Here is a 233,256-nt window from a genome sequence, read left to right on the forward strand (position 1 = left end):
AAATAAGCCACAGGCCCTATTTGGTCCACTGGTTGTGATTTGCTAACCTCTGATACAATAGAACAGTAGATGCTGAGGTAAGTATTCTTTACGCTTGGAGAAGACTATGTCTTTTTTTCTGTTAGGACTTTAGTGTGGGGCTTGGGTTGATCTTGTCAGGAGTTGGGCTGCATTGAATTTTGCTCGCAGCTTGCCTTTGGGTCTTCCTTTGTGCTGCTCCCTGGAGCGATGGGCTCCTGTGGCTCTCCTAGCTGTTTCACCTTTCATTTTATTTGATGATTGTTGGTGTGGTGGTAGAGGATGGGGTGGGGTCTTCTCTGAGGTTCTGATTCGGCCTTGCAGACTGTGAGCCTTCATGAGCGCCCTGCCCCTCCTGCAGATGTAATACAGGGCTTAGCATATATTTCTGCCCCCCTCCACCTCCAGGAGTAGAGCTTGCTCTGCCCCCTCGCCTGCACTGGGTTCTGACCGGTGCCCTCAGGCTAGGGTTTTCTGTCCTTTTCTCTGCATAGGGAGCTTTCTGCTCCCTTCGAGGGATGGGGAGATGGGTTCTGGCAGAGTTCCAGCAGTGGCTGCTGGTACCTCTTCCGGCCATACCGCTGCGGGGACAGGGACAGAGGAAGCTTCCTCTGGATGCTCCCTGATCTCTGTGAGCACCTGGTGAGGTTCCCAGAGGATGCAAACTCCTGTGTCAGAGCCCCCAGAGCCTCCACATTCTCAGGCTAGCCCACATTTGGTTTTGAGCAATCTGTTAAAAATGTCCAGCTGAATCCTCTTACTGGCTTATACGGTACTCTGTGATGTCTATCCCAGGTAAGCAAATGCTTGGGTCTTGTTTCTCCCTGCAGGCACCTGTCTATCTCTAGACTTTAGTGACTTGTTTGCGCCGAGCTCCATTCTCAGGTGGGTTTAAGAAAAGCTGTTAACTTGCATTTTGTCCAGCTTTTCTCTTCTCATACAGGTGGGAGTGATGCTCTTTCCAGCTCTCTGCATCTCAAAGCCCAAAACCACAGGTGCTTCTCAAACCTCTGTTGTGTCATGCTTGCTAACAGCTCATTGTCCAAAACAAGTCACGTGGCTGAGTGTGGCTTCAAGGACTGGGGAAATAGACATTAGTTAGCAACAGGAACTTCAAGGTCAAAAGCAAGGGACATGGATACATGACGGGGAGACAAATAGGGCCATTTGCTTTAATATGAGTTCTACTGGGGTGGAAAAATGGGCACTCAGTTCTTTCAACACAGTAGGATCCAGAAGGGCTGTTGCTCCCAGCTGGGCCTGGCTCTGGGAAGGGTGCCCACCTGAAGACACCTGATCGGGATACAAGGACCCAGGAAAGAGGAGAGGGAGGGGACGGGTGATCCCGGCTGGGAGTACGGTACTGCCTTTGGGAAATGGCCCAGCCCTCTTGGCCTCCCAGCATTGACTCTGAGGGCACTCAGCTGAAACCCTCCCTCAACCCCTTGCTGAAATTCTGTCCTGAAGTCCAGCTCTAGGTGTAGGGCCAGGGCTCTTCGGGTTCCCATACCTAGGGCTCCCCCCACCAGCCCTGACCTCCTCTCTTTTGATTGTCTCTGACCTACCTTGTTGGGGGTTCTAGGAGACAGGTTTGTGTTTGACTCGTGGGGCTGGGCACAGACCGACTGGAGGACGAGCCCGAGGGAAGCGGGGTTATCTTCATTTTGCAGATGCGGAAATGGAGGCTCAGCCAGAGAGGGAAGTTGCACAGGGGCCAGGGGATGAACAGGGGGCAGCTGGACACCCTGATCCTCAGTCCAGCCCTGCTCTCTTGACTCAAGCTTGAAAGGGCCAGGCATTGGGAAAGCAGCTGCCCCACCTCTTCTGGGGTTAAGGGAGAGGGTGGCTAACAGCCCACTCGCCTGCAACCCTCAGCTCGGAAGCTCTGCTAACTCCGAGAGAAAACCCCACTGCAGAGCCAAACTCTTTCCACATGTGGTCCTCACAATGTCCTCTGAGAGGGGGTTGTGATTGCCCATTTTACAGATGTAGAAAGTGAGACTCAGAGGGGTGAAATGACCTGGCTGAGTGTCATGGTAGAGCTGGAACTGGAACCCCATCTCACTGACACCAAAACTACTCTGAGAATGTTTCAGGAGGGCTGGTGGCCAGTTGTGACCCCACTGAGTCCCGCTTCTGTGTCAGGATGAGCCACTTGCCTCTTGACCTGGAGGCCCCTAAGTCCCTCAACGACAGACCCACAGGCTGCTGAACAGCATCAGACGAAATGCGCAGCTCAGCCTGGGGAAGTCAGGAAGGCTTCCTGTAAGAGGCAGCTCCGCACTGAGTTTTTGTTTTTTTTTAAATTAATTACTTCATTTTTGCTGTGTTGGTTGTTTCTGTGTAAGGGCTTTCTCTAGTTGTGGCAAGCGGGGGCCACTCTTCATCGCCGTACGCGGGCCTCTCACTATTGCAGCCTCTTTTGTTGCGGAGCACAGGCTCCAGATGCGCAGGCTCAGTAGTTGTGGCTCACGGGCCCAGTTGCTCCGCGGCATGAGGGATCTTCCCAGACCAGGGCTCGAACCCATGTCCCCTGCATTGGCAGGCAGATTCTCAACCACTGCGCCACCAGGGAAGCCCTGCACTGAGTTTTGAAGGACAAGTTAGCATTCCCTGAGGAGCAGGTGCACAGTGTGAGCGGCATCTCAAGAAGGTTGAAGCCAGGCACACGGGGTGGGGGCTGGGCACACAGGTGGGGCCCCGAATGCCGGGGCAGGGGCACAAAGGCAGGGCATCCTCCCACCCCCGCCCCTTAGAAAGAAGAGCTGCTGGGGCCGAGGGCGTTCCTGTTCCACAGCACCGACTTGGGGCCAGCAGGGACCACGGCCCCTCCCTCCCTCCTCCCTGAACTCAGGCTGCCCTCAGGGCAACCCCTCCCCCTTCACACACACACACCCCCGCCCCCCGCAGTGGGCATCTTCATCCCCTGAGCCTCCTTCAGGGCCCCCAGGTTCTCTGGGATCTGGGGGCCTCCGCAGTCCTGGCCCAGCCAGACCTCCTCAGCCTGGTCCCCGATGCCCCCTGCCGGGCTGCGGGGTGCCTGGCTGAAGGGCAGGAAGCAAGGAGCCATGTCCTCACTCCTCAGGCACCCCAGAGGGCGTCCTTCCCTCCTCCACCTGGGCCTCAGGGTCTCCATCTCTCCACTGGGGACGGAGACCCCACCCGGCCCGCTGGAGTGGCTGTGCAGCCAGCAGGGCTCACAGGAGGTCAGCTCTGGTCTGGCTTCCTAAGAGCTCCCGTGGTCTCTGGTTGAACATTTGACTCCTTCCCCGGTCAGCGGCCGTGTCTGTGTCCCGTGGGAGCAGGGAAAGGAGGAGGCGTGGCCATGGCAGTGACGACAGGAAAGGGGAGGAGAAGCCAAGGCCGCTGCCCAGGCCCTGGGGAACCCGCCCTCCAGTGGCTGGGGCCGCGGCGGGCGCTGGCCGGGCGTCCCTTTGAGGGACGTGAGGTCCGCTGGCCGTGTGTTGCTCAGGGTGACAGTGGAGGCTCCTTGCCCCCACCCCTCCCTGACAGCCCGGGGTCACACAGCTCAGGGGCAGCTCTCTTGCCTGCCTCTTCTGTTCCTTCCAGAACTTTCCAGGAGGCAGCAAACTGTCTCCCTTCCATCTTCTTCATGATGGGTGGAAAGGACTGCGGCAATTGAAAACTTCTCTCAGCTTGTTCTCCCTGTTGTGTCCATGCAAGAGTCCCTCCCGACATGGGCGCTGGTGGGTGGCTCCAATCAGCGGTCAGCTCAGCCGGGCCCTGGAAAGGCTGAGCCCCCAAAGAACACGTGGGGCCTGACCTAGATGCCGGCTGCTCCTCCGTGACGTCAGGCTGGTGCCTGTGTCCCCAGGGGCAGAGAGGCGGCCCTGTGGACAAGCCCAGCAGCGGCACAGATGTGACCCAGGTGGAGGAAGTGCTGTGGCGGCCCTGAGGCACCCAGCAAGCTCTTATGAATAAAACCTTCAGAAAGTCTGAGTTTTGAAGTTTATCACTGGTGGTTCCTTTAAAGCCTCAAGCATCATTCTTGCAGAGACTAACATTTTAATTTGCTCAAACTAATGAGGGTCCCGAGGCTCAGCGGGGCAGCCCCGAGGCCCTCTGGAAGGCCACTGCTGACGCTAGAGCCCAGCGCTGGGCCTGGGATGACCTCGGAAAGACGCAGGCCGGGCGTGGGTGTGGGCTCTGTTTTGGGGACACTCTGGAAGTTCGTGAGACAGCCCGATGATAGATTTTACTAGTCTCGGGGACAGGCCCTGCGGTCCCCGTCTGTCCACGCTGGGCTCGCAGAGCTGGCCCCCTACTGAAGGAAGGCGTGGAGGAAGTCGTTGTAGGAGATTTTTGAAGACAGCGTCTTGTCATAATACTCCAGGATGTGGAAGAACTCCTCCTCGGAGAGGTTGATGCCGTACTGCCTCAGGACCTGCAGAAGAGACGGGGATCCCCCGCTGGTCTCGGAGCCACTCAGGGAAGCATGCGCCCACCTCCCCGCCCCGAGCCTGGACCGCCCACCTCCAGAGCTGCCCCCAGCAGCTCTCTCTCCCGCTTCCCTTCTCCCCACCCCTCTTCTTTGCCCACCCCCCGCCCCCCTCCAACAGGGCAGCTCCGTCCAGCAACACGGGTGCGGGACACGAAGACCCCTGGACTTCCCTTCAGATGGGAGCCGCTGGGGTTCCCTACCCCTAGCCGGCCCTCCCACAATCGCCTCCCCGAAGGGTAGTGAGGCTGGTCAACGTGGAGGATGAGGAGGATGGACGGAGAGGAGGGGACTGGAGGGGAGACCTGGCCACAGGGCCTTAGCTAGGGGGGCCTCAGGGTGCGGCCCACCCGGGGAGGAGGGCAGGCCCGCAGGTGCAGGGTGCAGGGAGTCGTTATGACCCAACAGTAATACAGCCCAAGGCAGAGCCTGCTATTGCCCAACCAATACTGATTGCCCTTTCCCCTTCTGTTATCAGAACCCTGATTTTCAGGCTGCTGGGATCCACCTAAAAAAGGCGACATTTCTTAGCTTCTCTTATAGCTAGGTATGTTCTGGCCAGTTAAAACTAACTGAGAATGTTATGCGGGACTTCTGGGAAGTCTCTAAAGAAGAAGGGCGTGCCCTCTTTCTCTCTCTTCTGCTGCCTGGAATGTGAAAGTGATGCTGGGGCTTTAGCAGCCATCTTGGACCATGAGGCGACCTTGAGGCAGGAAGTCAGGTGTTGAGGAGAGCAGAAAAAAATACAGATGTCCCCGATGACTGTCCGGCCACCACGCCAGCTCTGGACTTCCTACCTCTGAGATTCTTTTATGTGAGAGAGAAATAAACTTCTACCATGTTTAAGGTGCTGTTATTTTTTTTTTCACCTCTGTTATGTGCAACTGAGACAAATTTTAATAGATAGATACCCTATTAGATAAAGATTAGGTTATACATCTATGTTCTGTGTTATAATTTGTTTCTCAGAGGGGGCTAGAAAGTGGGGCTAGAAGAGCCCGACGTTCCTCTGGGGCCGGCAGGACAGGCCCGGGACCATGGGGCTGAGGTCAGCTGGCCTGGCTATGGGGCTGATGGGCTGAGAGCAGAAAAGGCGACTGAGCCTGGGTGTCCAGAGGGTCCCAGCACCCATCTGGTCTCGGGCTCTGGCTCTGCTGAGGGCATCGTCTCCGTTTCTATTGCCCTCTCCCTGCTGTCATCCACCCCGAATTCCTGGGAAGTTACCTGAAGACAAGGAGACTAACAGAAGCTCACCCGCTTCCTTCCCTTCTCTGGCTGAGAATTTTACTTGCCCTCAAAGTAAAGACAAACGCTGTGAGCTGGCTGCCACTGTGGGGCACGGAGGCCCCGGCCCAGCGACAGGCCTGGCCCCCACCCACCGTGCGCGGCACTGGGGCTCTAGGGGGCCCCTCGCCCTCCAGCGCCTTGCACGAGGCCCTTGAGAATGCAGCCCCGCCAGGCCCTCCAACTGCGGTTCATCTTCCTACATTATTATTTAAGAAAAGCTTTTTTACTTAAACTTTTTTCTAGCTGCTGAGCACAGATAAGTCTAAGGAATACATTTTTTGTAAGTGCCTTTTGAGGCCATAACCCCTTGTCTCTGTGATGTCCTGACTGAGTTTTCTTCCTGGCTGTAATATTTGATTTTTAATCTAATGCTCTAGACCTCAATGATTTTCTGAACCTCAGTGGCCGGGGTGGGGATGCAGAGAGGACAGGAGGGGGGGTCAAGAAACTGCCAATCCGAGGAGTTCTACGTTATTCTGAACGCGGGAGTTTTAAGTCCCCCTCGAGGGCGGCCGCTTCTTTCCTCTGGGAGGAGCGCTCCCAACGTTCTGCAGGGTAAAGCCAAGCGAAGAGGTTCTGCTCCAGAGGGGCGGCTGCGGCGGGCGAGGCGCTCCCTCCAGACCACCTTCCTCCGTGGATGCTGGACTTGCGCGGGGCAGGAAAGGCACCAGGGTTCAGGCTCTGTCGGGAGAGCTGCTTACCAAACCGTGTGGTGCGCGGTGGGCATCCCCTCCACGTGAGGGCGGCTGCGGGAGAGGGGAGGGCCGACCCCGGGGCTCCTGCGAGGCAGGGCTGGGGTCTGTGGGCCCTGAGTCGCACACCTGGGACCCCGCCTCGGCCCCCCGATGCTGTCATTCTGCTCTGTGACCCTGCCGGCTCCCCCCATAAAGACCTGGGAGGGGGGCTGGGGAGGAGGCCTGGCCTGGCGCGGGGTGGAGTGCAGCCAGGGCTCCGCGGGACGCAGCAGCTGTCGTGCTGCCCCGAGGGCAGCGGCACTCAGGTGTTGGCACCGGGACGTCCCTGCAGGGTTCTAGAAACCTTCAGGGAGGAGAGCCTGGGGTCTGCAGCACAGGGACACGTGCACTCGGCCCTTGACAACCTGGGGGAAGTGGGGAAGTGAGGTCTGGGACAGCTGCCCACACCCGGGCCTTCCGCTGGGGGCCGGCGGATCCTTTCTGGAGGTTTTCTGGCCATGGGCCTTTGGCAACTGCTTCCTGGTCAGAGGTCACAGCCGCACAAGAGCTGTGCTCACCATCCTGAAATCAGCCACGCTTAAAAGCCCCGTCCTTCCCTCGTCGTAGGCCTTGAGTGTGCGCAGCATCGGCCTCCAGCAGCGCACAATTTGGGGTTGAATCCGCAGCAGAGCGGCGTAAAAGGAAGAAGTCTCAGCACCGCATTCTTTCTGGGAAAAGAACCAAAAACCAAGAGGAGGTAAGAAAGGAGCTTTCGGATGGGAAGGATGGAGCGGACAGGCCATGGCCCGAAGGGAGGGAGGAGGGCTGCCAGCTCCTGTCGTCTCGGCCCCCTGCTCACTCCCCACCCCACGCTCCCAGCTAGGATGAAGTCAGCAAGCGCACATTTCAAGTCTATGTGTGGGCTGATCACAAACAGCATCGCCTGTGCGCCTCCTTCCGCTCCTCCCCCACCCTGGGAGGAAGGTAGGTCTCCACAGCCCCATTTCCTGGATTGGGAAATAGAGGCTCAGGGAGGCTCTGCTTGACACCAACACCTGCCAGGCTGCCTCCCGGGGAGCCCCTCCCAACGTACTTGAGGGGAGAGACAGGCAGATAACCGGCCAATTTCAAAACAGTCTGAGGGAAAAAGAGATTCAGCTGGGGTCTTCTAGTACGTTCTTATAATGAACAGTTTTTTAAAAAAATCACAAGGTTGTAATTATATCTAGTAATTAGACAGTACACTGCCCTACGATTATTTCATTTAGATGCTATTTATTAGATTGGAAACAAGATATTTTAGCACGTTTTAGCCCCAAAGCACATCTGAGTATGACAGAGGTGGACTTTAGGCAGTCATGTGTAACACATTTGGGGGAAGTTTAGTTTAGTTTTTTTTTTTTGCGGTACACGGGCCTCTCACTGTTGTGGCCTCTCCCGTTGCGGAGCACAGGCTCCGGACGCGCAGGCTCAGCGGCCATGGCTCACGGGCCCAGCCGCTCCGCGGCATGTGGGATCTTCCCGGACCGGGGCACGAACCCGTGTCCCCTGCATCGACAGGCGGACTCTCAACTACTGCGCCACCAGGGAAGCCCCGGGAAAGTTTAATTTTTAACATGGCACTACGTGAAACAAATTAGCACAAAGTTAAACTGCTTTCAATTTTTGTATAATTTAGCACCTATGATAGAAACCAGATACCCTATAGCTTCGTTAGCTGCCAATTTATCCAATCAGCTGGTCAGCATGCACGGAAGAGAAGGGATTGTATGCGCACTTGCCCTTCCCACACCCAAGCTTGGCCTGAGAAAGGGTTTCCCATCCCAGCCCTGTACACCAACCCCTCCAGAAGTCCTCTAGAAGAGCCCCCCGAAGCAAAGCCCCAGCTCACTTCCACAGAGGGTGTCTCTGCTGTCAAAGTTGTAGAAAGCCCCCAAAGCACTAGAAAAGGCAACGGCCCTTTCAGCTACTCTGCCGGCAGACAGTTGGCATGGTGGGGCCTGGACAGCCTGCAGAGGGGACGGGGACTGGCACGGGGACCAGAAGGGGCAGGAGCAGGGGCAGGCCCTGGCCACACTCTCTCCTGGGAAAGGCTCCCGGGGAGTCTCACCTCCTTGTCAGTCATGCCCAGGATGCAAGACAGGACTAGCCTAAGCCACAGAGCGGAGGCTGTGGTCACGTCTGGGTGAAAGACCGGAGCTGGGGGACGAGGCAGCGGCACACGGAGGCGAGCGGGGACATCTGCCCGGGGGCTCAGCACGCCTCCCCTCATTTACAGAAGGGGGAGCTGAGGCCGGGAGAGGTGGAGGAGGGCCAGAGCTGGGGGAGCCTTGAAGGCTGTGTGGTCTCCATGGTTCTCCAGCTATGTTCCTGTGTCCCCTGACGACCCACCAAGGACAGTGTTTTCTCCACTCACAGAAAAGCTGAGCTAGAGAAAGAATTGTCTTAAGGTTAAGTTTTACTTCCTTAACTTGGCCTAAGCCTTTGCTTGGCTAAACTAGAAACTATGCTAAGATGGGGCCCGATTTAGCACAAAATGACAAATTCGGCTGCGTGGAAAGTTCTGCGATGGAATCCACTGTTCGCTGGGCTAAGCCGCCAGCGGTCTTAAGCCGCCACCTATGCTGTCAGGTCTGCCCCACGCCCCTGGTCCCCGCAGCTGAGTCCTACAGCAGCTGGTATCAGCTGTGTTTGCTCTCAGGTCGACAAGGCCGGTTGTGCTTGTTTAATTCAATGTAACTGAATTCAGCGTTACAGGTGATGGAATATGAGTGTGAAAAAGGCTTGTTCTGCTTCATGCTGTGGAAAGACTCGAGAAAGGTGAGTCCGTGAACAGCGTGGTTGAAGTGGGTGTGGGTGAGAATCATAAAATGACAAACGATTAAGAAAAAAGGTAAAAATCTAGGGCACAGGCCCTCCAGTTGCCATTTAAGCATCTTTAGGGTCTCATTCCTCTTCAAGGAAACGAGAAGAGAACTGTAGACATGCATCACGGGTGTAGTTTACGCAAGAAAGAGAAAGGGTCTGCGACTGGCCGCCCACACCAGGAGCAAGGCCAGCCCGTCTCGGACAGTTGAGGAGTGAACCGGCGGTGATGCGTAAGTTACAGGCGCTTCCCTTTGCTGTGGCCCCACCCCACCTGCCTCTCCAGTGAACTGACCGAGACGCCCCGCTCCTGGTGGCCGTGTGAGCCGCTGACACTCTCCCCGACGCTCGCCACACAGAGGCGCCCGCAGGCACGTGCCACCCAGCCAGTTTGAGAACCTGGGATCCAGCCTGCTGGTTCCCAGTCTGGGGTCTCCAGGCCCTTATGGGGCCACCGTTTGTATGAAGTGAGACAATGGGATGTAGGCGGAACTGAGGAAAATGAAGGAAGCCCGTTCAGCCCCAGCCCCACCCCTTTCCTCTGGACGATCCACGTACCATTTTAGTCGCCTTGTGCAGTTTCATTCTCTGCATCAGCGAGGTTTCCTTTGCTTTTAACAGGAGGACGTAGCTCTGAATGAAGTTACAATAAGCAAACCTCCCGTTGTTCTTTAAGTCGTACTTGACGATGAGCTGCCGGCACTCATCTCTGTTTACGTCCAGGTTGAATTTCTCCACGAGAGCTAAAGGCAAACATGTCAGTTCAGTTGGTGGCGGTCGGTTCACTCATTCTTTTGATCACGGCTTCATTCACTCACTCATCACTGGCTGAGACGCCCTGTGCCTGCTTCAGAGGCTCATGGCTGGTGGCCGGACAGATATGGAAACACACAGGCACGCGACGAGGTAAGTGCGGCAAGGAGGGAGGGGACCTGCGTCCTGCTGGGCCCCCTCGGTCCAGGCTTTGCCTGCCGGCCTGGCTTTGCACGGTCACCGTCACTGTGGTCACGGCAGTACGGACACGACACCGTGGGGCTTACGAACGCAGGCGGGGAGAAGGCAGAGGGATGGTCCCAGCAGACGGGAGTCGGGGCAGAGCCGGGCAGGAGGGGAGAAGGGAAGGTTCCATGTGCTGGGGTTGAGTCCGGCAGGGGCCCGACTGGGGGTCAGGGATTCAGACTTGGCCCCCGAGCAAGCATTTTCCAACTGTGCTTCCGAGATACGCTCCCAAGGGTCTCCCAGGCTACACCAATTTATGCAGTTTGAGTTTTCACCTTAATGATCTGAAATGTGTATTCTGGAACACACGGACCTCCCGGAAGAGACAACCGCCACGCGATTTGAGGGTTTGTGTCTGGCCTTCTGACTAGGGTCACGTCGATGCCCCACTGGGGAGTCCTCCTGGCTGCCCTGAGGTGGCAATGTCAGGATGTCAACACCCCCTTACTTTGCACTAATACACGTGCTCAGTCTTTTACTAGGTATACAGCCGAAGCTTCTTTTGGGGTCACGACGCGTAATTGGAAGAGAGGTAGGATAAGGATTTTAGTTTAAGGTGAATGAGCTGAGACTTCCACTGGACATCACGAAGGCAACAAGGTTTCTGGGAGTGGAACACTGTGCTGCATTAACTGTAGAGGTTAGTGAGGAAAACCAGTGGATGTGGGATTTATAGACATGATGTCTTCAAACCAGCGCAGCCCAGAAGATGCTGCTGCGCTTGTGCAAACAGGTGTCTTTGCCTTTGCACAGAGGAAAGCAGTAGGAGGGCACGGTGCACCCAGGACATGGGCGGGAGGACCCAAGGGAATGGCCACTAGATGCCTTGGAGGTTCCAACTTGCAGAAGGCCATCCAACACGTATAGAAAATACAGAATGACTTCTGAAAATTAATCAGTGTGTTTTTTTTTTTCAGAGCACTGAACTTTGGATGCACTGTCAGAGCCGTGGATGGGGTGCTTACGGGAGTTCACGGTTAAAAAGAAAAACAGTGATGATGGTGATGATGATGAAGAACAGCAAGTTAGGGTTCATCACGCTCAAAATCAAAAGAATTAACTAAAAAACAAGGGGGACGCCAACGTGCATTGAAACCCACACTGGTGATTTCGTTTCAGCGAGACATGTCACATCAAATCAATGTCACATCGTTTAATTATAACTGATTTCAAATTTTTATATTTAACTCATAAGTGTTTTTTTTTGGGGGGGGTGAGGTAGGAGCTGTTCACTTAAAGAGTTTACACCATAAAAGTAGTTTATGTTGATATAGGAGGTTCTCAGGAAAAACGCTTTCCTTTAAAAGGGGTCCATATATTAAAGACGGCGGGGGTGGGGGATGGGCTGAGGGGGCTTTTAAGCAGAGGAGTGACCTGGTCAGGTTTTCCTGTAATGTGAAAGGTTGTGTAAACAGTATGCAACAATTAGTGGGAGTGTACGTCTAACTGGTCTTATTTCAAGACTACCCAAGTGCTGCACGGCGAAAATCGAACCAATAGGGCAGAGCTGGGTCCCCAGCTGTCCCCTGCACCCCGCCCATGTCCCACCTCCCTCAGCTCTGCAAGTCTGTCACCATTTACAACCTGCCCAGAGACCACAAGCCAGCCCGTGGTTTCGCGTGCTGACCTGATCGGGAAGGTGTGGACCTGCCTGCTAGGGGCTGAGGCGTTAGGAGTCCTTGTCCCCCATACTGGGGGTTTATCGAGGTGCTCCCCGCTGGGTCCCTGTTGTGTCACTCCCCTGCCGCCACCATGAGGAGTGGACTTGTGTGGGAGGTGACCCTGTATCCCCAGGGGGAAAGGGAACGGGACGCACCCTGGAACTCGGTGGCGGGGATCTCGCCCTGCTTGTTGGCATCCCTCTTCTGGCACTCTCGCAGGAACTCGCGCCAGCAGCCCTGGATCTTCTTCCGCAGCTTATTCTCCACGGGCTCGCAGTTCTGCAGCGGTGGGGTCGTGCTCGCGGGGGTCTAGCAAGATAGAAAACTGTCTTGTAACCTGAGATTCCACGTGGAAGTAATAAGAGAAACTCACAGATACGACTCAGGCGCACAATTTCACAGGCAGCATTATTTTCAGAAATAAAATGAAAAACAAAACAAAAACGGTAATGTTACCATTTTAACAGAAACAGGTTTGGAAACAAATATATAGCCGGCCCTTTCTGGCTTCTGGAGGCCTCCACATTCCTTGACCCGTGGCCCCGTCCCTCACCTTCAAAGCTGCAACACTGGGTGGGTCTCCCCCAGACTGCATCTCTCCAGTATGACCCTTCTGCCTCTGTGTCCCCAGTGACCGGCCCATGTGATTACCTTGGGCCCCCGGACACTCCAGGACAATCTTGTCTTGCAGTCAGCCGATTAGCAACTTTAACTCCCTCTGCAACCTTGACTGCCCCTCGCCATGTAAGGTACACATGACAGGTTCCGGGGACTGAGGCGTGGATGCCTTCGGGATGCTTCATTCTGCTCCATACACCCTCTTTAACTCACTCAATACTTTCCTTACATGTTCACTACTCTTGCCCATCACCCCCAAGGCCGTAAACTCCACAAGGGCAGGGACCTGTGTTCATTCTCCGCACGTAGTAGGCGTGCGATAAACATGTGTTGACTGAAGGCCCAAGGAATGAATGAGCGCTCGCTGTGCACGAGGCTCGGCGGTGGGCGTGCTCCTGTGCCCGCTGGCATCCCCTCAACAACCCTCGCCTGGAGACACCGTCAAGCTTCTTGCAGAGGAAGGGGAGCCTCGGCGAGGCTGAGCCCCTCTCCCCATCCCAGGCCGGGGCGGCTCAGCCCAGGTCCAGGGCCGTGCGGTCAGACAGGCCTGGGTTTGAAATCAGCTCTCTCTGTGTCTAACAAGCGACCTGAACTCACGAGGACCCTTCTTAGAGCCTCGTATCTTCAACTGTAGAACGGGTGTGACAACACTTACTTGCGGGTCCTGTGGCCCACGGCGGGGCTGTCCAGCCCGGGGCATCTGCGTTCGTCCGAGAGGATGCCCTCCGTGTGGCTGACATGCCGCCCCCGCCCCCAAGGTCCCTCCCTGCTCTGAACCCTCTTTACTCTTCCCTCCCACACCCCCGTGCCCACAGCTACCTCCCCTCCCAGGCAGGTGACTGAGAGGACCCACCAGTGGCTCTCCTCTGAGCCCCCCGCCCCAGGCTCACCCTGGCCACCTTCTCGGTCACCCACACCCTGTGGGGACACTAGGACCCCAGCCCCGGCGGGACATGGACCCAGTTAGATGCTGCGAGACGGGAACTCACGCAGGGATGACTCCGCGGTTTGGACCCTGCTTTCAGGTCTCGAGTGGGCGACAACCCTGCAGACCTGCTTCTCTCTGAGACCTCGGGGACGCCGCACCCTCTCTGCGCCTTGGCCGAGGCGCCCGGGGCCGGCGGCGGGGCCGCCTTCTCCGAGCTGAAGCTCCTGAGGAAGTCCAGGTATTGCAGCCTTCCCTTGGCGTCGACGGGCATCTGGTCCCAGAGCCTATCAAACTGGCAAAGAAGCAGAAGTTACCTCCCAGGGTTAGTGGCAAACCCTCAGAAGTGGGGAAGAAGCCAGCGAAGAGGCGCTCTCCTCCGCAGGGGTCCAGGGCCCACGTCAAATGAAAAATTGAAAAACGCCCATCCGGCTGCGGCTTCCCGGGAAAGCAGACGCGGGAGGATCGTGGGTGGCTTCTGCAGGACACTTTTTAATTGAATTGGGCCCTTAGCGAGCACGTTAAGGCCATTAAGTCTTGTGAGTGGTCACAGAGACTGAGCTGCAGGACAGAAGAATGTTTTAGGAGAAAATGCAAATCAAGCCGCAGCCCACCTCGCTCCCAGGAGCCCAGCCAGGCTCCTTCCTGCTCCTCGAAGGCCCCCTGAGCCCTGCAAACAACACGCAGGTGCTGCAGCCCTCAGCCACCGCAACTTTTCTCACCCTCAGGGCAAACAATGTCTTCTCGCAAGATGAAAAGGGAGGCATCTGGAGAACAGCAGAAGTTCACAGTTTTGTGTCGGTGCCATCCGATGTCACGGGCTGGGTCAGGGCCACACGCGGCCCGGCAGGGATGTTGCAAAATGACTCAATGCCAAGTGAGCCGCCCTTGGTGACTCGGGGGCTGTTCAGGGGGCCGAGAAGATGGTAATTTACTTCCAATTTGCTTTTCCACAGCCCCCGAGGCCCAGTGCAGCTGCCTCTCCACCCCTGAGGCCATGGGAGGGATGTTCCTACCCTGTGCCTGAACTTGGTCAGGAACCGGCTTGGCCTGTGGGCTCCACTGGGGTTTTCCAGAAGCATATTAAAAGGGACCATGTCCGGCTCTACCTGAAATTCTGGAAATGAAGTACTGAGGGGTGAGGAAGAGAGGGAGAATATTCCAGGCCCTGAGAAGGGAAAACGGCTTAGTTTGGGACAACATTCTTGATGTGTTTTAGCTTTTTATTTCGAAATCATTATAGATTTGCAGGAAGTTGCAAGAATGGTACAGAGAGGTCCTCAGGGACCCTCCACCCAACTTCCCTCCAAGGTTACATCTTACGTAACAACTTCATATGTGTGTGTGTATAGTTCAGTGTCATTTATCACACCTGTAGTTTTATGTTGCTTTAATTTTGATCAATGAGGGGAAACTACTCGGGGGAGTGGAAGTGAGGGTCCCTGAGAAAGTGCTCACATGGGCTCAGACAGGCCACAGCATCATCACCAAGGGCAGTAACCCCCGCACCGGTCTCCTCCAGGGAAGTTTTCCAGAACCACTGGGCAGACCAGAGCCTCTTCTCTCCCTTCTGGCATCCTGATGAAACCACCCATGAGGGGACACCTAGCCTGGCTGAGAGACTCCCCGAAGGATCCTCTGAGATTCATCTTTGAATGCCAACCATCTTGCAAAGGTGCCAGCACACAGTAGGTGCTCAATACATGTTTTTTTTTTTTTAACGGCTGAAGTTCCGTATCACATGATAAGACTGATCAGACAATGGGAAGACCCTTTAGAAATGAAGAGGGATTGGAGGCAAGGGCTAAACCGTGTTCCGATCACAACTCTCAGGAAGGGCTTTAAGGAACAAAGATGTGGCTTAAAGGAGGGTGGGCTGCCGGTGGGCTCTCATGCTCTCGTATCTTAGCAAGACTTGGGAGGCAAGTGGGAGGAAGGTCATGTGATTAAGGACAGATACAAAGGATGGGCATGAATGCTTCAGGAGGCAGTGAAGAGCTGAAGCATGGAAATGAGGACGCCTGCAGAACGGCCACGGACAACAAAAGGGGCTCGTTCTCAGGCAGGTGAGGCAGGCGCCCACCACCTTCCTAATGAAAGCCTGTGAGGCAAGCGAGGTCAAGGTAGGACCGCACAAACCCTATTCTTATCCTATTTTAACTAAAGGGGCTTCAACGGGCAGAATACACATTGCTAGGACGGGCCTGGGCGGGTGGGGAAGTGGAGGCCCACGTGTGGCTCTTCAGCCCTGATGGGTTACAGCCCAGGACACTGATGCAGCCTGGAGGTGCAGCACAGGATGGCGGCTGGTGTGGGCTGTGGGGACAGGAGGGGCATCAGAAGACTGGAAATGGGTACCACAGAAGTAGACTCTGGAAACTTATGGGCCTGTGAACTGGACGTGAGACCCAGGTAAAATTCCTGTGGTTTGTGAAGGAACTGAAAGGCAAGTTCATTGCATGTCAGCAAGTTTCCAGGTCACGGGGCAGAATGCACGCCTGCTGAAAGGTCCCCTGGAAACGCAGAGTAGCAGACAACTACCTTCTAACTACTTAAAAATTCACCACTTCGGGTTCCACCTCTGCTTGTGATGTGGAAAGCGGCAAGCGAACGCCACTCCCATTCTACCAAGAAAAAGCCAAATACCTACAAACTCAGAACTTTTCCTGAGCCCATGAGACAGTTGAGGTTGCAGGAGCCGAGGGGACTGAACTCCACGGAGCCCCGAGGCTCCAAGGAGAGCCCGACGCGCCAGCTCTCATGCCTGGTGGGGCTCAGGAGGAAGTGCGAGGGTGGGAAGAAATCAGCCGAGATGTTAGCAAATTCCTAAAGGCCAAGCTGGGCTGGCGCTCAGGCTAGAAGAGCTGGGAGTCACGGGCACAGGGAACGCTCACACTCACAAGCTCTCCTCTGCAGCCTTTGCCACTGCTCCCAAGAGGCACGTGAAGCCACTGGTGGGGGATGGACGTGAAACACCGCCCGCTTCTCCAGACCCTCCTCTACTGAGAAGCAAAGCCATGGGCGGAGCCATAGCAGACCCACTCAAGCCCGGGGGCCCTGGGCAATCTTCTGCTGGAGGGATCTGACGCTGGGGAGGAGTAGCAACAACAAAATTCAAATGTAGCTCAATTACCCACCAGACTGATTCAACAACGCTGCCACACTCATAGCCTGACAGAGAAGAGGTGCGCCCATCTCCAGGCATAAATATCATTGATGCCACCATCTCTACTATTCTTCTGCACACTATGTCTGGCATCCAATTTTTTAAAAATCTTGAGACATACAAACAAAAGAAGAACCGACCCGTTGCCAAGAGATACAGCCATCGACAGACAAGAGTCAGAGATGAGCCCACTGTGGGGACTGTCAGATGGGAGCATTAAAACAACTGTGGCTAATACGTTAATGGATCTAGTAGAAAAGGTACCCAGCATGCATGAACAGACGGGGAGTTTCAGCAGAGAGGTGCAAACTATTTTTTTAAAATGCATTGTCCCTCTAAAGAAGATATACAGATTGCCAACAAACACATGAAAGAATGCTCGACGTCACTAATCATTAGAGAAATGCAGAACAAAACTACAGTGAGGTACCACCTCACACCAGTCAGAATGGCCATCATCAAAAAATCTACAAACGATAAATGCTGGAGAGGGTGTGGAGAAAAGGGAACCCTCCTGCACTGCTGGTGGGAATGTGAATTGGTACAGCCACTATGGAGAACAGTTTGAAGGTGCCTTAAAAAACTAAAAATAGAACTACCATATGACCCAGTAATCCCACTACTGGGCATATACCCTAAGAAAGCCATAATTCAAAAAGAGTCATGTACCACAGTGTTCATTGCAGCTCTATTTACAATAGCCAGGACATGGAAGCAACCTAAGCGTCCATCGACAGATGAGTGGATAAAGATGTGGCACGTATATACAATGGAATATTACTCAGCGATAAAAAGAAATGAAATTGAGGTATTTGTAGTGAGGTGGATGGACCTAGAGTCTGTCATACAGAGTAAAGTAAGTCAGAAAGAGAAAAACAAATACCGTATACTAACACATATATATGGAGTCTAAAAAAAAAAAAAAGGTTCTCAGGAGCCTAGGGGCAGGAAGGGAATAAAGACACAGACGTAGAGAATGGACTTGAGGACACAGAGAGGGGGAAGGGTAAGCTGGGACGAAGTGAGAGAGGGGCATGGACATATACACACTACCAAATGTAAAACCGATAGCTAGTGGGAAGCAGCCGCATAGCACAGGGAGATCAGCTCAGTGCTTTGTGTCCACCTAGAGGGGTGGGATAGGGAGGGTGGGAGGGAGACGCAAGAGGGAGGAGATATGGGGATATATGTATATGTATAGCTGATTCACTTTGTTATAAAGCAGAAACTAACACACCATTGTAAAGCAATTATACTCCAATAAAGATGTAAAAATAAATAAATAAAATGCATTGTCCTTATTCAAACACAACAGGGAAATCGGATTAAACAGAAATGGAGAAGAAACCCATGGCATTCGAGGCATGGTATGATGCAGGTGGAGGGCGGTACTCTCTCAGGAACAGGGACAAGAGGCCCCCATGTGAGATGGGCAGTTAGAACCAAGCCATCACCCACTACCTGACGTAGCAACTGGAACTGGCCTGTGCTGCTAGTGTCCACAGTCACTGAGGACAAAAGCCTAGAGGCCAAGGCAGGAGGAGTCCAGTCCCTAGGACCAGGCCCAGACAACTGTAGGACCAGCCGGCGGTGGCGACCACGCTGAGGAGACCCACCTGGGCGAGCTGCGTGGGGAGCATTTGGGACTTATCCGAACAGCCCGGCTGGCTCCTCTCTCCTCACTCACTCCTACCTCACCCCTTGTCTCAGAGGAGCATTCTGGTAAAAAGGAAGTGGCATGAGTAGCTCAGCCCCTGCCTTTCTTCCCACTGGGATCGGGGCCCTGCAGAAAGCATGTGATAATTAGCAGATGTCGCATCAACACCGAGAGATGCTGGAAGGCAACTGAGAAACCGCTTGAAAGGGTCAGGGAGAGAAAACTTGGACCTAGAATTCTATCCCCAGCCACACTATCTTTTGAGGACGAAGGTGAAATAGGGAAGCTCTCGGGCTTCCTCTCCCCTGAAAGAGCAAGTAAAGATGTACTTGAGCAAAAAAGAAAGTGAACAGGAAGGAGAGCAGGACAGAAGGTGTGACTGTGGACAATGGACCAGTGAGGCGCCCCACGCCCGCCCTCCCCTCCCCCCTGCCCCCCACAGCACCCCATCCACGGCTCCTTTGGCTTCCCCATCCTCTACTCCCCTTCTCACTCTTCCACCCACATCCATTAGCAAATTCTGCTGCCTCCAACTCTGAAACGCATTCATGATCCAACCTCCGCTGTTCCCAGCCATCCACCTGACCCAGGTCTTTAATCAGATGTTGCCTTCTCAGGGGCCTCCCCTGACCGCCCTACTCACAACACACCCTCCCAATTCCCTAGCACTACCCTCTTCCCTGCTTTTCTTTTGGCCTAGAGCATTTGTCACCATCCAACATACACACATTTTGTTCACTGTCTGCCAGCCCCTCAGGGAACACAGACCCCACGGGCAGGGTGTGTCTCTGGTGTCCACTAGCCGCTGGCAGCATCACCATCTAAGCAGCGTGCCCACTGCGCCTGCTTCGAGGATGCTGCCTCTGCCTGCATTGCTCTCTCCCGTCTTCTCTCAGAGGCAACGCCCACATTCCAGCATTGTGTCCTCAGGGAAACAGCCCTGACCCCTCGGTCCAGGTCAGCCCCCAGCTCTGCTCTCCCAGCACGCTGCACGTCCCTTTGCACCGGAGAGCGGTGTGGAGTTACAGAAATAATGTACCGCAGGTGTTTAACCTCTCTCTACCCTCCCAGGATGCAGACTCAACGGAGGCAGGGAGCAGGCCCGCCTTGGTTCCCTCGGACCTAACATCACCACTCTGAGCTCAGAGGGCCCCCAATAAGGGAAGGAGTGGATGCGTGCTGCCTTCGGGCACTCACGGTGCAGCCAACACAGGAAGCTCTGTGCCCACGAACACGCAAGGGTGTCCCAAGGGCTCAGCCGGACGATGGAGAGCTCAAGGTGGGGGGGCGAGGAGGGCAAAGCGGGCCGTGGCCAGCTCCAGCAGGTAAAGGTGAGGTCAGAAAAGGCTTCACTTGGCTCGAAGTGAGTCTGGAAGAGGGAGTCGGTGTGGCCAGATACAAGGGGGCGGGGGAAGGGGCAGGCAGGGACTGCACGGGCAAAGATGGGGAAGCCAGAACTGCAGCCTGGGCAGAGGGGAGGGCACCTGGATCTGCCTGGGAGCACTGTCCCATTTCAGAGGGAAGGACATTGAAGCTCAGAGAGGTTGAATAATTCTCCAAGGTCACACAGCTGGACGGGTGCAGAAGCAGGGTCGAAACCCAAGTCTGCCTGCATTTTTCTCTCTTCCTGAAGCTGTCTGTTTTAGAAATATCACATCTGGAATGCTCAGCAATGTTTGCTGCTTCCTTCCCCTAATATAGCTGCACATTCAAAGTCCTCATGCGGTCGCTATGGACTGACCTAAATCGCCTCACCAGGACAGGCTCTCCCCATGGGATCTCTATCTTAAGCCAGATCCAGGTGGACCCAGTTCCACAGGCTTTTATAACACGCTTCATGCAGAGCCATGAAGACCTGTCAGTGTCTGGCTGCATCTGCTCTGAAAGTCGCTCTCCTTTTCTGAAAGGTTAATTGTGCCAAAAGGTTTCCAAAGATGTGGCGCTTCCCTACTTACGGAGCTCTGTAAGCCAAGAAAGCTGCCCCTCAGGTTCACGATGATCGGAATTTTAGAGATAAGTCTTTAGAATGTAGATAAACGAAGTCATGGAATCTGTACCTGAAAACTGTTTAACGTGGTCGGAACTGTCCCAGTATCTCGGGTGAACTCTTCCCCATGATGGCATGAGGGGTCTAGACATGTCAAGAGTGCAAATGACTTCTGTGTCTTACTGTGCCAGACACTGGGCCATCCAACCAAGAAGGTCGCTGGCTAAGCAACTCATGCAAGAAGAAAGCATGTGGATCTCTGGGGCTTTTGTTTTCTGTTTACTAGCCTGTATCTAGAAGCATCCTTCCCAAATATAGCACAATTTCTGTTAATCATCACCTAACTTAAACCACGGTACTCATGCCAGACTTTGATGTTCTCAATGGTGCAGACTGTCTTTGAGATGTGTCCGTGTATTTTTAGAAAGCAGCATTCAAAAGTAAGTGCTTGATTTTTTTGCAGGGGGTGGGGGGTGGGGGGTGCTCTCTGTGACGGGAATGGTGAAGCTTTCTTAGTGGGCAATTAGAATCAAATTCTCTGTTATGAATGCCAGATATGCCGGCATGTCATTAATTTATACCTATAATTAGAGTAAAATTTTGCTCATTTAGATGGAATGAAAAATCTTTATTACTAAAATCTTTATTACTAAAAATCTTTATTACCAACCTTTATTAGTTGGCCCCATAGAATAATAAATGCAACTGTACTAATTTTAAAGGCTTCCATCCATTTGTAGTGATGGAGAGAAGTACTGATATTTGCAAATAGAGAGCTCACTTGGCTTGGAGGCTCTGTGGGACAGAACTGTTTGGAAATAGGGCATTGTTTTTGCTTAGCAGAAATGATCATAATGCCTAAAAAAGGTGATATTTTAGGAAAGTGAAATCTGATGTTCATATTACTAATATCTTTAACAAATTCATTCTTCAGGGCAGTGAGTTCAGAGGCCTAAGTAGGGATGGAGGGTGGACGTGATGATCACCCCTCCCCGTGAATACTTCCAGTCCTTACCCTAAAACTCTGACAGTGTGAGACTTGAGTTTGGAGTGACCCAGCTCTGGAGGGGAAAGAATGACATTTCCACACGGGGAGCTGTAGGAAGCCCCCTGGGCTGGGCCTGAGCAGAGCCAGGAGGAAGAGGGGAGGCGGGGCTGCTTTTGTGAGTATTTTGGAGTTCCTTTCTCATCTGAACTATTCTCTGGGAATGGATGGGGCATCAATTCACCTGAACTGAAGAGGGATGGTAGCAGTGCATTTTCTGGGAAGAAGGGAAATCTGCTTCTGGGACTGGATCAGTGGTGCTCTGTTATTGGCTGTTCAGCCCCTGGACTGCTGGGATGGGGGTGGGAACGTGGACACTGTCCGCTCACTGGGACATGCTGAGCACCTGCTCTGTGCCAGGCTCCGTTTCAGTGCTGGGGGCACAGTGAGGACCAAGCAGCCAGGGCTCTGCTCCCCACTGCGGACGTTCAGTGAGATTATCGGCTGATGCCAGTGACCAAGGCAGGCCCCTGGAACGCCGTCCTGCTGGGAGGTGCTCTTGCCCTAGGAAAGCCACGAAGGGCCAAAGAGGCCAGGGCAGCAGGTTGCTAGAGCTTTGAGCTAAAAAGAGCCCAGCTCAGTCCTTGGGGAAGAGACCGCAGAGAAACTCTCGTGAGGGATCTGTGATGGGCAAGAGGCCCTCAGAGAGGGTGGCCTGTGTCCAGCCTGTGGACAGTGGAGAGGCCCACTGGGGGTGGGCGTGTCACCAGCATGCTTGGGGCGGTAGCTCCAGAGCATCCAGAAACGCCGGCAGCAGAACCAGGGAGAGGCCGGGAGCCGCGAGGTGGTGGGAGCGTCAGAGCAGCCTACCGGCTCTACATCCGCCCTTAGCCCCGCACTCCCAGCTCAGATGTGGGGAGACACTGGCCCCCTCTTAGGATCACTTAAGCCCAGGAATGATCTGGGGAAGGAGGAAGAAGGACAGTGGTAGCTGGAGCCGAGTTTAATTTGATTTTAAAAATAAAAGTGATATTATTTGCACCCTGATTGAAATGGTGCGATTCGTCCCTGTTACATAAACAGAAAGCTCCATGAGTCTCCAGTAAGATTTAAAACTAAATAACAACAAAAAACGTTCAAGTATTTAAAAAACTAGAGAACAGTCTTAAACTCTTTACGCATCGCTTAGGAGGCGAAACGAAATGCGTTTCTTACTTGCTCATCCGTCAGAACTTGGACGTGGCGAGTACAAATGGACCGGAACTCGTCCCTGGAGACGGTATTGGTCCGCATGGTGTCGAAGTTCTCAAACTCCTGGGCGATCGTGTTGTAGTGGAAGGTCACAGCTTTGTGGAGCCGGGCCAGGACCTCTTGGTTTGCCATTTTCTTGGGAGATACGGGCGGCGGGCCTTTGGGCATCTTCTCAGCCCACTCAGCAGCAGCCTGGGCAAAACAGAATGGAAAATTGATCCATTTAATAAACAAAGAATCATCTTGGCTCCGCGTGCCTCAGCCAGGGCACGTCCTGGGAGGTCCAGCTTAGTGAGGAAGATGAAGAGGCAGGAGACAGTGTGACCCAGAGGCCCGACTGCAGGGGCAGATTTGGCGGAAGGGGAAGCCTGGGCTGACCTGCCACGGAGGAGAAGCAGAGCATGTCGGCCCCCGTGGGGCAGGGCAAGGGGCCGGGCCAGGCCTGGGGAGGGCGCACCTCTTCCCCTCGTCCCTTCACTCGTTCAGCCTGTCCTCTGGTTTGTGTAACAAGCACGCGGTGAGTGTCTGCTCTGAGCGGTAAGGGAATCAACAGGGATGTGGATCCAGACTGCTTTCATTTTCCGAACCTCAGTTTGATTAATTTACACTGCCAGCAGTTAGAATGTGAAAGGCGGTTTTGGATGGCTGCTACCGCATTGTGCTGCAGCACCGCTGTCGGCTAAGTGTCCCTTTGGGTCTGAAACTTTGAGACCCGCAGGGATTTGATCCTGATGAGCGCAGGTTCCTGCAGTCGGAGGCTGTGGGGACAACGGAGCCGCCCGCTGGCCTGGAGCCCGTTCAGCACCCCTCGTAGGGCAAGGACAGCCGGGTGTTGGGAGGTGCTTTCAGGGCCTGGGGGCGCTGTCCAGGGTGCTGAGAATCCCCGAGGAGGGACAGGCCCTGTCTGCACCCCAGGACAGCTTTCTGGGGGGAGGGGTGAGCCACGAGGAAAGGGGAGCAGAGGAAGGATCTTTTTACTGGATGTTTAGGCTGACGTGCTGGCAAAGGGCTCGTGGCCAGGTGAGCTGCAGGGGCCTTCAGCCCACGTTCAGCATCTCAGTGTGCATCGGCTGACGATCCGTGTGGTGGACAGACCACAGGAAGAGCAGGGAAGTTCCTTAGTGACCATCGGCAGCCCTGGAAATGACAAGGGCCTCTGTCTATCCTGGGCACTAAGGAGACTGGAGCTGGAAGGGCGAAGCCGGGGTGGGGGGCGGCTGAGTCCCCAGCCTCCTGCGAGCACAGTGAACGGGGCCAGGGCTGCAGCCCTGATGTGCCTCTACTTGCTGCAATTAGGAAAAGGCCCCGAAGCTACACCTGTGGTCACTGCATCAGCAGGTCGGCTCCTGGAGTACGAGGACGGGATGGAGCCCCGGGGTGGGAGGGGAGACCGGGCTCCATGAGAACCCAGGGGTAGCGGAGGCATGCATGCTGCCCCCGTACCAGAGTGGATTCTCAGATACACTGGGTTTCTCCACATCAAAACCCTTCATGACTGTTAGCTAGGATAACAGTTCTTTCAAAGCACCAGCACTTTACCAGATGATCAATCTAATCCCCCCAGCCTGTATTAAAACCTGGTCACGATTCATGTTCAGCAATTCCATAGCAATATAGGTATTATATGCTACTAGCCTTCAGGACAGAGCATAACGTTACTTTATGAAATTGTATCAAACACAAGATGCTGCTGGGAATATCCCCCAAAACGTGAACATACACACACTCACACCACAGCCCACCACATCCTTGACCACCCGAAGGTTAACAGAGGCTTTTAAACATGTCCATTTGGAGCCATCTGTAAAGCGAATGAACGTCTTTCTTTCTTCATTCTAGAAAAAAAGTGATGTTACAGACACATCTTACACTTGTTCAAACAGTTGAAAATGCACCCCCTGTATCTAGGTAGGAGGGCCTTTCCCTAAACATCGCAAGGGGTGTTGGTGCTCAGAGAGTACAGGGACCTTTTCTGGATGGGGACTCAGTCTCGAAGTCCATCCTTACACTTGTCACACCTTTGGGGCCTGAGGAGGACGCACCCCAGGTGAACATAACTGGAAGGAGCACAGGTGGTCGTGTCCCGCAGGGGAAGGCGGGTCCCCGGTCTGAGGCCAGACTCTGCCTCTAACCGGCTATGCGACCCCGCAAGCCACTTAACCATGCTTCCCTCAGTTTCCTTCTCTTTCCAGGAGGAATCAAGGCTCCCCTGAGACGGTGTGTGTGACTGCTCTTTGAAAGCGTTAACACACAAAACGAATCGGAAACACTACTATTTTAACAACAGATATGGAAGAATTCTAACAAAGTAGGATGGGCAACCTTAAGTTAATATGCTTTAAACTCTGGAGGAAATTGAATCATTTTCGAGCAAAATATAGATTACTAAATTTAACTTAAGTAATAGGAAAGCCTGAATAGACAGGTAACCACCAAAGAAATTTAAAAAGCTCTTAAAAGATCTACCATCTATCAGTAAAAAGGTGTCAAGCCTAGATAATTTTTACATTAGTCAAATTATTCCAGATATATATAGTATTCCAGTTCATTTTATGTTACCCTAATACAAAAGTGTGATAAAGAAAACACTTGGAAAGAAAAATATAAGCCAATCCAGTTTATGGATATAAATGCAAATACATCAAAAAAAGAAAACTTTAGGAATATTTAGTGCCATATTTTAAAAGGGCCTACCAAGATCAATTAGGGTTTATTCCAAGAATAAGAATCCGTCAAGAATTAGCAAAACTTCAATTCCTTATATTAGCAAAGGTCACATATCAACAGATGGCAAAATGGCATTTAACAAAATTCAGCAGTCGCTCCTGACTAAATGGTATAGAATAGAACAGAACATATAAACTACATGGAAATAAAATGAACATCCTAAACACGAGAATATTAACAGACACTATCTGCAAATATGTTACATGGGTGAAACACTGAAGCACTTCCATTAAAGTCAGAAACAAGACAGGCACGCTCGCTGTCAGTTCTGCTAGTCACATTTTTAGAGGTTCCAGCTTTTGAAATAAGACAAGATGAAATAAACAGTATAAATGTTGAAAAACAAGGTTTATCATTATTCGGGATACGATTTTACAACTAGAAAATCTCAAGACAATGAGGAAAGTGGCTGGATTCAAGTAAAAAATACCAAAAAAAACCAATACTTTTTTTTTAAACAGTAAATATAACTAGTTAGAAATTGCATTGTGAAAAAAAAATCCACATTCACATTAATGACAAAGCTACGGAATACCTTGGGATAGATTACATCTGAAAGGCATAAGACCTATACAAAGAAAGCCATACACAGTCTACTGAAGGTTATTAAAGCAAGACTGGAATGAAAACAGACACATACTACGTTCCTGGATGAGAAGACTCTACTTCCAAAGGTAAAACCTTTCTCAAATTATAAATCAATAAAACTGTAGTAAAAATCTCAATGGCTTGGGATTGACGTATACACACTAATATGCATAAAATGGATAACTAATGAGAACCTGCTGTATAAAAAAATAAAGAAAAATTTTAAAAAAAGAAAAAATATCTCAATGGATATTTGGGGGACTCATTAGACATAGATATTAAAGTTGGTAAAGAAAAAGAAATATGTGAGATTTGCCATGAAATTTTTGGAAACGGCTAGCAATGATGTTTTTGAGCCACCAGATATAAAAACACCGTAAACTTGATATAATCAGAATAATAGAATCAGAAGAGCTAGGCCCAGAATATGCAAATAAATCAGTGGACACGGCTGGTTGACTCCAAGATAACCCTGGGGGAGAGAGGCCCTCCCAAGCGAAACAGAACATCCGAGTTTCACAAAGGAAAATTCTTTCTTCTCTGAGTCATCAGCTTCAAAACACAGTCTTTCTGAGGTCCCCATCTCAGCAAATGGAAATTGTCCCAGTGGCTCAGAATAGAGTCCTCTGTGACGGATCTTTCTATCACTCATACCCAAACCACCCGCAAATCCCAGGGGCTCTGCTCCCAGTGCATACCTGGAAGCTGACCGCTCTACCCTCACCCCCTGGTCCAGGCTGCCATCATCTCGCACGGATTATTGCATCAGCCTCCCTGTTTCCACCCTCAGTCTTTTAAAGTACACACACACGTGTCAGCACTTGTTCTCTGGATGGAGGGGTGAGGGAGGGCAGAGCCATAATCAAAAAGCCATAGTCATTTTCCCCTGAGGACGATCTCTTTAAAGTGCAAATCAGGTCAGGCACAACTCTCAAACGGCTTCCCATGTTGCTCAGAGTAACAGGCAGGGTGTCACAATGGCTTGCCCAGGACTCCCTCTGACCTCACTCTGTGAGAGCCTCCTGCTGTGCTTCCTTCACAGCAACCTCCTTGCTGCCTCAGGGCCTTTGCACTTGCTCTTCTCGCCCTTCTCTCAGGGTTTTTATCACATTCCCGAGCCAAACTCCAGATTCTCTCTCGCATTCCCTGCTCATTTCGATCCCACGTATGACTCTCTGATCCACCTCATATTTACCCTAATTGTCTATCTCATCCCAACAGAAAATAAACTTCAAGGCAAGTCTAGTCTTTTGTGCACTGCTGGATTCTTGAGTGCTTAGAAGAACCTGGCACACAGCGGGACCTTGCTGTTTGTTCAAAGAAAGAGTGGATACAGTGTCTCCACACAGCCAATCAAATGAATGATTGCTCTGGGCAGCCACCCTGGGTCTTCTGTTAGAAAACTCTGACCTGGGGGCTTCCCTGGTGGCGCAGTGGTTAAGAGTCCGCCTGCCGATGCAGGGGACACGGGTTCGTGCCCCGGTCCGGGAAGATCTTACATGCCGCAGAGCGGCTGGGCCCGTGAGCCATGGCCGCTGAGCCTGCGCATCCGGAGCCTGTGCTCCACAACGGGAGAGGCCACAACAGTGAGAGGCTCACGTACCGCAAAAAAACAAAAAACAAACAAAAAAAACTCTGACCTGGTCATGCTGCAAAAAAAATGGAAAAGAAAATAAGATTCCACTTTTTTCTTCTAAGAAATGCAAATTTCTTGATTGACAATATCAGTGCTGGAAAAGGGGGAATAAGGTATCTGGAGCCATAAAAGTGCCTATCCTTTGACTTGGTACCTACCCTTTGAAGACTTTCCTTGAGGAAATAAACATGGAATTATCATTACAGTATTATTTATGGAATTCACAAAATTAAAAAAAAATTAGCAACACTTTAGATGTCTAAAGTAGGAGAATGGTTAAATAAAACACGATATTTCTAGAAGATGGATGACAGTGCAGCTATTTAGAATGTTTCAAGAAATAGTTTAACAATATGGTAAAATGTTTGCAGTGCACTAAGTGGAAAGGGGCCACAAAAGGGTCCAAATGATCACACGAGCACACACACACATGCACACACGTGTATATATACATACCCCAGTACTAACGCTTGTTCTCTGGATGAGGAATAAGCGAGGGCAGAGCCAGGCAGAGGACTGGGTGGGGCTCCCAAGCCGGGAGTCTTGCCTGCCCCACGGGTCGCGGTCCTGAGGTTGCGGGGCCAGGATAGCCTGCTTGCGAGCGACGTGGAGGAACGGCTGGTCGGGGAGCCCTGCTCGGTGTGACTGCCCTGGATGTGAATCTGCCCGCTCTCCACCTGTGCAGGGATCAGAGTGACACCCGGGTCACACTGAATCCCAGAGCCCTGGGGGGAGGGCGAGCATCTCTGCCGGGCGTGTGACACACGCACACACGATGCACTTACAGAGGATGAACACTCAACGCACGCCCGAGATGACTGTACTGAGCCATCCACAGACACCCCTGGAATGTCTGCTGTGTGCCAGGCTCCTCGTTAGATGCTGGGGAGACAGAGGTAACAAGTAATCCTTAAGTAGTCTTGCCTGGGTAGGGTCTGGGGGGGAAGAGAGATGAGGGCCAGTCTCACAGGTGAGCAGAGATTATAACGGGTCATGTGCTCTTGACACAACTGATGGAAACAGCCTCCAGAGGAGGAAACCACTGAGCCAGGAGGTGAAGGAGGTACAGGTGCAAATCCTTGAAAACTGGCACCCGGGGTGCTATTATCCTTACTCGACAAGCTGGCGGGAAGTTCAGGAGAGCAGCGCCGGCTTCCTGCACCACCAGCGCTTTCCTCAACATCCCCAAAGCCACAGCCAGAGGCCAGGCTGTGGACACCGAGAGGGAGGGGACTATGTTTGTCACAAAGGTGGTTTCGCTGCCAGTTAGAGATATTCTTTTGCCGCTTGCAAAGATAATTATTGCATGTTCACTGTAGAAAACTACAAACAGGGCACAAATTGAAAACAAAGATCACTCATTACCCCGCCCCCAGCAGCACCACGGCCATCGCCTTTGTGCACAAGGGACCAGCCCTTGACCAGAAGGTCCCCAGGCCCCAGGGGACGCAGCCGCGCTGCTCCCCACCCCGTGCCACCCGGAGAAGCCTCTGGCCTCTGGAGGGTAGGGCCTCCTGGCTCTCCCATCAAGGGCAGTTGGGCTCGAGGCTGTTAGGCGCCCACATTCTGGTTCCCATCCTGCTCTCTGCAGAGCCGCTCAGCCACCACCGCCAGCCTAGCTCTGAGTGACTGGAGACGCCAGGGAAGAACAGATGGCTCCTGGTCTGGCGCTTTTGTGTCCCCAGCACTTCTCACGTGATCGTTATATCTGAATGGGGAAAAATAGTGCTTTTTCTATAACTAGAAGAAATGTTTCTCCTAATCAGAAAAGACACCACTATCTTCAGATGCAAATGTCACTTTCCAAAACTAACTACGCTTTACATAAAAGGTCCCCTCAGGATAGGAATCACAGCTGCAAGACGGAGAGGCGCCCACTTCCGTCCCCACTATTCTTTGGAGCAGGAGGCGCGGGGCCTGCGTCCTCAGCGCTCCTCCCCGCAGCCCCCCATCTGACAACTGCGCACACCGGTGACTTTTCAAATGAAAAAAAAAAAAAAACAAAGTAGACTCTTATGCACTACGGGTCTGACCCAGTTAGAGAATGATTTACATGTTTTGAAGGTATCTTCTCTCATTTATTCAAGGGTATTCATGGAACCTTGTTTTACTAAACAATTGTCCCTCTTGATGTCGCAGAGAAGTACGGGCCGCCTATCCCAAAAGGAAGATTCCTGGTCCCCTTTGTGACGACACGACAGTGTTGGTGAGATACATAAAAGAAATAACGTCCCAACATATGGAGCACACAGTCATCAAAGAGCTGACTAATAACACCTCAATTTTATGGAGTTTTTCTCAGGCTCAAATGTAGCCACGTATGTCATTTAGTAAAAAGCAAGCTTTACAGTGTAATCCAGGGGTTCTGAATCTTGCCACTGCTTGGACTCACCCAAGAGGCCGCCCCAACCAGTGGGGGGTCAGAGGGAAGAAGCCCGCGTGGGAGGGGCCCGGGGGGAGGGCTGTGCAGAACTCACCCTGAGCCCACCCCTTCTGCCCCAGCTCAGGGCTCCTCGCGCCCCACAGCCCAGTGTCTCTGAGGTCGCCTTCCGCCCAGACTGGGCTGTCTCCCGACGCGCACAGTGCCGGCTGATGAACTGGGGGAGCCCTGAAGGCACACAGCTGGGACCCCCAGCCTGTGTCCCCTCCTCCTGGCGGCTCAGGCCAGATCCACCACCATTCCACGCCTGACACCAAACGTGAAGAAGAGGCAGACCCACCCGGCCTCGAGAGCACAGCCAGGGAGCAGCAACCCAAGTTCCGCACGACTGGGACCCAGCAGAAGTCGACCAGGGCCAGACTGGTCAAGTGGAGGGGCCGGGCCTGGAGGGCGAGGACAGCTCGCCGTCAGCTGAGGGCTTTGGGGCTGCTCAGGGCTGAATGGAGGTCAGTTCTGCTCTTTCTTGTGACCTCAGGCAAGACGCACTCCCCTCTGCCTCACTTTCCTCACGAGAATAAAACCCGAACCGTCTCAAAGGTCAGGCCTGGGATCTCAACCAGAAAACCCTCGCAGTGCTTCGCCCAATGCCCGGCAAACATGGGCGGCCGTTCTTGCTGTTCCTGCCGGTTGTTTTAATAGACATCTTTGCCTGAGTCAAGAGGTCGGGCAGAGCTGGGCTGAGTCCTGGTTCCTGGCCCACGCCGGCTCTATGGTGGGTCATCAGAGGGCAGAGGCACGTGGCGCCCATTGTTGCCTGCAGGTCAAGCCAGCCTGCTGGGGAGGGAAGCCAGGTCTGAGACGTGGTCACGCACCTCGAGGAGGGCCCTCCGCAGGCCCCGGGCTCCTGACCAGCTGCTTCGGGCCCTGCAGGAGGAGCCGGGCTTAGATTCAGGACAGCTAGGCTAGAGCCCTGCCATCTTCTGGCTGGATCTCACGCAGTCCCCTCACTTCCCTGGGCCAAGGTTCTCAGTCTGTAAGGTCATGACAGCCACACCAGTCAGAGGGAGCTGCCCGCAAGAATCATCCCAGGAGACAGGGGACAAACAGGGAGCATCCTGTCCCCTCAGGAAGGCACTGCACCGACCTGTCCCCCACAAAGACGAATTAACCCATCTCTGCTGCAGGGAACTCATATTTGAAAGGGGTTGGGGGATCCCCAAGTAAGAAACTTGTGACCCCAACCCAGAGCTGAGAGAGTGAGCCCAGGGCAAGAACAAGCCAGAGAGGGCAGGGCGCCCCAGGGGTTCACTGACCCTGGAATTCTGTTAGCTCATATTCAGTTTTATTGTACTCTTGTTTCAACAGCTCTGTTATGGGAATGATTCCATAACAGAGCCTTCTAGTGTCCTGTCAATAAGTTACGTCCAGCCACGTTCTTGGCTGACTTATAAAATCAATTTTCCATGAAATCGTATCCTAAGCAACTTCTCTAGGTAACCTGGAGGAGAGAACGTGGTAGGGAAGGGGTGGAGGGGTGGGCTGAGCTGTCAGATGATCTGGTTGGGCTGGAGACAGAGACACGCCGTGTATCTGTTTGCTGGTGGCATGCTGCATTCAAGGCCCATTTCCTCAACTCCCCTGTCTCCACATCCTTTGCCATGGGACTCCGGGGTTCCTCCCACTGAAGAGCTGAGAATATTTCCCTATCCTGTGGCTTTGGATTCAGCCATATGACTGCTTTGGCCAAGGGAACGTTAGCAGGTACAACGTGACCAAAGAATTAAAAAGTGCTTGTGTGATCTGCAAGCCTTCCTGTGTCTGTCGTGCTGCCTTGAGAGGAGCCCACGTGACTTCGCTCTGGTCCAAGGAGCAGAGATATCCCAGTCAGGCCACCAGAGCTGAGCCAGCCCAGATCAGCCAGCCCACAAGCAAAAGCCGAACGAATGCTCACAGTCCTGGAGGTTCCGTGGTTGTTTGTTACACGGCGATAGCTGACCACTTCAGTTCTGAATTTCTAGTTAGTGAGAAATAAAAGGCACTGAGCTCAGAGTACAGAGGTGAGAAGGTGGCTTTTTGGCTGTCAGTGTTCCTTGACGATGGGCACTTTGCAAAGGGACTTTGTGATACTCCTCCTGTGGGTGTCCAAGGTGGCAGTCACCTGGCTGGGACAACATGGTTTAGCAAGGTCCATTCCAGCTGTCAGATTAGAAACATGTTAGTATATCAGTCTAACTATTATGAAGGTTATAATTAGCTAATCAGACTGCATGATTCTTCTACTAAGTTTTGTTCTGAATACTTAGGGATTCAATTATACAGTTTTTCCCATGATTCCTTACAGGAGGAAAAAAAAAACAATCCCAAAACTTCATACAGAATAAGAATACAGCAGGTAGCAAAAACTCCTAATTAGAAATACTCAGTAATGAATTCCTCTACTTCCTTTTAAAGAACAGTATAATTACTTCTAAGAATTGAAAAATTGCTTCATTTGATCAAATATTTTGATTAGCAAAGAAATTAATTGCACTGTATCTTCATTTGTATTTACAGTGAATTAATGAATGCTAAAAATAACAACAGCAGCAAAACTGCCTGTCAAAAAAAAAGATAAAACATTAAAAAAAATCCAGTTGAGAATAAAGTGAAAGCTCTGTGTGCAGACGTGCTGCTACAGACGCCTCCCGCCGGATCAAGGAACCAACTTTTGCGACTCCCAGAGCCCAGCACGCACGAGGCCAAGGGTAGACGCTCGTCTGTCGGGAGGTCTGGAGGCCTTAGTGAGCGATGAATTGGCCTCAGCGATCCAGTATGCTGTTTGCAGATTCAAAAGGGTGACACCAGAACCGCAGGCACAACTCTAGTTTCCCGGTGGCGTGACCGCTGCCCACACTGGGATCTCTGACCACGGAGGGATTCTTTCTAGGCAACGCATGAAGGCAGATCTGGAGATTCCAGGTTCCTTTTCCTTTGGAAAGGCTACAATCAAGTCAAGCTTCAAGTCAACTGAACCAAGGCTAACTGACACCCAGTCCTGGTGACCGTCCTTCACTGTGTCTCCTTCACCCAGGCGCTGGGCTGGGGTGTTGCAGAAGTTTCTCTAATCCTCCCATTGTCCTTCGAGGCAGCCATGGTTCTCCCTATTTCTAGACAAAGTAAGTGGGTCAGGACCCGGCCCAGTCCCCAGGCTATTCCCCTGTGAGCTGATGACTTCAGAGCTGTGCTCTCCCATCCTTCCATGATCCCAGCCCCACCACACGCACAAGTACAGAGCCCACCCAAGAGAGGAATATGCGAATTCATCAGCACTGACTGAGGGCCTACCGCGTGCCAGGCTCCATGCCAGGCAATGGGAATAGAGCAGTGAACGGCAGAGACAAACCCCTGCCTTGGAGAAGCTGATGCTTTGAGATGCCCATGGAGGCAAGCACGGGGGAGACCCACCCTAACAGCCCTGCCCCTTGGCCTCCCTCGCAGATCCTCTGCCCCCGGCCTCTCAGCCCACCTGACCCATGCTCTAGCCACGCCCAAAGTACACGTTTCCCATCTTGGGTCTCTGCACATGCTGTCCTTATGCCCGGGAAGCCTGGTCTCCCGGTGTCCAGACACGGTGTAAGCTCATCAGAGAGCTGATTATGCCACCTCTGCCCCTGACCATGCAGACTTAGGTCCTCCCCCTTCGGCTCTCCGAGCTGACTCCCACCATACAGCTCGACATTCACAACGGGTCCATCCGACACCTCTGCACACACCCAGTACACAAATCCTTTGGTAGCACGGAATTGCCACAAAATGCTGAGAAGTAGAGGAAACATTTAAGCTACGCCTTCAACCCTTTAATGTTCAAGAAACTCATGGCTGAATTCATGTATGAAACTATGAGATGAATTCTTCCACGCAAATAAATTACACACCGTATAATCCCATCATTACTAAATATTATACAATAACCACGCACTCACTGAAGTAGGATAGAATAAAAACTAATAATGCAAACATTTGGTGTTTGCTATGTTCGGTACCATGCAAAGCTCTTTCTGCATTAACTCGCTTCATCCAAATACCAATCCTGTGGGGGGGACACTCGAGACAGCTCCCACTGACAGTAGGAAGCTGAGAGCAGGGGCCTGGCTCTGGTCTGAACTCTAATCCCAGCTCTGGCACTTCTAGCTGTGTGACCGGGAACGGATGCTGTGACCTCTCTGTTCCTCGGTCTCCCGATCCTTAAAAGGGATCTTAGGAGGGTTAGCTGAGTTAATTTAGGTAAAGTGCCTAGAACAGGGCCTGGCTCACAGCACGTGCCCAATGCGTACTAGCCACCGTTTGGATGTTGCTGTCTGACTGTGGGTGACAAGAAGATGACGGTAACTGGCTGGGCAAAATCACTAGGTAGGCCAGGGTCTGGCACACGCTGTCACACATGTGCTGAATGTGGGAAGGTAAGATTCTCCCAGTCAAACGGGGCAGCTAAAGCCAGAACGTGAGAGCTCACCCAAGCGAGACATGTAGGTATGTGGTAACAATTAAGAAACTGGTGCTGTCTGCAGCCTGGATTTGCTCTGCGAGGCTTGTTCGGAACAATGACTTCTTGGATTGACTCCTGGCTTCCTGATATGGTCGTGACCTTGTAGAATCAACGGTACAGCTCAACTCTGATGTTTAACTGACCCAAACATTGGCAATTGAATTAGACTGCAAATCAGACTGCCATGGCCCTGGAGGGGGTCTGCGGGCATGGGCTGTGTCACAGTCCGCTTATTTTGAACATGTAGAGAGCCTGTACGTGAATACCCTATACATGAATACCCTATACGTGAATACCCTATACGTGAATACCCTCATGTATTCCCACTGAGGGTAGGAATCAAGAGAGATCGCCAGCCCAGATTCGAGGCGAGTGCTGGCGAAAGCATCTGGAGAATGCGAGAGTGAGTGACAAATACAAGGTGGGACATCGGAGGAGCTGTACAGCATTCCCTAGAGACGGCTGAGGCCCGGCCCTGCTGGCGCTGTACAGGGGTCAGGTGGAAGCAAGCCTGGCACGGCCCCCTTTGCTTTTCTGCAAGAGGCGTGGAAACCAGGTGGCCTGGCCCTGTCCTAATTCTGGCAGGGGCCCATCTGGCAGCTGCTAGAGAGGTAGGTGCCCAGTCCCTCGACTGTCCACACCCCTGGAGGCTGGGGAAGACGGGGGGACTTCTACTCCTTCTGACTGGAGGCTCCAGATCCAGATGGGGCCGAGGATGCATGGGTGCTTCGACGCGCTCAGATTTGGGAGAAGCGTGTTAACCTCACGAGAACGGCGACGCGTCATGCTGGCTGTGGTCAGGTACCTTGAGCAGGTTGGCCCCTAACTGCTCCTCTGGTGCGATGATGTCATTTTCATACAGGGCGGTGGTTGACAATATTCCTTTTCCTTTAGCTCAGGCACGGCGGGCCCAGCAGCCCCTCACCCTGCACTGTCACCAAGGCCACCGCAAGTGTCCAAGCGGCCTGTGTTATCCCTCCCACCCTGCCATCTACTCAACCGTCTCCAGGACAGCAGGTAGTAATTATCCCATTGGCAAGTGGAAAGTGAGTGACGTTTAGGGGAAACATTCAAAAATCACCGAAATTGTATCAAGAGGACTTAGCCTTTCTCGCCATCAGAGGCAAGAGTAAATAATGGGAATGACATTTCTCAATAATTTCCTTAATTTATTTCCAATAACCTTCGAGGCTTTTCCTGAAAAGGAAACGTCCCCATTCTTTATAATGTTCATTAAAAATACATGGACACCATTATGTTTACAATAAAAAGAAAGATAAATCAAAGTAACATTGTTGGCAACTAATATAAATGTGATGTTCATAAAAGACTACAAACATTTTGATGTGCTTTACGGTCTCTTGTTCAATTGAAAACTACAATCTTAAATTCTCTCTCGGAAAAAAATCATCTTCAAGTTACTCAACATCTCACACAAGGTAAGGACAGATCTCATTGGCTCTGTGTTAGCTAGAATGGGACAAAATAATTACTCTGCATTGAATAAGGATGCGTTTTGTTAAAAAAAAATCCATTATTTCCATGATAATAAAGTAGAAAGATTTTATATGGGTTTCTACCATGTCTTTTAAAAATTCTATTTCTGCTCTGAGCATTATTTTATATTCACGGAAGACACTGAAATTGCACTTTAAGACTTAAAAGAAATGTTAAACAGCAATGATTTCTAAAAACAAGTAGTGATACTCTATACAGTTTGCACGTAGCATTTTGAATGTAAAATGTTTTTCCCAGAAGTGAAAAAGAGGTATTTGCTGAGAGCAGACATTCAGATAATGTTTTCACCTCGTTTGTGAGAATCTTATGAAAAAGGTGTTACTGCTGACGTCCAGAGCTTGTCTTGTTTTTTCTTTTTTACTCTTCAACCAAGGCTCTGGTAGCATTTCAGTTTTAATACCTCGTTCCTCTTCTTTTGTGCCACCTGAGCTAGTGTTTCTCGTCCTGACTCGGGTGTGATGCTCCCGATGGCACCAGGCATGCCCTTTGCTCCTGTCTGCAGAGCCTGACGGAGTCTCGTCGTCCACAGCTCCCCGGGCTCCAGGCCGAGCTCGGTGTCCCAAGAGTGACGTGCGGCCCACGCGCTGAGCCGACGGTGCGCGGTTGATCTACGCCAGCCCGTGACCCCCACTTTGAGAAACGCTTCAGTGGGGCAGCGGAAAGAGCCAGCAGCCAAAAAGCCAGGGCCGAGCCACACGCCAGGGCCGATCCGCACGCTAGGATCTGAAAGTAACGCGGCACCTGTTCTGAAAGCAGCCGAGATGCTTTTCCCCTGCTGTGCGTGATGGACACGCGAGACACAGAGCAATACGAGTTTTGGGGGGCAGACTTAGCGGTGCACCCCGACTGAGAACCGGATCATGAGCAGGGCTAAAATCGTCATCTTTGTGCGCTCCATCTCCTCAAGCCTTACGGGACTCCTTAGCTACCTTTCCAGCTGTCCCTGTTCCAAGAACGGATTCGGTTTGGCTGGCGATTATTCACAGCAAACTTCCTTTGCGAGAAGAGGTCCCGACTGCCTTAATTACATTTTGGTAATCTCCTTTTAATTACTTGCCGCCATGCATCCCCTAGAGGAAGGGATGGCTGATGTATTTAATGAGCTCGAGGAGGATGCATTAACTCTTCCTATTGTTTGTGACTTCTTTTCCTTCTATTAAGAACATCAGCTCAGGACTAAACTTCCGGAACCATCACTATGTACACGGTCACGGCTCTCACACAGCCACTTTGCCATCTCAGCCTCCCTTGAGGAAGCTGACCCAGGTCCCTGCTCAGAAGTCTTAAGGAGTCTCCTGCCGCTCAGAAAAAGGGACCTGAACTCCGGAGCGAGGGACGCAGGGCCCCGGTGGTCGGCCCCTGCTGCCCTCCTCCCTCTTCAAAAAAACGGGGCAGAAGAAACCCCCAATGCACCCTGAACAGTATGGTCGCCCCACACTGAGTCTTCACACCCCACATCCTTTCAAGCTGGAAGTCCCAACCTCAACTTGTCCTTCCGGTACAGGCACCTCTGCTCAAGCACTGGCTTCTCAGCAGGACTTCCCACCCCCAGGCCGGTGTGGGGCTGATGCCACTTAGTCCCAAGCACCCGCTGCACACGGACAGCGAAAGCGGGGGGTGAGGGCCAACAGTGGGCCAGTCTGTGCCACCTCTGAGTCCACGCTGCCCCGCCAGCCTCCATGTCCCCTCCTGTCTCGAAACACATCTCCCACCGTCATTCACGTTGCAATTAATCCTAGAACCTCCTTGCAAGGACGTTCAGCAAAGTGCTTCCAGAGGCAAAGGGGGCTTTGCGAAGAAATCAGGTAGGACGAATGTCAGGGGAAGCGCGTGGCAACGTTTGAAGCTTTGGAGACGTTCGCCCCTGGTTCCGGGAACTCAAGGGTCGGCAGAGATGCTCAGGGTGACCGTGAGTGAGGACGAGCCGCGTCCTCTGCCTGCAGGCTGCGTGACCTCTGGACACAGCCTGTCAAGCTTCAGCGTGGCCGGTGGAGTCCTCCAGTGGGAGCCGCTGGAAGGGTCTGGGCACGTACTTATAGGTGCTCGGCAAGGACACTCTACAGTAATTAGAACTCGGAACACTGGAAGTCGCTTCAAGACCAACGACGGGGCATCGGCGAAGCCAATGAAGCTGATTGCTGACCCAGGACACCTGTCTTCCTGCTCCCTTCCCCATTCAAAGGCCCAAAGCCTGGGCCACTCCTGACTCATTCTCTTACCTTCCCCTTTCCAAATGTATCCAGAAGCAGCCACGCCAGCAGCATCCCTCCCCAGGGTGCTCCCGCCTCCCTACTGGCTCTGGGCGCCCCCGGGCGCCCTCCCCGAGCCTTCCCCACCTGGTGTCCACCGTGACTTCTCTAAAATGTTAGTTGGTCATGGTCACGACGCTCCTCTCCCCACACCTTCCCTGGGTCTCCATGTTATTCAGAGTCGAAGTGAGCTACAGGGCCGCCCCCCTCATCTGTCCCTCCCGCCCACCCAGGCAGCCACACCTCAAGCCCCGAGGGCTCCCTCCTGCTGGGTCTCTGCAGGGTTGTGCTCCGACAGCCCCTCCCTAGAGGTCACTGAGTCCCTCCCTGCCCTCCGCTGGGTCTCGGCTCAGACGTCCGCTTCTCACCGGGCTACCCTTCTGTCCGGGTTTATTTTATCCCACAGCACATACTGGCTTCTGACATCTGGTACATATTCTCTTTTCTCGTCCGTCTCCCTCGCTAGAACGCAGGCCCCTGGCTGACCTCAGGACCCGCTCAGTGCTGGGTACACAGCGGGCGCACAGGAAATGCTGGCTGATGGACAGAGTGACTGGGATGGTACACATCCACCCCACTTTGTCTCTAAAGCAAAGTGATTTGCGTTAGAGACAAATCACTGACGTGGAAATGCCCGCGATATCACAGGAAGTGAAAAGGCAGCTCCAGAGGGACATGCAGGGGTCCCAGAGGAGGAGCTGGGCAGCTGGGGTGGGAAAGCTGAGCCCTCTCTCCTACCTGGGGGCGGTTAGGGAATGGAGGGGAGGGGAGGTGCTGAGAGACAGGAAGGTGCAGCTGGAGAAACAACAGGGGCTTACAGTGGCTGCCTTTGGGAAGCAGGACTGCGGTGAACAGTTGATCAAGTGATCTCTGCTTTTAAATCCTTTGCAACAATTTAATTTTATTTCTATATGGGCATATATTACTTTGATACAAATAATAAACGTTTGTTTAAAAAAGAGTCTTGGGACTTCCCTGGTGGTGCAGTGGTTAAGAATCCGCCTGCCAGTGCAGGGGACATGGGGTCGATTCCTGGTCGGGGAAGATCCCACAGGCCACGCAGCAATTAAACCCGTGCGCCACAACTACTGAGCCTGCGTGGCGCCAGTAGAGCCTGCAAGTAGCTCACAACTACTGAGCCCGCGCGCCTAGAGCCCGTGCTCCGCGACGAAGAGTAGCCCCCATTCACCACAACTAGAGAAAGCCCGCGCACAGCAACGAAGACCCACGCAGCCAAAACATAAATAAATTAATTAAAATTAATAAAAAATAATAAAATAAAATTTTAAAGTTCAAAGAAAAATAAATTTAAAAATATTAAAGAGTCTTTTAAGAGTTGTGAGAATCCCCAACCACCCCCTAATTCAGCAGCATATACTCTCTGTCCTTGACCTCACCCCCAAAGGATATCTGTATAAAAAAGAGGATTAGAGATAAATATACCAACATGTTAACACTGTTCGTCCCTAGGGCTGACTTTAATTCTCTCCTTCAAAATGACTGGTATATTCCTAATCATGTAAAATGGACACAAATTACTTCTACAAATATTAGCTTAAACCATATGAAATTGTCAATATTCAATCATTTAGGACTCTAAAAATGGTGATTTCATATGATTCAACCTAATAGAAAAAATTATTTTTTAAAAATGGGGCTGCTTGCAAGATCAATAAAAGTATTCCTATCCTTTGAGCCCAGTTATTTTATTTCTTGGATTCTTTCTTTAGGAAGAAGGTCCAAAATGTGTACATAGACTTGCATACAAAGTGTTCATGGCCCAGCAAATTACAGTGGCGGACGCTGGAAAAAACCCAAAACGCTTAAAACTAAGGAGTTGATGGAATGTTATGCAGACATTTTAACTCATGTTTGGAAGAACTTTAAGTGACTTGGTGGAATTTAATGTTAAAGGAAAAACAGCAAGATACATGATTATATCTAAAATGTTATCTCCACTATGTAAAAACACGCATTACATCTGGACACTCACGTTCATGGCGGCATTATTCACAGTACCGTAGCTAAAACGTGGAAGCAACCCAAGTGTTCACTGGATAGGATAGAAATAGATGTATCCATAGATCAGTGGATACACAAAACATGGTCTGTCCATACAGTGGAGTATTATGAGACTTAAAAGGAAGGAAGTTCTGACCGTGCTACAAGAGGATAAACCCTGAAGACATCACGCTCAGTGAAATAAGCCAGACGCAAAAGGACAAGGACCGCAGGTTTCACTCGTCTGAGGCACCTGGAGTCGTCAAATTCCTAGAGAAAGTAGAACGGGGGGTGCCAGGGGCTGCGGGAGGGGGGTTGGGGAGTTCGTGTTTAATGGGGACAGGGTTTCAGTTTTGCAAGACGAAGAGAGTTCTGCAGGTGGAGGGTGGTGATGATTACCCAGCAACGTGAATGGACTTCATGCCACTGAGCTGTGCATTAACTTAAAAAGGGTTAAGATGGCAAACTTTATGGTTTGGGGGTAAATGCATTAAAAATAGACGAAGAAGCTCTCCGAGGCAGCATGGCCCTTGGGAAGAAGACAGCTGTGAAGCTGAACTGCCTGGCGTCCACTCCAGCTGCAGAGGCGGGTACCTGACTTTGGGACCCACGTGTTCCACCTGTATCCCCTCCCTCATCCGGGCAGCAAACCAGGTGAGCAAATGCCAGGGGGAGGGCCCAGAGCTCAGCAGGTCTCACTAAACCGTATGGGGGTTGTTCCTGTCATCACACCATCATCACACCATCATCACAGGGTTAAACGACTATCTTCTTTTTTTTACACTTTCCTGTGTTTTCCAAATTCTTCACAATATGTATTTCTTTTAAAATCAGAAAAGAAGTATAATTCACATAAAAATAGTGACAGTTCCCACAGACAAAGAGAAAAGACAAGTCACAGACCAGGAGAAGACACTTGCAATGCCCATACCAACACAGGAGTGGAATCCTTTCAGGCAGTTCTCAGACGAGGGAGCCTGGATGGCTGATAACATTTGAAAGCCTTGGCGGAAATGAAACTCCCGATAACACCAAGGGCTCCGGGATGCGGCGCGTCAGCAGCCCTCCCACGTGGCTGGCGGGAGCGTGCGCTGACTGACAGGTGCAGCCACCGTGGCGGTGTCTGTGGAGTTCAACTTGTGCCCCCGCCCCCTCCCGCAGCCGTTCCACGCAGAGTGACCCCGAGTGTGCAAAGGACACAGTCACAGAAGGCTGACCGTGCCCTGCTCGTAACGGAGAAAACCGCAAACCGCCTGTATGCCATTAGCAGGACGACGACTGAACGGAGTTTGTTCATTCAATAGAATATATTCATTTATCATTTAATTGGCTAATTTTATGGCAGCTTGAGCGAGCGAACTAAAGCCAATGTAGCAACACGGGCCGATCTTAAATTCATGATATTAAGCGAGAAAAACACAAGTGCCGAAGACAGAATTTGATACAATATCATATATATAAAGTTTTGAAACAGGCAACAAAATAGTATATTTTGTTAGGAAATGTCCATCTAAATGGCAGAGATGAAAATGCTCACACGCCCCAGAGGAGACGGCACAGCCTTCAGAGACCTGGAGTCGGGAGCCAGGCTTCTGGGACCACAAGCCAGCTCTACTGCCCACCTTCGGGGTGACTGTGGGCAATGACTTGTGTGTGCCCCAGTCCTCGTCTATAAGATGGGATATTACTAGCATGTGCCTCGTAGTGATAGCAAAGGAATTAGACCCGTTAATATCTATAGAGGACTAAGAATGGTGCCTTGCCCTCAGGAAGCACTATATTGAGTTTGCTGCTGTTATTACTACAATGAGTCTCAGACCTTAAAAACGCTCATGCCATTTGCTCTAGCAATCTCGTTTCCAAGAATGTATCCCAGATAAGCGATCAAGGATTTATGAACTCGGGTGTTCACTATATACAAAAGTGTGCAATTGGAAATGACGCCAGTGTCCAGCTACAGGAGGACAGTTAAATACGTTTCAGCACAAGCCTGTTGTGACTTAGCTGCTGCACTATGTTTGGATTTTTCCTATTTGCTTTCATCTCCCTTTCCATGGCGGCAGGTACACCTGTGTGTCCATTCTCACTCAGCACAGAATGGTGACCAAAGAAATCCAAGTTGGCTGAAACTAGATTGTAATTGGCGCTAATGCTGTAGGTCCAGTTACATTCAGAAATGGAGAAACAGCCTCAGAAGGAACAGCTCGTGCTGCCAGAGAAGTGGTCCCGGGAAGGAACGAGAGCCCTGTGGTCAGCCACCACCCTCCTCCAGGAAGCCCTCTTAGACTTCCCCCAGGACTCTACTAACTCCATGATTACCCCTACCTCAGGCTTGGCTGACACATGGCCCAGGGCCTGACACATAGTGGGTCCTCAACAAATGTCTCCCAAGTGGGTCCCAATTCCCCCATTGCTGGTTCAGGGCCTGACGTGTAGTGGCCTCACTTCTCTCGACACTAGGTCATCTACAGGGATCTAAGATTCTTAGAACTCATTAAAACAACCAGACAAAAGCAGGCTCTCCTAAACTTCTTTGAAAATAAACAAAATAATAGAATAGAATAGAATAACTTTCTAATGAATTAAAGGATACATATTTACCTTCTAACACTAAGTAGAATTTATATCAATTTTTCATTTAGAATGAGCTAATTAACTGAGGTGATGGCCAATTTATCTGTTGTGGTTTTAATCAATTATCTATTTTGCAAACACTAATTTTAGCCCATTTTCAAAAAGAAATGCTTATGTGCTTGCATACATTCTTACCTCCTCAAGGTAACTGTTGAAGTTCTGGAGAAAATATTTCCAATTTATATACGGGGTGAGATGAATTCTTAGTTTTCTCAAAAAATAATGACACTGGGTATCTGTTAGTTTGTAACAGAAATCCTTAAGAACTTGTCCAAAATCCGAAGCCTTTACAAACCCAGTGTCCTCTTTATCCAGTGCAGAAAATGCCTACAATTAAAAAAAAAAAGGCAGATGTTACTGTCAAGTGAATATTTCAAAAGTATTTTTCTTAAGTATTGCTTTTCTGAATGCAAACGAAATCAAATGAACGTGAGTCCCCTGCAGATTCTAAATTACTAAATAAACGCACGAGGACTGAAGACAGACAGGTAGGATGTGCACCCCGTCTGAGAGTTGACGTGTCGTTGAGGAAACTTGCCTTAGTCCCTCCTCTTTGGATACGAAGACGAAGAGGTGTGAAAGAGGAGCCCCGGTCCTCGCAGGTCCCGAGGAGGCTCTGAGGCACGAAGGCACTTGCCCGAGGTCTCTGCATCATTAAATTCTACTCCCCAGTGAATCACCTGTGAGTGAGAAGCTCAGGTGCTACCTCACTGCGTCCAGGTGTGGGGCAGGGGTCTCATGATAGGAGTCTGACGTGGGAAGCGGCCAGGAGGAGGAGTGAGGGACTGCCCCATCCCACCCACACCCCAGGGCATGAACACCGAGGCTCTGTCCTTTACGGTGGGGGAGACCCCCCTGCCCGCGCCTGTGCAGAGGGGCTGGGGCAGCCGGCGCCAGCCCAGCAGTAAAGCAGTCAAACCGAAGTGCAAACATTTGCTATAAAAAGAAAGCACATTTTTTCCCATCTGTTGAAACAAAATCATTCATTTCTATTGCACTAGAAAATCCGTATCAAGGGGTAAGTTAAGATCTTAGTTTTTTAAGAAAGAATTTAACGTGCTTGCAGACCCAAGCCCAAATTCCCTTGCGGTTAATTCTCACTCAGGACTAACTGGGCACACCCCACCTGTCCACAAGGTGTTATACAGGTAACCAAGTTAACCTTAATACTGTCTGGCTTCAAGCTTTCCTGTAGCCTGTGTAGATACGACACAGCCAGGTACAGTGGAAAACCTCTGGCTGCACAGCCAGGTGGTAGACTCTGAACCCTGGCTGTGTCGCCCACCATAAACCCTTAACCTCTCTGAGCTTAACTTCATCGGTATGAAAAGAGGGACAACAGAACTCGTGTTGGCCCAAGTTTTACTATGGCAACCTGAAGATGCGCCTGTTCAGGTACCCGGCGCACAGTGGATCTCGGCATATGTTCAGGAGAATGGCGGTCAACATGAAGGGAGCTGACCGAGCATTCTGTTCCGAGGGCGTTAGAAGGTGCCGCGGTGCCGCAAGGCTCAGTGGACCTAAGGGCTGAGCTGGGGTCCGGCTCGCTGTGGCCACGGGACCTGCACTTCCCTGGGGCTGTGTGGCTTCCCCGTGTGTCAGTCCAGCCTGACAAGCCACGGGGTGGGTGGAAGAATCAAATATGCCAAGGCTTAGGGATCTATAAAACTCTACATAAATATGAGGTATTGCTGTGTCATTTCAGAAACAAGACGCTGCATTGAGACGTGTCTCCAGTGACACAAGGAGCTGCATCATGTGTCTGGTACCCTTTCTGACAGCCATCCTCAGACATCGTCATTCCCTCCTCGCCCCGCTGCCCCAAATGCCCTCCCCCTCCAGGCCACCTGCCAGTCTCTTGGCCAGAGAATCTCACTCTCTTGCTTAAAACCTCGTCTCCTAAGGAGTATTTCTCAGAAATGAGAACCGTGGTTCCTCCCACAGGTTCCATGGACCTCAGTCTGAGAAACATCCCGATAGATGTGACGTGGTGCCACCCTAAACTGGAACGGGGCAGAGCCAGCCTGCGAATGGATTTATTTGGCCTGCACGGTGCTTTTGACAAATCTGAAGCACGTGCTGACATTTAGAAGTCAGGAGGCTTCACAGCTTCTCAGGAAAAATACAAAGATCTAGCAGAGCGGGGACCATTTTTCAGCTCAGCAGCAGTCGGCAGGGGCTGGGGAGGAGCTGCGCTCTACACAGGGCTGTGCCTCTGGCCTGCTGTGGCCGCGGCCTGGCCCCTTCATCACTTTTGTACTTCTGGTCCCTGTGCCCATCCAAGTTTGCAGTCCTCACGCGGTGACCACTGGGCCAGGACAACCTGGTGTCGAAAGGGGTACAGATGGTCTTTCTAGATGGCCCACAATGTGTTCATACTAATTTTTCTTTGATCTTTAGATAGTCATTAAAATAAAGACACAGATATGCTAAATCCTCACAGAGAATTCCTGCATGCAAACAATGTCTGCTGTCGGGAGGAAGGCCACGCTCGCCGGCATTCCAGAACGTTCACCAGCTGGCTGGGCTGCCCTGCCTTTCTCCTTGTCTCCCACTGAACCTTGGACTGCAGGGCCCAGGTTGCCTCCCGGTGCTGAGAGGACGCAGGCCTTCAGCGAGGTGGGCCTCGGTGTCAGCGTGGGGCTGAGGGTCTGCATGTGGCAGACACAGAGGCAACCCTGCTGGGACTGTGCTGTCTGGACAGCACGCGCCCAGCATCACCCGGGAGGCCCTGTGTCCACCGTCTCATTAGGCTGCAAGGCCTGTCCTCTGCACACAGCGTCTCTCTTCCCATGGCTGCTGCAGGGGGAACTCATGTGGGGACCCGCAAAGGGGACCAGCACCCGGTGGGGAGCGCGGCCCGAGCACTGTCTTCCGAGGATGGGCCCCGCAGTGCCATGCCCACGTACACCGGGTCTCGGCACGCCGCCCCGGGGTCACACAGACGTCAGCCTAAATGTCAGTGTACTCGGGGGACCCCGTTCTTACACCCCCTGCCCTGGGCTCCCAGTCACGGTGAGGCTTTGTGCCACTGCCTGGCCCCGGCCAACATCTTCAAGGCCACCTGGCGTCACTCATTCCCCACTGGCGTCACTCATTCCCCACTGGCCCGGGCTGCCCTGAGGCCTCTGTCCTCTGCCCTCTGCCCAGAACCCCTTGCCCTCACTGCAGACCCAGCCTTTGCTAAACACCGAGCACTTTCGTCTCACAGAACACATGCTGGGCACGCTCACGGTAGCTTTGTACAGAGCAAAAGTGGATACACATTTCCTCCAGTGAACAATCTGTTCTCGACCAACCATCGAGTTCTGATGCCCCAAGGAGAGTGGCGAGAGGTGGAGGGGCCCAGGATGAGGGGCAGGGCTGAGAGCTGGTTTTAGGAATTGGCGTGAACCCCAGAACTTCAGTTTCCACAGTAAAAAGCATGTGCTTTCTCTCATACCGTTGACAAAGCCGGACTAGAGGAGGCAACAACCTCCTGGACGTTCTTCAGAACCTCCTCTGGACTTAGGGTCGCAAAATTGATCGGCACGCTCTCCTCCTTCTCTTGTGGCTGAGGTTTTGTCAGCTTGCTATTCTCCACTGCTCTCAAGAAGTCGAGGTAATTGATGGAATTACCATGCCAGCTGATTCCCCAACTTGTCCCAAAAGAAAGAAAACAATATATTAATTAAAAAAAATCACTTATTCATTCAACAAACACTTGCTGAGCACAGAACAGTGTGGAGAACATGAATAATGTTGAGACACGGTTCCCTGGCCTGTAGGTGCACGCACACCGGTCAGCTATGCTATTAGACGAGCACACACGAAGACTGCAGTCTAAGGGCACAGGGGAAGGGCTATGACAGGAGAGAGCGCGGGGCCACTGCCGGCTGGGGGGCCACAGACTGTCCTGCCCTGAAGCTCTGAGACTTGAAGGCTGGACGGTGGGCTCATGGGCTTGAAGAGCAGAGGATGGAGAGGAGGCCTGGCTGAGGAATCTGGCCCCGTGGCGGGGGCAGATGAAGGTGCTTCGGCAGGGTCGTGACATGTGCAGAGTCGGATCCTGGGGAAATACATGTGATGGTGATGGCAGAGCTGGTCTGGGGGCAGGACTGTGGGGTCGGCGGGGGGCGCCTGCGCTGCGGAATGGGAATCTGACAATAAGGGAAGTACAATAAAGACAGTGAAAAGGAAAAGAGGAACTGAGTAAAATAGATGCTAAATCCTTTTTCAAGAATGGTTGAAATCATGCTGTCAAGCTGAAAGCACTCAAAACATATTTTTACAAAACCTACATCGTTTAGTATTTTCTCAGTTAGAAATTCCATCTGGGTGTGTGTCTCTGTGTCTCAACAAGGACATCCACGCAGAAAAAGAGCACTCCGACACAGAAGAAAATACCTTTATCTTCTACAAGAATACATCGCGAGAGCAAATCCACGTTTCGTGAGAATATAGAGCATATTTATGAACCATGTAAAATAACTCAAAATAAAGCTTAATTGCATTCAAAGTTCACATCTCTGTAGCTTAGATTCCCTGAGGATTGCTGGCACCTTGACCCCTGAACTTTCTTTCATCAGGATGGAGCGGGTGTCAAAGAACAGCTTGGAACGTCGGGAAGCCGGAGAGGAAAGTTTCCAGCGACTCGGGTATCTGCTCCTAGAGAGAACAAGCCAAGGGTTGTGCTTCTCCAGCCCACAGCTGCAGAGCTGCCATCCACAGGCCCCGTGTTGCTGGCTTACACGACGGAGACACGGAGGAAAAGGATAATCAGCTCTATTTCATCAGCAGGATAAATTGCCAACTTGGTATTAAAATTTAGTAATAAAATCAAATGCATATGCTAATCTCAGTATTATTTAGAAAAGTCTATTTTGGATCTAGGAAAGAACAATCTACATATAATTACAAATAACAGAGATGTTTATCATCAAGAGGTCTTTGAGAAGAAACAAGCGGCTAAGCGACGGATCCTTATTAAGGTTTTGATTCGTAAAAAAGTTGATCACCCCACTGACAGGTGGACTACAGAAATTCCACAGCCCTTGTGTCGTTGCTTATAAAAGTATCGAGCCTAACTACGTTTTAACAAGACTCTCTTGTAATCATTTAGTTAATTATTTATCTGGTGCTATTTTTCCATGGTGTATTCACTGAATGCATTTGAATTCTTGTTCAGCTGGAAACAGATTTAGTGAGAGGAGACCATGTTTAAGGAAGAAAAGAACATACAGGCATTTGAGGATGAAACGGTCCTCTTTCCCCTATACACACATTCACACACACACAACACACTCACATACACACTCATACACTTGCACACACTCACACATACACATACACACACACAGACAATGGAGTACTGTCCTTCAAAGCTTTATGGGAAAATGATTTTCTCCCTAGGAGTCTACGTTCAGGCGAGCTCACACTGTGTGTGAAGGAAAATAAAAAATAGTTTCAGACAAAGAACTGAGAAAATTTATTTCCTGTTCCCCCACTTTCTTAGGAAATTACTCCAGGAAGTACTCCAGCAAAATAAGAATGTAAATTAATAAATAAAAAGATGTGGGATATAAGAAACAGGGGATCCAGCCCTGGAGAATAGTGGGGACAGCCCAGGACACTCTTGGGTGACAGACCTGGAATGGGCGAGTGGGGAGCGAGGCTCTAGGATGGAGGACAGCAGGAGAAAAATGGAGAGAACAGAAAGTGGTGCAGAATTCCGGGGAAAGCTGAAGGTTGATGATGTTGAACTTCACCCGAGCCCCGTGTTCAGAAAACAGCAATGGTTAAAGAGATCACCCTACTCTCTATGTCCTTGGAAGCAGCTTACAGTGAAGAACCGCCTTACCCCAAATGGCTTAGAAAAGATGCATGGGTACCCCCAGGTTTGCCTACAAAAAGGTGGAGACAGAGGCCCAGGGATAGTGCCACTGAGAAGCAAGCTAATTTTCATTCATTACCCGGACACTGAATATTATGAATTATGAATATGTACATAGTCATAATTATGAAATGCCGTTTAATGGTTTTTGAGTTTTATAATCAAGCAATGAACCAAGCAGAGAGGACCTGGTTGTGGCTGTAGGACATTTAGAAGTTAAATTTAACTAGCTCTTCCAAAGAAAAACTGTAGCTGACAAAAGATGGGACATGGAGAGGGAAAGTGATAGGAAGGGGGGGAGCTCTGACACTTGGAAGTGTCCCTTTCATCTTCACAATAAGAAAGAAGCTGAACAAACTGAAAACCAATGGTTTTTCTTGGTCCCATCAGAAAATTGAGGTCACAGGGCAAAACGTCACCCCAAAATCTGGAGAGATGGGTGAACACAGAGAATTACAGCCAAGATCTGCTCTTCCTGGAGCAAAGGCCTTTGGAGCTGGTAGGAACAATTAAGTGGTAACTTGAGCAATGGTGGAGGCTGTGTGTGGACTAGTATGAGGCTGAGAAACCCCTGGGGGCCCAGTCTTAGGGACCCCCTACGTTCATGGGCTTTACCGTCAAGAACCCCACTAGGTTATCACAGTGGAAATCTGAAGATGGTCTCCTCTTGGCTCTGGCCGGGGAAGGGGAATAATAATCCTTAGAAAGTATGCCCAGAGGCTTTGGCATAATAATTTTGCAAGGGAAAAGAATTTACCAGAGCCTTAGCCCATCTGGGGGAAAGGCAGAGAGCCAACTCCAGCACACTCTAGACTTCCTGTCTCATCTGAGGGAGGAAAAAAAGCTAAGAAACATCTCTGAAGGTTGCAGCCCAGGGACTCAAGCCCACTGCAAGACTGAGATTTCATCATAAGAGTACAGAATCTTTCCCCTCCCTCATACCTTACCACCACATCAAGCCAGCTCCAGCATAACAACAGTGGGTTACAAAGGAAGAGCTGCAAACACAGACTCTATTTAAGGAGGAGTTCCTAGGGAAGCCTAAGGAAACAGGAGGGACAAAAACAAGGACACTCTAGGAAATCCAAGCCCTTGGCACTGACAGCTACAGCAGCACTAAACACAGCCCACCTCCTGCCCGAATTAACATACAACCTCACGTGAAATGCTTGCTTACCTCAGTTCCTATTACCCAGTGTGTCATGTCTGGCTTTCAACAACAATACAGCTGCAAGGCATGCTAAAAGGCAAGAAGAAACACAGTCTGAAGAGACAGCAAAGCAAGCATGGGAACCAGTCTCAGACATGATGTAGTTTGGAATTATCAGACAGGGATTTTAAAATGACCAACTATGATTAAATTGTAAAGGAGTCCAATGGCAAAGTGGACAACACATACAACAAATGGCTAATGTAAGCAGGGGTGGATATTCCTTCTTAGGAGTCAAAGGAAATCCTGGAAATGAAAAACAGCGTAACAGAAATGAAGAATGCATTTTAATGGGCTCATCAGTAGACTGGACATGGTTGAGGAAAAAATCAGTGAGCTTGAAGTATGTCAATAAGAAAATTCCTGAATTGAAATGCAAAGAGAAAAAAAGAGTGGAAAAAAAAAACCCCAGAGCAGAACATCCAAGAACTGTGGGACAGTTTCAAAAGTGGAACATACTCATAATTGGAATACCAGAAGGAGAAAAAGAAAGAATCAGAAAAAAACATTGGACGTAATAACGGCCGAGAATTTTCCAAAATTAATAATAGACACAAGGCACATTTCCAGGAAGCTCAGAGAACACCACGCAGAAAAATACCAAAAACTACACCCACTTATATCATACTCAAACTGCTGAAAACCAAAGACAAAGAGAAAATCTTGAAAGAAGCCAGAGAGGGGGGAAAGCATCTACAGAGGAAAAAAGATAAGAATTCCATGGGGCTTCTCATCAGACATCATGCAAGCAAGAAGAGAGTGGACTGAAATAGTTAGAGTGTGGAAAGGAAAAAACCACCAACCTAGAATTCTATAACCAGTGAAATTACCCTTCAAAAGTGAAGGAGAAATAAATACCTTCTCCGACAAACAATCACCGAGGGAATTCATCACCACAGCCACCCTGCCCCTCAAAACATGCTAGAACACATTCTTCGGAGAGAAGGAAAATCAGACGGGTCAGAAACGTGGATCTACCTAAAGGAAGAAAGAGCATAAGAGAAGGAATAAATGAAGGTAAAATAATATCTTTTATTCTTCTTATTCTTAGTTGATCTAATAGATCATTGTTCAAAGTAACAACAATGTATTGGGTGACTACAGCAAATGGAAAAGTGACATGAGTAAGAGCAATGTTACGGGGACAGGAGAGAGGATTCAGGAACACTTAGTTTGTAATAAGGCACCTGCACCTCCCGTGAAGTAGTAATGTGTTATTTGACAGTGGACTTAGGCTAGTTGTTCATGTGCACTGCAAACCCTAGAGCAACTGCTAACATTTTTTAAAGGGAGGGGAGGGGTGCTAGTATCCTCACCTCACAAAGAGAGGAACATAAGACCCATGCACTTAGTCATAGAACTTCCAGCCAGCACAGCTAAGGGACACTGCAAGTCAGAAACTGCATACAAAAGCAGTCCGAGGAGGACCAATCAACTCTGAGTTATTTGGGTTTAAAATTATAAGAGGATAGGACTTGCAGTTAAAGTGGCTTGAACGCACATAACTAGCTCCGTTCCTTCTAAAGTGACAGAAGAAGGCGTTTTTAAAAGGTGTCAGACAGTGGTTCTTGGGATGCTCTAGTCCAGCAGCATCAGCATCACCCAGGGCCTCGTTGGAAATGCAGATTCCCAGGGCTGCTAAGTCAAAGAGCCCGAGGGAGGGGCCCAGCAAGCCGAGTTTCTGATGCTGGCTGGAGTTTGCAGAACACCAGCAGAAAACACGAAGGATGGAGGGAAAGTGGAAGAAGACAACAGCTGCTGGGAATTTGATGGATGAGGGAGAACAGACGCGTCAGATTCAAGAAATCTCCTGGAACCAACAGAAGGAACACGGAAGGGTATCCGATACACCCTGCAAACCCTCAGAGCCTCCAGAAGTGGGCTCCAGGTACACCTAGACGTAGGAATGAAAGTGAGGTTAAAAGAGAAGGATTGGCTAAAAGCCTGTGTGGGACGCAATTCGACCCCGTGCCCCTCCTCAGACTCCCCAGGCTGGGTGCCTGGCCCCCACCCGCCCACCACACACAGTGGAGGACCTGGAGGGGTGTTCTCTGCAGATGGTAAGTGTTTGTCACAGTTCAAAACAGGGAGGGTTCTTAATGAAAAGAGGGGAGTTAAGTGAAAGCTTTTAGACTGACTCTTAGTTTCCTGTGACTCTATAACACAATGCCACGAAGTGGGTGACTTTAAACAGCACACATCTATTCTCTTACTGTTCTGGACACCAGAAGTTGGAAATCAGCTTCACTGGGCAGAAATCACGGTGTCAGCTGGGCTGTGCTCCCCCGAGAGGCTCTAGGGGATAATCTGTTCTTTGCCTCTTCCAGCTTCCGGTGGCCGCTGGCGATCCTTGGCTTGTGGCCACATCGCTCCAATCTCTCTCTCTGTGGTCACTTCCGGGTGAAATCTCTCCCTGACTCCCTCTTATAAGGACACTTGTGATCACACTGGGCCCACCCATATAACCCAGGATCACCTCCCCTTCTCAAGTTCCTTAACTTAATCACATCCATAAAGTCTCTTTCCATATAAGGTGACGTTCACAGGTTCCAGGAATTAGGACTTAAATATCTTTGGGGGCATTATTCGGTTTATCATGCTGACTGTTGAAACTTCCAGCCTTCTGTTCCCAGTCAGCTCCCAGAGTGCTGGCAGCAGGAGACCAACAAGTCTTCTCTGGTTGGGTTGCCAGGTTTAGAAAAACAAAGAAACAAACAGAAGCCTAGAAGGATACTCAATTAAATTAGAATTTCAGATAAACAAAAATAATTTTTAGTATAAATATGTACCAAATATCGCATGGCACACACTTACACTAAAAAAAAATTGTTTATCTGGAATTCAAATTTAAATGGGCACTCTATGTCTTATCCGGCAACCCTAATCCCTGGGAAATCTGACCAGCCCAAAAGAAAAGTTTTAAAGATTCTGACATTGGGAGTCTTCCAAGGAAACTACCTGCCAGATTACCCTGCCAAAGCGGTTCAAACTGAAGTTGACTAGCTCTCCCCATCTGTGCAGAACTTTTAATCTATCTCTTAGTAGCTCATTCTTAATAGAAGCATATTTTTGAGGAAAATGTCTAACATGGAAGAGAGCAGAAAAAAGCAACACTGAGGAGAGACTTCTCAAGTGAAGAAAACTTTAAAAAAATCTATTCTTAATATCGCCAGAGACATGAACTAGTATATCCATGAAACAAGAACAGGACGCTATAGAAAAGGAATATTCTGAGAATAAAAACAAGTTCTGGCAATTTAAAATATGATAAGTATGATTAGCAGAGACAAAAATCTCAAAAGAAGGGTTGCGAACTAAAACTGAGGAGGTCTCCCAGAAGGTGGAGCAAGAAGAAAAAGAGATGGAGGACAGGGAAGGTTTAAAATATAAGGAGACACTCTGGGTGGCTCACTAATCAGTAACAACAGGAGGCTCAGAAAGAAACAAACAGGAGAGGAACTCTTTAATGAAGTAAATCAAGAAAATTTCTGAGAGTTGAAGAACATGAAAAGGGACGTCCAAGAAGACGAAGCTGACAGATCAGCTGAGGTGTCTGAACATACTGGAAAGAGACTTCACAAGCTGGGGTGAGTTGGGGGTTTAATTAGTGATAAGAACTACATGGAAACTGAGCAAACAGAAAAAATTATTATTAACTCCAGGGCAAACAGCATGTTCTACGGGAAAAGAAAAGTGATCAGCTCGTCACAGTAATAGAAAGCCTGAATATTGAACTACACCAAACTGCGACACAGCAATATGGGGGGACAACGGGGTAAGTTTGCGTGTGTCTCCACGGGGTGGTGGAGGCTGCGGGGTGAGGTGGTTGGTGGTTATGTGATGGGTGAAAAAGAGTTAAATCTGCATCTTCCTGGTAGGAAGTTGATAGACACTGCCTAGAAGTGAAAAATCAAGAAGTAGCTGGATAAGTTTGTCACTTAGAAGTACTGAGTTAAGTACCAAAAGATATGAATTAAAGCATTGGAAGTTATTGACTCTGGGCAGGAGATGGGGAAGATGGCAGGGCAGGGGGCTGCTGTTTTTAATAAGCCTTGCAGGACGACTTGACTCCTGCCCAAGTGCATGAATAACGTGGGTGAAATGAAAATAATGTTAGAAAAGGATGTTAACGCTGCTGAGACGCACCAGGAAAAGTTATGGATTTGTCAAGTCGCTTTCTTTTTGCTTTGAGTTGACTCAAACCCATTAGAACGTAGCCCAGCCAGAGGAGTATTTGAAGATTCATTCTCTTTTTTTTTTTTTTTTAAATGGAGGTCACATTGGTTTATAGTACTATATAAGTTTTATGAGTACAACATTACAGTTCTACTTCTGTACACAGATAGAGACTGAGTGTTTGGTGGCATGGAGGTTATTTCGATGCCAAAAGGCTGTTTGAGTGGACGGGAAAAGAAGAAATTCACGAAAGCAATGCGACACCCTGATTTTCAGTGCTGTAAGAAACATATTGCCTCATCATAGAAAACCTGGTTAGACGATCGGCCAGCTCCTCTGCCTTCAGAGAGCAGCTGCACTCCTGCAGCAACTTCTGCATCTTGCATAAGGATATGTAGCCATTTTTGGATTTATCTAGTTTGGTGAGTGCTTTGCTGATATCTTTTTTTTTTTTTTTTTTTTTTTGCGGTACGCGGGTCTCTTACTGCCGTGGCCTCTCCCGCCGTGGAGCACAGGCTCCGGACGCGCAGGTCCAGCGGTCATGGCTCACAGGCCCAGCCGCTCCGCGGCATGTGGGATCCTCCCAGACCAGGGCACGAACCCGCGTCCCCTGCATCAGCAGGCGGACTCCCAACCACTGCGCCACCAGAGAAGCCCCTTTGCTGATATCTTGATAGTGGTCCTTAAGCTTATCCCTGAAAGAGAATGCATTTGAGTCACACACTAAAACCGGGAAAACAAGTAATTTCTTTAAAGCAAGAGTTCCATGATCATTCTAATGTGATGATTTGTGCTTCATCTGACAACGAATTTTGAAGATGCTTTGCATCCTTGATGTAACATTTACATTGAAAGGTATTCTGGAAAAAAATAATAGGCATTTTTATCATTACCATTTTATTATTATTATCATTAGCAAAACTATGTTAGAGAAATTACAACCTTGTCTTTTTACTAGAATGGGTACTTTAAAAATGGAGCCAAACATTTAAAAATACAGTGATATTACAGACACGGGACACACACCTCCGTCCTCTTGCTGCAGACTCGCTGAGCACCTATCACGTGCCAGGTACTGCTCTAGGTGTCAGGATACACCTAGCGAATGAGAGGGGCCTCCCTAGAAGAAGTTTCATTCTCCCTGGGGCAAGGCCAACGATAAACAGGAGACAACAGTGCCCTGCACAGCGGGTCAGGGGTTAGCTGAGCACCCACAAGCGGGGCTGAGAATGCCCACGGTAGGGGCCGCTGCAATTCCCAGTAGGGGGTGCAGGGGGACCTCACTGGGGAAGGTGACACTTGAGCAGAGATGGCAGGGAGGTCAAGGACCCAGTGGGGATTTACCCCTGGAAGACCTCTCTGGGCCCAGGGACAGCCAGCGCCAAGGCCCTGAGGCAGGAATGCAGGAGCAGGTCCTTTGTTCTTAAGAAGCACAGCCCATAATTTGCGTGTCTGAGTTGGGAAACCAGAAGCTGTGCTGTCTTCATGTACCTTCTCCCATTTATTTTTCTCAACAGCCCTACAAGGGAGGAGGGTAATTATCATCCCCGTTTTATAGGAAGAAGACAGTGCCGGCCTGTGCGGCGTCCGGGCTCAGCCAGCTCTCCCCTGCTGGGACAGAGACAGCGTCCGACTGTAACTCCTGATCGTGTTCGAGGGCTGATTTTCTTAGGAATGTGTTCAAGTTTCTGATTCAGTCTTTCAGGAAAATTCTTCCCAGACTTAAAAAAAATTATTGATAAGGGAATAAAAAAGTGTGGACATTTTTAGGAATAAACGGTCTTACACCTGACCTACAGGGGGCGGATTATATTCCATAAACTCGCTCATCCAGGCCCCAGGAAGCTCGTCCTACCACACTGAGCACTGTGTCCGTCTGACTTGAGCTCGGCTATGAGGTTCCTACTTAGGGAAGAGGATATGCCAGAAACTCCAAACACGAACTCTTTGCTGGTAATCGTCTACCACCTCCGATGTGTATTTGTGGATACATGTCCACAAACTGTTCCTTGAGTGCCTGGAAGAAATCATCCATGGCAACAGAGAAGTCGGAAATCAGAAGAGGGGAAGCTGAGGGACCACTTGTGGGGAGAGGGAGGCTTGGACCCTGAAGCTACGTGGGTCACCGTCTCCCTCCCCTGCTGGCCTCCGGGTCCGAGCTGGCTGGTGTGAGTCTTCGAGAAGCTGATACAAATGAGCTGCAGTAACTGTCCGGGGAATGTATCCCAAGGGCAGCAACACCCTGGATTCCCTCACAGGTGTACTTTGAATTCCGTCCCATCCTACAACATGATTACTCGTGATCACAACTATTATATTCCACTTAATCCTTCAAAATGAAAGTAAATGAAGGTATAAAAAAAATCAAAACTTTTTTTGAGATACATATTTTTAGAAAATTGAGGCGTTCAGTATTTCTTGGACTGGTTTCCAGGCAGTAATTATTTCCCTTGCAGGGTAAATATGTGCTCAGAATAAGTGAGGATTCGGAGCTCTGATCACGCCACGCTGCCAGGCAGAACCCGTGTCAGTCCACACAGTGTCTGGTCCTTGGTCTGGACAACGAGACGGAAGCCCGAAGAGGGCGGTGGCACGGCCGGTGGACGGCCGCAGAGCCCCTCACACACAGCCCGGCCGGCACGCTGGAGAGAACCCTGTGCAGCCCGGCTGGGTTCGCTCCTGTGTCTCGTAATTTGCATTTGAGAACAGCCGGCTGAGCTTCTGCGGCTAGTTCACTATTGCTGGTCTGACTCTGGAAAATAAATAGGGGTTTAGAAAAGGATTCTTCTGAATTTTTAAAATGTATTCAGGACATTTCAAACAAAATTAAACCTCTTAGATTTAAGAGGCAAACATAAAATTTCAGTCACTTGAATGAACACGACTCCTGTTTCTTAATCTTATCAAAGCTTCAGTATAAATGAGGAGGTTAAAAGTCCTGGAAACACTGCATCTGATGGGTTAGCTGGAAGACCCACTGACACCAAAATTGAAAAGTGGGCCATCCTGAAGGGCAAAGTGACTTGACAATTTCGCCATCTGACATCTTTGAGGAAACAGAAGCCGGTCATGAATTTTTACGCATTGGGCTTGATTTCTTTGGTAAGAGAGCGTGATGGTGGGAAGGGACCGGGTGAGTGTGAATCAGTTTTCGGAGCTGGATGATCTGAAACGCTTCGTCCAGTGGCACGTAGTTCTCCCAGCTACAGATCCACGATCGCACAATAAACAGAAACAAGAAGAGAAAGACCATGCGGACGATGCTGAGGATGTGAGATCCCTCCCAGAGCCTCGTTACTCATAAGTGGCAGGAGAGAGGGAAGGGAAGACATGTGTGGGTAATGAGGCCAGCCCTGTCTGGGAAAGATAAATTCCACATTTTCGTTACTTTTATGGCATATTTGATATTTATACCAATCTTGCGCATATTTTTACTTGAAATTTCACCAACTCCATTCTCTGCCTTCGGGCTTTATAACTCAGTAACTTAGACATAATTCAGGGGTGTGTTCAAACTGCCCTTCTCTTAAACCCCATTCAGCCATTGCATTTCGTCCCTGTGTCCTTGGAGTGCTTCTTTCCTCTGGGGATTCATTAGTAACAGCTCATTCACTCATTCAGAGATGATGGGGACAGAGAGGTGAAGTGACAGACAGGAGATGGACAGACACACAGATGAGAGTGCCAGGGAGGTAAGCCTCTGGAGCAGGGAGCAGGGTCCCAGGCCTGGGGAGTGCTGGTGGGCGGCCACCCAGGACCGAGACTGATTGAGAAAGTCTGTCCCATCCCTTTAGGGTCACATCAAATGCAGCAACATTTTCTCCTATGTTCCTTTTTTTTTTGAGGCATAATTGACATATAACATATTAGTTTCAGGTACACAACATAATGATTTGATATCTGTATACACTGTAGGATGTATAGTCACCGTCCATCACCATCCGTAGGATGAGAACTTTTAAGATTTACCTTCTTAGCGCCTTTCAAATACGCAGTACAGTATTCCTAACGATAGTCACCTTGCTGTGCATCACACCCCCAGGACCTATTTCTATCCTAATGGAAGTTGTGCTTTTTGACCCACTTCGGCATCCCACGCTACCCTCACCTCTGGCAACTGCCAATCTGTTTTCTGTATCTATGAGCTTGGGTTTTTGTTTTTTTTTTTAAAGATTCCACATGTAAGTGAGATCATATGGTTTTTGTCTTTCTTTGTCTGACTTATTTCACTTGGCATAATGCCCTCAAGGTCCAGCTGTGTTATCGCAAATGGCAATATTTCATTCTTTTTTATGGCCAAATAATATTCCATTGTATATGTACGTACCACATGTTCTTGATCCATTGTTTTAGAATTTTAAAATATGGCATTAGTGACTAGTTTCATTAGTGACTACTTTTAAACTTTGAAAGAATCACGCGCAGTCCCACCATCCAAGTACAACACGATACCTTCTGTACAGCATCTTGTGGACAGGCACGTACATTTGGTGTAGCTCCAATCATGGTATACAGACTGCTTATTTATTTATTTTGGCTACACCACGGGACACTCGGGATCTTAGTTCCCCAACCAGGGATCGAATCCGAGCCACCTGCAGTGGAAGCGTGGAGTCCTAACCACTGGACCGGCAGGGAAGTCCCTATACAGACTGTTTAAAACTTCATTGCCCATTAGCCTTCTATCACAGACATTCCCACAGTGTCCGAGGCGATGGCTGACACTGGCATACACCACCTCATATTCCTTGGGGCCACGCTCTGTAAGCCAGGCCCTCATCTGGGATTGATTTTTTTTTTTTTGCGGTATGCGGGCCTCTCACTGCTGGGGCCCCTCCCACCGCAGAGCACAGTCTCCGGACGCGCAGGCCCAGCGGCCACGGCCCACGGGCCCAGTCGCTCCGCGGCATGAGGGATCCTCCAGGACCGGGGCACGAACCCGTGTCCCCTGCATTGACAGGCGGACCCTCAACCACTGCGCCACCAGGGAAGCCGACAGGTGTCCTTTTGCTGCTGCTGTTGAAAACACACTGCAAGTCATACCTTCCACCTGCTAAACTGCTGGCCTCTTCCACATTATTTCTTTGGGATAAAGTCTCCAAAGTTGAACTGCTGAGTTAAAGAATGTGTCTGTTCCTTCATTCATTCGCTGGACAAATACGCACTGGGTGCCTACTAGGCGTCAAGCACTGCTCTGAACCGGGTAGAGACAGGCATGTCCTCGTGGAACCTGCATCTACTTGTCCAGAGGAGCGGCCAGGGGCTTAGGTTAGTAAACACCTCAAAGGTTCAGTTCTCAAGGGTGACCTGAGAGTGTGACTGGGTAGGGTGGCGTAGGCTTATAGCTCTTTAACTCCTTTGTAGCTTTGTGACTTAGCGCCGATTTCTAGAATCTACAGCAGTGAACCAGTATTACAATTTCACGGCAGCTTTGCCAGCACCGGGAGGTACCACTTCAGAACAAACAGTGCTGCAAGGGTCAACGAGGAACGGACGCCGGCCCCCGGGCCGTGTGCTCACAGACTCACCCGGCCGGCACGGCCCACTCCGTGCTCTGCTCCTTCATCTCTTCTTGCACCTGCTGTGGCTTCGTGAAATGACACATGAAGTTGAAATAATCCTCTGCGTAGGGCTGATGAATAGCCGCTGAATAGTTAACCCCCAATTTCTGTAAAACTTCTTGGTAAGTAATGTGCCCTCTTCCCTCGGTGTCGTACCTTTAAAGACAAACAAACAAAACTCTCACCAGTGCGAGGTGCTCAGGGCTTTAACACCGTCTGCACTCCGTCTGCCTGGCTCCTCACACCCCGTGTACTCTGCAGGCCTGCAGCACCGGCCTCCCCGGGGGTCAGGAACGCAGGATCCTGAGCCTCACCCCAGACCTGAGCTGGACCTGCTCGTAACAAGACCCTCAGGCGATCCACAGGCTCATCAATCAACAGGAAGGTCACCTCACACAAGGTGATCTTGGACCACCCCAAGAGAGCAACCGGATTCATCCTCTGTCATTCTGCTAGAAATCCGACTGTGACCACGGAAAATTAAAACCAACCCTTCCTTAATTCAACGGTCTTTTATTGAGCACCTACATGTAAGAGGAACTATGCTAAGGTTCAGAAGAAAATCCGTCAAAAAGCATATTCAGGGGCTTCCCTCGTGGTGCAGTGGTTGGGAGTCCACCTGCCGATGCAGGGGACGCGGGTTCGTGCCCCGGTCCGGGAAGATCCCACGTGCCGCGGAGCGGCTGGGCCCGTGAGCCATGGCCGCTAAGCCTGCGCGTCCGGAGCCTGTGCTCCGCAACGAGAGAGGCCATGGCGGTGACAGGCCCGCGTACCGCAAAAAAAAAAAAAAAAAAAAAAGCATATTCAATCTTAAAACTCAAATAAATGAATGCCACTTGATTCCAATTCCCCATTTCCTCTTTGAAGAGATGCCAATTACACACAACCAATGAGAGAGACTAGTAAGGAAAACAAGATAAGAATTATGTTATGTACCTTTTATGTCATTTTCTATTATTGGGATTTTTCTAAATTGTAATTCATTTTAAAAAAGGCATAATGGAGGGTTTTTATCTCCCAACATCATTCAAATAGAATAGAATTACTTCAATAAAAATTTTTAAGGCAAATTGCCAATTTTCTTTAAAGAAAAGAAGCATTCATTTTCACGGAAAGATCTCGGTCCTCCTCTAACCGATAAAAATGGCATTTCCGGCGGTGCTTTTCCCAGATGGACTCAGCGTTCCGAGGGCTGAGGCGGTATTTGCACAATGTCTGGGGCTTCACGCTGCATCCGGCTGCTGTCGGTGCCTGTGGGACGGAGCCAGGCGCCCTGGGCTCTCCTGTGTGAAGCAGGGCCCCCTCTGCTCTCCGCCGCCGGCCAGATGCTGCAGGACCACACGCTGGCCGCCGTCCCAGCACTGGGTCCCCTGCGACCCTCCCAACTGAGTAACGATGAGGAGAACGGATTTATTTACCCGACTTTCCTGTCCTCAAGGGCTGGGGTGCTGGGTGGAGGACGAGGGGTGAGAAGTTCCCGAGGCCCCCCTGCCCACCCCTCCCCCTGCGGCCCCCCTGGGCCTTGCGTCTCACCTCCGCCTGCCTCCCAGCATCCAGGCCTGCTTTCATCAGGGACTCCGTCCTAGAAGGTGAGGAGAGTCCCCTCCTGCGACGGAGGGGCAGGGAGGGCAGCGATGTCTGAGCCGCCAGCTCACCGGCCTCGAGTCGCCGGCCAGGTCCCGCCACCCGCCCGGGCTCGGTTTCCTCGCCTGGCCTGCAGCACGGAGGGGGAGGGCACTCTGAGACCTGCTGGCTGGAATCATGCCCCCAGTGGCGTCGTTGTTACTAAGGGTTTGGGAAGCCCTCCCAGACCTTTCCAGGCGTCTGTTATTAGTACGGCCTTAGTGCCTGCAACCCCCAAAAGTACCATTCTACCTTTATTCAGTGAATTTTCCTTCTAAAACAAAACAAAGTGACCCACCCACCAGAGGAAGCCCGAGGCTTGTAGTGGCTTTATGTGCCAGGCAGCACAAAGGGCCAGTGCCTCTAGCAAGTGGCTTCTCCTACTGCTGGTGACGGGACAGCTGCAGGAAGGAGAGTCTAGTTCTCCATCAGTGCACCTGGGAAGGGGAGAGTTGCCATTTCTTGAGCTCCTAGGGCGATCCCAGGGCCGTGGGTCTTTCCCTGAGCTGCATCAGGCCTGTGACCAGCCTGATGCCACCAGAGTGCTGCTGTGATGCAACTCTATAAAGACACCCCTAGAAGAAAGCTCCCCAAGGGGGCTCCCCACCCCTACAGGGGGCTCCTGAGCGAACGTGCACAGACCACCCGCCTGACAAGCAAGGCCTGGACAGCAGGGCGCCTCTTCTGGGACCTCTCTCTCGTCCTGAGGCAAAAGCACTGTGTCTCTGCCTCCCCTGGATCCCTGTAGCCTGTGGTGAGGACCGGGGAGCGGGGTGAGCGCGGGTGGAGGCTGGGACCAGGGCCTGGTGTTTGCCGCTGCCATTCGCCACCCAAAGGCTCAACCACATCCCACCTCTGCTTCCCCCGCTTCAGTCCAGGTCTTCCCTCCCTGCTTGACGGTGGGTTTCTCGAGGAGAGACCATGCCTCGTTTATCCTGATGGGCGAACCCACAGTTCCCAGCAACATGCCTCGCAAAACTTCCTTATCGATACCTGGCTGCTGAGCAATGAACGTGAAGGGCACGTGTCCCTAAGGAAGGCCTGCCATCCCCGCGGGCAACGCTCACGAGATTCCCAACAACAAATTCTCAATCGTGACACTTGAACTGAATGGAGAGACACTTCTTAATTACTTCATTAATAAAGATCATAAACATTCTATTCACATCTCCAAGGAACAGAAGACCAGATTGCACAACTGCAACTAAAATATTGTTATGAATGTGAATAATAAGAGAGTTAATTCAGCTTACATAACCTCACCCTTCATCATATAATCCTTTGTGTCACATTAAAAAAAATCAACTTGCCTGTAAAGGTTGAATTTTAAAAGGGTTCGGCAACAGATGTGCCAAGAAAAATGTGCGCATAAACAGAGGACCCATAAAAACTCGCATTTGCATACGGCAATGGCCACTAATTTATGACATAATCAGATTACTCTGCCCATCTATTGTACACACAGCAATTTGGTTGTACACATGATCTGAATATGTTCACATCGATTGCTGTGCTGTGAAAGTCTTACCCTTTCATGCTCAGTTTAGCACTTGATTCTTACATAAATGACAGAAGAATCTTCCAGCACCATTGACCCCAGACCCCAGATTTAGAGGGTCTGGTGCAAGCCCTACTGACGACCCAGGCCTGCAGCAGAGGGAGACGTGGCCCTTACGCAGCTTGGATAGAGGGATTCTCTCGGGGACCATCTGTGAGGGTGGTCCGATGGCTCAGAGAGCTGCCCTTCAGAGCACACAATGTCCAGCTGCCCAAGGGGGCAGTGCCCAAAGGCACATTCAGCCAGTCCTGGTGGAGCCACAGATGAGACACCATGGGCTCCATCCCCATCCAGGGCCACAATCCCGCCCTTACGCTCCCCAATAAGCGGCGGTCTGGCCTTGGATGAAGCCACGCCAGAGATGGGAAACCCGCTCCTTCAGGAACTGCCCAGTGGAGTTCTAGACGACGTTAGTCACGAAGGCGTCCTTTATGCGGAGCTAAGGGCCTGTCCATCTAGTCCCTCCACGTGCAGCTCTTCTAACTCATCCCCGACCGTCACGTCCCATTCGATCCTCTCTTTTCTGAACTGTTCCTTCAACCTTTTCAAATCCTTTCCCACCCAGAGGCTCTCCTGGTCCAGGTGTTCCACCAGCAAGGCACAGGGTAGGTTCTCTCTAAACACTGCGTTGGTTGAGGCAACAGAGATGACCCAGCTTCACGTTAACCGACAGTCATATGTCTTCCCATGGGCCGATGCACATGACACGGGAACTTTTTAATAGTCTTTGCCTTTTATATTGGAATACTAACATACAATTACCTACCCAAACAAGAAATGTGCGTGAGTTGGGCATTAATTATCTCCCGAACATTCTGCCAGGTCTGCGTGATCGGCTGGTTGCACACGACCGGCATCTATACGCAAGTTTCCCAGGCGGCTGCTGTCCTACCTGACTCATCTGTGCATTTTTATAATACACTGGCTTCATAGTTTTTCAGCAAAGTTGGTTTTAGATCTAAAATAGCAGAGTTCTACCCAACGAAATGAGGCTACAGAAGGGGCTCAGGACACTGAGCGCCCCCGAAGGGCGTGTCCCCCAGGGCTCTGTGCCCTGGTCCTGGGGTGCCCTGTGCCCGGCAGGCTCTGGGTCTCAGCCTCTTCTGATGGAAGCGGCATCCTTCCTCTTCCATCCCAGGGACCTCCCACTCCCCCGGCTCTGGGCCTCTCTGCTCACTAGGACCCCCTTTCCCCACCTCTGGCTAATGACTGTTTCTTAAGACTCAACTCAGGCATCGCACCTCCTGGGGGTCTCTCTCTGAACACCCCCAGCCCGGGCTGCCCAGCCTCTCCCTCCTGGCACGCAGCTGCTGTCTTCCCGGCCGAGTCGCGAGCAACCTGAGGGTGGAGGCTTCCTTCATCTCTGGAGCCCCAGAATATAGCACAGGGCTTGCAACTTAGAAAGTTTCAAGAAAATCCTGCTCAATGATTGCTCCGATGAATGAATAGATGGATGGATGCACTTTCATCTTGTAATTTATTCTCTGCAGTCTCTCCAAAACCAAGCGCATTGCTCCTGAAATCTTGTGCTGAAAGATCCTGCCTGGCTTCAGTTACCAGGTTTCCTTTCCCAGCGGCCTCCTTCAGCCTTGACGGTTGTGTACCTTTAACCCTCAGTGAGCCAGGCTCGCTTAACATGCACGTGCTCCCCACTCTGTCCGCCCCTGTGCAGTTAGCTGGGGCCACGGGCTGTGGGCAGAAGTGTGTCCTTCTGGGCCGAAGCCCGCCGAAGCCCGTGTGCGGTCCTGTGCTCTGCAGGTCCCAGGGGACCCTGCTGAGGGATGAGGCCACAACTGGAAGCCAGATCCCGAGTCACCACTTGGAAGAGAACCGTCCAGAAGAGCCGCTAGACATGCTAGACTTCGTGTGAATAAGAACTAAGCACGCATGTGCCAGGTCACTGAGATGTGGGAGTTAATGCACTAATTTACTTCCAGCGTAAACGAGACCTGCAAGGCTAACCCGGAGCTCTGAAAGCGTGCGCTTCACAGGTGCTTCGTAAATGTCGAGTGAACAATGGATGCCGACAATTTCTTGTCTATATTCTCCATATTTTCTAATTCTGTGTTTTCGAAAGAGCTGAACGTTATTTTCCTACTCACTTCCAGCTACCCAGTTTTGGCGGGGGCTTTCCTCGTCTCACTAGCAGACCCCGGGAGCTGGCAGAGTGTCACGTTGGCCCCAGCTGCTCCCTGCCTTGCCGGGGGTCCCTGTCACTCCCGCCGGGTGGGAGAATGCCTCTCCCCCTGTACGGGCGACTGCAGGAGGCTCCTGGTGCCTGCGCAGCCTGGCGCGGGCCACCACCTTGCCGCCTAGCCCTCCTGCTTCGTAAGGCAGGCGGGGACTTGGAGGGAGTGGACCAGGGTGAGTCAGGGTCAGCAAACGCTGAGCCACTGAGAGGAGCAGGCCAGGAGGTGGAATGAGGGTGAGGACGGCTAACCGAGATCATGGAAACGCCTAGAAAATGGATGAAAAAAACCACACCACCAAGTCTATCCTCTCTGCTGAGTGGGGTACGGCTGCTTTCTTGCTGTTGTCTTTTCTTTTCCTTTATGCTTCTCTGGATTTTCTGAGTCTTCTAAAATGAGTGTGCATTAATATTGTAATCAGAAAATAATTACAAATCTATATGATCTTTTTGCTACTAATTTTTATGCTTATCTACGCCAGGTACCCTCTTTATATCATTTGGTCCCCATTGCCATCCCACTGGAGAGATTACTGAAGCTCAGAGAAGGTGAGCCACTGGCCCAAGGTCACACAGCTCAGTCCAGGCGCCATGGGTCAGGGTGCAGGCCCCCTCAGAGCATAGCCCATCAGCTGCGGGTTCACTTCCTAAATCTCTCTCACACCTGTCACTTCTGTCCCAATCCTCCAGGCACCACCCAGGGAAGACAGCCCTGAATTCACCTCTGTGCCTCCCACCCCGTCTCTAGCAATTCATCCTCCTCCCCGTGGCCAGAGTGATCTTTCTGGAACGTGGGCCTGCCTCCCTCTTTCCCCACTAAACACTTGGCCTTCAGGATGGGGTCCCTACCTCGCCCTGCCCTTCACGATGTGGCCCCACTAAACACCTGGCCTTCAGGATGGGGTCCCCACCTTGTCCTGCCCTTCATGATGTGGTTCAGCTGATGTGCAGCCTCCCCTTCTGCCTGGCCACCCAGGTGACCCCGCAGCCCTGGAATGTGACACACCCTTTGCCCTTTGGCTGGACGTTCATCTGGTGGCTCTCGACCCCGCGCTTGCCCTTTGCACAACTTCCCAGCTGCCCCCCGGCTGCGCCCAGGGAGCTGTGCCCCTGGAGGTGGGAAGAGGGCAGGGCCAGGCTGTTCCCGGGGACCTGCTGTCATGGCTCCGTAGCTCCGGCTCAGCACAGCAGTCGAGGTTCCCGCAAATTCCGAGACAGCATCAGGAGTGGAGGCAATTTCCTGGTCTCCAAATAATACCGCCTCCCCAGTCGCTGGTGGGGAGCAGCTCCCTTATCTCTGTGTAACCTCCCCCGCTTGCTCTTCCTGCCCGGGCGCAGCAGCCTCCCGGCCTCTGTAGCAGCGTAATCCCCCTGCAGACTTCTACCCCCAGCCTCCCGTGCAGGGGTGCAGCCATCGAGGGATTCTGGCCAAAAGAATTTGGGCAAAGTGACGGCCATGTTTCCAGGCCTGGTCCTTACAAAGCTGACCAGAGGGTCCTCTGTGCTCTGTTCCCTTCTCTGCTGGCAGACACATAAGATCCAGGGGTGGTGGGACTCCTGGTCCCTGAATGACTGTGAACACAGCTCCCCAATACCCACACTACATTTTGACATCATTCTGGGGCAAGCCCCTGGGATGCTGGCCTTGTTTGTTACCAAAGCCAGCCTACCTTGATCCATACACCACTTGAGCTAACTCAGCAGGGCAGAGTGAGGCACAGAGAAGTTAAGTAACTTGACAGGGGCCACACAGCTATGAGGGGTGGAGGCATGTCTGGCTGCAGAGCTCTCAACCACTCACCATCCACGGCAAACAGCCGGCTAAACAAAAGTAGATGAAATTCTCATCTCAAACAGTTTTCAGCACAGGGTAGATATTTGTGTATTTAATCATGTTAATACGTGTATAAAGAAACTTTAGCCAAAAGCAACAGTGAGTGTCTCCCTCCCATGAACATGGAACCTTGCTCTGTCCCCCATCGGGAAGAGGGCTAAGCGTGCTCTCCTTCCTCATGGGGACACCTGACTCCTACACCCCTCATTCTTGCAGCTCGCCCCGTCCCTCCCTGATGGAGACCACAGTCTCACGAGGCCCACACCCCACCAACCCCTTTTCTGAACGGCTTCCTGACTAGTCTTCCTAAAGCATGGCTTGACCCACATCACATTTTGTCGTTTCCGAATGACTCGTTAATACTCTGCCAGAAAGGGAGGACTGCGGCCAGGTGATCAGCCTCGCCTTTCCTTCCTCAGCCTGCAGCCCAGGCACTGCTTGGAGAATGCCTCCCCCGTCCTCCTGGCCCGTGGGTCAGGCAGCCCTCCTTCCCCATCTGGACCTTTGGAACAATTTCAGCTTCTCTCCCACCATGACAGCCTCCTGCTCTTCCACGGCCCCCAGCACCCCTACTTCTGTCTCCCTTTCTGCTCGACATGTCCCTCCTCTGGCATTTGTAACAGGCGACCCTGCACCCTGGTATCAGGGTGAATGCTTCCTGCCCCCTGACGGCTCCCCGAGCATCAGGACCACACAGTCACCTCCACATCACCCACAGGTCTACACGGTGAGAGCTCCATGCATTTGGCCGCTGCACCGCATCTTCTGATTACTCAGATGGACCCACTCATCTAGTCCCTCAAAAGAGAAAACGGGCAGGGAGACCAAATTGTCTCTGAGTTGGAACTGACCTAAAACGAAACAAAACAAAACAAAAAAGAAACCAAGGATTCTGTAAGAACTTCAAGTTGCTTTTCTGAATTAGACACAAAACAGCCTAATTCTAAACTCGGCCAACATTGCAGCTTTCCCCTTTGAACAGATGAAAAGCTGAAATACTACACGGACTGCTCCATGGGCTTGCCTCTGAGAGGACATGCAATACTGGGGTACGATCCTGCGGGGATGCAAGTGGCAGCTAACATGTAATGAAGAAGGAAGTAATTCAAAGACAGAGCTGGAACTTGGAAATGGACCACATTGTTAGTACACCTTGAAACTTAAACATCTACACAGGGAATGTTGTAACTGGGGGCCTGGTTCAAAAACAGCTGAACCTAAAGCACATTTTGAAACATGTAGTCAGCATTAGGCATAAGTTTCAGTTTAAGACACTCTTGGGAAACCACTCCAAGGTACCAAAACTTTGGTGATTTTCTTCCAGCAAATTCCTGATCTATAAAACAGTTGTGCAACATTGATTTCCATCTTTAGGTGATGGGGAGAGACCGCTTTTCCCTTTACCCATTGCAGATCTGTCTGCTGAGCTACTTGTATTAGAGTTAAGTCTTTGGGGAGGGACTTGGTTCTCTGAAACAGTAAAAGGATGTGGTTGAACTCCCGGTTCCTTGGAAATGCGAAACTCTCAAGTCTAGTATTTAATACTGGTGACACGTGTTTACCTGGCTCCCCATGTTCCTGAAGGCCAGCCTGTTGGCCAAGGCTTCTTTCTACGGGGGAACAGGACAGATACAACCGCAGGAAAACCACTCCTGGTCCCACCTGACCCCTGAGGAGTGACGAAAGCCAGTGCTGAATTTGGCCATCCGGAATGAAAAGCCAGTCTTCAGACATCACTCACCTCATCCAAAGCTTCTCACATTCTCTGGGTGTGAGGGGAATATCAAAGCCGTACAGCGCGTTCTTTACATCCCGTCGTCGAAGAATGCCGTTGCCCTCATTGTCGGTTTCGATAAAATTCTACAATATTCCAAGGTAGCATTTAGTAACATGCATAATTGCTCAGACAGTAAACAAGCTTTTCAATAGTCAGTATCTGGAACAAGCTAAGACATTTTTCTCCCATTCCTCCTGCTTAAAAACCTTTTAATCTATGTCCTAGATACCCTCCCCATTCCTCTAAAGAAGGTGATCGAGCAAAACATGAACAAGTGTTAACACCTAGGAGGGGCTTATTTCTGGGTAATGAGTGGTCTCAGGTGTGTGGCTTGGATTCTTCTCTGACCAACAACTTGGGATCAAACACTGTTAGAAATAAGAGTCAACCAGAGCCTGGGAAATGAGGCGCAGCCCACACTGCTGAGGTCATCATCTCCACGATGCAGCGAAGTTGGCTGCCCGGCTGTCTGTCAGAGGGGAAATGAGGGACGTGAGACTCTGGTTGTTGTGACAAGATGGTATGGTACCATTTTAATATCCCCGAGGGGTGCAAAAGGCATCTGGGGATTTGTCACCACAGACTAGAAGAGCAGGTAGCACAGGGCGTTCCACTCTGTCTTAAATTGTTTCCGAACAATGGCTCATTCGCTCCTCCTTCTAATACACTGTGAGGGAGACACAGTGGGTCCATCTCCCAAGTCCTCTGCGAGCATCATACCTAATGGTGAAACCACGAAACATTCCCTGTAAGATCAGGAACCAGGCAAGAATATCTCTATCGCCCTCTATTCATCATTGTACTGGAGGTGCCCGCCAGTGTAGTTAGGCAAGTTAAAATTGTTAAAAGGTGTAAAAACAGGGCAGGGAGAAATACAATTGTCATTTATTCACAAATGACATGACTGTATATATAAGAATACAAGGAATCCATAAGTAAATTATTACACTAAGAGGCTTTGGCAAGAAATCTGGATTCTATATCAATACATAAAATTATCCACATTTTTATATCTCAGACATGGAAACTGAATTAAAAAAATAACATTTACAGTAGCATCAAAAATAGAAAGTTTGAGGAATAAATCTTACAAATGACTGTAAGACTTCTACACAGGAATGTCTAAAACTTTTTTGAAAGAAGTCAGACAGGGAAAGACAGATACTGTGTGGCTTCACTTCAATGTGGCATCTAAAAAATACAAATGAACAAACAGAACAAAACAGGAACAGAGTTATAGATGCACAGAACAAACAGGTGGCTACCAGAGAAGAGGGGGCTGGGAGGAGGAAAGAAATAGGTGAGGGCGATTAAGCGGTACAAACTTCCAGCTGCAAAATAAATGAGTCACAGGTATGAGAGCTACAGTGTGGGGAATACAGTCAATAACTAAGTAATATCTTTGTGGTGACACATCATAACTAGACTTATCCTGGTGATCATTTTGAAATGAACAGAAGAAAAATCACTATGTTGTGTAACAGGAACTAACATAGCGTTTTAGGTCAATTCTACTCTAAAAACAAAGAAACAAGCATACAAACAATTCATAGAAAAAGAGATCAGATTTGTGATTACCAAAAGCAAGGGGTGCGGGGAGGGGGAATTGGATGAAGGTGGTCAACAGGTACTACAAACTTCCGGTTCTAAGATAAATAAGTACTAGGGATGTAATGTACAACATGATAAATATCATGAATACAGCTGAATATAATGAACACAGTTGTATGTATAACATATATATAATATATAACACATCTGTATGTTATATACGGAAGTTAAGAGACTAAAACCTAAGAATTCTCATCACACACAACATTTTTTTCTATTTCTTTAATTTCATATTTATATGAGATGATAGATGTTCTCTAAACTTATTGTGATAATCATTTCACAATATACGTAAGTCAAATCATTACGCCATACACCTTAAACTTGTATGGTGCTGTTTGTCAATTATATCTCAATAAACTGGAAGAAAAATTAAATTAAAATTTTTTTTAAAGGGTGAAGACTGAACACAAACTGAGAGAAGGTATCTGCATCACTTACCACTTACAAAAATCTACTGGCCAAACCAAAGTAAGCGTTCCCACTGACCAAGGAAAGAAAGACAGACGAGCCGGTGTGAAAACTGTAAAAAAGTCTCAAGCAGGCACTTCGCAGATAAAGAAAACTGACTGATGAATAAACAAATGAAAAAATGCCCAATTTCATTAGTAAACAACAAATGCTAATTAAAACAGCAACGAGCTACTGCTACACATCCACTGGAGGGGAAGAAAGTAAGACGCCTGAGAGTCCCAACAGAGCCCTGTGACCCACAAGGTCGAAATATTTACTGTCTTGCCCTTCACAGAAAAAGTGTAGCTCCCTGGTCTAAGATACTGTTAACATTCTATTCCTTCATCTGGATGGTGGTTACATGGTGGCGTACAATCTGGGATACACGGTGACTACACCGTGTATTTAAACTACACATATACATTATACATATAATACATATATATTATAAAACATGTATGTTAAATGTGCATATATACATACATATTACATACACATAGTTACATATATATATTATTTGTATATTCCACTGTAGCGTCGCAAATTAAAAAACAATTAAGCTTAAAAAAGTTAGGCCTGGGGCTTCCCTGGTGGCGCAGTGGTTGAGAGTCCGCCTGCCGATGCCGGGGACGCGGGTTCGTGCCCCGGTCCGGGAGGATCCCACATGCCGCGGAGCGGCTGGGCCCGTGAGCCATGGCCGCTGAGCCTGCGCGTCCGGAGCCCGTGCTCTGCAACGGGAGAGGCCACGGCAGTGAGAGGCCCGCGTACCGCAAAAAAAAAAAAAAAAAAAAAAGGTTTGCTGAAGAAACCAATGAACTTATTTTCCAAAAACACCTAAATAGCAATGAGCATACTAAGCTGCCCCCAAATGGGACGACTCCTGTGTACTTGAGAATGCAGCTGGAGGTGTCCCCAGCAGCGCACGGGGGAGCGGAGAGCCCCGTGACTCTGTGTGAAGGTCACTAGATGACTAAACGCTGAATCCTTGTTCAAGTTCAAACACGGTTTTACTGGAGAATACATCGTTTTGGATATTAGCAGGTCCTGTTTGGCAAATTCCCAACAGAAATGCGGCAGAAGGGAGACTCCACACCTTGGTCACCTTCACCGTCTCTAAATGCTGGGACCCAGAAGGGAAGAGCTGGGATGGGTGCACCGAGTGAGAACAGCCGTCTCATCTCCAGTTGGTCCGGTGGGAATACTGCTGATCTTATTTAGGTATTATACTTTCTGCCGGTTTAGAATTCAGAACTAATTCCTTCAGTGCTTTAGTTAAAATGAACTGAGAGAGTGGCAGAGATGTCCACATGTGCAGGATCGTTTAGTCCTGTGGGGGCCAGTGAGGTGGCACGATGCTTGATTCTGGACAAAGCGCGTCCTCTCCCCGCCAGGCTCAGTCCTAGAAGAGCTGGAGGAGGTCTCTGCCCCGTAGACGCAAGGCTCCTGGTTCAGCAGCACAGCACCCTGCGGTCCCCAGGCCTCCTCCACACATAGTTTGGGGTCCCGCACGACATCAAGGATGAAGGTGGCTACGAGAGGCCATGGAATCGAGGTGGAGTGAGAGTCCACACTGACGGGGAGGACATCACCCAGCCAGGAGGCCGGGACAGGAGGGGAGGGGGCCCTGCAGGGTGTCGTGGTGCCAGGGGTGGAGGCGTTTCAGGAAGGATGGACTGAACAAGGCAGAAACAAAGGCCTCTACAGCCTCTGGCCACTCCCAGCGGTCTGCTCCTTCCAGCGCCCATCTGCTTTGTTAATAATCTGTCACCTCCCCTGGTTCGTGAGCTCCGCCAGGCAGGAGCAGACAGGCCTTGGTTACCACTGAACCTGGCGCACAAACCGCTGCGCAGTGAGTCTGTGCTAAGTCAAAGCGGGGTCGGATGAAGCTGCGAAGGGCCCTGGCCGTGGCCCTCGGGAGTCCCTGGAGTCAGACCACAGGGCGGGGCTGCTCCCACGAGGGGAAGGAGGGCAGGGCAGCTGAGAGGGGAGGCACGCTGGGGAGAAGGGGCTTTTTCTTAAATAGGTTTGAGGGAGTTTGAAGGCCAGAGAGAAGCAGGGATGGGGCGGGCACGCGGGAAGGCGGTCAGGTGGCCAGCTCTGCCCTCTCCCCGGCTGGCGCTGCTGTGGCCTGTGTGACCGCTGCTTGCAATCCAGAGCTTGCCCTGCACTCCGCGACCCGAAGGACTGCTCTGGAAGGCTGGCCGGCGTCGATCTGTGCGACCCGAAGGACTGCTCTGGAAGGCTGGCCGGCCTCGATCTGTGCGACCCGAAGGACTGCTCTGGAAGGCTGGCCGGCCTCGATCTGTGCGACCCGAAGGACTGCTCTGGAAGGCTGGCCGGCCTCGATCTGTGCGACCCAAAGGACTGCTCTGGAAGGCTGGCCGGCCTCGATCTGTGCGACCCAAAGGACTGCTCTGGAAGGCTGGCCCGGCCTCGATCAGTGCGACCCAAAGGACTGCTCTGGAAGGCTGGCCGGCCTCGATCTGTGCGACCCAAAGGACTGCTCTGGAAGGCTGGCCCGGCCTCGATCTGTGCGACCCAAAGGACTGCTCTGGAAGGCTGGCCGGCCTCGATCTGTGCGACCCAAAGGACTGCTCTGGAAGGCTGGCCCGGCCTCGATCAGTGCGACCCAAAGGACTACTCTGGAAGGCCGGCCCGGCCTTGATCAGTGCGACCCAAAGGACTGCTCTGGAAGACTGGCCCGGCCTCGATCTGTGTGATTTGCCGGCCTGGGCTGGCACAGTCAAGGCTGTGAGGCAGCCCGGGTGCTTAACAGGACTTAAAATCTGGACTTCTCATCGGGCACAGGCCAAGACAGAGCAGACAGAGATAGAAAATGACCACATGAAACAAAGTGGAGACATTCTTCAGAATAGTGTGAAAATACTTCCGTAATGCAGGATACAAATACTTTTTTAAATGAAGTTTTTGTGTCCTTGTTGCATTGAGAAGTGGTGACCCCATATCCTAGCCCTCAGGATGACCCACGCTTGCATTTCAGATCTACTGTCCTGCAGGTACAGCTGCCATTGTTAAGAGTATGTTTCCCATCTTGACACCATCATCACAGTTTACACAATTGCACATGGAGGGTATTCACCTTCAAACTATGCTTTCTATAATTTTAGCAAGACAGGAAGAAATACCTCTTTAAAAAGCATGTTTATAACTGTGTAAAAACAAGAATGATAGCATCTTACATTTTTCATTTAAAATTTTAACTCATATCAAACCTGAGATAAAGCCAGCAATTTCAGTCCATGTAACTCTTAAAATTACTTATTTTTCTAAAGATCAATTGACCTCGAATGTGAGAATTTATTTTGAAAAAGTATTTTACGAAGAAAAGGAGTCCCTAAATTGCTATACAAAGTTGCTTTGCCATCTTAGCGACTGGATGGAAAATAGCTCCCTCATCACAACGATCCTGGAACAGTGAAATCGATTCCCTTTCCTTTTAAGGAAATAATCATTTTCTTACCTTAGACAAGTCTGACCATCTGGTTTTTGCTTTGGTAACAAGATACTGATGAGCCTGTTCACAAGCTAGTTCTGAATCTGCAACCTTCTGTTTTGGTCTTAAAAGAAAAAAAAAAAAGAATCTGTTTAAATTTAATGGACTCATTAATCTCCCAAGGGATTCTCCTACCCCGGTTTGTTTCAAAGACAGCCTTAAAGTCTGCTATTTCACATCTGGTCTAACTTAATTCTTAAAATACAGTCTTATTTCCCCAGCTGCATGTTAGGGCAATCTTAAATTTTAGGAGTACTTGCGCATTTCCAGATAAATGCTGTTCAACTTTTCCTGCAGTTCACAAAACAAAAAGGGCTCATTTATTCCCAGAGGGATAAAAAACACACTATAACATTGTCTTCAGATGAAGACAACTAAAAACTTTTATTTCTGAACGTACACGTTGGCGTGATCACGCAGACCAAAGCTAACAGTCCAGGAACACTGTGGGAACGTGACCTACAGACTCAGTCTCAGCTCATGTTCAAAGGTTAGGTCTATGGGATGTAAAATGATCAAAACTCTGTTTAGTCACAGAACGATGGGAGCCAAGGACACTTTAAAAAAAGACTGTGGCTAGGCCTCCACGGGGCGCAGTGAAGACTGTGGCTGAAGGAGTTTGGGGTGCCCTGGATTCTTCCAATCACTAAAACAAATTAGGGGCGCGTGAAACCCTGTAAAACCCTTTGCCACTGCTTTCTCCACGGTCGCCTTGCTTGGAACCACGCTTGCGCACAGGCACGTGGGTGATCAGTGCATCTTGCCTGAGGGTGAGTAAGGGGACACCTGAGCGAGGCCCCACAGGGACCCTCACAGGAACTTCCCCTCAAGGGAACCTGGAAAACCAGGGTGGGGACAGCACACAAGCCCCATGTCGCCCTTTTAAAGAAGTGGCGTTATTCATGCTCCAGCAGGTGAGCTGCTCGTAAGGAAAAAAATCTAAAGTCAACCAGGAGGCCGCCAGTTGAGAAAATGCAACAGTCAAAAGTTTATGTGATCCCCAAAGACGCGGCTTTGTAGCTGACCCTTTGTATGTGATGCCAGGTGGGGAGCACTGTGGTTTTAGGGTAATCGTGGCCTCCACAAGCTCTGTGACCAGTCAGGCTGGAACTACCGAATCTGGGTTTTCACAGCAGTGCTGGCATTGCCACCCCAGTTTGCAAAAGGGGATGCTGTGGTTTAGAGGGGTGAAATCGCCTGCCAAATTGCACAGCCAGTACCGGGAATCCTGGCACTGAAACTCAGGGCCCTCCCATGCCAGAGGAAAGCCTTTCTCACCGTTGTCATTCCGTCTGAAGCTACAGTTTTGGTGGCCCCTCTACCTTCACTCCTCGGAGGAAAGGATCCATTAAATATTACATTTCACGGAGGTGAGGGCCGCCCATGGTTTTTACACGCGCAGGATCTTCTTTTCACTTAACATGTCTATTTCAATTCAACCGGAGCAGTTCTGCTGAGCACCACTGAGTGCCAGGCACTGTGTGAGGTCCTGGGGAAGGTGAAGCCTGCAGCGCCCCAGAGAAGGCCCTCCTGGAACATTGCACTACTGTCCTACATTTTAAAAGCAGACAGCAGGACACAGCACTGCAACCAACAAGTTAAGCAGTAATCATTGCTCTTCACGTGGCTTCTCCTTTAAATTCTTCCTAAGAAACTCTGCTGCTGGTCTCAGCTATCCTGGACCGCTCCTCAGGTCCCCTGATGACTGACAGTGCTCCCTACGCACTGATCACCAACAACACCGTGGCCCTCGTTACCCCAGAAGCCCACACTGTGCTGTTGACCCATGTGTCACACGGAAAGGGTCTTATTCAGACCAGGGCTTCTTTGGTGATTTACATAAACTTTGACTCCTGTGGTTCGGCAAACAAAAATTCTTGCATTTCCTCAGTGGGCAGGTGCTGAGGACCCGCTGCAGCTGGGCGGGGTCTTCTCCCTCTTCCCATGTCGCTGCTGAAATGGACCAGATGAGGTCATGCCCACTTTCATTTTCTCTCCTGGCAGATGCCAGCTTGTGGGGAACACAGGTGAACTATGGTGGCACACCTCCCCTGACTGAGACCCCCCCAAATACACACAGTCTTTAAATTCTCCAGTTGCTTCTACATTACCAAGTCCGGGGTCTCTGCTGGCTTAATGTGTGACGCTGTTAACCATCTCCCCCTCTCTAGTCACCGTCATGATGCTGCTCTTTAAATGACACCACGGGTTGGAACACCCACCACCTGGCAAACGTGTGTCCTCAGTGAGTGACTCTCCCTCTCTGCCTGCCCCCTCGACCACTCCTCTCTCCTTCCACCCCAAAGCTTAGGTACTCTTCTGAGAGGTCATCCCCGCTCCTGTCCCCAGCTACCACCTGGATGCTGTTTGCCCACACTTCCGTGCCATGAGCACGGTAACCTCACGTGCTTCTCCATTCCGTCTCCAACTGTCTGCCGGACTTCACAGAATCATGGACTTTCGAGGGTGGAAAAGGACCCAAAGATGAAGCAGTCTAGTCTTCTATCGTTACTTTGCCACCAAGGTTTTGGAAGGTTGGGTGGATTATGTGGCATTTTCACAACTGTTGTTTAAGAGGACTGTAGGTGCTCACGAGGCCTATTCCCCTGCCTTCACCGTTAGCTGCCTTGTAAATCCTGTCTGAACCCAGAGGACGCACCTGGGCTTCCCTCAGAAGGATGGAGGTCCTGAGAGGCGTGCTCTGTCTCTGCAAAGTCAACTCACTATCAAGCTGACCTCACTGTCTAGACACAGGTCCAAGCAGCCTCCCTACCCAATTCCTTTTCCAGGCTATGAGGCTGGATTACTTTTCTTAGTGACTCGTGCTCAAACCAGGAGCTCCTACCTATTTCCCATTCATTTCTCCTCTGTACCATTTTATATCCTTGTCTCCTCTAGAGAGATTGGAAGGTTTTTCTGTGGCCTTTTCCAGAAGTTACTTATTTTCTCTCCTATTGTCTGCCTCTTTAGATCTTGACAATCAGTCAGATCCAGCCTTCCTATCAGCCAGACTGTCAGTCACAAATACACACAATGTGCTGCTCTAAGTCCTACAAACACAATGATGAGCATGGTGAACAGAACCCACGTCCTCAAGGAGCTCATCCTGTGATGGCAGGAATGTGCAGCAAACACATGGAAAAATAAGTGAATCAGACAACTTCAGCTACTGAATGTGACTGAGAATGATGGACCAGGGCGGGGTCCGGGGCACTTCAGCCAAGAAGACCAGAGAGCAGGGACTCCTTGAGGCATGAGTGATGACCCAGTTAAGGTGGAGTAGACACACATACTTACTTCATCCTGTCTCTTCCACTGGTTACAACCAAAAACTCTAGACAGAATACAAAAAGCAACTCTCTGAAGAGACAGTAAAAAGTAAATAATAGGAGGCTTATGGAGAGGGAAATCAAAACTTGAAGGATGACTTACATAATGGTGAGGTTCACGGGCTTTTTTCCTCCCATATTTCCAACTTAAGGGCTGCTTAAAGGCAGTCCTAATTCTGGAACTGTGCAGTGGATATGGACAGAAAAATCTCCAAAAGAAAGTCTGTTTTTCTGACCGAAGAACTAGGAAGGTGAGCCCCTGAAGTACAAAGAGCATGGGGGAATCCCCTCTTTCTTGTCTCTTTTTACTGTCTCATTCCTGATCTGGGGCAAGCCCAGTTACAAAAGAGCACTTCTATGGTGGTGTCAGCAATAGTATTGGCCAAGTAGGTGCCCACGACTGAAATTCTTCTCCCAACCAGAGGAGATGGTAAAAGGCGTCCCTGTGCTCAAGGAGGATTGGAGAAATCCACATTACCTTCTCTTTCTCGTGTTTATCTCACCATGTTGGCCTGGAGGGGGCCCCAGTCAAGAGAAGCACTCAGTAGCACAGAATGGCTAACACCTAAGATTGTCCAACCAGAAGAACAAAAAAGGGGCCCCTGAGTGCTGGAGAGCGTGGGGAGAAATCATAGAGAGGGCTAGAAAAAGGGACGCCCAAATGAATGAAGGAAGTTCCAGGTTCACCTGTGATGTGCACATGTGTGAAACTAACCCAGAGCAGCACAGTGAAAGCTTTGAGAACTTTACTACAGTGTAGTTAAGACTGTCTCCTGCGTGCTGCACTCATGGGCTCAGCTGATAGAGCTACGATGGCTTTGAAAACTGAACCGATGTTGAAACCACAGAAGGCAGGTCAGGACTTGCACTCTGAAACTAAATGGATTGATTGCCTGCCTAAAAAAGATCAATCAGTCAACGCATTACCGAGGATGTTAACAGGACCAGAGTGTCACAACACAACATTAAAAATGTCCATGACACAGTCCAAAATTACTCAATATACAGAGGACCAGGAAAATCCCAACAATTTTCAAGATAAAAGACAGCAAGCACCAACTCCAAGATGACCCGGATGTTGAAATTATCATATTTTAAAGCAGTTATTATAACCATGAAGTAAGAGTACACATTCTTAAAATAAATGGAAAGACCAGTTCTGAGCAAAGAAATTGCAGTCAAAAAAAAAGAACCAAGTGGAAACTTTAGAACTGGAAAAAACAACAACTGAAATAAAATTTTCACTGGATTGGCTCAAGGACAGAATGGAGATGACAGAGGAGTGAGTCAGTGAACTTGAAAATAGATGACTAGAAATAATCGAATCTGATCAACAGAGGAAAAAGAAAGAATATATCTCCAAGGACTATGATAGAGAGACCTGTGATACAAAAACAAAAGGTCTAACACCCATGTCACTGGAGTACTGAAAGGAGAAGAGAAAAAGATTGGTACAGAAAAAAATTTAAAACTTCAGGAAATAATAGCTGAAACCTGCCCAAATTTGATGGAAAAACAAATTTACAGATTCAGGAAGTTCAGCAAACCTCAAAAAAGATAAACTCAAAGAAAATCATGCTCAAACACATCATACTAAAACTACTGAAAACCAAAGCTAAAGAAAAACTCTTGAAAGCAACCTGAGACAAATGACACATTACAGAGAGAAAACCACTTGAATGACCGAGATTTCTCCTCACAAACTGTGGAGGCCAGAAGACAATGGAACAACATTTTTAAAGTGTTATAACAAAAGAATTGTCTACCCATAATTCTATATCCAGAAAAAAAAACTGTTAGGAATGAAGGAGCAATAAAGATATGCTCAATGAAGGAAAACTATGATAACTTGTCTCCAGTAGACATGCTAAAAGAAGTTCTTCAGGGGAAGGAAAATGACAGCAGAGAGAGACACTTCTGAGCTTGAGAAATAAAAGAAGAGAAGCAGAAATGGTAAATACAAATATACTTTTTCTCAGAGTTTCAAAACACATGAAGCATAAATTGATAAAAACGGAAGGAGAAATAGACAGATGCAAAATTATTGTTGGTGACGTCAACACTCCTCTCTCAGTAATTGATAGAACAAATAGAAAATAAGCGAGAAGCTAAACACTATAACCAACTTGATCTTATTGACATTTATAGAACCCTCCACCCAACAACAGGCCAATATACATTCTTTTCAAGATACATGGAATGTTCACCAAGACAGATGATTTCTAGGGTCATAAAATGAACCTTACCAAATTTAAAAGAATTAAAATCATACAAAGTATGTTATCTAAACTGAACAGAATTAAACTAGAAATCAATAACAGAAAGATAGTTGGAAACCATGGAAATATTTTGGAAAAAAAAACATACTTCTAAATAATCCAAGGTTTCAAGAAACAGTCTAAAGAGAAATTAGAAAATATTTTGAACTGAATGAAAATAAACACTATAACATATCCAAATTTGTGAAATGCAGCTAAATCAGTGCCTACAAGGAACCTGATAGCATTAAGGGCTCATATAGAAAAGAAAGAATTCAAATAAAAAATCTGAGTTTTCAGCTTAAGAAAATATAAAAGGAGGGCAAACTACAGTTGATCCTTGCACAACACAGGTTTGGACAGCACGAGTCCACTTATATGCTGATTTTTTTCAATAAATATATTGGAAAATTTTTTGTAGGCTTGTGACAATTTGAAAAAAATCCACAGATTAACCACATAGCCTAGAAATATTGAAAAAAATTAAGAAAAAGTTAGATATGTCATGAATGTATAAAATATAATATACGTAGATACTAGTGTATCCTTACATAGGCATAAGGTGAGTGATATTTAATATAAAATTAATATGTTAGTTTTCTTCCTGTTTTATAACTTTGCTTTCAAAGAATTATATTACCGTACAGTGTGCTTCTCTCTCTCTCTCGTATTGGAGAAATTGTGTATCAGCCTATCATCACAGGCAAATGGGTTTTTTTTAGAGTAACGATTCCAATACTATATTATGAATATGATTGGAATACTGTATGCTATAAAAATTTTATGATTCATTCTTTACTGTATAGGCCAGGCTACCATGAAGCAATTATATCGATTACACCACACTCCCATAAAGCAATAATACTGCTGCTTCTTTGTTAACAATGCATGCATCGTTATACCTCTAAACAAATATGAATTTCTTTTTCACATTATCTTTCCAGTTTTGATGTCCAGAGTTACACACCAAAATGTATGACGCCTGCAGTGTTTTGTACCATATGAGACAATATTGATATGGGTACTGACAGACAGATGATTTATCTTGTAAAAGACAATGTAAACTTACAGTATTGATAAATACAGTACTATAAATGTATTTTCTCTCTCTTATGACCTTTTTTTAAACATCTTTATTGGAGTATAATTGCTTTACAATGGTGTGTTTCTGCTTTATAACAAAGTGAATCAGCTATACATATACGTATATCCCCATATCCCCTCCCTCTTGCGTCTCCCTCTCACCCTCCCTATCCCACCCCTCTAGGTGGTCACAAAGCACTGAGCTGATCTCCCTGTGCTATGTGGCTGCTTCCCACTACTTATCTATTTTACATTTGGTAGTATATGTAAGTTTCTTATGACTTTCTTAATAACATTTTCTTTTCTCTAGCTTGCTTTATTGTAAGAATACAGTATGTAATACATATAACATACAAACTATGTGTTGATTGACTTTATGTTATTGGTAAGCTTCCAGTCAACAGTAAGCTGTTAGTAGTTAAGTTTGGGGGGAGTCAAAAGCTATACACAGATTTTTGACTGTGCAGGGGGTTGGCGCCCCTAACCCCTGTGTTGTTCAAGGATCAACTGTATACTTAAAGCAAGAAGAAAGGAGAAAATAGTAAAGAATAGAAATCAATGAAATCGAAACAGAAAAACAATAGAGAAAAAGAAATGAAACATAAAGCTGGTTCTTTGAAAATATCAATAAAATTGATGAATCTTCAGCTAAATGAATCAAGAACAAACGAGAGAAGACATCAACTACCAATATAAGAAATGAAAAAAGGGACATCACTAAAGGCCCCACAGATATTAAAAGAATAGTAAGGGAATACTATGAACAACTTCATTTTTATGAATTTAACAACTTAGATGAAACGGACCAATAGTTTAAAAGACAAAAATTACTAAAACTCGGTCAAGAAGCAATAGAAACCCTGAATGATCCTATAACTATTAAAGTAATTAGATTTGTGGTTAAAATTCTTCTGACAAAGGAAACTCCAGGATCTGATGATTTCATTGGTGAATTTTATCAAATATTTAAAGAAGAAATAGTGATTCTGTATGATCGAGAAAATAGAAGAGTGGCACTCATGACTTTCATTCTTTCGTAGAGGTCTTCCAAAAAAGAACAAAAAATGTATTTATTTTCTTTATGAAATAAAACTCCTATCTTGCAATTACCATGTGGGTCCATTGAAACCTCTTAGAATATGATAGATCATGGGATCTTAGTGATCTTGATTTAATCATACTAGATCTATTTCATTATTCTAAGAAATATTCAATCATTGCTCATTAATTATTTCCAGCTATGCTAAAAAAAAGGAGACTAAATAATAAGAAGAAAACAAAAAATGATGGCATCTCCTAGCAGGATGATACAATATTGAAATGAATCACCACTATTACATCATCCTTCAGTTTTCTGATTGCACTGCTCAAAGTGTAACAGCATCTTTCAAGAAGGTAAAAAGAAGACAGTGACACCATCCTTGTCGTCTTATGTTAGCTTTCACTGAATGTAGTTGAAAATTGAGAATTCTTATTTCATGCGCAAGTGGCAAAGGGAAGAAAACTGAGATCAGGAAATGTTTCGCAATTATTAGATGAACCAGAAGGTGATGGTGAACTTGATCATATAAGCCAAATCTCTTGATGACTGAGTAAGTGATACGTGTCTAAGAACAACAAGGAAATTTGTTATTTTCATTTAGTTAGTCATTCATCAGGAACGACTGGATTGTACAATATTTTGTGACAAGAAGCTGACCATCTAATTCTGCTAAAAGGACACTTGACAGTATTCTTTCATCTCTGATGACGTACATGTACCAAAATGTACTTGATGTGGGTTGTCAGTAGATAAATGGACAAGGCCCGTGTGTTTTAAACAAGGGAATAGATTGGGAGAGAATAGATGGTGTAAATGAAACAGGTCATTGGACCAATCACTCTAACTGGTATTTACACATTTAAAAATGATGTGCAGTTATGAAGCAAACGAAATGGTCTTCCTCTCTTTGACAAAATTATGAACCTTCAAAGTTTTCACAAGTAGTGCATTTTGATGATGCAGGTGGAAAGTGAAGGCCCGGAAGGCAGAGGGGCCCCACTGAGAGGGCAGGATGGCTTCCAATAGGGCAAGGCATCTAGGTTTGGCTGGTGGAGAGTGAGGCTGGGGAGGGTGAAAGAGGCTGAGCTCTCCAGGCAGAGGAAGTGGCCTCTCCCCAGAGGCATCCTGGGTTCCAATCTCTGTCCACCGCCCATCACCTGGGTCCTTTTGGACAAGTCAGTAACTTTTCTCTAGGCCCCAATTCCTTCAACTGCAAAGGCAGGAGGTGATGCCTCCTTAAAGGGCTGTGGGGTATGGAAAGATATACCTTCATGAAACACAGGTATGGGGTCCGGCCATGGGAAGGCTTGGCTTTCTAAAGCAGTGCCTTGGTTGGGGTCTCAAAGCTCGCTCTCCACCAGACCCTTGGAGCCCCAGCTGGGTCTCCCTGGAACCCACCGCTTCCTCTACATCCATCCTCTACTCTGGGGCTGCTGAAGGATGTTTCTACGGCACGATGTGACCCACACACTCCACGGCATAAAATCCTCTCCTGCCTACTGACCAAGCCTGGCACTCGAGCCCCGTCACATCTGGCCCTCCTGCATCTCGGGGCCTCCTCTCCCACTGTGCATGCCACTTCTGAATGCGCATCCTCTCCCCATTCCCTCAATGTGCTCCACACTCCCACCTCTGTGGTTTTGCAAATGCTGTTCCCTGGCCCTGAACCACGGTCTGGTAACCTGCACCAGACGAACTCCTACTCACACCTCAAGACCCAACTGAAATGTCCTGCTTTTTCTGTGCACCTCAAGCAGGCTTAGCCTCTTGCCTCCCTGTGGCACTTCAGACATCCTTCTATTTCTTTATTTTTGTACGTGTCGCAGTTCAGCCCCGAGCCCCTCAAAGGGAGTGTTCATCTCATCCATCTTTGTACCTCTGAGTCCTGGGGCGACGCTGAGCACACAGCAGACCCTCAGTAAATGTGTGATGAATGAACAAATAATACAGCTAAGAAGGTGGAATCATTTGGATGGGAAGATTGCGCTTTGTGGTTGAAATTTTCCATATCCATTCTGCATACATTCTCCAGAAAGTTCTTTCTGAAGGATATTTTTGTGCTTTGTTTTACCATTAAGCAATCAAGTCTCATATTAAAGTTCCTCATAAATGGAGCAATTGGAAGCAGGTGTTCAACTCACGTGTGACATGATCATTTCACTTAGAAAGAGACTACAGTCGTTTTCTTTCTCACTGGCTTTTTAAGTATAGACAAAATAAACCCAGCAAATTCAGAGGGAAAAATTAAAGTGCAAGATCAGAGGGCCTCTGCAGCCTAGCCAAGTGCCACAAAGTCCGGCTCAGTGACAGGGGCTTCTGGGGGTTCGCCCTTCCAGGGGCTGCCCTTGCCGGGTGGAAGGGGCACTTGCCTATAGCCCCTGGGGGCTGGGAGTACGTCAAGGGCAGAAGGACCCAGTGAATGCCACTACTGTGTTGTATCACTGTAGCAGCAAATGCAGTGGATGGTAACGTTTCAAAAAAATATTAATAGTGTACTTATAATAATTGGTAAAGGAGTGGCTGAATGGCTACTTCATTCATGCCTGTCAACAGATCTCAATGGAGAGCAGACTGTGACACGTCCCGGTAAGATGGGAACCCACTACCGCTTCAAGGAGCAGATGCTCTTACTGAGAGAAGCCAAGGAGTCAAATGGAGTCACAGCTCAGCTGGACGCAGAGATTTTCCTGCCGTGAGTGAGGCCAGCATCGGGTGGCCGGGGGTCTGGTGGGGAGCACTGCCTAGGAAAGGGCTGGAAGGGGTCCTCGCACCTCCCAAAGCAGCTGGCACGGCTGAGCCCAAATTTATAAAAAGAAAACTACACAAGTATATGTGTGTGTTTATGCACATAGAAAAAAGACGGAAATGACACTCAGTATCCATCAGTTACCATAAGGTGTTCTGTGCTTCCCCAGTTCACACCTACTGCCCAGGTTAACGTCTCAGGCCTGGAGGAAGTCCACGTGTTCTCCTGACAAGCACCGCGCCTCCCTCTGCATACGGTGTCCCCAAATGTCTTGGGAGGCTGAGCAACACGTGTATACATCTGACCCAAGGCTCATAAACAGAAAAACAGATATGTATATATTTATGTGCAAAGCAACAAGACCAGGATGATACACTTTGAAACACAAAAATGACGCTCACAGGTGCTTAGATCAGGTGTATCTTCTAACCTGTATCTGCATTTTCTAGTCTTTCTACACTGTGTAATTCTGAATGTGATTTTTCTCGAACTAAGGAAAAGACAAAATAAACAGCTCCTGGGGGGCAGCTCCATCATCTGCACCCGTGTGTGGACACGGCGTTAATGCTGGCCCATGCTGCTCTCCTACCTAATGAATCTCTGAGGCGCGGCGTCTTCTATTCTGAACGGTCTCTTCTCACACAAATTTCGAAATTCGTGGAAATTTAACGTGACGCTGAGCCTCAAGCCAAGAAGGCCCAGGAATCGCTCGAAATCCTCGTCCTTCAGGTTGAAGAGCAGGTGCTGCAGCTGATGAAGGTCGTGCATGGTGACGATGCCATCCCTGTCCGTGTCCATCTTAAAGAAGGCCGCGTAGGGGTCCTAGAGTCAAAAACGCAGCGTCAAAGCCTGTCCCCCAGAACCTGACGTCATCCCCCCACCCCTGCCCCCCGCGCTGTGGACTCATCTCCAAAGTGAGGAAGGAACCGTGTTTCGACTTGGCATTTTGGAGATTCCACTGCTCCGGGAATATCCTTGCCATGATTTGCTCTCCCCGGGAAATGATGAACTATGTCCTCAGGTACCCTCTTTTAATGCAAAGAGTTCAGGAAAAGGGACGAGAAAGGTGTTTCTTTCCCTTCTGCTCCCTCGGCTTCTGGGACCGGTACTTCTAGTACCAGAAGTAAGAATGAGTACGCTGGAGCTTTCCAGGACATATAAAAATCTTGCCCTCAAGTTTTTATACCACTTTCATAATGTCTGGCAACTTCTGTCCACGGGAAAGCCAGTGCTGTGCTGATCTCACCCTGAGTTGCCGCCCAGAGGCTGGGCCCTGTTTTGATGCCTGTGCTGAAGGCCCCGCCTGAAATCTGCCTCTGTGTCTGCAGGTCGTGCTGCACGAGGGCGGTGATTCCCATTTTACAGATGGGGAAACAGAGGCCTGCAGGGAACCTGTGGTCGAGGCCAGGCTGCACAGCTCAGGGCACACACTGGAGGCGGGTTGCTTAGTTTCAAAGCTCAGCTCTGCTGGCTACTAGCAGAGTGACCAAGGGCAAGAGACTTAACGCTGCCAGGCTTCTCATGTGTAACGGGATCCGGGGTGGTTGTGAGGATTGAATGTGCTAACGAGGTGAAGCACTTAGGAGGTGACTGACAGGTTTCCTAAGCGCTCTAAAATGTTGTTACTATTACTGCTGCCCGAGGTCGGACAGCAAGTGCCCGGCAGCGGGATCTGAAGCAGGTCTGTCCGGGCCAACACCCTGCGGCCCCCGCCAACGCTCCTGTCTCAGGCTAGGAGAGCTGCAGCTGCTGTGGTCGCAGAACCCCTGTTGCCATCAGCCCCTGAGGCAGTCCCACCCACGGATCTCTCTGGGTACTTCCGAGGCCCCGCCTGTACCTTCACATCCCAGGACCCTCCACAGAGGTCATGTAAGGCAAGCCCTGCCGTGACTCGAGTGTCCACTTCAAACCTTCTGGGATTTTGTGGCAAGATCTATCTGTACTCACTCACTTCTTCTTTCACCAAAAATTACTCAGCACTGACACATGCAATCACGGCACTAAATACGGTGGGAACCGACTTCAAGGGCTGCCCCTACCTCTCAGAGACGCCACTGTCCAGCGGCCTCTTCTCCAGGAGCACAGCCGGCCGGGGCTGCAGGCCCACCTCTGTGCTGCTGATTCCCTCCACGTCACAGCTCCAAGCCCTCGCACGCCTCCAAACCCCCGTCTCCAAAGGCTGTGAGGTAACTCCCCTTGGATGTCAAAACAAGCAAGGCCGAAATCAAACTCCTGGCCCACGCGAGACCCAGCTCGTCCCCCATGTCCTTCCCGCTCGTCCTCCGGGTCCTTCCAGCTCGTCCTCCGGGTCCTTCCAGCTCGTCCTCCGGGTCCCTCACAGCTCGTCCTCCGGGTCCCTCACAGCTCGTCCTCCGGGTCCTTCCCGCTCGTCCTCCGGGTCCTTCCAGCTCGTCCTCCGGGTCCTTCCCGCTCGTCCTCCGGGTCCTTCCAGCTCGTCCTCCGGGTCCTTCCCGCTCGTCCCCCGGGTCCTTCCAGCTTGTCCTCCGGGTCCTTCCCGTTCGTCCTCCAGGTCCTTCCCGCTCATCCTCCGGGTCCTTCACAGCTCGTCCTCCGGGTCCTTCTAGCTCGTCCTCCGGGTCCTTCCAGCTCGTCCTCCGGGTCCTTCCCGCTCGTCCTCCGGGTCCCTCACAGCTCGTCCTCCGGGTCCTTCCCGCTCGTCCTCCGGGTCCTTCCCGCTCGTCCTCCGGGTCCTTCCAGCTCGTCCTCCTGGTCCTTCCCGCTCGTCCTCCGGGTCCCTCACAGCTCGTCCTCCGGGTCCTTGCCGCTCGTCCTCCGAGTCCCTCCCAGCTTGTCCTCCGGGTCCTTCCAGCTCAAGAAGTGGCAGCGTCTTCTTTCTGTTGCTCAGACTGCAAACCTAGGGAGCGTCCCCGGATCCTCCCTTTGCCTCACACCCTGCATACAATCTGCCCACACAGCCATGGGTTCAGAGCTTCACTTCTCCCGCTTCCACTGCCTCCACCCGGACCCAAGGCTCCTGGGCTTCCCGGCTCCCACCCTCGCCCAGCCCCCTATTCTCACAGCAGCCAGTGATACCTGCACAGCTCAACCCAGTGCACGTCGCTCCTCTGCTCCACCCACGGCACTCAGGGTCCAATCCTCAATCCTGACTGTGGCCCCAGCCCCCTACCCCTCTGCCCTCATCTCCTCCCCGCTCACCCTTGCTGGGTTTTTTTTTGGGGGGTGGTGCACAACTCTGTCAGGTACACGACTTTGATCTTCTTGGGGTCAAACTTGGGCAGCATGGTGGAGGCGGCTGGTGTCAGATGAACCCGGATTCGGGACGACTGAAGAAAGTTGCACCTTGGCTTCCTCCGAGCCGAGAGCCGGAAGCTACTTGCTGCTGTTGGAACATGCCAAGCCTGCCTCCGGCACTCCAGGGATTCTCCACCAGACCTGCTGGGCCTTTGGTCTCTGCCCGAATGCCACCTCTCCAGGGAGGCATTTCCTGTCCCCTCTGTACAAGGGCACCACCCTGATGGGTCTCCGGCCTCTCACCCTGCTTTATTTTTCTTCCTAGCCCGTTTCACCACCTGACTCTCTGGAGACTCACGTGCTGTCTGCTCCACCTCTAAAGGTAAACGTGGGCTCTGATCCATTCCACGTGACAGCTCCAGTCCAGAGAGCAGTGCTTAGGAAACACCCGTGGAGTGAGGCTGGGTACGAACGATGCAGCAACTATTTCCTGGGTACCTATGATGCACGAAGCACCCTGCTAGGTGCAGGGACATACTGATAACTGGCCCCTGACATCAAGGTTCTCCGTCCAGTAGGGAAGAAAGATGTGTAAGCAAATGACAGCAAGTCAGCGTGATAAGTGCAGCAAAAGGCGGGGGGAGAAGTGCTCTGACGCAGCCCTAATTGCTGGACTACAGGGACAATCTAGATGCCATGGAAACCCATATTTATAATCTTCACAAATTTAAAACATTTACTCATTCCCTGAATCTCAGTCTTTGACTTCCCAGCACGAAGACTCCTAATTTTATTGGAGCCAATACATGTTGGAGTGAAAAGGATATTATTTCAATTCCTGGCTACGACAGTTACTAGGTATGTGGCTTCGGGGAAGTCTCTCCCCATCTCTGACCCTCCGTTTCTTCATCTATAAAATCGGAACGCTAGCGCCTACTTGATAGGCTAGTTGTGGGGACTGAAACAACTGAGGCCGTGTAGGTTCGCTGCCTGGCATGTAAAGTGAATTCTCTTATGCATTCAACAAACACCTATTTGCATGGTACGCACCGTGGTAGCCAGTTGTGTTATCGTGCCTTGACATCTCATGGAATTACAAGTCCCCCACATTGCATGCCGGAAGGTGAGTGGACAGCAGCAGACCTCCCAGCAGGTCTGAAGGGCCGGAGGGAGGACTAAGAACTTAAGAAGGACCAGCGCTTTGGTAGGAGTTAGCTGGTCACAGAGAGAGGAGTGACAATCCAGGCAAAGGAGTAGGATGTGCAAGGCCAGGAAGGGGAGGCTGGGTGCTGGCCGGAGTGTGATGGGAGGAGAAGGGGGGTCGAGAGGGGCCAGAGACGGGCTGCAGACCAGCCAGGCAGGACCCGGGCTCATCCTAAGAGAAAGGGGACACTCTGACCAGAGCTGCGTGTTGGGATCACCCTGCAAGGTCAGGTGTCCAGGACAGATTGTGAAGTGAAAAATGCGGCGGCAGAAGCATATGTATAGGAGACCCTATTTGTGTGGGGACTTCGATCCTGCTTGTTTTTTTAAAATATACATGACTTCACAGACATGCGCCTGAACCTGCACGGACGCTGTCTAGAGGGTGAGGTTGAAGGTGAACCCACAAGGGCCACAGGAACCTGTCCCCAGGTCACGCAGGGGGTCTCTGTGCCTGCTTTCCTCACCATAGTCAGGGACGGGGGACGCCCCTTGTTTGGTCACAATGAATTATCTCCTTCGACTGTTCGTGGTCTTTGGCCTGGGCTATGAGGTTGAGGCTGCCTTGCTCAACTGTGCTGTTGCCCGTAAACCTAACTGTGCTGAGATGGACTCATCTGGCTACAAAATCGCTGGGCAGACAACAGCAGCAGCAGGATTAATAGCATTTTCAACTAATACAAAATCGTTTCTTCATTATTGATGGACAGAGAGATTCAAGAATTTCTCATGAATAGGAGCTCAATAAAAGAAATAAAGTGACGGTACCTTCCCACTCAACAATCAATACACAGTCTTTGGGACTTCCCTGGTGTCGCAGTGGTTAAGAATCTGCCTGCCAGTGCAGGGGACATAGGTTTGATCTCTGCTCCGGGAAGATCCCACATGCCGCAGAGCAATTAAGCCCGTGCACCTCAACTACTGAGCCTGCGCTCTAGAGCCCGAGTGCCACAACGACTGAAGCCCGCGCGCCTAGAGCCCATGCTTTGCAACAAGAGAAGCCACCGCAATGAGAAGCCCGTGCGCCGCAATGAAGAGTAGCCCCCGCTCTCTGCAACTAGAGAAAGCCCGCGCGCAGCAACGAAGACCCAACGCAGCCAAAAATAATAAATAAATAAAATGAATAAATTTATTAAAAAAAAATAGACACACTCCTTGTCCCGTTTACATATACACGTGAGGGCAACGAGCAGCCCCCCAGGGAACCTGGATATAACCAGCACCCGAGTCTGTATCACGCAAACCCTGGCAATTAGGGGTTCACGTCTTTGTCTTATCTACTAGGTTATAAGTTCTTTGCAGGATGGGTGGGTGTTGGTGAACGTTTTTAGTTAACTATTTAAAATAAAGACCATCTTAGGAAATACGGGCCATCTGAGTGCCGTAACCAAGCTACACTGATAATTAACGTAGCAAGGCGGTGGCGCCAGCAGGGAGCTTGGCCTCCCCGCGTCCCCAGGGGAAAGGAGAGTTGGGAGGAGACAGGCGAGGAGGGGCCAGAGCAAGGGGCCTGGGCTGCCATGGGTGAGGCCGCAGGACAAAGGCAGCAGCGGGCGATGGCCACCCGGCCCTGCTAACCAGCACGGAGGGGCTGCTGCCCCCGTGCCTCTGCTTCCCCTTCTGCCCTCTCTCCCTCCCGCCAGGCTCTCCACCCCGTAAATGACCCCCACCTGCTCCGTGCCCTTCTCTGCTGGGCATCACATTGGATGAAATAATGAGGACTAACCCTCCCCCTATCTGCTTACGGTGACCATATGTTTTCAAACCAAGAATTAGGACGTACAGTCTGATGGTTGGACCGAATAGTCAAAGTCAGAACCATGCCGCAAATCCAAGCTAGACAGTCATCGTAAGTATATATTTTAAAATGGGAGCTCAGTAATAACCAAAATGAATCTCCAATTGGCAGTCCACGCGGGGAAGATGTTTCAAGCACAGCAAACTCTGGATGCCCTGCCCCTGGGGGCTGGCTCCACCCATAGGGTGCTCCCCACCTCTCCTCCCCTGGGCTCACTGGATTTTCAGCTACTGAGGTGCTTGCCCCTGCACACCCTGGGGTCTCCACACCCTGGCGAGGACACATTCTAACTCCCTCGTGCCCTCTGCCCCGTTTCGTAGCTAATGTGGTCGATTTATCAATTTTCCTTCCCACTTTAATGACCCTCTTTTACTTCTCAACACAAAAACATTTGAGGTCATTCCTGCCTCTGTGTTTGAATGGCTGCTCTTTCTCCTGTCTTATCCATTACAGCTTCTGCACGCAAACCACGCCTCGGTCACACAGCCCTGGGAGCTTTTCCCTAAAGCACATGACCTGTCTGCCACCCGCCTTAAGCAAGCCCACTCTTCTGTTTTTCACTCCCTTCTTTTTCTGGCCAGCACATGCTGAGGGTTTAAGATTTGGTTCAGGGGTCACTCCTCCAGGAAGCCCTCCTTAATGGGTTTTTTCCCCTGTGCTCCCATAGCACAGTACCGGTCCCTCTACGGCAGCCAATCATGATGTGTCGAATTGTCTGTTGACCATCTGTGTCTTGGGCTGGACTGAGCTCCCTGGACAGGGCTCCCATATTTCAGCCCTAGCTTTTAGCCGAGAGTCCAGCTTATGACATGTAAGTGCACAATGCTTGTTTGGTGAGTGCAGGAGTAGAGTGGATGGAATGCCTGAAAGCATCCTGAATTCACTGTAATTTGGGTTGTTATGCCCCTTCCCACCCCTCCCTGTCTTGTGAGGAGGGTCTCCTTACTTCTCCAAGGCCTTTGAGGGGCAGAAGGCAGACCCAGCAAAGTGTCAGCAGGGAAGGGCCTCGGGGAGGGGAGGGCATCGCAGAGTTAAGCCCTGTCCCGGGAAGGGGAGAAAAGGCAAGCCCGAGTCTGCGGACGGAGCGCTCTGTGTCCCGACGAGCAGGACGTGCTGGGGCCGCAGGGCTCACACCCGCTACTGCAGCTGAATGGCTGCGAGCGAGGAGAGGGTAGGAGGGGTGTCTGGAGAAGCCAAGCGGCAGAGAGGTCATGATTTACCTGGAAGGATTCCTTCAGTCTCCGGGGGAACTGTCTCAGGCACTCTTCAGCAGTTATAAAGTAGCCGTCCAAGTTCCCTTTGGAAAGAACTGGAGTCTGAGATGAACTCACTTCTGGCCCGTTCATCTTAGGATCTGAAACAACGACATCAATCAGGGGACTTCCCTTAGTGGCGAGCAAGGCTCTTTATTTCTATGTCAACACTTGACTTCTTCGGTCCACTATACAGTACTACAACCCCGCGGACTGAACCTAGCATGAACTCTCTTATGATCTTAGACATGTCCCCGTCACCACGAGAAGAACCTGTTCTCCAGACCACCAGGGCCATGCTCCTGCCCAGCACGTTTCCTGTCTGGCTCCTCTGTCCGTCCTCCAGGGCAGGGACCACATCTTGCCCATCTCTCCATTCCCAGAGGCAGAGAATGAGGATTCCTGCCTGTTCTGTTTCCTAGAATCAGGTCCTAAACACAGGAAAGTGTAATTCAGTCATGAGGCAGGTCCTGACCTCCTCTGTGCTAGAGGTCTCTGGACAAGTCCTGGTCTTTTCAACAACCCTAAGAGGTAGTCTCTTCTTGAGCCCAGTTTACACACAGGGAAACCTATTCTTATGCCCATTCTCCAGATAAGGACATGGAGGCTCCCCTCCCCAAGGTCACGGGGCTCACAGACTTCACAGCTAAGCCAGGCCCCTCGGGTTCCAGAACCCAGCTGGCTGATTACTGCATTAGGCCCTCCCTCTCTCTTAAAACGGAGGAAGGAGGTGTAACCTCCACCTCAAAACCAACCCATTTCCATCAGGCTGTGACACTTTGAGTGTGGCCTTGTCTAAAGCCAGGCTACAACCTGGGACTTGGTTTTGGACGTGAATCTCTGCACATGTCGCACCCACAGCCCCCCTGCCCCCCATGTGGTCTGCAGGATGGGCAGCGGGCAGGGCGTCTGGAGCTTGTGAGCATCCTTGAGTCCAGCCCAGAACCTGGCCTCTGCCTCACCCCCACCTGGGCCTGGAGTGGCCTCCCTGGGCTTCGCTATGCCTGGCAGAGAACACGCCCCCCCCACCCCACCCCGCTGCTTGATCCCCTCTGCCGTGTCCACCCCCAACCCCCCAACGGCCTGGAGCCGCCATCTTCCCCCACCCTCAGCATCTGGCCATATGTTGGGGGGACTGATGGAGGGCAGAGAGGGGGAAGGAGGGTAGGGAGGAAGCTGCTGAGTGCAGTGCTCGCTCTGTGACAGGCTCACCACCCCGGGACCTCAAGCGAGTGACCACTCACCCTGGGCTCCGATGTCCTCACCTCAGCCTCGGATGCACCCGGGCATCGGAAGCACTCGCTAAAATAAACGGGGGTTCCTCCAAGAAAGTCAAAACACGTAGTCAAAGAAAGTGTCAAAATCCTAAAATTCCATGGCTTCCGTGTTGTCTTTTTGGGGGGTGTGGGACCTCTCTCCCTTAGGATCGTCAAATGAAATCGGTGGGGGGGGGGCGGTGGTGTTGGATGGGTGAGGAGTCCCAGCAGCCAGCTTCTCTAGCGAGGCCCGCCGCACCGTCCAGTCATCTCCCAGGCTAACCCCGGGGAAGACGGCAAAATGCAAATAGGGCTCCGGGTTCCGCCCCATCCAGCCTGCAGTGCATTGATATATCCATGGAGTCATGCATATGTATGTGTGATTTCTGCAGCCTTTCCAGAGGGCTTATTTGTCTACCTAAACTTCAGTAAGAGTGGAGACAAGGGAGGGGAGAGACGACAGAGCCAGGAAGCGGGAGGCTGGGTGCTGGTCATCCGCCTGCCTGGCGTGCGGCCGGGAGAGCAGATTACAGAGCAGGTGGCGAACGGGAGGCCCCGCCTCCAGCCCGGACTCCACGGTGCCCAGCAATCTCCTGACAACCATGTGGGTCCGGGACGGGGCTGGGGCAGGAGGGGAGGGACGGTGGCCGGGTGATCCTGGGCGAGTCACTGGATCTTTTAGCGCCTCTGCTCCCTTATCTGCAAAAAGGGAGGAAGAACATTTGCCTTGCTGGTGCGTGGGTGTCACTAATCACAGATGACCAGCATCTATGCTCAGGAGGAGAACCTTAAAGGACACGAGGTGTGACTGGAGAAGCACGGGCTTGGGAGTAAACTGTAGAAACCATTTGGGCTCCTACTATTTGCAGAAGGCTCTGTCCGACAAAATTCTGCACTCACGGTGCGGCTGAGTGAAAAAAAAAAAGGCCAAAACACAAAGAAAAAGTTTTTTTAAAATGTCTGTTTCAGTCTTAGGACTCACACACCGTTTCAACATCTTAGCTCACACTACTTCAACCCCAGCAGCCTAGTGGCACTACTCGGAAAGACCGGCAGGGCCACGGGTGGGAGACAGGTTTGCACTTGGCCATCAGCTACCTTCAAATCCTGTTGCAAAATCAAGATAACTCATCCCTTCTTTCTTATATCCTAATTTTGCAGTTAGCAGAGCATACTGATCGTCATCCATCGGCATTCCGTTATCTTCCAGGACCTGACAAGGAAGACAAGCGAGGGGAGAGGCCGTTAGGTGGTCCCGGGGTCCCTGCCAGCCGAGCCCCTCCAGGCCTGCGGCAGGCTCACCACCATGGCCCCTGTGCTCCAGCCTGTGACTGTTACTTGTCTGCCTCCACCCAAGGCCTCCCTGCGGGCGAGGCCCAGTGTCCTGGGGTTGGGGCCCAGTGCCAGGCTTGTCTGTTGAGTGAATGAGTGAACAAAGAGACGGGCGGGTGGCCGGCCTGGCTTTGGTCGGTCGGCACGGCAGGCACTCGGGGCCGCAAGCATCGCTGCAGACCTTTTCCCTGGCCACGCCGTCCAGGTCTTCAGATTCACGCTTGCTGTGACAGCAGTGGCTTTCAAGGCTCATAAGTGAGATTTATATTCACATATATCCTCGGAAACATGAACAAGATAAAGCAAGGCGGCTTGAGGAGGGAAAACTAGAATTTTGATCGAAGTCTCATGATGGTCCACAGTTTAAACAGTAAGTTACTATGTTTTTTTGCAGGGGGATCCATGGACACCCCTTTTTTCCTCTCCTGGTGTGATCCACTCACTGAAAGTTATCCGTGATCCCTTCATTCCAGTGCACATAACCTACTTTTTTTTTTTTTTTTTGCGGTACGCGGCCTCTCACTGTTGTGGCCTCTCCCGTTGCAGAGCACAGGCTCCGGACACGCAGGCCCAGCGGCCATGGCTCACGGGCCCAGCCGCTCCGCGGCATGTGGGATCTTCACGGACCGGGGCACGAACCCGCGCTCCCTGCATCGGCAGGCGGACTCCCGACCACTGCGCCACCAGGGAAGCCCCACATAACCTACTTTTTATCAACGGTTTCTACTTTGTGTGAATAGAAAATTCACACCCCTGGTGGGCAGGGGGTGGGAAGCAACTGAGGAAACACACTTCCCTACATTGCAAACTGAAGTAGAATCATCTAGATGACTCTTCCCAGGAGACGACACCTTCCTAGGAGAAACTGATGAGGTGGGCTGTTTGAAGGGCACGTGATGCTGGCATCCCTTTGCCAGCAGTCAGTTAGTCAACAACCTGGGCAGAGCTGCCTGCCTGGAGGTGAACCTCCCGGAAGGGATGCTGAGGGGAAGAGAGGTGGGACCAAAGACAGCACCCCTGCTGTTCTCACGGTATTCACGATTTAAATGAGAAAACATGGCTTTCCGTCCAGAAAAGGATACTGAATCACAATTCAAAATGTGTCCATGCATCTAAGGGTCAAAGACACCCAGGAAGACTGGATTCTCCCAAGACAGATGCAAGAAAGCTGTGTGGGACAGCCAAGTCTGGAGATGGGTTAGAAGAAAGGCTGTGCCTGAGTGTTGGGGAACACACAGATCAGCCATTAACACGGGGATGATCAGGGGTTGTGATGGCACAGGGAGCCAGAGTAAGTTAGACAGCAGAGGAATAGCGGGGTTAGCACCACACTGACTGCATTCTGTGCAGGAAGCTGAACAGGGGAAAGGGAGCAGGAGAATGGGATGAGATAGTACCCATCACCACCACCACCACCATCATCACCAACCGTCATCACCATCCTCACCACCACCACCATCATCATCACCACCACCACCATCATCATCACCACCACCATCATCACCACCATCATAACCATCATCAACATCATCATCATCACTGCCATCACCATCATCATCATCACCACCATCACCATCATCACCATCATCATCATCACCACCTTCGTCATCACCACCATCATCACCATCACCACCATCATTACCATCATCACCATCACATCATCATCATCACCACCCCATCATCATCACCACCATCATCACCACCCCATCACCATCATCACCATAACCATCATCACCGCCATTACCATCATCATCATCATCACCATCATCACCAACCATCACCATCATCACCATCATCACCACCATCACCATCACCATCATAACCATCATCACCATCACCATCATCACCGCCATCACCATCATCATCACCACCATTACCATCATCATCATCATCATGCAGCAGTGCCTATGCCTATTACATGCCAGACATTGTGCTGAGATCTTTACAGCTATTAACGTCTCATTTAATCCTTGTCATAAGCCATGAGAAAAGCACTCTTACTAACTCCATTTTAAAGATGTGGAAACTGAGGCTATGAGAGCTGCCCCAGTCACATGATTAGAAAGTGACAGACCTGGGGTTCCAACCCAGTTCCTCTTAACCCCTATGATGAACTCCACTGTTGGAATAAGGTCACTGGGGCCCAGGCAAAGAACAGGGCAGGCGGAAATGGATAGGAAATGACCGTAGGAAGTGGGGGAGGTGCTCCTCCATGGCGCGCTGGCACTCACATGTATCTGAACAGGCCACACAGGCAAAGGCTAATCTGGGTCTCGACAGAACACCTTGAGATGCCCTTGGGACACCAGTGGGTGGGAGGCCTCTAAGAAGTGGCTATGAGGCCACCTCCCACGTTCCCTTATGCCCCGGGAGCAGAGGAGAAACTTCTGGGAAGCTGTCAGGAGACAGTTTCTCCTCTGCTCCCTGGGGTCTGACAGGACAGGTGGAGCCTTGTGCCCCGGCCTCCGCAGACTAGGTCTGCAGAATATAAACCTACTTAGCAGCAACAGGGTACCCACAGCAGCAGTAGAGCCATCAACCCCTGCTTTGGTGCCGCCATTTCTGGCGTGTGGGCTCGGACCAGGGAGCTGGCACTCCTGGCCACCTATGTCAGTAATGAGCTGAATGTGACAGCAGCTCACTGTCTTGCCCGCCCAGTCGGTCGGGCACTGGCCTTGGCTTGTCTTGTATGTGTGGTGAAGCAAACAAGCTGCAGGATGCGCTCAGTGCGGGATTGGAAGCTGAGCAAAAGGGAGGGCGATGCAGGTGCTGCGGTGCTGCAGGGGGCTCGGTGGAGGTGGGGAGCGGCGCTGGATTCCAAGGCTGCCCCAGGGGCCCGCCTGGGGACCTGGGCAGGAGTGCGTGGCTGGGAATTCTGGAGGCTCTGCGCCATCTGCAAACACAGCCAGCCCGTCCCGCTCTGTGCAGGAGCCTGTCCCAGCTCGGGATGGAGCAAAAGCCTTCAGGCAGACTGCCGTGGCCCACGCACAGGCACCCAAGCAGCAGTGGGGCTCTGAAACGGATAGATCGGTGGCTTTCTTTGAAAAATTACTTTATATTTTGAAAACAATTATACATGAATTATTCATTGCAAATTCCTCCTGCTCAGTCCTTTCATAAAAACATATGTAATAAATAGTAAGAAAATGTCTGTAGGCAAATGTTTCACAGCCTGGAGGGAGCGCTGAGAAGCACGGGGGAGGCTGGGCATGCCTTAGGCAGCCTGTCCGGAGGTTGCAGGCGTGCCATCCCCTGTGGGCACAGAGCACCACCAAGGATACAGTGCCCAGGCGCGCAGTCCCCAGACAGGCACTAAGCATGTCACATACATCAGTGTGCCTCCTGCCCCCACCTCGCACCACTCATTCCTAGGATGAAAAGGGCAGCGAATCAGCTACACTTATCACAACCTTGGAGGCAATTTACAATACAATGTAAGGTGAAACTGCAACATTTATAAAATAGATTTTCAAGTGTTTAACCATTCAAGTTTTGTCCTTTGGTCTTTTCTAGGAGGCATTTCCCTAAGAAAGATCCTCAAAGAATAACAAACTGTGACCTGGCATATTCTGATTCACCAAACTGTCACTTCCACCATTCCCGGGACATCACTTAGATCGCAGACTGATTCTTCCACATTAGGCCACACCATTTCACGGAGTTGTTGCTGGGCTCTCTCGGTGGAGGCAGGTGCTCCCCAGTAGGTGCCCAGTAACTGGAAGTTGAGTGAGTGATTCAGTCTTTCCAAGTCCAGCTCCTGCAAAGCACCTCGTGCTTTGGGGATATATCCACCAGTCTCTATGTGAGTAATACTTGTTTGCTATGCCTCTGACATCATTTTTGTGGTGGTTTATCTAGGGAGTATAACACACACCCTTAACTTTTAACAGTCTATTTAGTAATACTGAACCACGTCACCTGAAATGTAGGAACCTTGCAACCATGTAGATTCGTACCCTGCCCCTGTCCTTTAAGCTGTAATTGTAGGTTTTTTGACACCTACATATATTCTAAACCCCACAAGACAATGTTAAAATGGTCGCTTTAAGCACTCACATGCACTTTTTTAAATTAATTAATTAACTAATTAATTTTTGGTTGCGTTGGGTCTTTGTTGCTGCACGCGGGCTCCCTCTAGTTGTGGTGAGTGGGGACTACTCTTCGTGGCAGTGCACGGGCTTCTCATTGCAATGGTTTCTCTTGTTGCGGAGTACGGGCTCTAGGCGCACGGGTTTCAGTAGTTGCAGCACGCGGGCTCAGTAGTTGTGACTCGCAGGTTCTAGAGCGCAGGCTCAGTAGTTGTGGCACACGGGCTTAGTTGCTCCACGGCATGTGGGATCTTCCCGGACCAGGGCTCGAACCCGTGTCCCCTGCATTGGCAGGTGGACTCAACCACTGCACCACGAGGGAAGCCCTTAAATGCATTTTAATTAAGAAGAAAATAACCTTTTATATTTAATTGGATATTTACCATTTCCAATGTCCTTTATTCCTTCAGGATCATCTGAGTCTCCATCTAGTATCAAATTCCTTTCCTTCCTTTAGCATATCTTATAGTGAAGATCTGTTTGCAAGGACTTATCTATGTTTTCTTTTAATCTGAAAACATCTTTATTTCACCTTTATTCTTAAAGGAGACTTTTGCTGGATGTGAGGGGTTTTTGTCTGTTTTTGTTTCTGCTTTCCTTTCAGGATGGTAAAGTTTCTGTCCCACTGTCCTCTGGCCTCCATCGTCTCTGATAAGGTGATGGTAATTCAAATAATTTTTCCCCTTTTAATGTGTCATTATTCACATGCTGCTTTAAGATTTCTCTCTTTGATTTTGGTTTTCAGTTTATCTATGACTTTTCTTTGTATTTATCCAACTGTGGGTTTTCTGCGTTTCTCAAATTTATACATGTAAAGGTTTCACCAAAAATTGGGAAATTTCAGCCATTATTTCTTCACATATGTCTTCTTCCCTGGTCTTCCTTTCCTTCTGTGACTCCAATTATACCTATGCTAGACCTTTGATGTTGTTCCACATGTCCCTGAGGCAACTGTTCTATTGTGTTTTTTTACCTTTTCCTTTCTCTTCTTCAGTTTGTGTAACTTCTGTTGATCTATCTTCAAGCTCACTGACTCTTCCTTTTGTCATCTCCATTCTGTGGTTCAGCCCTTCTGGTGAATTTTTATTTAGGATATTCTTTTTTTCTTCAGTTCTAGAATTTCCATTTGGTTTTTTTTCAAAAATTCTATTTCTCTGCTGAGATTTCCTATATTATCATTCATTATGAGTATACTTTCTTTTGCATCACTGAGCATAGTTATAATAGTTACTTTAAAGACTTCGAGTGCTAATTCTAACATCTGGATCATCTTAGAGTCTTTTCTCTTGAGAAAGGTCACGTTTTCCTATTTCTCCATATGTTGATACATTTGGATAGTATCTTGGACGTTATGAATGTTATGGTGTGGAGATTCTGGGTTCTGTTACATTTTGTTTATTTGTTTGAGTAGGCAGTAGACTTGGTTGGATTCTGTCTGCTGGGCAGCGGTTTAAATCTCAGTTTGGTTCTTTTATCCTTAGGCAGGCTCCTTTCAGTCTGCCCCACTCTTGTTTCATTCAGGGTCAGCCAGAGATCTGGGCAGAATTTATAAACAGAATTTGGAGCATCCACTCTCTGGCTCTGTCCTTTACAGAAATCCCCCTTTACTTCCCAATGGCCTTAGTCACTCGAATCTCTCTCTGCTCTCTGGTTCTTCAGGCTGGAAAGACTGCTGGTTTCCTATCAGTGTTTTATCTACCTTATGCGGCACCAACTTTAGCCTTCACTCAGGTGAAAAGCTGAAAAACATGGCAACATTTCCCCATGCTATTCCTGTTTCCATGGGAACATTCCCCATGCTATTCCCGTTTCCATGGGAATACTCCCCCATGCTATTCCCGTTTCCATGGGAACATTTCCCCATGCTCTTCCCACTTCCAAGATTTGACTCCTCTCTGGAATCTGTTTGCTTAGCTTCATCCTCCACAGCCTTCAGGTACTTGATTATTTATTTACTAACTTGTTTCACATCGCCCAGTGTTTATAGTTGACGTTTCTGGGAAAGTTGGTCTGGTAGGAGCTTATTCAGCCACACAGGAAGCAGAACTCCTTGTAACGCTTGCTTGCATGCTGTAGCAAGCGCGTCCTTAAATCACAGCTGTCACCAGCTCAGGGAAAGCCTTCCCAGTCCTTAGAGACAAAACTCTTTTTTGAGCGTCCACGGCCCCTCTGCTTGCTTCTATCATAAACAGTTGCTCATATGGGACCTACCACGTGGCAAGCACCTGACAAACTGCCGGTGGATAGAGAAATTAGCAGCACTTCTTTTTCACCTCTGTACCCCAAGAGTACCCAGTAGATGCTCAACAAATGCTAAACGAGAAGAAGAGGGGGGACGCCAGTGTAAGGGAACCCTGGACACTCGCCCAACTCCTACGGCATGAGGATGAATCTTGAGTCTGATGTGAGAAAGTCCACGCGAGGCAGATAAGCGTGCAAAGTGGTCATCCAGCCTTGGCCAGGAAGTAGTTAGACTATCAAGAACACCCCGAGGCAGGACAAGAAGACGTTGTCCTGTGAGACGCACAAAAGGAAGCAGGAGGAAAGGAGTCGGGCGAGGAACTGTGAAGTTGAACTTGTTCTTGAGACCTGACCTACGGATGCTTCACACTCGGGTATTTCACTGCTTTGGTGCTGGATCAGCCATGATATCTTTATTGTTCTCCCCTTAATACTATATTTAGTAACATTCTCTTTTGAAAATGTCAGTCTGCTTCGGTTAAGGGGAACCAAGGAAAAGACTCATGTTTATACACAAGCCAGAGGTTTAAGGGACACGGCCCAAGGAGAAGGTAGAATTCACGTGCACAAAATCTGGAGACGGCTTTCTTAGCCATTCCTCCCTACCTGGAGATTCTCTAACCTAAGTTATTTGTGATAAAACCAAAGAGAGTTCTGGGCTTTCTTTTTAATAAGTAATATTACTTGTATTTCTTCACATACCCATTCATAGTCAAAATGAAACAGGCAAAAAAAGTCTTCTCAAGAATTTCAGACTTACTCCATCTCTCCACCCTCCATCCCCCATCCCAGTGATTCCTGCTCTTCCAGGTCCTCTCCCACTACTAGCTGCCACAGTCGTCCAGAATGTAGAAATAATCAGAGAATTCAATCAAGACTATCTGGTCACATGCAAACCTGGTACTAGGGATGAGAGTACCATGGCTGCAAGAGAACACGGAACTCTCAAAACAGATTTGTACTTGAATAGAGAGTTGAAATTCTTTTAGCAAATGCTTCCTAGAATATTCAGACACACACATCTGATTGTCCATGTGGCCCCAGCAAGACAGAGTGTTCAAAGCTGATGCAAACCTACATGAGAGGCAAACGTGATGCTGTCACCTGCACAGGTCGCAGTGTATTTAGTTTGAGATGCTGTTGCCTGTTATGAGTGCAGTTAAAGCAACGGGATTTCCTTTTTGTTTCTTAAGGGACAGGAGGACTGTGGAGAATGAAATGGATGTTCAAAGGAGGTGGAGCATCTTAGATAAAAGCCCCTTGCTTGAGAACACTGATGGTGGCCGGGGGCAGGGGGGGCACTGTTCCGGAGACAGTGGCTCAGAATTGAGAGTTAAAGCTGGTGAGCATCTCAAGCACAGAGTCCCAGCATTAATGGCCTAATGACAAGGGCCAGAGCTGACTTCAGAGCAGTGAACATGGACTCCCGGAAGTAATAGAAGCTTTGCAAGTGTCACTGAGAACGAGAACTTGACTGAAGAGCTACTAGGTGTCAGCCACGGTACACATTATCTCATTTAAACGTCGCAACAACTCCTCAACGGAAATATGACTAAGTCCATCTTACAAATGAGGAGACCAAAGTTTAGGAAGGCTAAATAAACCAACAGTTTGCTAGAAAGACCCAGCTGTAAGCAGTGGAGCAAAGGTTTGAACACGTGTCATCCTGTCTCAGCAGTGGGGGAGCCTGGCGCATTGGTTGCAACATTTACAGAGTCACCCACAGATGAGGAGCCTGAAGCCCAGAGTCACTGGCACCTGTCCCCAAGGACATGCTTGAGCACAGAGACACTCAAATAACTCCACTGGGGGTACTGCCAAGGGATGTTTGGTAGCCAATGACAACAGCCCAGCACTGGTGGCTGAGTCTGGACTCACAGTTGAGGCTCAGACTCTACAAGCAATGGACAGCCACACACTGGGAGGTGAATCACTCCCCACTCCAATGAGCTGCCCGGCAGTCTGCAGAGGACACAGTTCAGACCGGGTTTGGGTGCTCCCCAAGCCTTTGTGGACCACATGTTTGGAACAGAGCGACACCAGGGACAGAGACTCTGAGTCAGCTATCACATAACGACCATCCAAAATTTGGTGGCCGACAACAAAACAAACATTTATTCTTGCCCTAGTGGATCTGCAGGTCAAGTGCAGTTTGGCTGATATAAGATGGCTAGATGTTTCTGATTCAGGCTGCAGGTCGAGTTTAGGCCTGTTTCACACGCATTCATTCTGGGGACCAAACTGAAAGGACAGCAGTTGCCCTGGGCAAGCTCTTCTAATAGCCCATCACTGGAGCCCAAGGCCAAGCCAGACCACACAAGCAGATTTAAGGTTGATGCTCAGGTCACATCTGCCACACTCCGTGTCCAACATCACTGGGTAAGGGAAGCATCCCCTGAGGTGGTGAACAACGGAGAGGGAGGATAATGAAGAGACAGTGATGGATGGTAGGTGCATGAGCTCTGAGCTCCTTTCCAGCTCTTTGAGTCTATGGGATTCTGTAAGTTTGTTGGCAATGCTGTGACCTCTAGAAAGATACCATGACCACAATCCAACCACTCCCCCAAATCTAGAAATGTCTAATCCACAGGCTAGATCTATCCAGTCCACCTGATCTAGTTCCACCCAATCCATGGGTGATGGTGCTAACCACATTTCCAAAAACAATCCGTCCTCCAACCATACTGCCCAACTCTGGACCTTCAAGACAGACTGATGGTTTGGTAACAAACAGGAAGTTGTAAAACAGTAGGGTTTTTCTTTTCTTTTTTGCTGCAGGCATGATGATGACAAAACAATGACAATGATGATTTGGTTTAGTGGGTTTTTGTTTAATATATTATCCCTGTAGAACACAACAAGACTAAAATGTGTTTAGATGGCTCAGAATGACAAAATGCTGAGCCTAAACGCAGCCTTCAGAAACTGTGAAATGAGAATAAAAGGCAAGGTGACCTGACAGCCTTCAGTGTCAAGGGGAATCCCAGGGGTGACCTGCAAATCGACCAGACATGTCTGACCTTGGAGGCAAATACCCAGAACCTAGTGCACTTTTGCACACATGTAAAATCTTAGCGTATTCCACGGGCAGATGAAACCAGTACTTCAGTAACAAATCGTGAAGATCGCAGATGAAAGCAGACAAGCCAGTCCTCCTTCAGAGGAGGCTGTTCTCAAGTCCTGGAATCACATCTGTTGTTCAAAGGGCAGGTGGAGACAAACCACGGGCCCAAAGCCAAGCGTAAGGTCAAGTGCGGCAGGAGAAGCTACCACTGAGCAGCCGGCCACTCTCTGCTCTGTGCGCGTCTTTCTCTCTCTCTTCTCGATGACAAAAGCAGATATGTTTTCAATATATAAACTTAATGCAAGTCCAATTATGACCCTAATAATGTATTTGGGGGTAATGCAATAAAGCTTATATGTGAAAATATAAATCTGGCCTGAGAGTAGCCAAGAAAATTTAAAAAGGAAGAAAAATAAGGAAAGATCTGCTTTACTAAACTAAAAAAAAAAAATTACATTGATATAGAAAAAGATGTATAGATAAGTGTAACAAAATGGGAATTTTCAGATGTACACCCTACTATAATGAGAATTTCACAAATGACAAAGGAAAATATAGAAGAGCCCCATCTTACACAATTAATTCCATACAGATTAAGCATTCACATTTAAAAAACAAAGCAGTAAAAATTCTTGCAATAAAGTCTAGATTATCTGCAAAATATGACAGAGAGCTGGGTGCGGGGTGGGGGGCGTGGGGTGGGTAGAAGAATGAAACTTTATTAACCAAGACTTCAAGCCTAGAATTTATTTTTAAAAAAAAAAAGAAAAGAGGAAGAAAGGATAGAAGATATTGGGTTGTACAAAATCTTAAAACATTTTAATGGCAAAAGATATAATAAAACAAAAAGGCAAATGATAGATTGTAAAATATATCTGTAGTGCAGAAGACAAAGGGTTAATAAATCGTTAGTTAACTCAAGAGATATTGAGGGACACCGATATGCCAGGCACTATTCAAGCTACCAGGAATACAAGAGCGAACAAAAGAGCGAAGTTCCTGACCTCTGGTGCCAGGCCCTACCGAAAGGGTTCACATATTGGACTGAGTTGATTGAGTCTCCCCAAAAGATATGCTGAAGTCTTAACCCAGGTTCCTGGGAATGTGACCTTTCATGAAAACAAGGTCTTTGCAGATGTAATCAAGTTAAGTTGAGGTCACGCTGGATTGGGTGGGGGCACCAGATCCAATGACTGGAGTCCTATAAGAAGAGGGAAACCTGGACACAGACACAGGGAGAGGAGAACATCAGGCGAAGACACAGAGGCAGAAGGGAGAGGCCAGAGAGCAGAGTGGTGGCAGCTAGCAAGCCAAGGAACGCCGCCAAGGATTGCCAGCAACCGCCAGAAGCTGGAACAGGCAAGGAAGAGTCCTCCTGTGCAACCGTCGCAGGGAGGACTCTGCTGACACCTTGACTTCAGGCTCCTGGCCTCCAGAACTGTGAGAGAAGAGATCTCTGCTGTTTAAACCACCCAGTTGGTGGGAATTTGTTACAAATTCCTAGGAAATTAATACACTCAGCTTAATCAGCTCATTTAATCCTTATAACAATCCTACGGTATAGCTACTAAAATGATCTCCATTTAGGGATACGGAAACTGAGGCACAGAGAGGTTTGCCCAAGGTCACACAGTTGTTAAGGAATGGAGCTGGGATTTGAACCCTGGCAGCCTGGCTCAGAGTGGGCATTTTAAACCACAGTTCTACAATGCTTCAAAATTGATGGGCTCATTCAAAAAATATTGAACGCTTGTTTTGTGCTGGGTCCTGTTTTAGAGGCTGGGGACAGGGCAGAGAATAAAAAAGACACAGATAACTGCCCTTGTAGATGTACACCTCAGGGAGGGAGGGAGGGCTGCAGGGAAGCAGTGCCCCAGGGAGAGAACCAGGCTGGAGTTGATGCAAACGGGACAGTGTCAGAGAAGAGCTGCGGCAGCTGGGAGGGGAAAGGCTGAGGTCAGGTTAAGGGATACAGAGCCATATGGGGAGAAAGTCCCCGCGGTGACAATCTAGAGGATGGGGGTAAAGTGGGAGGCCCGGGCTTCTTAGGAAGACAGGGATAAATAATGATGTCTAAACCTCTTATAAGTTAACAAGAAGGCAAAGGATGTAAATAGGCAACTTGCAAGAGAACAAATCCTCATGGCAAAAAAACGAAACAAAACATACGCTCACTAGTAGTCAGGGAAATAAATGCAAATTAAATTTAAACTGAGGTATCATTTTAAAACTATCAGACCAGCAAAAATTAAAAAGAGCTATAATGCTATATAACAGGGGTTAGAGAAAAAGATACTCTCACACACAGCTGTTAGAAATATGAAATTCTGTAGTTCTTTTTTTTTAAAAAAGCACACAGACAACATGTGTTAACATTAAAAAATATATTATCTTAGACCAAGCACCTACACCTGGGAATCCATTCCATAGAGATGAAAGCATCCGTATGTAGAGATACATAAAGAACAATCCTTTAAAGAGGAAAAATAGGGCTTCCCTGGTGGCGCAGTGGTTGAGAGTCCACCTGCCGATGCAGGGGACACGGGTTCATGCCCCAGTCCGGGAGGATCCCACATGCCGCGGAGCGGCTGGGCCCGTGAGCCATGGCCGCTGAGCCTGCGCGTCCGGAGCCTGTTGCTCCACAATGGGAGAGGCCACAGCGGTGAGAGGCCCGTGTATCGCAAAAAAAAAAAAAAAAAAAAAAAAAAGAGGAAAAATAAAAGAGAAAAAGAAGTGAATGCCCATCAAAAAGGGAAGGGCTGGTGTTCAGCTTGCAGACCTTTGCTTCTACTGAGAAAAAACAGAAAAGCCAGATAAAATACAGCAAAACATCTGTTTGACATATAGATAGCTGCTGAGACAACCAGGACTCAAAGGGACACAAGTCTGAGCAAAGGGGGACCTCAGTACTCAGAGGAAAAGTAGGTCATGGACCCATTCTGGGAGCAGGGCCAGGGCTCAGAACGGGGGCTGCTGGCCCAGGCAGACAGTCACTACCAGCTGATAGAGACACAAGTGGTGCTCATGGGGCCACAAAGACCAAAATTAGAGACTTGAATGGTCAGATTCCTGGCAAGAAGGGAAAACAGAGAACCAACGATGACACTGCCAGTTTTTCCCTGATACTTGCTGAATTCAGAAGCCATGTGGGGCAGAAGACTGAGGAATCAAGGCAGAAAGACCAGAAAAGCTGAAGAGATTTTTTTTTTTGGTCACCTTTTTGGGTCCTGAGGAAACTAAGGTTAGATGGAGTTCAGGACTTCTCAGGGGTGATGGCTCAGAAAATAACCCACACTCTGAGTTAAAAACTTTGATGACTATACCCTAAAAAGGAGTTTTAAAAAAAAAAAAAGGCAATTGGAGCCTTGAAAAACTGCAATTCAGCCTCAAATTGATTCATTCCCTAACTGGATTAAGGGCATCAGTCCCCAGTCTATCTGACAAGCAAAGGAAAGGGTGACCCATTATCTAGAGCCTCTCAATTTTCTTAACACAATATCTGACATTCAATGAAAATCTGTCCAGCATGCCAAGAGCTGGGACCATGTGACCCTAAATCAAGGGGAAAAACAGACAATAGAAAAAGTTCTACAGGTGATCCCTATACTGGAGTTAGCAGGAAAAAGATTTTAAATGGCTATAAATACGTTTTTAAAAATTCAGGAATATTTTGAGACAACAGAAGTAAAGACACAGGTATGGAATATATTTTAAACCAAATGAACATCCCAGAACTGAAAAAAATACTAAAATTAAGAACTATATGAATAAAACCACAGATTGGAAAAAGCAGAACAGAGGATTAATGAACTGGAAGACAGGTCAATGGGACTGAAGCACTGAGAGAGAAATAGTGGAAAATACATAGAAGAATGAAAGAGACCCATGGGATATTGTGACCAGGACTAACATACACAATTGGAATCCAAGAGTACCAGAGAGAACGGGGCATAAGCAAAAGGAGAAGATATAATGGCTGAGAATTTTTCACAAAAATTTTTGATTAAACACAACAACTTACAGATTCAAGAAGAACTGTAAACCCCAGCAGGATGCATACAAAGACAAGCACCCTTAGACACATTTCTAAAACGGATGAAATCCAAAGACAAAGGGAAAATCTCAGAAGGTTCTAGAGAAAAAAAGACACACTACATTCAAACAAGCAACAATAAGACTGGTGGTTTATTTAACAGCAGAGCTGACAGAAGCCAGGAGACAATGCAGTGATATCTTTAAAATGCTGGGAGAAGATAACTGCCAACATAAAATGCTACTCCCAGCTAAAACATCTTCACAAAGTAAGAGTGGAATTCTGCTTTCAGGTTCAACATGTAAAGAGCTTTGAAGTAATCACATCCATCCGTACAACAAGAAAAAAGCTGAACAAATGAAAAATCAATGGCTTTTCTTAGAAGCATCAGAGAAATTTGAAATCTAGAGGGACAGATGTACACAGAGAATCATGGCCAACATCAGCTTACCTGGAGCAGAAACCACTGTGGCCACAAACTGGAAGGAACACTTGAGTGGTGATTCTGACAAAGTGCTGGAAGCTGAGTGAGGATTAGCTTGAGAATGAGAAACTCCTGGGGGCCCAGTCTCAGAAGTGGGCACACTTTCCTGGATTTTACCACCAGGTTCACAAGGTGAACATTCTAAGGAAGATCCCCTGTGTGTCAGACAAATTACAGAAAAAGTAGAAGGAAATAAGTAGAAGAAAAGAAATAATTTTCCAAGACTGAACCAGGAAGAAATAGAAAATATAAACAGACCAATCAGGAGCACTGAAATTGAGACTGTGATTAAAAATCTTCCAACAAACAAAAGCCCAGGACCAGATGGCTTCACAGGCAAATTCTATCAAACATTTAGAGAAGAGCTAACACCTATCCTTCTCAAACTCTTCCAAAATATAGCAGAGGGAGGAACACTCCCAAACTCATTCTACGAGGCCACCATCACCCTGATAACAAAACCAGACAAAGATGTCACAAAAAAAGAAAACTATAGGCCAATATCACTGATGAACACAGATACAAAAATTCTCAACAAAATACTAGCAAACAGAATCCAACAACACATTAAAAGGATCATACACCATGATCAAGTGGGATTTATCCCAGGGATGCAAGGATTCTTCAATATACACAAATCAATCAATGTGATACACCATATTAACAAATTGAAGAAGAAAAACCATATGATCATCTCAATAGATGCAGAAAAAGCTTTCAACAAAATTCAACACCCATTTATGATAAAAACCCTCCAGAAAGTGGGCGTAGAGGAAAACTACCTCAACATAATAAAGGCCATATACAACAAACCCACAGCAAACATCATTCTCAATGGTGAAAAACTGAAAGCATTTCCTCTAAGATCAGGAACAAAACAAGGTTGTCCACTCTCACTACTATTATTCAACATAGTTTTGGAAGTTTTGGCCACAGCAATCAGAGAAGAAAAAGAAATAAAAGGAATCCAAATTGGAAAAGAAGTAGAACTGTCACTGTTTGCAGATTACATGATACTATACGTAGAGAATCCTAAAGATGCTACCAGAAAACTACTAGAGCTAATCAATGAAGTTGGTAAAGTAGCAGGATACAAAATTAATGCACAGAAATCTCTTGCATTCCTATACAATAATGATGAAAAATCTGAAAGAGAAATTAAGGAAACACTCCCATTTACCATTGCAACAAAAAGAATAAAATACCTAGGAATAAACCTACCTAAGGAGACAAAAGACCTGTATGCAGAAAACTATAAGACACTGATGAAAGAAATTAAAGGTGATACAAACAGATGGAGTACCATGTTCTTGGATGGGAAGAATCAACATTGTGAAAATGACTATACTGCCCAAAGCAATCTACAGATTCAATGCAATCCCTATCAAACTACCAATGGCATTTTTCACAGAACTAGAACAAAAATTTCACAATTTGTATGGAAAGACAAAAGACCCCGAATAGCCAAAGCAATCTTGAGAAAGAAAAACGGAGATTGAGGAATCAGGCTCCTGGACCTCAGACTATACTACAAAGCTACAGTAATCAAGACAGTATGGTACTGGCACAAAAACAGAAATATAGCTCAATGGAACAGGATAGAAAGCCCAGAGATAAACCCATGCACATATGGTCACCTTATTTTGATAAAGGAGGCAAGAATATACAATGGAGAAAAGACAGCTTCTTCAATAAGTGGTGCTGGAACAACTGGGCAGCTACATGTAAAAGAATGAAATTAGAACACTCCCTAACACCATACACAAAAATAAGCTCAAAGTGGATTAAAGACCTAAATGTAAGACCAGACACTTTATAAAACTCTTAGAGGAAAACATAGGCAGAACACTCTATCACATATAACACAGCAAGATCCTTTTTGACCCACCTCCTAAAGAAATGGAAATAAAAACAAAAATAAAGAAATGGGACCTAATGAAACTTAAAAGCTTTTGCACATCAAAGGAAACCATAAACAAGACGAAAAGACAATCCTCAGAATGGGAGAAAATATTTGCAAATGAAGCAACTGACAAAGGCTTAATCTCCAAAATTTACAAGCAGCTCATGCAGCTCAATAACAAAAAAACAAACAACCCAATCCAAAAATGGGCAGAAGACCTAAACAGACATTTCTCCAAAGAAGATATACAGATTGCCAACAAACACATGAAAGGATGCTCAACATCACTAATCATTAGAGAATGGCAAATCAAAACTACAATGAGGTATCATCTCACACCAGTCAGAAATGCCATCATCAAAAAATCTACAAACAATATATGCTGGAGAGGGTGTGGAGAAAAGGGAACCCTCTTGCATTGTTGGTGGGAATGTAAATGGATACAGCCACTATGGAGAACAGTATGGAGGTTCCTTAAAAAACTAAAAATAGAACTACCATACAACCCAACAATCCCACTACTGGGCATATACCCTGAGAAAACCATAATTCAAAAAGAGTCATGTAACACAATGTTCAATGCAGCACTATTTACAATAGCCAGGACATGGAAGCAACTTAAGTATCCACTGACAGATGAATGGGTAAAGAAGATGTGGCACATATATACAATGGAATATTATTCAGCCATAAAAAGAAATGAAATTCAGTTATTTGCAGTGAGGTGGATGGACCCAGAGTCTGTCATACAGAGTGAAGTAAGTCAAAAAGAGAAAAACAAATACTGTATGCTAATACATATATATGGAATCTAAAAAAAACAAAAAAATGGTTCTGATGAACCTAGGGGCAGGACAGGAATAAAGACACAGAGGTAGAGAATGGACTTGAGGACACGGGGAGGAGGAAGGGTAAGCTGGGACGAAATGAGAGAGTGGCATGGACACATATACACTACCAAATGTAAAATAGATAGCTAGTGGGAAGCAGTCGCATAGCACAGGGAGATCAGCTCGGTGCTTTGTGACCACCTAGAGGGGTGGGATAGGGAGGGTGGGAGGGAGATGCAAGAGGGAGGAGATATGGGGATATATGTATATGTATAGCTGATTCACTTTGTTATACAGCAGAAACTAACACACCATTGTAAAGCAATTATACTCCAATAAAGATGTTAAAAAAAAAGAAATAATAAAGATAAGAGCAGAAAACAATGAACTAAAACATGGACAAACAATATAAAATAATCAATGAAACCACAGCTTATTTGATAAACAGAGCAATAAAAGTGATGTCTCTAGTTAGACTATTCAAGGAGCAAAGAGAAAAGATTAAAAATCACCAATATCAGGAGTGAAAACGAATACATTATTGAGGATCATATAGACATTTGAAGGAAAATGAGGCATGAGTCCATACTGATATAAAGAAATAATTGAATAAATTCATAAATGGGAGAGAAGAGACAAGTCTCCCTTGCAGAAGAATTCCAAATAATTTATGTAGATATTCTGCCCTTAAAGAGGTGGAGCATAATAATTCCCCACTCCTTAACTGTGGGCTGTACATAGTGACTTTTTTTTCCAAAGAGTGCAGTATGGAAAAAGAGAAAGAGGAAAAAAAAAATTAAGTTTATAGAGGAGAAGCCTGACAAACACCCCTCAGCCAGGTGATCGAGGTCAACATCAACAGTATAAGTCATGTTGACAGCCTCTGCCTGATGTGATGTGATGAGAAGGGCATCTCTGTGGTCTTCCTCCCCAAAGCATTGTGGTCTCTGTGGTCTTCCTCCCCAAAGCATTGCTCCAGTCTAATCAAGAGAAAAATATCAGACAAATCCCGATAGAGGTACATTCTACAAAATATCTGAGCAGTACTCCTCAAAACTGTCAAGGTCGCCAAAAGCAAGGAAAGTCTGAGAAATTGTCACAGCCAGGAGGAGCCTACAGAGACATGATGATGAAATGTAATGTGGGATCCTGAATGGAATCCTGGACAGAAAAACGATGTGACGTTAAAACTAAGGGAATCTGAATAAACTATGGAAACCCAGAGAGTTAGCTGCCAGTACATTTGCGTTAAAAGAAGGACAAAGGGTAAGTCTTCAGGCAGAGTAAAAATTAGTCCAGGTGCAAATACACAAAAATGTAAGATAGAAAGAATGACAACAAGGGTAAATATGTAGATACATATGACATCTTATTTACCATAAAAAAATAGTCTTGTGGGATTTAGCATAGACGTAGAATTTAAATGCATGACAAAAATAATGTAAAAGATAGAAAGGGATAAATGAAATGAAGGTATTTTTATATCTAGCATTGCTAGAGAAGTGGTAAACATAATTTCTCTTTAACTACATACAGTATGACAAGGATGCATGTTGCAATCTCCAGGGCAGCCTCTAAAGACTGACGGAGGAATGTATTCACCAATAAGCTGATAGAGGGGGAAAACAGAATGGTAGAAATAGTTAAATAATCTAAAAGAAGGCAAGAAAGGACAGAAAAAGAAAGGTCATGAGACAGCTGAGTAAAAAAGAATTAAGATGATAGAATTAAGATGATAAAATCAACTATATCAGTAATTAAATATAAAATGGACTGAATACTCCAAGTAGAAGACTAAGACTGTCACACTTTATCTTTTAAAATATCAGCTATATCCTGTCCACATGAGACTTACTTTAAATGTAAGTACCCAGAAAGTCTGAAGTAAAAAGATAGAAATAGATATACTATGCTAACGCAAATCAAAAGAAAGTTGAAGTAACTATATTATTATCAGACAAAAATAGACTTGAAGGGAAGAAGCATTACTCTGTATGAAGAAGGCATGTCATATGAAAGGAGACAATTCACAGGAAGTTTCAGCATTTCTAAGTCTATGTGTACCCGATAATTTAGCTTCACCGTGAATAAGGCAACAATCCACAGAATTAAAAAGAATCTCTCTAGACAAATCCACAGTCAGATGATAGACTTCAACACACTTCTCTCAACAGCTAATGGGATGAGCAGGCAAAACTGTGATAAGAATATAGAAGTTCTGAAAAACACAATGAATACAATCAACCTCATATACATACTTAGAAAACTAAAGGTCCATGATGGAGTACACATTCTTTTCAAGTGCTTCTGGAACATTTACCAAAATTGTCTCTATGTTGGGTCATAATCCAAGCCTCAATATATTTTGAAGGATCAGTTGAAGTCATTTAGACTTCACAATGGAATCAACTTCAAAATCAATAATAAAAGGTAAACTAGAAAATCCCAACTGTTTAGAAATTAAACAGGAAGCCATTGGAAAAAAGAAGAAATCACAAGGGAAATTATAAAATATTTTGAACTGAATGACAATGAAAATATGATAAACTGAAACTTGTATGATGTGGCTAAGCCTGCACCTAAAGGGCAATGGATAGCCATCAATTCATACATTAGAGAACTAAAGGCTGGAAAGCAATGATCTAACATTGTATCTCAAGAAATTAGACGAAGAAAAGCAAATTAAATCCCAGTCAGGTAGAAGGAGGAAAACAATGGAGGTAACAGCAGAAATAAAGAAATATAAAACAAATACACAAGAGAAAAATAACAATAAAAGTAAAGTTGTTACTTTGAAAAGACAAAAATGACAGACCTCAACTTCTGCTTTTGGATAGGATGCAGTAATTCACAGCAAGCAAATATTCCCAATGAAAACAACGAAAAAAGCTCAATCAATTAAAAATAATAAAAAGGCATCAGAAAGCCACGAGAGACATGAGGTTTAAAGAGACCAAAATTCCAAGGTGGGAACGACCGACCCTTCAGAGGCAAACCAAGGCTATGCAATTGCATTTTCCCTGGGAACAGCTGATGATTCTGGGAGTGGACTTTGGACTGAGAAATAGGCTTGGGCCCGGCAGAGGGCCACTCCAGCAGAGCTAGTTATGTGGTGCTGGAGTGGCAAACTTGGAGATGTGAGGGGACAGGCTTAAAGCATGACTGGTTTCCGCTTCTGGACATGTGCTGACCTCTGGAACTGCTCAGGGCTGGAGTCTAAGGACCTAAACTGAAAACTTTCAAAAGCAAGATGCAAGTCCCCACACAGTGGTACTTAGGAGACAAAGGCACGCCTGGGAGGAAGGCCATGAGAACACAAAGGCAAAAACGAAGCCCTAGAGGTATGGTCAACTGACATTGAGGGTCTGCAACTGCCCCTGCCCTGGAGGAACTGGCCAGCTTGGGTGCAGCCAGAGGCCGAGAAAGTCCAGTTTTAGCCTCTGTCCGAGAGTTGTTGCCGGAAGATGCAGAAATAAATATAGACTTTTGATGGTTGTGTGGAGCTTGGACCAACAAAAATGAAGACGTGAGGGACCTCGAACACACAACTGGTCACCCCCTTAAGACATCTGCAAGATTAGGACGCTGTAAGGAACAGCTATGAGATGCTCAAGGGTGTTTGTGGGGCTTGGTCTACATCGGGGTCCCTGTCCCTAGGTGAGTAAGACTGCGTGGGATTAGGAACTGATGGTAGAGGGTGGGGAAGGGGCCAGTTCCCCAGATGTGTGAGTTTGACCAGCACCCAGAGGGCATAAGGTGGTCTGCTGGAAGGAGGAAGGAAAGCTCACCTCCTACGAGGCAAGGTGAGATGCCCTTGCCTTCAAGCAGGTGCAGAAGCAAGGGGCTGAGGCTGCTAAGGACCTGGGATGCTGGGCTGGGCCATTACAGACTCCTGCTTCCCTTACCCACGTCTCAGGGGCTCTGTTTGTGTTAGCTGATGAGCTCTGCAGCCCGTGTCTGTCTCCAGAGGCCTCTGCTGGGATGCCAGAAATAGGACTAAGAATAACAGCTAAACAATGTTCAGTGTATTTACTGAGTATGAAGAATAACCGTTTCCCATTAGGTACAGCCAATTACAGGGAACTGGAATTGTAAAGCTGCCCTCAAATTCCTGATGAATGGAACAGTTTAGTTAGTCTAATTACACAATTAGGCTAATCTTGACTTATGTGTCCTTGGGTGTTTAGTCATTTTATATTTCCCATGGGTCACTAGTCCCAAGCAATGAAACTCCTGCCTTATCCATGTTCCCCATGTGGCTTAGTCCTATTCCAAGTATGCAACAGGCACCCTCAAAATGTTTACTGAGGGGAAGGATAGCAGAGACTGTTGTACTTGCCTGCCTAATACATATTCTCTCCTTCTCCCATAGGGACAGAACCTTGCTTTTTCTGTAGTGTGCCCAGCCAAAAAATTATATATATATATATATATACGTATTTATACTATTTCCCATTCTTCTCTATAGATCAGTGTGGCCATATAACACAGTCCTGGTCAATAAAATACAGGTGGAAGCTTACAATACATTACAATAAAATGTAAGTGGGAGGAGCTTCCAAGAAAGCCCATTAAAAAGGAAAGACTTCTATGGCTCAAGTCTTTTGCCCTTCCCTTTTCCCTTTCTTTATGCCTGAAACATGTGTGTGATGGCTGGTGTTCCAGCAGCTATCTTGCATACTTGAGGATAAGACCGGAAGAGTAAAAAGCTAGAAGCAACCTGGGTCTCTGAAGACACTGTAGACCTGCTGCACTGGCCCAATACCAACAACCTCTGGACTCGTTGTTATAGGAAAAAAAACAGCTACTTTTTCAATTTAAGCCACTGTTTTGGGGGTTTGCTGCTAATTCGTCAAATGAAGGACAGGGAAAGGGGAAGAGAATGTATCTAGAGAATATAAAGATTCTAGATTACCTTAAAACTCAAAAACAGTTTTCTTGCCACATTACCAGTTATTGACTCATTATTTAAATAAATTGACACATTTAAAAATGCGTGATAGTCACAGGCTTTGCAGTGCAGTGGTCAGAGCAGTGAACTGGGAGAGGGGGATTTCCTGGGAGAAAGAATATGTGTTACAGGGTTGTTGTGAATGCTGGTTTAATGTATGATGCAAAGTACGCAGGCCAGGTCTAGTACAGTTCCAGAAATTCCTTTCCCCTCCACCAGTGGGAATTGTACACTTAACCATGAAAAGCACATTGAGTTCATGAAAACCCCAACTGAGTTCATGAAAACCCCACTCCTCTGTCAGGGCTGTCAACTCAGTGTGGTGTCCCTGGTTACCCCACACTAACCAGAAACTCTGAGATCTCTTACACTCAATAGAGAAAAAGGGGAAAGATCAATTATTAGTTAACAAATAGAATTTGTATAGCAGACAAAAACTTCCTGGCCATGGGGGTGAAAACCAGTAACAGGGTCTCAGCAACGGCAACGCAGGGACTTGTGGACTCACTGACCTGGAAGCCCGTGCCAGGCTCTGGATTCTATTCTTACGGCTCTCCCTCATACAGCCTGTGTAGCCAATCACTTCCCGCCCCCGCCACAGGGAAGGCGATGGCTGGTGAGAATAAATAATTAGCACTTCTCATTTAGAGTGCAAGGTATGCAGGCCAATGGCCAAGCGGTGCCTATGTTCAAACGATGAACAAGTGCATGGACACAGAATTGGGCGAGCGGGTACATGGGACTTAGATCTTCACTCCCAATTCCCTGGGCATGAAACTCTGCAGCCACTGCAGTACTAACTGGTGAGATAGAGATTTGGGAGAACAGAAGGGCAAGAACATTGCCTCTCCACAACCGAAATGGTAGGAAGAAGTGAAGGGGCATTGTTATTGAAAGCAAAGTCCTTCCCACCGAACTCTGAGGCTAGATCCAACCTCAAAGCTGCCATCAATTATACCCAGCTAGCCTGTATTACACCCACCAAGCCGGTGTCACACCTAGCAAGGGTCTGAGGCTGATACAGACCAGCGTGGATTCAAATCCAAGTGCCTGAATGGCTTACCAGCTGAACAACGCTGAGCCACGATCTTAACTCCTAAGCTTTGGTCTCCTCATCTGTGAAATGAACATAGTGTGATCTATACGTCACGGGGCTCCTACGAGGATTATAAATGAAATATGTGAAGCAACTTCCCCAGTGCCTGCACGTTGGTGCGTCAGCGAATGCTGTGTGTAGTGAGGGCCAGCACCATGAGCGTCACTGTTCCCACGATGGTTGGCCTTACCATGGTTGGCGTTACCAAGGTTGGCGTTACCGTGGTTGGCGTTATCGTGGTTGGCGTTACCGTGGTTGGCGTTATTGTGGTTGGCGTTACCGTGGTTGGCCTTACCATGGTTGGCCTTACCGTGGTTGGCGTTACCGTGGTTGGCGTTACCGTGGTTGGCATTACTGTGGTTGGCGTTGCCATCGTGGCTATTATTACTGCTGTTATTACCATTGCGGAACTATCGTCATCATTTATACCTAAAGCTCTCTAAAGGAGGCGGCTTCAAAGGTTTCCTTTTGCCACTGAAGTTGGAAACCTTTAACCTCTGGATGCCCTGCTTTACGTCTAATCTAAATTCTTGTTTCCTTCTACAGTAGAAGTCCATGATTTTTCCAGCTCTGACTTCACCAGTAGTAGAATCACTCTGATCTATAAATAATTTATTTAACAGTGAAAACATTTATACAATGCTTTGAGGTTATCAGCTTATAGAGTTGAAATCTGGGTTCCTAGTAGACTGTTTATAATCACCCCATGGTTATTGATCTTCAAGTTAAATGGTTGGTCACGACAGGATGTTTCCAAAGGTTAAACCTAACAAGTCACTAGAAGGGAAACCAGTAGACTATTTGCCTGACTGTGTTCACAGGGCACTGACTGTTAGTCTCTTGAAATGACAACAAACCTCTTCCCCTGCATCTCGGTCCTCTAGTGGCTTCTGTTTCCTTTCCCCACGACCGGCACATCTCGGGAAAGCCAGGAAACAGGGAGGCTCCACCATGAAGCAAGGGCAGAACGACCATTCCTGTGGCTGTCCCTCAGGTCGTCTGGAATGCAGAGACAGTCGGGGGCAGAGAAGGGAGCTAGGGTGGGTTTGCCATAGAGAGGTACGGGAACCGGCTTCATGTTCAGGGATTCCAATGGGCTTCTGAAACACCTGCTTCCCTCACTCCTTAGGTTGCCACCTGAGTCCATTCAGGGCCCGCTGGGGATTCTAGTTACTCAAGTTCATCAAGTTCATCCGTTCATTCAGCAAACGCTTGCCGGGCCCTACTATGTGCCAGACACTTGGGATGCATCACTGTCCAAAAGAGGTAACAATGTCTACCTTTGGAGCATACGTCTTAATGGAGGAGGACAAGCAAACAAGCAAAATAAAGAAATGAACTAAAGAACTGTAAGTACAATGTGGGTGGCAGTTGGTGACAGCGCCGTGAAAAGAGAAATAGGGTAAAGGAGGTCACGGGGGTGGAGGTCAGGCCGTGCTCACCACGGGGACGTCCGGCTCAGACCAAGGCTGGCAGGCGGTGAGGGGAGAGCAGGAGGCCGGTGTGGCTGCAGCGTACGGACAAGGGGGGAGTTGGGGTCAGAGAGGTGATGGGTGGCTGGGTCGTGGGCCTTCTAGGACTCTGGTTTTTATACGAGTGATGGGGGGAGCCTTTGGAGGGTCCCGAGCAGGCGTGGCCCGCTCTCACTGACTTGTTGGAGGGTCCCCCGGGCGGCTGAGCTGCGACTAAGCTGTAGCGAGCAAGGCAGGAGCAGGGGAGGGCGGGGGGGCCGCTGTAACAGCCCAGGAGAGGGCGGCGGGCTGGGAGCGGGGCTGGCGAGCAGGTGCTGTATCCTGGGGCGAGTTCAAGGGGCCGACAGGCGCGGGTGATGCGCTGGATGTGGGTGTGAGAGAAAGAGGACAGTCAGGGAGGACTCCGAGACTCCAGGCCTGAAGCACTGGCGAAGAGGCTGCCCCAGGCTGAGAACGGGGCGGCTGCTGGCTGAACTTTCGGGAGAGTGCTCTGGGGCAGGAACTAGCCACATGAACAAGGGAGCCCCTGGCTCATCGACGGCCGACGAAGCCTAAGGTGGAAACCGCTCGGCTCAGCTGACGGATCTAAAGGTGCTCTCAGGTGAGCAGGTGAGAAGCTGGCCTCAGAGTCGCGGGTGTCAGTCCCAGCTTTGCTGCCACCTACGGTCCTTCTCGAAGGCAGCCACTTCCCCCCTCTGGAAAGTCAGAGGCAGACAGGTTGATGCCTGGTTTCCTGTGAACCTGTGAACTGACTCTGTGAATCAAGACCGCTGAGCGCCGTGGTCATTCGAGACTGTTGTGAGTCGGGGCCAGGACCGCTGCCAGGTGGCTCGGGGCTTGAGTCTAGGACAAGGCGCCCTGGGAGAGTTCCATGATTCCCGTCCATTTAGCACCCTAACCCCACTGAAGTTGCCCCCATCGGAGTTCGCAGTGACTAATTATCAGCCCTGGTCCCCCAAACCGAAATCTAGGAACCATCCTTGAGTCTTTCCTCTCCCTTACCCATTACCCCCCTTTCTCCTCACCACGCCCCGTATGCTCGCAAACATCAGATCCTCCACTTGGTGTATTTTGTGTGGGGAAGGGGAGGTCTGGACTGTTTCGACAGCCATCTAATCCCATCCCTGTGCCTCCAGCCGGCTCCCTCATCCACCCGTCCTCCACGCGGCCGCTTGGAAATGAGATAGGAAAGAGGCTAATACAGCGCCTGGCATGGGGGCAGGCGCTAGGTAATTGTAGCTACTAATATAATTGTTCTCTTCTTGGAAATATATTTCACTGCCTTCTTCTAAATTTGTCCACACGGACACTGCTACCTATTAGCTGCAATGCTCCCCTTAAAAATAGCTGAAGATGATTAGCTAGAGGGACCATAATAGGAATTTTAAGCAATCATTTAAACTAGTTCCTGAGAAGTCTATGCAGAACCCTTCAAACGGAGTCCTTTCTGGCAGAACCTCGCCAGTTCCCACAAGCACATGCAAATCAGCACTCTGAGCCTCGCATTTTCCCTGCCAGGTTTTTTCCCCACTTTCTGGAGGAACAAACCACAGCTCTGTTATCACAGCATGGCGGGGACCCCTTGCTGGCAGGGATGGGGGCCCGAGCAGCTTTGCTCCCGCCTGCATGCTGCCCCGCCACACGCAGGGAGACAGGTACTCAGCGGATGGCCAAAGAATGCAACAATGAACGCTGTGCTTGGAAAGTTTAACTATCAAAAGCCGGCCACATCCATAACAAAAGCATGCTCTGAGAAAGTTGCCAAAGACATTTTTGGCCAGAAGAATCCTTTTCAATTGTTGAAAGATGCCTAGAAATGAATCTGCTTTGCCCTGGAATAAACCCTTAATGAAAACACTTAATGTCTATCCTTTAAAGCATGTTCGTATAAGAAAACGGCTGAACTTCTTCAGGAAAGGAGGAAACACAGAAACACAAAGAAACCCATTCTCCTACCTTCTTGAAGTCATGCACATTCATCTTGCCATTAGGCTCCTTGCTGAAGTCCAGAAATCGTTTTCTGAATGCTCCGTACGGCTGCCGTATACAGTTTTTGAGTTTTTCAATAACCACATCCTTCGTCATATTCTCGGTCACAGCACTTTTACTCTCAGTGGGCTTGGCTCTAAAATCACAAGCAGGCAACAGATGCAGCAACACACTTCCTGTAGACCTCACCCATGTACGGTTCAACCCAGGACAACAAGGGGTTTACCATCCCCTTTTCACAAAGGAGGAAAGAGATGCTGAGGTCGATGGAGTGACCTGGGGACTTCTTACACACCCATGGCTTGCAGGCTCAGAGACAGGTCAGCAGCACTGTGTCAGGTAAAGCTCTCCCTGAGATGCCAGCACGTGGCAGCAGGCCAGGGTGGGGAGCTTCAGAGAAGGGGCTGCTGTCATCCTTGTGCTAAGATTTTCAGCTGTGCTTTGAGCTGGCTGAATGTGGTGTGTGACTGGGAAGACATGGCCGAAAAAAGATATTTTTGTGAACTGGGAAAATGAAAAGTCAGAGCCTATTATAGGCCTTACATTAAATAGGCTGTTTTGTGGTAACTAGATGGAAGAGGTCATCAAACAGCCGTGGGAAGGAAGGGACGTCCACAATTAAACCAAGCTGATTCACAAAATCAACTTAATTTATAAAAGACAGATCTTACGTGATGTGCTCTGGGTCTGAGCGTGAGAATGTACGTGTCACTGAAGGATAATTATTCTTCAGCTCTCCAAAAGTCTCCTGGACCCCGTTTTGGCAACCATGAGATAGTCCTGGAGAACAGAGTTCTCCTCCTTTCCTGCTGCTTCTGTCGGCTTTAGGAGCTCTCCAGGAATGCCCACATTTTATGAAATGCTTAATTGCTATTACTTCTTTCACTGGTTTTTAGGAGGCAGACATATCTCATCAGAGAATATTTAACCTTTCTCTTAAAATACCATCTTTCTGCCCATTCATAAAGCAGGTACTACTGAAGTGCCCAGATATTCAAATTTCATTAGCATAGCATTAAAATATTCCCATTGCTCTACGCTTAAGAATTTTTTAAAGGGGTATGACAACGTGAAGCCGGCTGAATAGTTCTACATTGTACCTCTCCTTATGGATTTTTTATAAGCTATGAACAAGCAAGTTAAAATAATATCTTTTCATTAGATGAAACCTATATTTTTCAAAATGAAGAAGAGCTCGAATATTCATCAGTCTGACTTTTAATAGATTTACTATGTTTTTTGTTACAATTCAATTTGGCAATCATTTAAATAATTCTATCATTCATGTTAGAAAATGTTAACCAGTTTAACGAGTATATTTTGTAATAAATATTAAACAGTGGTAAGGAATCTAAGTTTCTGGAGAAGAATAAGTGTGAACGCAGGTAGGTAATAGTTGAGAGGCAGGCGGGTTCTCTGGGAGTTGAAAGTCCTGGGTCCTTCCTGCAGGATGAGCACCATGCTTGTGAATAACCCGAGGTAAGTCCCCAAACCTCTTAGGTCTCAGTGCTTTCAATTCTAGAATTAATAGGTCAATGCAGTAACTCCTAAGATCTCTGCTGCTTGCTCTAAAACTCCCTGACTTTAATCACTGTTTTTACAGTTTGCCATCTTTCTTATTTAGATCATAAAATATTTAAATACTCAGTCAACAAATATTTATTAACTATCTACACTGCAATAGGCACAGTGGGGTTTTGTTTGTTTGTTTTGTTTTGTTTTGTGGTACACGGGCCTCTCACTGCTGTGGCCTCTCCCGTTGCGGAGCACAGGCTCCGGACGCGCAGGCTCAGCGGCCATGGCTCACGGGCCCAGCCGCTCCGCAGCATGTGGGATCTTCCCGGACCGGGGCACGAACCCGCGTCCCCTGCATCGGCAGGTAGACTCCCAACCACTGCGCCACCAGGGAAGCCCAGCACAGTGGTTTTAATGAACGCTTTCATTTTGCTTTATTTTACGTCTCAGAAAGATCTGGCTGCTGCCGCTCCCCTTTTTGAAGATGTTCATTTAACAGCTGATCCTTTGGAACAGGAACTGGAGAGACAGTGGGTGGGCCATTAATTCCTAGGCATGCCAAAAGTTTCTTGTAAAGGATTCTTCCTGAAGCAATATCCTGAAACTTATTGCAGAGTCTGAATTTCACAACTAATTAGAACACACCCATTAGAATGGCGAAAAGAAGACTGACCCTACCAAGTGCCACAAAGGTTGAGGGTCACTATGACCCTCCCCCACTGCTGGTGGGATGCAAAATGCTGCAGCCACTTTGGAAGACGCTTTGGCAACTGAATAGCCACTCACCAGAGGAACCAGCTGTTCCAGCCCTAGGCGCTTAGCCGAAAGAATAAAAACGTACGTCTACACAGAGACGTGTAATACATGTGGCTTTATCTGTAATAGCAAAAACTGGAAACAAACCAAATGTCCATCAACAGGTGAATGGATCCACAAAGTGGGGTAACGCCATGAAACAGAATTCTACTCGGCAACGACCAAGAACCACACAACAACGTGAGTGAACCACAAAATCATTACGCTTGGTGAATAAGGCCTAACAAAAAAAGAGAACATCTTGTAGCCTTCCATTTATAGAAGATCCTAGAAGATGCAAAGTCATCTGTAGTGACATGGTGCTAGGTGGGTGGAAGAGATGAATTGCAAAAGGGCACAAGAAAGCTTCAGGGAGAATGAAAAAGTTCGGTATCTGGATTGACAGCGTGTGATGGGTTCACAGAGATATATACACATGATGGATTTCCTCAAATTGTATTGTTTAAATATGAGTAGTTTATTGTCTGTAAGAATACTGCAATAAAGATATAATAAATGTAAAATAAAGAAAAAATTTCGTGAGAAATTTGGTATGGAATTATGGAAGTACTTTATTGGAATTTGGGGATATGCAAATATTTGAGAAAAACATACGAAACCACTAATATGGCAGGATCTTTTTCTTTTCCAACATTTTGTTTGTTAATATTTTTCTAATCATAAACGTTGTACGTGCTCATTGTTGCAAACTTGGTAAAGGCTGAGACCCAAGAAAAAATTCCACAGATCCGTTAAAATGCACAAGGCTTAGAGCACAGTAGGTGTGGGCGTGAGCCCTGGATTCTGCCTCCCGGGGTCTGGATATCCACTCCATGACTGAAGGCGCGATTCACGAGGTCTGGTCCGCGGACACTTCCCCGGCACAGTGAGGCCACGACTCTTTTCACATGAATACACGCTGTCATTTGTCTCTTCCACCCTGAGTCTCTGGTGCGTGTACAGCGGACCTTCCAGAGGCTGCAGGGCATGTGATCATTCCTTGCTCCGACCGCTGGTGGAGTGTGTGCTCGTGTGGGCTGCGCTCACTAACATGGTCTGAAGCTGCAGAAGCGTGTAGGGCTTCCATGAGGAGCTGGAGTGCGCTTTCAGAGCTCAGCTCAGCTTTTTTTTTTTTTTTTTTACATCTTTATTGGAGTATAGTTGCTTTACAATGGTGTGTCAGTTTCTGCTTTATAACAAAGTGAATCAGTTATACATATATTCCCATATCTCCTCCCTCCTGCATCTCCCTCCCTCCCACCCTCCCTATCCCACCCCTCCAGGTGGTCACAAAGCACCGAGCTGATCTCCCTGTGCTATGCGGCTGCTTCCCACTAGCTGTCTATCTTACGCTTGGTAGTGTGTATGTGTCCATGCCACTCTCTCGCCTCGTCCCGGCTTACCCTTCCCCCTCCCCGTGTCCTCAAGTCCGTGCTCTAGGAGGCCTGCGTCTTTATCAGATCAGCTTCTTTACAGCACTTTACTAGCTCCTTATGAGCTCGTGTTGTTTATCCCTGCTCTAATTTCTGTAACCTCTTTATTATCCAATAAACCCTTATTTTGAAATCCCGAAGTTTTTCCTGAGCCTACAGGGGAACACAGTAGTAAGTGCACTCTCATCTTCTGCAATGACAGGTTAAATGCCTCAGCTTTCGCTTCTCATACAGTAAGTACTGGTAGACACACTTCATACAACGGAAACCCTGTGAGGTCCTCGATAACTTTTAGGAGCATCAAAGGGTCGAGAAGCTCTGACCTGGGGCACGTGACCCTTTCTATGCTTCAGTCTCCTTGTCTATAAAATCCACATAATGAAAGTCCCCACCTCAGAGGATTACTGTACTGTAAAAATTCCATAAGAGGATCCACGTAAAGCTGTTAGCACTGGGCTGGCCTGCTGCATGTATCTGTGCTCAATAAACCACAGCTGGGATACCAGGATCACAATATCATGATGACATGCATGTAGCCAGCGGGCAGAGCATGAGCTCCAAACTACGCTTTGCTCAGTAAGTACCAGCAACTGTTATAATTGCTTCAGTAATACTCTGTGATGAGCACTGTGTTAAGTATTATAGCCACAACTGTGAGAAAACCAAAGCAATGCCCGCCTCATGGAGCTGCAAGAGGCTGGGAAAACGCTCATTCTGAACCGAGGGAACAGATCACCGAAAAGCCCAGAGGCAACAGAGAGCCTGGTGTTCTCAGGAAATAGGAAGCCAGTCAGCCCAGCTGAGCTGGGACCTGCAGGAACAGCCGCCGCACACGAGAGCTTCCCACGGGCTTGAGACTGGCTGAGAGGCTTCATGCCTATTACCTCATTTGATCCTGACCACAACTCTCTAACATTTGCAGGAGGGAAGAGGCTCAGAACTTGCCCGAGTTCACAGCTAGCTCGGGCCGAGCTGGGGTTTGAACCCAGGCAGTCTGGCTGCAGAGCCCGAGCTCTGGGGAGGCTTTTTTCTTTTTTTTAATTAATTAATTAATTTTATTTATTTACTTTTGGCTGCGTTGGGTCTTCGTTGCTGCATGCGAGCTTTCTCTAGTTGCGGCGAGTGAGGGCTACTCTTCGTTGCGGTGCGTGCGCTTCTCATTGCGGTGGCTTCTCTTGTTGCAGAGCACGGGCTCTATGCATGCGGGCTTCAGTAGTTGTGGCACTCAGGCTCAGCAGTTGTGGCACGTGGGCTCAGCAGTTGTGGCACACGGCTTTAGGTGCTCCGCGGCATGTGGGATCTTCCCGGACCAGGTCTCGAACCCGTGTCCCCTGCACTGGCAGGCGGATTCTTAACCACTGAGCCACCAGGAAGCCTCTCTGGAGAGGTTTGAGGATCCTGGCGGGCTGGGAAGCCACGCTCTGTTAAAGCATCTGGTATTTCCCTAATGGCAAGAGGACACCCAAATGCTTCAAGCAGGGTTTTAACGTGATCGTCTTTGCAGTTTAGACAAAGACTGGCTACGTAATGGAGAAGAGAATACGGGGGCTTCCATCTCAAATATCCAATTGCCTGCGCAACCAACTCACTTAAGTTCACTCATTCATTCATTCATTCATTCTGTCGCTTGACACTTAAGATGCCCTGTCCATGAGCCGGGTACGGTTCCACTGCTAGGTACCGGGACTTTGGGAGTGAAGAGACAAAGTCCCTGTGCTTTACATCCTTGGTGGGTGGCACAGGTAATAAACATCAACAAATGACAAGAGCCATGAAAAATGGAGCCGGGTGACACGTAGAGAGTACCTGGGAGGTGGGGTGGAGGGGAGGTGGAGAAGGAGGTGAATAGAGTGACCTGTCACTCTGGGTGGTGGGGTGTCACCAATCTCCTCTCCAGGTTAACATGTCCAAAATGGAACTTCTGATTGTCAGCCCTGAAACTCCCCCAGCTCAGGTGACAATCCTGAGTACCCAGATGCTCAAGCCGGAAGCTGGGGCTCATCCTCGCTTCCTTCCCACCCCACCCCAATGCACGCCCCTGGCCGTCCAAACACACCCTGAACCTCCATGTGAGCTCATGGTGTGTGTTCGTAGGAGAACTGCAGAGATAAAGGGTAGCTCCGGCGGTGGGGGCGGGGGGCTGGCGGTTCTTGCTACATCCAGCTGATTTCCGAAGGGGCTTTATCATTTACACGCCCACAAGGCACACATGGGAGGAGCAGTTTCTCTACCTCCCTGCTCTGTCTTTTAACGTGTTTGCAAACTTGCAATTCTTTTACTTCAAGTGATATCTAACGCAGTTCGTATTTCCTTCTACTTATTAACCTATATTTTAAAGTGACGGCAAGTCTCAGGCTCAGAGTCCTTGGCAGATAGAGGCATCTCATTAGGATTTAATCATATTTTTTTCATGAAATGCAGTCTTAGTGTAACCTCTTTATAGCAAGTGAGGATGTTTTTACATGTATGGTGGTAAGAAAAGCCTTTAAAAAATTAATATACTTCAGAAAAAGAGGAGTTGATATAAAGAAAATAAAATGTGCTCAGGCAGAACATGGATGCCCAAGTTTGGGCGACACCTTCCTTTTTATGGACAAGTAAACAGAGACCCCCCCCAAGAGGTTCCCCTCTCTTGCCCCTTGGAAGTTGCAGTTTCCCAGGGTTCCTATTCCTTCTCCAACCTTCCCCTCAGCTGATGATCTCACCTCCCCCTGCACAGAGGAAACAGAAGTCCGGAGGGCGGGACTCCTAGGTTAGCGCCCATGCCCGCCCCTCTTCCTGGCCTGGCTCCATCTATCAACACCTTTTCTCTCCAGCCTCTGGCTTTCCACTAACTTCTCCTCCCAGCCCACAGACAAGACAAGCACAAAGCCTGTCTGTGAAGCAGGTGAACCCTTTCTCAGCACTGCATCCTCCACTCCACAAGCACCCCTGGCACCTGCTGGGGGGTCCACCCGCCCCTCCCAGCCCTGGCCCCTGCTCAGCCCACCTGCTTCCCGTGCGACGTGGGACCTGGCTGGCCTCCTCCTGCCCCGTTAGCCCCCGGCGCCGCCCTTCCTGTCCCCTTGCCCCAACCTTCTCGGCCTCCTTTGCTGCTGGACCAGCCAGGGCCCTGGTTGTCTGGTGGTGCTCTGCCAGGTCCCACCTGCAGCCCTCTCACCTCAGATAGTCCCCCATCCACCCCGGACAAATGCTCGCTGAACGAATGAACCAACCGTTGGTGTGAGGACGCTGGAGTCTCATCACGGCCCAGACTCCTCTCTGAGCCCCACGCCTCCTGGAGATTTTCCCGTGTTTTCACCCCGACTGGCTGACTCCTTCTGTGTTCTCTCACTGGCCAGCAGCCCCTGGCATCATTGCAGACTCCTTTCCCCCCTCTGCCATCAGCCTCCCGGTCCAGAGTCACCAGGTCTGTCCTTCTACTGCCCAGACCTATCCCAAAGCAGTCGCCCCCTGCAGTCCTCTGCCGCCCCCTCCTTTCAAGCCCCTTCTTTCCCTCTCTCCCCATTATGTCTGCTCCCCTCACCGGAGCCAGAGCAATCTTTATCTTTATCAACTATGTTTCAGGTCACTTTAAGTCAATGTAATGTAAAGAAAAACAATAAATAAGATTTTTAACGTTCCAGTTGGAAGGAATGAGAGAATCGCTGTGATTCCACTGGATTTCCACCCACAGTGATCTCCCAGATCACTGCCCACACGCTGGGAAACACCGGCCCCCGTCCCTGAGGCCGTGCAGCTCTGAGTCCTGGGACAGCAGCAAGTGGGTGGCAGGCGGCATGTCGGAGGCGTCATCCCCTGCAGAGCGCCGGCTCGGCCTGCAGGTTGTCAAGGTCATCTGCAGAGAGGGAATGCCCCAAGGGGTGAGCCCCTCCGTGTGGAGGCTGAAAGGGACACCAGGCAGGGGACCCCTGGGACCTTCAGGACACCGTTCTCTTCTTTCTCTGATATCCCTGTCCCCCCACCCCTGCCCCCAAGCTTCAGCTCATCCACCACAAATTAAGTTTTAAACTAAAACGAAAGAAAAGTATAATTCAAGTTACCATTTATGGGCTGGCTGATCATAGCCAGACGCCCTGGGAGGTTAAATGGCATAACGATTAAGAGCATAGGAGTCACGCAGACCAGAGGAGAACCCAGGCTCCACTGACTAGCTGTGTGACGCCAAGGAGGTGCTTGACGTCTCCAGGCCTCCATTTCCTTATCCACGAAAGGAATTGTCATAGCTGCCCTACACGCCTGTGGTGAGGACTACATGACAGCATATATGCCAGACTTTCCAACCAACGCCCGACGCTCAGTACAGACTCAATACATAGGAGCTATTATCAGCACTACCTACTAACATGGCAAAAAAAAAACGTAGAAAAAGGTTTAAAACTGTAAAACAGACTTTATGGAAAACACGGCATGAATTAATTTCGTTACCAGAAAACTTACTTTACTAAATGCTCGGTTGTTAAAAATGGGCAGAAAACGTGCATGATTTTCTTGAAGTTATTTCGCCCAATGAGCCCTGTGTCTCCAAGGTCATGTGACCGCAGCATATTATAGAAAACGTGTAGATTCCTGGAAATGGAGTCATGAACAATTTCTTCCACCTAACAGAAAAAACAAACATATTTACCAAGCTGCACGTTTGTAACCTGGGGTGGTAGCATCTTGGGGCCACATGGGAAAGCGTTACTTACCGAATCCCAAGCCAGGAAGAGAGGTGCCTTGGTGTCTTTACAGGAGGATGTTGTGCTTAGCTAATTGGGAAAGAGAAAATATATAAAGACAAATCACTCATAAAGGCAGTAGGAGCTTTGGAGGCAGGTGGACTTGGGATTGGCAGCTTTGTCCCTGATTATTAGCCAATAGCTTTAGACCTTGAGAAGTGAGCTTGCTCCCCACCCCCAATCCCCATCTGGCAATGGGGTAATAACATTTAACTTGTGCTTATTTTTAAGAAGTACAGGAAACATGAAAAAATCCATCACCTAGAAATCAAATAAATGCAAAGTGAAAGAATAATGAGATGACATTTTTGCCTATCAGAATGGCAGAAATAAAAAAGGAAGCAAACTGCTAGTGTTGAAAATGGATAACATCAGACAATTTGATAATCTACAGCCTCTAGAGTAACAGTGACTGTCTCTGGGGAGTGGCTGGGGACAGAGGTAGAGGGAAAACTCACTTCCACTGTATTCCCTTCTGCATCTTTTGCATTTTGTACTTCATACATATATTCAACTTTTAAAATAAAACATTAAAAAAATATATAAAATTTTTATTCCATTTCTGGAAATTTATACTAAAGAAATTATCATAGGATGATTTTAAAAAGGAGGCAATACAATATTCCTTGCAGCAAAATTTATAAAAGGAAGAAAAATGAACACCCAGATTATAAGAGCAGGGAATACGCTGCATCTTTTAATATTACATAGCAGAATTTTTACTGACACTAAGGGTTAACAATACGTTAATCAATGACAAACTAAAAAGTCACTAATTATATGGTCTCATTTTAAAATAAAATAGATACTATATATGAAAGTATACATATATCCAGTTCATCAAATTATATACATTACATATGTGCAGTTTTTATATATCAATTATACCTCAAGAAAGCTGCAAAAAGTCATATGCCTGTGTAGGTATAAAGGTTTGGAAGAATACGCAACAAAGTGTAAGAGTGAGTAACAATGTAACACAATTCCTCAATGTTAGAATTAGCAGTGATCTTAAGTTTCTTCTATTTGCATATCTCTGCGTTCTAACGTTTCTAATTCACTTGTTTATATTAACATACACTCAACAAACTGCTTTGTGAGTGCTGCTGGCACTGGGCTATGCCTGTGGGTACAATGGGCAGTAAAACCAGAAAGGCCTCCGCCTTCCTGGAGGCACGACAACATCGTGACAGAAACGTGACCCTGTGACTGGCACAGGTGTGTGAGGCTGATGACTGCAAGACAGGCTTCATCAGAGGGGTCAGGGAGGGTCCCTGGAGAATGGGCCCTGGACCAGGGAGCAGGAAGGGGATCCTGGCAGGAGCTGCACTGCCGAGGATGGTGGCGGGAACCTGGGGAGCCTGAGGACCCGAGCGGTGCGGCGGTGAGGAGACCCCGTGAGAGGTGGCAGGGCTGGACCACGTGGCACCTCATCAGCTACGTGGGGAAGTTCTGCTTTATCCTGCGGGTCCCAACGCCATTAGAGGGTTTGCAGCCTGGAGGCTGACAGCATCTGACTTAAGAGTAGGCAGAGCCCACGCTGCTGGCCACATGGAGAGCAGACTGCTCACATGTCTGTATTTCTGTTTTTAAAGAAAAAAAGGTGGCTATGTGCAGGGCTGCTGTGACAGTCAGAGGTGATGATTTCAAAAGCTAACACAGGGTCTGTCCCACAGCAGAATTCTGGAAAAGTTGCAGCTCTTCATTTTTGTGGGTAAAAGAGCTCTGGGACTCACTTTTGAATCAGAGTTCAAGAAGGATTGAGTGACATGGTTTAGGATGTGCACAAGGTGGGCATTCAGGAAGCCATAATTTTTTTTTTTTTTTTTTTTTTTTCGGTACGCGGGCCCCTCACTGTTGTGACCTCTCCCGTTGCGGAGCACAGGCTCCAGATGCGCAGGCTCGGCGGCCATGTCCCACGGGCCCAGCCGCTCCACGGCATGTGGGATCTTCCCGGACAGGGGCACAAACCCGTGTCCCCTGCATCGGCAGGCGGACCCTCAACCACTGCGCCACCAGGGAAGCCCAGGAAGCCATAATATTGAAACCAAAACCTAATCTGTACCTGGCAAAGAAAGTCTTTAACAAACATTTCAACGAGACTCTGTTAGGGCTTACTGCACGCATTATCTGAAACTAATCTGATTTTTTAAAGTTCTTAAAATGTTAATAGCTATTAAAGTTATAGAAGTATTTTTAATAATAAAACCATCAACTTTTCAGCCAAAAGAAACAAATACTAAAAGTAAGTGTTTGTCACTAGAGGCAATAAGCAGTGTTTGTTTTTGTTTCTACTGCAAGACATGATTGCAAGAGCAGTGCCTTTGCAATGCTGGGAAAAGGAGTCACATCGGCATATAAAGTGCTGTCACTCAAGGGAAAGTTTTCAGAAATGTCAAAGAGCATCCTTCAATGAGATTTAAAAACTCAAAGTTAAGCAACTTTTAAACGCAACTCTTACTTAAACATTAACGCAGCTGAAAAATGTGCTCACCCATTTATTTAAACCATGTTTCACCTGCATCTCTTATTTCACGAAGAACACTTAAGTTGCCTGCCGTAAACAGAAAAGCGAACGTGAAGTTGTTGTAAAACTCACCTTAGGGTTCTCTTCAAGCAGTTCAATAAACGTGCTGACGTTGACCCATCCGGTGCACCCAGGGTCAAGCGTTTGCACTAGTTCTTTGAATTCTGAATCACTTATTTTTACAACCATGCAATTTAGAATATGTCGCAATTCTTCCCCGTTATATGTCCATCAGGTTTCTGAGCATGAGAATATATAAGGGAGTTTTTTAAAAAGAGAAAAAAGGAAGCAAGAGCATTACGTGTATTTAGCAGCACTTAATAAAGCATGAGTTTGGGCCAGATAGAATTATGACTTGAAACACGAATACCTCAACGGATGGTCATTACTGTATAACCCACGTGCCAAGAGCGGTGGGGGAAGGGAATCTAGAACTTTGCAAGCGCAGGTCCTACAAGGTTCTCTGCCAGGACACGGCAGGAGACGGTCTGAAGAGAGGAAGGAGGCTGACCCTTTTCCCAGGGCAGGAGGTCCTACAAGGTTCTCTGCCAGGACACGGCAGGAGACAGGCTGAAGAGAGGAAGGAGGCTGACCCTTTTCCCAGGGCAGGAGGTCCTACAAGGTTCTCTGCCAGGACACGGCAGGAGACGGTCTGAAGAGAGGAAGGAGGCTGACCCTTTGCCCAGGGCAGGAGGTCCTACAAGGTTCTCTGCCAGGACACGGCAGGAGACAGGCTGAAGAGAGGAAGGAGGCTGACCCTTTGCCCAGGGCAGGAGGTCCTACAAGGTTCTCTGCCAGGACACGGCAGGAGGAAGGAGGCTGACCCTTTGCCCAGGGCAGGCTGAATGCTGGCACATTCACAGGGCACCCCAACACACCTGAGGGCCCCGCGGCTCAGCCTCATGGGGCACAGAACTTCCTGGAAATTCAATTACAACTAGCCGATTCACTAAGAATATTAACCATGCTCGTTTTCACTACCACCAACCTCATCACTTACATAAATGTACAGTTACTTAGTGAGAAAAAATTTCAGCCGTGCTGCATAAAGAAAACATTATGAGCAAAATACCGCGAGGCAAATTTCTTCCCCCAGAATAAAAAATTACCAATAAGTAAATTGAATATCAAAACCGAGAGAAACTGGGCTTCCCTGGTGGCGCAGTGGTTGAGAATCTGCCTGCCAATGCAGGGGACACGGGTTCGAGCCCTGGTCTGGGAAGATCCCACATGCCGCGGAGCGACTGGGCCCGTGAGCCACAACTACTGAGCCTGCGCGTCTGGAGCCTGTGCTCCGGAACAAGAGAGGCCGCGATAGTGAGAGGCCTACACACCGCGATGAAGACTGGTCCCCGCTCACCACAACTAGAGAAAGCCCTCGCACAGAAACGAGGACCCAACACAGCCCAAAATAAATAAATTAATTAATTAATTAAAAAAAAAAAACTGAGAGAAACTGTTTACTGGAAAAGCAGGGGAAATAAAGAACCCTACCTCTTCATAGGGAGATATTGTGAATACCAGTGTGACCAAAGACTTGTGAAGTAATAAAGCCGTGTATAAATGTCAACTGTGACTTTGGGGTCCAAGATCTGAAAAGGATATAAGGTCCTCTTGGAGAAAATTAAGTAATTTAGAGGATATGTGCAGGGCACTTTTTGGTTTGGGAGTGACAATTGTTTAATGTCCAAATGGGAATCATTGACAACTAATATTTATAATTTTCAGTAAATTTATCAACGATCACCACTATCTAATTCCAGAATATTTTCATCACCCCGAAGAAACCTTGTGCCCATTTGTACTCACTCTCCATCTCCATCTCTATCCTAAGGCAACGAATCTACTTTCTAACTCTCTGCATTCGCTTTTTTCTGGATATTTCATGTAAACAGAATCATACGGTATATGCCTTGTATGCACCTTCCGTCTGGCTTCTATCACCTACTGTAATGGTTTTGAGGTCCATCCATGTACTGCGTGGATCGGCATTTTGTTCCTCTTTATTCCTGATATTACTATTCCACTGTATGACAGAGCACATTTTGTTTACCTTGTCATAAGCTGATGACCATCTTGATTGTTTCCAGTTTAGAAATTATGAAGAATGTTACTATGGACTCTTGCACACAAGCCTTTGTGTGGACACCTGTTTCTATTTCTCTTGCACAGATACCTAGGAGTGGAACTGCTGGGTCATGTGGTAAATTTCCACTGAAATTTTTAAGAAACTACTATGTTGTTTTCCACAGCAGTTGCCCCATTTTCCATCCGCACCTGCAGTGTATGAGTTCCATCTCCACAATCTCGCCAACACTTATTGCCGTCTGTCTTTCTGATAGTAGACATCCTAGGGGTGTGAAGTGATATATCTCATTGTGGTTTTGATTTGCATTTCCCTGATGACTAATGACATTGAGCATCTTTTCATGTGCTATTTGGCCACTTCTATACATTCTTTGGTGAAATGTCTATTAAAATCTCTTGCCCATTTAAAAAATCAGGTTGTCTTCTTCTTGAGTCCTAAGGGTTCTCATCTATTCTAGATACAAGTCCTTTACCAGATATATAATTTACATATATTTTCTCTCAGCCTGTCATTAATGGCGTCTTCTGAAGCACAAAGGTTTTAAATTCTGATTAGTCCAATTTACAGATTTTGTTCTTTTATGGATCATGCTTTTAGTGTTACATCTAAGAAATATTTGCCTAACACGAGGTCACAAAGATTTACACATATGTCTTCTTCTAAGACTTTTACCGTTTTAGCTCTTACATTTAGGTCTATTGTCCATTTTCAGTTAACTTTTGTACATGATGTAAAGAAAATGTCTAAATTCATCTTTTTGCATATGGATATCCAATTGTCTCAGCACCATTTGTTGAAAAGATTATCCTTTCTCCTACTGAATTGGCTGAAAATTAATTGACCATAAACGGAAGTGTTTATTTCCATACTCACAATTATGTTCTGTCAACCACTAAGTCTATCCTATGCCAGTACCACACTGTCTTTATTACTGTCGCTTTATCCTAAGATTCAAAGTCTGGAAGTTTAAGTACTCTAACTTCCTTCTTCTTGTCCAAAATTGTTTTGGCTATTCTGCCACCTTTGCATTTCCAAATGAATTTTTAAGATCAGCTTTTCAATTTCTGGGGAAAAGCCAGCTGGGATTTTGATGGGGTTTGCATTGAATCTACAGATCAATCTGGAGAGAATTTCCACCTTAATACTATCGATTCTTCCAATCCATGAATATGGAATGCCTCTTCACTTATTTACGTCTTCTTTTCCTTTCAACAGTTTTTTATAATTTTCAGTATACAAGCCTGGCACTTCTTCTCTTAAATTGACTCCTAGGTAATTTATTCTTTTTATGCTATTGTGAATGGAATTGCTTTCTGAAGTTCATTTTCAGATTGTTCATTGCTAATTTATAGAAATATAACTGATTTTTGTATATTGATCTTGTATCCTGTGACCCTGATGAGTTCATTTATTAGTTCTAGCAGTTTGTGTGTGTGTGTTCGTTCCTTAGAATTTTCTACTACAATATCACGTTGTCTGTGAATAAAGACTGTTTTATTTACTTCTTTCTTCCCAATCTGTATGCATTTTATTTCTTTTCTTTCCTGATTACACTGTCTAGAACTTCAGTATAATGTTGAAAAGAAGTAGCTAGAGCTGATATCATTGTGTTTTTCCTGATCTCAGGAGGAAAGTATTTAGTCTTTTACCATTAACTATGCCGTTAGCTTTGGGCTTATCATAAGTGCCCTTTATCAGGTTAGGGAATTTCTTTTCTATTCCTAGTTGGTTGAAAATTGTTATCCTGAATGAGTGTTGAATTTTTCAAATATTTGTTTCTGCATCTATGATCATGCAGCTTTGTCCTTGTTTCTATTAATATTTTGTATTACATTAATTGATCTTTTGGAAGTTAAACAAACCTTGCAGTCTTGGGATAAATCTCACATGGTCGTAGCATTTAATCCTTTTTACATGTTGCTGGATTCACTTTGCTAATACTTTTTTGAGAATTTTTGCAACTATATTCACAAAGGATATTGATCTGTGATTTTCTTTTCCTGTGATCTCTTTGTCTGGCTTCGGTATCAGGATAATATTGACCTCAGAGAATTAGCTGAGAAGTGCTCCTGCTATGCCTTCTGAAAGTTTGTAAAGCATGGCTGTTTGTATAAGCAATCTTTCTAGCCTTCAATGTAGAGAATTTTGCACGTTTTTCGTTAGATATATTTCTAGGTATTTGGTTTTTTAAAATATTTTTAGAAATGATATTTTAAAACTTCTTTTTCTAATTGCTTACTGCAGGTTATAGCAATATTATTGATCTTTGCATATTGACCTTGTATCCAATGACCTTCTCAATTCTATTATTACTTCTAATATTTTTTGGAAGATTCTTGTGGACTTTCTATGTATACAGTCATGTGAGCTGCAAATAATAACACCGAGAATAAGAGTACGTGAACAGGCAGAGTACAGATTGTTTCCGGGCGCAGGAAAATGAGCCACAGCTGATGTAAATGGCAGTGACCAGGGTGATGGGCCCGCGTGGAGGGAGGATGCCAGTGTGCGGAGGCAGCACACACAGCTTCTTGGAGTGGCTCTAAAGCATCTTCTAACAGCTCTGCGCCCCTCTCTACATCAGCGGGACCTGCTTCCCAGGGCTGCCCTCTGTGGCTAGGCAACATGCCATCCCTGCCCACTCCTGGCTCTCTCCCTCTGCTCTCCTTCTCCTTCCAGGTCCCAGAACGTGGCCAAGACCCAGGTAAATGGTCAGAGGGGTTGGAGCGGGCATGTCAGTCGGAAACCACGCCCTCTGCAGCTCTCAAGTATCTGATGGCCGTGGCTCTCGTGTGATGCCCCAGAGGGTAAGCTCACTGTCAGCAGGGACTTCACCTCGTTCATCTATGAGCTCGACCTAAGTGCCCATGGCCGGGTCCGGCGTGGGGCAGGCACTCAATCCCCCACCTTCTCAGGTGTGTCCGTCAGTCTGTCTGCCGAGCGGTACATCAGTGACATATTTGGCACGGTAAGCATTATTACAGTCCTCCATTAGCGGAGATGAAGATTTCACTATTTTTAATTAAATTACTTCTTCAATATACTAATACAAGCTGAGGGGGATGAACACACGGAAGCCTTCGTTTATCTTAAAGAGGTGGCCCACCCGACGTGCTAGCAGGTGGCTCAGCGCGGGGCGGAACGCGCCCGCTCTGGAGCAGCCGGTTCGAATCCTGGCCCCATCACTCACTAGCTGGGAGCCTCAGGCCGGGCACGCGCCCCCACGTTCCTTTCCTCAGCAAATGAGGATGAAGTGAAAGAACTGAATGAAGATGATGACAGTGTCCACCTCACAGAGGTGCTGAGAGGCCGAAGTGAGCGAATACGAGAAAATCACTGAAGACAGGGCCCGGCACACAGTCAGCGGCACTATTCCTGTCCATCCTGAGAGAACAGGTCATACAGGCATAAAGACTAATGACAGCTGGTGTACCAACTAAAGCGTCTCCCCCACGAAAGCAGGACCCCAAACCTTGGAATCCACACTGTGCAGTGGCATTCTAGATGGACAGAGGTGCGGCGCTGCAGCCTCCGGAGCAGAGAGCAAACCCCGGACCCATAGGTCCACCTCCAGGCCCTGGGAGCCTCCCCAGAGCCCTGCCCCACAGCGCAGACTGCCCCTCGCTCGGCAGACTTCGCAAGGTAGACACTGAGGCCGAGCAGCTCCGCTTTGGTACTCGCTCACGTATGAGTCTGAGGCAAAGTAATTCATCGCACTCCTGGTTAGTTACTAGAGATTCAGTTATTGGATGTGCTCAGTAAATAACTAACTTGGGAGATATTGCTATGTACCAAAAGCATCCGAATGCTGCTTTCTGAAATAAACATGAAAGTGGGACCGGAGCTAATGTTTCAAGCAGAGTCATGAATCAGCCTCCCTTTGCAGTACAACTAAGTAAGTAAACAGGCTATTCTGGAACTAAGAGAATGTTCCTGTCATGGGCTACAGTTGGTTATGAACCCATACACTCTAGGGTGGGACGAGGGAGGACGGGTCAGCAGGCCTGGATTAGTCCTTAATTAAACAGCTGATGATGACTAGTCACTCGATTCTTAACAATCTTGACACACGTTGCTCTCACCCCCTGGCATTTATATTGCAGTAAGTTTTATGTCTTCTATCCTTCCAACTAGACCCAGCTCTTGCGGTCAGGCTTTGTATCCCTAAGGACTCAATATTTCCTAGCATGTAATGGGAGCACAAAAAATATTTGCTGAGTGGATAAATGGACGAATATACAGTTTTTATTGGTCCTGTTTTGAGTATTAGCCTTCTTTGAAACAATGAATTTTTCACCAGAGAAGGGTTTCAAAGTCTTACAGAGTTGGGGCTTCCCTGGTGGCACAGTAGTTGAGAATTTGCCTGCTAATGCAGGGGACACGGGTTCGAGCCCTGGTCTGGGAGGATCCCACATACTGCGGAGCAACTAGGCCCGTGAGCCACAACTACTGAGCCCGCGTGCTACAACTACTAGAGCCCATGCTCTGCAACAAGAGAAGCCACCCAATGAGAAGCCTGTGCACCGCAATGAAGAGTAGCCCCCGCTCGCCACAACTAGAGAAAAGCCCACACAACAAAGACCCAAGGCAGCCAAAAATTTAAACAAATAAATAAATTTTAAAAAATTAATAAATTAAATAAATAAAAGCAATGGGAGAGGGACTTCCCTGGTGGCGCAGTGGTTAAGAATCCGCCTGCCAATGCAGGGGACATGGGTTCGATCCCTCGTCTGGGAAGGTCCCACATGCCGCAGAGCAACTAAGCCCATGCACCACAACTACTGAGCCCGTGTGCTGCAACTAGAGACGAAGACCCAACACGGAAAAAAAAAAAAAAACGGCACTAGCCAATGGTAACATGTGGGCTGAAAGTGCTTGTTTTACCCAGGACAATGGAAACACTGATTAGCTTTAGGCTTTACAAGTTTAGAACACATGTTAACATTTTAAGGATAATCAATGTAAGAATAGAAATAAAATATTTAAGTCTCAAGGCAGTGGAGGAAAAACAAGAGTGATAAGAAAAACTCAGCCGAACCAAACATGACGGAGAAAAAAGAAAGAACCAAGTAAATCATAGAGAGTACAAAGTAAAGTGGTGGGGACGATCCAAATCCATCTATCACAACAAACGGAAACAGACTGAACTGGCCCATTACAAAGGTAAAGATGTTCATTTTGGAATTTTAAAAATACAGATATATGGTATTTTACAAGAAATACACTGAAACCATGACAATAAAAGAGTGAAAACGAGAGGTTGGGAAAAGAGATACCTGACAAATACTAATCAAAAGAAAAGTGTTATGGGTATTTTAATAGCAGATAAGATAGACTATAAAAGCCAGAGGGATAAAAGGGTAGTGATATAATTACAAAGGGGACAGCTGGCCAGGAAGATATGACGAAGCGTCACTTCCAGATATGTGCACCAAGAGGCGTACCAGAGTTATAATTCCTTATATTAGCACTTGGGATTCACCCTGCTGTTGCCTCTTGCGCCCTGTTCCACTGGGAGTTCTGGGTGGGTGACATGACAAAGGTCATGACTCAGAAATCCCTGGATCCCTGGCTAGAACACGTGAATACCACCACATCTCCGGCCGCCCTCAGCCTCCTAATACACTCAGTCTTCTATGTGCCCATCAGTCTTCACAGCCGTCATCCCTGGCAGCCGCTCTGGCCAGGAACTCTTTGTTATTTATTTCTGCATTCTTAGCACCTCCCACAATGGCCAGCATCAGTAGGCATCCATAAAATTATAATTTTGAAGACTATGAAGCCAATATGAAGAATGGTATAATATGCATATTCCCATTTAAAAAGCGTGATATAAAACTGTAGGTGCATTTTGATTACAAATATGTAAAGATTACATATGTATGTGGATACAAAGTTGAAGAGAATGTGGAAAAATGGAAACAGTCATTGGCTATGTAAGGTGGATGGTGACTTTTTTGTTTTTGATTTCTATTACTGCTACTACATTATTACTTGTGTCATTTTGAAAATGAAACAAAAAGAAATGGCTATACAACTCTTAGCTATCCAAGAAAGTAATTCCTAAAAGTTTTCACTATGTACAGGCAGGAAAACAGAGCTGTTTTCTGAGCCATGGAAATATTTATGCCCTTCGCTCTAGAAGCCATGGTGGTAACACACAGGCGACTCTCTCTGGACACACAGGGTGCTGAGAAGGGAAGGAAGTGCTATGGGAAATGGGTCCAGCTGGTCTAGCTCAGTCCTATTTTTTCCTTCTCGTTCTCTAATGCCCCTCCTTTCCAGGTAACCCCAAGGTGTCCTCCAACTATTCAGAGTTTCACAGGACAATCTTTCTATCAGCCTCAATCCCATGTCCCCTGAGAAAAGGTTCTCTGAGTTACCTGGACAGAAAACCAGGTAAATTAAAGACAGTATTCCTCACCCAAAGTTCGGTCTATATATACCATTTCCAAATAAAAGTAAACAGGAGTCCTTGGAGAAATGGCTGATTCCAGGTCTGAGGCAAGAGATGTACCAGAAGAGCCTAGAGCATTTCGTTATACCAAGAAATGTTATCAAAGACTACTAGGGTCACACCAGCAGGACTCTGGAGCCAACACAAAAAGCCTCCCAATGGCCAAGACAGAACAAATTGAGTATCAAGGAGAATAATAACTGTAATGAATTGAAAGGCATCAAATACGTTAACGTTCATGAGCTCTTAATAACATTTAAGAAAAGTCACTCATTGCTCACTTCTGGAGGATGCTAGGAAACCAATTCATTATTTTGAAAAATAGTAAGTGAAGGGAAAGAACCAAGGAGATCCTACCTTTTCTACACTAACTGTGTCTCATTGTTACCAAATGGTTGGAAAGGGGAAGTTTGCATTACAGAAGTACTCCAACTAATAAAGGGGCAACAGTAGACACAGAGCGTCACCACCTTACAATCCCTAGTGAACTGATGGATATAGGGGCGATCAACAAGGGCTGCTAACATCACAAGAAGAAAGACAGGCAGTCCATACATGCTTGCTACCACCTATGAAGTGTTCTTGCCCCCCAAATTGAACCTGGATCTGTGCATGTATCAATTCAGGGGCAGGGGCTGGCGGGGAGGGAGACAGGAGAGCACGTTACATGTCACCGTGGGTTGCAATCAGTCAGATTCAGATTGTAAGAAACTCTACATAACAAACAATCCAGACTTTTTCTACAAATGCATCTTAAGGGGGGGAAATTAACAAATGGAGAGAGACCCTGCAGATTAAAGAAGAATTGTGGCAAATCAATCAACTGCAATGTACAGATTTGATTTGGATCTCGACTCAAATAAGTTATAAAAGAAAATGTGAGACAATCAGTTAAATTTGAACTCTGACTGGATATTTATTAATATTATTGATAATTCTATTAGGTGTGAAACAGTATTTTCACCATGTTTCTAAAAAGAGTTCTTATCGAGAGACATAGATCTTTTCAATGAAATAATGATGTCTGGTATTTGCTTCAAAAATATCTGAGGTTGGGCTTCCCTGGTGGCGCAGTGGTTAAGAGTCCGCCTGCCGATGCAGGGGACACGGGTTCGTGCCCTGGTCCGGGAAGATCCCACATGCTGCGGAGCGGCTGGGCCCGTGAGCCATGGCCGCTGAGCCTGTGCGTCTGGAGCCTGTGCTCCGCAGCGGGAGAGGCCACAACGGTGAGGGGCCCGCGTACCATAGGAAAAAAAAAAAAATCTGAGGTTGAGGAAAAATGGGCAGGGATAGCAATGAAATGATTGACCATGAGTGAGTGGGAAGTTGCAGACGGGTAGTGGGAGCATTCGTGGATTCATTATTCTCTTTACTTCTGCATGTGTTTAAAATTTTCAATAGTAAAAAAGTCTAAAACATTCATAAAAAATAAATAAAGCTGTTCCCGATCCTCACAGTTGACGTTTGGGGAAAAAAAATGTCAAGGAAACAACGGGACTCTTACCTTTTCATTAACTGGATGAAAATTCTTCTTGGTAATCGGTATACAAAGGTGTCGAGGACAACCTTTAGGTAATTCAAAGATACGTATCCACGTTTGGACAGGTCCCCTGCACTCAGGGCCTTTTCAACCTTTTCATAGGACTTTGAAAGCTGTGGTGAATTAAAATTACAGCATTCACAGAAATCAGCGGCACAGAGCTGCTCAACCACTTTATCTTCACCAAAACCCCTTCACATTTTCCTTTCCAAAACTGATCAAAAAGGTTACTATGGCACGTACCGAACTTCAAATGTTTAATTGATGAGCTCACTACAAAACAGTATCCCCAGTCACAGCTACTCAACTGACAAGGCAGACAAGTTTCTCAGGGAAAAACAGCACATACACTAGCTCTAACTCAAATTTCAGAGCTAAAAATACTTGGTGGATCTGCCAGTTTGATACATCTTTCTTAATATACTTTCAACCCATCCCGACTGTGAGCCCATGCTAGGCTGCTCCTGATTAAGTCAGGTCAATCAAACAAAAAGCTGGTGACATTTTATTAAAAAGAGAAGTAGCTTTGACTGTAAGGGAAATCGTTAGGATTTCATAAACATCGTACACATTGGACATTTCTTTAATTATCCTTTTTTTTGGCGGGGGGGAATTACAAAGAACCAGGGTGAATCAGCTTTGCTTATGGGACTTCTAAAATGCAGTAAAGTAGGTTAACCACTGATTTTTGTATGACTCATAAAAATGCTATGAAGATTCGTTTTATTTCCAAAGGTTTTCCTGCTGTTTATTACTGAGTAATAACAATATTCTTCGATATTTCCAACCCTCTCCACGTTGTCCGAATTCACTTTTTTCCTGCTAACTGGGATACGAAGATAAACAAAAGAAACACCAACTTGGTGTAAAAGGGGACGTTTAAAAAGCTGCTGGAGGGCTTCCCTGGTGGCGCAGTGGTTGAGGGTCCGCCTGCCGATGCAGGGGACGCGGGTTCGTGCCCCGGTCCGGGAAGATCCCACATGCCGCGGAGCGGCTGGGCCCGTGAGCCATGGCCGCTGAGCCTGCGCATCCGGAGCCTGTGCTCCGCAACGGGAGAGGCCACAACAATGAGAAGCCCACATACCGCAAAAAAAAAAAAAAAAAAAAGCTGCTGGAGCATGGAAATATATGGACAAGTGTCTCTCCCCACTAAAGGAATAAGAAGCACATTCACTAAGACTTCCTGAAGGTGCACAGGAATATCGGAACTCTAAGGGGAAATCTTGAAAAGAATCTAGAGACTTACAGGGCCTAAGCTTCTTAGAAAGTTGCATAAAATTAACCCAATATGTGGCTAAACGTGCCCATCTCTCTCTCGGGGAGGTGGGCTGCCTGGGGGAAGCCTCTAGTGGAGGGAAGCCAAAGCCAGACATGGAGTCTGGTCTCAGTATATTTATTGGATTAATGAAACCTGCTTTTAATATCTTAATGGCATTTAGTCTCCAATCAGGTTTTTTTCAGGAGAGTGTTTTGACATAATCCAGAGCTCTTAGAAGAAAAGCAGGAATGAAACAAAAGTAATGTTTTTGTTTTTCTGGGTTTTTTTTTTTTAAGACTTTATTGAATTTGTTACAATATTGCTTCTGTTTCATGTTTTGGTTTTTTTGGCCCCGGAGGCATGTGGGATCTTAGCTCCCTGACCAGGGATCGAGGGATCTGATCGAACCTGCACGCTCTGCATTGGAAGGTGAAGTCTTTACCACTGGGCCGCCAGGGAAGTCCCCAGAAGTAATGTCTTTGCGACACGTAAAACTTTTTAGGAATTTTCATCATTACTGTTTATAATGAAACAAACAAAAAAAAATGCAAGCAATTCAGCAAAGTATAAAAAAGGACATAAAGATACCGGAAGTCTCACTACCCACAGGTTTTTATATGGTGTTCCAAAAACTCCAACATGATCACATAAACATATATTATAATTTTACAAAAATGGGACCATACTACACTTTCAGTTTTGACAAATGCTTTTTTCATTTAACGACATGTCATGAAACTTTTCCCACAGGAACTAGTGTGTATCTGCATCACACTTTGGAGATGATACACGGCAGCCGTCATGTTAGGGATGGACGAGCGAAAGGTGCACCCATTTCCCACGTTTAAACACTTGCGTCTTATAAATGTTCCCCTGGCCCCCAGTCTAAACGAGGCTCCCCTTGTTATTCTCTCTTATAATACCCCGTCCTTTTCTGTCATACCACTCTAGGAAAATGGTAGTTACGGACGTGTATTTGTTTAACATCTCTCTCCCTGATGTAAGGTCATGCAATCTCCATGAGAGCCAAGATTGTGCCCTGTTTTGTTCGCTAATAATTATCTAAAATGAAGCACAATTCGGCATGCGGTAGGCACTCAATAAATGTTTGTTAAAAATGGATACATTTTTACCAAAAATGTTCTAAAGAAAGGTTGTAAAATGTAAGGAGCTATCTGACACATCAGTAAAAAGAGAAACAAAATTTAAATTATAGCTGAAATGCCGTTTAATCCGCATCAGACTGGTAAAAATGGACAACTCTAATGATATCAAGAGCTGGTGGGTACACTGGACAACAGGAATTCTCATATGCTCCCAATGGGAGTGTGAATTGGTATTCTGAAAAATAACTGGATACTGCCAATGAAAGCTGAGGGGCATGCTCCCTACAACCTAGCAAGGAATGCTGGGTGTAATTCAGAGACACCTTAGCAGGCATGCACCAGAAGATACGGAGCCAACCACTTACGGTGGCATCGTTTGGATGAGCACAAAACAGGGAGCAATCCAATGCCCATCCCTGGGCAGCGCATTATCTGTGCATATATATAGCTAATGGGGAACTGTACAGCTGTGCAGTGAAAAACTGTACAGCTACCTCCATAATATGAGTGGATCTCAACCTAAGCACAAGCAGGATGAAAAGAAATGGTTTTACAACTATGCAAACACACTATAGAAAAAGAAAGAAACAAACGAACATCAAGCAAAAGACAAAGAACCCAATCTGTAGGAGAACAGGATACAAAAAAAAAAAAATATATATATATATATATATATAAAACCAGCAAAGCTTTCATACTATAAAAAGGAACTAAATAAGAATATAAATTCATTAAAAGAAAAGCTTGAAGACAAGATGATAAAACAATGAAAGAAAGAAAAAAAAACAATGAAAGAGAGTAGAAGGATATTTCAAAGCTAAGAAAATAGAAAACAAAAACAGCATCATTACAGGAACTAATAACAAATTAGAAACAGCAAGAATAAAAGACAAGGCTGAAATTAAAATTAATAGTAAAGGAATGGCTTGGGAATTCCCTGGCAGTCCCGTGGTTAGGACTCAGCACTCTCACTGCCAGGGCCCTGGGTTCCATCTCTGGTCGGGGAATTAAGATCCTGTAAGCCGTAAGGTGTGGTCAAAAAAAAAAAAGAAAAAAAAAAACAATGGCTTGAAAGATTCCCAATGAAGGCGGAGGAAAAGGATAAAAGTATTATGGCATTTTGGGCTTCCCTGGTGGCGCAGTGGTTGAGAGTCCGCCTGCTGATGCAGGGGACACAGGTTCGTGCCCCGGTACGGGAAGATCCCACATGCCGCGGAGTGGCTAGGCCCGTTAGCCATGGCTGCTGAGCCTGCACGTCCGGAGCCTGTGCTCCGCAACGGGAGAGGCCACAACAGTGAGGGGCCCGCGTACCACAAAAAAAAAAAAAAAAAAAAAGTATGGCATTTTGAGAGAAGATGATTACCATCAAGGATAGACAAAGATGATCCAATATAAGGATAACTGAGGATACCACTGAAGGAAGGAAAGATGGAAGGAAGACAGAAGGGAGGGAGAGAAGGATGCAGGGAGAAGGTTTTAGTGACGTGACACAGGGGAAATTTTCCTGAAGTGAAGAACTAAATCTGTACGTCAAAAGAATATACTGTGTTCCAGGAAACTTTGGCAAAATGCTCCATGCCAAGACAGTCTTCGTTTTGCTTTTTAATTTCAAGGATTAAGAAAAAATAGTTTAGGCATCCTGGTAGAATAAAAAATTATCTACAAGGGGGAAAAAAATCAGTCGACCTCAGGATTCTTCTCAAGAACACCCAATGCCAGAAGGCAATGTAGAAAAACAACATTTTGAGGAAAAGAAAGAATGATGGAAGAATTATACCCAGCTACGTTGTTGTTCTAATAAAAAAAAAGAGAGAGATAGTATGAAAAAACAAAAGGAATAAAGCACCCATGAGCCTTTCTTGAGGGAATTACTTGACCATGAAATCCAGCCAACCAAAGAATAAATCAAAATAAAGAACTCTGAAAGGGATAAGCTATGGTAGCACTGGGGTAGAGTGACGTGCATTAAATCCATGTAGATATAAAACGCAGGCAAAACAACTGGGGGAATTACAGTAAGAGAACAAAATGCAAATATTATAAACTCTGACTGAGAACAAAATATAAACAGCAAGAATTGCGAGGTGGGAGGGGCTGGGAAGAAACACAGGAAGTGCCAATCACAAGGAGTTTCATAGCCAGCCTGCGCTGACTGTAACTGAGACATCCTTCAAAACACCATCATTTCTCCAACTCTTCACGGCTTTCTTAATCTCTTTTTTTGTCTCAAAACTCTTTTTGGGACCTGGTATCTCTTGTGGTAAAGAAATATTTATCCAAAGTTCAGAAATATCTTTGGCTTCACTTGAGGACATTATATCATGTGGAGCACCCGGGGTTCAGACTGGGCCCCAGGACTCTCTGGCGGGGTAACCTGGGGCAGGTCATTAAGCCTCCTCGTGCTTCAGGTTCCTCATCTTGAACCCGGGATGATAATGGTGCTTAACTCCTGGAGTTGCCGTGAGGACTGAACACCTGAGGGGCGCTTACAACACTGCCTGGCACAGAGGCAGCCCCATAAAAGGGTTAATTATGAGGGTGATGATGATGATTTTTTTTTTTTACTTCTGGTAAATTAAAAGAAATTTAAATTAAATATGATTTATTTGTAAAAAGGAGCATGATTCTCTTCCTATAAAATTATTTCTATCTATGTATCCACCCACCCACCTGCCGATGCAGCAATCCTTCTATACATAGAATAAAGACAGGCCTAGAATTATGTTCACCAAATGTTGCCTTTGATTATTTCTGGGTGGTGGATTTTGAATAATTTATTACTTTCTTCTTTATACTTTTCAGAATTGCTTACATTTTTTGGAATGGTCATGTTTTCATAAAAACAATAATTCATTAACAACAACAAGAGAAAACAAGTTTTACCGATTTACCAACAGAATATTCATGTGCTCCCCCTCTAACGCCCTTATCAATATTGGCTTCTGTTAATTTTTTCCACATTGATGATTTTCTACTGAAAGTTTTATATTAATAATTTATAAAAGTTCTACATATGTTAGGAACAGTTATTATTTATCTGTCATTTACGTGGCACATGCTTTGCCAAGTTTATCATTTGTTTGTACAAAGTTTTGCTGTACAAATACTTTTTCATTTTAATATAGTCAAATTTATCAGTCTTTTTCTTTATGGCTTTGGGGCTTTACTTCATGCTTAAAAGTCTAAATTTCAAGATTAAAAATTTTCACCTAGATTATTTATTTTTAAATTTAAATAGTGGGGGCATACAGAATTTATTTTGGTGTGGAGAGTGGAAGGTTCCAAGCTTTCTTCCCCACATGGCTGGCTAGCGAATTATCCCAGTAATAATTACTGAATCTTCTCCTCCCTCGTCCCCACCATACTTTATTGGAATGCCTCACATCATATGCTAAATTCACGTATCAAGATTGGCCCACTACCCAACTACTGTTTTAAATCAATTTGAATGTTCACTGCTGCACCACTGTCATAATGTTTTAATTATTATACCTTTAAAAATATTTTATATGTGATAGGATAAGCCCTGTATTGTAACTTTTCAAAAGAAAAAATATATATATATATATATATATATCCACCCAGATGTAGGGCGAGAAGGTGTTAATACTAAATCTTCCAGTCCAAGAGCTAGAAAAGCCCTCTTCATTTTTCAGATTTTCCTTTATTTTACTCAATAAAGTTGTATCATGTCGTTATATAAGTCTTAAATTTTTCTTATTACATTTAGTGTGTGAGTAGCACCAAGGAAGTACTTAATGTCTCATCATCGTTACCATCATCCATGCATTGTTGTTACGAGAAGCTGGAGGAGGTCCCAGGGCTTGAGGAAGCAGAGGTGGTTCAAAGCAGTTTAGAAATAACGTCTAGACCTAATGGTCTTCCACAGCCATCTACTCTCTCTGTTCACACTTTAGATAACCCTGGCACTAGGAGAACGTTCTTACCTCTTGGCAAAAGGTCCTCTCAATTTCATCTAAGGAGCAGTTTTTCCAGATATCTTCAGATGAAACAGGACTGGGGAGGTAATCTCTTTTGGAACTTTTGACTCGTTGGTCCTCCCATGGGACCTCTATTAAGACAAAAGAACTCCAGTTTATGAAGACTGTCAAACGTACATTTGAATATTAAGTGTTTCCTTTTCATCATCACCTGTCTGGTAAAAATTAAGACTCAAATAAACCAAAAACATGAACTATATAATAAGTGCTGTTGAAATAACTGGACGGACATTTTAGAAAAAAATAAAATTAATCTACTTGCTACCTTATCTAGGCTAAATCTGGATAGAGTAAATATATACTAAACAGACTAATAAAACCATAAAAGTAGTGGAAGAAAATTAAGATGAATATACATAATACATGTAATACATAATCACTGTGTGAAAAGTTCCTTCCAAAGAACACATTAGAGCTAGAAATCATTTAAATAATGGATAGGTCTGACAATATAAATATTTAATTTTTGTTTGTTAAAAAAATACACAAATAACAATGAAAGAAAAACGAGTGGGAAAAACTATTGTTAATATATGTGAGAAATGCAGGTTAATTTGCTCAATATATGAGTAACTCTTAAGAATCAAAAGGATAACATAAATCCCCAATCACACAACAGACTAAGGTTTAAACAGGTAATTCACATTAAAAAAGGTTTTTTAAAAAGCCAAGAAATGTATGAAAAACTGCTCAAACTCATTGGTAATTTAAAAGGTCTAATTAACACAAGTTAATTTTTCCCTACTTGTCAAATAGGCAGGGATTAAGGCAAATGACAAAGAAAGAAATCAGTGCTGGCTTGTATACAGAAAACGTGGTCCTTGAATATTCTCAAATCCCCTTCTAGAACTTTACACTAATGGAATAATAGGACAGATCCATATGTGTAAGGATCTGTTCTGTCCTGTTTATAAGAAGGGAAAAAATGAAACAATTTAAATGCCCATTAATAGAAGACTGGTTTTATAAATTATGGTTCATAGACATTAAAAACAAAGGGCCTGTCTAAATCATGAATGCAAAAAGTTTTCCTTGATATTGTTTCATGATTGAAAGAACAACTAGCATGATTTAATTTTCATTTTAACACTTATTTTGTGTATTTGCTTATCTATCCATCCATCCATCCATCTATCTATCTATGCACCAGAAACAAAACCTGGGAGGATAATAACCAAAAGAATACAGTGGTAGGATTATAGGGAAGTATGATTTTGTGTTTTTGTGTTTTCTGGCCTTTTTGCAACGAGCACTTATTACTTTTATAATAAAAGAGAATAAAACAAATCTAAGATATAGCCATTTTCTTTCTCAAAGTCAACTGCAAAGAATCACAAATGATTTCCCAGATTTATTTCCTAAAATGTCTGCAAATAAGCTCCACTCAAATTAAGCACACTTGTAACTACTCAGCTGCAGTTTAGTCGTCTGGAATTCTATTTCCTACCTCAAAAAAAAGAAGAAAAAGAAAAGAAAAGAGAAGAAAAAAAGTAAGTCTCCCCCGGTGGACCCCCTCTGGCTACATGATAGAATACAAAACCAGCCCTTTAGAACGCAGTCTGGAATTCCGTGGCTTCAGAGGGCCTAGCATTTGAAACATGGGCTCTCAGAGCATAGAAGCTGCGAGAGCCTCACTGAGAGACAAGGGAGCCACGCAGGTATCACTCGGTGAGGCAGGTCTCAGCCCCAGCTTTCTGATGCCTTGGTCCTGCACTTACCCTGCGCTGGGCATTGCTACTCTAATGGGGGCTTAGAGGACACACACAGCACGTCTAGGGAAACCCCCTGGTGCTCCGTAAAACAGCACGCCAGGGTGGAGGGCGGAGGCGGGGCCGAGGCGTGAGGCCCGCCCTGGGGGAGCTCACCCCCAGTGCGGGACCTACTCCGCCTTACCGCTCTAGCTGCTACTGCAGGCTGGCCAACAAACTCGATGAAGCCACGTCCAGCGACTCCGCTCACATCACAGTTAGACCAGCTTTCGCTCTTCTGTGCAGCTGAATAATTCCTGCCGCCTTCCGACTTCCCCAAAATTTCCTCTGAAGGATTCTAGCTGATTTGAAATGGAGTAGAGAGGAAATCCAAAACTTAATGGGGCAAGTATGTATTTCATAGGTGCAGCAAAAGGGATTCAGCCCCTAATGTCATTTCTCCATGTGCCCAAAGAGATGGTGCTTTTGACAAGCAAGGTCTTGATGGCGTCTTCAAAACAAAAGTAGCAAAAACAGAAATACGCAAAATTCACAGAAAGCAAATATTGTCCCATGTATAGAAAAGTCACAGATAATGGGCTGCTGCAAATGAATGGAGACTCCCTTCTTACAGTACTTAATAAAATACGCAAAAGAAAAAATAATAAAAATTAGTAAAAATAGTAAAAATAAATTTATTTATTAGCAAAGCAAATAAATAAATAAATTTACTAGCATAAACTGAAGCAAGAAGAAACTTAATATGGGCAGCCAGAAAGTTTTGCTTCCAGTTATGGTGGATTTGCTCATATTGAAGCAAACCTCCCAGCAGATAACAATTATAAACTCTAGCCAAAATATAAACAAAAAACTCTCTGAAGGCATTGGAGAGCAAATGACATAAACTGGAGTCAACCCTTGGAAAGATGGAGTTTCCTGTTATTTGGCCTTTTGCCTGAGGACAGGCTTCACCTGGAACCTTACGCTAAGTGGCTAGAGTTTAGATATAAACCCAGGATCTTACTGGTTTTAGGAATCAAAAAAAGAGAATTCAGGACTACCACAGCAGCTAGAAAGTGAGGAGGGAAAGCACAAAAAGAAAGGCATAGCAGAGGATCTCCAAAGCCCGTGAATGAACTCTGCCAAAATCACTGGCTAACCCTGGGGACTACAGATGCGTAGGGCAGAAAACAAGAAGCCCAGCCAAGGCTGGAACAGCAGAAAAGGATCTCGGGCGTTGACCCCTCAGGGAAGACAAAGATTAGCCTTCTACTAAAGTAAACTGGCTACTGAAACAAAAACTTAAATTCTTCAGAGGAACGTAACAGACTCCATAGTCTCTACAATGCAAAATTTACTATATCCAGGATAAATTCCCAAATTACTAGACATAGGCAAAAAAAAAAAAAAAAAAAAAAAAAATCCCACAGGAAACTATGATCCATATTTTTTTAAAAAGGTAATCAATAAAGACCAAATCCTAAAATGACCTAGATGTTGAAATTAGCAGGTAAAAATTTTAAAGCATTTTAAAATTTAGATTTTTTAAATAACAGTGTTTGAGAATATGAAGGAAAATATACTACTAATGAAATGAACAGATAGGTATTCTCAGAATAAAAGAAGCTGAGCAACATATCCTGTATTTTCTTTGTTTGTTTTTTGGCCACACCACATGGCTTGCCTGTGTTTATAGTGTATGTAAAAGTATGATGTATGACAGCAATATAACAAAGGACAGGAGAGAAGAATTCAGAAAATGCTGTTTGAAGTCTATAATTCATGTGAATTAGTATAATATTATCTGAAGATAGATTCTGATTAGCTAAAGATGTATAATGGAATAAAAATGCTCAATCAATCCAAATTCCTTAAAATTACACAAACTCTACAGGAAAAAAGTTGCGGGAAGGGGCTGGTGGATAGAGAAGGAAGGAAAGGAGCGTAACACAAAAAGGCACAGATCCCACCTTGGAAGAAAATGTAATTCAAGGCACAAAATTACTTCACAGAACATTTTAATAAGAACACGAATTCATTAAAACAAGAGCTCAACAACAAGATGATAAAACAATAAAATGAGAGCGGAAAACAATATAGTAGGCCAAAGGAAACAACATTATAGAAGTAATTAATAAAGTGGACATAGCAAAGAGTAGCATAGACTAAAGTGAAAATCAAATTACAGGTATAGCTAAAAGGCCTAAGATGATCCTTGTGAGTACAAAGGAAAAAGACAAAGAGAATAAAGCACTTCAAGATAATTTAGTCAATAGAGAAGACAAAACAACTCAACATAAGGGTAGTTTGTATCACTGAAGTTAATCTGAAAAGTGGAACAGAAACTTTATTCAAAGATGTACAGGGCTTCCCTGGTGGCGCAGTGGTTGAGAGTCCGCCTGCCGATGCAGGGGACACGGGTTCGTGCCCCGGTCCGGGAGGATCCCACGTGCCACAGAGCGGCTGGGCCCGTGAGCCATGGTCGCTGAGCCTGCGCGTCTGGAGCCTGTGCTCCGCAACGGGAGAGGCCACAACAGTGAGAGGCCCGCGTACCGCAAAAAAAAAAAAAAAAAAAAGATGTACAATATTACTAAAAAACAAACAAACAAACGAATCCTTGAAGAGAGAATTGAATTTTCAGGTTGAAAATATACTGTGTTCTGGAAAATTGATGCAGAAAGCTGAACACCAAGACATTTCCTAGCTAAATTCATTTAGCACCCTGGAGTCAAGTTTTCTCATTTTAAAAAATGGGATAATAATACCCACCTCACAAAACTGTTGAGAGAAATAAAATTAAAACTAAGGTTTAAAAAGTAACTACACAGAGCACAAGAAATAGATGTGTTTTAGCGTTATTTTTTATGTGACTTGCTTTGTGTCTTACTGGTCCTATTAAAATATATATACATGCACACATACATACAAACACACACACATGCACACACGCACACATGCTTCTTAAAGTCAGATTATTTTACCTGGCTTTGTACCCAATGAAGGATCTAGCAGTACAGGGACTTGCACATGAACTAACAAAATGTAAGGGATGACAGCATCCTTGCAAGGTCATATTGTCTAGTAATTCCCAAAACTTGGAAGGCTTTGAAAAGTAGAGTCCTGGGGTCTGCTCTAAGCTATCTTGGTTAGTGAAACTGAGCTGAAATCTAAGAATTTGTAATTTTTAAGTTTGCTAGTCAGGCAGATCTGGGAATCATAGAAGGTATTAGTACATACTTGCTGCAATGAATTGCACTGAAACCAGACAGTGACAACCCGTCTTGAATGAGCCAGTACACACGTGGTAAACCCCTGAGGCAAGAAACTGCTTGCCTCAAATGACCAAAGGCCTGGAAGGGAGACTCTCCGATTGCATTTTTCATATACCCATCCGCGAGGAACTGGACCCCTGCTCTCTCCAGAACTGTGCAACTCTGGGCATTATGTTCTAGAGGCTGGGATAAAGAATATCAGTACGAGGAAAGTTTTTCCTTCTCAAGGTTGTATGCCTGCGTGAGCCCAGCCTTACATGTCCGGTATAACCATACCATCTACTCAACTATTTGCCCTTTTGTATCAAGATTGTTCCCATCGTTAAAGGAGTAACATGTTCATTAACAAAAATTTTTGAAAATACAGAAGTAGCAGAAAGAATCAAACACCCACTTATCACTTAAAGACAATCTGTATTTTGGAATTTCTTTCCAATCATTTACGGATATTCCACATACATTTTCCATGTTATGATTAACTTTATGGAAATCATTGCTTGTGGATGCACATCTTACCATGTCTATAGGCTGTGACTCACTTAACCCTTTTCCTGTTGTTAGGCATTTATGTTATTCTTATAAATAAAGATACCATGACAGTCTTTGTGGATAATGCATTTTCCATATTTGAAAGTGTTTCCTCAGGACAGATTCACAGACGAGGAATTACCACGCCAGAGGATACTGAAATCATACTTTAAAATACTTACCTTGACTTCTCATAGAATATTTAAGGTTCAAGTCATTATTTGTACTGAGGTTCTTCAGAACAACATTATAATCCACTGCAGTATCTTTATCAATGTTGTAGTGTTTTGCAAACCTAAAATAGAACTGTTCATTAGTATTCAGAAATTATGATACAGAGAATCTAAATGAAGCAAGTTTTTTTTACTAAGGTATCCTTTACTCTGGGGTTGGCATTAATTTTAATGTGTGTTTCTAGCTAGAGCTGGAATAAAGAAGTAAACCCTACGAAATGTTACTGTAAGATTTTAAAAAGGCAGATACTCCTGAAACTAACACAATCAACTATACTTCAGTTTGAAAATTAATTAATTAATTAATTAAAAATGCAAATATTTAGGAGGAGATCACTTCACTCTCTCTCTAGATGGCTGTGTACAGATCTGCGTGCAGAGGTACGTCTCAGGACCCGCTAAGGGAACGCCCCCTGCCTGTACCCCGTAGGGTCTTCTCCCTTCTCCGGTGGGGGTGAGGAGCACCCCTGCAGTCAGACAGCAAAAGCAGTTCCCCACTTCCTTTAATAATTGGGGGGAATGGATCTGGGCCATGAGTCAGCATAAAATTTCTATAACCAGAGAAATCTACAGCCGGTGGAGGAGAGAACATAGCCCACCTTCTTGACCAAGAATATCATTTCGCAGAGAGAAACTGTGCCCAGGATGGCGTATCGTGTTACAGCAGTCGATGGTGGGAGCGGGGCAGCTTTTCTCGGAGCATTCTAGGCTGTCTATGCATAAAGAGAAATTTTGAAAACACTTAACCAAGGTCTCTCCCTGAAATACACTGAGATACTTTTACTTTTAAAGTTAAGATAAATACAATGTTTGGATTCTTTTTTTCCTCTAAAATGAAATTTCTACTATTCAGACCTGCCACTTGATAAATGGTTTTCTAGATGATCTCTGCATTATTACATTTATAAACAATTGACAGTTTTTAAATGTTTGGTTATATTATCTCCATATGTGTTGGTTTCTATAATTATCTAATTTCATGCTGCTTTCTAAAAATTTAGTAATTATCACTTAAAGTAGTTGTTATTTTTCTGTTTCCAAATTTAACAAAGAGTGATGTCATGTATTCATTTCAACGCATACCTTTTTTTCCACTTTGATGAATCTTGCCTATTGTTCTAGTAAGAAAAATTATCTTGAGATATGATAGCTGCCAGATGTTAATCTTGAAACTCCCTAAATAGCTCCATCTTTCATCCACAGACTCTGTCTGGCAAAAACAAGCTGTAAGCACAAGAATCCAGAAGGCGGCACCTAAAGTGTTCCTTTTTGAGTTGCCGTCCTACAGAAAGTCCCGGCCACTCTGCAGCTCCAGGAGAATGTCAGGATGCCGATAAAAATCTCATCACCAACCTTCCTATTTTTGGTGAAAATTCAGCATCCCTTCAAACTGGTATTGGCTCATAAGAGAATCCTGACCTTTCCTAATGCCCAGCCCACCGCATTCATAATACCTGCTACACAGTCACTGAGAACAGACAGACACAATTCCATGGTAATATTTCCTACAGATAAAATTCAAAAATGAAGCCTCAGTACTTCCCAAGGATGCAGCATCTCAAAAGGCTTTTTTTAACAAGAATCAAGGCATGGGAGACAGAACCATTCTTAAGACACAGCAACCAAGGCCATTTCCCCAGGGACCTGAAGTGTGGGCAGGAGAACTCACACATGTGCGGACACCCAGGGCAGGACGGTCACATGGGAAAGCTGACTTCAGATGCAAAGGGAACGAGGCCAATTGACCCACAAACCTCTCCAGCATCACCACCCAGAACAGTGCCTTGGGCTTCATTCATCTGCCCAGGCAGCAGGCTGAATTCTAGTGCGTTTGTTTGTTTGTTTCTTTGTTTTTCAAGGTCGCTCATAAATTATTTTACCCGGATTCAAATACTTTGTCCTGCAGGGCAATGGAGAGGAAAGTAGGATGGTGTGAGATGGAAAAGGAAGAACAAAACCCGGCAGGTCTCGGGACACTGGCTAAGTATGGAACTTGGAGATGATCTTCTCCCCCGCTCCTTGCCTCCATAGGCTGCATGGCATTCTGCAGCCTGAAGAGAACTGTTTCTCCAAGAGTAAAGGACACTCGTGGAATCTGTACTATTATGATAGCATCGATGTGAAACGAGCACCTACTGCATGTCAGGTACACTGCAGGCGCAGAATCTTCATGCCAGCCTTGCAAGGTGGGCTCCTCAGTCCCCATTTCTTTAAGAGAGAGCCGAGTCTGAGAGAGGCCCAGGAGCTTCCAGAGGCCCCGCAACTAGGGAGGGCAGACACAGACCTGACCCCAAGCGCGCCTGGCTTCAAAGCCCAGGCCACTCCTACCTCGCTGCACGCCGAAGACTGATATTAAATAGAAAGCTGTTAGATAAAGAAAAGGATTCAAAACTGCATTGTGTTTCCTGCTCAAACACTAAAAAGGCGAAGTTAATACTGAAGCTGCTACTCAAGGAAAGAGTATATTCTTGAGCTTCGATAAGAAAAGCATTACGGCAATTGAAGAAATGTTACTTTTGATCTTCTGCTTTTCTATTCTGAAGGAAAGCAATTCTATTGCGTTAAGTTCCTCAAGCCTTATCATGCAGACAGCATTGTTTTTAAGGCTTAAAAAAAAATCTCAAATAAAAATTTGTGGAGTTCTTTACTATTCAATACTTGTGAGATGGGGAAACAGACAGTAACATTTTTTTATAGATTTACTAGGTTGGAAACTAGTGCCAAACACAAGGTTTATTGTCAAATAAAACACTGTTTTGCTTTTTGATTGCTCGTTTTAGAAGAGCGCTGCTTCTGTTCTATAATCGCGTGCACAGAATTATTTAATTTGTTTTGTTTGGATCTTATTCTGGACATTTTCCCAGTCGGAAAGATGTAAAAATTAAAACATCTATTATGTCTTTCATATTCTGAGGTGGGTTATAAGGAGGAAAAAAAAAAAAAAGAGGAAGCAAATATTCAAAATACTGGGAAATACCCGTATTTTAAAAGTCTCCTTGTTTTTCAGACCCTGCAGTGCCTGTGAGGTTGGCACATGCCCTCTAGACTTGTTTTTGCTCCAGAAGCAGATTCTTCCACTAACAGAGGCAACGTCGTCTTTATAACACTATGGACGCAACCACAAAGACCCATTTCAGTGGCGATTTATAACTGCGGTGTGATGTGAAACTCTGAGGCTCAGGGTGAAATCATCAGGCTTGGTACTTTTGTTAATGGCCCAGAGGATATTCAGAAAAGTGGGGAAAGGCAGGAGGACAAGGAGTGCCTCTTGGCTGAGCACCTTCCAGTGGCTTCCATTCAATACTCAAGTAGCCACAGAATCCAAGCATTTGGCTTTTCTGAACGATCTGGAGTTTATTGGAGGCTCAAAAAACAGTCTGTGCAGGCTTCCCCACACCGCCCTCGCGTCAGGGGCAGGTGGCGGCTTTCAAACGCCAAGCAGCAGCTAACGGCCCCCTGCTGCAATGCCCACCCCAAACTCAGCAACAAAGTCCTCAAAGGAAAATGAAGCTTCTGTTATTATGTCAGGATGGAGAGCCAATAGGGAGCACATCAACCAACAAATAAATCCTGAAATTTTTCATTCTTCTCTTAACCCCGGGCTTTGAGTAAAAGTGAACTGTGAACTGGAAACCCATGGGGTGGTGGGCGAGGTCCCAGGCAGGCAAAGAGAGACCACTGGTGATGGATGACTTAAATCATCGAGATGCGTTCAAAGCTGCAGGCCAGATGACTCTCACCCGCGGGGACTGGAGGAATTAGAACCGTTAGCTCTCACTTTGGAGAATTCGTGGAGAGCTTCACGAACATGGGAGAAATGCAGATTGAGGACCTCTTTTAAAAACAGTCAAGACAGAGAAGGCAGGAGGGAAGGACGCTGCCTGGATCCAGTGAACCCAACAGGTCCCATTTTGAAATGGGCTGAAAGTCCTACTGAGCAATCTCTCCCCATACCTTCGTTTACTTACTTTTTGTATTCATCATCTTTCATCTTCAAACAGAAGGTCTCCAGAACCCTCCTCAGTGCATGTGGTTGGACCAGACCCGTCTTGTTAACATCAATGAGCTTAAGGGCTTTGATAACAGTTTTAATGTTTTTGAAAATCTGTGTATAAAAAGAGATTTAGGAAAAGTCAAAAGATCCAGCGTTAAAAATCAAGATGGTAATAATAAAAGTGAACGTGTTTAAATACTTCTTGTAAAATAAAATGTTTTCAAAGACTCACAGTCGTAGGTATTGCAAAATGATGTATCTATGGGAAAAGGGACACTTTACATTTCTTGAATGTTTTCAAAGCAATTTTCTCTGTCTTAGTAAGTCTTAGTAAGTTTCAGTAAGGTCTTAGTAAGTTTAAAAAAAAAGAACTTTTTCTGATGTAAAGCAGTAAGTCTCACACACAATTCATTGCATTTTAGAGCCATATGAAAAATCTTTTTTGTTAATTGATACTTTAAAACCGTAATTCTGGCATAGCTGGATCTGGACAATTCTTATTTTTCATAGCCACATGCAAACCATTTTTACTAGGAGCTGAAAACTATGAGCGTATATTCCAACCCCTCTGAATTTTTGAAAGATATTACGGAAAAGCTGTACAGCGACCTTTCCCAAATTCAGCAAAGGCATATTTATTGGGCACAGAGACCTGGAAGGCACTTGGTTAGGTCCCGTGGAGACGCGGGGCCGTGCGCCTGCCCTGAGCCACTTCTATGTAAAGGAGAGAAACATCCGCCAGGGCTCACCCGTGCCAAGCGCAGAGCCCTGTGACTGCACTCTCCCGAGCCACACGAAGGACGTACCGTTTCCCCACTTTTAGATAAAACCGAGGGTGGGGGAGGCCACAGGAGTCGCCCGTCATCACCTGGTTAGACGATAATGATGCTGGGGTTCAAACTCAAGTCCACCCCCAAACTGTACCTCCCGCAGAACAGATAAGGCATGTAAATAAATATTCATAAATATTCACCAAGATAGGAACCATGGGAACAAGAGCCAAACACCAGAGACAGACAAGCGAGGAGCTGTGGGTCTTCACACAAGAGAACAACACTTCCGGCAGAGCCACCTGGGAGGCTTCCTGCAGGGGGTGGCATCTGAGCCAGGAGGGGGCCGGGGCAGGACAAGACAGGAAGGCACTGAGTACAGCTGGGCGTGAAGGGGGTTGTGGATGAAGGGTGATGAATGTCTGGTATGGCCAGATCCTGGAAGGTCTGACTCTGCATCCTGTACTAGATCACATCCAAGTCCAGCCCAGACTCGGAGGGAAATTAGTGCTCCTTAAGGAAGGAGTTTAGGGAAGACTCTAAGATGAACAGGCTTTTTCCTAGTTTCCTCAACACCTCCTCTGACAGGTCCCTACACTGTCTCTGACCTGAAGGAGCTGCCAGCCCCCTCCCAGGGTGGCCGTCTTAGGGATCACGCAGGAGGAAACACTGAGCTGGCCTCTGCCCCAGCTCCTCCTGGCTGGGTCATCTGAGACCCTCCTGCCTCCGCCCCCCGGGCCCCCGGGGACGTTAGCCGGCCTCTGACTCAGCTCCTGTCCTCCTCCCGTCCAGAGGTCACCTGCCTGCTCAAACTCACGCCTCGTCACCACTAACTGCCGCTCTCCGAAACGAAGTCCCACATCCAACGCCCCCCATCTTTCAGCCCGAACCCCAACACCCTTCTGCCCTCCGGGACCCCGCCTGCTGGTCCCTCTCCTCCGCACGCCTCCCCACGGCCCATCTTTACAGTGACCCGGTGCCTGTGTGCTTGACCGCCACCTCCCTCCTCCTGCCTCCCCGGTCTTGGCTAGACCCTAACCCTGGTCAGATCCAACTCACCGCCTCTTCCAAGCGCCTGATGCGGCCGGAGAGGACGGGCCATCGAGCACTCACCTGGGTCCCCTCACTCAAGACCATCAACCCTGCCAGCAGGCGCGCGTGGTGATGCTCGCCTGGGCGGTCCGCTCACCCGCCACCGGGCACCTTTCCCGCCTTCTCCGCTCTCCGCCTCCCTTCCCACCCCGCCTCCTTCCTCTCCGCTGATAACCTTCCTCCTCACTTGCAGAGAAACCAGAAGCAACTGGACGGCAAGGTCCCGTGCTCCCCGACACGCCCAGCCTGTGTGCCTCCACACCCGGCCACCCGGCCACTGGCCTCCGGTCCTGCGCCCGGCCGCCGCCGCTCTCGCGCCCATCAGGAACTGCTTGTGCCCCGCTGTGCCCAGCTCTGAGCTCGTGTCCACGATGACGAACCATCTGAGAGGTGAGCCCTCCCTCCTCACCCCGCCTCGCCCCTGCCCCCAGCCACTCCTTCCCTTTTGCAGAAATCCCCCCTCGAAAGCTGTCTGTGCGCCCTGTCTCCAGCCTATCTCCCCACACACCCGATCAGTTCTGTCCGCACCGCTGCACAGAAACTGTGACCTTGTCAGGGCGACCTTGCCAGGCCCAGCGGCTCCTGGGCGCCCATCTTGCTGTCTCTGCAGCACCTCCTCCCAGCTCACCGCCCCTTCTTCCTGGACGTAGGCCTCCCCCCCGGCTTCGACACTCCCGCCTCGGGTTCTCCTCGGCTTTCTGGCTCGGGCTTGGCCTGGTCCCTGCCGGTCCCTCCTCATCTCCCGGCCTCTGAGCTCTGGGCACCTGCGGACTCGGGCCTCGGGTCTCCTGGCTTGTCTAAGCACACTCCGTCCCGGGCGGCCCAGGCCTGCAGCCTTAATGAGCAGCTGAGGCCTCTCAGTGTCTGTCTCCAGCCCTGGCTCCTTCTCGGAGCCCCAGTCAGGACGTCCAGCTCTAGAGGCCAGCAGACGCCCAGCTCCGCCCCGTCCCACCGTGGCCGGGCCTTCCCGCCAGATTCTTCACTCACATCCCACGTCCGGGCCAGCCCGAGAGCCCAGCGGCCCTAGCTTCAGAACGTTTCCAGAACCCAGCCCAGTCTCTCCGCCTCACACCCTACTGCCTGGGCTGGTGCGACGGCTTCCCACTTGGGCCCCCAGTGTCCGCGCCCGACCCCACAGCTGAGGTTCCAACAGCAGCCAGGGTTCTGTGTAGCTAAGGCTGAGCACGCCCTCCAGTCGCTCTCGTCCCCTCCAGGTCAAAGGCCAGAGCCCCGCAGACCGGCTGCTGCCGGCTCTCCATCCCCCCAGCCGCCCGCTGGCTCACTGCCTTCGGGCCACGAAACGGTCTCTCTGCTTCTCGCGGGTGCCAGCCAGGCACCTCCTGCCTCAAGGCCTTTGCATTTGCTGTTCCTTCTGTCTGGAAGCTTCTTCCCCAGACGCCCACTGGCTCTGCCCTCACTTCCCGCAGGTCTCGGCCCAGATGTCATCTGATCCAAAAGGCCTTTCCTGATCCCACCCGCAGCACGCATCTGCAGGGTACTTCTCACCAACGAACTTCATGCTCGTCTTTACTGTCTGTCTCTCCCTCTGGCAAGTGTGCTCCCTGAGAGCGGGGCTCTGTTCACTGCTTCACGCCAGGGTCTAGAACAGCCTCTGGCAGAGTGTACATGCTCAGTAAGCATGTGCTTGAGTAAATGAATGAGTGAATCCATCTTCTTTTCACCTGCCTGGAAAAAAGCCACACTCTGAGGAAGCCTTGTTATATGTTGACGAACACACACCTCCTCGGGGCCTACCCTGAATGTAACAATGATTACATTCAATGTAATAAAGATTACAATAATATGGTAATTGAACAAATGAGAACTGGATGTTTGCAAGGCCCTGTGCTGAACCGTATACACATCTCCCACTCCCACCGACTAGAGAGCATTGGCTGAAACGAGCTTAATATTCAAAACCAGGAAGACCAAGCAAGGAAGAGCCGGGAGAGCATGAGCTGGAGCGAAACCGCTCGTGCACGTCCACCCTCAGCTCCACCACTTTGTCTGAAAGCACAGGGCCCCAGCCACAGAGAGCGCTTGTGCCCGTGGCCAAAAAAAACCCCTCGGTACCTCGTCTGCTGCCAAACCCTGATTCACCTCTTCTGGGAGCACATGAGGCGATGCGCTTTTTTAAAACCCAAAGTAACCCAGATGGACCCAGCGTGGAAAGCAGGGAAGCAGCAAATCTGGCACAGAGCTCACACCCACCAGAGGTATGTCTCCAAGTTTCTTATCATTTGTCAGACTGAAGTTTGGCAAGATCTAGATGGAGCTGCAGATGGTGAGGCTTATCAGAGGCACCAGAGTTAGGGCCGTGGTGTGAAGACTTGTCCTCCCCGTGACGGTGACGGGAAAGAAGAAAAACACAAAGGAGTAAAAGGACCTGCCCCTGCCTCGCCCCGCTTCCCTCTCCCTTGAAAAGGGAGAAGAGGTGGGAGAGGAAACGCAGAGAGAGAAATCGGGATGGTGTGGGCAGCATCCGGCTCCTCTCTGGGCCAGCCCCACGTCTGCCATTTGGCTCCAACTGGGACACGTGTGCGTTTAGAGCCACCGGCTCTGAGCCTCCTGTTCCTTCCACCCCAGCCCCAGCTCTCACCCAGCAAGGCCCTGGGCTCCAGCGACACTGAGCTCCCTCGCTTCCCAAGCCCTCCGGGGTCTCTGCACCACGCCCAGAGCCCTGGACGATCTGACCCCCCCACCTCCTGACCTCACCCGCCAAGTCCCCCGGCCCTTTCCTGCTCCAGCCACACAGGCCTCCCTGCGCGTTCTCACACACACCGGGCGCGCTCAGCCATCAAGGCTTCTGCACGTCTGGCTCCCTCCGCTGGACGGCTCCCTGAGGCCCTCATTCAGGTCTCGGTCACGTGCCACCTGCCCCAGAGGCCTTCCCGATGACCTGCGCAAAAACGCATCCTCGTCCCTTTTCTCCTTCGCGTTCACCCACACCTGCACATTGCATATTTCTGTGTCTGTTTATTGTCTTTCTTCTTCCATTGAAATGTAAACGCCACGCAAGGGGATTTGGTTTCATTTGCTGCTGTATCCTTAGGCTCACAACGGTCCCTGGACAGAGTGGATGCTCATAAATATTTGCACAGTGAGTTTACAGCCGTGTTGCTGCCCAAACGCCTTCCCGTCCGCTCCGGGGCAGGAGCTGGCGCCGTCTCTCCTGCTCTTCTGACTGCACTTCCATCCCGACACTGGCCCCCTGACCTCCATCTTGACATTTTGGTGAATTCCTGCCTGAAAGTGGTACCCAGCTCCTCCGCTGCAGGAGGGGACCTCCCTACTCCCTGCCTGGCCTCTGCTCTCCAGGAGCTCCATCCCCCTTCACTTCCCCACTGCTTCTCGGGAGGAGGGCTCAGAGAGGGCCAAATCCACGGAGAGAGGAGAAATGCTGTACAGCTCACGGGAGGAAAGGGGCCTCCTCCCAAATCCAGCTTCTCAGAAAGGAAAGCGTGGTCTTGCCCTGTGAGGGCCCAGAGACCAGCTTGAGAAAGGTGCTCTCCTGGCCGGGCTCCAGCGCCTGTGGTGGCCGAGCTCCCTTTCCTGCGTTCCAGGTGATGCAAACTCCTGCCTGCTGCCTGTTTTTATATGCCTGCAAGCTGAGAATGGCTTTTACATTTTTAAACGGTTGAAAAAAATCAAAAGAAGGATATTTTGTGACGCCTGAAAGTTATCTGAGTTTCAAATTTCAGGATCCAAAAGTAAATTTTATTGGCGCCCAGCCACGCCCCGTTCATTTATGTAAATGAGTTGCCTCGGGCTGTTTCCCCTACAGGGGCAGAGCTGAGTAGTCAGACTGAGCAGTCTGGCGGGCCAAAATACAAATATTTACCATATTCACAGAAAAAGTTCACAACCCCTGTTCCACTCCCTCCCATGCAACCCCAGATATCTGAGTGGGTGGTAGGTGTCATGCAGCTTCAGGTGCACAAACACAGAAGCAATGAGGATTTAAAAAGAAAACCAAAACAATAGCTAATTATGACGTTAGAGAGCCAGGAAATGGCCTGAGGCCCTCTGAAGACCTGCCCTCAAGTCTTCTCTTCCCCGCCACCTGCCCCAGACCCATGCTCTGAGCCCTGCGCTAGGCTTAGGAGTGCTCCGCCCTTCCCCGTCCCCTGCTAGACCCCCCAGCTCCCCGCTGCACACCAGGCCCCCACAGCCCCCAGGCTCCCCCTGCAGCACCACAGACCCTGCAAGAAGGGCAGCATCTGACCCTCTTCTTGTCCTCAGAGCCCCCATATGGAGAGATGACTGAGCCCTGGGGATGATTCAGAACCAAGCAACCTAGGGAAGCGAACCACAGTGAAGATGCATTAAAAGGTTCGCTTCTTCCGTCTGGACAGCAGGGCTAGGAAAAAGCAGGCTACAAAGCCTAAAAGTTCTGAAGTATGGCTACATAAACCAGGACTCGCTCACCTAACATTTCAAGAAAGGAAAAAAAGCCCCGTTTCACACAGGAGTACAAAAGGAGGAAGTGATTACTGAAAAGGAAGTGATAGGAGCAAAATTAAAGTAAAACTTTCCCCAAAAGATTTAGATGAATTCATGGAGGGCAGACTCACAAGTGTTACTACATGGAGCAGAGAATACCTGTCCTGAAGAGTAAAGCCAGGGAGGGAGTAGGGAACAGAAACCTCCTCCAGATACAGAAAACTACAGAAAGTACCCCGGGCTGCCATCGTTTGGGTAACCTTGGAACAGTGACCTGACTCTTCCTAACTTCAGTTTCCTCGTCTGTTAAATGGGAAAGAAGAAGGGCACTGTATCAGCGTGTGCAGGTAAAATGAGCTCACGTGGACTTCCCTGGCAGCGCAGTGGTTAAGAATCCGCCTGCCAATGCAGGGAACACTGGTTCAGTCCTTGGTCTGGGAAGATCCCACATGCCGCGGAGCAACTAAGCCCGTGCGCCACAACTACTGAGCCTGCGCTCTAGAGCCCGCGAGCCATAACTACTGAGCCGGCATGCCACAACTACTGAAGCCCGTACGCCTAGAGCCCGTGCTCCGCAACAAGAGAAGCCACCGCAATGAGAAGCCCACGCACCGCAACGAAGAGTAGCCCCCGCTCGCCACAACTAGAGAAAGCCCGCGTGCAGCAATGAAGACCCAACGCAGCCAAAAGTAAAATATAAATAAATAAATAAAGTTATAAGAAAGAAAGAAAGAAAGAAAAATGGGTAGATATAGAATTTCATCAAAATTTATTAAAAAAAAAAAAAAAGAAATGAGCTCATGTGTGCAGGTACCTCCCAGGGAACATACTCAATAGATGGTGGTCTGATAGGAACTGCTAATCAGGACCAAAGGCTGAGGACAAAGATATAAATAGCCAGATAGCCACACACACATGCTGGAGAACAGTAACTGGCAGAACCACCACTAATCCCCCACACCAGCCAGCGCCTCTACCTCTTCCAGAAAGTCTTGAGTGGACAGGAGCCCAGGGTCAAGAACAGGGCCTGGATCAACGAATAAGTGTTAAGTGGACGAATGTATGGATGATGGATGGGTGGATGGATGGATGGGTGGATGGATGGATGGGTGGATGGATAGATAGACGGATGATGGATGGACAAATGGACAGAAGGAAGGATGGATGGATGGGTAATAGATGGATGGACAGATGGAGGGATAGATGGATGTATGCATGCATGGATAAGTGATAGATGGATGAACGGATGAACAGATGGATGGATGGGTGATTGATTGCAGCATTCATGGGGAAGAAGCTTTGGTGAGCCAATGAAATCCTTGTACAGACAGGACTGGTGCCTGCAGAACGGCAGATAGGCATGTCATTTCTGTGGACACAGTGATCTGCTCTACACCTTCCTGGGGGAAGAAACTGAGAATTGAACAAAAATAGCAGAGCAGGAGGGGAAGATTAGAGTGGTCTACATGCCTATTGTTGGCATGGACAGGACACGTGAATTTTCCATGAGTTAAGTGGAGAACAAGAAAGGTAGAAGGCTAACAACGAAGTATCAGAAAGAGAAATTAAGGAAACAATGCAACTTACCATCACATCAAAAAGAATAAAATACCTAGGAATAAACCTATCTCAGGAGGCAAAAGACCTGTACTCCAAAAACTATAAGACACTGATGAAAGAAATTGAAGATGACACAAACAGATGGAAAGATATACCATGTTCTTGGATTGGAAGAAGCAATATTGTTAAAATGACCATACTACCCAAGGCAATCTACAGATTCAATGCAATCCCTATCAAAATACCAATGGCATTTTTCACAGAACTAGAACAAATAATTTTAAAATTTGTAAGGAAACACAAATGACCCTCAAACAGTCTTGAGAAAGAAGAACAGAACTGGAGGAATCATACTCCCTGACTTCAGACTATACTACAAAGCTACAGTAATCAAAACAGTATGGTACTGACACAAAAACAGACTGAGAGATCAATGGAACAGGAGACAGAGCCCTGAAATAAACCCACACACTTATGGTCAATCTATGACAAAAGAGGCAAGAATATACAGTGGAGAAAAGACTGTCTCTTCAATAAGTGGTGCTGGGAAAACTGGACAGTTACATTTAAAAGAATGAAATTAGAACATTCTCTAACACCATGTACAAAAATAAACTCAAAATAGATTAAAGACCTAAATGTAAGACTGGATGCTATAAAACTCCTTGAGGAACTCATAGGCAGAACACTCACTGACATAAATTGCAGCAATATTTTTTGGATCCATCTCCTAAAGCAAAGGAAATAAAAGCAAAAATAAACAATTGGGACCTAATTAAACTTAAAAGCTTTTGCACAGCAAAGGAAACCATCAACAAAACAAAAAGACAACCTACTGAATGGGAGAAAATATTTGCAAATGATATGACTGATAAGGGATTAATATCCAACATACATAAACAGCTCATACAGCTCAACATCAAAAAAACAAACAACCCGATTAAAAAATGGGCAGAAGAATTGAGTAGGCATTTTTCCAAAGAGGAAATGCAGATGGCCAACAGGCACATAAAAAGATGCTCAACATCGCTAATCAGCAGGGAAATGCAAATCAAACCCACAATGAGAAATCACCTCACACCTGTCAGAATGGCTATCATCAAAAAGAACACAAATAAAAAATGTTGCTGAGGATGTGGAGAAAAGTGAACTCTCCCATTGTTGGTGGGAATGTAAACTGGTGCAGCCACTATGGAAAACAGTATGGAGGTTTCTCAAAAAAAAGAAAAAAAAGAAAAGAAATAGAACTACCATATGACGCAGTAATTCCATTCCTTGGTATATAACCCAAAAAACCCAAAAACACTAATTTGAAAAGATACACGCACCCCAGTGTTCATAGCAGCATTATTTATAATTGCCAAGATATGGGAGGAACCTAAGTATCCATCAACAGATGAGTGGCTAAAGAAGGTGTGGTATATACAATATATACAATGGAATACTACTCAGCCATTAAAAAGAACGAAATTTTGCCATCTGCAGCAACATGGATGGATTTGGAGGGCATTATGCTAAGTGAAATAAGTCAAATAGAGAAAGACAAATACTGTACAATATCGCTTACAGGTGCAATCGAAAAAATACAACAAACTTGTGAATATAGCAAAGAAGAAGCGGACTCACAGATACAGAGAACAAACTGGCGGTTACCAGCGGGGAGAGGGGAGGGGCAACACAGGGATAGGGAAGTGGGAGGTACAAACTACTGGGTGTAAGAGAGGCTCAAGGACATATTGTACGACACAGGAAAATAGCCAATATTTTGTAATAACTGTAAATGGAAAGTAACCTTTAAAACCTGTGTTAAAAGTTTTTTTCAAAAGAAAAAGAAAGGCAAAAGGCTTGAGATGTCCTGCTCCCAGGGCTGCTTCTCAAGTGAGGGGACAACACACAGCATGAGAAGGCGAGGTGGACCACCGGCAGGAGGGCTGAGGAGGTGCAGGGGGATTAGGCCAGAGCTGCTCGTCACCAGAAAACCACCGAGTTCAGAGGCCGCCAAAGCACTGTCCTAGTAACTCCCCATGTGCCCCATGAGAGCAGCCTTTACCTGCTCCCCACAGAGCACACCAGTGAAGGGGGAAGGAGGCCAGCTCCCCTTCCTCAGCCCTCATCACGGATCCCACGAACCGGGGAGGAAGGAAGCAGAAGGAGAGAAAGAGTCGCCAACGAGCCGGCAGCCCCCCTGGCCCTCCCCCTCCCCCCGGGGCCCGTGGAGCTGGAAGGAGGGAGGAGCGGCCAGCTGAGCTGCATCTGACCTCCGGGTTTAAAACTGGACTAGGTTACGCTGGGCTTGTTCTACCTGAACGTGACCAGAGAGCCGTGGGATCTGCTAAGACAGCCTTCGGGGACGAGGAAGGCAGATGCGCCCACGCCCGTGTAAGAAGCAAAGAATCAAACTGCCTCATGTTTGTACCCCACTGAGTTCAGATGGTTCAATAAACTGCTAACAGTGGATGTGATTCTTACTCTATAGTTCTTTGTTTAAAATTCTTTTTATAGCACTGGGAGCTCCAGGAAGGAAAGCTGTGAACCCAAATAAATAGGACCACCCAGACTTGAAAGGAGGTGAGAAAAGGCCTAAGGTTTCCTCCCTGGAGCCCAGAATTCCCCCTCTCCAGGCCTGGCTCTGGTGGGGCCCCTCCCGGGGGAAGGCAAACCTTCCTCGGGCCAGAGGGCAACCTGCGCCATGCTATCCAAATTAGCTCCCGATGCGCTGTTTTCTGTTCCCTCCTCACCTGGAGCCACCTTCCTCACCTGGTTTCTAGCAGCAGGGGGTCGGGGACGGCAGCCCACCCGCCTGCCTGCGGACTGAGACGCAGGGGAGGGGGCCTCTGGCCGCCCCTCTGTCTTGGCTCCGCAGCAAAACGCAGGGTTCGGCAGCCACTGCTGTCAGTCTGGCACCTTTCTGTCACCACGACTAAACTCATTTTAAATTTAAGGAGTACATTTTAAAAACTGAAGCCAAGAAAAAGGATTTCTCTTACAATAAACACATCAATGCTCATTTTCCTTATTATTCTACTTTTGGTTATTTCGTATAAAATCTTTAATTAAAGTTTTTCTTTGAAATTGTCATTATCAACCCAGAAGAAAGGAAGGGGGAGAAAAAGAACAACACAGCTGTGCAGATATGAAGCGCTATTCAGGACTAAATGAACTGGAACGGAGTAAGTAGCCTGACTGCTACGTTCTTGGTTTTGGCTCTGTAGTCTCAACAGCAGTCTAACTTGTCACTTTATATCGATTCCATCTGTTTACACTCTGCAGAGTATTGGCTTCCTACCGTGAACATTTCCTATTTACCAGCTGGTAGAGATGGTCCAAACCAGATAGGGAAAAATGAGACTACATTCAGAACCTCATAAACACAAACTTTCAATCTGGGGACGCCGTGTGGAAGGAGCGGAGCTGGCGCTGCTCCCCTTTCACAAAGGGGCTGACTTCCGCTCCCGGCTCCGGTGCTGACCCCCCAGGCCGAGGAGTAGGCCTTGAGCATTGAACAGATGCAAACCCTGCCTTTACCACAGACTGAATAAGCTCACATAAAAAGACATCTAACGGAGACCCACGAAAACAGAGGAACAGGGAGCAGACTAAAAAAGAGCTACAGCAACCTAAAAGTCAGAGTTGCTATGACAGCAAAATCCAAAAATCTGATTTGGGGTTTCCTTGCAGCCACAGTGAAAAGGGAAACTTCCTGTTCTATACACCACAGGCTACAGGTACCTCCCCCTACATTTGACTTTCATTTTTAAAATGCCCACCTGCCACAAGTAGCTTAAAGTCGGCTAATAAGAAATTCTAGCTACTCACTGAACTTCAGACACAGCTATGAAAATAGGCCCCAAGTCTAAATACCGAGGGCTTTATAAAGGCTGCCAAATCAAGGAGAAATGTTTCCCATCTCTCCTTCTTTCTAACCGAGCCCACATTCAGAGGATGGAAGCTCCTCCGCAGGCACCACAGGCCAAGAATACTGAGGCCCCTGTCACCCCAACCCCTGACCACTCATAGAACAGAGCTGCACACCAGGAGGGGCCCGCCGATCCCCTCCCAGGAACTCCATGGCATCCCTCACACAGCAGAGGCGCTCAGCAAATGCAGGCTGATGGTGATGGTGAGGGGCTGACTACTTCCAGGGCCTGGGGACAGGTATCCCGGATTCCAGCTGCTCTCCCATCAGGTGCGTCCATTACTCTGCCGACACTGTCTCCTAAATTCCTCCTGTCTCGTGTCATCATCCCCCATCAGAAGCCTTCAATGCACTGCCACCATTAGCACCACCCTTTGCCCCACGCTTTAGGGTTAACGCCTCCACCTTCTTCTCCAGCCTGCATTTCAAAATGGCTCTGTCCTGGGGCTTCCCTGGTGGCGCAGTGGTTGAGAGTCCGCCTGCCGATGCAGGGGACGCGGGTTCGTGCCCCGGTCCGGGAAGATCCCACATGCCGCGGAGCGGCTGGGCCCCTGAGCCATGGCCGCTGAGCCTGCGCGTCCGGAGCCTGTGCTCCGCAACGGGAGAGGCCACAACAGTGAAAGGCCCGCATACCACAAAACAAAACAAACAAAATGGCTCTGTCCTCTGTTCCATCTTGCCTTGAGAAGCAGAACTCCTCACAGAAGCGTCACAGAGTTGGTGTCCCCGCCCCGGCCACATCTCCACTGCCTTCAGCTCCGCATCCTGTCCTTCCGCCAGGCTGCAATCCTGAAAGCTGTCCCAAGTCCCACCCTCTGCCCCGTCCTCAGCACGCACTGACAGCCCAGCCACGGTCCAAGTCAAGCTCCAGTCTCACCTTTCTCGTCCAGCTTTTCCTGGCTACTGCAATTACTGTGAGCCTTTCCTGCAGAGCCTTATTTACTCATCCTGTAAATACTTACTGAGCTCACATTAGGTGCCCAACATGTTCCGTTTGAAAACATAGGATCTGTTTAAGGCACTAAAGTTCCAACAGTGAGCAGGACAGATAAGGTGCCCACTCCCAGGGAACGTATTTCCTAGTAATGAACAAGTAAACAAACAAAACCTCAGGATGTTCTAAGTGCTGAGGAATTTTAGACAGTGTAGTCCAAAGAATTTCCAGGGGGGAGACCTCTCATGCTGAGTGCCAAAAGCCAGGTTTTTGTCTGACGTTTATTCAGCAGGTGACCAGAAGCCACAGGGCATCTTAACCAATGGGCTCTGATGAGATCTGACTCATGTTTTGAACAGATAGGTCTGATGTCATGTGAAACGGAGACTGTAAGACGCAAGAACAGGAACAGGAAGGGCAGTCCAGGGGTTACTGACAGTGCACTGGGTGGAGACCCAGCGGCAGTGGGGATGCAGAGAGGTGGATGGGCTCAGGATACGGCACAGGATGCAGCCGACAGGACTTGCCGGTGGACTGGACTGGGGAGAGGGGCCGGTAAGGGAAAGATGGGAATCAAGGCTAATCCTGTTTCTGCTTGAATGACGGAGGGAGGTCCGGAGAGGAAGGCTTCTCGGGGTGTGGCAAGGAGGGCCAGCAGCAGTCCTGGTTTGGTCTGTGGACAGTGGTGAGTCTGGGGTCGAAGATGGAGATAGAAACATGGGCGCCATCAGCACACAGGCCTCTTCGTAGCTTTAAATCGTAAATGACCACGTACTACCATTTAATCTCCCACACAACAGCTCATTTGTCATATCTCCCCCAAATGTGAACTCCTAATTTTTTGAGTAACTTCTACGGGTCCTGCACTATGGTATATATAATATATATATATTATATTCTCAACAATATTGGAAAAATCTTGCAATATTGCTTCCCCATTTCACAGCTGAGAAAAAAGTTTCCAGAGAGACTGGTTTGCTCAGGGTCACTCCGTGAGTGTCCCAATTCAGATGCATACTCAGCCTGCGGAGTCCAAGGGCTTCAGTCACCCCCACTCCACCATCCCGTCCCCCCCACTCCACCATCCCGTCCCCCCAACTCCACCATCCCGTCCCCCCACTCCACCATCCCGTCCCCCCAACTCCACCGTCCCGTCCCCCCACTCCACCATCCCATCCCCCCACCCCACCATCCCGTCCCTCCCCCCACTCCACCATCCCGTCACCCCCACGCCACCATCCCGTCACCCCCACGCCACCATCCCACGCCCCACACCACCATCTGTCCCCCCACTCCACCAGCCTGTCCCCATGACACCTCACTGTTTTAAACACTCAACCTTGCAATCTCACGTGTACTATTGACTTGCCACATGCAAGAAGATTTTTTTTTTTAAGAGAAACTTAGCCTGAAATGATACAAATTCTGACATAACAAAATCTTTTAGTTTCCTGATGAAGCCTTCAGTAAATTACTAATAGAGCAACCAAAAATAGGTCCTGGGGTAGAAGCATTTTCAATATCATTTCTTTATAAAATGGCAGCCGATTATTTTGTTTTGTGAAATTCTCTGGATCTAGTGTGAGCACGACTCTTCATTTAGCTGCACACAGACACAGGAATAAGAGCTGTGACATTATTAATCACTATACTCAGCTATGATTGATAGTCTTTTCTGCAGAGGAAGAAGCGCCTCAGATACAATCTGTCCCAACAGCTCTGCGATATGCTAATATTTTCTGCAGACGAAAGAGAAGTTGTGTTCAAATACCTGCTATAATAGGTAATTAATACCAAGTGCACCAGAGGAGAGATGATAAAAGTGGGATTAGGAGAATATTACGAATTAACCAAAAGCTTGTATGTTTTAGTAAATGGCCTCATTTTGAGTTTGACACGGTCTTTTTATTAGGCAAACAGACTGTATTCTGATACATTCGTTTGTGCTAACGTGGTGTTCCAGTGTTAAGGTATGTTTATGAAATGGTTGTGATCCTAACAACTGTTTCTTATCCCTCAAGCAATAATTTTTTAAATTTATTTTTAAGAAAATTCACCTATTTAAGAAAACGGATATACCCATCACTTGTGTCTTCACTTTTGTGAAGCTATGACCGACCAAGCAAGCAGCTTAGTACCTCTAATTATTTACTAATTGCTTCTGAAATGACCAAGGCTGCATCTACACAACTCCAAGGCACCAGGGTAATCCCATAACGACTTGTGTCACTTGGTGTCCAACAGACACACTAGTCACGGCTGACTGAGCAGACCAGGTATTCTGACAGCACAGCTCCCAGGCTAAAAAGAGCAGCCCTGATTGGGGCAGTGATGTGTGGTACAAGAGCAAAGAGCCTGGGGCTTTGGGTGGGTTTGTTTATTTTCCTTTTTTTAATGTCTTTAACTGAACTGCACATTCTTGAATTCTAGTCCTCAATTTAAAACGTTTTTTTTTTTTGCATGTTGGGGGAGGAGACTAGTCATGACACTTCTAAACACACACTGTGTTCTGATATGTCAGAATAGCTTCCTGTGTCTCGGCAATTCTCCGGACATGGCTTACAATGAGCATCCCCTCACCTCAAGAGGCAGGATGAGATCCTCTTCCTTTGTTAGCCTCTTCTTTTACTTCCACCTCACCCTCATGTGGGGAGTAGACAAAAGATAAAACAGAGTAAAAAGACCCAAACTTTGTTAACCTGGAAACACATGGAAGCTTTGCTTTAGGTCCTTTTTTCCTGGCAGACTCCTCACCTGAAGCATGCGGAGAACCTAAGTCTTGGGCCTTGGAAGGTGCTGTGGCTCCAGGACGGGGCTGGGGCCCTGCGGGACAGGCAGAAGCATAAGCGTCTGAGGAGTTGGGAAGAAGCATGGGAGGGCAAGATGCCAGAGGTGGAAAAGGAAAGAGAATTCCCAAATCTGAAGTAGATGCTACACGGACAAAGAGATGACCCTGTGGCTAGAAGACAACCTCCACTCATTCATACGGCTTCCGTGAGCAGAGATGCTTCTCTGCGATGCGTGGGTCCACCTCCAGGCACAACAAAGAGTCATATTTGGTGCAGGAAGCCGCCTTTCCTAAGGGGTCCTCCCAGAGGCAGGGTGGCCTGAGGTTAAGAGCCAGGACCCTGGAGCCAGCAGCCGAGGCGGGGACTGCAGCTCCTCTGCCCCCCAGCTGTGCACACTTGGCCCAACTGCTCAGCCTCTGTTCTAGTTTCCCTCCATATCAAGGTGGGATAACAAGGGCACCTGCCTAAACTGAAAACATACACACAGTAAAGCACTTAGAACAGCTCCTAGTAAGTGCTCACTCCATGCTAACTCTCGTTATTATCAGAGATGGCAAAATCCAAAAAATTACATCAGTGTCCGAAGGATTAAGGCCCAGCCAGCCGGGGGTTCTTTCGCTGCGAGGCTGAAGCAGACACTGTTGGTCGCTTTCTCCAAATCCACTGACCTCTAACCCCTTCTCTTTCTAACGAAACCCTCCATTTTCCATTTGGTTCAGATAGCCACCCCCTGGGTGGCCCCGTGCCTAAGGGGAGGGGGCCTAGCCACCACACCAAGGAGTGACCAGGGTTGGTCCAGGCTGCCTGCAGCGGCCAATGCCACCGCTAGTGACTGGTTTGGGTGGGGACAAAATCCTGGCCTGTGAGTCACAGGAAGAAGTTTCCCCGTGTTTATAGAGTCATAGAGGAAGAAACAGCTGCTGGAAAAAATCCGACATCGTGGCATCTGCATGTCGAGCCTGGAATGCTGGCCACCTCCCGGTGACCGGAGGAGATGCGAGTGAGCAGACCCTGACATGCCCTCCCTCCGGACTTCTCAGACGAGATGAGACGTTCCTTATTATCTCAGCCCAGTTGGGGGCCTCTGCTTGTCACAGGGTAGGACGACCAGACACCTCGGTGGCTGACAGGGCACCACCTGGTGGCGGGTAAAGCTACCACAGGAAGGGTTTCAGGAGCGCCTGACAGGGAGGACCACCCTCGCTGATGGGTAGAGGAAGGGACGAGTATTTATTGAGCACCTGCTGTATGCAAGGGCGTCACTTACATTATTCTCATTCATTCTTGTGATCACTCTGACGGGTAAGTGCTGTTGTCTTGCCTCCAGAGACGAGGAAAGTCAAAGCAGTGGGAGACCTGCCCACGGCCCGTGGGCCGCTGCAGAGGTGAGACTTCAGGCCAGGTGCGCCTCCTTCCCACTAACTCCCTCTGCCTCCCAGGAGATTAAGAGAGCAAGGAACCTGAAGACCAGAGAACTCAAGGGCAGCCAAGGAGACGCCCCGTAGAAGGCACAGAAGAGGAGCCAGAGGAAAGCACAGTCCTCTTTGTGAACAAGGAAAAGCCGGGGCCAAGAGGATGAGGGCAAGGGAGCTGCGCACCAGACTCAGAGCACCCACTGGGTGGAATCCGAGTGCAGGTTAAAGCAGGAACCAGGACCAGCGGGAGCCTGAGACGACACCCTGAGGACCACCTGGGGCCCCACGGCCGCAGATAGCAGGCTCTTCACGTGAAGCCACAGGTCACAGTCACCAAAGGACGGAGAGATGGGCCCCGGAGACCACCCAGTCTGCCTTCCTCTCGACTGACGGAGAAAACGAGACTCAGGAAGCCCACGGTTTCGACTGAACAAGGAGCATGAATGTGAACACGTGCTGGAAGGTCTAAGTGCACATGAATTAGGGCGAGGCTGAGGAGCCAGCCACCAGACCAAGCTCACTGCAGAAGAAAACAATTAGGAAACCCAAGCCCCGGGGTTCGGGCAGTTTGGGGTGCCAACTGCTAACTACTTGTTGGTTTAGGAAGGCTAGACCACACACACATTCAGCTAAGTCTGGCTCCCAAAATTCAGAGAGCCATTTGCATGCATTCTTGGCTCCAATAAGCCATGTGGACTTATATTTAAAACAAAAGAATTAGCATCTTTCATTCCCAAACTGTGTAGATCGCCCAGCAATGACAATGTATGTCTGAAGACAGCCATCTTTTACTGATCGCTAGGTGTTCCTCTCTGTCTCCAATGTTTGAGTGTGGCCCGTTTGCAGGACCAGAGTTGTAGCTGGAAACACGCTACTGCACACAGCCAGCAGCTGAGGAGTGGATTTGGTTTGTTCTGTTTACTTTGGGGTCGGTGGGAAGGGACGACATTCATTTAAGGTCCTACCTATACCTCAAAGGAAGCTGTAGTAATAACCATAATAATGATAGCTGGCATCACCTAAGTGTTCCAGGTGCTTTATGCTGGATACCTTTAAGCCACGCAACAGCACTGTGAGGTGGGTGTTCTTATCCCCACCGACAGATGAAGAAGCCCAATGACAAGGACTTTGCCCAAGGCCACCCGGCTGGTAAATGGCAGAGCCCGTCCACGCCACCTGCCTGCCCAGCGCCAGGGTGGCAGGCAGAGCTGGGGCTGCAGCTTGTGCTGGCCAGACTGCACGGCAGAGAAAGCCTCGGAGCTGCCCTGTGGTCGGGCGTTACCTCTATCACCCATTTCTCAGCCTCTCGCCGTTACCTTTCTGTTTAAACCGCGCTGCTTTAAACTCACTCTTAGTGAGGGGGCTTCTATGGGAAGGAGGCCAGGATGAAAAAGGACTGAGATGAAAGGGCGGCCAGTGGTGGAGTTCCCCTTCAGCTTTCCTCTTCGAAGCCTCACTTTCAGTAACTTACAAGCTAGGCCTATGTCCTTCCCCTCCCCTAACTGTAACGTTGCATTACTGACCCACCTATGTTGCAAGCATGATCGTCATAAACAGCTGACTTTCCTAGGATAATTTCATGATTAAACAAGTTTGTGAAGAGACAAATTAAAGACAAATACCATAAATAATATCTATTACATATCAATTACAAATATTGCATATTTCTTATAGAATAACAATGAACCACAACAGAAGCAGCAAATCATGACACCAGGGTTCCTACTAATATAAACTATAGTGAAAGTAGATTTTTAGGAGCACATAATGCTAAAAAATTATCACACTAGGAAGAATTTTCTGGTGTTAATGGCATAAGCCAGGGAAATTCAGACAAACATTTTGTGGGTTTCTAGCTATTTTTGATTTTGAAATGTTTGACAATCTCAGAAGAGTTCAAAAAGGAAAGAAAATTTGTCACATTTCAAACCAACATATTGAATCAAGTAAATTAAACTATGATTCTCAAACTGCTCGTGTAACTGACAGGCCCAAATGCATTTTAAAAAGGGGTCCGATTCCAGCCCCCGAAGGCCGTGAGCATCTCCTCCCTCCCTAGTTGTGCGCCCTGATAGCTACCCACAACCGGCAAACAGGAACAGAGCTATATGCTCCTTTTTAAACACGCGTAGTAGCTTTCGTGGCTAAATTACTCAATTCTTAAATATGTATCGCTCTGAGTTTCACCAGTTATTTTTACCACGCCGCTCTTGATTGGCATTTACTGCCGAAAAGCCGTAGTTTTCTCTTTCTAAAGAAAACCCTGCCTCAGTCGTAGACAAAAACCAAAAGGGCAGCCCTACTAATAATGATCTGAAGTTAATACAAAAGTAATTAATATTCCAGGACTTCTGCTGGTGTCGTTCATCAAAAAGGATGCCATCCGGGCAGGCGAAGTCATGTGAATACAGGCTTTCATGTGAGCTCTACTGGGTGAGGCACGAGAACGCGGACGACAAGACACAGCTCATTCTGCATCAGCTCCCTCTGCTAGCAATTACTTTTCTTTTTTTTTTTTTTTTTTGGCATTTTGGGTTTTTTAATTAAGAATTTATTTTTAAGAGCAGTATAAGGTTCACATCAAGATTGGTGGAAACGTACAGCAATTTCCCGTATACCTCCTGTCCCCACACATGCATGGTGTCCCCCATTATCAGTATCCCCAACCAGAGTGGGACATTTGGTTCAACTGAGGGACCTTCACTGATGCATTGTAATCTCCCATAGTCCCTAGTTCACATTAAGGCTCACTCTCGGTGTACGTTCTATGAGTTTTGTCAACTGTATAATGACACGTAGCCATCACTATGGTATGAAACAGAGTATTTTCACTTCCTTAAAAATCTTCTGCTTTCCACCTAAATCATCTTCTCTCTCCACCCTCTGCCCTTCAACCTCTAGCAACTACTAAACTTTTAAATTTTCCATAGTTTTGCCTTTTCCAGAAAAATAGCAATTACTTTTGACGAAGGGTGGGGATTGGGGGAAGAACTCTGAAAGCTCTCTGTTACCTTTTCTCCTACTTGGACTTCGAGTTCTTTTAATGTCCGACAGCAGTTCATTTCACTCTCACCTCCCCTCAAAGATAACAATTGAAAATCTTTTGTTAAAGTGTTTTCACTATGTTAATGCTTACATAGGACACACAGAGATCAAAATTATAGGAGTTTCTAAATTACGTATTTTTAAATGCAAGGTCTTTCTTACGCCATCCGCCAGAAGCGTGAACTTGGGCCAGTTACTTAGCTTCTCCGTGTCTCGGGTCCCTCATCTGTAAAATGACACAGGACATCGACTCCTCCTGGGGTGGGGTGGGAATGGAGCGATTACGGCCTTCATGCAGAGAGCCCTCACGGAGGCCAGGCCCCGTCTCACATGACCCTCACTCCATGGGTTAGCGGCCACCACCATCCCGCTTTCCAGAGAAGGCTGGGGGAGCCGAGGTCACCGTGGGGAAGCCACGGCACCGGCTTCAGACCCAGGGGGCCTGGCTTCACGGGCCACGCCTAACCCTCGGCTTCGGCACTGTGTTCTGACCCCTGCGGGCTCCCGCTCGCCCCGCGGTGCGCACCGAGCCCCTCTGCAAAGGGCTTAGGACGGATGTGCGTCTATACCAGCCCCGTCTCCAGCCGCTTTTATTAACTATTTTTGATTTTGCATTACCTGTGTATCTATAAACCGCTTCACAGCCTCTCTTTGGAACTAACCACAGGGCTAGCGTGAGGATAAAGAACAACAGAGGCCACTTCAGAGTATTTACCCAGTGCCTCCTACACTCAGGCCTGGGCGTGGAGTCGAGCAGGACACCGTTCCCAGGCTTGAAAAAGCTTAATGCTAGTGACAGTGACAGACTGGAAATAAGTAATGTAAGCTGAAGTAATAACAAGTGCTCTGAAGCCAGTTAAGACAGGTGGGGATAGACTGGACACTGGGGTAAGATGGGCCGACTCTCCTGCATGGGTGGACGACGGGGCATTTGAATAGAGACCCACAAGCTAATAAGCCAGGAGCCACCATCTCGAAGGAAAAGCTCTCCAGGCAAAGCAAAGGGAACATGCCACAGCTTGAAGCCCAGAGGTGGCAGGAGCCTGGCACGTCCCAGGGCTGCTACTGCGGAGGCCAGGGGGACCAGAGCCCACCAAGCAGGGCCAAGGAACATGGGGTAAGTCCAGAGATGGAGGCTGAAACCAGCGCCATGGTGCGGGGGCCGTGATGAGGAGACTGGACTTCACACTGGGGAAGGGGAAGCCACTGGAGCGCTTTAAACAGAAATTAACTTCATTTTACACACGAGGAAACAGGCTCAGAGGGGTTAAGTGCCGAGCCCAAGTTAGAGATGAAACCAGGAACCCAGCCTTATGATTCTGTGTTAAATGTAATATATTTAATATGGTTTTTTTTTTGGGGGGGGTTGTGGGGTTTTTTTGCGGTACGCAGGCCTCTCACTGTTGTGGCCTCTCCCGTTGCGGAGCACAGGCTCCGGACGCGCGGGCTCAGCGGCCATGGCTCACGGGCCCAGCCGCTCCGCGGCATGTGGGATCTTCCCGGACTGGGGCACGAACCCGTGTCCCCTGCATCGGCAGGCGGACTCTCAACCACTGTGCCACCAGGGAAGCCCTTTTTTTTTTTTAAATATGGTTTTAATTATGTATTGAAGAGATACAAAACACTATTTGTAACATATGTTTAAGATTTAAGGAATAAAAATCACACATACCTGACTTTGTACAGCTGTGTGCCCACCATCAGCTGAAGAAATGGAGAAGTGCCACTGCCCCAGGGGCACAGGAGGCCCCGCCCCTCCCAACCTCAGCCCCTCCCTCCCTCCTCTGCATTTGGTCAAGGCTTCCTCAGCCCCAGTGGCAGCTCCTCTGCCCAGTCTGGCTCCAGTCCTCTTCCCTTTTCAGGGAAGTCTGTACCCCAAACTCCATCTCAGTATCTGCCTCAGGGGAGCCCCGTCTACTGTCTGACATTAACTTAGTGGTGCCTGCTTTCTTTAGATTAGTATTTATTTGAATAGTATGTCTTTTTAAATCCTTTCACTTTTAACCTTTCTATAAAACTATGTTTAGGTTTTTCTCTTCGTGGATTTTACTATCTGTTATCTTTGTCTTTCAAGTGGTATATTTATTATAATTACTGATATATTCAGGATTTCTATTTTTCCTGCCTATTCTGCTGCTTCTTGCCTTCTTTTGGGTTGATACCATTTTTATCATTCCATTTCTGTGCCTCTATAAGTTTGGGAATTATACACTCCACTTTTAGACTTGTAGTAATTGCTCTGGAAATTACAACCAGCATAATTTTCAAAGACTCAAGTTAATCAGAACTTTCATCTTCCGACTGGACAATGTACCAACTCCAGAACATTTAACTCCAGTCCCTCCTCTCAATTTATATATCACTACTATCATGTGTTCTAATTCTAACCTATTTTTAAATTCCAGAAGCCATCAGTATTCCCTACAGTCATGAGTGTGTCCTGTACTTGCCAGGTGTTCAGCCATCTTCCCTCAGCATCCCTTCTTGCATCATCTCAAACCTTCCACCTGGGATCACTTTCCTTCTACCTAAGGTATATCCTTAGAGTTTCTTCTTCTGGACCTGTTGGGGGCCAAATCCATTTTTGTTTGAGAATGTCTTTACTTCAATATTTAAAATAGTGAAAGATATTTTCTTTAGATACACAGTTCTAGGATGGCAGTGATTTTCTTCCAACACATCGCAGTTTTTTTTTTTTAATTTTTTCTTGCTGTACGCGGGCCTCTCACTGTTGTGGCCTCTCCCATTGTGGAGCGCAGGCTCTGGACACGCAGGCTCAGCGGCCATGGCTCACGGGCCCAGCCGCTCCGCGGCATGTGGGATCTTCCCGGACTGGGGCACGAACCCGTGTCCCCTGCATCGGCAGGCGGACTCTCAACCACTGCGCCACCAGGGAAGCCCACATCGCAGTTTTTAATCCACTCTTCACCTGGCTCCCATTGTTACAACTCAGAAGTCACTTTTGTGTACATGTTGCCCTTTGGCTGCCTTTAAGATCTCTTGGTCTTTGGGGTTCTGCCCCCACCCGTTTTATATCTTTTTTGAGATTTGCCTTCTTGAATCTGCAGGACAGCACTTTTCATCAGTTCTGGAAAATCCTCAGCCATTGTTTCTTTGGCTATTACCTGTCCCATCTCTCACTGCTCTCTTTACAGAGCTCCAATTACATCGTTTATGTCTCTGCTACATTCTGGCTAATGTTTTCTGACCAATCTTCCAGTTCACTTGTTTCTTTAGCTGTGTCTAATACGTTTCTTAAATTCATTGAGTTTTAAATTGCTATTGTGAGACATAACCTTTACGCAGAAAAGTACATACAGTACATATGCACAGTTTACTTACAATTAAGGCAAACACCTGTTTAACAATTACTCAAATCAAGAATTAAAGCCAAACAAAAGAGGCTCCCACTTGCCCTTCTCCAATCATAATATTTCCTCTCCTCCTAGCACTTAGGATATCATTTACTTTTATTTTGTTATAATTTTACCACCTAGGTATGTATCCCTAAACAATACAGTTCAGTTCGTCTGGTTTTGAACTTCACATATGAACAGAAGCATTCGTATGTTTCTTCCTCCTTCACTAGATATTATGTCTGCGAGAGTCATTCAGGTTGCTGACTATACATGTCGTTCGTTGGTTGTCATTGCTGTTTTTCCATCCACTTATTCAACAAATATATATTAAGCACCCACTATGTGCCAAACATGGTCCTAGGGGCTTGGGATACATCCATAAATAAAACTGATAAAGCTGCCTGCCCTCGTGGGGCTCACGTTCTAGAATGAGAAAATCACATTTGTGTGTTGACCTCATGGGTGTGAGCCGAGTGACCTACAGCTTTATTTGGGGGAGAAGCACTGCGGACACTGGGGAACCACCAGTCAAAAGCCCTAAGACGGGAGCAACAAGAAAAGGACACAGTGAAGAAAGAGGAGAGCAGAGAGCGCCTGTCAGGGAGGCCAGCCAGGGCACAGAGAGCCTTGTGGGTACCGGGTACCGTAGGGTCACTTGCCTTCTGCCGTTTAGCATACCTTTTATGATTTCCTTTAGTCAAGATCTGTAGGAAGTAAACTGTCTCAGTTTTTGTCTAAAATGTCTGTATTTCACCCTCCGTCTTTATTTTTTTAAATGTTCCTCAGTGACTTCTATCATGTCTTTAATCTTCAGAAATTCAATGACGCCGTCCACACTGAAATGACCTTCAGAGGCATAGAAATTCAAGATGTGATGCAGAAGGCTTCTTTTCTTTTGTCTGAATTGGTTCCTTTACTGGAGTTCCTTTAGCTGCTTGTTTCTTTGTAGCAAACAATTTTCTCCCTCCAAATCCTGCTTCTCTTGGCCAAAAGCCTTCTTTCCTCCTTTTTTCTCAACCTACCCAGGCTACCTGCCTAGAGTCAACTTCACATCTGCTCTGTTGACGGACGTTCTACCGCCGTTGTTTGCTTTATCCACTTGAATTTGTGGTACCCGGCCTGGCCAAGGAATGTTGCAATACACGGTCTTGTGAATGAATGTTTTTTTCAGCATTGTCAGAGCAATAATAGATCTACTTAGAAACTTTGTGGGAGGAGGGAGGGAGGATTCTGAAGCCCCGGAAACTTGGACAAATAAAGCTGGTTACGGTCATCAGGTAACCAAGGGAAGATTTTAGAATAGAAAAAGAGAGCAAAAACTCAGTTATCAGATTTGAGACTTGAGGGCAAAGTACATGGTCACAAAATGGCTAATAAGGGAGAGGAGGGAAATAGGGCATCAGTCTGTATCTGACACAGTCCACAGTCTCCTTTTTATGTGTATTGTTTTTTTAACTTCTTAGAATCAGATCCATGCAGTTTCTTTCTTCTTTTACACACTCTTCTATAGTTCAGTTGGCCCTACATGTTGATGTCTGAAATGTGACATTACACAGGAAGGTCGGTTGTGTTCTACCTCACATCTAAGCCATAGTGAACGATAAGTTTTCACAGGTGACACCTAGTTGTAATATATGCCACATATGGCTAAAGGTTGATATTTGAATGAAGGAAATATTGATGCTGAATTAAAGAAACTGGATGTAAGTACAGGGAAAAATTCTTTGATTCTTGTTGCTTTGCCCTATACACAATGCACTGACACCCTGCACATATGTGTGAATGAATTTTGTTTCAACGTAATTCTCAGGCTCCTCAGTAAGTTCTTCAGAACTCTGTCGTGAATCTTTCTGGATGGTGCTCAGAAAGCTTTCAAAAACTTCTGCTAAGATCTGTTTCGATTGCTTTGTACGTGGAGGGCTGTAGTTATTCTTCAGGGAGGTAGCATTGCGCTGAGTGCCACATGGATTATTGAAGTGGGAAACACTTTTGGTCCATAAGCAGAAATGTTCGACATGTCCATCAGAAGCAAATCTCAAAGGTTCAATTTACTCATTTTAAATAGAATAATTCCTTGGATGTTTCTGAAGGGTTATTGATGATACTACCATTATTACAGATGATGTGAGGTCATCCATGGCAGATGCAAGAGCAGTTCCACATTTTGTCCTTACCAGCTCTCGTACACTCAGAGGCACAGACTTCTTGATAGCATTCCAGGTCCTAAATGTCTTCTGATGCAAAATATCCTCTTTAATCTTCATGTTGCTCCCAACTTAATCAACCACTGTAGCACATTCAGTAACTTCCTCATATTAGACAGTTCTGGTGAGGCTGAGATGGCCAGGACAGAACAGACGGCATACCTCTTCTGTGTTGTGTTCACTCTACGTTGTCAAGGGCATCAAGCTTTGGCTGATACAAAATATGACCTCTTGAACCAAGGGAAATGCTATGACCACAATAATAAGTCCCCCCACCACCAATTCAGGGAATTTGAGCTGCAAATCTGTCAATGTCCTGAGATGTAGCCCAAGTCTAATGACCGGATAATTCAATGCACAGGCTGCCTCATTTTCATACAAGTCAGTGTGAAGAGAGTATACAAGAGCTAGGTGAAAAGTAACCTTGAACACCATAGGCAAAGGTGCCAGATGTGTCTTCCTTTTCCAAACACTCTGATACCAGTGGATGAGCAGATACCATGGCAAGAAAAGGAGAGGCTCTCAGGGGTTCCCACAGAAAAAGTTCTCTTCCTTATTCTTACAAACATAGTATAAAATTCTAGGATGGCAAATATTTTAGCTTCAGTGCATTGAAGACATTTTCCCACAATCTCATACCTTTCATTGTCACTGTTGAGACATCAGTGTCAGTCTAACTGTCACTCCTGTGAAGTCAATTCCCTTTTTCTTCTCACTGCCTTTAATATTTTCTCTTTGATGCTGATGTTCTGCGGTTTTACCGTGATATGTCTAGACAGGCATTCCTTTTTATTTATCTGGCTTGAGATTCTAACCCATTACCTTTTCAAATATAATCTCTGTCCTACTCTTTCTCTTACATATCTGGAAATCCAGTAAGAAGTATTGTTGGGCCTTCTCTTCCCTCCTCCCATGTCTCTTATACCTGTTCTCCAAGCTTGATATCTCTCTCTCTTTCTGTGCTGCATTCTGGATAATATCTTCAGATCTATTTTCCACTCCACTAATGCCCTTTTCAGCTGTGTTGAAGCCACTGTTTTCACCCATCTGCTGAATTTTATTCTATAATGATTGTATCTTTCAATACCAAGAGTTCCATTTTGTACTTCTTCAACTGCCTCTTGTTTTGCACTCATATATTGAATCCATTCTTTCATTTCTTTAAAGATATTAAAAGACTACTTTTAGATTCTGTATCTGATACTTCCAATATCCCAAGTGTTTGGAGATCTGATTCCACTGGATATGATTTCCATTTGTTTGCGGTCCTCATTCTTTGTCTCTTTATATGTTTTCAAGGTTTTTTTGTGTGACACTTTATCTGTGGTTTTCTTTAAGGGCTATGTTGTAGATGTATTCCTCCACAGAAGGGCACACCCAGTCCAGGACCAGTAAATTTTAAGTAAATTCCTAGCCTGAGACTTTTCAGACCACACAGGTAACATTATTTTAGACACAGATTTTCATGAATTGACTTGTGATTACAACTTTTCCCCTATTCACCCAATGCCAGTGTTGAAACTGGCAGGTTTCCTTGTGCCCTTCTGCCATGCAGGTTTATATTTTGTAGATTATCCTTACAAGAGCGTATAGGGTCTTCCCTTAGGTTTCTCCACCTTGGGCAGACCCTGCAGGTTTTGACTCTTGTCCCCTTCACTCCAAACAGCCAACAAAACTGAAACACAAATTCATCAAGATTTGGCCAATACCTTCAGGGTAAAAACTGGCTTTATAGAAAGCTCCCTTCTCTGGATTCCAAGTTTTACTGCATGCTTAGCCTCTGAGAATTACCTTCTTGCCAGCTCAGTAATGTATTAAAATATTTTACCTTTTATCCATCATTTTAGTAGTTTTCAGTGGCAGTATTTTTCATGGAGGTAGCCTACCATAGTACTAGAAAGAGAAGTTTCTATTCACCATAATTCGTGGTCTTCAACAATAAAGAGAATTTAGCTTCATGTGTAAGTCAGAAATCTTCCAAATTTAGTTTAAATATTTAGTCTTTTATGTTTAAGGAAGTAACTTATGATACTTTTCATCTCAAATTATTAGCTTTCCCAACTGTTGAGTTGTAGCATTTCCAACTGTTGAGTTTTTCAACAAAGAATATTCAACCTAGATTACTTATTCCACAAGTGTGGATGGTTTTAAGTCAAGAACATGAATATAGAGCCTATAAAATGACCAGTGGTCCTTCTGAATGAGCCTGGAAGTTATCCTAGTTCACCACTTATGGAACATCAACTGATCAGAGCACAAAGAAGTCCCACATCGTGGAGCAGATAATACCTTGTCATTCTTGTTGGAGCTGCTGCACTAATTCTTTTATTTTTTTAATTGTGGTAACCAAAAAACCACATAAGTTACCATCTTAACCATTTTTAATATACAGCTCAGTAATGTTAACATATTCACACTGTTGTGCAACAGATCTCTGGGACTTGCTCACCTTACAAAACTGAAACTCTACACCCAGTGAACATCAACTCCCCCTCCCCGCTCCACACTGCTGCACTAAGTCTTACATGTCAGCTGCATCACGGATGGATGCCATCACGAAAGCTGTAATACCAAAATTTGCTAATATTTCAGAACCAAATTTAATTGTTTACACAATTCCTGAGAAAATGAAGCTTACCCATTTAGAGGCAGATAATCTGAGTAAATAATTTTTTTACTAAAATAATATTTCCTACATCATACACTAGAATCAAAGACCTTTACAGCTGATAGAGACATTAAAGTTCAGACTTTAACTCTCTCGTTTTGCACATAAAGCAAATGAGCTTCATGCTCATGCTACAATTATGAAATACAGAGGAGCTCATACAAAGATCTTTTTAAAAATACTTCATTTCTAGCTACCAAAATATGATCCCTATCCAATGAAAGACATTAAAAATGTATAAAAACAAACAAATTTAAAATTTGGCATCTTAATACTTCTACTTCAAAGTTTAAATTCCTTACTTCCAGGGAATTCCCTGGCGGTCCAGTGGCTAGGACTCAGCGCTTTCACTGCCGGGGCCTGGGTTCAATACTTGGTCGGGGAACTAAGATCCCGCAAGCCACATGGCACAGCCAAAAAAAAAAAAATTAAATTCCTTATTTCCAAATATGAAATGCATTGCATATGAAATATGTTAGTCTGGTTTTAATTTGCTATGTTTCCAATTTTAATACAATATTATTTCTCTTATTCTGAAATATATCTCATTTAGACGTTAGACTCTTCTCTGAATAAAATTTTTGACTGAGGATTGTATCTGTTGACATGATTTATCTCTAATGACCTTGTGTCCTATTTCTTATCATTTCAAGTTTCACATTTGCATATGAGGAAAAAAAAACTTACCTCTGTATAACATTTATATTCAGGTCAATTCCACCAAATCTGGACAGGAATACAAGGTACGGAAGGGCATCAGAGCTGGTGAGGGGGATCTACGCCCAAACAAGAAGAATAACAGCCCGTTAGAGAATTCAGATCCAAGCAGTGGACAGCACGGCAGGTTTCATGATGTAAGGCAGGACGTTCTTAGTGGGATGGGCATTCCAGTAACAGTCACAGCTACTCAGTCCAGGTGTCTGAGTTGACAGGCACCCTCAGCAGACTAAGCAGAAGCAGCATGAACGCCAGAATGCCAGTCTGTGCTCAGTTAAAAGCCAACAAGTTGTCTACAAAATTATCTAAAATCTAGGTCTATCTAAAAGATAAGTACAATTAATAGAAATATATTCTAATATATATGTTATATATGTATATGTATTTTTATATATGTGTATATGTATTTTTATATATGTGTATATGTATAAATATATATATATATATATATATATATATATTTCCCAAAAGTCTGAGGCATAATTAACCCTCTGAGTGTCATGTGTACTTACTGTACATTCATATAATTTCAAGGTAGAAAAAAATCATTTTCAAATCTAAAATTCTATAAAGGACATCATTAGGTCAAGTGGGTTAATATGGACTATAGGCTAAATTAAAGTATTATTATCTCAATGTTTAGTTTACTGAAGTTGCTAACTGTACTGTGATTATGTAAGAGAATAGTTCTTATTCTTAAGGAAATACACACTGAAGTATTTAGAATTAAAGAACCATTAATATAAGCAACATCCTCTTGAACGGTTCAGAAAAAAATTATGTACACATTGTGTATTTCGTATATATTATTTGCATATATGTATGAACGAAAGATCACGGGAGAAGCAAACGAGGCTAAATGTTCACAACTGTCAAATCTGGGTAAAGGGTATATGGCTACTGTTTGTACCACTCTTATCCTTACAAATTTTCTGGAGCTTTGAAATTACTTTTAAATAAAATGTCAAATTTTTTTAAAAGTGAAAATAATTATTTCCCCCAAAAAAGCATTATGAAATTAAAATATAATCAATATAAATATATTTTATTAAGCTTCATGCAAATACACAAAGTACAATTTCCCATACAGCTGAATGGCTCCCAAGCCTATACAACCAAGTTTGATATTTACTTAACCCTTAAAATTCCAGCCTCAAAGCCTAGCACGGTTATCTCAGTCTTCCCCAAAGGACAAATTTCTCCTTGCTGTTAAAAACATGTATAACTAGGAAATGGGCCCAGAGGGAGAGTGGCTCACAGGGCAGGCCTTTGTGAAGCCTTTTCCTGGAAAGGACACCCAGGACTTGGATTTCTGACGGGGCATTTTTTAGTAGATATAATTTGGGTAGACGCTTCAAAGGTTCCCTAGTGTTACAGAAGAAGGTCAAGAACAGATTAAACGTGCAGTTTCCCAGACTGGATGCCCTCCTGGCCTTGGTAGTGATAAGAATCAACATGGAAGGGAAGAAACTTACATCTGGAGAGCTCATACTTTATAAATGGGTACAGGCACTGCTCTTGGTTTTAACTCATTTAGCCCCAAACTACCTTCTGAGGAGGTTGAAATTTTCCACATTTCACAGAGCAGAGGTGTGACCTCCCTGCATGGCACTGCCATTAAGTCATTTAGTCACAGAAATCTGTGACTCCAGAGCCCAGATTCATCTCACTACACTAACCACCCTGCCTTAAAATCCATCAATCTATTGAAGCTGGGCCTTCCCTGGTAGCACAGTGGTTAAGAATCCACCTGCCAATGCAGGAGACACGGGTTCGATCCCTGGTCCAGGAAGATCCCACATGCCGTGGAGCAACTAAGCCTGTGCACCACAACTACTGAGCCTGTGCTCTAGAGCCTGCGAGCCACAAGTACTGAGCGCGCATGCTGCAACTACTGAAGCCCGTGCATCTAGAGCCCGTGCTCCGCAACGAGAAGCCTCCGCAACGAGAAGCCACCGCAATGAGAAGCCCGCACACCGCAATGAAGAGTAGCCCCTGCTCGCCGCAACTAGAGAAAGCCTGTGCGCAGCAACTAAGACCCAACGCAGCCAAAAATAAATAATAAATAACTATTTCTAAAAATCTATTGACGCTTTTGTCACATTTCATATTGCTACTTATGGTCTAATGCAAATTCTAATGTGGCACATACACATTTGCAATGACTGGTCTACAAAACTAAGCGCTTAGACAACCCAAATCACCTCTCCAGTATTTGCTATTCTGGCAAAAATGTTGGAGAATCAAAACCGTCCACTGATGAATCACTGAAAGCAATTCTTAGACTGGGGCTGGGGGAGTGTAGTTTGTAAATCCACATCCAGTATGTTGATAAGTACCTTCAAAGACTTCTCTTTCCCCAACCCAGCACAACCACCAGGACCAGAACGGAACTTAGTTTTCCTTCTCTGGAATCCATTTACCAATTCAGCTTCTTTTAAAATGTTTATATTAATATTCAGAGACTGAAGCCACATTTTTTTTATTGTACTGTTTAAAAATTTTTTTAACATCTTTATTGGAGTATAATTGCTTTACAATGGTGTGTTAGTTTCTGCTCTATAACAAAGTGAATCAGTGATACATATACATATGTTCCCATATCTCTTCCCTCTTGCGTCTCCCTCCCTCCCACCCTCCCTATCCCACCCCTCTAGATGGTCACAAACCACCTAGCTGATCTCCCTGTGCTATGCGGCTGCTTCCCACTAGCTATCTACCTTACGTTTGGTAGTGTATATATGTCCATGCCACTCTCTCACTTTGTCACAGCTTACCCTTCCCCCTCCCCATATGCTCAAGTCCATGCTCTAGTAGGTCTGTGCCTGTATTCCCGTCCTACCCCTAGGTACTTCATGACCTTTTTTTTTTTTCTTAGATTCCATACATATGTGTTAGCATACGGTATTTGTTTTTCTCTTTCTGACTTACTTCACTCTGTATGACAGACTCTAGGTCCATCCACCTCACTACAAATAACTCAATTTCGTTTCTTTTTATGGCTGAGTAATATTCCATTGTATATATATATACCACATCTTCTTTATCCATTCATCTGTCGATGGACACTAAGGTTGCTTCCATGTCCTGGCTATTGTAAATAGAGCTGCAATGAACATTGTGGTACATGACTCCTTTTGAATTATGGTTTTCTCAGGGTATATGCCCAGTAGTGGGATTGCTGGGTCGTATGGTGGTTCTATTTGTAGTTTTTTTTTTTTTTTTTTTTTGCGGTACACGGGCCTCTCACTGTTGTGGCCTCTCCCGTTGCGGAGCACAGGCTCCAGACGCACAGGCTCAGCGGCCATGGCTCACGGGCCTAGCCACTCCGCAGCATGTGGGATCTTCCTGGACCGGGTCACGAACCCGTTTCCCCTGCATCGGCAGGCAGACTCTCAACCACTGCGCCACCAGGGAAGCCCCTCATTGTAGTTTTGATTTGCATTTCTTTAATGATTAGTGATGTTGAGCATTCTTTCATGTGTTTGTTGGCAATCTGTATAACTTCTTTGGAGAAATGTCTATTTAGGTCTTCTGCCCATTTTTGGATTGGGTTGTTTGTTTTTCTGTTATTGAGCTGCATGAGCTGCTTATAAATTTTGGAGATTAATCCTTTGTCAGTTGCTTCATTTGCAAATATTTTCTCCCATTCTGAGGGTTGTCTTTTGGTCTTGTTTATGGTTTCCTTTCCTGTGCAAAAACTTTTAAGTTTCATTAGGTCCCATTTGTTTATTTTTGTTTTTATTTCCATTTCTCTAGGAGGTGGGTCAAAAAGGATCTTGCTGTGATTTATGTCATAGAGCGTTCTGCCTATGTTTTCCTCTAAGAGTTTGATAGTGTCTGGCCTTACATTTAAGTCTTTAATCCATTTTGAGTTTATTTTTGTGTACAGTGTTAGGGAGTGTTCTAATTTCATACTTTAACATGTACCTGTCCAGTTTTCCCAGCACCACTTATTGAAGAGGCTGTCTTTTCTCCACTGTATATTCTTGCCCCCTTTATCAAGATAAGGTGACCATATGTGTGTTGGTTTATCTCTGGCTTTCTATCCTGTTCCACTGATCTATATTTCTGTTTTTGTGCCAGTACCATACTGTCTTGATTACTGTAGCTTTGTAGTACAGTCTGAAGTCAGGGAGCCTGATTCCTCCAGCTCCATTTTTCATTCTCAAGTTTGCTTTGGTTATTCGGGGTCTTTTGTGTTTCCATACAAATTGTGAAATTTTTTGTTCTAGTTCTGTGAAAAATGCCAGTGGTAGTTTGATAGGGATTGCATTGAATCTGTAGATTGCTTTGGGTAGTAGAGTCATTTTCACAATGTTGATTCTTCCAATCCAAGAACATGGTATATCTCTCCATCTATTTGTATCATCTTTAATTTCTTTCATCAGTATCTTATAATTTTCTGCATAAATGTCTTTTGTCTCCTTAGGTAGGTTTATTGCTAGATGTTTTATTCTTTTTGTTGCAATGGTAAATGGGAGTGTTTTCTTAATTTCACTTTCAGATTTTTCATCATTAGTGTATAAGAATGCCAGAGATTTCTGTGCATTAATTTTGTATCCTGCTACTTTACCAAATTCATTGATTAGCTCTAGTAGTTTTCTGGTAGCATCTTTAGGATTCTCTACGTATAGTACCATGTCATCTACAAACAGTGACAGCTTTACTTCTTCTTCTCCTATTTGGATTCCTTTTATTTCTTTTTCTTCTCTGATAGCTATGGCTAAAACTTCCAAAACTATGTTGAATAAGAGTGGTGAGAGTGGACAACCTTGTCTTGTTCCTGATCTTAGTGGAAATGCTTTCAGTTTCTCTGGAATCTATTTACCAATTCAACCTCTTTTAAAATGTTTATATTAATATTCAGAGACTGAAGCCACATTTTTTTAAAATTCATTTTACTATTAATGAAACTAAGGTATAAGGCAGGTTACAAGCAATGCCTCCTCATCACTCTTGCCCTGATCAATCATCAAAACACTCTGACGTTCAAACATTCTTGACATGGTTCTTGAAATAAAATTAAAGCTAAAGTAAATTCACTATAACTGGAAAAATTCATTTCTAATTTTAAGGGTGAGATTCCCATGAAATATTTTACCTGTTTTATGTATTTCCAGTTAAGCTTATATTAACTATTGAAAAAGAAAGCCTGTATCACCACCTGGATTAGTCATGAAAAGATCTAGAAAAGGGACACACACTGTGAACTCCAGGGATTAGGAAGAGAACCCCTGCTCTTCATTCCCAATGAACCTGGCCTCCTGAAAAGGCACCACACTGCAGTCTCCTTGGTTTATACAGGAGGGGGTCACAGGAGCTCAAGGTTCTAGAAAAACGTCCTGATTATAAGATAGACTATCAGAACCTGTTTTTTAAAGTCTCTTAAGTTCTACAGTTCTCAGTGACTTCTTTTAAAAACAGATGTAGCTTTTAAAAAACGGATGCACATTTCACATCGTCTGTACTTTTCCTCTTCCTGCATAGCTGATTAGCTTGGGAAGGCTGGCAAAATTTTAAATTAAGATTAGATCATGAATATAGGGAGATATCAGCAGGAAATAATATTTTAACTTTCCATTTGGTATAAAGAAAGGAACAGTTAAATCAAGGTTATGAGGAAACATGTGATATTTGTGAGGACAAAGGTTCTTTAAAAGCAAGAGAACATTACCATATGACACAGCAATTCCACTCCTAGGTATGTACCCGAGAGAAGTGAAAACATATGTCCACATAAAAATTTGTACATGAAATTTCACAGCAGCATTGTTCACAAAAGCCAAAAAGTGGAAATAACCCAAAGATCCATCAGCTGATGATAAAGTGCAGTGTATCCATGCAGTGGAATATTATTCAGCCATCATGAGGAATGAAATACCGATTCATGCTATAACATGGATGCTTAGCATAATTAAACATTATGCTTAGTGAAAGAAGCCAGTTACAAAAGATCATATATTATATTATTCCATTTTATGAACTCTCCAGAATTGGCAATCTGTTGTGACTTAAGGTATCAATAGATTAATGGATGTCAGGGGTTAGGGGAAGGGGAGTGGGGAGTGACTGCTAATGAGTACAAACTTTCTTTTGGGGGTGATAAAATGTCCTGGAATTAGATGGTGGTGATGGTTGCACAACTCTGTGAATATATGAAAAACCAGGAACTTGTCCATTTTTGAATGGTGAATTTTATGATATGTAAATTATATCTTTATAAAGCTTTTATTTAAAATGCAGATACAATAAAAGGTGACATGTAAAAGAATCAATATATACTATTTGTGAAATTCTGGAAGTGAATAAAGGGGATACATTTTTTAAAAGAAGAAGAGAAAAGCTCTTCATCATTCCTCCCCTTCCCTCCTTCCCTGTCTGTTCCCTCACAATTCAGTCCTACAGTCATTAGATGGGGCAGACAAAAGTGGCGTCTGCAACATGGGGGAGCCGTGCTCCAGAGCAGGGTTGGAGGAAGAGGGCATCCACCTGGGGGTGGAGGTGCTGGACATGGGAGATGAGTCACATGCCAGGGAGGCTGATCAAATAAGTGAATATACTCAGAACACAGAAGCCAAGTGGCTCATTGTCTAAAACGGTAGTTACAAACATAGAAAGTGAGAAAATTACAATGAACCCTGAGGTACTGGGTTAGAATTGGCGGTATTGGTGTGAACTCACGGTTTTCAATATATAGATTGATATAGAAATACTCGTAGATGTAAGTGTATGTAAATGTGTATATATGTTTATATATGGAATATATCCCCTAGGGCTCTGCCCACTTAGAGGGCCTGGAGCAAAGAGCAGCTCTGGTATACTCAGATCCCAGATTCTGGTTACTTTTGTTCCATTAAAAGGAACCAGAGCTCTTTGGAGAAATGGACGATTCTGGGACCGAGGCAAGGAAAGTACAGGTGAGTTTATAATATCTTGTATCAGAAAGTAAGGAAGTGCTCAAAGAATGATGGGGACATGTCGAAAGGACACAGAAACCAGCATAAAGGGGCTCCTACTGGCTATATTAGGGACCATTGAAACATCAAAATAAATAATGAAAATAATGGATCATAAGCCACTTAATAAAACAGGAAATCTTGAGTCCCTGCAAACATATAAACAGTAAATGAATACATGAAAGTTTGGTGAGGAATGGCATATCTACATAGTTTCAAAGTTTCTCCCACAAAATGCTTATTAATTACAAAGTAGATAAAGAGCACTCCCCCAGGAAAAAGACAAATGGGCCTGATATATTCCACCTTAATCAAGCGACCGCAGTGAACATCAGCAGTAATGGGACAGACGGAAATCACCTGTAAGCTAAGAAAAGCATTGAAAAGAGCACAGCGTCATTTCTGTGACATTCCTGCCAAAGATGCAAGCCTGAATCTAGTCATCAGGAAACATCCGATAACTCAAGTCAGGGACACTCTACAAAATAACAGGTCTGCAATCTTCAAAGTGTCATGGTCCTCAAGACTAAGGAAAGACTGAAGAAGTGTTCTAGACTATAGGAGACTTGCCAAATGCACTGCATGATTGTGACCTGGGGCCTGGGGCTGAGACGGCTGCCATGAGTTGACATTACTATCCTTACCATGACGGCTGGATTGTGGGTGTATAGAACAGGGCTCTGGTTTTAAGGAAACATACACTGAAATATTTGAGTTAATGGAGCAGCTTACCCCCAAATGGCTTACGAAAGAGAAAATTGTTCTTTGCACTATACTTCCAACTTGTCTGTGACTTTGTGATTGCTTTTTTAAAAACAATAAAGCAGGGCTTCCCTGGTGGCGCAGTGGTTGAGAGTCCACCTGCCGATGCAGGGGACGCGGGTTCGTGCCCCGGTCCGGGAAGATCCCACATGCCGCAGAGCGGCTGGGCCCGCGAGCCATGGCCGCTGAGCCTGCGCGTCCGGAGCCTGTGCTCCGCAACGGGAGAGGCCACAACAGTGAGAGGCCCATGTACCACAAAAACAAAACAAAAAAACAAAACAAAAAACAATGTGAGAGGAACCTGAAAGAGGAGGAGCAACACTTTCTGTGTATGCGCTCTGTCCACACTTCCAGCTGGCACTGGAACCATGTGTGTGCAGGTCAGACTCAAGAGTCCCAGCAAAAGACCAGAAAGCTGAATCAAGATATGAATCCCTCTCCCTGCAGGTGAGGGAGAATTTGCAAGTTAACTGCCTGTCAAAGCAAAAGTATCAAAAGTCTCTGAGGAATATAACAGAATCCAGAGTCTCCACAGCACAGCATTCGTGACGTTTAGCGCTGCACCGTTTAATGAACAGCCAGAGCCGTATGTGACTCCCGAGCACTGGAAACGTGGCTAGGGCAACTGATGAGCTGAACCGTTTGTTAAGTTTCATGTTAATTGATTTAAATTCTAAAATTAACTTCGCTTTGGGAAAACTTTTAAGTTTGGAATGACCGGGTATATGAATCTAATATTTCAACAGCAACTTTTATGAAATCTAAATACAGATAAAGTATTTCCAATGGAAATTTGGTGTCAGCATTGAGGTCTTCTGTAAGTGTAAAGTACATACCAGGCTCTGTAGACTTAGTACACAGAAAAGAATGTAAAATATCTTATTACCAATTTTAAATAGTGATTACATGTTGAAATGAGATAATACTTTAGATACATTTATTTGGTCAAATAAAAATATTATTAAAATTAATTTCACCTATTTCTTTTTATTTTTGTAATGTAGCTACTGGAAAATTTAAAATTATTTATGTGACTCACTTTATATTTCTATTGAATAGCACTAGTCTGGGATATTATCCAAATATGCTCAAAAATGAAGAACCAGAGAAATGTGACCCTTCTCAAAGGAAAAAAATCAAAGCAGGCCAACCCTGAGATGATCCAGATGTTAGAATTACCAGATAAGGACTTTTAAGCAGCTATTTTAACTACACTCAATGTAGTCAAAGAAATATGCTCATAATTGAAAGAAAAACCAAGAAATCTAAGCAGATAAACAGAACTTATTAAAAAAGAACCAAATGAAAACTCTAAAACTGAAAAATACAATGTCTAAAATTAAAAATTCACTGAATGGACTTCATAGCAGAATGGAGATGCTAAGAAAGAGTCAGTGAATTTGAAGACACATCAATGAAAATTATGCAATCCGAAAGATAGATAGGAAAAATATTTTATAAAATGAACAGAGCCTCAGGGGTCTGGAAGACAATACCAAAATGTCCGAGAGAGCAGAGGAAGAGGTAGAAAAAAATATTTGAAGAAATAATAGCTGAAAACTGTCTGATTGCTCTGCATTGGGTTGAGCATACAGTAGATGCTCAATAACCACTTCAGGTAAGAACAAACGCAAATACTAAGTTTCAAAGTACATGTTGACCAAATACTCTTTATATGGAAGCCTTAAAAAATAAACTAATATGACTATAATAGTGCTACACACAAAACATGACCCAAGCACATGATAACTGTCCCAAACCTGCCAGAATTTAATTGAATTGTGACAAACAAAACTCTATTTGGGACAGTGGGGGAAAGCCAGACGAGGTTACATGCTCCTGTAATATACTGCATCCCCCCCTCCATACTGGGTGATTCTGAGTCTTTTCCGCACTGTACCTGAGCCAGCACATCTTGAAACTGTTCTCTCGTGAGAGGCAGCAGGAAGGTTGTGATGACTCTTTGCAGTTCATTCTTTGTCACTGTCATGTTGTTACTGATGTCGAGCAGGTGAAAGGCTTTCTTCAACTCATCTCCTTTATCAGTAATTTTTTGAAATAAAATCCGTTTTATATCTAAGGACGACAGTATTGGATGTGCAACAGCTGTGGCTATAAAAGAGAGACAGCTATTTATTAAACGCTCTTAAAGCTAAGACAATAAACAGCATTTCACTGTGTACTAGAATCCAACAAACTTCTAAACAGTATTTCTTCCACTACATCTAGGTTTACAAGTAGATGACCCACAATTGCAAATCTGCAGTCATTTGTGGCACCTCTGAAATTTACATTTCAATCAATATAAAGTAATAGTAGTAACATTAGAAAAAAAGAGCAGAGATAATCTTCCCTATAAAGGACCTATGTCACAAGTGAAAAACATGGATATTGAAATAAAATTTAGTTAAGAATCAATTTTATCTCAAATAAATCTTCAAAATATGATATTCACTTTTCATCCCCTTGCCAATTTTTGAGGGGAAAACATGTAATTCTTAAATCTACAACCTTTTCCTTTCAAAGACAAGGAAGAGGTGAGTGTCACTGGATACTAAAGGATAATGAAGAATGTTTAGTTCCCGAATGAGCTTGCAGGGCGCCTGCACTTCCTGGTGAGGAAAGGGGTCCCAGCTCTAAGGGTTTAGGTCCCAGAGTCCCCGTGTCACCAAAGGGCAGCTGACACCCTACAAACACAGTAACTACAAATTAACTCATGGTGCCAATCAGTATCATAAACATGAAGATGTGATTAGTTCCTTTCGATATTTTATAACCTAGTAGGTAAAGAGGAGGCTAAGAACCATGGTAGCTTGGTAAATCTCTTATATCTATTAATGAGATTGCAAAGGCTTGGTGACCATCATTCATTTAGGATGCTCTGCTCTTGGAAAGCTTAGACTCTGGAGGGGGAAGCAAAACAAGAAACAGACAAATGAATGATGAGGTAACGGTAGATAGTGCCAAGTGCCGCAAAGGTAGCAGGACAAACCAACGAGGTGGGGGGCAGCCGGGGAGCTTAGGATGGGGGTCACAACGGAGCTGCTGTTTGTTACGGGTGGTGTTTCGGGATGTGGAACCAGATGTTCACCTAGGAGAAGACAGACAGGCAGAAGAGGGCTGGGCACAGAGCCTGGGGGAGAAGGGTCTTAAATCTCCCACGAGAACTCCAAGGATGCTCAATGTGCAGGAGTGGCTGCCTGCATCCCTCTGCGTTTCTGACTGTCGCTTCAAACCTCAGAAGCAGCTGATTCACGTGGCGGAGCTGCAGGGCTCCACATCAGCTGGTGAAGAGTATTTCTCCCTCTGCCCGCCCAGCCTGGAATTCCTCCTCCTGAACCCAGCGTCACAGAGGGACCCCTTTATGTCTTTATGTCTCCATCTTGAAATCTTTTTTTTCAGAATTTTCATGCGCATTTTCAGGTGCTTTCCAAGCAGCCCCATCTTGGCAATCAATAATTCTAATTTTGGGGCTTCCCTGGTGGCGCAGTGGTTGAGAGTCCGCCTGCCGATGCAGGGGACACGGGTTCGTGCCCCGGTCCGGGAGAATCCCGCGTGCCGCGGAGCGGCTGGGCCCGTGAGCCATGGGCGCTGGGCCTGCGTGTCCGGAGCCTGTGCTCCGCAACGGGGAGAGACCCCAACAGTGAGAGGCCCGCATACCGCAAAAAAAAAAAAAAATTCTAATTTTGAAGTATCAGAAATATTGCTTTGAAACTATTTGAGTTTACTTGAGGGCAGACTTTTTATTTCGCAAGCCTAATGCAACTTCTGGAATTTAAAATGAAAGCGGTAGCCAAACTTGCACAATCTGCTGGTGGGAGAGTACTAACTGATATGATCTTTCTGGAGGGGAATGTGACAAAATTTTCTACATCCGTTTAGGATACAGAAAGTCACAGCAGATTGTCATTCTGACCCTGCAATGAGAACAAGTAGGATAAGCTAAAAAAAGAGAGGGGTTTGAAACCCACCAAAGAACTGAGGGTACAAATAAACTAAACTCCAGAAAGGACCAGCCACTCCTCAGAGAGAAAACACCCATGACTCCTTTCACCCTTCAAGAGTCTTGGGCAGAGAAGCAGATTCATTCTACACAGGGGTATGGAGAAAACAAGCAATTGCTTAGTAGCCACGTGGACCGATCCCATGGATTTGCATCCCAAGAGCCTCAGTCACAGAGCGAGTCTGCACTCGTCCTCGTGGGCCTTCACACGTTGCACAGGAAGCACCCCAAAGCTGGGAGTGAGGCAGGAGAGCTGTGTGATATGCCCCGACGGATGCAGGGTCTTCCCGAAGTGTCAGGCAGCTGCTCACCGTGCCTGAGTACAGACCAGCGGCAAACCCCTCTGAAGCGTACGGGGCCCTCACCGAGTGCACCTCAGCAGCCCACTGCAATTGCAGGCAGGGCGGCAGGGCGGAGGGCGACCTCCTAAGGTGCACGAAGCTAGCAGCTGAGCTGGAGGACAAACAGAGCTCCCCAGAAACCCTCCAAAAGTGGCAGGAGGGCTGGAAAGCAGAGAGCCCGCCACAGGATGCCAAGCTGGCAGCTGGACTCTGAAGCAGAGATGGCTGGAGTCTCAGCAGTGCTCAGCTCGCAAGGCCTGTTGAAGGGAAGCATTTGAAACAAGGGGTCACGTGAATCTAACCAAAACTGCAACCAGATCCAGACAGAGCTCAACTGAGAAATTAAACTGAGCCAGCCCACCTCACCAGCAGCCTGAGCAGAAGGGCTTTACCACCTTTTTCTGGTGGTAAATATGATTTACTTCTGTCTCTGCTCTGCTTTACACAAATGTCTGGTGTTAAATCCTTTTAAAATTGCAAGACAAGTAAACAAAGAAAAGGTGACCTGATCAAGAGCAAAAAAGAATCATGGAAGACCCACAGAGAGAACAGATGTAGAAACGATCAGGTATTTAATCCAAGAATGACAAATATGTTAAAGAGATTAAGGGAAAACTGACAAAATGCTGAACACGAAGGGAATTTCAGCAGAGAAGTGGAAACTATTTTTTTAAAGCACATGAAAAAGCTAGAAATTAAAAATACAATATCAAAGCGAAGAGCTCATTTAATTTGTTTAACGGCAGAACTGTACACAGTAGAAGAAAGGACTAGTGAATAGAAAGTCAGGCCAACAGAAATTATTCAAATTGAAACATAAACATAAAGCAAAAAACGTCTTAAAAGGAAACAGGGTGTCTAATATCTGTAGCTTACAGATTCACCCATGAATTGTGCTTTCTTTAATATGAGTCATATAAGTACATATCTACACGTGTGTGTGCATGCATGACGTGCATGAGAGACAGGCCAGCCAAACACTTAATGGTGACCAACTCTGGAGAGAAAAGGGGTGTAGGAGACATTATATATGTATGTATATAATTTTTATTTAAATATATTTGTTTCTATATATATAATTTTTATTTAGAAAAGAAAAAAATAATTCAGTACATAAAAAACATAAATAAAAGGCAAATGACAAATGAAAAAAGATACTGATGGCACATAAGGCAGATAAAGGATTAATATTTTAATACAAAGAGCTCATACAAATAACTAAAAAGACCAACCCACAGTGGGTAAATGGGCAAAGGACATGAACAGGCAGCTGACAAAAGAAAGACATAAACATGATGAACTTGACAATCAAAGTTAACCTCACCATTAGAGAAATGCAGATTAAAATCACAACAGAAGGGCTTCCCTGGTGGCGCAGTGGTTGAGAGTCCACCTGCCGATGCAGGGGACGCGGGTTCGTGCCCCGGTCCGGGAAGATCCCACATGCCGCGGAGCGGCTGGGCCCGTGAGCCATGGCCGCTGAGCCTGCGCGTCCGGAGCCTGTGCTCCGCAACGGGAGAGGCCACAATAGTGAGAGGCCCGCGTACCGCAAAAAAAACAAAAAAAAACAAAGAAAAAAATCACAACAGAATATTGTTTATGCATATCAAATGGACAAAATGTAAGAGATAATATTCTGTGTTAGGATATTCAGAAACAAGTACTTGTAAATATCACTTGTGCGGATGTGCAGCACAAGCTTCCAAAAGGCAATTTGGTGGCGCTCACGAGCCTTAAGGGTGTGGATGCCCTTTACTCCAGTAATCCCACTTCACTCCATTCTTCTTGGTACTGTCAGAAAGCTAGTTAAACTGAGATACATCCGAAGTACACTCTAGGCGTGGGGCTATTGGGCTGGAAGACATTTATTATGGATGGTAAATGTTTGTGTTGGAAGTTGCCAGTTATCCCTCAACATCCATTCTCCCTTCTTGCCTGAGATTTGGACAGACACATGGCCCACTTGAAATAGTCTCTCTGGTAGATGCCTGTGGCCTCTCACTGATGCAGGTGAGCACAGGTGGCGAGCGTGACTTCTGACTAGAATGCCTTTCTTCCGGTCCATCCTTTCACTACGTCCCACTGAGTCCTTCCCGTTCCCCTCAGGCTGTGCACTCATAGCGCTTTGTACGTGCTTCTGGACCGGCACTGGTATTGTTCTGCTGGAATTCCTCCTCTCCCTCTCAAGACTGTGGGATCCTTCAGGGCAGACCCTCTACCGGACCCGTCTCTTTATCCTCCGTCCCTGTGATAGTTCTTGTCACATATTAGGGCTCAGAAAATGTTTGTGAAGGAAGGGAGGGAGGGAGGAATGGACAAATGAAAAGACACATTTTTGGGAAATTATAATGTCAAATTTTGTTGCTTTAAAACTGAATGATCCAAATAAGTTAAAATTTTACGTCCACACAAAAATCTGCATGCAAATGTCTATAGCAGCTTTATTCATAATTGCCAAGGCATGAGAGCAACCAAGATGTCCTTCAGTAGTGAATAAACTGTTGTACATCCATACAAGTGAATTTTTTTTTTTTTTTTTTTTTGGCGGTACGCAGGCCTCTCACTGTTGTGTCCTCTCCCGTTGTGGAGCACAGGCTCCGGATGCGCAGGCTCAGCGGCCATGGCTCACGGGCCCAGCCACTCCGCGGCACGTGGGATCTTCCCGGACCGGGGCACGAACCCGCATCCCCTGCATCGGCAGGCGGACTCTCAACCACTGAGCCGCCAGGGAAGCCCCATACAAGAGAATATTATTCAGAGAAAAAAAGAAATGAACTATCACATCATGAAAAGACATGAAGGAGCCTTTAGTGCATATTGCTAAGTGAAAGAAGCCAATGTGAAAATGCTATGGACTGAATGATTCCAACTAAATGACATTCTGAAAAAGGCAAAACTACGGAGACAGTAAGAAGACCAATGGTTGCCTGGATTGCGGCAGGGAGGGATGAATAGGCAGAGCACAGAGGATTCTTAGGGCAGTGAAACTACTGTGTATGAAGCAGTAACGGTAGACACATGTCATTATACGTTTATCAAAACCCAAAGAACGTACAACACAAAGAGTGTGAACTCTAATAATGTGTCAATAATGGCTCATCAATTCTAATGAATGTACCACACTAATGCCAATGCTGCTAATAAGGGAAACTGGGGATGGGGAGTGAAGAGGTGTATGGGAATTCTTTGCACTTTAGCTCAGTTTTTCTGTAACCCTAAAACTACTCAGGGAGTTCCCTGGCAGTACAGTGGTTAGAACTTGGCACTCTCACTGCCATGGCCCAGGTTCTATCCCTGGTCAAGGAACTAAGATTCCCACAAGCCACACAGTACGGCAAAAAAAAAAAACACAAAAAAAACACAAAAAAAACCTACTCGAAAAATATAGCCTATTAATTAAGAAAAAACTGAGGAGTGAGGCAGTATACTAGATAACATAGTAGTTAATTCCATGGATCCTGGAATCACACTGTCTGGGTACAAATCTCAACCCTGCTACCTAAAAGCTATACAACTTTTGGGCAAGTAACTTGATAAACCTGTATCTCAGATTCCCCATAAAGAAAACTGGGACAATAACAGAATTTATTTCACAGCTTTACTGTGAGGATTAAATGTCATGTGAGGCCTTTGTACAGAGTCTAGTACCTACTAAACATACGTAACGATATCTACTGTTAGCATCATTTGCTCAGGAATACTCACATGAAGAAGGTCTGAACACATTTTGGAAACCATTCCTTGAATACACTCTACATGGTGAAGAGTGGGGTCTGAAATGCGTGAATTTTTGTGTGTGAGGATACAAAGTATGCCAATCTGGTACAACTGCCATTTTGCACGTTAAAACCCTGTGATATTAAAAAAAAAAATAGGTTACATTATCTTCAAGCACATCCTACAAATGTGGCCAAGCTCCTATCTATTCCTCTTCTGAGAGGGCAGCTGGAGACTGTAGAAATGCCGCTAGTCATGACCTTCATGCCAATATTTCAAAGACTATGCTTAGAGGGAACACAGAATTGTGATTTTAGACTCACTTTTACAGCAGATCCAATAATCTTCAAAAATGGGACAACAAAGAGGCATTTGGATAGGAAAATCCACCTGCACCTCAACTACCAGTGACTCATTTCCTGGGGGGGTGGGCAGCAGGGGTGGAAAGTGTGGGTACTCTGAGCTCTCCTGAAGTGCCTCACTGTACATCCAACACACAGTCAGAGGCACAGCTGGGGAAAAGAGCACCAAAAATGGTGGAGGAAGGACCTCTGAAAATCATCTCCAAAAAAGTAAGGAGAACACTGGCGAAAACTGTCCGAATCAGCTGTTTCAGAACTCTGGAAATTAACCAAAGGTTTGCAGCAATCTGGGGGGTGCTTACTCATGAGAGATGCCAGAATCTCAGAATGAACACCAAGTTGTATGGCATTTTAACTTCTCCTATTCCCATCTCCCCTCACCCCCAAATCTGCAACAGCCTTGAAACCAACATCCTACAATCACAGTGAAAACCCAGCAGCCTGCCGGTCACTGGAAGGGAAGGAACGGGGTTGAAGCTCCTTCCAAGCCCCATTATCAGAAAATTTTCATCGTATGACTTACCTGATGGTTCCCTGAAAGACCCCTCTCACAAGGCTGTCTTTATTAGAACTGACTCAGAGCTTGCCCAGTGAGAACAAGCTATTGTCAAAAGGCATTTGTTGAAAAAAATTCAGGGGCAATTGTTTAAAATTTTAGCTGCCTGAACGAGTGGATAACAGACAGAGCAAATAATAGCCTAACCAAAAAGCTTAAACCGAAAAGCTGGGGAATGAGACGTCCGTAGCGGCTTTGAGAAGCTCCCACATATTCCTGGGAATCTAGAAGGCTGTGAGCATGCCTAGGAAAGACCTGAGAAGGCCCTAAGCTCCCAGCTCTGGCTGACCTTGAGGCTCTGCGCAAGCAGGAGGTGGAGGCTGAGGCTGTAAACTGCCTGGCTGAGGGTTGACAGAATGCTCCAACACACACCAAGAGCCCCTCGGCAAAGACTGGAAAACTGCTGCGTCCAGGCGTTTAAGGAAAGCTCTGTCCCATCACACACTGACCAATAAGCTAACCGGTCAGGGACTTCAGTGGCCACACGTGACAAACAATACAGACCGTACCAAGTTAATTTAGAAAAGTCACTAAACAAACAAAACATGGAAAGGAGGGAGAACATGATTTTGAGAACTGCCACATTCTTAAAATGTCTAGTTTTCAACAAAAATTTTATGAGACGTGCAACAAAAAAAAAGTACGCCTACACATACGTATCTTCAGAAACCATACAAGCAAGGAAAGAGTGGGATGAAACGTTTAACCTGTCAAAGGGAAAAAACCCACCAACCTAGAATTCTGTATCCAGCAAACAGCCTTCAGAGTTAAAGACAAATAAAGACTTGATCATACAAACAAAAATCGAGGAAATGTCACCAGCAGACCTGCTTGTAAGCAGACCTGCTTGTAAGAAGTACTAAAACAACTTCTTCAGAGAGAAGAAAAAATCATATGGGTCAGAAACTCAGACCTACATAAAGAAAGAAAGAGCATTAGAGAAAGAATAAATGAAGGCAAAATAAACATATATGCACCTAATAACAGAGCCCCAATATACATGAAGTAAAAACTGGTGAACTGAAAGGAGAAACAGACACTTCAACAATAATAGCTGGAGACTTCAGTGCTCACTTTCAGTACGGACACAACAATTAGCCAGAAGATTAACAAGGAAACAGAACACTTGAACAACGCTTTAAACCAATTAGACCTAACAGACATCTATAGAACACTCCACCCAACAACGGTAGAATACACCTTCTTCTCAAGTGGACGTGGAACATTCTCCAGGATAGACCATTTGTTAGGCCATAACACAAGTCTCAATAAATTTAAAAGGACTGAAAACATCAAAGGATGTTCTCCAACCACACGGGAATGAAATCAGAACTAAGTATCAAAAAAATGAGATAATTCACACATATGTGGAAGTTAAACAACACACTCTTAAATAACCAATGAGAAATTAGCAAATACTTTTAGATGAATGAAAATGAAGGCACAACATACCAGAACTTATGGGATGCAGCTAAAGCAGTGCTTAGAGTAAAAATTATAGCCGTAAATGTCTATATTAAAAAGGAAAATTTCAAATTAATAATTTAACCTTCTTCCTCAAGAAACTAGAAAAATCAGAGTAAACTAATCCCAAAGTGAGGAGAATGAAGGAAATAATAAAGATTAGAGCAGAAATAAATAAAATCAAATTTAGAAAAACAATAGAGAAAGCCAACAAAATTAAAAGCTCTTTAAAAGATCTGCAAACTGCCAAATTTTTAGCTAGACTGACCAGGAAAAAGTGAGAAACACTCAACTTACTAAAATCAAGAATGAAAGAGAAGACATTACTATTGACCTCACCAAAAAAAGGATTCTAAGGGAATACTATGAACAATTAATTGTATGCCAACAAATTAGATAACCTACATGAAATGGAAAATTCTTTAAAAAATGCAAGCTACTGAACCTGACTAAAAAGGAAACAGAAAATCTGAATAGACCTAAAACAAAAGACTGAATTAACAGTCAAAAAACTTCTTGCAAAAAAACCCAGGACCAGATGGGTTCGCTGGTGAATTCTACCGAGTATTTACAGAAGAATAATTAAAACCAATTCTTCAAAAACTCTTCCAAAAAACAGAAAAGGAGAGAACACTTCCCAACACATTCTATGAGGCCAGTATGACATCAATACCAAAACCAGGCAAAGACACCAAAAGAGAGAGAGCTAAAGGCTAATGTTCCTTATGGATACAGGAAATATCCTCAACAGAGCACAAACATACTGAATCCAGCAACACTAAAAAGAATCAGACATAATGACCAAGTGAGATTTATCCCAGGAATGCAAGAATGGCCGAACATAGGTGGTCACAAGGCACCGGAGCTGATCTCCCTGTGCTATGCAGCTGCTTCCCACTAGCTATCTAGTCTACCAAATGTAAATTAGATAACTAGTGGGAAGCAGCTGCATAGCACAGGGAGATCAGCTTGTGCTTTGTGACCACCTAGAGGGGTGGGATAGGGAGGGTGGGAGGGAGATGCAAGAGGGAGGGGATATGGGGATGTATGTGTACATATAGCTGATTCACTTTGTTATACAGCAGAAACTAACACAACATTGTAAAGCAATTATACTCCAATAAAGATGTTAAAAAAAGTAAAAAATTAAATTAAAATATATGCCCCTAAAAAAAATGAATGTAATATACACCACATTAATAGAATCAAGAAAAAACGCATGATCAACTCAACTGATGCAGAAAAAGCATTTCACAAAATCCTACACCCTTTCACGATAAAAACACTCAACAAACTAGAAATAGAAGGGAACTTCCTTGACCTGACAAAGGGCATCAGTGAAAACCAATAGCTAACACCATACATAATGATAAAAGAATAAAGGATAAAAGTTTTCCGCTAAGATCAGGAACAAGGATGTCTATTCAACATTGTACTGAAGGTTCTAGCCAGGGCAACTAGGCAAGAAAATAAATAAAAGGTATCCAGATTGGAGACTAATAAGTAAAACTATCTCTATATGCTGATAATATGACTTTGTACGTATAAAATCCTTGGGAACACACACATAAACACACACAAAAACACACAAACACACACAACTATTAGAAATAATAAACAAGTTCAGTAAGGTGTAGGATACAAGATCAATATACAAAAATCATTTAAAACTTAAAAATATATATATACAAAAATCAATTGTAGTTCTACACAACTGCAATGAACACACTGAAAAGAAAATTAAGAAAACAATTCCATGTACAATAGTATCAAAAAGAATAAAATACTTAAGAATAAACTTAACAAAAAGTACACAATTCATACACTGAAACTACAAAGTATCACTGAAAAGAAATTAAAGAAGATCTGAATAAACGGAAAGACATCCCATGTTTACGAATAAGATTATAATACTCCTCAAATTGATCGACAGATTCAATTTAATGCTCATCAAAATCTCAGCTGCCTTTTTTGCTGAAATTGACAAGTTTAGCCTAAAATTCATATAGAAATTTAAGAGATTCAGTATAGCCAAAATAATCTTTAAAACATAAAAACAAAGTTACAGGACTTACACTTCCTGATTTCAAAATTTACTACAAAGCAACAGTAGTCAAGACAGTGTGGTGCTGGCATAAGGAGAGACATGCAGATCAATGGGATAGAATGGAGAATCTGGAAACAAACCCTTAAATGTAGCATTAACTGATTTTTGACAAGGGCTGCAAGATCATTCAATGCAGAAAGAATAGTCTTTTCAACAAATGTGGATATCCACATGCAAAAGAATGAAACTGGACCCCCACTTCATACCATATAAAAAAATTAACTCAAAATCAACCAAAGACCTAAATTTAAGAACTGAAGCTAGAGAGATTGGTTCAAGATGGCAGAGTAGAAGGACGTGCGCTTACTCCCTCTTGCGAGAGCACCAGAATCACAACTAACTGCTGAACAGTCATTGACAGGAAGACACTGGAACTCACCAAAAAAGATACCCCCACATCCAAAGACAGAGGAGAAGCCACAATGAGATGGTAGGAGGGGTGCAATCACAATAAAATCAAATCCTGTAACTGCTGGGTGGGTGACTCACAAACTGGAGAACACTTACACCACAGAAGTCCACCCACTGGAGTGAAGGTTCTGAGCCCCACATCAGGCTTCCCAACCTGGGGGTCTGGCAATGGGAGGAGGAATTCCTAGAGAATCAGACTTTGAAGGCTAGTGGGATTTGATTGCAGGACTTCGACAGGACTGGGGGAAACAGAGACTCCACTCTTGGAGGGCACACACAAAGTACTGTGCACACCGGGACCCAGGGAAGGAGCAGTGACCCCAGAGGAGACTGAATCAGACCTACCTGCTCGTGTTGGAGAGTCTTCTGCAGAGGCAGGGGGTGGCTGTGGCTCACCATGAGGACAAGGACACTGGCAGCAGAAGCTCTGGGAAGTACTCCTTGGCGTGAGCCCTCCCAGAGTCTGCCATTAGCCCCATCAAAGAGCCCAAGTAGGCTCCAGTGTTGGGTCGCCTCAGGCCAAACAACCAGCAGGGAGGGAACCCAGCCCCACTCATCAGCAGACAAGCAGATTAAAGTTTTATCAAGCTCTGCCCACGAGAGCAACACCCAGCTCTACCCACCACCAGTCCCTCCCATCAGGAAGCTTGCACAAGCCTCTTCGATAGCCTCATCCACCAGAGGGCAGACAGCAGAAGCAAGAAGAACTACAATCCTGCAGCCTGTGGAACAGAAACCACATTCACAGAATGACAGACAAGATGAAAAGGGCTATGTACCAGATGAAGGAACAAGATTAAACCCCAGAAAAACAATTAAATGAGGTGAAGATAGGCAACCTTCCAGAAAAAGAATTCAAAATAATGATAGTGAAGGTGATCCAGGATCTTGGAAAAAGAATGGAGGCAAAGATCGAGAAGATGCAAGAAATGTTTAACAAAGACCTAGAAGAATTAAAGAACAAACAAACAGAGACGAAGAATACAATAACTGAAATGAAAAATACACTAGAAGGAATCAATAGCAGAATAACTGAGGCAGAAGAATGGATAAGTGACCTGGAAGACAGAATGGTGGAACTCACTGCCATGGAACAGAATAAAGAAAACAGAATGAAAAGAAATGAAGACAGCCTAAGAGACCTCTGGGACAACATTAAACGCAACAACAACATTTGCATTATAGGGGTCCCAGAAGGAGAAGAGAGAGAGAAAGGACCCGAGAAAATATTTGTAGAGATTATAGTCAAAAACTTCCCTAACATGGGAAAGGAAACAGCCACCCAAGTCCAGGAAGCACAGAGAGTCCCAGGCAGGATAAACCCAAGGAGAAACGCACCGAGACACATAGTAATCAAATTGACAAAAATTAAAGACAAAGAAAAATTATTGAAAGCAGCAAGGGAAAAATGACATACAAGGACAACAACATACAAGGCAAATCCCATAAGGTTAACAGCTGATTTCTCAGTAGAAACTCTACAAGCCAGAAGGGAGTGGCATGATATATTTAAAGTGATGAAAGGGAAGAACCTACAACCAAGATTACTCTACCCGGCAAGGATCTCATTCAGATTCGACAGAGAAATCAAAAGCTTTACAGAAAAGCTAAGAGAATTCAGCACCACGAAAGCAGCTCTACAACAAATGCTAAAGGAACTTCTCTAAGTGGGAAACACAAGAGAAGAAAAGGACCTACAAAAACAAACCCATAACAATTAAGAAAATGGTAATAGGAACATATATATCGAGAAGTACCTTAAAGATGAATAGATTAAATGCTCCAACCAAAAGACACAGGCTCACTGAATGGATACAAAAACAAGACCCATATATATGCTGTCTACAAGAGACCCACTTCAGACCTAGAGACACATACAGACTGAAAGTGAGGGGATGGAAAAAGATATTCCATGCAAATGGAAATCAAAAGAAAGCTGGAGTAGCAATACTCAGATAAAATAGACTTTAAAATAAAGAATGTTACAAGAGACAAGGAAGGATACTACATAATGATCAAGGGATCAATCCAAGAAGAAGATACAACAATTATATATGCACCCAACATAGGAGCACCTCAATGCATAAGGCAACTGCTAAAGGCTATAAAAGAGGAAATCGACAGTAACACAATAATAGTGGGGGACTTTAACACCTCACTTACACCAATGGACAGAGCATCCAAACAGAAAATTAATAAGGAAACACAAGCTTTAAATGACACAATAGACCAGACAGATTTAATTGACATTTATAGGACATTCCATCCAAAAACAGCAGATTACACTTTCTTCTCAAGTGCGCATGGAACATTCTCCAGGATAGATCACATCTTGGGTCACAAATCAAGCCTCAGTAAATTTAGGAAAACTGAAATCATATCAAGCAACTTTTCTGACCACAACACTATGAGATTAGAAATCAATTACAGGGGAAAAAACGTAAAAAACACAAACACATGAAGACTAAACAATACGTTACTAAATAACCAAGAGATCACTGAAAACATCAAAGAGGAAATCAAAAAATAGCTAGAGACAAATGAAAACGAAAACACAATGATCCAAAATCTATGGGATGCAGCAAAAGCAGTTCTAAGAGGGAAGTTTATAGCTACACAAGCCTACCTCAAGAAACAAGAAAAATCTCAAATAAACAATCTAAACTTACACCTAAAAGAACTAGAGAAAGAAAAACAAACAAAACCCAAAGTTAGCAGAAGGAAAGAAATCATAAAGATCAAAGCAGAAATAAATGAAATAGAAACAAAGAAAACAATAGCAAAGATCAATAAAACTAAAAGCTGGTTCTTTGAGAAGGTAAACAAAATTGATAAACCATTAGCCAGACTCATCAAGAAAAACAAGGAGAGGACTCAAATCAATAAAATTAGAAATGTAAAAGGAGAAGTTATGACACTGCAGAAATACAAAGCATCCTAAGAGACTATTACAAGCAACTCTATGCCAATAAAATGGACAACCTGGAAGAAATGGACGAAATGGAAGGTATAACCTTCCAAGACTGAACCAGGAAGAAAGAGAAAATATGAACAGACCAACCACAAGTAATGAAATTGAAACTGTGATTAAAAATCTTCTAACAGGGCTTCCCTGGTGGCGCAGTGGTTGAAAGTCCGCCTGCCGATGCAGGGGACATGGGTTCATGCCCCAGTCTGGGAGGATCCCAGACACCGTGGAGCAGCTAGGCCCGTGAGCCTGCGCGTCCGGAGCCTGTGCTCCGCAACCGGAGAGGCCACAGCAGTGAGAGGCCTGCATACCGCAAAAAAAAAAAAAAATCTCCCAACAAACAAAAGTCCAGGACCAGATGGCTTCACAGGTGAAGTCTGTCAAACATTTAGAGAAGAGCTAACACCCATCCTTCTCAAACTCTTCCAAAAAACTGCAGAGAAAGGGACACTCCCAAACTCATTCTATGAGGCCACCATCACCCTGATACCAAAACCAAAGATACTACAAAAAAAGAAAATTACAGACCAATATCACTCATGAATATAGATGAAAAAATCCTCAATAAAATACTTGCAAACAGAATCCAACAACACATTAAAAGGGTCATACACCATGATTAAGTGGGATTTATCCCAGGGATGCAAGGATTCTTCAATATACACAAATCAATCAATGTGATACACCATATTGACAAATTGAAGAAGAAAAACCATATGATCACCTCAATAGATGCAGGAAAAGCTTTTGACAAAATTCAACACCCACTTGTGATAAAAACTCTCCAGAAAGTGGGCATAGAGGGAGCCTACCTCAACATAATAAAGGCCATATATGACAAACCCAGAGCAAACATCATTCTCAACGGTGAAAAACTGAAAGTATTTCCTCTAAGATCAGGAACAAGACAAGGTTGTCCACTCTCACCACTTTTATTCAACATAGGTTTGGAAGTCCTAGCCATAGCTATCAGAGAAGAAAAAGAAATAAAAGGAATACAAATTGGAAAAGAAGAAGTAAAACTGTCACTGTTCACAGATGACATGATATTATACATAGAGAATCCTAAAGATGCCACCAGAAAACCAGTAAAGCTAATCAATGAATTTGGTAAAGTTGCAGGATCCAAAATCAATGCACAGAAATCTCTTGCATTCCTATACACTAATGATGAAAAATCTGAAAGAGAAATTAAGGAAACACTCCCACTTACCACTGCAACAAAGAGAATAAAATACCTAGGAATAAACCTAACTAGGGAGACAAAAGACCTGTATGCAGAAAACTATAAGACACTGATGAAAGAAATTAAAGATGATACAAACAGATGGAGAGATATATACCATGTTCTTGGATTGGAAGAATCAATACTGTGAATATACTGTGATTATACTACCGAAAGCAATCTACAGATTCAATGCAATCCCTATCAAATTACCAATGGCATCTTTTACAGAACTAGAACAAAAAATCTTAAAATTTGTATGGAGACACAAAAGACCCCGAATAGCCAAAGCGGTCTTGAGGGAAAAAAATGGAGCTGGAGGAATCAGACTCCCTGACTTCAGACTATACTACAAAGCTACAGTAATCAAGACAATATGGTACTGGCACAAAAACAGAAACATAGATCAATGGAATGGGATAGAAAGCCCAGAGATAAACCCATGCAACCATGGTCAACTAATCTATGACAAAGCAGGCAAGGATATACAATGGAGAAAAGACAGTCTCTTCAATAAGTGGTGCTGGGAAAACTGGACAGCTATATGTAAAAGAATGAAATTAGAACACTCCCTAACACCATACACAAAAATAAACTCAAAATGGATTAAAGACCTAAATGTAAGGCCAGACACTATCAAACTCTTAGAGGAAAACATAGGCAGAACGCTCTATGACATAAATCACAGCAAGATCTTTTTTGATCCACTTCCTGGAGTAATGGAAATAAAAACAAAAATAAACAAATGGGACCTAATGAAACTTAAAAGTTTTTGCACCGCAAAGGAAACTACAAACAAGATGAAAAGACAATCCTCAGAGTGGGAGAAAATATTTGCAAACAAATCAACAGACAAAGGATTAATCTCCAAAATATAAAAACAAACAACCAAATCCAAAAATGGGCAGAAGACCTAAATAGACATTTCTCCAAAGAAGACATACAGATGGCCAAGAAGCACATGAAAAGCTGCTCAACATCACTAATTATTAGAGAAATGCAAATCAAAACTACAATGAGGTATCACCTCACACCAGTTAGAATGGGCATCATCAGAAAATCTACAAACAACAAATGCTGGAGAGGGTGTGGAGAATAGGGAACGCTCTTGCACTGTTGGTGGGAATGTAAATTGACACAGCCACTATGGAGAACAGTATAGAGGTTCCTTAAAAAACTAAAAATAGGGGCTTCCCTGGTGGCGCAGTGGTTGAGAGTCCGCCTGCCGATGCAGGGGACACGGGTTCGTGCCCTGGTCCGGGAAGATCTCACATGCCGCGAAGCGGCTAGGCCCGTGAGCCATGGCCGCTGAGCCTGCGCGCCAGAGCCTGTGCTCCGCAGCGGGAGAGGCCACAACGGTGGAGGGCCCGCGTACCGCAAAACAAAACAAAACAAACAAACAAAAAACTAAAAATAGAATTACCATATGACCCATCAATCCCACTACTGGGTATATACCCAGAGAAAACCATAATTCAAAAAGACGCCCCAATATTCACTGCAGCACTATTTACAATAGCCAGGTCATGGAAGCAACCTAAATGCCCATCGACAGACAAATGGATAAAGAAGATGTGGTACATATATACAATGGAATATCAGCCATAAAAAGGAACGAAACTGGGTCATTTGTAGAGACGTGGATGGATCTAGAGACTGTCATACGGAGTGTAGTAAGTCAGAAAGAGAAAAACAAATATCGTATATTAACGCATATATGTGGAGCCTAGAAAAATGGTACACATGAACCGGTTTGCAGGGCAGAAATAGAGACACAGATGTAGAGAACAGACGTATGGACACCAAGGGGGAAAAGTGGCCGGGGGGGTGGGGGTGGTGTGATGAACTGGGAGATTGGGATTGACATGTATACACTGATGTGTATAAAATGGATGACTAATAAGAACCTGCTGTATAAAAAAAATTAAAAATTAAAAAAAAAAGAACCTTCTGTATAGGGCTTCCCTGGTTGCACAATGGTTAAGAATCCACCTGCCAATGCAGGGGATGTGGGTTCGAGCCCTGGTCCAGGAAGATCCCACATGCCGTGGAGCAACTAATCCCATGTTCCACAACTACTGAGCCAGCGCTATAGAGCCCACGAGCCACAACTACTGAAGCTCACGCACCTAGAGCCCATGTTCCGCAACAAGAGAAGCCCATACACCACAACGAAGACATAAATAAATCAATCTACTTCTTTTCCTAAAAAAAAAACAAAAAAAGAACCTGCTGTATAAAAAAATTAATAAAATAAAATTAAAAAAAGAACTGAAACTATAAAATTCTTAGGAGAAAACAGAGGTGTAAATCTTTGTGATTTGAGATTATGTGATAGTATCTTAGATATGACATCACAAATACAAGCAACCAAAGAAGGAATGTTAATTGGACTTCATCAAAATTAAAATTTTTGTGCTTCAAAGGACACTATCAAGAAAGTGAAAAGACAACCCACAGAATGGAATCAATTATTTGTCAATCATATATCTGATAAGAATCTAATATGTAGAACATATCAAGAACCCTTTCAACTCAATAATAAAAAGGCAAATAACCCAATTTAACAATGGGCAAAGGATCTGAACAGACACTCCTCCCAAGAAGATATACAAATGGCCAGCAAGTGTATGAAAAAACACTCAGCATCATAAGTCATTAGGAAAATATAAATCAGAACACAATAAGCTACCACTTTGCAGCCACTACGATGGCTATAATCAAAGTAACAAACAATAACAAGTATTGGCGAGGATGTAATGCTACTGGAACCCTCATACATTGCTGGTAGGAATGTAAAATGGTTCAGCTGCTTTGGAAATAGGTTGTCAGTATCTCAAAAAGTTAAACATAGAGTTAGCATATGACCCAGCAATTTTACTCCCAGGTATATAGTCAAGGGAACTGAAAATCTATGTCCGCACAAAAACTTGTACATAAATGTTCATAGCAGCGTACCCACAACAGCCAAAAAGTGGAGACAACCCAAAGGTCCATCAACTGGTAAATGGGTCAGTCTATTCATTCATGGACTATATGTAATTCAGCCATAAAAAGGAATGAAACACTGATTCGTGCTACAATAAAAGTGAATCTTGAAAATATTAGGCTAAGGCAGACCCAAAAGACCATATACTATATGATGCAATTGATATAAAACATGCAGAATAAGTAAATCTATAGAAACGGAAAGTAGGTTAGTGGTTACCAGGGGCTAAAGGAAGGGGGAAATGGGACTGCCAACGGGTATGTGGTTTCTTTGGGGGTGACAAAAGTCAGGTAGTGGTGATGGTCATACAACTTTGTGAATATACTAAAAGCCAGGAAATTGTATACTTTAAAAGGATTCATTTTATGGTATGTGAATTACATCAGAATTAGAAAGAAAAAGGAGGAGGAGGGGAAGAGGGAGCAGCGCTTGGTGGGCAGAGAGAAGCTGCTCCCCTGGACGCCTCTGGCATGGGGGGTGCCTTCTCAATAATTTTTAAGGTAATATGTTTACTTGATGGTTATTGAGAATGCGATTAAAAGACCTTAGAGGAAGCAAGGCCAAAGCCGGACACAAAACCAGATGCCTCCCAGAGACAGTCCCGGGGGATGTCCTTGTTTATCTTGGGCGCTGTGGGTCTCACCCAGGCTCACGCCCCCACTGTTAGAGCAAAGCTGGCCGTGCTCCCATGCCTGCCAGCAGAAGGCCCTGGCGCTCAGTGGTCACCACGTTATTACATGCAATTATGAATTTATGACTCATGGATTCTGCCGGTCTGTGGCTTATTGGCATTTCAAAAATCAGGGCAGATTTTCTGCTCATTCCTTTCTGGCCGCTCTCAGCATCAGAGCAAGAAACAAAACTCTCCCTTGCCTCAAGTGAATCAGGAAGCCTAAGTTCCAGCTCTACAGGGAAGTTTTACAGCCATCAATTGTCTGAGGCTCCTAACTTGGCTATCCTTCCCAGCAAAAAAAAAAAAAAAAAATTCCCTACTGGGCTTCACATTTAAACGCAAGTGTGTAATGAATAATATTCAAAAACAGTTGGATGTGCATGGCACTATACGAGTATAGGAAATCAGGCTAGGCAACACCTCAAAAGCACTTGATCTGAAGAATCTCAAGTTTACAGGGTTGAAGAAATGAATCCGAATTTTTTCATGTATAGGAAATCCACATTGGCCAGTGCTCTGCTTCCCTCTCTTCGGGCAGCCCTGACTACCTGGCACGGTATCAGTCTGGACCTGTCTTATCTGCCACCATCCGTTGGCAGGTCCCTGTGGGCTGATGCCATGTGAGGCTGAGAACTTCATCCAGAGTGCCAGATACGGCCTTCTTCAACTAGGTACATTTAACTGAACTGAAACCTAGAATCACAACATAGGTAAATTTCCAGAAGAACGTGGCTTGGTACATGTTCATACAGTCAAAAAGTGTTTATTAATCTCCTTCTAGAAGCTTGGGGGTCAATGAACAAAACTGGCACAATCATGGACCTCGTGGACCTTATATTCTAGTAATGGAAGACATACAGTAAATTAAGTAAATTATACACATGCGTAAGGGCTATGGAGGTAAATGGAGCGGAGGAGGAAAACAGGTGACATTGAGCAGAGATCTGAAGGGAACCAGAAGGGGAACAATGCCGCGAGGAGGACAAAGAGGCAGCAGGAGGCTAGATGGAGGAAAACCACATGGGTCCCCGTGAGCCTTAGGCTGTGAGTGATGTGTGAAGCCGCTGGAGGGTTTTGTACAGAGAAGAGGGTTACACAAAGGGTTATGACCTGGACTTTGCATTTAAAGGAGCCCTCTGGCTGTATGTCAAGAATAGATCTACATTTGGGGAGGGAGGGAGACGCAAGAGGGAAGAGATATGGGGATATATGTATATGTATAGCTGATTCACTTTGTTATACAGCAGAAACTAACACACAATTGTAAAGCAATTATACTCCAATAAAGATGTTAAAATACAAAGATCTACAGAGGCAAGAGAGGAAGCAGGAAGTCCATTTACAAGTCTACTGCAATCATCCACGCAAGAGAAGCTGTGGCTTGGACCAGGGTGCTTTTGGAGAAAGTGTTGCAAAATGATCAGATTCCAGACACATTCTGAAGGAACAGCCAATGTATTTCCTTACAGACGTGACCTGGCAGGCAAGAAAAAGGCGGGATTGAACGGCTATTAACTGAGATGGGAGAGGCCGTAGGTAGGTCCGGTGTGGAGGAGGAGATCAAGAATTCCTTCTGGACATATTACAGTTGAGATGCTTATTCAATAGCCCAATAGCCCTACTGAATAGGCAGCTGGATGTATGAGGGACGAAGACAGAAGTTTGGGGATTGTCAGCAAACAATGTATATAAAGGCATGATATCAGATCAGCCCACCAGAAAAGTAGGTGTAAAAAGAGAAGAGCTGTCAGGGCCGAGCCTTGGGGTATGCCGACATTCAGAGCTCAGGGAGATGAGGAAGAACTGGCACAGGCGACTGAGGGAGAGTGACCAGTGAGAGAGGAGAAAAACCAGGGGACTCGAGTGTCCAGGAAACCAAGTGAAGAAAGTGTGTCAAGGAGGAGGGGGTGATGTTGTGTGTCAAAGGTGACAGGGATAATCATGTAAGATGAGGACCAAGAACTGCCCTTTGGATTAAGCCAGCTGGGAACCACCCATGACCCTAATAGTAGCCATACTGGTGGAACTGGGTGGTTAGGAGGAAGCCTGTCTAAGTGAGTTCAGATAAACTCAGAGAGGAGTCAGTGACAGCAGATAGAGATGCCTGTTTCAAGGAACTCTGCTGTAAAGCAGAAGGGTGGGAACCGGAGGAGGGATGGGGTCAGGAGAAAACCGTCCTTAACACAGGAGAATCAGTAGCACGTCTGGATACTCGCGATCGCGACCCAGCCTCAGGGCCAAGAGGGATGAAGCGGGAGAGAAAGGAGAGAATGGCTGGTTCCCATAGGTTTGCCTGCGGAGACAGGGTCTCCTCTCGTGGCCAAGCCTCCTCTAGGCGCATGGACCGTTCACGCCTCGTGACAAGGAGAAGAGAGAGCGTGTGAACGGATGTGTAGAGGAGGGCGTGTGGCAGTTCCCTTCTGCTGGTGTCTCTTTTCTCTGTGAAAGCTGGGTCAGCAGCAGCGAGTGAGGACGGGGAAAGGACATGGAATGAAACCGTCGTCTGGAAGGGAAGGCAAGCAGGAGAAGCAGCAGCAGTGCCGGGAGTGCTGAGCCCCCCGAGGCCCGTGGACAGGAACTCATGGGCCAGTACTCGTGGCGGTGCCGCGTTTCTCCAGCCACATTCAGCTGCACGGCAAGGCCACTGAGCTAGGTTTACCTGGGGTCAGAGTTTTGAAGAGCACGTGTGATAAGGCAAGGTGAGGGCATGTGCAAGGGACGCGATGACATGGCACAGAGGGCTCAGAAGGAGCACCAAGGATGGCGAGGATGATCGTGTACGTGAGGTAACTGGACCAGACTGAAGAAGAGACAAGGGACTCAGCTTAGGAAGAATTTTAAGAAGGGAAAAAAATGATTCAAATCCAATTAGCATTTAAGAGGGACTTACTTTGAACCAGGAAATGTGCTTAAGATTGATGAAAAACTCATTTAACCCTTCCCAGGCCCAATCACTTACTGCTCTTCCCGTTTCATAGGTGAGGAAACGGGTGCTCAGAGCAGGCAAGCAATTTGCCCAGGAGCACAGTGCTAAACCCCGAGCTGGGTCCAGAGTCAGGCTCTTCCCAGGTATCAAGTTTGCATGGCTGTCAACAGCCAAGGCTTTCCTGCTGCTTTTTGCAAAATTCACAAGTTCCTTGAAGGCAGTGGCGAGTCTCTGGCACCCCCATTGCTGCCTGCACGGCTAAGGTTCTGGTCTCCTGCCTGACCTGCTCTCCAAGCACGGGGGCGGGGGGATCCTCTGTAACTGCGTTCCTCGTTGTGGTTATTGCTGATGCAGTTAACCACTTTATTTTATCCATAAATTCCCTTCCTAATAACAATAAGGCATGCCAGGGCTTTGGCCTCATGCCTTATTGCACCACCTGAGGAGTGAGATAATCACCCAGAAATGTACTGCCTGTTGTGCATTTTATTACTTGAATACAAAGAGATTCAATTCAAGAAACACTTAGTTGAAGACAGCACGCACACAAAAAAATAGTAATCATATGAAAAGTAATGCCTCCTAATGCTACTGAGTACACTGCAGGGAATAAGCCTCTTCCAGCGGGAGAACGGTCTGGATGACCCGTTGGGTCTTCTCCAGTTCTAATTTCTACCAACTGCAGGGTCATAAAAGCTAGTGAGACTTCAATTACAATACAAATACTCGGAAAAGCCAAATCTGGATCACTCTGAAAACGGAGCCTATGTGGATGTTATACCTAAACGTTCTTGGTGTAAGCATTTTCCAACCAACTCTGCTCTCAACCGCTCACTCTTCAGCGAATGCTGCAGGCCACACACTGGCGAGAGTGGAGGAACAGAAAGAGAAGTATGGCCCACCCAGCCCCCAGGAGTTCAAGACCTAACTTGGGATGTAAAGAAAATGGCACGTTTTAAAAGAACAGGAACAAGGTATCCCCACAGGACATCTAACTACCCTGACGTAGCTTACAGAAACTCAGTGACACCTGTCTTCCTAGAGTTGATGAGAGTTGAAGTGCATCACCCCATCGCAGGGGTTACGCTAAAGACTTTGCCCAAGAGATGTCCTCATCAGTTCATCTCAAGAGGACAGGAGCTATTATTCCATTTTTAGATTCCTCAAGCAGACATAACATGGTTTTCTATTGTTACTAAAACCATTATTTTCTACATGCATTTATTTTCTATTTAAAAAAATTAGTTTTGGGAACTTCCCTGGTGGCACAGTGGTTAAGAATCCACCTGCCAATGCAAGGGACACGGGTTCGAGCCCTGGTCTGGGAAGATCCCACATGCCGCGGAGCAACTAAGCCCGTGAACCACAACTACTGAGCCTGTGCTCTAGAGCCCATGAGCCACAACTACTGAGCCCGACTGCCACAACTACTGAAGCCCATGTGCCTAGAGCCCATGCTCTGCAACAAGAGAAGCCACCGCAATGAGAAGCCCGTGCACCGCAACAAAGAGTAGCCCCCGCTCGCCGCAACTAGAGAAAGCCCGCACACAGCAATGAAGATCAAACAAAGCCAAAAAATAAATAATTAAAAAAATTTTTTAAAAGGCTATTGAAGCAGACATGCAGCTTTGAAACAGTGGTTCTTAAAATGTGGTCCCTGAACCAGCAATATCAACATCACCTGGGACCTTTCTAGAAATGCAAATTCTCAGGCTCCAACCCAGACCAACCAACCTGAAACTCTGGGGTGGTGGCCCAGCCATCTGTGTTTTAACAAGCTGGGACCACTGCTTTAGAAGAAGCTGAAGTGGATTTCTAAGTACAAGTCTATAGTTTTTAAGGAGGCTCATGTGTAAAGTTCCCGGCTTGATATCAAAATGAAGCTAAAAGACCAGCACACGTGGCATTTAGGTGATTCTAGTAGCGTCACCTCGCAATAACCTATTTTGCTGGCCACTGGTTCATCATCAACCTTGTGAGTTAGACACCATTATCCACATGTTTAGAGGTGGAGAAATGAAACACCACAGGGAAAAGCCAAATTTACTCATGAGGCCAAGACCCAAAGTCGCCTGAATTTAATCCTAGGCTTTTTGCCCAACTGTGCTAGGGGTCTGCACTCACCCAGGTACACGTGAGGGGTCTGTGTGCATGCTCACATCGACACATGGATAAGAACAATGAAATCTGCACACATTAATAGAGTAGTAAGAAAACCTGTCAATTCTCAAGAATGGATGCCTCGCACTTGCAGAACAGTCTAACAATTCTGCAACCTACTCAAAATAACATGTAGAAAATTAAAAGCGAGTCATCTACATACATATCTAATCAAATATTAGGATTCCGGGGTTCCTGACACCAGCGTGTGAAGCCCAGTCCGCCTCCCCCGTCTCGGTCTCACACTCCCTTAAGATCTTAGAATCGGCTGGCAACCCCTCGTTTACTGACCTAAACATAGGAATTATAAGAATGCAAGTTGATTTACAACTATATTCCAAATGATAGGGTATCATAAAAAACAATTTAGCCAGTCATCTGAATTCAATTTAGCGGAAAAATCCCTGGTTATAAACCAACCTTTTCCCCAGCCGGTGGCCCCTGGCATCTGAGCCTCGGCCTTCCTGCGCCCAGGGTCTCCCCCGACGTCAGGGTCTCCTCAAACCCCCAGGCAGGCTCTTACCTTCCTCCCGAACCGCATTTTCACAAATACCTTCTCTTGCAGCATAAATTTCAAGTCTACCCACATGCACCACAAGGCTCACCCACACCAGCTCAGAAATCAAACTCCAAATAAAACACAAGCCTCTCACAGTTTGATCTGGTGATTATTTATCACTATTATAAATAACGATATAGAATATGTCAAAACAGAAAGACATGTTTAGCACAATGTTAAGAGAAAAGGTACAGTGAGGTGTACGCTATAAACATGATATAAAAACGTATTTCCACGGGAGGCCAGGGTCTACAGGGCCTCATCTTGCAGGCAAAAACAGCTATGCTGGGCTGGTGCGCACACTGAGCTTCACCTTAAATGTTCTCTAATAAACGTATCACAGCATGTTAGATATAACATGCCTGCCGGGGCCTACCCGGCAGCATGTGACCCGGCTCCTGCCTTCGCCACTCTCCCCACCTGCTTCCCACGGCCCCATGGGCCCCTCTGCCCAGATCCTCTCCTCCCCCAACTCCTCCCCCAGCTGACTCCTCTCACTGCCTGATCCACATGTGGCCATGGCCTCCTTAGAGACAGCGTCCTGCTTGCCTTGCCTACATCCTCCTGGTAGAGTCTCTCATCACAGCCTGTCCTTCCCCTGCACTGCACTCACCTCAATGAGTAATTATACTTTCATTTGGGAAACTATACACTAGATTATAGGCTCCATGAGATAAAAGTGTTTTTGCACTACTGTACCCCCTGCCCCAGAGCACCCAGTATCACTGGAGCTCCAAAAGCATTTATCAAATTAATCACAGCCCCGTCTTTCAAACAGCACTCTCCTCCAAAAACATGCGCGCGCGCACACACACACACACCCTGCCACTCCTTGGTCTTGTTTAGGATCGTCACGCTCTTTCTCACCATCCAAGGTAGAAGCCTCGGCATCATCTGTGATTTCTCACTCTCATACCCTGTGCCGAGAACTAGTGACCAGGGTCAAAGGTTTTCTTAATTAACACCCATGACCCTCATGATTGTTTGATGTCTGTGTTCCCTGTTAGACCATCAGTGCCGCGAGAGCAAGGAGCACATCTGATGATGGTGGTCCAAAAAATAATGCTTACTGCGTTTAACTGAATTGAGTGTTGTGGTTTGGGGATCGTTTATATCAGCATGAACTCCTTGATGCTCCGGAACACAGATCCTGAAGAAAAGGCTTATCCTGTTTCGCCTGTAACACGCCTTCTCTATCATGGACACAGAAGTCTAGTTTCAGAAACTGCCTCAGAAATTCACTCCTGCCTAATGAATATTTTCAGACTCACCACCACACCTAATGTGATGACAGATACAGCAACAGGCAACAGAAAAACAAGCTGCGTCAGAGAAACTGACCACACGTCAGCTGTCAAGCAGCTGTTCCCAGCTCAGACATGGTTTCACCGGCAGCCTTTTAAAATGTAATCCACGGAAACGACCGCATCCTCCCGGCTCCTGTGAGCAGACCAGGAGTGTCGAATGTGTCCTATTTATAGTGCAGCCGGGCCCCAGCAAGTCCTTGGATGCTGGCAAAGGGAAGATGAGACGGTTTCCCAGCTCGAGTTCCGTAACGGAAAGTCGTGGGGCTGCCGCCACCTACAGCCAGACACGTGGACCTGCACTGTCCAGAGAGCCCTGCGGGCCTGGCGGAAGCATCTGCCGAGTTCACCGTGGCCAGCTAACACCTGTGGTCACGTGCAGCACCAAACGAAGGCCATTCGACTTTAAAATTTATAAGCCGATGCTTGTTGATACGATATGTAAGTTCCTAGAGGACAACTGTGGCACAAGAATCAGCACTGAGCACACGCCTGCTGCGTGAACAACTGAAACAAACCGGATGGAAGTGATCGTGGTATCACCACCACTTTCTGAGCACCTTTGTCTCGAGGCCTGAGCCCAGCACCACACAGTGAACTCGCCAGGTTCCTCTGACCCGGCTGCTGACACAGGCGCTGGGGAGAGAGGGGCGCTTGCCTGGCCTTGGCTCTGCTCCACGTGGTGCTGGCGGCGGTGGCACTATCTGTTTTGGAGCTGTTTTGTTTCACTGCCTTCAAGATAAACTATTTCTGAATTTGTGAATTCTGAAAAGTAAGAGAGCAGTGGGGTTAGACGGATTTTCTTATTTAGCTTATCAAGCCACAGGAACAGAGCCCTCGGGTCTGCAAAATAATCTGATCTTGCGAGTTACTGGAAAATTGTGTCCAAAACCTTGGGCGGGTCCTTCATGTGAATTTCACACCAAATCTTAGGTTTCTCAGGTAGAAGTATTTTATGTCAACACAATGAGCACCACTTCTTTTCCCATAACTCAAACACACACACACACCACACACACACACACACACACACACACACACACACACTGCACACACACACCACACACCACACATACACACCACACACAGACACCACACACACAAACCACACACACCACACACACACCACACACACCACACACCGCACACACTCCGCACACACACACATACCACACACACCACACACACACCACAAACACATGCATACACACATACATACATACATACACACACACATCACACACACACACCACACCACAATCTCACACACACACCACTGTGGTTCCCTCCATTTTCCTCACATCAGCCAGAACAATCATTTTAAAATACTGATCTCCTCGCGTTACTTCCTTGCTTTAAAAACTCCAATTGCTTCCTACGGCCCTTAGAAAACTAGGACCAGAGTCCTTAACCGTGTCACAGGCCTGCTTCTTTCTCCACGACTCTGGCCGCCGGCGCGCCTTCTAAGCGGTCAGCAAGCGCTGTCAATGTCACTTGCACAACACGTCTTACCTCGACCCCCTGCCCTCTCCATCCCTCACGCCACTGCCCACGCTCGTCCTCACCCATCTGGATTCCAGAAAGAGCCCCTTAGATGCACCCAGGTCTCCAACTCCTTTCTGCTCCATCCTCCTCTGTTGCCAGGATTTATCTTTCTAAAGCACAGATACAGTTACATTACTCCCTGGCTTAAAAAACGTGCAAGGCAAAACTACACACGTGTTAAAATTCCACAGGGCTGTGCACCAAGAAATGACATGAGTGCCTGTCAAAGCCGGTGACATCTTAATAAAGTCTCTATTTGTTACTAGCACTGTAGCAAAGACAACGTCCTGGTTTGCTAAGTGTGCTACGGTTATTCCGTAAGATGCTACCGCTGGGGGAAGCTGGGGGCACACGGGAACTCCCTGTACTGATTCTGCAACTTTTTTGTGAATCTACATTGCTTTTAATTAAAAAAAAAAAAGCCAACCAAAAACATGTACTTGCACTACTTCTCCAGGGTGTACAGACTGAAATCAAGCTTCTAACTGTGGGATGTAAGATCATTCACATCATTACTAACCTGGCCCCAGGAGGCTCTTCCAGACACACAGCTCCGTGCCTGCTGCATTTTTACACAGAATCTGAATGAATATACCATGTAGTCCCTCCCCTCTGAGTACGGGTTCATGCTTTTTCCTCCTCTGCCACCACACTCCAATTCATCTTTCAAGACTGAGGGTAGAGCCCCTCCTTCATGAGGCCTTCCTATCCTCCTTAAAACTAATCATGCCTTATATCTGGAAAAGGCGAAAGCTCTAATTCAAAGAGACACATGCACCCCAATGTTTACTGCTGCACTATTTACAACAGCCAAGACATGGAAACAACCTAAATGCCCATCGACGGATGAATTGATAAAGAAGATGTGGTACATATATTTATACAGTGGAATACTACTCAGCCATAAAAAAGAATGAAATTATGCCATTTGCAGCAACATGGATGGACCTAGAGATTATCATACTAAGTGAAGTAAGTCAGACAGAGGAAGACAAATAGCATATGATATCACTTTTATGTGGAATCTTTAAAAAATGACACAAATAAACTTATTTACAAAACAGAAACAGACTCAAAACAGACATAAAAAACAAACTTATGGTTACCAAAGGGGAAATGGGGGAGGGATAAATTAGGAGTTTGGGATTAGCAAATACAAACTACTATTTATGAAATAAACAACAAGTTCCTACTGTATAGCACAGGGAACTATATTCAATATCTTGTAATAACCTGTAACAGAAAAGAATCTGGGGACTTCCCTGGTGGCACAGTGGTTAAGAATCCACCTGCCGGGGCTTCCCTGGTGGTGCAGTGGTTGAGAGTCCGCCTGCTGATGCAGGGGACACGGGTTTGTGCCCTGGTCCGGGAGGATCCCACATGCCACGGAGCGTCTGGACCCGTGAGCCATGGCCGCTGAGCCTGTGCGTCCAGAGCCTGTGCTCCGCAACGGGAGAGGCCACAGCAGAATCCACCTGCCAACACAGGAGACGTGGGCTCGAGCCCTGGTCCGGGAAGATCCCACATGCTGAGGAGCAACTAAGCCTGTGTGCCACAACTACTGAGCCCGCGTGCCACAACTACCGAAGTCTGCGCACCTACAGCCCGTGCTCCGCAACAAGAGAAGCCACCGCAATGAGAAGTCTGCGCACTGCAACAAAGAGTAGCCACTGCTCGCCGCAACTAGAGAAAGCCCGCACGCAGCAACAAAGACCCAACATGGCCAAAAATAAATAAATTTATTTTTAAAAAAAGAATCTGAAAAAGAATATACATATATATGTGTAATTGAATCACTTTGCTGTATACCTGAAACTAACACAACATTGTTAATCAACTACACTTCAATTAAAAATAATAAAATTAAAATTAGGGCTTCCCTGGTGGCGCAGTGGTTGAGGGTCCGCCTGCCGATGCAGGGGACGCGGGTTCGTGCCCCGGTCCGGGAGCATCCCACGTGCTGCGGAGTGGCTGGCCCGTGGGCCATGGCCGCTGGGCCTGCGCGTCGGGAGCCTGTGCTCCGCGACAGGAGAGGCCGCAGCAGTGAGAGGCCCGCATACCGCAAAAAAAAAAAAAAATTAAAATTAAATAAATAAAAATTTTAAAAAACTAATCATACCTTTACAGACAACTTGGTCTTATAGTTTTGCTTTGCCAATTGTTTTATTTAATAAAGAAAAGGACAGGGACTTCCCTGGTGGTCCAGTGGTTGAGACTCCGCGCTCCCAATGCAGGGGGGCCAGGTTTGATCCCTGATCAGGGAACTGGATTCCGCGTGCCGCAACTAAAGATCCTGCATGCCGCAACTAAGACCCAGCACAGCCAAATAAATAAATAATTTTTTTTTTTTTAAAAAAGAGAAGGACAAAAAGGTCAAAGGCACCCATATTTCCATGACCTTGCTAGGGGCCGGGGCACGTCAAGAATAAAGTATTAATACCTCCCAGTCCACCCCTCTAGTCCCACATCTAGCTTCACTTTGATTCTCTGCTTCCAGACCTTTCTCTCGGCTGTTTATCTGTGCGCCCTGCTAGTTAGTCAGTGAGCTCTTCCAGTGGAGAGAATCAGCTGCACTCATCTTCCTGTACTCAGCACCTACCATGGGGCCTGGCACGCAGGAAGCACTCTATTAATCTTTGTTCTCAATGGACCCCAGTTATCAACACCTAACAGTGCAAGGGTAAGGAGCGTGGGTTCATTTTACCCTTGATCTCGAAAGCCAAGCAATGTTCTGAGTATGAGCGAGGCACTGTGATGAGCCCTTTAGGTCACCCCTGGCTTTGCACCATCTTCAGTTTAGGTTTTCTATATAAAGAGAATTAATAAATACGATTATATCAAAACTTGTATGGTAAGGTAGAAAATAGCAAGGATAATAAAACCAATGCCCCCAAACAAGCACCGAGTCATAGACCATCAGAGGCACTTACCAACCACAGGCAAAAACATGATTAGAAGGCTATTCCACTGATATATTTGTTTTACTTGCCAGATAAGTATTGATGTCCAGTTTCTAACAGATGCTATTTATATCAGAATCATAACAAAAGTGCCATCCATCTGCCTTGGCATCCAGAGAAAACATAATTCAACATGACAGTAAGAAATGTGCACAGCCAAACAGAAATGGCATCAGAAGCAAAAACTGTTGGAACTGGTATCATGGGGGGAAAATTATCACTTGACAAAACTGGAAAAAGTTGCAAGCAACACAAAAAATGTTGGCAGCTAAATCCAAATACTTGAGAAAAATCTTCTCCTTGTCTATTCTGATATCAAATGGATGTTTGGCAGATTCTGGGGCACATACACTTTAAAGCTCCCTTTTTAGACCTTCGTACACTCACTCCCTCATTTACTGAGCATCTCTACTTTTGGACAGTGGAAAAAATAAAGGGCTTGGAGTCAAGAAGACACGGAGTCAAACTGGTCCCACTATCTACCAGGCAAACCTGCGAGTTAATTAACCTCCTCCTGACCCAGTTTCCTCAACTGCAAAATGGAGATAATATCTCTCTTTAAAGCACGTTATTCATAACCTGGAATCTAGGGACAAGGTACACATGTGTGCATTTTTAGATCTTCAAACTCTCAGAGGTTAAATGCCAAAGTGTGTGTGAGGTGATTCTTCTCGAGAGAGGATACATGGCTTCCACCAGGTTCTCAAGGGGCGAGTGACCCACGACGGTTCAGCGCCACACTCCGAAGGCTGTGCCAGGACTCAGATGATGCATCTAAAGAGCCTGACACACAGCAGGCTGTGCTCACTCCCGGACAGCTGTCCTTAACTTTAGGTCCTGGGAAGGCACAGAAACACGAATCAGCCAGAGCCCAGGGTCAAAGGCAGGGAGACCATTACGGTATAAGGCGTTGAGGGTCGTCTCCGGGTTTCATAGGACGAGGAAGAAAGGCAAACCAAAGTCTGTCCAGAAACACTCCAGCGGGAGAAAACAACAGGGTGGAGGCACCGGGCACATCAGGACAGTGACCTGACCATCACCGCAGTGTCCTCAATGCCTAGACAGGGCCTGGCATACAGCAAGTGCTCCATAAGTAACCGTTAAGTAAACAAATGACTGGGACCAACCCAGGGTCCAGGATAAGACCATTTACAAATTCCCAGGAGAAAAAACACAATTCAGAAGGTGTTCCTGAAAACTACTACTATTCAAAAAATTTTCATTTCCAAACTCCTACGCAAATACAATCATCCACATTCTCTCCCTTAACAGTGAGGACACGCTGAGCCTACAGCCTGGTCACCCTGTAGTAAACCCGGCCACCCAGGGCTTGGTTATGAACCCCAGGAGAAATGTCCTTTAGATGGAGGCGTTAGAAATGCTTTCTTTTTTTTCCAAAGGAACTAAAATGCCTTATTTGCCTGGACAAAATGAATTCAATTGCTTTCTTTTTTTTTTCTTTTTAATTTTCTTCTCCTGGGTTCAAGAAGCTCACAGCTAATAAAACAAAAATGAAGCAGACTCACAAATATAGAGAACAAACTAGCGGTTACCAGTGGGGAGAGGGAAGGGGGGAGGGGCAATATAGAGGTGAGGGGAAAAAAGGGGTTATTATGGGATTATATGAACTCATGTGTGTGAAACTTTTGAAAACTATAAAGCACTACAGAATTTAAAGAATCTTTCATTCAATGAAAAAAAAAAGAAGCTCACAGCTAAATTTGCAGCCCAACTATATTAACCATTACAGATGATCTGACTACTCTCTTTCCTCCTGAAGTTACTTTCCTATTTTACCGTATTGAATATATATTTTTAGAAGTCACCTCGAAGCCCAGTGGGACTTCTGGAGTACACACATATCTGAGAGTGTAAGAGCACTGGTCAAGAACACAGGCTCTGGGAATTCCCTGGAGGTTGGTGGTTAGGACTCTACACTTTCACTGCCGCGGGCCCGGGTTCAATCCCTGGTCAGGGAACTAAGATCCCGCAGGCCGCACGGAGGGCCCAAAAAACAAAAACAAAAATAAGAACACAGCCTCTGTCACCAGGAAGTCCTGACGCAGAAGCCACATGTCACCATCTATCAGCTTTGTTGTCCCTTAGCTTCTCTGCATCCCTGCTGTCTCATCTATGAAATGGAAATAATAACTGTATTTTTCATATGCAGGAAGTGAGCACTAAATTAAAAAGGTAATGTGAGGTCCCAAACTGTGCCTGGAACACGGTAAGTGCTCAATAAGTATTAGCCAGGTGGAGCAGTAGTAGTAGAGACAGTAAAACTGCAGAAAAACAGATGAAAAGATAACAATGGCGCCTGAAACAAATTAAACAAAATAGCAGTACAAGATTGCAACCGGAGAAAAAAGTGGAAAACGAGGCTCCTTCGTGCTCGAAGTGCTTCATGTTCATATGTTATTCATTCACAGAGTTTTCTCAAATGCTCCCTCCCTTTGCATCTCCTCTCCTAAATGGCGTGGATATCCTAGATAGCAGTGCGTTGAAGGTGAATTAATATTTAACTAGTACAAGTATTCAACCTACACAGTTGCACAGCCTAGACCTGGGGTATTCTTAGATAAGTATGCTGTACAAAAAAGGTCAGCTCGCTAGTGGTATTTAAAGGAAGGAAGCAACTGTTGGCTTCTTGCCTCACTCACACCTTCTCATCTGTACTGTACAGCTTGTTTGTCAATCCTGGCAGGGGAAAGAGTCATCCAAGAAAAGCTTCAGTGACCATGATGATCTACTAACCTTAAACATTCACTCGATACCTGTAAAGACGCTTTATTAAAGCGACTGTCTGGTTAACAGCCAATGGCGTCCCGCTGGATTCCTGCTCTGGGCGGGCGCCAGACTCCTGAGCACCCTCCTGGAGCTGGTTCTGTCTCCATGTGCCACTCAGCTGCAGGGGTCACAGCATGGGCGCTGTAGAGATCTCTGCACAGGAAGAGGTGGACAGCTGGAAAAGGTCAGGGAAACGGAAGACAAAATGGACAGCAAATTTAAAGTCTCATGTAAGCATTTCTTGACAAATATCTACAAGCACCTGCCATGAGCCAACAACTAAACTGATGGTATAGGGAAAGGGAGAGCACAGGTAGCTGAAATAAATCCTTGCCCTCCTAAAGCTTCCAGTAAGGCTGAGTGGGAGACAAATATGTTCACGGAAAATCAAAATTCTTGCCTGATTCACTTTCGATTCCCCAGAACTTAGCCAAGTAAATGTTGAATTGAAGACAACGGATAAAAGAAAGAGATGAAGGAACAGCAGTATGTGAAAAGTCAAAAAAAAGTCTTTACAGCATTTCTGTAAGTCTACTCATTTAGGGGCACATACAGCTTAAGAAACATGATTAAATTACTCCTCTCGAAAGTGAAGTAGGAGTCCTCTTAACAGGGGCAAGGCATCCTGAAAGGCAAAGATTTTCAGGAGAGAAGGAAAACGAAGTATGGGGTGATTTAACCAACAGTCTTAAAGAACCTCTGAAATTTCAGAGTGCTTCCAAACAACATTTCTGAGAGAGGCAGGGATAACTCGTGCGGCCTGAGGAAGAAGAATGTTCCAGAAAGACCAGAGATCCTGACATGCGACATAAGTGCTGAGTTTGAAGTGCTGAGTTTGAATTCTGGCTCTGCAACTTCCGGTTGTGTGATTTGGGGACAACGCCCTTCACCCCGTGGAATTCAAGCCCTCATCTATAAGGCAGAGTTTAAAATATTCGAAAGACTGCTGTGGGGACAGATGAAATAAGGGACATGAAGCATTGGAGCGATGTAACCCTCAGAGATGAAAGGAGGCAGATTCGCCATCTTCCTCGTTGCTTATAGTCGGTTTCCCCCACACAAATAAGACGGTACTATTCACTGCAGTAGCCCCAGGGCCGACAACGGCTCCTGCCACAGGCAGGCGCGCCACACACATGTGTGGAACTCGTAAACGGGTCACCAGCCCTATGCCACCGACGGGGAGGGGACGCTCCGCGTCCCGGGGCTGTGGGACTGCCTGAGCTGCCCGCCCGGGCCCTCCTCAGCCCCCCGGGCTCGCACGCACTCGCCGCCGCGCCGTCTTACCCCAGCCCCTTCTCAACCCTCCGCCTCGCTGGGCCCCTTCGGAGCGCCGACGCACTTCTAAGCGCGGACCCCAGGGCCCGAGGCCGCAGAAGCCCAGCCCACTCGGCGTCTCTAGGACGCTGTTGCCCGAGCGACGATGGCGCTCGCTGACTGGAGAACAAGTTTCCGCACCTGGCAAGAAGCGGAGCTCCTATTGGCCAAGTCGACTACGGAATTGGGGGGGCGGAGGGGTGAGCCCAAGCCTGCCGGTGGCTCCGCCCCCTCAGAAGAAACTTCCGCCGGAAATCCTTTCCCCCGGGCGCGGGAACTCGGTCGGAGTTCTGGTGGCCCGCGTTGTAGAAGCGTGTTTCTGTTAACGTGGCCTTCGCGCGAGCTGTCGGACGGGTCTCACAGAACCAATTCGAGCCGCGTGGCCACACAGGAGCCAGTCCCTTGCTGCGAAGCAGACTCCTCACTTGTAAAAACCGAGCTTACCCACTCAGGACCTGGTATCAGGATGAAGGGAGGAATGTATCTAAAGCCGCAACCGCGTGCTACGCCCTTTCTACATGTTAGCACTTAGGGCGATTGTGATCGTTGCATTAATTGGTGTGTCTGATTGTATCCTGCTGGCCTCCTCCAGGAGACCTGGTGAAGGCAGGACAAGGTTGCTCTGCCAACCCGTGTATCCGCAGCCTGCTCGGGGCCACACGTAGATAGTTAAGTAGATAGTCATCAGGTAAGCCAATTCTTACCCACACTCGCAGGCTGAGTGGAAGCTCAGTAAGTCATTTCGATAATAATAGTGGCAATGACAGTAGTTGTCGCTGGCCCTTCGGGAGCACGTCCCTTATCAGGCACCCAGCTAAGTACTTTACATGTCATTTAATCTTTTATCTTCGTAACAGCCCTATGAAGTAGGTACTATAGTTATTCCCGTTTTACAGATAGGAAACTGAGGCACAGAGAGGATCCAAGGACACAGCTAGTCAACGGCAGACCAGGATTAGAACCCAGGCAGGCTAGGTCCCACGTCCTGCTCTTCATCACCGTCATACCACTCACGGTGGGAGAGAAGCAGTGGCCCAGAGGCTCAGCCTTGCCGAGGAATCCCCACCACTCGTTTCTGTCAGCAGGTAAGTTACAGGGTGGCCTGCTGAGTGCCCCGGAGAAAGATGTTTTATGGTCCCTCTTGGCAGTCTGACTGTCCGTCACTGGTAAGCGAGTTTTCCTACTCACCAAGAGAGTAAATTCATGTCCTCTCTCTCCTTAGACCTCCTGCACTGAGTGAATGACCTCACCTCAGTTCCCACTGAGAAAACCAGTCCATAAGAAGGGAACAGATGGGACTTCCCTGGTGGTCCAGTGGTGACCAGGGGGCACGGTCACCTCAGGGGGCACGGGTTCAATCCCTGGTCAGCAAACTAAGATCCCACATGCCTCACAGTGTGGCCAGAAAAATAGAAGAGGAAGGGAACACATGGTTGCCTCACAACTGCTTTGACGCCCATCTCTTCTGTTCTTGTTCCAAAAGGTGAAGGGTTGCTTTTCACAGAGGCTACTTCCGCCCCTTGCGTCCTAAACCCCATCACCATTTGCCATCTCTTGGACTTCACTGCTTAGGTCAGCAGTTCTCCAAGTGTGGTCTGGGAACCCCTGGGTGTCCTGAGACCCTTTCAGAGAGTCCATAATTGTTAAAACTATCTTCATAGTAAGATGTTACTTGCATTTACAGTCTTATTTTCTCGTAAGTGTACAGTAGGGTTTTCCAGAAGCTACATGATGTGTGACATTGCAACAGATTGAATGCGAAAGAAGATAGGAGAATCCAGCCGTCTTCTGTTAAGACAGATTTTAAAGAGATTTGTAAAAATATAAACTGCCTTTCTTTTCACTAATTCTTTTTGTTTTGGAAAACATAATTGTTCATTAGAATGTGAATATGTGATGGGTTTATTGTTATTTTAAATGAATTAGTGAACAAGTATTTAAATTTTTTTATCAGTTTCACTATCTAGTATGGTAAATAGTGATAGATGTAACTCACAACAAAGCAGAAGCTTTGGGGGACCCTCAGTACTTTTCAGGAGTGTAAATGAATCCTGAGGCGTGGTCCTGAGACCAAAAGGGCTTAGGCTAGGAGTCCCTAACCCCCGGTAGGGAACCAGGCTGCACAGCAGGGCGGGACCATCTAGTTGCAGGAAAACAAGCCCAGGGCTCCCACTGATTCTGCATTATGGTGAGTCGTATAATGATTTCCTTATATATTACAATGTAATAATAACAGAAATA

General features: G+C 46.6%; 1 protein-coding gene across 1 annotated transcript; it reads right to left on the bottom strand.

The window, feature by feature from the left end:
- Nucleotides 1–4,300: 4,300 nt before the first annotated feature.
- On the bottom strand, nucleotides 4,301–203,477 carry EFCAB6 (EF-hand calcium binding domain 6). Its single transcript, XM_060026001.1, is given in 32 exon segments — nucleotides 4,301–4,423; nucleotides 7,017–7,166; nucleotides 9,862–10,046; nucleotides 12,119–12,272; nucleotides 13,571–13,801; nucleotides 22,517–22,744; nucleotides 42,946–43,137; nucleotides 46,253–46,448; nucleotides 54,380–54,509; nucleotides 54,732–54,763; nucleotides 59,597–59,785; nucleotides 68,574–68,692; nucleotides 74,155–74,251; nucleotides 85,235–85,467; nucleotides 92,080–92,213; nucleotides 94,467–94,581; nucleotides 120,819–120,987; nucleotides 122,810–122,983; nucleotides 129,035–129,195; nucleotides 129,286–129,345; nucleotides 131,915–132,060; nucleotides 132,063–132,081; nucleotides 139,403–139,451; nucleotides 141,893–142,041; nucleotides 148,240–148,364; nucleotides 153,964–154,076; nucleotides 157,983–158,119; nucleotides 177,939–178,005; nucleotides 186,891–186,979; nucleotides 196,542–196,753; nucleotides 202,691–202,836; nucleotides 203,446–203,477. Coding segments are annotated over 32 exon segments (4,356 nt in total).
- Nucleotides 203,478–233,256: the final 29,779 nt, after the last annotated feature.

Source organism: Delphinus delphis, chromosome 11 (assembly GCF_949987515.2).
Source record: "Delphinus delphis chromosome 11, mDelDel1.2, whole genome shotgun sequence".
Classification (NCBI taxonomy): domain Eukaryota; kingdom Metazoa; phylum Chordata; class Mammalia; order Artiodactyla; family Delphinidae; genus Delphinus; species Delphinus delphis.